The 207,683-nt window shown below is 31.5% G+C and overlaps 20 protein-coding genes, 2 long non-coding RNA genes and 3 other non-coding genes across 69 annotated transcripts; 13 read left to right on the forward strand and 12 right to left on the reverse strand.

Moving 5' to 3' along the window:
* The first annotated feature begins 205 nt into the window (after positions 1-205).
* Positions 206-3,496, forward strand: LOC101250636 (bZIP transcription factor 29). The gene is made up of 5 exons (XM_004230853.5): positions 206-653; positions 836-2,202; positions 2,302-2,434; positions 2,520-2,604; positions 2,934-3,496. The coding sequence occupies exons 2-5, from the start codon at positions 929-931 to the stop codon at positions 3,188-3,190; spliced, it is 1,749 nt and encodes a 582-aa protein (XP_004230901.1). The 5' UTR covers positions 206-653; positions 836-928; the 3' UTR covers positions 3,191-3,496.
* Positions 3,497-4,131: 635 nt separating this feature from the next.
* On the forward strand, positions 4,132-4,215 carry TRNAL-CAA (transfer RNA leucine (anticodon CAA)). The gene has a single exon. It is a non-coding gene; the product is annotated as a tRNA-Leu (tRNA).
* Positions 4,216-5,917: 1,702 nt separating this feature from the next.
* Positions 5,918-10,828, forward strand: LOC101268622 (tRNA-dihydrouridine(47) synthase [NAD(P)(+)]-like). The gene is made up of 10 exons (XM_004230828.5): positions 5,918-6,310; positions 6,513-6,629; positions 6,726-6,962; positions 7,151-7,382; positions 7,475-7,728; positions 8,296-8,568; positions 8,834-9,115; positions 9,241-9,361; positions 10,121-10,290; positions 10,386-10,828. Exons 1-10 carry the CDS (start codon positions 5,987-5,989, stop codon positions 10,482-10,484), a joined length of 2,109 nt encoding a protein of 702 aa, XP_004230876.1. The 5' UTR covers positions 5,918-5,986; the 3' UTR covers positions 10,485-10,828.
* A 445-nt stretch (positions 10,829-11,273) lies between these two features.
* LOC101265874 (uncharacterized) lies at positions 11,274-12,871 on the forward strand. Its single transcript, XM_004230909.5, has 4 exons — positions 11,274-11,601; positions 11,722-11,844; positions 11,924-12,085; positions 12,224-12,871. Exons 1-4 carry the CDS (start codon positions 11,495-11,497, stop codon positions 12,624-12,626), a joined length of 795 nt encoding a protein of 264 aa, XP_004230957.1. The 5' UTR covers positions 11,274-11,494; the 3' UTR covers positions 12,627-12,871.
* Positions 12,872-13,125: 254 nt separating this feature from the next.
* LOC101249218 (uncharacterized) lies at positions 13,126-16,604 on the forward strand. The gene is made up of 4 exons (XM_004231389.5): positions 13,126-13,337; positions 13,424-13,546; positions 13,644-13,805; positions 13,924-16,604. Exons 1-4 carry the CDS (start codon positions 13,231-13,233, stop codon positions 14,369-14,371), a joined length of 840 nt encoding a protein of 279 aa, XP_004231437.1. The 5' UTR covers positions 13,126-13,230; the 3' UTR covers positions 14,372-16,604.
* On the reverse strand, positions 14,637-16,544 carry LOC101250934 (amidophosphoribosyltransferase, chloroplastic). The gene has a single exon (XM_004230854.4). The coding sequence runs from the start codon at positions 16,542-16,544 to the stop codon at positions 14,811-14,813; it is 1,734 nt and encodes a 577-aa protein (XP_004230902.1). The 3' UTR covers positions 14,637-14,810.
* A 2,738-nt stretch (positions 16,605-19,342) lies between the features above and the next one.
* Positions 19,343-22,503, reverse strand: LOC101245005 (peptidyl-prolyl cis-trans isomerase Pin1). The gene is made up of 2 exons (XM_004230925.5): positions 21,781-22,503; positions 19,343-19,680 (listed from the first exon to the last, which is right to left on the reverse strand). The coding sequence occupies exons 1-2, from the start codon at positions 22,010-22,012 to the stop codon at positions 19,556-19,558; spliced, it is 357 nt and encodes a 118-aa protein (XP_004230973.1). The 5' UTR covers positions 22,013-22,503; the 3' UTR covers positions 19,343-19,555.
* Positions 22,504-24,009: 1,506 nt separating this feature from the next.
* Aucsia-2 (protein) lies at positions 24,010-26,410 on the forward strand. The gene is made up of 3 exons (NM_001317403.1): positions 24,010-24,092; positions 24,281-24,346; positions 26,112-26,410. The coding sequence occupies exons 1-3, from the start codon at positions 24,045-24,047 to the stop codon at positions 26,157-26,159; spliced, it is 162 nt and encodes a 53-aa protein (NP_001304332.1). The 5' UTR covers positions 24,010-24,044; the 3' UTR covers positions 26,160-26,410.
* MIR5304 (microRNA MIR5304) lies at positions 25,126-25,266 on the forward strand. Its single transcript, NR_108008.1, has one exon. It is a non-coding gene; the product is annotated as a microRNA MIR5304 (primary transcript).
* A 415-nt stretch (positions 26,411-26,825) lies between the features above and the next one.
* Positions 26,826-30,664, reverse strand: LOC101268810 (probable ribosome-binding factor A, chloroplastic). Its single transcript, XM_004230920.5, has 4 exons — positions 30,065-30,664; positions 28,376-28,549; positions 27,331-27,529; positions 26,826-26,994 (listed from the first exon to the last, which is right to left on the reverse strand). Exons 1-3 carry the CDS (start codon positions 30,416-30,418, stop codon positions 27,392-27,394), a joined length of 666 nt encoding a protein of 221 aa, XP_004230968.1. The 5' UTR covers positions 30,419-30,664; the 3' UTR covers positions 26,826-26,994; positions 27,331-27,391.
* Positions 30,665-33,954: 3,290 nt separating this feature from the next.
* On the forward strand, positions 33,955-34,795 carry LOC101245895 (auxin-induced protein 6B). Its single transcript, XM_004230927.5, has one exon. It carries the CDS (start codon positions 34,021-34,023, stop codon positions 34,474-34,476), a length of 456 nt encoding a protein of 151 aa, XP_004230975.1. The 5' UTR covers positions 33,955-34,020; the 3' UTR covers positions 34,477-34,795.
* An 11,618-nt stretch (positions 34,796-46,413) lies between these two features.
* Positions 46,414-47,133, reverse strand: LOC101251725 (protein SMALL AUXIN UP-REGULATED RNA 12). The gene has a single exon (XM_004230945.5). The coding sequence runs from the start codon at positions 47,071-47,073 to the stop codon at positions 46,756-46,758; it is 318 nt and encodes a 105-aa protein (XP_004230993.1). The 5' UTR covers positions 47,074-47,133; the 3' UTR covers positions 46,414-46,755.
* An 8,181-nt stretch (positions 47,134-55,314) lies between these two features.
* LOC101249503 (protein SMALL AUXIN UP-REGULATED RNA 8-like) lies at positions 55,315-55,936 on the reverse strand. Its single transcript, XM_010317040.4, has one exon. It carries the CDS (start codon positions 55,934-55,936, stop codon positions 55,646-55,648), a length of 291 nt encoding a protein of 96 aa, XP_010315342.1. The 3' UTR covers positions 55,315-55,645.
* On the reverse strand, positions 55,315-61,936 carry LOC101253234 (protein SMALL AUXIN UP-REGULATED RNA 12-like). Its single transcript, XM_069292987.1, has one exon. It carries the CDS (start codon positions 61,742-61,744, stop codon positions 61,427-61,429), a length of 318 nt encoding a protein of 105 aa, XP_069149088.1. The 5' UTR covers positions 61,745-61,936; the 3' UTR covers positions 55,315-61,426.
* A 7,936-nt stretch (positions 61,937-69,872) lies between these two features.
* LOC101252930 (auxin-responsive protein SAUR50-like) lies at positions 69,873-70,591 on the reverse strand. The gene has a single exon (XM_004230948.5). It carries the CDS (start codon positions 70,489-70,491, stop codon positions 70,186-70,188), a length of 306 nt encoding a protein of 101 aa, XP_004230996.1. The 5' UTR covers positions 70,492-70,591; the 3' UTR covers positions 69,873-70,185.
* Positions 70,592-72,932: 2,341 nt separating this feature from the next.
* Positions 72,933-91,045, forward strand: LOC101253838 (protein SMALL AUXIN UP-REGULATED RNA 12-like). The gene has a single exon (XM_069290514.1). The coding sequence runs from the start codon at positions 77,868-77,870 to the stop codon at positions 78,192-78,194; it is 327 nt and encodes a 108-aa protein (XP_069146615.1). The 5' UTR covers positions 72,933-77,867; the 3' UTR covers positions 78,195-91,045.
* Positions 83,366-83,734, forward strand: LOC101253537 (protein SMALL AUXIN UP-REGULATED RNA 16-like). Its single transcript, XM_069290509.1, has one exon. It carries the CDS (start codon positions 83,366-83,368, stop codon positions 83,732-83,734), a length of 369 nt encoding a protein of 122 aa, XP_069146610.1.
* LOC101255441 (uncharacterized) lies at positions 83,776-136,264 on the reverse strand. Of its 19 annotated transcripts, XM_069290471.1 has the most exons (47): positions 130,223-136,264; positions 130,054-130,149; positions 129,696-129,744; positions 129,469-129,549; positions 128,611-128,650; positions 127,904-128,489; positions 127,686-127,814; positions 127,493-127,587; positions 125,102-125,295; positions 124,710-125,012; positions 124,387-124,458; positions 124,081-124,303; positions 123,937-123,987; positions 121,230-121,313; positions 120,564-120,982; positions 120,345-120,462; positions 120,149-120,243; positions 119,813-119,883; positions 119,526-119,723; positions 107,957-111,353; positions 107,780-107,872; positions 107,611-107,706; positions 107,256-107,304; positions 107,028-107,108; positions 106,306-106,357; positions 106,149-106,196; positions 105,914-105,984; positions 105,603-105,808; positions 105,385-105,512; positions 105,191-105,285; positions 102,815-103,009; positions 102,570-102,725; positions 102,422-102,493; positions 102,091-102,162; positions 101,786-101,944; positions 101,631-101,693; positions 100,405-100,445; positions 99,990-100,115; positions 99,082-99,152; positions 98,781-98,864; positions 97,522-97,605; positions 96,843-97,274; positions 96,624-96,741; positions 96,428-96,522; positions 96,092-96,162; positions 95,805-96,002; positions 90,480-95,714 (listed from the first exon to the last, which is right to left on the reverse strand). In XM_069290471.1, the coding sequence occupies exons 32-36, from the start codon at positions 102,600-102,602 to the stop codon at positions 101,640-101,642; spliced, it is 390 nt and encodes a 129-aa protein (XP_069146572.1). In that variant the 5' UTR covers positions 102,603-102,725; positions 102,815-103,009; positions 105,191-105,285; positions 105,385-105,512; positions 105,603-105,808; positions 105,914-105,984; positions 106,149-106,196; positions 106,306-106,357; positions 107,028-107,108; positions 107,256-107,304; positions 107,611-107,706; positions 107,780-107,872; positions 107,957-111,353; positions 119,526-119,723; positions 119,813-119,883; positions 120,149-120,243; positions 120,345-120,462; positions 120,564-120,982; positions 121,230-121,313; positions 123,937-123,987; positions 124,081-124,303; positions 124,387-124,458; positions 124,710-125,012; positions 125,102-125,295; positions 127,493-127,587; positions 127,686-127,814; positions 127,904-128,489; positions 128,611-128,650; positions 129,469-129,549; positions 129,696-129,744; positions 130,054-130,149; positions 130,223-136,264; the 3' UTR covers positions 90,480-95,714; positions 95,805-96,002; positions 96,092-96,162; positions 96,428-96,522; positions 96,624-96,741; positions 96,843-97,274; positions 97,522-97,605; positions 98,781-98,864; positions 99,082-99,152; positions 99,990-100,115; positions 100,405-100,445; positions 101,631-101,639. The 19 variants fall into 19 exon arrangements, 15 of the variants coding, with proteins under 15 accessions (XP_069146586.1, XP_069146588.1, XP_069146580.1 ...); XM_069290485.1 differs by lacking the exon at positions 90,480-95,714 and adding an exon at positions 83,776-84,221 and having other exon boundaries at positions 96,843-97,049; positions 97,133-97,274; positions 101,786-102,007; positions 102,422-102,725; positions 105,603-105,984; XM_069290487.1 differs by lacking the exon at positions 90,480-95,714 and adding an exon at positions 83,776-84,221 and having other exon boundaries at positions 96,624-96,744; positions 96,843-97,049; positions 97,133-97,274; ... (1 more) ...; positions 102,422-102,725; positions 105,603-105,984.
* Positions 136,265-141,836: 5,572 nt separating this feature from the next.
* LOC101247760 (U11/U12 small nuclear ribonucleoprotein 65 kDa protein) lies at positions 141,837-173,986 on the reverse strand. 27 transcript variants are annotated; one of them, XM_069290554.1, is made up of 23 exons: positions 173,654-173,986; positions 173,301-173,372; positions 172,950-173,162; positions 172,452-172,533; positions 172,123-172,305; positions 171,691-171,855; positions 171,438-171,605; positions 169,914-170,001; positions 169,663-169,721; positions 169,257-169,322; positions 168,746-168,885; positions 155,366-168,605; positions 155,197-155,292; positions 154,842-154,996; positions 154,616-154,696; positions 153,809-153,860; positions 153,174-153,699; positions 152,888-153,015; positions 152,694-152,788; positions 151,629-151,823; positions 151,384-151,539; positions 151,236-151,307; positions 145,258-145,926 (listed from the first exon to the last, which is right to left on the reverse strand). In XM_069290554.1, the coding sequence occupies exons 1-11, from the start codon at positions 173,818-173,820 to the stop codon at positions 168,802-168,804; spliced, it is 1,347 nt and encodes a 448-aa protein (XP_069146655.1). In that variant the 5' UTR covers positions 173,821-173,986; the 3' UTR covers positions 145,258-145,926; positions 151,236-151,307; positions 151,384-151,539; positions 151,629-151,823; positions 152,694-152,788; positions 152,888-153,015; positions 153,174-153,699; positions 153,809-153,860; positions 154,616-154,696; positions 154,842-154,996; positions 155,197-155,292; positions 155,366-168,605; positions 168,746-168,801. The 27 variants fall into 27 exon arrangements, with proteins under 27 accessions (XP_069146654.1, XP_069146655.1, XP_069146631.1 ...); XM_069290589.1 differs by lacking the exon at positions 145,258-145,926 and having other exon boundaries at positions 149,259-151,539; positions 153,174-153,311; positions 153,417-153,487; positions 153,652-153,699; positions 153,822-153,860; XM_069290555.1 differs by lacking the exon at positions 145,258-145,926 and having other exon boundaries at positions 149,259-151,539; positions 153,174-153,311; positions 153,417-153,487; positions 153,652-153,699.
* A 6,262-nt stretch (positions 173,987-180,248) lies between these two features.
* On the reverse strand, positions 180,249-180,815 carry LOC101249685 (auxin-responsive protein SAUR21-like). The gene has a single exon (XM_004230938.5). The coding sequence runs from the start codon at positions 180,745-180,747 to the stop codon at positions 180,448-180,450; it is 300 nt and encodes a 99-aa protein (XP_004230986.1). The 5' UTR covers positions 180,748-180,815; the 3' UTR covers positions 180,249-180,447.
* Positions 180,816-181,829: 1,014 nt separating this feature from the next.
* On the forward strand, positions 181,830-181,901 carry TRNAC-GCA (transfer RNA cysteine (anticodon GCA)). Its single transcript has one exon. It is a non-coding gene; the product is annotated as a tRNA-Cys (tRNA).
* A 2,363-nt stretch (positions 181,902-184,264) lies between these two features.
* Positions 184,265-187,591, forward strand: LOC109119321 (uncharacterized). Its single transcript, XR_002026696.3, has 2 exons — positions 184,265-184,491; positions 187,373-187,591. It is a non-coding gene; the product is annotated as an uncharacterized lncRNA (long non-coding RNA).
* A 2,827-nt stretch (positions 187,592-190,418) lies between these two features.
* LOC112940547 (uncharacterized) lies at positions 190,419-197,385 on the forward strand. The gene is made up of 2 exons (XR_011212220.1): positions 190,419-190,772; positions 195,728-197,385. It is a non-coding gene; the product is annotated as an uncharacterized lncRNA (long non-coding RNA).
* Positions 197,386-199,562: 2,177 nt separating this feature from the next.
* Positions 199,563-199,859, reverse strand: LOC101251524 (auxin-responsive protein SAUR21-like). Its single transcript, XM_004231395.1, has one exon. The coding sequence runs from the start codon at positions 199,857-199,859 to the stop codon at positions 199,563-199,565; it is 297 nt and encodes a 98-aa protein (XP_004231443.1).
* A 6,227-nt stretch (positions 199,860-206,086) lies between these two features.
* On the reverse strand, positions 206,087-206,759 carry LOC138337055 (auxin-induced protein 15A-like). The gene has a single exon (XM_069290636.1). The coding sequence runs from the start codon at positions 206,641-206,643 to the stop codon at positions 206,341-206,343; it is 303 nt and encodes a 100-aa protein (XP_069146737.1). The 5' UTR covers positions 206,644-206,759; the 3' UTR covers positions 206,087-206,340.
* Between the last annotated feature and the right edge of the window lie 924 nt (positions 206,760-207,683).

Below are 207,683 nucleotides of genomic sequence, written 5' to 3' on the forward strand. Positions count from 1 at the left end.
CTTAAGTCCAAACTTTCAATGACGATGGCGACTAAATCTTTAATCAAAGAAGAGTATTCCACACGCTTTTCAAAAGAGACTATCCCACCCGTTCTTTTTAATTCATTCGATAGCGCGATAAAAGATAAATTATTTATATTATAATAAAATTATTTAAGTTAGTGAATTTATATCTATAACTAATTCTTATATTATAAATATATATGAATAACTCTGAAAATTGTATTACATGGGACTATACACCAAAAAAGGAAAAAAATATTTTATTTTAAGACGAAAAAAGAAAAATACAATAAGTAGAAAAAGAAAGAGAGAGATTCATTGCTACATAATCTGCGGTGATAGAGGGAGAAAAAAAAAAAGATTGGATAAATGCAGTCGGAATGAAATTCAAATTGAAATGCAAATGCAAATGAAATTGAAATTCATATTAAATTCACGCGTCTTTCAAGTAGTAGTAGAAAGTATAGTAGTCTTGTCATGAAATCCGTGTAATTATAGTTGTTGTAAGTAGTCATCTTCGTTGATAACAGTGAGATAGAGAGAGAAACAAGAAAAATATCATAGAAAAAACAGTATTACAAGGGGGAAAAAGTACACACAAAGAGGAATAGAGGAGCGTCTTCTGTTGAAAATGGTGGATTTACACTCAGGTATTGTCAAAGAGTCGATTTTTTTGTTACCCATTTTGGTTTCTTGATGATTAGATGAATACCCTGTTCTTTGTTTCTAATGATTTGTTAATTTTTATGTTAAAGATTGATACTTTTTTGGGGGGTTTGCATTGTTTTTTGTTTTGGGGGGTTTATGAAATTGATGAGCTTTGAAAATTCAGGTGTAACAGAAGTACTGTAAAGGTTGGATTTTGGTAAAGTTGAAAGGGTTTTTTTTTGGTTGACTGGTAGAGTTGAAATTTGGGGAAAAATAAATGGCTGGTGACAATGACGAAGGTCATAGTGATATGGTCCAGAGACTTCAATCATCATTTGGGACATCATCGTCTTCACTTCCTAAACAGCTTCAACCTATTTCGATGAACCAATTGGACATACCCCAGTTGACAACTTCTCAATTTAGGGGTCAAATGAGGCAATTTTCTCCCAATTTTGGTGTTGAAAATAGTAAAAGAGTAGGTATACCGCCTTCTCACCCGCAAATGCCCCCTATTTCACCATATTCTCAGATCCCTGTAACCAGGCCAGGGAATCAGCAAATGGGTATGCAGAACTTTACTAGTGCAGGGCCATCACACTCGCGATCTTTATCACAACCAGCGTTTTTCTCACTGGATTCCTTGCCACCCTTGAGCCCTTCACCGTATAGGGAATCCCCGTCCACGTCTATGTCTGACCCGATATCTGCTGATGTCTCAATGGGTGATCAGGATGGCAATTCACATTCTTTATTGCCGCCTACGCCTTTCTCTAGGTGTAATTCATCGAGGGCAGGGGAGAGTCTTCCTCCTCGTAAGGCTCATAGGAGGTCTAATAGTGATATACCATTCGGCTTTTCTGGTATAATGCAGTCATCACCACCACTTGTTCCGCTAAGGAGTCCTGGTGCTCTTGAAAGGTCAGTTCCTTCAAGGGATAATTTGGGTGGTAAACCAGTTCAGTTGGTTAAACGTGAATCTATGTGGGAAAGAGGAAATGATAATAACAATGTTGAAGGGATGGGTGAGAGGAAATCTGAAGGAGAAGTTGTGGACGACCTGTTTTCTGCATATATGAATTTGGACAACATTGATGCATTTAACTCTTCGGGAACTGATGAGAAGCTGGGTATTGAGAACCGTGAAGATTTAGATAGTAGAGCGAGTGGTACAAAGACGAATGGTGGTGACAGCAGTGATAATGAAGCTACAAGCAGTGTCAATGACAGTAGCAGCGGCAGTATGCAGAAGAGAGAAGGGGTCAAAAGGAGTGCTGTGGGAGATATCGCTCCAACCACTAGACACTACAGGAGTGTTTCGATGGATAGTTTTATGGGGAAGTTAAACTTCATCGATGATTCACCAAAGTTGCCTCCATCTCCTGGACCACGCCCAGGCCAACTCTCACCAACCAATTCACTTGATGGAAATTCAAACAGTTTCAGTTTGGAATTTGGAAATGGTGAATTTAGTGGTGCTGAATTGAAGAAAATTATGGCAAATGAAAAACTTGCAGAGATAGCTTTAGCAGATCCAAAACGAGCCAAAAGGTCAATTTCCCTTTGAAGTGATGCATCTATTTGCCTTTTCAATATCCTTTCTCTATGCTTTGCAGCTGACATTCCCTATTTTGTTGTTTGTTGTTGTAGGATTTTAGCCAACCGTCAATCTGCTGCTCGTTCTAAAGAAAGAAAGATGAGATACATTGCAGAATTAGAACACAAGGTTCAGACATTGCAGACTGAAGCAACCACATTATCTGCTCAACTGACCCTCTTGCAGGTGATAAACTTTTCAATATTGTCCTGTTTAATGCTTCTAAGCATTGTATTATCACTGCTTAACAATATCTTGTACTTGCATTCAGAGAGATGCGACTGGGCTGACAAGCCAAAATAGTGAACTGAAGTTTCGTTTGCAAGCCATGGAACAGCAAGCTCAACTTCGTGATGGTATAAACCGTGCTTCTGTGATCTATGACTTCATGTATTTGTCAGCTCATGTTTCATCTGTGACTCTCTACGTTGCTAATTATCATTTCTTTTTTGTTGCTAGAAATCGATTCACTAACCCGTACCATGAGTCTATGCTTCAATTTTCCATCTTTTTTGTTTCTGTTTATTTGGGGGTGGGGGTTGACGATGTTAAGCTTCTATGTTGTTTGATGTTTCCCTCAATGCTAATAGAGAACAGGCCAGATGTTTTGTGTATTTTTATGCTTGTGAGATTCTTTGGTATTATAGAAGAAAAATATGAAACCTAATAGTGTTTGCCATGACAGCTCTAAATGAAGCATTAACTGCTGAAGTTCAACGCTTGAAGATAGCAACCGCAGAGCTTAGTGCAGACGCTTCCAAGTTTCAGCAGCTATCTCTAAATCCTCAGATGTTCCAATCGCAGCAGCAACAATCGAATCAGCTAAACATGCATCAGTTGCAACAGCAGCAGCAGCAGCAACAATCATCTCAGCCACAACAACATGCTCAAGCACGACAACAACTTAACAGCTCGACGACTTCAAAGCATGAATCAAAGTAGTAGCTTTTGGGAAATATCTCATCTTCATAATATTTATGTTAGTTTGTCAATAGATGTTGCAAGTGTTTTCATATCATTCAATGCATTCATTCATTTAGTTCTGCATTCACAACAAAACACACCGAGTCTTGGTATTTATTATCTATAGGACATGCATGTTCATTGGATTTACTTAGTCACAGAGTCTTGTGATGTATACAGTTGGTTCTTTTTTTTTGTTCAACAAGGATATTGAATTCAAGGTCATATGAACTTGACTCGTTTTGTTATTATGGAAGTTTAATTCAAATTTGCCTATTTCATGTTCGTTTGAGTTACAACTACATTGGCTACTAATTTCTTCTGTCCTTTTTATTTCTCTGGTGACATTTTACAATTACTGTGGTCTCCATCCTCACCTTCTCTATATTATATACAAATGCTTTTAGAGTAGTATGTCGACTTACCTTCGTATGGAATACACAAGTAGTAGTGCATTTTCTGAAGTAATATGTTAAATTTTATTCCTAGATTCGTCCCATACCCATCAAATTCATGCAAGCTATTCGATATGAGAAAAGAATACTATGTAGAGAATAACATCCTATCCTGTTTTGTTTTGTTTGTTGGCGCATATGTTCTTTTAACCACGTTCGAATATATGAACGGAATGAATATTTCCTACAAAAATGTGTCTTCTCAAACTTCGTAACTTCATAGTGATTTTTCACAAATAACCAACTTTTGAAGTTTGAAAAGTGGTCACATGGTCGGTAGTTTAAAATTCGAAATGTGTAAAGACAAAGTTTAAGACTCATCGGCCTCGCATATTTACACCAGCAAGACGAAGTATATAATCTATTTCTGAAACTCCATTTCTGGCGTGATGAAAACTGGTTAAATAGTTGTATGATATGTCTATTTTAAATATATTAATATGTTATAGAAATATGGACAGCAAAGTCAGGATGGCCGAGTGGTCTAAGGCGCCAGACTCAAGTTCTGGTCTTCGTGAGAGGGCGTGGGTTCAAATCCCACTTCTGACATTAATTTTTTTAACGTTTTTATTCATTTATTATTAATTTTTTTCGTTTTTATCATTTTTCCTCTTGACATCTCTTTATCTTATGAGATCAGTTATAAAATATTTCTACATTTTATCTCAAAATTATTATAAATTATTCATTATATGACTTTTTGTATTCTCGTATCAAATGATCCCTCGTATTGTGAAACTTTATATTAAAACATTTAAATATGAATCTAAACATACTAAAACTTAACGTTTCTTCAATAGTTCATAGGTAAATCATGAAATTTTTTATAGTTAATACTAGACTTTGAAATTCCGTAACAAATGAATTATAAAAGTTAGTACAATATATTTACAAGTATAAAAATTAAAAATAATAATTCATAATGTTATATGTTTGTTAATTTTGAACGTAAGAGAAGGTGAATAACAGAGTCCGAAGTGAAAAAGGTAAATAATTGAGCAAAGGCAATAAAATTGATGATAAAGATGTATGTCGTTAAATCGTTGGTTGGAAGGCGCATGCTGACATGTGTATCTTCCAACCAACGATTTAATAATATCTATCCAAATGTTGCCCTTTTGATTTGAACCTCAATTTTTTTTGCCCTTTTGGCTCCGATATTAAAAGTGTCATATTGTTTTCCAGAAAATATTCATTTGTAAAATGGTAAAGGGTTAAAGTTATCTTCAAACTATTCAAAATAGCTCATATATATCATTTAATTATGTTTTGGATCTACACTATCCTCGCCGTCAATGTTATGAACCACAAATACCTTTAAAACATTATTTGTACAATTAGAGCTAACATGACAGTCCACCCAAATAGTCCAACATGACAAAAATATCTTCCTCTCAATCATGTTGTTCTTCCTCGTTCATCTCTATCACAAAAAGAAAACAATATACAATTCTTCCATTATTCTTGTTTGAGTTGTTCGAACTTTGGAACTTGAATTTCAAAGTGTGTGTTTGAAAGTGTAATTGCATGTTAAAGCATCGAATTTATTGTTTAGGTTTGGAATTCATAGATTTTTAGATTTTCAAGCTTTTTAGAACTCTTTCATATATATATATATATATATATATATTTTTTATTTTTTTTTTGGGATTTCAACTCAAATCTTATACATCAATCTTCAAACTAAGAAATTACTTTTTAAATATCAATTTTCTAGCTTTACTTGGAAGCAATTTTTATTAACATTCAATTAAATCTCTACAAAATTTGTACTTCAAAAAAGTTAGAAATTTCTCATCAATAAGTTTTCAAATGAGTAGCTATTTTCGAGTTTCAACACAAAAAGGATAATTTCAACATCTTTCAACTTTTAGAATTAAATTTTTAACCTTAAATTCGATAATATCAAAACTCAAATAATGAACTCGACCATTCAACATACAACTACTATCTCAAAAGAACTACAAAGCTCTTCAGAATTGGAACTTTAAAGTCTGAACAATAACTCAATCAAAATTAATGAAAAAATTATTCTTATTTTTTTTTATCAAAATGAACAAGTAATTACAATATAATTGAGAGGAAGAGATTTTTGCCATATTAAATAGTTTTGTCAGCACATTATATAGCGTTTCAAGATATTTATAGACCAAATATAGGTTATAACGATAATTTTAATCTCAAACATAAATAAAAAATATATATAATCTATTTCAAATAATTGGAGAGACTATTTTTATTTTATCCGTTTAAAAGGTACAGTTTACCGGGACTTTAAAAACGCAAACGTAATCTTAGAACTCGACACTTAAAACACTTCATGGAAACCGAAACCCTAGTGGACGAGTTGCCGGTGGCAACCGCAACAGCGGTGGCGCAGCCGGAAACTCCACTGCAACCCACTTCATCGAACGCCGCCGACGGAGGAGTGAGTGAAGAATTTTTAACCCCAGAAGAGTTGGTTGCTAAATCCAAGGCTCCCGTGAAGAGAGAGTATCTTCGCCCTCCACCTTCCAGACCTTCTACTAATAACAACAACAACACCACTGTCGGAGTCGAAAATGATGATGCAGCTGAGGCCAAAAGAGCTCCTCTTCTTAAGGACAAAAAATCCAAACGCCAAATTAAGCGTGAACGTCGCGAGGTGATTTTCATTGTATATATAAAAAAGTTTAATTTTGTTTGGCGAATTGAATTGTAATGAGAAGTTACTTACTAGTATGGAATGAGGTAGTCTAAATACAGTAAGAGATAGATGACATTTGTAGCCCACCCGACTAGCACATAGCTGATTCGAACTTGAGTTTATTTTGTTTCTGCAAATGAAATGTTTGAAATGATTGCAGGAACAAAAATCTCCATTGCATCTCTGTCCTGTGGTGGCCAAATCAAGAAAAGTTAGTGCGTGTTCATATGGTGATAAATGTCGGTTTAGTCACGATGTAGAAGCTTTTAAAGCTGTGGTAAACTAAGAAATAACATCTTTGTTATCGTTCTGATCGTGTTATGCTTTTCGGAATGCCATAAAATCACAATCTTTGCTGTTGTTTCGAGTGCAGAAACCAGCTGATATAGAGGGTAGCTGCCCTTTTCTGGATTATGAAGGGCCATGTCCTTATGGATTGGCTTGTAGGTTTGCAGGGACTCATAGAGACAATGTTTCAGCTCCATCTGAGAATTTGCCTGGGAAGAGTTCTGAACTAAATTTTTTCAGTAAGGACACTCAGAAGCTTCTGTGGAAAAACAAAATGAAGTTTCCCAAGGCTGAAGCCACTCTCAAACTTCTTGGACTTAAGGTTTGTGCAGCTCGCCATTTTCTTCTTCCATTCTTCAATATAAAATTTGGGGGAAAGAGTCATTAGACAGATTTTTTAGCCTGATGAACAAGATGTTTGAGCATTTGGAAGCAGTGTCATACCTGTATGCTTTTTTCTTCTGTGTATTGTTTCTCTTGTTCATTAATCATTATAACTTATTATTATAGGGCAATCCTAAAGATAAAACATTGGCCGATAATGTGGAAAATGGCCAAGTCACGCCAAAAGAGCCAGCCACGGACACCAAAACAGACAGCAATGTAGTTGCTAATGACAGTGTCAGTCCTTCCATTTCACCAGAAGATGATGTAGATGGAAATAATTTGGCTGATGATGCTAGACCTTTAAAGAAGGCAAAGTCATCTGTCAGTGAAATTTGTCCCTCCCAAGTTAGCAGTGGTTGTTAGATGCTTTTATTCCTTTATGAGCGTTCAGGCTGTTTCTTATGGAGAGATAAAAGCTTATGAACCTGATATTATCTATTCTGACAGGTTTAAGTGTTCAAGGGGGAGTTCCTGATGACAACTTTGGTGTGAATAAATCAGAGCCAACTGCTGATACGATGACAGATTCTGATAAAAGCCTTAAATTGCACCCCCGTGAAAAAAAACTTATTGATTTTCGAGACAAGCTCTATCTTGCTCCTTTGACTACAGTTGGGAATCTGCCTTTTCGTAGAGTTTGCAAGGTGCTAGGAGCTGATGTAACATGTGGAGAGATGGCAATGTGCACAAATCTCTTGCAGGTCAGTCGCTGCTAATTATTGATGGGATAAACACAAGTTAGCATTAAAATTATTCTTGAATGCCTCAAGATAGAGTGAACGAGAGTTAGGCTCAGTGAAAAACTCTCTGTGGTAATTTATTGGTTAGGAAGTTAGCCGAGGATTGCTATTATAAAAATTGCATTTATTTTCTTGTTAACCCTTTGACTCATGAGTTCGTTCAAATGCAACTAAATTGGATATGTGTGATACTTTTGGTTTCCACAAGAAATAAATCTTCATGTGTTCCCTACCTTATCCTCAAGTTTAGAGAAACATCTGCAATGGTTTTGTATGGTGGGTACACAACTTGTTCAGTTATGGATAGGTAGCTTTGGCTTCTATGATAATCATGTCCTTGCCTCTTGTCCACCATTTTCCATCTCAAATGACCTTTTCTTTTGCTTGGTTGTTTTAAGTCCCAGAACCCTTCTCCCTATTTGAGACTTGCCGGGAGTTCATTTGATGATTTATGACATGCGAGCATGGGTGGGATGGGTCCTGAGGTAACTTAACCATCTATTAATTTACGTATTATGGCTAATGCAGGGCCAAGCAGCTGAGTGGGCACTGCTGAGACGGCATTCATCCGAAAATTTGTTTGGTGTTCAGATTTGTGGAGCATTTCCAGACACTATTACAAAGACAGTTGAGCTTATAGAACAAGAATGCTCTGTGGATTTCATTGATATTAACATGGGATGCCCAATTGATGTTGTGGTTAACAAGGGTGCTGGATCAGCTCTTCTTACAAAACCAATGCGGATGAAGAGTGTAGTAGAAGCTGCTTCTTCAACAGTTAGTACACCAGTAACTATCAAGGTACGGTGGACTGCTTTCCCTTTTATTTTGTAACTCTTGGAGGTCAACATACCTGGGTATAGGCAATTAATTGGCGTTATGATCAGTTTCAAAAAAAATGAATTGGCGTTATGATATGACATTCCCCGTCCCCACCATAATGGTAGCTGTTGAGTAATTTATTGGTTTTCTGGGTTTATATTGTTCACAATCTGGTTCACATATGCCCTTGGTTTCTTAAGGAATTTATGGAGTTGCTTGACAGTCTACCGTTTTCCTGCTTCAGGTACGAACTGCTTATTTTGAGGGGAAAAATCGCATTGATTCTCTAATTGCAGATATGGGTAGTTGGGGTGCAACTGCAGTAACCATACATGGCCGATCACGTCAACAGCGCTACAGTAAACCTGCTGACTGGGATTACGTGTATCAATGCGCACGGAAGGCACCCAAGTCATTACAGGTCCTTGGAAATGGTGATGTATTTTCTTACGTAGACTGGAACAACCACAAAATTGAGTGTCCTGAACTTTCTACATGTATGATTGCTCGAGGTGCATTAGTAAAGGTTAGTGGTATGATGTTTTCTGCTCTTCTATTTCCATTGTGTAAAATTTGTTGCTGTTGCATGTTCATTCGATATGTGCCTCTTTAGAGTTTATCTGTACTAAACAGCACATCATAATTTTGCAGCCTTGGATATTTACCGAAATCAAGGAACAGAGGCACTGGGACATTACATCTGGCGAGCGGCTAGATATTTTGAAGGATTATGCACGGTTTGGCCTTCAACACTGGGGTTCTGATTCGAAAGGTATATAGTTATGTGAGTAATGTTATCATACAGTAAGAAGTTTGTCTCGTCAATCGACACGACGTTTATTGTTGCAATCTATTGGAGGCATGACACAAAGATGAGCTATCATGTTTGTTATCTTTGTCCAAAAAAAAAAAAAAGAGCTATCATGTTTATATTTGCATCCATGCTTCCCGAGTGTTGTCGCCTTTACATCATCACATGTCAGTTCTTTTACATCATATATATAAGAAGTTGAGATAAGATAACATGTGGAATTGCTATACTTACGCTTAATATGTTCCAGGCATGTGCAGACTTGCTGAACTGTGCTTAATATCTGGCCCTTTATAGCCAGGATAGGAATTGATACTGCTTTTTATCTACCTTCTTAAGTTATAACATTCTTCTATTAGGTTCACTTGTCCGATATATTAGGGAAGCGTCCTATTAGATTGGACATTTAAAAATATGAGGCTGTGATGCTTCTTTTTAAATTTGTTATCCATTTTACACTAGCCAGTAATTTATGTATGCATCCTGTACATCCTATGGTTATTCATTCTTTTCTTGAATATCTGTGAAGACGTAATTGCAAGAGCTACATGTATGCTGGGAGAACCTTCCATTGTTTGTCTTGAATAGATGGGGTTTTTCCTCTGTACATTTTTATTCTGGTTGCAGTTTGCATTGTTTGCGATATATACTTCTATATGAGAAATTCTGGAAGACAAATTATCATTATCTATACCTAATGTTTGCACCAAATGAGCGCAGGAGTAGACACAACCAGACACTTTTTGTTGGAGTGGCTTAGCTACACATGTCGGTACATTCCAGTTGGCCTGTTAGATATTATCCCACAGAAAATAAATTGGCGATCACCCTCATACTACGGCAGGGATGAACTAGAGACACTAATGGCCTCTGATTCTGCTGCTGACTGGGTACGAAATTTATTGTTTTTACACACAGTATTGTTAAGCACTTGAAACATTTATTCTTCTCTCATTGTAATGTGCTATATATATTCCCTCGACAGGTAAGGATCTCCGAGCTGGTACTCGGGAAGGTTCCTTCTGGCTATTCGTTTGCACCAAAACACAAGTCCAATGCTTATGACAGAGCAGAGAACGGCTAAAGACCATTTTGTTATTACTGATTCTAATTTTTGCTGAGCTCCTCTCATGATCAGTGGCTTATTTATCATCAAGTACGAGATCGATATGTCGATTCATAATAGCTTACTGTTGGGGCTTTTATATAAGCCCTTACGATTTTGTTTATCCAAAATTCAATATTATTACAGTTTTTTTTATTGATATGCTCAACTGAGAAGATCATTCTTCTTGGTTAACTTATTAAAAGTGTTCATTTTGGATACGTGAATTGTATTTGTAGAAAACATGATATCTAGTTTTATAAGATACTTATTTCAATTAATTCCTTAATTAATGTAATGAGATGGTTGGTCATTTTGGTAAACCGTTTTTTTATTCATTTACCTTTATTAAAATAAAAAAACTATGAATTCTAATATTCTTTAACTACTCTTTTGGGTAACTAAGCATTGCCTATATATTTTCACGACTTGCATTTCAAGCTGGTGGTATTAGACCTATTAAGTACTCTATTTAAGTGCTACAATTCCAAACACTTTTGTTTTGACTTTTGAAAGGTGTGCTAATACTCGTCTATAGTGGACTCAAGATTCGAATTTTATGAATTCTAATATTCTATGTTTATGGTTTGGTCTCATAGAGTTTGGAATTGAACTTTTAACACGCATACAAGATTTAGACCTAAGTTATTGAATTGTGTCAAATCAAATATACTAGCTCCGCCCTGGGGCCCAATGCATCCAGCTGTTTAATTTTGATATATGCAAACATACACCGAAGATAAGACGGCCTGAAAAAAAAATTCCACTGTGATGTTACGGTTTATAATATGTAATTGTCAAATGTTGAATCCTTCCTAATGTTTTCAGTAGTGTCAATATGAGATTACATATGCAAATCCACTTTATAGAGTAGTTGTTAGTTTGTTAAGTTAATGGAGTAGTTGCATTTCCATCTCATGTGGACTTGATAAAAAACAGTCAAATTCAAGAATTTGTTCTAACTACATTTCAGTCGATTAATTATCCCAATGGATTCTCCTCTGTTACATGAATTCAAAAGACAGGCTTCCTTCTTCCTCAAAGAGAAAATCAAGACCGCTCGACTCGCGCTTACAGATGTTACTCATACTCAACTGTAACTTCCCTTCCTCTTTTTCCACTACTCAAAAAACAGGAATTACCAGACACATAAATTCTGTAGCTTTTACTTGTTATGAATGATATATGTTTATTGATGACAAATTTTAATTTAAAGGCTGGCTGAAGAAGCTACAACTGGAGATTTGATTGCACCAAACATGCAAACCATGAGGCTAATATCGCGTGCAGCTTTTGAAGTTGATGATTATTGGAGGATAGTTGATATTCTACATAAGAGGTTTTTCTGCATTACTAGTTGATTTTATCTGTACTCTCCTTGATTTGGGATTTTTTAGTTTTTGATGTGTTCTTAACAGGTTGTCGAAATTTGATAGAAGAAATTGGCGACCATCTTATAAGGCTGTGATGTTATTGGAATACCTGTTAACTCATGGACCAGAAAGTATAGCAGAGGAGTTTCAAAGTGATGAAGATGTTATCAGACAGATGGAAAGTTTTCAATATGTTGATGAAAAAGGGTTGGTTAATTTTTATGCTTTCATCTCTTTGTTTCCCATGCCTTTAGTGAGTTAAAGAGACAGAGTTTGTAAAGATTAAATCTTTGATGATTCCGTCATCTATGATTGAAGTTGAAACTTTTTTCCACATTAAAACAGGTTTAATTGGGGATCAAGTGTTAGAAACATGTCAGAGAGGGTGATAGAGCTATTAGAAGACAGGAGTTTCCTGAAAGAGGAGAGGCAGAGAGCGCGAAAAGTGACAGTTGGAATAAAAGGATTCGGGAGTTTCTGCAATCGTCCTGTTTCAGGCCAAGAAAGCATGAACGATGAGAGGTACCTGAGAAGTAATTCTGAGTGCCAAAACAAAGAGAACCAAATCATGGACTCAGAGACTATGTTCATTTGCAAGCAAAGAATGGCAAATGTTCTTATAATACACAAGAATGTGTCAAGTGTTATAGAGGATCCAATTAGCGATGCCATGGAATGGAATCAACATCCATTTTGTGATATCAGAGATAATCATAGCCGAGCTTCGTTGCTTTCTACCTCTGGATGAAGCAGCAAAAAAGAGAAAAACTTATGATAGGAAGCTCTATTTGATCTAAGTTATCAAGTATATAAGGTGCTTAGGTGTGATTACTTGTGACTGTTGTGTATCACTATTTGATTTGGTGTGTTAAGGACAGTGTTGTCTACATCCATTCTTATTCATGTATTATTAGCGGCTTATTAATATCATTGTTTGCTATGTATTAGTCATAATACTGAATAGGAGTCATATCAATTCATTCTTTTAAGCCATGGCACATGTGTTACACAACATATTCCATTTTCAGAGGAGTTGAAAAAGCACTATCTCGTTCGATATTGACATATACTATAAAGTCGGTTGCTAAATTGTATTCCTTAGGTGTTACAGTTTGACATAGTTCAAAAAAATCTTTCTTTATCCAAAAGGGAAAGTTGAAGAATGACTAAAGCTGATTCATCCTTGTAACTTTATTTGTGGCCTTCTAACTAAGAAAGAAAAGAAAATGCATGTATAAATTTAACTTTATAAAGTAAAGTTGCATTTCCATTGCATGTGGATTGTAATAAAAGGCATTTCAGTTGATCATCCACATAACAAAATTTAGTAATAATACTTACATCTCAGGGAAATGGATTCTCCTTTGTTACATGAATTCAAAAGGCAGGCTTTCTTTTTTCTCAGAGAGAAATTCAACACTGCTCGACTCGCGCTTACAGATGTTACTCATACTCAACTGTAACTTCCCGATAGATGAATTTTGTAGTTGTTTTTTTTTTAGTTTGTAGCACATATGTCCTATTGATGAGAAATTTAACTTGAAGGCTGGCTGAAGAAGCTACAACTGGAGATTTGATTGCACCAAACATGCAAACTATGAGACTAATATCTCGTGCAGCTTTTGAAGTTGATGATTATTGGAGAATAGTTGATATTCTGCATAAGAGGTTTTGTTTATTTAGTTGCATTACCAAGTGATTCATCTTATTTGTACTTCCCTTGATTTAGAATCTTTGGTTTGGTGTGTGTTTGTTGTGAAAACAGGTTGTCGAAATTTGATAGAAGAAATTGGAGATCATCTTATAAGGCCTTGATGTTATTAGAATACCTGTTAACTCATGGACCAGAAAGTATTGCAGAGGAATTTCAAAGTGATGAAGATGTAATCAGACACATGCAAAGTTTCCAATATGTTGATGAAAAAGGGTTGGTCTTTATACTTTCATCTCTTTGTTTTCCGTGGAGCTAATGACACCAATTCGTAAAGGTAAAATCTTTGATAATTCCATCATCTATGATTGACATCCGTTTTCCATTAAAACAGGTTTAATTGGGGATCAAGCGTTAGAAACATGTCCGAGAGGGTTATAAAGCTATTTGAAGACCGGAGTTTCCTGAAGAAGGAGAGGGACAGAGCGCGAAAAGTGACAGTTGGAATAGAAGGATTTGGGAGTTTCTGCAAACGTCCTGTTTCACGCGAAGAGAGCATGAAACAAGCCATTCCCGAGAGGTACCTGAGAAGCAATTCTGAGTTTACTGACAGCCAAAATAAGGAGAACCAGACCGTGGCCTCAGATAAAGGATTCTCTTGCAAGCAAAAATTGGGGAAAAGTTGGAATATAGAAAGTGTTATAGATGATACAATTAGTGATGCCATGGAATGGAATCAACATCCATTTTATGATAATCACAGCCAAGCTTCATTGCTTTCTATCTCTGGATTAAGCAGCAAAGCAGTATCGCCATCGTTGGAGAAGAAAAAAGAAGGGTAGGATGAGAAGCTCTATTTGGTAGAAATTGTGTCAAGTTTGTGTTTTCATGTCAATGGAACTTCTCTTCCAACAGAGAGATACATAGTTCAAAGACATGTTATAAAGCAGAGCACTTTAGACATAAAGATGGATACTGTCAATTCATAAAAACTTGCCAAAGTTCCCCTTCTTGTTAGGTACTTGAATATTTTGCCTAATCGTTCGGGTCCATTTATGGTTATTTCTTCTGTGAAAAGTAATGATGTGTATTTGGCAAATCAAATACTATGGTCCAATAGTTAACCATTCTGATTAGTTGATAATCTCATGTAACATCCCAAATACAAGTACAGAAGAATGACTTGGAGGGAGAGAAAAAAAAGAAACTTGAAAAGCATTTGAATTTTCTATAGTTAAAGCATGAAAAATCCAAAGCAAAAACTAAAGCAACATGTAAAATTTAACTGGTTCTAACTTCATTCAAGATGATCTTCTTCTGAACTTTACTACTTCCTGGTAGCCAACCACCATCAATGGAGTCCATATCCCCACTTAATCCATCGTCCATGAAGTCCCCAATCCTTTTAACTTTGCCCGTTGGCTCGACAGGATAGTTGCCTGAAAAGCAAGCATAGCAATAACTTTTAGAATCACTGCCTAACAGCTTATTCAAGCTCTCAATTGGGAGAAAGGCTAGTGAATCCGATCCAATGTACTCCCTAATCTCCTCCACACTCATTCTGTTAGATATCAACTCCTCTGAGCTGGGAGTGTCCACTCCGTAATAACAAGAAGCTATAATCGGAGGGCTTGCAATCCTCATATGAACTTCTTTTGCCCCTGCCTCCTTTAACAGCCTCACAATCTTGGACGAGGTTGTCCCTCTAACAATCGAATCATCCACAACCACAACTCTTTTCCCCTCCAACACTGCCCTAACTGGTGAGAGCTTGAGTTTCACTCCGAAATCCCTAATCTTCTGTGATGGTTCGATGAACGTCCTACCAACATAGTGCGACCTTATCAAACCTTGTTGAAATGGAACCCCTGCTTTAGCAGCATAACCAAGTGCTGCCACAACACCTGAATCAGGAACAGCTATCACAACATCACATTCCACTGGAGCTTCAGTAGCTAGAATTTCCCCGAATGCACGCCTAGACTCATACACAGACCTTCCAAACACGACTGAATTAGGCAAGGCAAAGTAAATATGCTCAAAGATACAAGATTTAGGCTCAGGATGAGGCATCAAACAAATAGATTGAACCCCTTCTTTATCCACCACAACAACCTCACCAGGAAGAACCTCCCTTTCATAGGTAGCCTCAATCAGATCCAAAGCACACGTCTCCGACGCGAAAACAACAGCACCATTACTTCTCCTTCCCATAACCAATGGCCTAAACCCATAAGGATCCCTAACAGCAACCAACTTATCCTCAGTAGCAAACACCATAGAATAAGCACCCTCAATCTTTTCACAAGCCTCAACAATCCTTAAAAGAAAAGGTCTTGCCTTTGATATAGCAATAAGATGGAGAACCACCTCAGTATCAGAACTAGTATTGAAAATTGAGCCATTCTCTTCAAGCTCACCACGAAGTTGTTTGTAATTGACTAAATTCCCATTATGGGCAACACCAACTGACCCAAATCTGTAACTAGCAACAAAAGGTTGAACATTTTTTAACATAGAAGACCCAGCAGTAGAATACCTTACATGACCAATAGCCAAATCGCCAGGGAGTTGGTCAAGTTTCGATTCACTAAACACATCAGAGACCAACCCAACACCTGTAATCGACTTGAGAACGTTATCATTAACGCAAACAATGCCGGCGCCTTCTTGGCCACGGTGTTGAAGCGCGTGAAGGGCTAAATAGCAAAGACGAGAAGCTTCAGAATCACCGTAAATACCGACCACGCCGCACTCTTCACGGGGTTTATCGTCATCGTCGTGGAAATAAGAATCAAAAGAACGTCCATCCGGGATGGGTTTGGACGAAACGACGTCGGTTAATGGGTTCTTGGAGGCCGCAGTAATGAGAGTTCTGTGATGGTGGTGGTAGGGTTTTGGGAGGGTTTTAACGGCTAAAGATAAGAGCTTTTGGGATGGCGTGGTAAAGGGTTTGTCGAGTGCCGATGAAAGATGAGACTTGTTGGTGACGGCGGTGGATACGGCGGCGGCCATGGGTGGCGAGGAAGAGAATACAGGGGAAAATAAAAGGAAATAAGGGCTATGTGAATAGCCAGAGAAAGTGGTTTAGGTTTTGACCCTTTTATTGCTTCTTCTCAACTGAATATTACGTGTGGTGACAATAAGACTCAAAAATTTAATACTTACCTTAATATTTTTAGGGAAAAAATGATGAAGATTATATTACATTAAAAAAAAAAATTTAGTTACTGAATTGTTTATAAAATTATGTGTATTTAAGAACTTTTAATAATAGACTTTTGTTTATAGAAAAAGTAAAAGTATGAAGATATGTGTTATATTATCTTAAGTTGTTATGATATTTTATTTATGATTATTATTTGCTCATTAGATAATTTTCATCATTTGTGATTTTTTTCCCCTCATATATGTCAAAATATACAATTTTTGAAATCTAAATTTCATGTTTAGATTTGAAATAAAGTTTGTAATTTTAAATTAATTTAACTTTAAATCGTTAATTAACAAAACATATTCAATCGAGTTTTAAGGGATCATTTAGTAGTAAATACGGACAGAAACAAAAATTAAAATAACGTATGTACATATATTATATTAATATATTTAATTTGAAATTTAAGAATTGATACAAATAAAATACATATGAATTATGAAATATTAATATTTATTATTTTATAATTAACAAAAATTAAAATAACAAATTCATATATATTATAGAAAACCTAAGTAATTCCAACACGAAGGCATAGACGCATAGTTATATTATATCCTATTTTTAATTAAAGGCGAAATTGAGTCGTAATGAGCTTTCGGCTAGTTTTGTTTTTTGCCAAATTATCAATTTAGTTTCTCGAGATGGCTTTTGCCTAAAGTGTTAAGTGTGTAGTAATAACAAAATTCAACTTGTGTTGAAAATTGTTTTTTCGAGATAAAAGTATTATCTTTTTCGTTTTATTTTATGTAGACATTTTTAAATTATGAGATTTAAATAAATTTATTTTTTATGTTAAATTTTTTAAATATTTTAATTTATTGATATTGTAATTTATAATATTTTTTATGTAATTTATAAATATATAAATTTTATTTTTAAAAAGTTAAAGATACTATATGTAAATTTTCGATTAAATTTAAATTCTTTACTTTTAAAAAAATAAAAAATTATCACATAAATTAAAACAAAAAGACAAGATCATAAAATAAAGAACAAAGATAAACTGATTGTTCTACTAAATAGATTCCTAACATTAAATTTTCTTAAAATTTTAAATTATTATCGTTACTTAATTCATTTTGTCAAATCAATTCTAAAAAAATGCATTGTTAACATTATTTTCTCAAAGTTTTTTTCCTCAAAAATACTTTAATTTTAACATAAAGTAACTTTTTCCCCTCTCACTCTCACTCTCATTTTATGTTAAAATTAAAATCAAAGTTTGATATTCTTTTTTTTTTTTTTTATCTCAATAAAATTTATTTCACTCTATGATAGAAGTTTTCTTTTTCTTTTAGAAAATCGGAATACTTTTGGAAAATATCGTTTCTCTTCTATATTTGTGATTGTAAAATATAATTCAAAAGTAGGAAAATAAAGTGTGTGAAATGAACTTCTGATGGGGACTAGGAATCAGAATGATTTACTATTTCTTGTTGAAATTAATTAATATGTTTTGATTCCGTAATGATGTGAAAATGGATACTATAAAGTAATGGTCACAAAAATAGCTACTCTTATAAACTTGATTCTATTTATTTTATTTAATCAACTTCTAATTTTGAAGAGCCATATAATCCAAGTTTAGAAGAAAGCAAGCCATAAACATTGACTTTGAATACCCAAAAGTCGAGTATTATTTTTGTTGACTTGAATTTATCAAAGTTACTTTTTTTAAAAAATAGGCATGACAATTGACAAATTCTGAGATTATATCCTTCTCATTGTACATGATGCATATTAGAATGCTTCTCTATCCTTGAAAAAGTTAATGAAGAAAAAGAGAGAAGATGAGCACAGGTCAGGTCGGGATAAAAACTTGATCATGTTTATAATAAATTATATTATTGTTAGATGATAAATTAAAGTGTGTATTGTGTTTCATCATTTATGCATAATAGACTTGAGATTTGATTTCCTTTATTTGTGTATTTCTCAGGTCAATCAGAGACAACTTATCTAGTACCCATCATCCATTTATGAAATTATACTCGTTTTATTGTTGTACTCAAAATCTTAAAAACAAGGGCCACTATTTAATAATTTTACCTTGTATTAAAATAAAAATGTTATTGAACCCCCGTCCATTTAGTGACAACTACGAGGAAAAAATCACTCAAAATTTGACAATTTTGGTCAAAGTTGCAAGTTGTGATAAGAAGGGAAATACGCAGTCCACATTTTGTTCAAACAACTTTCAACCAATGGATAAGAAGAGAACACAACATTACAAGATGCAAGTGCATCAACTTGACAATGACCACATAACCACTGACCACCAATGAAATTGGCTTGTAAACTTATGGACCAGGAAAAAAAGGCCAATCCATATACATACCACCAAAACTGGTCCACAAAGATTCCATATATTTTTTTTTAAAAAAAAACATACGTAATTAACAATGGTATGCATGCTATTTCATCTGAGTACATACCACCTCTTTATAACAAAATCAAAATTTTCATTAAAAAGTTCAGAAGGTAAAAGAAACATGTAAGTCGAGAGCATCTAATGATATTTTACTCTTGCAGGATTTCGAACCTTATATAGATTGCAATCAGTCACAAGGTAATTGAATTTAGAGGGTGCCATAAGTTAAGAAACTTTAAACACATGGATTAAAACGTCTATAAACATCAGGCATCTGGAGTTGTAGCTGACTGATAATACAATCGAAATTTATCACAAACGTGGTGAAAATAAAAAACGAAACAAACCTGGGTAGTCTTTGAGACACCAAAATAAAAATTAAAAAAACGTTACAACTTGCAATTGCTCTTGAATCTTTAGATACTCTCTCCACCAATGTTAACCGGTTCTCAGAATTATGTGAGCACCACTGTCAGTATCAATGATGTCGCTGATCTCACCAACCTCCAGTGCATAGGTTGCAACTTCAAAAGGTTTCTGCATCTGCCCTCGACCAAATGGACCTACAAATGAAATGAGCTTATTAAGCATTCACCTTTCGGGATGCTAGAAATGATACAAATATGCCATTAAACAGGATGAAAAACTCTACTATATCCACAGACTAGTATAAAATAAGTCAAGCGTACAATAATCTGCCAAATATAAACATGCTATGATATTAAAATAAAATAGCAATTAGGGAGGATATCTTGAAAGTATACCTTCATCGTTGTAGCAAAACAACATTATTAGAGAAACAAAATAAGAATGCAGATGTTAGATCATTGACCAACCAGTCCAGCAAAACCAACAGAGCTCAAAAAACAGCAATTCTATGAAGCTATAGAAAGTTTAGTCACATGGGACTCAGCTCAAGTGATAGAAACTCACAAAGATCACACACTATACAGAAAATGATCTGGCTTAATCCATTGAACATTTACATTTGAAAATCAGAAATTTTATTAGAATTGGAGCAGCATAAAACTAATGCTAGTTACTTGATACCAATACTAAACATTTTTTCTTCTAAAAAGAGCTTATAGGATATATTATTTTCCTAATGTTCTTACACTGTTTAATGTGATAACTAACAGCACAATCTGCTATCGAGAAACAGAGAACACCACAGGAATGTGCAGAAAAGGTTTGAACAAGATTGAGCAGGTTTAAGCACCACTTTTGTTTAACAGTGAATAAGTTTGATCACCCAGTTTTAGTAAAACTGATTTACTAGTTTTTGTCAGGTGAGAGCAGGTTGCATCTTCAAGTTGTCAACAACACAAAGGGAAGGAGAATAAGAAGAAACAAAGAAGTTGATTAGTGTCAAATCAGGTGCAGCACCTGTCAATATTCCTAATCTATGACAAATAACAAGCATAAATGCATGCTGCTGAAGGCTTATTATTCTATCCAGACAAGTAGGGGATAAGCAAAGGTCTGTCTGCTTCCATTACTGATTATTACCAAATGACCTCAGGCTGCAAGAAAATGTTTTTTCAGGTTAGGAAGTCTTGATAGTTTAATCAAAACTTTCACCTAAAAAGCAGTTGTTTAGTGAACTTTTGCAGGACCAGAAACTAGTGCTTCCATCCTAATTACAAAAAAGTAAATGAAGAAACAAAAGACTAGTGCTTTGGTGAATTCATTTATCAGCAATAAATGATTAGAAGATTTCTTCTTCGTAATTTGCTTACAGTCCATTCCAGAAAAGATGGTATAAAAATGATTAGACATATAAAGGTGCATGCCCACTGGTTTAAGCTTGGGACTTCCATGTTGGAGGTCTCAAGTTTGAAACCCCTTGCCAGCGAAAGCAAGGGGTTTGCCTTCTGGGTCGAGCTCATCGCACCAGGCTTGCTTGGTGCGGGTTACCTCTCCTATGCGGTTTGCGAGCTATTGCATAGAGCGGGGGTTTTACTCTGTGCGCACCCAAAGGTAGCGACTGTGGGTTTCCCTTGTCATCAAAAAAATAAAGGTGCATCTAATAACCAATTGGTAGATGCACAAAAGAGGTGAGGGGATATTGCATGTGCAGCTCAAGACTTCAAGCAAATGGATAGACATAACAAAACTCCAAATTTCCAAGTATTCACAACTCTTTTGTCCTGAGAAGTTGTCTCCAAATAGTTACAAATATAAGCTTATTCAATAACTAGCGTCCAGTTTCCTGAACTTCAATATTTTCTCTAGATCTTTTCTAGAGTCTGCCTTTATCGAAGTACCTAAATTGAATAGCAACTCCAATGGGTTAAGAACGAGCTAATATTCCAGACACTTTGCTTCAAGCAGATCACAGTTGAAGCTAATTACTAGCTAAACCCTATCAAAACCCAGCATAATCATCTTTTGTTAATTGATATAGCACTCAATTAGTTAAAATTATCTACATGCATCCAATTTACCGTACTAAACTATTCAAATCCATCTGATTCCTAATCCTAACTTGTATTCTAAAGCAAATTAGCCTTGTTCTACCACCAGAAAATCCTTTAATCTCAGATCTTATCCGTACAAATCTCCGACCAAAATGAAAACAACTCATAATAATAACACTGGACTAATCAATACAAGCAGAATAATCATTGAAAACAATAACTAACAGTAGATGTAGGAAATACCGAGATCGCCGCCGCGTTTGGCAGAGCTGCAATCAGAGAAGCGAGAAGCAACATCTTCGAACTTGGACTTGCCGGAGATGATGTCATCGCGAAAGGATTTGAGCTGGGAAGCGGCGGCGTCTCTGGTGGTGTTACAGATGATGCGACCTTCTGGATCTTTCCATGAAGATTTACGTCTAGATCCTTCGTGTTTGATGAGTATGTGGGATGCCCTCACTTGGTTCGACGCCATTTTTCTTTCAAATTCCTTTCTCCTACTCTCTATCGCCGACGATCTCTCGACTTAGTTCTCAGTGGAGTGGGTGAGAGTGAATCTAATATTCGACCATTCGTGTTTTACAAGTCATACTTAGATTTTAGGGAAAAACATAAATTTTGCTATTTAAAACTAAATTAATTACCCTTAAAATTTGAGATATAATTAAAAAAAATACGCATCAGATAATTAACAAAGAAAAAAAATTTAAAATATTTACTGCCCACCCTCACACCTCGTTTTCTTTATTTACACCCCCACCGTCCTCATCTTCTTCGGAGCCATTAAACTTAAAATAAATCAATAACAAAAAACAATCAAGAAATTAATTACTTTAAATAGAAGTAAAATTTTTGAGAGGTTTCAATTATTGAAATTTCGACGGACATTTTGAGTGAATTGGGTGATCGATTGAAAATGGAAAGAAAATTATTTTTTTATTATCTTAATTTTTTAGAGATCTCCATGAAAAAACATGGAAAAAGAACAAAGAATATATATCCAGATCTGAAAAATATTTATAACTATAAGCCGCAAAAAATAACAATGGAAGCTCGTTTTCCATGGCCAATCAATGGAAAAAATTGAAGCAACCTTCTTGTGGGTACATTTTGATATGGAAGAACTCTTCAACTCCATGACTAAACTTCAATTTTCGGATAATTTTTTTGACGGTCATTCCTAAAAGTTTCTTCTTTACCATTTTACTATGAAAAAGATATGATTATTAGATAACTTTAATAATTGATTAGAAATTAATTAATGCAAAATATAATTAATAAAATAAAACATAAGCAATAAGGAAAAAAATGTAAAGAAGATTTAAACAATAAAATTTTTGACGTGACAGCAAGTGTAATACACTGCATACTTTGAGAGTGGTATTGCACATATCAAGGTGGTACTAAATTCAGTTTGAAGTAGTTAAGGTTTATAATAGATTATTATGATAGTTAAAGTGTGTAACTGACTTTTCAGTACAAGTTTACGTAGGAATTCATTCATTTTCCCTAGATTTTAAATTAATTATAATCAGTTTTATCAAAGCGCTAATGAAAATTAGTTCTTTGTGCAATTACCGGAATCTTTCGACCGAATTTTCTCTTTAATTTTTCCAAATTATAGTAATTATACATATATAATACTCTCTCGGTCCACAATTGTTTGTCAAGTAAATGTCATGCACTTCCATTAAAGAAAAGTAATGCGTAATTTGATTAATATAACCCTAATGTATCAAGAATATCAAAAGTCTATATAACTTTTCAATTAAACAAAATGAAGTAATTATTAGGGTAGAATTGAAAAAAAGATTGTTAACTATTTCTTTTGTTTATATTGACAATTAACGAGCAAAGGACATAATTTTACATACTTTTAAGGTAAAATTATAATTTGTCTCTTATAAGTTTATAATTACGGAAATCACTCAAACTGATACAATAATATAAGTGCTGATACATTAATTTGATACGCGAGATACATTAATCGTTAAGTAAAATACATTATATTTTGTACGTGATACACCAATCTGATGCGCGAAATTGAGAATTTTTGAAATTTGTAAAACTAAAATATGAAATAATGGGAATAAGAGAAATTAAAAATGAAATTTATATCGTTTTACCTTTTAATATACCTGCCTAACCATTGAGGACGGAGGGAATATAAAATACTATACATTAATGCTAGGTGAATTAAGTAGAATAATGGAGTAATTATTATACTTTCACAAATATTACGAGAATTATTTTATGTTAGTAAACAAATAAGGGCTTCGTATTCATGCAAGGCTAAAAATGGAAATATACATCGTCTAAGATTTAACGATTAATAATAAAAAGAAAAACTATAAAGATATTCTCATTCAGTAGGCGAGCGCACAGCAGATCACAGCTCACACCATATAACCCAATTATCGTTATTGGGTAGAGTTAAGGGTTTGTGAATTTCTAATCATCTTAGGGCGTAAAAGAGATCTTGAAGCTCTCTGCTTGTGAAGTCAACAATGGCACCTCTTCCTGGACCTTACTCTGGAACCAGCACCCTTGCTCTGGTAAACCTATTTTACCTTCTTACTTCGATCTCATGTACTTATTAATCGTCAATGCGTTCGATTTGTCTTAAGAATCAAATTGTTGAGAGTATTACAGTGAAATGGATCTGAATTGAGTGGAAGAGAATTAGATTGATGCTTGCTTAGGTTATTGATTGATTGATCGATTTTATTGTTTTTGGGCGCAGGTGGCTCGTACTTCAGCCTTCACATTTGGACTTGTCTATGGTAGCATGAAGCTCAAGTATCTCAAGGTAAAAGAATGAGTTGTTACTCGTTTTTGTAGATTCGCCGTTATTTATTTGTAATTTTGGATCGGAAAATGGATGGGGTTTTGCTTGATTCATAATTTACCCACTTCTTATCCTATTTTTGGATAGGAAAAAGAGTGGAGTTTTGCTTGATTTTGGAGGCTACTCCGTGTGAATTGTTTCATTTGCTATGTTTCTTCAAAGTCTTTAAGCTGTAATTTTTTGCTTTAGCAGTCAATTTTTTAGATGTTAGGTTGAACTTCTCAAATTATTCTATCTGATTTGGTAATTGAACTATTGTAAAAGCAAGCTGAATTGCATAATTAGATGACATGAAAGGAAGCCATTGTAGGTGGTGGGAAACTATTTGATAACCGCTCGTTGTGCATAGCGCAAATACAAGGGATATTTCTTCAAGAGTACCTGATCCACTCCCATGAGATGAATTTGGATTCAGAAGCAGAAGGAGATCCATGGATTTATTATCTCATAGCCTGTATGATGTTGATACAAACAGAACTAGAGGCCCAAATTCAGTCTTATGCTTTAGTGTGGAAGATACATAGAGCAGTTTGTTGGTTTAGGATGCAAATGTTTCTTTATATAAAAGACAGACCATAGTGAATACTTATTTGCACCCCATTGGCTCGCAGGAACTGAATGGTAAGAGCTAGTTTCTTCCTCTCCAAGTATGGTAGATCCTGTTTTATCTATTTATCTAGTCTGTCACCTTATATTAAAAGAGAAGTTTTACTGGAAATGATCTTTATCTTTATGAGTTGTCTAATTTAGATCCATGGTGCAGTTGCTCATTCAATGCTACATACTCATCCCCACAACTTTCATCTCACGTTCAAAAGATGAAAGTTATAGAGATGAGTATGGTGCATTGGATGTGTGGCCATACCATGGGTGATGTTAGAAATGAAAAGATCTGGGATAAGGTGGGAGGAGACCTCAGTAGAAGGCAAGATGCATGAAGCAAGGCTGAGATGTTAAAATGCTCTAGTGCGGAGGTGTGAGAGGTTGGCAATAGATGGTTTCATGAGAGGTAAAAGTAGGTCGAAAAAGTAGTTGTGGGAGGTGATTAGATGGGACATGGTGCGATTTCAACTTATAGAGGATATGACCTTAGATAAGAGGTTTTGGAGGACATGGATTAGGGTGGGTGGTTAGTTGGTAGCATAGTGTTATCTCACCTATCTTTCCATACTAGTAGTTGCAGTACTAGTCATGGAGTTTCTTGTCCTTCGATGTTTGTTGTTTTATTGCACTTCAATTATCGTATTATTTTGGTGTATTTGAGTTTCTTCTTAGAATGCTTTTGACATCTTTTTTTTTCTATCTTTTCTTCTTCTTTAAACTGAGGTATTGGAAACTACCTCTCGTAGAGGTAAGGGATCTGCATACACCTACCCTTTCCCATACCCCACTTGTGGTATGGTATTTTGTTGGTGGTTGGCTCATTCTGATGGACCTTCTTCAGGACACATGAGCACCCAAAATCCTTCATCCATCCACATTGTGTGTTGGGATGTGTTTGGAATTTCTTTTCTAGTCATCTAATGTCCAAAAACTCTTTGAAATTTGCCTGGATAATATTAAGACAACTTTTGCCTCAAAATTTCCACAGTGCTCCATGTATCAACTGCGCATATTTGGTTTTTTAAACCAAAGAATTCCACATTGTTTTAGTAGGAGCTAATGTGCCTTTGTCATTCCACGTAGACTTATCTCTGTAACCTCCTTCCCATCTTATTTATTTCAGGCTAAAGCCAAGTCTCACCAGAAAGCTGAAGCTAAGGCACATCACTGAAAGAGAGCAGTATGCCGCATTTGCTGTCTGTTAAAAATAATATATGACAATCACATTATATCAGTTTTCATTATGGCCCTGTTGCTGACCATCATTTTCGACTTGTAACTGTTCAATTTTGTGTTCACGAGTTATTAAATGTTTTATGGTCCAATGAGTACAATGGTGGTCCAATTTTGAGGATTATATTGGACAAACCGGGGAAAAGTTAGCATTGATCTGCTAGCATAATAATCTTCTTGTTACATCAACTTATCCAGGAAAAGGCTTTTTTAGTTTGTGTTTGATCGACTAATGATGAAGATATGCTGACTTATTGTCTTGATTCAAGGTTTTTTTTTTCCTGTTTGAGGTAGACAGCGAAGGGAACATATCGTTATTCCTTTCTTTGTTTTCTTTTAGTTCTCTAATCATGTACAATGGATTTCGACCACCACCATAATCTGTAATAGAGGAAGCAATGAATGCCGTATATAGTCACCACCTACATCTGCAGAAATCCTTAAATCTATTGTTCTTCATCACTTGTACGTATCTTGCTACCCCAGGTCATCCAAAACAAACTCTCGCATGAAAATTTCTACTATTATAATTAGTACTCGTATAGCTTACCCCTTTATTTTAATTTCTTCCCAGAAATAGATGAAACCAGCTAATAAACTCATATAAGTTGAAATGGAGAGGCAAGGCCAGACCTGTGCAGGGAAGGCCAAGTAAATACTCTTTGATAATTCGTTCATCAGACATGAATTATACAAGAAGAAGAAAATAAACATGCTGGACAGTTTAGAACAGGGTACAAATGTTCTTTGCACGCTAAGGGAACACCTTCACCCTGTAAAAGAAATAGCAGTCATTAGGTTCCACTAAAAGCATATGTAGCAATAAGCTCACTCAACACAACACAATGGAGATAAATGAATGTGGATAACTTCAGGAAAGTGATGTTAATATTCTACCCGATGTTTACGTCTAGTTCTTATAAAGGTTGTATAAGCTACACTCTATGAGTGCTAGCCGATGGAAAGGGTAGTTCAAGTACGAACATGAGCTGAAAAGCAACATTTGCTATACACTGAATAAAAAGGCAAAATTTGTGTAGGACTTCACACAGGAGACTCACTGTTGTACTCACTCTTAATGTGCTGAACTTAATAAACATGAAACTTACCATTATGCAACACATGTTTTGTCTAGTCCAGAGTCAGTGTAGTTTAGAGCGCACTAGAAAGCTATTTAACATAAATAATGCCTTCATCATCAGGGTCGTCACCCTCCCAGTCCCCATCATAATCGCTTTCAGATGATCCATCATTCGGTGAATCCTTATTTTCATTCTCATCCTTAATCCTGTCCAATATAGCAAGTACCTGCAAGAATTGGCTCGACCTTAAGCATGACCTAAAAGTACATTCAGGGACTGTAAAGTAGTAATCTGCCAGAAAAAAAGCAAAGTAATCACACAGTTGTAATCTACTTCAGATTCAGTACCCATGCTAGCAAGAGAAGAAAGCCTTATAACTGCATCATTTCAGAAAAGGGCTTATGGTTTAATCAGACTCAACTCTCGAGAATATATTCTAGTGTGAAAAGCCATATAAGTCATTTTTTCCTTGTATACAGAGTAAATGTTGATTAAGCAAGAGCATCACTAGATCAATTTGCAAATGCAAGAAACAGTTTGAGCTGTGGATCATTTGAAAGACCGTGAAGAAAAAGAATGGACATTGAGGCCAATAACTACACTCTTCTTTAATTAGTGACCAATTCCTTATAGATTTTGTTGAGCAATATAATATTTTTTTCCTTTTATTTCTCATGCAAGAGATTAATATGGTAACTAGTCAAGTTTTACTTGCTGCCGAGTGCAAATTTTACGTCTTAACTTGATATACAAAATGCTCCTGACCGGTGTTTAATGGGCATCTGATTTGGTCAAGAGACAAGTCATTTTGGTGTGTTGTCAATGACTTGGCCATCATTTGAGTAGGGGGAAGTCAGAGATAAAGGTCAAACCTCATTATTGAGAGATTTGGTTGCAAAACAAAATTATGAAAGGAGAATCATAAAAGGCTTAGTAGCCAGGAAACAACAGCACAGCCTTGCAAAAAAGGAGAGAGAAATTCAAGAAAGCACAAAGAGGGTTATTGCACCCCCCTAACCAAAACCAAAACCCAATCAATTCTCTAATTAGACATTAGATTAGAATTACTCACCCTGCTTCCTCGTTCAAGGGACTCATCTTCAATGAAACGAATCTCAGGAGTCAGTCGCAACTTCATTCGCCTCCCTAGCTCACTCCTTACATATTTTGCTTTTGACTTCAAGCCCGTCAAAGCCACTTCCTTTCCTCTTTCGTCTCCAAATACGGAGACATAGACCTTTACAACCTACAGCAGCACAGAATTTTCCTAAGAGTCCAAATGGGAATATGACAGATCACAGGAATCATTTATAGAAATGAGAGAAATTATTTTCTTTGTCTAGTACTATTTCAATTCTTTGACCAAATAAATACAGAAGGAAATCCTCATAATTTCTATATACATCTAGAGATAGATAGAGAGAGAGAGAACCTGCACATGCACACATAAACAGCCCATATGCAGTAGTAAGATTGTGACAGCTAGATAGTAATAATGAATATGAAGTTGATATCTTATTTCTGATTGCCAACAGCAGACATCAATTTGCATAGTCACATACATTAGAGGCACATATGACAACTTTATCCTGAGAAAGATAAAATTTGAGATTGGATCTTCTTATTGGTTGCTACTGAATGGTGATAGTGGTTTGATCACTTCTTGGCGAATCATACCCTCAAATTCAAACCAAGTCAATTCTACCCTGGGGGAAAGTAATCATGACCTTATCCTGCAAATGAATTACATACGTATCTTATTCAATTTTTGATGTTTTCTTGTTTCTTTACGCTCACATCTAGTTTTCAAGCCATAAAATCATCCTCAACTTGTGTAGTCTGTTTAAACAAACATCCTTCAGCATATAAAAGCTGTTCATCCATGTCAATCCAGATATCAGGATCAGTAGTGGGAGACAACCCCAAATAAATATCAGCATAAGATGGTAACATTCTTTAGAGAAGGAGGCTGAACATTGGAATTGCTTTTGTTCAAAGAGGGAGGAAGAAATAAAGAAGGGGGATGATTGTCTGTTTTCCAATGCCTATGAGGTGCAAATATGCTTTTTGTTCAGGGGCTTTATACAATCAAAACTCTACACCAAGTACCTAAAACCATATAGATCATTCCTTGCTTGGTACATCGGAAAAATAAATATCAAACATCTGTAATGAACTACTTCAGTTTCTTAAATAATTCAGAATCAACTAAATTGAGGAACAGAATTACAATAATAACATTAGAACGTGTATATCTGCTCCAAGGATTAAGCTCGAGCAACAAAATTTTATGCATAGAGTTCATGATGTGATTAAGACTCAGAGAGAAAATATATGCCGCTCTAAGTTCGTCACTAACTCAGCGGCAACACTCATCACAAATTGCCTCTAATGTAAACCTCTCATATGCACTTCTGTCTTCCTTATTCAATAGCCTGTTTAGTGATAAACAGATAATTTACTAACAACTCCTGTTATGTAAGTTTAGCAAAACATAGCCAGTCTCAAACCTGATAAAAAGGAAGAGATAATAGTCAAAAACACACTGAACTAGCACTTTGTAGCAACTTTCACACCTCAACACTCTTGCCAATTGACTCAAAAAGAAATGTCCTCGTAGATTGATGATAACATATGGGCTGCTGAGATGCAAATGCAATTGTGTGATAGTGCTACTACAATTACAAGATTCCGCTAGGAAATTCAAGTGATTCAAGCCAAAATTATGCTAAAACTAACACCAATTCAGAAAGAAATGAACCTGCAAATCGGTTGAAACTTCAACATCGCTAATAGTGGTAAGTGAAGAAAGGTATCGATCCGCACCGAGAGCAGCTTCAGGAAGAACAGCGTACTGCAACACCTTATCTGTAAGTAACATATCGGAAAGCTCTCTTCTTATCTGTTTAGCCACCATTTTTACTCGTCGAGGATTCGCCATACATCTAATGAACCTACGATTTACACTCCTACTGTTGGTTTTCAACTCCCGCGAGTCGAATTGCCGGAGATTGATATGCTTCGCCGGCGATAAACTCATTGTTGCCGGCAAAAGACATTGTGTGGACGGCGGGAGAGGACGTAAACGTGGTATTTGGATTACGAGGTTCTGCATTACAGAGCTCTTCGGGTAATCGGGTTGTAGAGATGACCCAGCTGAGAGGAACCGACCGGTTTATTTAGAATATATCCGTTTGTGTAATTATCTTCTTGTAATCTTATCTTCCTTCTCAAAATGGGCGCATTTCCCGGGCTTTTTCCTTCTGAACGAGCCCATCGAACGTTTGAGACAAAATAAGCTTATCACTCGATTTAGAATCAATAACAACTATTATATGTATTATTCTTTCTGTTTCAAAAAAAAAAAAAATTTTTAAGTTTATTTAAAAAAGAATTTTCTTTTTATAATATTTTAATTTTAATTTTTCATATGACATGTGTGAGACACAAGATCAAATGGTTTTATACATATAACCTAACTTTAGTTTAGAATCACAGAATTCAAAATTCTTCTTTATAGTCTTAACTCCGTACTAAGTTAAATCAAATCATTCTTTATAAAACGGAGTAAGTCTGATTTTATTACCATATTTGAGATTTTTATTGATCTTTTATAAACTAAGTTCGTTAAAATTTTAAAATAAGTATAAATCGTTATATATTGATAGGGACAGACCTTAACAAGCGTTTAAGGTCGTTTGGCATGTTGGTGTAATCATTTAAAATTTATTAAATATAAATTTATAAAATAATTCGGATTATATTGAATTCATAAATATATTAATCCAAATAAATATTGTGGATTGATATAATTGAGTTAAATATTTAAGTCCAATAAATATGGATTTAATTAAAGTCTAAATTAATTGATTTGGGCCACATTGGATGAACCCAATTTGTTAAACCCAATCTCATCTCATTCGAGAGCCCATCTTGGCGCCACGTGTGCAGATGATGTGGCATGCCAAGTCAAATAAAAAAACCAATAGAATCATGACATGTGTCAAAGATGACAAGCCCGCTCCATCAAGCCCAAATGCCATGTCACTTCAATCTAATTGGCTGAATGGAATCCTATTCCAATCGCAACTCCTCTATTCTAAAACTATAAATAGGGGTCCTCATAATTCAGAAAAGAGACAGAAAATTCTAAACAAGAAGCTAGAGAAGCTCTGTGGTACAAACGCCATTTAATTCTCTACAAAGCTACAAGTTTAAGAATTCAAGCATTCAAGTTCAAGAACGATCAAGATCAAGACCACCGAATTCAAGAACAAGCTCGAAGCCCTTGAGTTCAAATAAAAGTCAAGATCAAGTTCAAGTTCATCATAGATTCAAGAACAAGCTTTAAAGCCCTTGAATTTATATTTGAAAAGGCGAATTCAGAGGAATTATAGAGAATTGTAACACTCGCATTTGAAATAATAAAATTGATTTTTACTGTAATTTTCCGTTCTTGATTATTGTTTTCTCGACGAGAATTTTATTGTCTACAGTTGGTAACGACGGAGCTACACTTTAACAAGGGTGGACGGATGGAAAATCGTCGTCGTAAAAACTTCTGCGAGTATATAACGGTAAATATCAATATTTTTTGTTATATGCTAGTTGTCAGACATAGTAAAAAAGATATCTCGATAGTTAAGGTTATTCAAATTTGTCCGGGAGGTTTGGGTTCAAGCCTAGGCTTTGGTGTTCTAAAAAAATAGTTTAGGATCGCATAGATTTATATGATAAATTAATGTAAACTTTACCGTAATAAAAAAGTTTTAATATGAAATTACAACTTATCCCTCTTTGGTTTGTAATTACATTAATTTCTTAAAAGGTAATACAAATTGGATACATTATTATGAAGTTCAGATATATTTAAACAGTATCACAAATACATTATAACATAAATCGAATACATTAAAAAGTAGTTCGGATACATTATAAAAATAAATTAGATACATAATATGTAACTCGAATGCATTCAATACTAGTTTTGATGTATATATTGTAATATCCTAAGGAAAAAAATACCGAGCTAGTATATCTAAGCTACATATTATGTATTCGGTTTATGTTTTAACGTATTTGAGCTAATTTTTAATGTAATTGAGCTACATATTATGTATCTGAGCTAGTTTTTCATGTATCAGATTTATGTTATAATGTATTTGAGATACTTTTTGATGTATTCGAACCACATATTAACATATCCGATTTGTATTACTTTTAAAGAGATTAATGTAATTACAAACTAAAGAGAAATAGATTATAATTTCATATTAAAATCATGTAAAATCTACTCGTATGAATTTAATTTCAGAATAATTTAGTCCGTTTATCGAAAGGACCCATTTCTTTAGGTCGGTAAGGATGTAGTGGATTTCATGGACTTTGGGCCGTGTTACAACTCAGTGGCCATATGGACGATAGTCCATTAAATTGGTTTGGGCCACAGCTGATCCAAATGCACTTTTATCAACTCTTTTTTAATGTTTTAATTAGGAATTTAATCTAATAGGAGAGGTGATAAATCTGTGAAAAAGGATTACAAAAATCACAATATTAATTAAAAAGATTATACAAATCACAATATTATTTTCGGTTTTCTTTCCCCCAGTTTGATGAGGTGATTGATTAGAAAAACATGCATCCCTTAAATGGAAATTAATTAGTTAATTATCTAAATAATTACATGTGGTTAGATGCATTATATATGCAGGGCCCCATAATATATTCCCCAAATCTTTACCATTTTCATTTTTTAGTGTAGGATTACAGGAACTGAAAGATCCTTGATAGACAAGATATCTTCTAATAATTTGGTTCAATAACTGATTCATTTTTTAAAAGAAGAACAGTAAGGGGTGTAAGGTGAAATTAGTTGTATTAAAATTAATGCTTATTTAGTTAATTAATCTGTTAATTTATTCGTATCATATCTTGAAATTGATTCTCATTATTATATTTCGTAAGAGATCTACTATTCTCTCTCATAGATAAATCTAAAAAACTAGCATTGACAACTTCAAAATAATTTATTTAAACAAATTAATGGGAGAAATTTACATTTTCTAAAAATGTGAAATTCATAATAAATGAATATATTTTTGATGTATTAAAAGTTTTAAACTATCATTTAATGCCAAATATTTGGAACTCTTTAACCTATTTTTGTAGAGTATTTTAACTTTTACTTTTGAAAAAAAAATATTTTTAAAAATTTAATTCATATTCCAAAACTACTTTCTTTGTTGTATTTTGTTTTCGATACCAATTAATTAGCACCAGATAAACGCCCGTTGAAAAGGTAATAATACTGACGAGTTTTACTATTTCAAAGACGTAAATAATAACATTTACCTTATCTTATCTTATTCAATGATTTCAAAAGAAATAAAAATTCAATATAATAAAAAAGACAAAAATGGAAATAAAAAAGAAAATCCACACAAAGATTCGTATTAGAGGCGTGTTAGTTGTAGTGTGGGGTCCACAAGGGCAACTAATCATAATCACTTTTTCTCAGCCCACCACATGGGCGTTATAACATCTGTAGATATCCTCATCTATTAAGGACAATTTCGTCTTTTCATTTATCCAGTCTATATAATCACCATTTTCATACGCTTTTTCATAGTATTAAAAATTAAACAATAAACCTCTCTTTTTACTCAACTCACTCCTTCAATTCTTCTACACTTTAATTGTATTTGATTGTTGGAGATGTCGATTGAGATTGGAAAATTCAATCGGATTCGTTGTATTGTAAGGATCAGTCAGATGCTTCGACAATGGAAGAAAAGAGCTATATCTTCTTCATCGAAACGCATAGCTTCTGATGTACCTGCCGGACACGTGGCGATCTCGGTAGGCAGTAATTGCCGGAGATTCGTGGTGCGAGCGAAGTATTTGAATCATCCGATTTTCAGGAAGCTACTGACTCAGGCAGAGGAAGAGTATGGTTTCTCTAATCATGGCACTTTGGCTATACCTTGCGATGAGTTTTTATTCGAGGAGATCCTTAGGTTCGTTTCTAGATCTGGATCGAGTAACTGGACTCGTTCGTTAAATATCGAGGATTTTCAGAAATCATGCCATGCAAGGTACAGGAATCGTATTGAGAATTTCGGTGAATCTCGAGCGTTACTGGGTGGATGTACTGAAAAATCAGTGTGTTGAAAAAAAAAATTGAGTTTAATTTTAGGAGTAGAAAAATTGTGATGTTGCAGATGGAGATGGCGAAAAACAAAATTGAGTCATCCCGAAATGTTTCATTGACAGACTTCAGATTATAAAGAGAGTCTGTTACGTTTCAAATGCAGATAATTACTAGGAAATCGAAATGAATCACCAATGAAGTGAAAGTTCAAGTGAATCATGTTATTCTTTTCTGAAATTTACTTTATACATATTTTTTTCTCTTTTGTTCAAAGAAAAAGTTGTAAAATTTAATATTTACGTAATTGATATATATCACTCTTGAAGATTTTATTTTTTATTTTTTTATGGAAAAGTATGTGATTTGGCTTTTGATGTTGAATATTCTTTCGATGTAAATGTATCACTCGATGTGATTTGGGCGGTTAGTGGTGGTCCTTATCATTGTTTGAGTGTTAGTTTACGTTCAAAATTTTACCTTAAATCCTACAAGGATGTGATTCTAGTGGAGTGTTATGTACACACTAAAAAAGGTTATATAATTTTTTGATTGGAAAATATTTGTGTTAGCACTATGGAAGAGGAAGAATAATAGCACAAACAAGGTCAAAACTTTGGGTAATCTTATCAAAATATTGGTGACTTTAATTAAGGTAAATTATAATGGACTCTGATGGTGTGAATCAGTAGAAACATGATCTATTATAATTATTTTTACATATTTTAGTTGAATTGAAAATTTATTAAAAAATAATTTGAGTATTTTAATATTGTTGACAGCTAACGTAAGATTTATTGATATATACGTATACAAAAAGACATGATAATAATTGTAATTTATAAAGTATTAGAAAAAGCAACATTTGTGTAACGAGGACGAGTCATGGAGTACTTGAGTGAGTTGAATAGTTCAAAATGAGGTAATTAAAGCAATATTAATGGTGAATATGTAAATTCACTTTAGCTTTTTTATGAGCACTTTTTGGGTGGGAACTTTACCTTCTTGTTTTTTCATTTGCCAATTTTTACACTTTTTACTCAATTTCTTACACATGCTGTCATGCACTAAGAGATAATGAGTAATAAAAAAGCCAAAGGCAAAGGTGAATTTTAAAAAAAATACTTTGGATTCGCTATTTAAGCAAATACTTATTATATTCGATATGCAATTACAATGCAAAGGCCGAAGCTCATGAAATTATCGCACAGATTAAATTTTTTTACGATGTTACATCTAATTTCAAAACTAAAGCCTAATATTTTTCTTTACTCATTTCTTTCATTTTTATGTAAGATTCGCTAGAGATATTACGATTAATATACTTCATCGATATTGTGTAATTTTAGAAGTATATTACTTTAATTAGCGATACTAAAACAATCAACAGAAAAAATAAAACTTTTCAATATTTCAATCCTCTCACTTCCGCACACCACAAACTGTGTAAAGAACCTTGTTAAAATAAAAAATTGTAAAACAAACGGTACCTAAATAATATACTCTCTTCATCTCGATTTGTTTGGTTTAGTTATTTAAAGTTAAAAGAATATTTTTTGAATCGTAATTTTTGAAACATTTTCTAAATGTTAACTATATATATTTTGACTTGTACTACTTTTATATAATTTATAAATATGCAAATTTTATTTTTAAAAAAACTTAGATTCTATAACCAAATATTAATTCTTATGTTATATAATCAAATGCACACCAAATATTAATTAGTTTATTTTTTTTTAATCAAATCAAATAAATTATAACAAATGGAAACATTAAAAGAGAGACTATAGTTTTTACAAATCAAGTGAATGAAAAATGTCAAAAGTAATACCTCCACGCTCTTCTGCGCGAGATTTTAAGTTTTTTTGAGTGTCTATCTTTTCAATAATTCACAAAAAGGTGCTCTTTAGGTCCCTTCATTAGCATAATTTAATCTCTTTGAAAGTGGAGGTCATTGGTGATATTGAAAGAATTTATTAGGTAATCATAACATGGATGAAAAGTTTGGAGACTTGGTCCAGATAAGAGCAAAAAGAAAACAATATTCTGTTGATGGAACATTATATTTGTACAAGAGTTATTGGTTCTCATTCAATATTTAGTTCGATTTGGGCCCAACTAAATAAAGCTGGCCAGCTAATACGTATTAACCAACTTTATTTGGACCTTAAAAATTGGGCCCTTCCCAACTTGCTTGGAGTACCCACGTACAAAAAAACCTCAAGCAAACTTCACTACAAAAGGGTTAGATTTTTGGTGCATTTCAATTCAGACGCAGATTCAGAATTTTAATTCTATATAACATCACCTTGGCATGCCTTCCCGTGCTAAAAAATCGTGTTAATATTGTGAGTTTGTTACCTTATTTAAATTCTAAATTCATAGTTCAATAGTTTAATTAGATTTTGCATAAATAAATATAAATCGATCTAGGTTAAAGTTATGGCCTCAAATATTGAATCCACATCTATACTGTTAATTTACACTTGGCTTGACCTCTAACCAACAAGATAATAAAAAATATATGGTTGACACTAATTCACATTCCATATGTACATTTACCTATAAAGTACATTGATGAATAGCAAAAAATTGTGTGACCAAGAATTCTTCATAATTCATTACAAATTCGAGTGGTGCGACTTTTTTTTTTTGTGACAATAAACTTGTTTGTCATAATTAATATTCCGTCACAAATCATCGATAGATTTTTTTTAAGGATAGATCGATATATTATTAATTTATCGGTACGGAATTGCTTTTGCGGTCGATATTCTCTCCTCTCCTCTCCATAAGTGTAAGGAGAAAGGATTGAGCGTGAGCGGGGTCTAGAGAGGGTAGTATATAGGGTGGCCAAACCAAAGGGTCACATGATAATGCTCTTTACAAGTTGCATGGAGAAATTAACAAAATAAAATTGGAGATGGGACTTACTAATAATTAAAAGAAAATGAAAGGGAATTTTGCATGCACATATATAATATGAGTCCCCACTAAGATTTCATTTCTTTCTCCCTCCATATATTACGCTTGTAATTTGGTTAATATTATTCAAAGACAAATGATGGATTTTGAACTTTTAATATCACAATCAACACTAATATTATATCCTGAAAACATGATATGACTTTGAAATAAATCTTTGTTTAATAGAGATATTAAATGATATTTTTCTCCATCAAGAAATTAATCTTCATTTGCTCTAATAAGACCTTAATGGGTGCTAGCTAGCTAGCTTTGATTGGATATATATATATGTCTATTTAGTTGTACAAGGGACTATTTTACAATAATATACACACTCTCTCTATATATATACAATTGAAGTCAAAAATAATGCATTAGACATGCATGCATCATGATACTCATGATCAACAAAGCAAAGTAAAAAATTTTTGAGTTAATTTATATCGCGATCTTTGAAGTTTATGACATTCAAATTATAATTATTTGATAATTTCTAAAAATAAAGTTTAAATTAAAATTAAAAAATTCAATTAAACTTGTAGCTGATACCCCATCAATCCATGACCCATGAATAAGAAAGAAAGGACGTAATGAAGTAAAATATAAAAGTGGAGTGATATTGTACTGAAGAGGACAAGAGTAAGACATTGAAATAATTAGTGGAAGACAATCCACCATAGATCACTTTCATAAGTGTCATAAAAATAACTATAAACTTTTTTACTTTTTTTCTTTCATTTTTCTTTGGAGGATTCCCTTTTTCTATTTATTTCATATGAATTACTTTTATATTTTTCATCATAAAAAAAATACTGATAAGTATTACAGATCAACTTGTACGAACCTCGACTCGAAGAATACTCTAGTCATCAACATTAATATCAGATAATTCTCATCTGAATATAGTATTACAACATTAAATTTTGCTTAGCATATGGGTTATGACAATACTATGAGAATATAATTCTCGTTAATTACAAGTTGCATGAAGAAAAAACAATGAAGATGGGACGTACTAATCAAAAGGGTAAGCACATGCATGAGTCCCCACAGATTTTCTATCGTTATTTATATTTATAAGCTTCTAATTTGGTTAATATTTCAAAAGACAAATGATAAACTAATCTATAGTAGTTTAAGTATATATTGATGCATGTGAATATCGTAGTCAATTCATCACTACTTTTAAAAAATAAAACATGATATGACTTTGTTAGAGATCTTTATATCGAGTTGCGTTTTTTCTCTCCAATATATATATATGTAGAATTATTCAAATAACAATCTTTTTACCATGTGTAATATATCTTCCATCTTTTTAATCTTTTCGGTGTTTAATAATTGAGATATGCTTATTCTGATACTGAATACTCCGTTATATAACGTTACTATTTTGGATATTATATTATGTACCGAAGTGTGGACCGGTATATGAGTCATAGACAGTTAGTCAGATAAGAGGTAATCGTGATTTTTATATCTTATCAAACTAATTAAGTGTTTTAATCGATCCCTACATGTCTTTCCTTTGCAACCTATCGTCTCCACATCTGTCTTTTTCACTTTAATGTACATATCATTTTAGTTTCAAAGGAAAATATTGACAATATATATCATGAAATTGTTGAATTATGTGATTATCTTAGTATTTTCATCAAAAAATGTTACGTAAATAAAACAAACACAAAAAGTTAGAAGATATAATAGTAAAATGCTATGAGGGTGTACTAACCAAAATTTTGTCATAATTCCATGTCGGTTCACAATCTTTTTTGAGGCAATATTATACCTATAGTATTCTTTTACGGTCAATATCCTTCATAATTAGCATAAGGTTGAGGTTGAATATTATTAGGTAGGGGGCACATGTAAATGCTCCTTAAAATTGCATGGAAAAATAAAATAAAATTGTAGATGGGACGTATTAATTTAAAAGAAAAATGAAAGGGAATTGCACATGCCTATTAGATCCCACAAAGATTTTATGTCCTTCTTTCTCCATATATTACGCTTGTAATTTGGTTAATAATATTCAAACACAAAATGATGATGAATTTTGAATCAAAAGTCATCGATATCGAATGATGTATACATTGTTTGTAATCATCAAGCGATATGACATTGTAATAGATCTTGTTTTGTAGATGTCTTGATTGAGTTGCAATTTTCTCAATTAAAAAAATCTCCATTTGCTTTAGTTGAGTGTGACCTAGCTTGGATGGAATATATATCTATTTAGTTACATTATTCACCTAGAGATTATTCGCAGAGGCGGAGTTAGGTGGGGGTTCATGGATTCGAACGAATCCATTAGCTTTTTCGTAGACTCTATATTTATATTTGGAAAATTAAAAAAAAATTATGTGTAGTAACTTGTGAACTCCCAAACAAATTGATTTAAAACTCCCGAATTCCTAATCTTGACTCCGCCTCTGAATATTTGTTTTAACAGCCAACTACTTGACACATGTTGAATTTGACTCAAATATATTAGGATTACTGGATTAGAATTGTCTAAATTTATATAAGAAAATCACTCTTTATTTTCATTTACAATATGACTTTTTCTCAATAATGCGTTATACGATATTTACGATGCTCGTTCACTCACCCGACTAAATGGAAAAAAGAAGAAGTGGACATTATGAATGAATTAGTAAAATGAAGGGACGCTGGATATTGTACTGAAGAGGACTATAGTATGCATTGGAATTAATTAGTGGAGGGCTATACTGATAATGACTTATCCATAAACTTCGTTCACAAATATGTTTAACAGTTGGAAAAAAATTATTAGGGTTTAGGCCACACGGCCCACAATTGATCCCACCTAAATATATAGCCCAAAAAAAAAAAGGTTTCATATTTGTTATTATTTTATGATAATTCTATTCTTAGTAGTGCTATAGCTATATTGGTATAGATTAAGAATGTAATTAAATAATTTTTTTGATGAAATAATTATAAACTTCAATATGGTATTCAAGTAGATAGAAGTCTTAAGATTAAATTTCCTCGTCTTATAACAAAAAGATCACGATGAAATGATCATATTTTATATAAAATAATTGAAATTCACGTAAGCTAATTTGAAGATCGTAAATAATATTTTGGATTAAAGTTACATTGATGGATGCCAGAAGATAATAAACGAAAGTTAGTCAGACAAAATGTCCCTTTGTAACCTAGCGTAACGTCTCCATCTGTCTTTTCTTAAAAATAAATAAATAAATATTAATGTGCATGTCATTTTGGTTTTCAAGCATATAGACCATTTTCCTTGTAAATAATGAATAAATAACAGATTTTTAAATGTATATACTAACAAAGAATTAAAGTTGATATTATTGACAACATTAACAATAAAAGTAATTGTTAAATATCACATTAAATATTACCTGTCCTTAGTTGTTTTACCGTATTGTATGTCATCTAGTTTTACAAAACATTCAAGACTTTGTATATGTGGTATATATATTACATACGAAATATATAATACATATATATTTATGCGGTCGGATTAATCCTAAGTTCACCCCTAAAAGTTTTGCTTTTAAGGATTAAGCGTTTCAATTTCATTTTCAAAACTCAAATTTACGTCTTCAATTAAGGTTAGAGAAGCGTATACTTACTAGTTACCACCTATATATTATAATCTTAATTATTAGGTGTTAACTGGGGTTTAAATTTTAATGAAGATGGGACGTCATTGGGGACAACATTGCATAGAAGTAACATGCCTGTAGCCAACTATTTATATAATAATAATAATAATAATAATAATAATGTATATGACCTCTACCCTCACCAACCATGATTAACAATTATGAAATACCCAAAAATCTTTTTAGATGAAAATGACTGCTCAATTATATATGGTACAACAACATTGGTCCCAATTCTTGATTCTTTGTGTTGGCATGGGTAGGACTATATGCCTCTTGTACTGTGTTACGGAATTGTGTTATACATTGTATTAATTTGAAAATTATGCATTTTAATTCCAATCTTTTTAAGTCACGTATATGAGCTTTAAATTACTCCCATATTAAAGACAAACACAATGTTTAAATCAGAACTCATACCAATGGACATGAATAATTTACTCAATATTTTGTTTTGCATATTGAACATATATAATTAGGGGTGTGCATTGGTTGGTTCGGTTTTACATATAATCGGTTCGATTTATCGGTTTTTGGTTTTAAAATATGCTAACCCAATAACAAACCAATAAGAAATTTTTTATCGATTTATCGATTTTTGATGTTATCGGTTCGGTTTCGGTTAACCCAATAAGAAAATGTCGATCAAATAATATATAATAGTACGTATGTTATAATTACATGTTACCAACTTACCGCCAAAACATAATATACTAACGTTCACAAACTTGCAAAAGCTATTGCCTACAATTACGAACTAAAATTAAATATTTCAATGAGACAATCTTGAACAGTTGCTTGATCCACCAGATAATCAACAAAGTTATCACCAATTTCCTAACCAAAAAATCAAATAGCCTGAAAAGCTAACATTGAATCTATTTATGTATTAAATTATGTATATTTAATATTGAGGAAGGGTAAAGTAGTAAATAACTATCGTCTTATTGGGTTATCGGTTTACCCAATAACCCAATAGGAAAAACCGAGAACGACCTAATAACCCAATAATTATTTTTTCTAAACCCAATAACATTTTATCGGTTTGATTTATTGATCGGTTCGATTTTTACACACCCCGCATATAATTGAGAGAAAAAAATTTAATATAGTTAAATATAATCATCTATATTGGCTGACCTATGTAAAAGAAAATTCTTCCTTTTTTTTATCCAATGAGAAGACTTTTATCTCACTTAGCTTTATAATAATAATAATAAACTTATATAAGCTCGAATGTTTCATCATTCTAAAACTTTTCTTTTATAATGAGAGATAAGGACCTTTTATCTACCAAGTGAAGTACGTACTATAAATTCAAAAATAATAATTGTAATAATTAGCCCTAGCTATTATAATTTGGACCCAATCAATAAATTAAGTACGTACGGTAAGTAAAGAAGAAAAAATAGAAGAAATGAATGATGAAGAAGAACGAGCCAACGAGGGCCATGCATGCGTTGATCGATCAGAATTCAGAGATAGATTTAAAATTTAATAATTAGACTCAATAACAAAAATCATATTATACTTTTTAGATATATATGAGTTTAACTTTTAATATTCACTGATACTTCATGATTATTCATATATATGTTAATGTATACGTAAAAATATTAAGTTCAGTTAAATTCATAAGTTTTTGTTCGCCTGTATATGGCATTGATGATGTTAGGGAAGATATTTTTAAGAGGAAGATGGGAATTCTGTGATCAATATGAGCAGCAACACAAAATAAATACTGGTCAGTAGAAAAATCAATACATGTTGAAGCACAAAAAAAAGGATATAATTCATTCCTACTATATTTAATTTTTGTGGGCACAAAAAGAAGGCAATTTAATTAATTTGCAGTTGTATTTAATTATTTATGCTAGGAAAAAGAGTTGCTACTGTCAGAAAACTTTTGTGGTTGAAATAAAAAGAGAAAATGACCCAAAGAGAGAATTAAAGATATATAGGACCAACTTTGTAGCTAGCTAGCTCATTATTATTATTATTATTATTATTATTATTGTGTTGGTCCCAGAGGATCATAAATAAGCTATATATATATTAGATAGCTAGCTCATATTTTATGTAGGGTTTTATTATATCGTTAAGAATTTCACACATATTATATATATTCAGTTCATGCATGTCCGTGATAGACGTTATGTATTTGCATGACAAGTTCAATTAGTGTGATTCACCATCATAAGTCGTAGGAAAGCACCAACTAAATTTAGATCGCTCACGACCTATTTGAGGGACACATTATCCACATAACTCAAAACCTCTTAATTAGGAGTGGAACGGTCTCATGATTTGCATGATAATATATATATCGTAGAGGTGGATTGATTTTTTTGGTAACTTGTCCAATCCATCAAGTTTAATGAGTTGGTCATGCCCCATCAAATTATTGAGTTAAATTGAAATGTGTTAAGCATTGTAACCCCCGTGAATTAAAATATTGCAGCCAAAATACAAATATGGAAAATCAAATTTTAAAATTGGAAAATAAGTAAATTTGGAAGAACTTAATTAAGCTAATAATTTTTAAAAATATCCTTTCATATTTTTCACAATAAAAAAAATAAAAAAAGAAAGGGAAGAAGGTTGGTCGTATTGAATGAGTTGAGTTATGACTTATTATTTGACCGATCTTGACCAAAACAAATTTTTGATCATCTTTGATCGATTGCTTAAACCCTACCAAACAACTCATTATTTGATATCTCTAATTTATTCATTCACGACACAAAAGATTTCAATTAATTAATTAATTTAGGTGATATTTGGAATTAAATTATAATAATAGCATAATATGATCTAAGAGATATATTGGAAGTCGTAATGACAACGGTTGAAGTTGTTGAAAATATGGATCCAATCCGTTGTAGGTTTAATTTTGTCTCTACATAAAAGCTGTTAATTAATTTGGATATTGTGAACTGTTAGATTTTTTATGATATTGTTCAAATAAAGTATTTAGAATTTATTAAATTTAATTTTGAGAAAATCTTCTCAAATCCAAAAAGATAAAAATGTACTATTATAATATCCCCATCATATAAAACGTATAATATTTACGTAATCAGATTACACATAAAAAGTATAATATTTGTTCGATTTTTTTTTTTTGATAAACATGTAAACATTACCATTACTAAAGCAAAAACGTACACCTATAGAGCCCTTGAACACAACAACTGCGTCTCAAGCCTCCAACAAAACATAAAACTAGTTACACTTTCAGCATTTGCAAAAAAAAACACTACATTTGTTTAGATCTCTTTGACGAAGTAAGTAACCCTAATTAAAACGACTCATTTAGTATACAAATAATATAATCTGAAGTAATTTTATCAGATAAGGTGAAATAGCCAATTGTTATATTTCATTTTATTTCACGTAGCAAATGATATCGGAGAGCATTGATTATCGTAGGTGAATAAGTAGTTGAAAGATTCACTAAGCAAATTCATTAGGTCGTATTTTTCTATGCTGGCAAAATAATTGTGCGACTACAACTAAATAAGCACATTAATTAATTTCTGAAAAAAAACCAACGTATTTGTAAAAGAAACAAAACAAGATTATAGGTGACAACAACTTGATGCTTTGATTATATATTAATATTTTAATTAACCTATGTGTTATAATGTTATTTTTGCAGAACAGGAAATATAGAAAGTATTTTTAGATGTTTACGAAAAGACAAAAGGATACAAATAATATTTTTAGTAAGTAAAATTCGTACGCACTACTATCGTATATAATATAAATTCATCAAGAATATAATACGATGCCAAGTATATAATAATAATTGTTTTTTTCCTTCAACAAAGTACCAACTTGTTTACACTTTGGAATATTAAGAAGAGTTCACTGGGCGTAATCAGTATTAGTAATTAATAATCACAGTATATACGATAAACCGATGACTAAGAAGTATTTGTCCTTATTTTGTTTTTATAAAAAAATGGTAGTGTGATGACCAGAGATCCTTGTATTATAGATTAATTAAAGAATTTGTGTTTTGAATATTTTAATACCCGCTTGCCGCTCTCAATATTTTTAAAATTACAATTAGACACTCAATTTAATTATTTAGACCTAATCGAAGTTCCTAATAATTTATTTAAGACTCGATCTTTTTTTTTGCCCCAAAAATAAGTAAATTTAGCTATACATAGATGTGTAATTTTCTACTATAAAGAGTTCATAAGCACTTTCAATTTTACCTAGCTCAGCCCTTATTCCTATGACTAATAAAGTAGGAACAAGTAAAGTATACTTTTCATTCTTAAATTACTTAAATATTTTTTGTAAAAATAACAAGAATGTAGGAACGAAGAAAGTATGTAATAGACTTCTTCGTTTTTATTAATTTTTATTTAACTAGTATTTTAAAAATGTTTTTTTCACATTTATTAATAAAAGGAGGGAAGAGATTTCAACGTAGGAATCAAACTCTCATCAACAAGGTGGAATCGGCGAATTTAGAATTTGAAGATTTTGAATGCACCAATATTACCTTAGCTCATATATGAGCTCTAACATAAACTTAAGTTAAAAATAGTATAAAAACATTCTAGCTAGATTCAAATCTAGGTCTCACAGGTGGATTCTCTAGCTTGTACCACCAGCGCAAGAACACTTTTATGCTTTTCATGAATGCACTATAAATTATTTTCACTATCTGTCAGTTTCTCAAAATAGATATACATGATTTTTTCTATAGTTACCGAATACGTGGGTAGGTCCCGCCTATGCTACTAAGATACCCCATTTTATCTTCAACATAAATAGTTATTCTCCAAATTATTTTTTAAGAACTAAAATTAATTTATGCAAATATTGTGATAAGATAATTATATTAAATTAATCATTATTCAGCCAAGGATATGCCAGCTTCAAAATGAAGGAATAAAATTGATCGGAGGAAGTATACGGTTAAAACATATCTTAAGCGAATTTATCTTGCAAGGTATTCTTGTGTACTCTGCACTCGCTATACCTAGAGAGTTATAATTATATGAATTACATTATTTTCTTTTTCAATTTTTCATTCGGTGTTTGAAGTGCACTTTAAAGTTCTAACAGAATTTGAATTGCGCACTACGAAGTTCATTTGAAGTTGACGATTCCAACAAAATTTTATCCACCATACTCAGAGCTCAAACTCGAAATCTCCTGTTAGGGGTGAAACATTCTGAATATTAGTGAATTACATTGGTATTTCCGTCTATTATTAATTTTATTCTCACTAGAATCGTTCTTAATTTGAATTTTTTTCCTAAACAATTGAAGATGCACTTAATAAAAATGGAAATAGAATGAAATGACAAATCAATTAGATTGAGAGACATTCAATTCACTTCTCTCACAGGGTGCTAAAAAACACCTCTGCAAGGAAAATTTCACAAGATTTGTTTACAAATCTCATTCTGACCCATAAAAAACACTACTAATAATATCATGTAGTTCCTAGGTCAGGGTTAGAAGAAATTAAATTACAAAAATTAAAAAAAAAATAGAGTGAAAAATTTAGTGGATGTTAGAAAAAAGACAAGCAAAAAAAAAAACATCAATATTTGCTTCATCTTGAGCTAGCCCATCCTTGTTCACTCCACTCCTAATATTCACTCGCACATAACGAAAATTTAGTGCACCAAACTTTTATCGAAGCATTGAAGTTAGTGACCGGAACACAACTTCTTCGCATGGAATTGTAATTCCCATGTCATGATCGAACCCAAATTCTTCCTCGGATTGTCGAAGGAGACATTGAAACTCGGGATGAGTCAAAAAAGAAATAGGTACGATGTATCGACTTCTATTTTCTCCAACGTAAACCGCAAAATGTCCTTTTGGCACGTCGATCGGAAGATGATCTTCATCGTTATAGCTGTTTTTCTTACCCAAACTCGAACATCTTTTTAGAATTTGCTTCAAGATTGCTGCTTGTGGCATTTTGTTTGATTTTCTAATAGCCATAATTAAATTATTTTCTTAAAGAAAGTTTAGGTTGAAGAAGGAGGTTGATGTTTTAGAATAGAAAAATGTGAAGCTATTTATCGAGGAAAGACCACAATTTTTATTTTTTTATTTTTCTAAAAAAATAATTTATTTTTTAAATTTTTCTAACACGGGTGTTTTGGGATAAGTGAATAAAAGGAGTTATAGACAAAGTGGGGGCCAAAGCCCATTGGGTTTTAGGGTTCTATGTTGGTTCTATTTATGACAATGAGGACCCTTCTCATTAATTAACCAAGAGTTACCAATATTCATTTTTCATTAAAATAAAGATATTTGAATAAAAATTAATTTATATTTTTGAAACATGGCTTTCACTGATCTAGGAAGGTTACAAGTCTCAACAACAACAAGTATTAATGATACTTGTTTCTATTTCCAACATTCTGTCTCAAACACTTCTCTTCATTTTCTTTTTCAATAGTTTATTTATAAAATTATTAAGATTTAAATTAATTGAAATATGTTTCCTGTAAAATTTGGATTTAAAATCTTTAATAATGATGAATGAAGGTGTGTTCTATCGTATCTTACTATTCTTATAGGTCGAATTGTACAGAATATGTAGATATTTATGAGTAAATTATTTTCTGTAATTTTCGGCTTTGGAGGTTTGTTTATTGTCTAATTATAAGATATGAATTAAGATTAATTACTCCATTATAAAATTAGTTCAAAAAAATGAAAATAATCAGAAACTATTATCATCATTAATAATGAGATAAATTAACAACCCATGTGGGACTACTAATTACATTTTAAGTACTTTTAATGTCTCTGTATACGAAAATAATTCAATTATTAGATTAAATAGCACTACCATATAATTTTCATAATTTTGATATAGACATAATTGCTTCTCAAAATATTATTCACATATTTATTTTTATAAATAGTCTTTTGTTTTTTGAAATTATTCAATAGATATTATTTTTTATATATTAAATTAAATCAAACGGTGCACAAAAATAATTTCATCATAATTAATAACAATAACATTATTAATTTAATACTCCTTTCGTCCATTTTATGTGACACCATTTTCTTTTTTGGTTCGTCCCAAAAAGAATGTCACATTTCCTTATATGTTAAGTATTTAAATGTATAATTTCTTTTTTACCCTTATTGGTTCCACTTAATTTTAAAAATAGTACTCAAATGTATTTATCAAGAGAGAGAAAAGTGAGTTTGCTTTTTGAAGAACAATTTGATAAACATTTCAAATTCTTTATTTATTTCTTAAATTCCGTACTCGATCAAATATCGTCACATAAAAACGAAGAGAGTACTATTTTTGTACACATTATCAAGCGAACGATATATCTCGCACAAGGAGTTAATACCTTAGATGGTCACTTAACTATGCACTCTTCTTTCATAAAGTCACTCAACTTTCAATTCTAACTCAAAAGTCACTTAACTATGCACTCTTTCTTAGAAAATCACTCAACTTTGACTTTTAACTCAAAAATCACTCAACTATCCACCATTTCCTCAAAAAGTCACTCAATCTATTTAATTGTTTTTTAATTAAAATTTACTTATATTAATTGTTTATATAACAACCCAAATTTTTTTTAAAAAATAAAAAATACCATTTTAACTATTTAGTGATTCACTATCTAACCCGACCCATTAAAAAATATAATGTGACTCAGTTTATTTTGTCTTTCATCCTAAATTATTCTCTCTATTTCTCCTTCACATTTTTCATTTTTACTCTTCATTGTTGCTTTTCTTTTTGGCGAGGCACCAACAATTGAGAATGAAAATAAAAAATGTAGAGGAAAAGAGAGGAAATAATTTAGGATGAAAGACAAAATAAAATGATTCATATTATATTTTTTAATGGTCGGTTAGGTAGGTGAATCACTAAATGGTTAAATGGTATAGAAAAAAAAGATTTGAATTATTATATAAACAATTAATATCAGTAAATTATAATAAAAAATTATTAAATAGATTGAGTGACTTTTTTTAAAAAAGAGTGAATAGTTAATTATTTTTGGGTTAAAATTAAAAGTTAAATGATTTCTAAAAAAGAAATGCATAATTAAATAATTTTTAAATAAAAAATTAAAAATAAATTACACTTAAAAATAAAAATTATATAATTAAATGATCATCTAAGATATTAACTCTCCGGTCATGCAATAATAAAGTGGTACTCTGAGAAGTACGAAAAAGGAACCTTACTTTTTTCGAATAGTGTTTGTTTTTTTTTAATTGTTTTGTTTCAATTTTTTCTTTGATTCTATTAAGATAGTAAAAAAGAAAGGCATGTGCACTAGTCTCGTAAAAGTACAAACAAAAGACTTTTGCAGGTTTGACCATAGCCGTTACTTACATCGTTATTGACAGTTTCACAATATCCTAGATATATCATCTTTTGATTTTTAACGTCAAATATTTTACAAGAATCTTTCAGACCTAGTTAAGCCAAGATTTTCTGTGTGAATCAATAAATTTTTAACCAACTCCAACTACCAATGTAACCGATTCTTTTGAATTTCTCCCTAAAAACCAATTTGCCTTCTCACTCGTTCGATTTTTAGTGTCTAGAGTTAGAAATTTTACGAAGAATATTTAAGTGCTAAAAGTGAATTTGCTATTCTTAAGTTCGTGTGACTAGGTTATATCATATTATTCTGTTTAAGATGTTTAAAATATGTAATTTAGCCACTACATTTATATATACGGTATAATTTTTCGATCAACATAAGGTGGCTACGCAACTGCCAGAAACAATCCTTACATACTTTTATTAGATTTGTATTAATACAGACATCTCAGCTTATTAACGGTCAAAAGTTATTGTTATTGTTCATGTTAAGTGACATTAGAAGTTTTTCCTTTCATCGTAGGAACTAAAACTCAAATATTAATAACGAATCGATATATCTTATTCATCTCGTCGTGTTCTTTGATGGAGTTCTCGCATTGTATTGTTGGTGATAGAAAGATTTGAGATTGGGATTTCGTTCTTCAAAGTGGTCCTAGACAGACAATATTGAGCCCCATATATATCCAAAGTCTAATATATATGATACCACAGAATTAACTAAAATTCCCAAACAAAGCCTTTGGCCCTATTATGAGAGTAGAGGGGAAAAAAAGGGTAGTTAGAGACATTAGCAATTGCTTGCATGTTCTAAGGCTGAGATATAGATCCACGTACCTATCAATCCTTTATTGATGTGTTACTTTCCTTACATAAGTACGACACACTCAAGAATTAATAAGACTAGTTTATTCAAGATTTTAATTAGATGGTTGAGATGATATTTTATAAACGGAAAATGCACAAGTACCCCCTCAACCTATGTCCGAAATATCAGAGACACACTTATACTATACTAAGGTCCTATTACCCCTCAACTTATTTTATAAACAATTTTCTATCCCTTTTAAGCCTACGTGACACTAGTATGAAAAAAAAAAGTCAACCATCATTGGGCCCACAAGATAGTGCCACGAAGGCTAAAAAGGGGTAAAAAATTATTAATAAAATAAGTTCAGGAGGTAATAGGACATTAGTATAGTATAAGTGTGTCTCTGAGATTTCGGACATAGGTTGAGGGGATACTTGGGCATTATGTCTTTTATAAATGCAGAGTAAATTCAGAATTCTATAGTTGATGAATTTTTATAATGATCTTAAGTTAATATATAGTACCAATTAGATTTTCTATATGTGTTTCAACTTTTGAACTAATTCATGTAATTATAGATGTAAAAATCATTTATTTAAAAATATATATATGGTCTAGATAAAAGTTATTGGATTTACGAAAATATCAGTTAAATTTCCTCATTAGTTGGAAAATAGACAGCGGGTGATTTGCTTAGATGGATTTGAGCAATCCTCTAACTAATTTTTAGATTGAGTTACAATCAAAATTTATTTTTTAAATATGAATCAGAGTATAGGTGAAGAGGTTGAGTTAAGCCCTTCATATCTTAACAAATAACAACTATTTCATCAGATCCTCCCTTGTAATAACAACTATTTTTTACCGTTTATTAATTATGAAAAAAAAAACGAACAGACCTTGTTGGATTTTCAAAGAATCTAATGTATATACTGTAAACTAATATGAGTAATTTTCTAAACTAGAAAAGAAAACAGAGCAATTTTATGGTCAAAGAAAAATGACCTTTTCTTTTTTCACTTTACCCATGTTCTCTAATTCTTCCTTCTCGATTTACCTAACAAAGTTAGAATGTTAAAAGTCAAATTTCTTTATTTTGATCATATATCTGGAGATAGAATTTGTAAGATTTGGTAAAAATAATTTACTATATAAAAAGGAATATTAATTTGAAATATTTAAAAAGCATATGAATGAATTTAATTTTATCATATAAAATGACACACCAAAAATATTATTACACGCAAACTTTTAAGCGGATGAAAAGAGGGAAATACACATGCAAAAAAGAGATCGAGCATATTGTAGGTGCTTGAAGTAATAGTATGCAAACTATTACTATTTGAGTAGTTAAACAATTTCTACTTTGAGAAGGATATTTTGAACATTGAGTCCCTTTTAACTCTATAGTTAGTTAACTACACCGCATGAGGCGGTGGGTGGTGGTGCTTCAAGATTTCTGTGAAGTCACGATAAACGTATCAGACGTTGTAATCCCATGCTTCGAGTCTTACTAATCATAACAAAATGCAAAGATTTCCTATTTTGAGTTGGGAAAACTTTTGATCGATTACTTTTAATTTGCATGTATATGTATATTTTTTAAAAAGAAAATGATATTTAGATTATTCACACCTAATCCTGTAGTAATATTTTATTATTTTTTTGAAATTAAAGAATGAGTGGTCCCTGCACGGAGAAGTGTACATACAACAAATTATCAATAAATCACAAATATCATCCATCTATGGGTTGTATGATGGTGACCCATACCACATGGAGGCCATGTTACTCTCTTCAACCCAAAATATGTTTTTTAAGTCGTATAATTTAAAGCTTAAATTTAAAATCATACTATTAAATTATAATATTTACACAAAAATTTAATTTTGAATTTAAATTCTATAAATAAAGTTTTAACTCAAATGTACTAGTAAAGACAATACTGTGGCCATGTGTGATATCAACATCATTTACGTTCTTTGAAACTGTCTTGTTTACTTCACTCTGTCATTCATATGCTCAAAATTTTAGCCTCAAATTTTATATGGGCCTATAATTGATTTTTTGAAGAAAAAAAAACATACTTACCCTACTTTCAAGGACCATGCTTCCTGATATTTTGATCATAGTATAGTTTCTATAAATGATAAAACTTGAGGCCAGGGATTTGAGGGGAGTTGAAAATAGTATGTGTTATTTAATAGATAAATGGACCATTCTTTGATTGTAGCTCTATTTTACCATAGTAGACATCAGAATATTTAGAAACTCGTAACTCTAACAAGCTATAATTTCAAAACTCATAAATTTTAAATTCATAAATGATTTAACATGGATTATTTTCACGGAGGTAAGATATTGTAATCGTCGGTTCACAATTTTTATATATATCATATATTATTATAAGCATGAAGCTCTCAATTTAAAAGTTGAACTACTATTTTGTCCTTATTTTATCTCTAAACTAAATAAATATTAATATATAATTAATTTAATATTAGATAATCTTTTTTTATTTAAATTCATGCCTCTAGACACAATGGTTCAAATTCTTTTAGGAAATAGTTACAAGAAGAGGAAAGACCAAAAGTTGTATTTTTCTTAATGAATGTGTATATCAATTCTTCTTTATCAAAATCAATTTAATTTTGGCTTGGGACTGTGTCAGTGATTATTTCTTTATCACCTTTTGTTGTTAATAGAGAAAAGATATACAAAAAGTAGTATAGACACTAAAGGTAATTTCATTCATATTAAATCTTTATGTTTTTTCTTTTTTATTATTTTATTTATTTAATCTTGATTTTGTTTATTGTATTTTAATATGTTTTCTTTAAGTTTTTGATCTTGTTTTCATCAAATTGTGCTAAGAATCTGTAATACAATTTGTTAATTTTGTGTGATCTTTTTAGTGTTATTTGCTTTTGATTCTTCTTTCTTAATATTAGATTTTGATGTATTCTTTGAATATCAACTTTTTTATTGGTTTTATAGTATTTGATATGCTTAGCCTCATTATGGTTTCAATCTAGACTAGAAGAGGTTTACACAGTTATTATTTTATTTTTGTGTGGTCTTGTTCATATGTTGTATCATTGAATGTTTCTTTATATTTATTTTTTGACTATTTTTAGTAATTTTGAAATGTATTCTCGAGATATTGCTCAATTTTATACGTTATGTGATAGTTTTCTATTTTTTTATCTTGGGATTTCAATTTTTGTTGGTTCTTTGACGAACTTTTTCATCCTTTAAGAAATATAGTTATTACTGTCAACACATAGTATAGGATAATAGAGACATTAACTTTCATAAAGTCATCGTAGTAATGCCACTTTTATGGTAACAATTAAAATAATATGGTTGAACCTCACTTTTATGGTACCAATTAAATTGAAAAGTCATGCATATATATAATACAAGTGTATGTAATACAAATGACCAATGAATAAATATATGGTTCTCATATCTATATTTGATAATAGGGTAATATTACTTGACGTTTCAATTAATTCACAAAATTGGAGTATACATGTCACCCTTCATTGTTTCAAGTTTATGATTATTTTTCTAAAAAATCTACTTTATGCCTCATTTATATATTTTATACTTGTGTCATTTAAAAAAAATGAAATATTAATTAATAGGGTACACGTGCGTTGCACGTGAGCGAAGACTAGTATGTATATATATATATATATATATGTAGTATACTATATTAGACATCATGGATAAGAAATATGAGAGTTAAAAAGAGAAACAGAGGGCCCAGAAAACAGGAATATGATAAAATAGGAAGTTTCCAGGAAATATACTCATGATGTATGGAACTTTACCACTTCAAATTTGTGATATATATATATATATATATATATGTGTGTGTGTGTGTGTGTGATGTGTAATAGCTATATTATTGAAAGTTTTAACGTTGTTCACTCGTGATTTCAGTCAAATATGATTGATTTGTCATATAGATCCAACGAATAATTTGATCCATAGCCATGTTAATTTAATTTATGAATTTATTTGGCACGTAAAAAGTCTAAATCTTGAATCTGACTTTATATATATTGTAACCAACAAAGAGTTTTATAAGCTAGCAACAGAAACATTTATAATAGACTCCAGAATAGGAGGGTCGAGGTCCTACGAGACACCCACTACTCGGAGTACCCTCCCAAAAGGAAAAAGATCTGTCTGTCAATGTATGCCCATTCATACGAATTCCAGATATACCTTAAGCAACAAATGAATTCTCGAATGGTATCGAGAGACAATTTGACTAATTATTAATATTACATTAAATTAAATTAATTCAAATACTTGCTAAATACTCTTACATAAAAGAGAGCTAAAAAGGATAAAACGTATCAAAATAAACATAGTTAAATCAAAGGGATATAATACACCCTATCCCTAATTACATATGCGCTCCATTATTAAGATTTAAGAACTGTGAAAATGTGAATTAACAGCCATAGGTGGATTGATGATTTGAAATTTGTGGTTTTTGCCTAGATTCAATTAGTTAATAGTATTTGGTTTATAATAAAAATTTTTTATAAAAGATTGGTATTAGATTTTCTAATAAACACTAGGCAAAAGCTAGTTCAAGAACATTGTGTTAATGTTGCAGTTTGGTGGTAAGTACCAATTCATTCCTAATTAGAAAATTTGTATTTAAATTCTAGCTAGTTCATCTTTGGTAGGGAATAATGTATCCCGTCCAAAATGAGACTTTTTAATATAAATTTAAATTAGTCGTGTTCAAAATAAATATCGAACATCGAATTAGCAACATCACATGCAAAATACTTAACGTTATGTTTGTCAAAGTCATTCATAATTTCATATCATTGCTTTTGCTCAATCTGTAAAGATAGATCTCTGGTCTGATTTAACTTTAAAAGTTAGTTTATGAGTCAGGATGATCAAAATTCACTAATTTTTCCATCTCTTTTTCGACGTGGAACTTCTTAGTTAATACCAATTTCAATATGCTCAATTGGATTAAAAAATAGATAAGATGCATTAGAAGTATAGAAAATTTGAGAGACAAATGTATCCAAAAATGACAATTAAATACATTTAAGAAACATTGAATTCACTTCTCTCATAGGGTGCTTAAGAACACCACTACAAGGAAAAAATTCCCAACTAACCCCCCATTAGAAATAAAAAAAAAAACATTACTAATATCCATATAGTGATTCCTAGGTCAGGGTTAGAGGAAACTCACAAAAAAAAAAGAGAGTAAAGAATGATGTTACAAAAAAGAGAAGCAAAAAAAGATTAACTTGCTTCATCTTGAACAAACAAACATCTTTCTTCACTCCAAAATTAGCTATGAACACTTTTTCTTGTTTCCAAATAGTTAACTATCTCAATATGGAAGTAAGTGATTGGAAAATGAATTCTTCACAAGGAATTGTGATTCCCATGTCATGATTAAAGCCAAATTCTTCCTCAGCGCAACGAAGGAGACATTGAAACTCAGGATTAGTCAAGAAAGAAATAGGTACGATGTATCGTGTTCTATTCTTTCCAACGTAAACCGCAAAATGTCCTTTTGGTACGTCAATTGGAAAGTGGACTTCATGCTTCTTGCTCAAACTAGAACACTTTTTCAAAATTTGCTTCAATAGTACAACTTGTGGAAGCTTAGCCATTTTGGTATGTATTTCTTGTAGAAAGTTGAGAGATTTTGGTATGTAATAAGAAATAGACTACTTTTTATTATTTTTTTGGTATGTTTGGAATATGATGAAGGTATTTATGAAGGAAAATTGGCCCCTACTATCTTTATTTTCTGTGGATTTGAAAGAATAGGACAATGTGAGGGGCCAAAGCCCATAGGGTGTTATGGTTCCATGTTGGTTCTCCTAGTGACAAAGAGGACCCCTTCTAATTCCACTTGGCTGTAATTTTACCTAAAATATTTATTTACCAAACTCTACTTGTTAGATTTAACCAAAACAATAAAAATAATATATAATGTAGTGAAGTTTGAAGATTGTAGAATATAATTATAAATAAAGATAATAATGATATTCTTTTTTAAAAAGAATAAATTATACCTCTCATAAAGTTTATCGAGTTTTAATATTTCGTACCAAATTGAATAATGAAAGAAATCCATTGGTACGTACTATCATGAGGTTTAATTTGAACTATGCGTGTCAAAAGTGAACCCAAACATAGATAATCCGCCTAACTCATTCAGAATTTTAAGGGTTGAGCTCAAGATAATTTGAATTCGGTTCAATTTCAACTCATTCAAGCATCACTAATTTGAAGAGAATCTTCAATTGAGCTCAATTCAATCTTCAATTTCAATCCGTTTTAAAATTTTTTATTAAGATATGCTTCTATATTTAAGGTATAAATTATTATCTATTTAGCATCTTTTAGGGTTTATCTATCCATTTGTTACTTTTTTTATAAAAAAAAAAAATTTGAGCTAAAATTCAAATTTTAGTTATAAAAGTTAAATATCAATATGTTAAATTAGTGAGATTAATCGGTTCAAATTAGGCGGATCAAGACCCAACCCGTTTTTAAGCCGAAAGTAAACTTGGGGTGGGATGATGGTCAAAAGTCAATCCGACTTCTATCTCAATCCATTATAATATTTTCAATTTCAGCTCAAACTGTCCATTTGACACCCCCTAATTTGAACGTTTCTCAATGACAATGTGACGTACATAATTATATTACATAAATTAGTTTGAACAAAAACATTGAGATTGATAAATTAGATTGATCTTTAAAGAAGACCAAAGGGCAAATCACGGACGAGCAAAATAAGTGTACTGACAAGTACCAAATACGAACCTTTCTTTTTCAGAAAATGTTTGGTTTTTAGTGAATGTTTGGTTTCTGATTTTGTTTGATTCTGTTCAGATACTACTTTAGAAGAAAAGTTTACTTGTTTAAACAATAGATAAAAATTTGTTAATCAGATGTGTGATTTCTTATAATGTTTAGATAAAAAAAAAAATTTAATTTAATTTTAGGATATGAGCTCTAATTTTACACGGTATCAAAGCAGAATTCACCCCACTAAATATTGACCTCAAAAATATATTTATTTATGCATAAGATGCAAAAAATTGTGTTTTAGATATAACAGAATGACAAAAGTTTCATGTTGATATGAGTGAATTTATTATAAGATTTGATCATTCATGGTTATTTTAACCTAACTTTTGAATTATAAGCCAAGGCGAGACCTAATTTTTTTATTAGATGTAATAAGTTTTTTTTTATAGAAATACCTTTTGATTTTTCCGTCCTATGGATTCCTTTCTTTACACAAATGTTAAACTTTTCCAACTAACAAGGTAATTGATTAAGCAATATTTTGGATTAGTCTGTAAAACCAATGTATTATAATTGGAATCATGTGATTTTGTATTTGCTTAATCACTTTTTTTCTAACTCATTCTCCCGTACTTTACATTTTTAATTAATTATTACAGAAGTACTGTACGAAATATTAAAAAACTTAAGAAACTCCAATTTAAACGGTGACTTTTAATTTTTAGGTTTCCGACAAGTTACGTTTACTTAGAATAAATCTATTCTTCCTGTATTTAATCACGATGCTACTCCATGAGGTATTTAATTACAATTAGGGTCTTAAAGAATCTTTCGACTAAACAGAAAATCTCATGAAAAATATTTAATTACAATCTAAAATTTTGTAATTTATTGCAGACGTTGAATGATAATTTAGCGGTAATTTTGACTTGTTCGACATATCGATGGCTAAATTGTTTTAATTTGAGTTGCAATGTCACCAATTTTAATCCTGTTAAATAGATCTTGAGTCTTGCTCGCACCCAAAAGTTAGCTCATAGAAAGAATGATTGTCCAAATTTTATAAAAAGTCCACACATCTCATTAGTCAGCTTAGACCGTTAATGGTTTTTTATTTTTTGAAAAGCTAAAAAAGAAAAGGTCAAGCAATTTTGGCTTGCGAGTTGATGAAAATGATATAGAGTTAGTAGAACTAGAATAAGATTTTGGGAATATATTATCCTTGTTCAAAGTGGTCCTTTAATTTTGTGATGAGTAGTAGTTTTCAGATAATGAAATCCATTTCAAAGTCCAATATGATCACCACAGAATTGAATTAAATTCCCAAACAAATTTTGGCTCGATTATGAAAGAATACACACACACAAAAAAAAAATAGAAGCAAAGTTAGAGACACTATTATCTTTCAGCATGTTCAAAGGCTAAGAAAGTGATTCACATATCTATCAACCCTTTATTGATGTTACGTACTCTATTCTATGTTGTCTTCTTTTGCTTTACTTAGATACCCCTTTTAAAAGATTCGTTCGAAAGGTCGTATAAAAATAGTGCTGATATAATTAGATATATTGAAGTTATTTATTATGTAAAAACATAAATGAGTTTCTCAAAAAATAATAAGGTCGAATACATTAGTTACCATTGTTTTAAGAAAAAAAAATTATTATAATTTTTTGTTATTGAAATAAAAATAATTGAGTGGTACGTAAATTGTGACAGTGGAATTACTAGAATGATAAAAAAGGAGGTGGTCCATGTACAAATTATCACAATTTCATCTATGTGTCCCTCCATATTGCACATGGAGGACATGTTACTCTAAAGTACATTTATTTCAGTCACAATAAGTAGTTAAAGTTTAGTACTATTACAAAAGACAATATATAATATATATACATACATATACTGTATGATATCAGCATCAACTACGTACTTCAAACTGCCATATCTTCACTTTACTTCTCTTATTGATATGATATTGTTTTCAGCCTTAAATTTTACATGGTCCTATAATTGATTCTAAAAAAAAAAAATAGACTACCTACCCCTCTTCTTCTTCTTCTTTTTGGGCAGGATAGATATTGTTTATGGTACGAGTTTGTCGACGGAACTTAAATAATTTTGATTCAAATTTTATATTTATTTAAAAAAAATTAATAATTTAAATTTAAATCTGTGACGATATTTATTTAAATAACTTTGATTCAAATTTCGTATTCATTTTAAAATTATTTAGTTAAATTAACTAATTCTAAAAAATTAAAATTCAGAATCAATAAAACTCAAACATATTATCGGTAGGAAAATAGATACTCCCTTCGTCCGGAATTGTTTGTCATGTTACGCTTGACTAATTTTCAAACGTAAATTAGATCAAACTAATTTGATATATTAAATAAAAAAATTAGATATTCTAAAAATACATGAAAAGTACTATAAATTATAATTTTTTGCATATTAATATGATGAAAAAATACATCTTAAAATGTCAGTCAAAATTTTTATAATTTAACTCTAAAAATAGAAACCATGACAAATAAATCCGAACTGCTATAGGTAAGAATGATAAAAGGGAGGGCCCATAAAGAAGAATATGCTAAAATAGGAAGTTTCGAGGAAGTAGAAATGAAGTTGAGAGGACATCAATTTTAGTGCAAATTTAAGGATATGATGTGAGCAACAAATTAAGGTAAGGTTATTTACAAGCTAGCAACAGGTTTAATAGACCCCAGACAACGCATGCACATTCATCATATCATATGAAACAATTTACAAAACAAAAATTAAATATGAGGATAACACCTATACCTTGACCAACAAATGACAATTAACAAAATGTGGCTAATATTTCTAAATACATTGAATAATCTATGAACCGTTTTAAAAAATTATTAGTTTTAAACAAATTGACATCTATCGTGTGAATAGTTTATTTATTATGTTTCTATAGTTGAATTGTTCTAGATAATATTACTGCAAAATACAAATAAAAGTGAATACTTCATGTCTAGTTAAAATAGAGCAAATAAATTGAAGTGAGGAAGTACTACTTAATTAAATTCTAATCAAAGTGAATATTTAAATCCAAGAAATTAATGATGTCTTTTTTTGTGAGTAACCGTTTATCCCAAAAGTGATTGTTATCATGCTCAAAATATAAATATTCGATCTAAATTTAATGGGGAAAAAAAGAAGGTAATGTTAAATGATCAGAAAATTATAATATTTTTAAATTTAAAATAATACTGATTTTTTCTATTTTTAATTAAAAAATATATAATATTCAAAAAGATAAATAACATAGGTAAAATACCAATCTGGCTAAAAAAAAATTTCTTAAAAAAAATTAGGTGATTTTTTTTCATATTTCTTTAGTGAGCACAATTACTAGTTATTGATGCTAGGAGTAGGAGAGGTGAAAGATATTTCATTGAATTAATCATGAAAGTTTATCTCCACACTAGGAACGTATACAATAAATATTTAATATTATTTTTAACTTTTTCTTTTTGATTATTGTAAAAATAAATTTCTATTTTTATTTACCATTTTTAATATATCAAGAAATGCTTTTTCTATATGTTATTCTTAATATTTATTAATTATTTCTTAAATCATTTTCTATGACTAAACTATCAAGCCCAAAAAATAACAAAGTAAAAGTGAAAAGATTGGATTATTTTGTCTACCAAATTCATTCATAGTTTCAGATCAATTTGTTCAAGCACCCTGGATTCTGAATTATTACAGTTGAGGAGACAGAGTAAATTAGGAAATTTGATTAGAATAATATTTTTCCTGTTTAAAATTTTTTATTCAAATTGATAAGATAGGAGCTGACTCGACATCGCGGCTTCGTGTCGTACTGGAGTAATCCAATATATGGTTTCGCGCATTTCACCACTTTTTCGTTCATTTTCAATACTGATCGTGAAACAACATGAGCAACAGGATGTTGAGATCCGAAATTCGAAGTGAAATACAAACAGATTAAGAAACAATTGTATTTAAAAAAAAAATCAAATTAAGTAGATTAACATGACTTGTCTCACAGGGTGCTTAAAAACACCACTACAAGGAAAAACATCCAACATATGTTTACAAATCTGATTCCCACCCCCAAAATTAAAAATAAACAACATTACTAATTAATATCCATGTGATTCCTAGGTCAGGGTTAGAGATAAATCACAAAAAATAATTAAAAGAAAAAGTAGAGTGAAGAAAGATGGTTGAAAAAAGAAAAGCAAATTGCTTCATCTTGAACCCATCTTTCTATCACTCAAAATTTAACCCTTACACCTAATATTCACATATTATTTTCACCAAATAATTTATTATCTAAGGACGGAAGTGAGTGATTGAAAAACAAATTCTTCACAAGGAATTGTAATTCCCATGTCATGATCGAACCCAAATTCTTCCTCAGCGCAACGAAGGAGACATTGAAACTCAGGATGACTCAAAAAAGAAATAGGTACGATGTATCGACTTCTATTTTCTCCAACGTAAACTGCAAAGCGTCCTTTTGGTACGTCAATTGGAAGGCGGTCTTCGCTATCATAGTCGTACTTCTTAATCAAACTAGAACATTTTTTCATAATTTGCTTTAAAAGTACAACTTGTGGAAGTTTGTTTGATTTTCTAATGGCCATTTTGGTATGTAGAAATTTTAAATGTAATGTAGACTTGTGATTTTGTTTGAGGGAATATGAAGCTATTTATGAAGGAAGTTTGTTTTCAACTTTGTTTTAAGTATAATATTATTTGTATTAATGTGAGGTGGTGGGGTATGTGGAATTGTGGATTAGAGGAAATAGGACAAGATGGGACCTAAAGCCCATAGGATTTTACAACTCTATGTTGGTTCTAATATGACAAAGAGGACCCTTGCCAACTTAGGTACATAAAAAAAATTTAAAACTCATGTTTAGATTGAGAATTAAATGGAGCGTAAAATAAATTATAGATGTTTTATATTATAAAATTATCAAATAAGAGTTTGAAGTTAATATATTATTATATAAAATGTTAATTTTTAGGCTGATCAAATAAAAAAGAATGTCATATACGTTAGATATATTACATATAAAATTTCTCCAAAATTTAGTTAGAATTAACGTTATTTCATTTTTACTAGAAATAAAAAGGGAAAACTACACAAATTTTAATTATTAGGCAAAATATTTATTCCAATTGGACCCGGCCAAACTCATATATTTATTTCGTAATTAAAACTATTTACATGACTATCTCTATTCAATGAACCATTGTTGATACCAAAAGTATATATATACTATCAGGGGCAGACTCACTTTTATCAAAAGATCGAAAAATTATTTTGCACATAAAAATTAATATATATATATATATATAAACATTTTTTAATATAACTTAAAATTTAATCTAGCGATTATTATTGTGAAATCGTATATTTTAGTCCTACTAGCCTCATTCTTCCTGGCATCGAAGCACGGGGCTTGTGCTCTCCTTATCAAGATTAGGTATTTCTTAAATTTTATTAAAGACAAATTGGTTCCTTGGATTAACAATTTATAATATTATGAATTGAGGCGAAATAATATTATTTAATTTGCAGCACCATAAAATAAGTAATTAAGTAATCTCGAAAACAGAAGAAGTGACAATTGAACGTACAAGAGGAAAAGGCACCGCAGAGAAATCACGAGCAATAAAGTAAGTACTGAGAAGTACAACTTTTATTATATTAAACTATTATATAAAATAATTTATTAAAATAATATCTTTATAATATTTTATAAATTTAATATAAACGTATTTTATAGTAACATTTTAAGGTATATATCATTTTTTTAAAAATTAAATAAATAACATTTTACTCCTAAAATGTTATTTTGATTAACGTTTTAACGTTTTAGGAGTAAAACGTTACTATAAGTAATGTATATCAATCTAACGCCGTCAGCTTTTAAAAAATAAAATATACCCTGAAACGTTACTGTAAAATATATTTATACTAATTTATAAAATTTTAGAAAAAAATATTATTTTAGTGAATTGTTTTATATAATAACTTACTTTGATCAAAATCTCCTAAGAAGTACCTTACTTTTTTCAAATACTACCGAGTTTAGTTCTTTTATGAATATTTGGTTTCAGCTTTACTTTGATTCTATATAATATACATACAAATACAAATGCGAAAGAAAAGCTTAGTACTCCATCGTTATTTACAGTTTCACGTTATCACCTTTTCATTTTCTACCATATTGATTATATGATATATTGATATATTAATTAATATTAATATTATTGAGATGTTGATTAATATGAATAGTATTGATGATTATAATGCTGAATAAAATTGTAGAGTATTAAGTTAGCTATATTTAGAGTCCTATTATAATATCTATACTACTATTATAATAATAATAATAATCTAAATCCTAATCATAATATGATTCTAATAGTAATTCTATTCATAATATAATTTAATCATAATATAATTATAGACAAAATATAATTCTGATTAACATAATTAGTCTAATCCTAATTAACATAATTAGTCTAATCCTAGTGCGACTCTAATTCTATAATAGTGTTGTAATTCGTTAGTTAACTGCGTTAGACCTGATCCTTTAACATGTTCCAATGGTCAGTTTCCTTCTTCTTCAACACAAATCTCTATTTATAAAGTACTAAACTTTTTTTACCAGAAAAAGAATAGCCGCCAAATATGAAAATTTTCTATTTTTTTTAAAAGAAAAATTTATTTATGGTAAAAAAACTCATCAAAGTTAATACCCAATACGAATTATATCACAAATTATCACCACCCATCAATTATCACGCATCTTAAATTTATGAATATTTTACAAGTTATTTATAATATTTATCTGTAAGATCGAACAATACTGGGGAAGCTAAATCGGTGGAATTATATTGCATTGTTATTAATTATTGTGAGTTGTCAGGTTCAATTAGCTAAGACTTATCGGTAGCCCCATCTATGGTCTCTTAATTAGGGGAAATATATTGACAACACACCACTTCGGTGATTAAAATGTTTCATTTCGACTTGTAAAATCACTAGTTTTAATCCAGCCTGTATTGGGATTGTTCATGATTTATAAAAAAACAAGAGAAAAAAAAGGCAAGCAATTTTGTTTGATGAAAATGATTTAGAGCCTGTTTGGCTCAGCTTAAAAGCTGGTCAAATTGATTTAAAAGCTGGTTTTTGACTTATTTAGCTGTTTGGCAATACTTAAAATAACTTATTTTAAGTTTAAAAAAACTTATTTTAAGCCAAAAGCGAGGTAGGGGTGCTTTTTTTTTTCCAGCTTATAAGCTGTTTTAAGTTGACCACATTTTTACCTTTTTGCCTTTAATATTTTTATACAATCTCCAAATTACCCACATAACCCAAACATCTCTTTCTTCTATTTTTCCCTTTTCACGTGTGGATGATAGACAATTATTATTACTAATGAATGAAAATAAAATAAATTATATATTATTAAAATGTAAAATAAGTTGCACATATAACTTAAATAAAAATTTATATTCCTCTTATAAATAATTTGTGATAATAAAGAAATATGTGAATGATAGACAATTATTATTACCTATAGATGAAACTAAAATAAAATCTTAAATCGTTCTTTAATCTATTCAAATTATATACCTTTAAAATCTATTATAAATTTATATTCCTCTTATAAATAATTTGTGATGAGAAAGAAATATGTGAATGATAGCAAAATATAATTATTTATGGCTGTAAAATATAAATTTAATTAACTTTTATTATGTTAATAGCTTTTAAGAGTATTTCAGACATTTTGATTTAAAAAGCTGTTTATCAGCACTTCTTTGCCAAACACATCAATATTTTTTTTTAACTTCAGCACTTTTATCCAAACGCATAACTCCTTATTTTAAAAATAAGTTTCAGCACTTTCAAAAGTATTTTTTTTAAAGCTGATTTTATTAAGCCCATCTAAACGGACCCTTCGTTACTGAAAATAGAATAGGATTTTGCGATTTATCTTCGAAACGGTCTTTTATTTACAAAAGAATTATTAGGACAGTCTGATGTACTAATCTCCTGTAAGCCGGATCTGGGGTAAGACTCACGTTATTATCAAACAATGATCCCCATATATTCAAACTCCAATATGAAGGTCATAGAATTGAATAAATCTCCCCAGATAAATTGAAAGAGGTGTTGGATCCATTATGAGAGGAGGAAAAAAAGAAAAAAAAAACAAGTTAGAGACACTAGTATCTGTTTAGCATGTTCAAAGGCTTACAAACTGATTCACATATCTGTCAATCCTTTATTGATGTGTTACGACGCACTTTACGTATATATGTCCAACATTTATGTCTTTCTATTGATTTACTCCTTTTTATATATTTGTTTTCCGTCTGATACTCGATGGTCATAAAAAAATCTCAAATTAGAGATAAAACATTCACTAACAAAGTCAAACTTTGTATAGAAGGAGGCTCAAATTTGAAACGCCTTGATTAAAGATGAAAAATTACTTAGCACTCTAGTGTTAATCCGTTTGACACTCACCTACCCCTTTATGACTTCATTTCCTCTTACACAAGTACACAACGCAGTCTAATGAAGAGAACTAAGGATGAAAGAAGAAAAATATTCTGAACCTTTTTAGTAATTTAGTTGGTTGACGATTTGAATTATCACTTTCTTATTGAAAGTTTGACTCCCGCCTTAAAATCTCATCCCCATTTTCCCTAATTCCCTGACCCGATTTTTTCTTAAAAAACATGACTCAAATGTAATCAAATGAAAATTAAAGTCAATTAGTTTTTCCTATACATAGTTAGTTGCTTGATATTCATGGTAGTGGTAAAGGATTTTAGTATACTGCGTCCTAGATCAAAATAAGCAAATACGGCGGTGACAATATCTTGAGTACTGAGTCCCCCGGTCAGTCCAATGACATATAAACAATTTCATGTATGACGGAGACGAAGGTCTCTACATAGCACATGGAGACATGTTATCTTTGAAGTAATAGATTGATATATTTCACTCACAATAAGTAGTGTCTACTAAAGATAATTTTGTAAGGACCTGTGTGATCAATATCACCACCAACTACTTGAAACTGCCATCTTAACTTAGTTATCGGAGATCACATTCGGCGATTTGAACCTATAACCTTGTAACAAGAGGTGGAGTATGTTCATTGCTATTTATCCCGTCATAAGATAGAATAAAAAACAAATTAGAAATAACATATAAAATAATTTTATCAAGAAGAAAATAGAGTCTACTAAATGCATATTGACCCTTTAATTGAGTTATTTTCCTCAAGTAGTCGAGGTTAATGGAATATATCCGATCTTACTTAACGGTTAATCGATATCTATAATGACGATGTCAGCAAACCACTCAACAACAGTAAAATACACTTAGAATACTAGATTTAATATTAGTAAAAGAAGCCTAGAAAATTGGTTAATAAAAATAAGAGAAAATCTCTCTATTTATAGACATCCGAAACTAAAACGGTACGAAATTTTAACAAAAATTCCAAAACGATAAATAAAATTTTATATTAACCAAAACGGTAAAATCGCTGCAGGCGCAGCGACTTACCTCACCTGAAAAAGTAAAATCGCTGTTGAGATAGCGATTTTGCAAAAATTATTTTTTTTTAATAAAAAACTGAAATCGCTGAAAATGAAGTTTGCAATAAGAAATTCCTTACGGAACGGTTTCGATTGGCCTCGGGAACAGCCAATTGATTTCATTTTTTTTTAGTTTTTAAACATATAAATTTTACTTTAAAAATTTAAGTAAATCCTATTATTCTCTTTGAACGGTAAAATATATTTCAATCTATTTTATTTGTGTGTTATACTTCTTTAGTCTATTTAATTGAAAAAAATCGATTATTCTACATTCAAAAATCTTTAATTTAGTCAAGAGCATAATTTTTTTTAATATTTATTTTCTTAAATTTTACATCGAAAATAACAAATTAATAGAACACATAATACATAAATATGATCCATAATTTGGTTTTTGAATGAATTAGACACTTAAACTTATATAAAATTGAACAAGTAGAGGTAAGTGTCCTACATGACATAATACACGTAAGACGCCATGTAGGATATAAAATTGCATATAGAACGAATTTGTCCATTTACTTGATTTTATTCAAACTTATATTCCTACTTGTGTACACCTAAATTTAAGATTATAATAATTAACTGACATTATATTAAAAATCACGTTTATGCATTATATATCGTAGTAGGATGTGAATAAGGATGATATGGTCCCTGTAGTGAGGAGAGTACATAGAAGTGTACAACAAATTAATAAGAGAAGCAGAATTTGATGTATGATGGTGACCACATAGCACATGGGAAGCCATGTTACCCTTTGCAGTTTCACTCACAATAACTATACTTTCTACTACTATTAAACTCAATAATTAAACTAGGCCCTCTCTTCATTCATATCATATGTATGTTGTTATTGCCATAAATATTACTAGTAGTAGTGGATAAAAACACACACTTCCAACAGACCAACACCATCATGCTTCTTTCATATTTTCATCCTAGTATGATCTCTATTAATTATAGTAAAACGTCCCATAGTTAGAACTTCAAATTGATGAGTTCATGATTTTATTCCTTTCAAATTACTGGTTTAAAAATTAAAAATTTAAACATAGTCAGTGATTTATTTTTAGATAAATACGATATTGGACCATAACTTTTATTATTATGTTTAGAGACGAAATCAAGATTTAAAGTTTGAGAATTCTAAATTTTAGGATCGAACGAAAAAAATAATACTATAAAACATGATTCTTTTAAAAAAGAAAATAATTTGTATTGTGTTGATAGTAGAGTTCAAACACATAACATTAGTGTGAAAAACATTTTCACCACTCTTTCTTATTATTAAATTTGTTAGATAAGTTAATATATAATAGTATCTTTTTAATTTTTTAATATAAATATAAAATCTATAAAAAAAAAATTGAATCTATTCGAATTCACAACCTTCCACCTAGCTCTGGCTCTAACTACATTCAAGTGAAATATTAGGGCCAACGGGAGAGTGAAGCCTCCTAGGCCATTGCTTTAGGGGTGTATGTGTTTGGGGTTAATTTTAAAACAAAAATGAAAAGGATAGTGTAGAAACTACCAAATATGTACTCCATTCATATTAAAACATTATAATTGCCGTGTCTTATTTTTTTCGAAAGTCAAATTTAATTAACTTTTTAAATTAAATTAATTTTATATCAAAATTTTAAATTATTTTGACTAAAAATAATATAAAAAATATTGAATATGAGAATTTTTAATAGCTCAGTTTGTTATCTCTCCTTTCCATACTTTGATTATTATCTTTTAAAAAAGGATTAAGTATGGGTCAAAATTTATACTTATTTAATTTTTTAATATTAAAATTTTAACTTTAGTCCACTAAGATTTTAAATAATCTCACAAAACTCCAATTCATGCCGTGATTACAGATATATTTGTACAATCTCCATTTATCTTTAATTGTCATTGTTTTCTTTATTTAGAATCAAATAAAAAAAATTCATCCACATTTTACGAGTTAATTTACATCAAATTAACATACAAAAAATGTCATTTATAATATTTTTTATATAATTTTTAATTTTTTAATTTAAAATATCAAATTATTATAATATAATATAATTTTAAAAATTAATCAAATTAATATTTAAAAATATAATATTATAAATAATGGTAGAAAAAGGGAGCAACTATTTACCGATACAAAGAGGTGTAAAAGAGGGAGAGCAGCAGTGCTCAATTATATTGGCGGAGAAAACTATGAGAATATGGCATGCTCATCATTGGACTTCACAATTTAATTCAACTTTTCTGTTTTTCCAAACAAAAATATACTCCCTTTGGTTATAGATTTCTTAAATATTATTTTAAAAAAATTTAACAAATAATATTTATTTATACAGTTTATTATTATTTGATAAATATTTTAAATTTTTAAATACTAATTTTTTATAATATTTGAGTCAAATTTCATTATTTGAGATCTTTCAAAAATTGAAATTTTATCTTTTACAAAAATATTCTCTATACTAGTTGTTTACGTTATATTATATAATTTTTTATGTTGACATCAAAAAATTGATGAAATATTTAATGAATATTAAATGATGATATGATTAATAATGAACAATCGACTCAGGATAACAAAGTCATGTAATTTGTCGAATTCATGATATATGTTGTTGCACTCTTTTCAAATACTATGGCCAAACACATGGCATAATTTCACCCAAATTTTTTACCCAAATAATATTTGCCAAAAATATTTAGAAATCTATAGCCAAACGCTAGCTGAGTTTTTTATTTTATTTTTCTACCATATTAAAAATAGTTATTCAATACTTTTTCCGTTTCTAATTATTTATTTAGTTTTTCTTTTATAGTTATTTTTAATTATTTATCTATTTTGACAAATTAAGTAGTAGTAATTTTTTTACCTATTATATCCTCAATTAATTATTTTAAAAAAAATAAAAAAAATTTAAAAATTTTAAATTTTAAATTCATCGACTTTATAATCAAGAAAAAGTTATATACTCCTTTGACAATAATTATTTTTTAATAAGTTGGTGTTTAGTATTGTTTCATAAAGTGTACTCAAAGTCATTATTGTTTGGACAAAGAAAAAGTAGTAAAACTACCGAAAGAATTGATAGACATTTGTATCAAAAATAGCAAATTTAAATATATTGAAACACATTTAATAATTAACTTCTCTCTTAGGGTGTTTGAAAAAACACCACTTCAAGGGGAAAAAAAATTCCAACTAACCCGTAAAAAAACACTACTAATATCCATGTGATTCCTAGGTCAGGGTTAGAGGAATTTCACAAAGTAATAAACAAATAATTAAGAAAAAAATAAGTGAAAAGAAAGACGTTACAAAAAAAAAAAAAAAGAAGCAAAAAGACTAATTTAACTTGCTTCATCTTGAACACATCTTTCTTAATTCACTCCAAAATACCTAATATTCACCTTTTTTTTTCTTCAAATTACTTTATTATCTCAGCATTGAAGTAAGCGTTTGGAAAACAAATTCTTCACAAGGAATTGTAATTCCCATGTCATGATCGAACCCAAATTCTTCCTCAGCGCAACGAAGGAGACATTGAAACTCAGGATGACTCAAAAAAGAAATAGGTACGATGTATCGACTTCTATTTTCTCCAACGTATACTGCAAAATGTCCTTTTGGTACGTCAATAGGAAGATGGTCTTCATTTTTTTTACCCAAACTTGAACACTTTTTCAGAATTTGCTTCAAAACAGGAGATTGTGACAATTTATTTGATTTTTTGATGGCCATTTTAGTATGTTTTTCTTGAAGAAAGTTGAGAGCTTTAGTATGAATTCTTAGCTTTGAGAGAATAAGAATGATACTAAACAAGTGGTGGTTAGGATAGAGGGAAGTGAACCTATTTATGGACAAACTTCCCATCTATTTTTTTTTCTTCTAACCTAGGTGAGGGGTATGGGGGGAGGGGGGGCGGGGGTTAATATGAGTTGGAAAAATTGAAAAAATAAATCCATTATTTTTTATGAAGTAAATGACGGATAATATATAAGTACCCTTTCAATTTACATTTGAAATTTCGGAGGCACATTTATATTATACCAAGGTCATATTACCCTCTGAATTTATTTTATAAATAATTTTTTACCCCTTTTCGGTCTACGTGACACTATCTTGCGGGCCCAGCGTGTGTTGATATTTTTTTTTCAAACTAGTGTCACATAGGCCGAAAAGTGATAGAAAATTATTTATAAATAAGTTCAGGGGTAATAAGACCTTAGTATAGTACAAGTGTGTTTTTAAGATTTCAAACATAGGTTGAGGAGGTGCTTATGCATTTTTTCTAAATTATAATAATGAACAACTTAATAAATTTAAAAGACACATACATTACACAACTTATATGAAAAAAAATTAATTTACTTTTCAAAATTTTAACAATATCACATGAATTATAACGGAGAGAAAACACTATTTACATCTATCTTGCCGCATCATGTGGGTGTTCAGTAGCAAAGGTCAGAACATGGTAGGGTATGTGTATTAGAAGTACAAGGTGGGGGACAAATCCCACTTCTAGTGCCAATCTTCTATAGATCATAATTCTATAATTTTGCCTCAAATATAGTAGAGTTAATGCTATTTTTTAAAAAATTTCTACTAGGTTTTATCTAGATATATTTGAATTAATGTACTCATTTGATTTTTGTTGTGTTAAGGTTTGCATTGGATTTTAATAATTTATATATTGTGGCCAGACGAAATATAAAAGGATTTAACAATTGAAAGAAAGTTACAAATGAACTCAACGTACAAAGGTATTAATGGTACTTGTTTCTATTTCCAACATCTTGTCTCAAATTTCTTCTCATTTTCTTTTTCAGCAGAAATATTTTTGTTTTCTGGCTACAAATTATTTATATATTCTACTGTTACTGATTTTTTTTCATTTGTTTTTTGTTTGTTTCTTAAGATTTTTTTATTAGTTTCTGATTTTTCTAATCTGAAAGAAGTAATATCAAACTATATTTATATATGTTGTTCCACAAGAATAGAAAGAAAAAGATCTAGAGATCTCAAAAAAAAAAAAAAATTTAAAAGAAATCTGAAAAAAAATTAACTATTTAGGTTAAGTATTTTCAAATGTCTCCCTAATAAAAATTCAATTACTAAAATCTTTTATTTCTAATAAAAGAAAAGAAAAAAAAAAGATTTACTACTGGTCATGTAAAGAGACATCGATTGACTTGGTGTGGAGTCCATGAGAAAAGTATCCATTTTCTATACCATAAATTCCAGTATACATATTCTATTTAAATAAATTTTATATACATTTAAAATTATATAAAACGTTTCATAAGTCAACATAGGTATTTTGTTTAATAGTTTGTTTTAGATTTTTAAAAAAATTATAGTCAATAGGAATTTTTTTGATTCCTAATATAGTAATAAATTATTACGGTGGAATAACTCAATAGTTTAGCTACTATGTTTCACTTTTTTATAACTAACTTAAATAATCTTTTGAAGTTAAATAAAATCAAAGTAATTTAATAGTTAGAAATTATATTTAGGGCATTCAATCAATGAAAGACTATAATTTGTATTTATTTATGTTAATATAATAAGATATATATTTTAAAATAGGGAAAAATGTCTGATATATCCCTCAATTTTGTCATATGGAGCTGATATACCTTTTGTTATGAAAGTGGCTCATATATGCCTTACCGTTATATAAACGGCTCACATATACCTCTGTCATTACAAAATGGTTCACATATACCCTTTATTTCACGGAAGTTAAAAGAATTAGTTTTAAATTTATAATTATTTGAGTTTCTTATTCTTATTTTAATTTTTTTTCATTTCTTAGTTTAAAGAAAAAAATTAAAATTATTTTTTGTCTATATTGTAATTTGATTTTTGTATTCGAAGAAATTTTTTTGTCATGTACAATAAGTTTTACAAGAATATTAGTGAAACATAAATAAATTTGATTATCAACATAATAATTTTAAATTAGTAATTGAAACGAAAGAAAAGTCAAAAAAATATATTTGATGAGGATTATATTTGCTCATATGGAATTATATTTTATAGAAAAAAAAAACAAAAAGTTAAATTAAAATTATATTATTTTTCATTTCTGTTAGAGGAAAAGGGTATATGTCAGTCATTTATTTATAAGTACGTATATGAGTCACTTTAGAGATATGTCAACTCTAAATGACCCTTTTCCCTTTAAAATATTATTTAAAGTTGAAATATTTTTACTTTTGGTAAATTAAAAGATAGACAAATCTTTTAGAACGGAACAAACAGTTAATGGTAGAATTAGTACTATAACAGAAGCATAATTGAAAGTAGTGCGTGCAGAGAAATCACGGGTGAGCAGTAAGTGTACATTGTACTCGCAAGTACGAAATACGAACCTTACTTTTTCAGAAAGTTTTCTTTTTTCTTTTTGGTTTCTAGTTTCCTTTCATTTTATTCCGTTATCATCGTTAAGATTTATAGTTGAGTGATAAAGTAGTTTTTCATTATTAATTAAAATTTTTTAACCTTGAGTCCCCTTTATTTACGAAGTTATCTTTGTTAGAAAGCGTTTCAGCCACCAATTGAGATTTTTCGATGTCAATTCGAGTTCAATCAAATCCAAATATGTGTAGAAAAAAAAAACTATTTGGTTTAATGTTTTTAAAAATGCTTCTACGAGGTTTAACAGCAAAGCATGCACTCCTTTAGTAAATTAGGATTCTTTTTGTTTAGAACAATTATTTTGTGATTAATTATTTACAAAATAAATAAGTCAAAATATTATCTAAAACCTCAAATCAATTGTGAGATAACATAATTTTTTATATTTTATCTTTACCTCACCTGGAACGACTTTTTTATAATACGAATTAAACCAGACAACATCAGATTTGACCTGTATATATCACAATTTGATCTTCCTGTCCTATTTTTATAATTTTAGCAGAATCTTTTCAGTCCTAGGTTACCAGGTTTTTTCGTGTAAATCTATACTAATAAAATTTAACCAACTCCAACTACCAACGTAATTGATTCCTTTGGTTTTGTCTCCAATACTTATGTTAGTCCGTATTATATTTTTTCGTTTCAAAATAAATTGTGTTTATTTTAAAATTTAGATGCACCTCTTAAAAAAATGTTCATTTACTAACTTATCGTTAATAAATTATCTTGAATTAGTAATTTCATGATCTAAGTGAAAGAGTTGGTTTTGGTTCTTGTGGAATCAAACTAAATGGAAGATGAATTAATATAAATATTTGGTAGGAAGATAATTAGTAGGAAATACAAGTCAAAGATTGTATCTTGGTAGGTGAAAGTTAGGCAAACCATATAATGGTTTGCATTCTTAACCTTGACAATTTTGACACATAGCGATGTCATGGATGACATCAATATGATGAATTTATTCCTATAAATAGGTAGCTCTTAATTCATTTTCAAATTATCCTTTCACTTGCCTTCTCATCTTCTAAGACATTGTGTTCTCTCTTGTAGTATTTCACTTATATTCTTTGTATAGTAAAATAAATATTGGTGCGGTTGTTATTTGGTGGACGTAGAATCATTTTGATCCGAACCACGTTAAATATTGTTGTTCTTCCTTGTTCTTTAGTTTCACGTTTCCTCTAACACTAAGTTATTTTAAAATGGAGGGAATAATTTTTTAATTTTTTTTGAATTTTTAGAGTCCTAGGTAACGGTTTTGTTTTTCGTAATCAATGCTAATACTTAAACAGCTTTAACTACCAAGTTAACTGATTCCTTTGATTCGGTCCTTAAAATCGACTAGTTTCGTTTAATTTTAATTGACATGTTATTTTTTTTTTTGAAGTTAATTTGATTAATTTTTAAATTTAAATTAAAATATATTAATTCGATAATTTAAACGAAAAATTTAGATATTCAAAAATTATATGAAAACTACTATAAATTGCATTTTTTTTTGCATATTATACCGTTCTTATAAATTGACTTAAAAAATAGAAACCATGAAAATTAAAAATGGAAGGAGGGAGTATGTTAATGGAATTATATACTTCTTCTATTCATTTTTAGTTGTTTAATATTGATTATACGTCTCTTGAATAATAATAAATAGAATGATATTTTTTTCTACATCATTAGATGATAAATCAATGCTTTGGGAATTTCATTGAAAAACGATTATAGTTTATCGCATGATTTTTTAAATTTAGCAAGTAAAAATGATTACGGACAAGTAAAAATGGAGTTGGTAGTACTTATGTTTCATTTAAATTGACATTTGCTTGGCATTTCCTCATAATAAATGAAACACCTTTATTAGAATTACCAAATGGACCACATTCCTTGATTAACTACATGGGATTAAAAAAAAAATACATTTGATGCTTTATTTGGAGGCCAAAAAAGGCTTTATATATGTTGTATTGGTATTGTTGATGACATACCAAATACAACATTTTAGAGGTGGAAGTTGATGAAAATGATGTAGTTAATGTAACTAGATTGAGACTTGAGTTATATAAAACTAGATTATGATTCTTATTCTGATTTTCCTTTTTCAAAGTGGTCCTTTTCCTTTACCAACATCAATTTGCAGAAAAGTTGTTATCACACAATGAGCCCCCCATCCATTAAGTTCAATATGAGCTCCACACAATTAAATTAAATCTCCCAAACAAAAAAAAAATCTTTCAATTGGCTCCATTAACAGAGGAGAAATCCTATTGTGAGCGTTGTCCCTAGAATGAACCCTGTTTAAATTAGTCGGACTCAAATATATATATCAAACACTAGATGAAAACAAAAAAATAAAAGATAATTGATCAACAAAAGATTGACCTTTTTCACTTTACTTAATTATCAATTTCAAGGTGAATCTTAATGACTCAGTTGGTCTACTACACTAATTTCATCTTGTTGATGAGAGTTCGATTCCATCTCGTTCTCCTTTTCCCTTTTTGCTAAAGGAAAGAACAGGAAAAAAAATTCGGCAGTTTCAATTGTTGTTAATTATAGGTGCAATTTTGTAACAAGAAGAGGGAAATGCACATGCTAGAAAGAGATATAGTAGCTCAAAATGGATAGTACTGAAAACGAGACTCAATAAAACTAGGTGCTATAACTAAACAATGAGTATGGATCAAGAAAACCAAAGTATTCCACATCACACTATTACCATTTCAAGTGAAAACTAAAGCACATTTTTTTTTTTTGCATATCCCTAATTATAAAAGAATAAAAGCTTACATACTCGTAAGGCCTACTTAAAAAAAAGAGTTTCGTATTAATTGAAACTGAGACATCTAGTTAAGAATATGAGACGTTGATTGTTAATGGTCCATGTACTAACCGGAGCACGGCGATGTGTACAACACAACAATATGATATATGTGGGGGATGATGGTGACCAAAGGGTTCCACATAGCACATGGAGGGCATGTTACACAAATATGTTATAACTAGACAACTAGTACTACTAAAGACAATACTGTAAGGCCCTGCCCTTTCTGATTTAAGCACCAACTACTTTCAAACTGCCTTCTTTAAATTACTTCACACATATGTTCTATTTCAATAAAGAATGTGTCTCACAAAATTTGAACGATTTTTCTTATTTTCTTAAATATCGTATCAAATTAAAAACCAGGTAAAGATACTGGCCCACTTCCAGGACCATGCTTCTTGATATTTTCATCATACTATAGTTTGTATAAATGATTAAACTTGAGGCTAAGGAACTGAGGGTACGTAGTTTTAAATCAAATCTAGATCAAATAGGGGAATACTGGATTGCCAAATGGATCATTCTTTTATTTTAAGGATAAATTAGCTAGGTAAAATCGATTTAAAATAAAATGTTATAGATCATGATCCATATAAAATCGATCTCCAAAAGCGCGATTGGACTATCTGAGGATGGTAAACCATCAAACATGGGTGTTTAGACAAAGACAGAGAGCCCAGAAACAGGATTGTTAAAGTAGGAAGTTTCGAGGAAATATAGACTATTGGATCCATAGTACAAAATCAAACATATTAAAAATCATGATTGTGCAAAATTTAAAGATAAGGATATCATGTATGGTATGTATGCACTATATGCAGTAACAAAGGTACAAGATATCAAATTGATATGTTTAAAATCCACCAGACATAGCTATTCACAAAATTAAGCAGAGTAAGTAAACCATCATCTTATATTATAAACCACCCATACCTTGATGTATCGAAACAATCTATCCGTTCAAATAGGTGTAAGGTCTGCGTACGCACCATCATCGTTAGACTAGTTAATGATAGTCGTACGTACTACACACATATATTTTATGTATTGAAAGGTTGCTTATATTATATAACTATCCCACTTAGATCAATTACACCCATGTTTCAATTATTTGTTTTACTTAGCTTTTTATTTAAACAGAATTTTTTTTTGGGGACAACTTTTTAATTCCAATTTTTAAGTGTTTAAGATCATAAGATTAAATAACACTTACTATATTCTTCATATTTTAATTTAGACACACAAAATTAAAAAATCTTTTATTATTATTTTTTAATTTGTGTAAAGTTAAAATCAGATAAAACAAATCAAAACGGAGGAAATAATTGAGAAAAATAAATTGGTTTCTTCAGAAACAGAGAAAAATTAGTAAGCATGCAGAAAAATTGAAAATATAAAGGGATGCCAAAGTAAAGAACTTTTACGAATACATTATACATGTGCTTATTTAATTGAAGTGGGACAATTAAGTTAACATCAATCCATTTAATTTATTTGCTTAGTGAATCTTTCAAGTATTTCACCTTGAATCCCCCAAAATTTTCTTAGTTTAAAACCATTCTTAGCCCAAAGCATTGATTAAAAAACTAAGTAATGTAATTATATATGTTATTGCAAGATCGCATATCTAGATTCATTAAACAAAACAATCAACAAATTTTACTATTTAGATACAAAATTTATTTATCGCTTATTTCTATTTTAATCCCATAATAGATTAAAATAATTGGTACCTTCCTTCATAAATAGCTTTCACATTCTCTCTGTTCCAAACACCACAATTTCTTTAGTTAACTTCTCTTTCTTCATTCCACTAAAATTTCCAACATTTTTTTGAATTTCTTCAAAAAAAAAAAAAATGGCCATTAGAAAATCAAACAAGCAATCACATTCTGCAATTTTGAAGCAAATAATAATAAGATGTTCGAGTTTGGGAATGAAACAGGGCTACGATGATGAAGACTATCAATTTCCCATCGACGTACCAAAAGGACATTTTGCAGTTTACGTTGGAGAAAATAGAAGTCGATACATCGTACCTATTTCTTTTTTGACTCATCCCGAGTTTCAATGTCTCCTTCGACAATCCGAGGAAGAATTTGGGTTCGATCATGACATGGGAATTACAATTCCATGCGAAGAAGTTGTGTTTCGGTCACTAACTAATTCCATGCTCCGATATTAATTCAAAATTAAGTGAATAGTAGCTGCTTTTTTTTTTCTTTTTCTTTTTAACATCTATTTATTCGTTTTTTGAATTTTACTGTATTTTGTTGTTCTGTAATTTTCATCTAACCTGACCCTAGGAACCACATTATATAATTTCGTAATGTTTTTTATGGGTCAGATTCAGATTTGTAAAATTAAATATTGGAATTTTTTTTTCCTTACAGTGGTGTTATTTTGCACCCAGTGAGAGAAGAGAATGTTTTGTTTGTCAATTTATTTTCCATTTTTTATATATATATAAAATGTCTCTCAATCAATTTGCTCATGATTAATTTTAGTGCATCTATATCTGGGAAAAGTCCAATTGAACATATACTGAAAGTGGTCTGATTTGTGATCTACAATACTTAATTAATTATGTTCTCCAAATTTGTAGCCACATGAGTAAATAGTATTCCAAATTAGTTGTCATGTTTTTTTTTTTTAATTTAAGAATTGAATAATATTGATTAATATTTTAAAATATATTTTTAAAATCAAATTGACACAGGAAAAAGTTTTAACTTCTATAGATTTTGAATATTTAAATTTTTTATTATAAAATATTAAGTTAATCTAATTCAATTTAGCTTCAGATATTATTTATGTTTGTCACTTGATAAGCCACACAATAATAGTGCATCTATTAATTATTTTATTTTTTATGCTATCATATAAATTTATAAAAATGTAGATATATATGTAACAATTTGTTTGAAAAATTGTAAAATTTTCCAAGTTAATTTATGAGATAATATCCAAGTACCCCTCTCAACCTATGCCTGAAATCCCAGAGACACACTTATACTATACTAAGGTCCTATTACCCCCTCTCCGAACTTATTTTATTAATAATTTTTTACCCCTTTTTAGCCTACGTGGCACTATCTTGTGGGCCCAATGATAGTTGATTTTTTTTCAAACTAGTGCCACGTAAGATAAAAAGGGGTAGAAAATTACTTATAAAATAAGTTCAGGGGGTAATAGGATCTTAGTATAGTATAAGTGTGTCTCTGAGATTTCGGGCATAAGTTGAGGGAGTACTTATGCATTTTCCCTTAATTTATTGATGGGTAACTTCTTGTATCTTGGACGATGATATTGGTACGTAGTTGTAATTGAATTTGTTGAAATATTAGAATTAGTATCGTCGAAGTATGAAGGTGTTGGTTGCCTAACTCTTGAACAAAGCCTATATAATCTTGTGCCTTAAAAAACAAAAATAAATAAAATACATTGTAATTGAAAATGGAAAGAGCCAAAGAAAATGAGTGTAGCAAAGTAGTAATTTTATAGTGGTAACAATGATTCTTGGAGCTAAAAAAACAAACGTTCAGATTAAGGTTTTTTATGCCACCTATGGAAGTGACTAAAAATTAATGGTTGGGTCTATATGGCAAGGCTGATGAGGGGCTAGGATGACTTGATAGATCGGAGTCACGATCGAATATGATATTTATTTAGTAGATTTAGTTAAGAAATAAAGTCTCGTTTTTATTATTAACTATAGATTTTGACATGATATTGATAAATGCTTGATCCTAATAGAAGGGTTAGAGCTACTCTTTCTATTGTAAATTTGTCAGACTAATACTTTCCTTTTAATATATTTTAAAAAGAATACATCTTTTCTAATTTGAAGATCGCAAAATTAAATGATATTTCAATATAATAATTGTACACATATCTTTACTTTTAGATCATAAAATCAGAAAAGTCATTTACTGTTTAGTTTTAAGATTTTAGGCGAGTCAAACTAAGCTAAAACGAAAAGAATATATTATACGATTTATTTATTATATGGACTCCGTACAGCTGAATTTTCCATATTCCAAGTGTAAACAATAAACAACTAAAAATACTTCTTTTGAGAATATATTCTCTCATTTTTTAAAAAAATAATAATTAAAAAGCGCATGTAAGTCAAATAATGCTAATTGACTGGAAATTTCTTGTACTTAGAATTAATTATAGACATATTCTTCGAGGAGTTATTTGATATATCTAGATATATGGTAGTTATAATAAAAATATTATTGGTATTATATAAACTGATGGATCTTGAGCAAAGCCTAAGAAATCTTGTCTGTTTCTTTTACTTTATTAATACATTGGTTTCTTAATCAACAAAGATTAATTAGAGTCCAATTCTTTTAATCCTTTATTTTATGCAACCTATGAACTAGAAATTCGCGGGGGGGGGGGGGGGGGGAGGGATACGTACGGTAAATTCATAGAGCTTTGCTCCTCTCCTTCCAATGTATTATTTTGTCCTCTTCAATACAATCTCACCTACCTTTTGTTTTACTTCACCATACTTCACACCTTTGAAAACGTATGTCAACTATAAGTTGTGTGAGTTTTATACGTGAACTATCACTAAATGTTTATCGAAACACATCTAACTGTCATTGTTCATTTTTTTCAATTTGAAATATCACAATTGTTCAAATAAGAAAACAACAACAATTGATAGTTAAGGTGTGTTTCGATAAATATTTGATTGATAAGAAACACAGACACATTATAGTTCACTCATAAAACTTAAACAATTGAGATACTTTAATTTTAAATGTATTTTTGACCTTTGAACTCCAAGTTGAATTTTTTTCCCTTTTAATTCTTAACTTTAATCTCTTCAATATTCCAAACCCCAAAGACTATAATTTTTATTTATTTATGTTAATATAATAAGATATATAGTTTAAAATAGGGAAAAGGGTATGATATACCCCTCAACTTTGTCATTTGGAGTTGAGATACCCCTCGTTATAAAAGTGGCTCATATATGCCCTTACCGTTATACAAACGGCTCTCATATACCCCTGTCGTTACAAAATGGCTCATATATACCCTTTATTTAACGGAAGTTAAAAAATTAGTTTTAAATTTATATTTATTACTTGCAATTTTTTTAAAAATTATTTAGGGGTATATATGATTCTTCTATCAAAGTTCAAGGTATATCTTAATTTTTTTCATATATAAATTATTTTTTGACTTTTTTTTAATAATTATTTGAGTTTCTTATTCTTATTTTTTTTTTGCTTTCATTCCTTAGTTTAAAAAAAAATTTAAACTATTTTGTTTGTGTGTATTGTAATTTAATTTCGTATTTGAAGAAAAAATTTGGTCATCTACAATAAGTTTTACAAGAATATTAGTGAAACATAAATAAATTTGATTATCAAATAATAATTATAAATTAGTCATTGAAACAAAAAAAGGTCAAAAAATATATATTTGACGAGGATTAAATTTACTCATATGAGATTATATTTTTTAGAAAAAAATAATAAAAATTTAGATTAATTTTTTTTTTCATTTCCGTTAGAGGAAAAGGATATATGTGAGTCATTTGTTTACAAGTAGGGGTATATATGAGTCACTTTCGTAACAAGGGGTATATTAACTCTAAATAATAAAGTTGAGGGGTATATCAGACATTTTTCCTAAAAATCAAATTACAAGTTGCCATAAGTGGCAGTATTAAAGCAAATTATGAAAAGGTGTTCGAGTTTAGTAAAGAAGCTGAACGGGTACAACTTACAAGTACAACAACAAGGACATTTTGTAAAAGACATTGTATATATATATATAAAAAACTTAATTTTAATTAGTACTATATTAATGCGAACTTCTTTTTTAATTTAATGATAATCAGTGTGGATTTTATAATCCAATTTTTTTTTTTAAAAAAATAGAGTTACAAATGAAATGTGCAGAGAGTAACGATTATGTACATCATACAATTAAATCCCATTTGAAGATCTTACAAGAGAAGACGTCTCAAATTCATTAAACATTTTTTTTGAAATTAAAACAAGGACATGGCATCAAGAGTATCATATCTGAGTTCATATATAGGAAATCATTGACTTTTACTTAAACTTTATGTGTATGTATCAACACACTCACAAAATATCTTGAAATATTTAATTGTAAACTCAGTTAATATTGTATATTAACTTGAGATTGTTGTATGAACTCATGAACTTCATATCATGAATCCGCCTCTGTATAAAGTGAGTTGCTTGTAGTATATTGTTGTGATTATAATTAATATAGATTCCATATAGCTAAATTCTCCTTAATTATTCCAAAAAAAAAAACATTGTTAGTATCATCCAAGCATCAAGGTATTTTCGTTGAGCAAATCTTCACTCTATATATAATCTTTGTTTCTTTTTGCTTTCTTCTAATTATTAATTAAAACAAAGATAAATAAAAAATGCAGTCCAATGATTAAGAACCCTGGGGTGTTAGGTGTGGGATATATTATTGAACAGTACGAAATCTACGGATGATATTTACATGCTATATGATTTATTCGAGGATGATATTTACCAAAAACTTGAATTCAAATTTTGTGATTAAGAGTGAAACAGTTTTATCACTGTATGACAAGCTTTTGCACCACAATCCATGTTACTCTCTCCTTTCGATATTGTTTGTCATGTTGTGCTTTTCAAAAATCAATTTGACTAATTTTCAAAGTTAAATTAAATCACATTAATTTGATATTTTAAACAAAAAAATTAGATATTGTAAAACTATATGAAAAGTATTATCCATTGCAATTTTTTGCATATTAATATGATGAAAAAAATACATCTTAAAATATTAGTCAAAATTTTTATAATTTAACTCTAAAAATAGAAATTATGACAAATAATACCGAAGAAGGGGAGTATTTTATTAACATTATCGTACAAAGTATCAAGGTGTTGCCTGCCTAAGTTTTGTGTTGTCTTGGGCAAGTATCACAAATTTTTTTTTCTTTTCAAGTTTTTGTTGGCGTTTTCTTCTGCTTTGTAAGTATCTAATTTCATGCCAACATTTTACCTTATCACGTTTCTAATTTATTTGTGTTAACTTTGTTTTTCCCTTTTTTGGTCACTTTTTAATTTTAACCTTTAATATGGTATTTTAAAATAAAAAAGATTAAAAATCATTTTGACATATTCTACCAATTTTTATTATACTTTTTAGAAACTCGAAATGATGCAATCAAATAGAAAAAATCCACTGGTTAAATAGTTGGCTTCCTAAGTACATAATCTTGTTTGTTATCTTTTAAGAGATACATTGGTTTCTTCATAAACAAGTTGGGATATTCCTCCATAAATAGCTTCACATCGTCTCTCTATGCCAAACACCACCTTACTACTTACAAGCACTTCCTTAAAACATACAGAAATGGCTATCAGAATATCAAATAAGCTATCACAAGCTGCAGTATTGAAGCAAATTCTTAAAAGGTGTTTGATTTTGGGCAAGAAACAGGGCTATGATGATGTACATCACCTTCCCATCGACGTACCAAAAAAACATTTTGCTGTTTACGTAGGAGAGAATAGAACTCGATATATCGTACCTATTTCTTTCTTGAGTCACCCTCTGTTTCAGTGCCTCTTACAATGCGCTGAGGAAGAATTTGGCTTCGATCACAACATGGGAATTACCATACCATGTGAAGAAGTTGTTTTCCTAGCACTAACTTCGATGCTTCGGTAGGATATTAAATATCCAAATTCTAACCAACAAATCAGGCAATATTTCAAATAATAATTGTGGTATCTGTATTCATTGAAGTATTTTCTTTAATTTGTGAGTAAAAAAGCACCAGACTTTGTGGTGCTAAGACTCACATCTAACTAATCAACTATACAAGATGGAATGCATACAAAATTGTGAGACCTATAAAAAGATAAAAAAATAAAATTCTCAACTATATTTTTAAATCCTAAAGTGAGAAGTGATGTCAATGAAGATGTCCTCTGAGCAGGGAATCGTTACACCGCCCATTGGATGATCGAAGCCAAATTCTTCTTCTGCTTGACTAAGCAAGCCTTGAAATGAAGGCTGACTCAAGTATGATATCGGTATCACAAATCTCTTCCTCTGCTTCTCCCCAACATAAACAACAAAATGGCCCTTGGGAACATCCAATGATGTTGATGATTTCTTGATTATACGAGGAACACGAGTAGCCATGAGATGGCTGAAGTATGAAGAGAAAGAACTAGTTAAGATCCTGTAAGCAGTTTTTGTTGTGGTGGTAGAAACTTCTCAAAACAAGTTTATATAAGCAAATGGCAAGTCATAAAATCTCATTATTTGTGGTAAAGACAATGATATATCAATAACCACATGGTTCTGTCTTTCCAAAAGATTGACATATTATAAGTTCAACAACAGTTGGTCCTACCTCTTTCTCATAATCAAATCGATAGGATGAAGAAGTATCACATGGTTTTGTTGTCAAGTATTCATGACTTCAAGCCATCATGCCTGAAGATTAGCAGGCCCATTGTTTTTATGACAACTTGTCTGGTCCCTAATGTTAAGTCATTATGTAGGATCAGCTTTTCAGATTCAAATTATCGGAGTTATTTCAGCAAATGTAGAGAACATAAATGTTTACTCACTATCAACCTGTTCCAATGTCTTTATAGTTTCCATGAAGACTATAAATGGTTAATTCCTTCTCAATGAACATATTCTCACTGCAAGGAATGGTGAGACCACCCATTGGATGATTGAATTCAATAACGTTTCTCTGGAATGATTAATACAGTGTAGATACACTTTTATGCATATACGCGTCATAGCCATTATAATCTTTCAAACTTATATTTCTGTATGTATAATTCTTGTACAATAAAAATATATAATTAATGTATACTCAGTTTATAATTATTATCTCAAATAATTTAGTTATTCATTGAATGCATTGTATTCGCACACAACCACAAAAATATGATTAAACAAGAAAACGCTCACAAAAATAGCTCAAGTTTTTGCTGAGTGCTGTTATGGTAAGCCTTCTTTCTATGTGTTTGTATAGGCTAACATCAAGTTGTAGAATTCTACTGATTTGCATTGAATAGACATTATGTGGGCACCAGCTAAAGACAGTAGCACCTGAAGTATCACATGGTTTTGCCTTCCAACTCATTGCCATAATACTATTAATGCAAACTCTCATGTGTCCACTTATATCAAAACTATAACAAAAAATAAAATCAATCATATAGAAGATTCAACTGGTAGAGAGGCATTTGTTGTACTGTTGATTGACTATAGCACATGGTTTTGCTACTCAACTCATTGTCAAGTATATATGATCTTAGTCATTGCTCTTCAATATCAGAAGTCCCTACACCCCAGTGATTTTCAGGACAAGATAGAGAACTGAAGATTTTTAGAAATCAATTTGCTAACATTGAGTCATTATCAACAGCAGGATTTTATGAGTTTGATCAGAATGATAATAACAGGTAAAATTTACTACCATCTGACCATATGCTTAGTCCCTCAAGCTAAGTCATTATGTAGGATCAACTTTCCTGATTAAAATAAACCAACCCATTCAATAGATTTTTTCTAAATGTTTCCAAATAGTAGAGAATAATATATATTCTTTACTGGCTATCTCTGTCCATGTTATGCAAATCTCCATTAAATTATTAGTCAGTCAACACCTTATTATTGCTAGAAATTCGAGTTCATATTCAAAAGTACAGATACTATTTCTTATGAAGAGATCATAAAGTGTAATTATCATTTTTACCAATTGAATGAGGTATGCCACTTCAGAGGACTAGATTGTAGTTCTTTCTGATTACAAACCATTAGAGTTGAGCATACAATTTCTATTGCAATGAATTGATTACATCAATGTATGGAAGTAAAAAGTTTCATTACTTCAATTTCTTTTGAAGTAGAAAAATGTGTCCTAGTCTAGCTATTGTTTCTTCTAGCTCTCAACTGTACACAGTGGAGTTCCTGGCTTACTAACAACTATACAAAATTGTGTAACAAAAAAATGGGGACTAGTTTCCTTCTCACTTCCTCAATCGAAATGTGAGATCCATGAACAAATCCTCACTGCAGGGAATAGTAACACCGCCCATCGGATGTTCGAAGCCAAATTCATCCTCGGCTTGACTAAGCAAGTCTTGAAACAAAGGTTCGCTCAAGAATGATATTGGAATTACAAATCTCTTTTTCTGCATCTCTCCAACATACACAGCAAAATGGCCCTTGGGAATATCTCTAGTTGCGGAATACTTCTTGATCATACGGAGAATAGCCATGATCTCTTAGTTTTAGTATAGATGAAAAAAAAAGGACTGTTGAGGGAACTCAAAAGCAGAGAAAACGTTGATGTTTACTCAGTGTTGTGGTGGTAGATACCTCTTTGGATATATTTATATAGGAAATGGCAACTCATATTGATGTGAATTGATTAGGAATTTGCGGGCTCCAGCAGAAGACAATGGCACTCAAGTATCACATGCTCTTGCCTTCCAAGTATTGAAAACATTGTGGTATTAGTTGACTAACAATAGGCCCTACCTTTTTTGAAAACTTGGAAAGTAGCGTTATACATTACATAATTTTTAGGAAGTGATGAGAAGTCGATAACCTCTTGATATGTGATGAAGAGCCAGTTGGATTGGGCATCACATGGTCATGCCTTCCAACTAGTTGACATGATTAATTGTTTTAGCTCATATTAGATCAAGTTCTATAGGTCCTACATATATTTTCCTATAGGGAACAAAGGATCTCTAAGAATCAAGTCCATTAATATTGCTGGCAGCTTGTGTTGATTTCAAGGAATAAAACATACCCCAGATGCAAACTTTGTATCCACTTATATACAAAATATATGAGTAAAATATGAAAAATTACACTGGTTGACACTGTTTATTGATAACAGAAGGCTTTCAACATGTCTGTGTTTGCAAATCTCCATAAAATTATGAGTCGGTCAAAAAGAAGACGACTGGACTGTGGAGAAGGAGAAGAGGCAGCACAGAATTGAGAGGAAACTGAAAAAGAAGTCGGACTTTCATGAAGACAGTAGAAAAGAGGAAGTGAGGGTAACTGAACACTCCCCAACCCTAGAAGATAGTGCCATGCAAGTTTCTGCTATGTTGAGAAGTGATTATAACATCTCCGGGTTGACAACAATTGAAGATGCAGTACCTTTAAACCAACATAACCCAGGGGAAGGGGAGGTCCGAATTATGATATTCCTATATGGATTCATCAGAACATTATCAAATTTGCCAAAGAATTTGGTGTCGACATCACGGGGTGCAAAGAGGAACTAAACATGAGACAAAAAAATTCGACAATGAAGAAACGAACAGGAGAATGACCTCAGAAACAAGGGAGCAAAGAATGAATCTCGAGTGCGGAAGTAATTTCAGAAGCAAAGGCACAAGAAGGGGGGTGGGGGTGGGCTACAAAATTAATGTTGATCAATGACAGTCTCCATAGTGTCATGGAAAGCTGATGTTTATTGCTTTCAAGAGACCAAAATTCTCCCTATCAGCTGGAAGCTAGTGGGACAAGGGGAGGTGTTCTAATTCTATGGGATGGGAAAGTTTGGACAGGAGAAGTAAGTAGTCTGGGGGCATTTATTCCCTAACCTGTAAGTTCACAGGGAAGAACCGCGACTTCACTTGGTGTCTCACAAGCATCTATTCTCCTAACAGCAGAGTAGAAAGGGAAAAAGTATGGTGAGAGTTGGGCTCAGCCAGAGGACTTTTTGATGGGCCTTGGGTAGTATGTGGGGACTTTAACACTTACTGGGAGAACTAAAATTTGGCAAAATTGATCAGATGGAACTCGTATGTGACAATCAAGCGGCTCGTCAAATCCAGTGTTTCATGAAAGGCCTAAGCACATTGAGATTGATTGTCACTTTGTCAGAGAAAAAATACTCACAGGAGATATTGTTACAAAATTTGTGAAGTCAAATGATCAGCTTGCACATATCTTCACCAAGTCCCTCATAGGTCCTCGTATTAATTACATTTGTAACAAGCTAGGTACATATGATTTGTATGCACCAGCTTGAGGGGAGTGTTGGAATAGAATAAGTATTTCTTACTTAAAATAGGAATAGGAATAGGAATATGAATAAGAATAGGATTCCTAGTCGGAAAAGGATTCTAATGTAGTGTCTATGAAAAGGGTCTCAATGTAAAATTTAAATACACAATTCAATAATATTTTTTCGCCATATATTTCTCAAGAGGGTGACAACACCACCAAGTTTTTCCACAGATCAGCAAATGCTCATAGAAGATATAACAATATTGATGAATTAATGGTGGATGGGGAAGCAACCCAAAAACAAGAAGTTATAAAGAAGGAGATTGAGGAGTTCTATTAAAGAATATATACTGAAACTGAGACATGGAGGCCAGCTGGAGGATGCAGGGCAGACCACAGAGCACAGAGTTTCTATTGAAGACAATCATTCTATGTAAGCTAGATATACAAAAAGCTTATAACCACCTCAATAGGATTTGGAGGTAGATGGATAAGATGGATGAAGTTCTGCAAAAGCACCGTCAAATTCTCTGTCCTTATCAATCAATGGCTCCCCTACGGGTGAGCCTTCTCCTCACAGAGAGGCCTATAGCAAGGAGACCCATTATCTCCTTTTCTCTTCATCATTGCCATGGGAAGTCTTAATGATATGTTGAGAATTGCTCAAGAAAATAGCTGGTTGAAGGATTCAAAGCTGCACACAGGGAAGGCTCAAACTTGGAGATACTCATTTGCTTTGCAGTACGCTGATGATACATTTATCTTTTGTGAGGCTATTAAGAACCAACCCATGATTCTCAAGGTCATTTTTGTTTCTTTTTGAAGCAATCCTACGATCACACATCAACTGGAATAAGAGCTTCATATATCCAGTTAATGAGGTTTCTAACCTAACCTAATTGGCTGGGGTCCTTGGTGGAAGTATTGGGAAGCTACCAACTGTCTACTTGGGCATGCCTCTGGCTGATCAGAATATGTCTATAAATATATGGAATGGAGTGGTAAAGAATTGCGAGAAGAGGTTGGTAAACTGAAAAAGTCAATATCTCTCCTTATGAGGAAGACTAGCACTAATCAATAGTGTTTTGGACTCTATACCTACCTATATGATGTCCCTCTTCCCTATCCCTGATGGGGTCATTGAGAGATTGGATGTTCTAAGAAGAAATTCAGTGAAACCAAGAAGTTCCACTTGGTGAAATGGGATGCACTGATTGGAAGTGAACAAAAAGGGGGTATGGGGGTGAGGAACTTAAAAACTCAGAACCAATGTCTTATGATGAAATGGCTCTGGATATTTGCTTCTAGGGAGTCAGCTCTCTGGAAAGAAGTTATCCAGCTGAAGTATGAAATGGCAGATCATTGGACCACCAGGGATGGAATTTGAGCTTTAGAAGACCTTTTAATGACTAGGAGATTTTGAGGTTAGTTGAGTTCTACAGCAAATTGGAGCAATTCAAAGGAACCTTCACTGACCAAGATAGATTGGAGTGGAAGGGCCACAGTCAAGGTAGTTTCAGTATGAAAGGGGCCTAAAAAAAATTTAACCCTAATAATTATCAGATTGAGGACTGGCCTTGGAAGCTTATATGGAAAGTCAAAATTTCTTATGAAGTTTCCTGCTTCACTTGGCTTGTGGCCAAACAAGCTGTTTTAACCCAAGAAAACCTCATGAAAAGGGGGATACATCTAAGTCCAAGGTGTTTTTTTTGGGAAGAAAAGGCTGAGACTGTAACCCACCTTTTTTGTACACTACAGGATTACCCGTCAACTATGGGAAATATTCCCAAGTAAGAAGGGCCTGAATTGGGTAATGCCAAGGAAAATAAATCAGACTTTGAAGATCTGGAGCAGTTATGCTAGCATGTCAGACCATAAGGATAGGTGGAAAATTGCACCAGCTTGAATTTGGTGGGCTGCTTGGCGATGAAGATGAAGTGTTTAGTTTTGTTTCACTTTTGGTGTAAACAGGAGTATAGGGAAGATCTAGAATCAATTAAAGATGTCTTAGGATTATTGTAATTTTTTGTTGAAAGGGTTGAAGTTCTTCTAGATACTCCCCTCCTCAATTGTAATTAGGAAACCTGTAACTTGTCGTGGCAGGTTTCTGTTTTTGTGGAAATAGAATACAAGTCGTTACCTTCTCAAAAAAAAAGTATAAACATGAAATACAAATTATTAAGAGTTAATCAATTTACATCCAGTTCTATTGGATTGAGTTTAACTCAGTACTTTCACATTGCTGCAGAATGGCAGATCTAGTACATCTTGAGTTACACTTCATTGTATGATGGACACTACCATGTGTATTTTAACTTCATTTTGACCACAAAGTATAATTCTTACCAACGGAATGAGTTGTGGCACTTTAGAAGACTAGATTCTGACTAAAAAATGACGAGAGTTGAGCAAAAAGTTTCTATTGCAATGAATTGTTTACATCGATGTATGGCACAGAATGAAACCATGTAAGTAAAAAGTTTCATTACTTCAATTTCTTTTGAAGTAGAAAAATGTTTCCTTAGTCTAACTAGTGTTTCTTCTAACTCTGAACTGTACAGTGTCTATCCTGGTTTACTACAACTATACAAAATTATGTAACTAAAAAAATGGGGACTGGTTTCCTTCTCACTTCCGCAATCGAGATGTGAGATCGATGAACAAATCCTCGCTGCAGGGAATAGTCACACCACCCATTGGATGGTCGAAGCCAAATTCTTCCTCAGATTGACTAAGCAAGTCTTGAAATAAAGGTTGGCTCAAGAATGATATCGGGATCACAAATCTCTTCTTCTGCATCTCCCCAACATACACAGCAAAATGACCCTTGGGAATATCTCTAGTTGCAGAAGACTTCTTGATCATACGAAGAATAGCCATGATCTCTTAGTTTTAGTATAGGTGAGAAAAAAGGAAGGATTGTAAGGTTACCAAAAAGCAGAGAAAGCTTTGATGTTTGCTGAGTGTTGTGGTGGTAGATACCTCATTAGATATGTTTATATAGGAAATGGCAACTCATATTGATGTGTGTTGAATAGGAATGTGTGGGTACCAGCAGAAGACAATGGCACTGTAGTATCACATGCTCTTGCCTTCCAAGTATTGAAAACTATGTGGTATTAGTTAAACAACAATAGGCCCCACCTTATTTTGAAACATGGAAAGAGCCATTTGGATTGGACATCAGTACAAGACAATGATATATTAGCAATCACATGGTCCTGCCCTCCAGCTAGTTTGACATGATTAATTACTTTGGCATATATAAGTTCAAGTTCAATCGGTCCTACATATATTATCCTATAGGGAACAAAGGATCTCTAAGAATCAAATCCACATATATTGCTGGTAGCTTATGAGGATATCTAGGAATTAACCATACCCCAGATGCAAACTGTGTCTACTTATATAAAAAGGATAAGAGATAAAAAGTTGGCTTATTAAATTCCGAGCCAGTTGGTCAAAATCAGATGATCAAATAGAAACAGGGGGAATATTATATATGCAAGAACAATCCATTGATTAATAGTTGGCTCCCTAAGTACGTTTGGTAACTACTGTGAATATTACCATAACCAACATACACAAAGTAACAAATACACCTAAAAAAACCTTCTAATCACATAACCACCTTCTAGAAAGGGTGCAATGAGAAAATAGGCCTCCAAAATAAAGCTAATCATATCATATCATATATTATTATAAATGGGAAGCTCCAGAGTAGAAAAGTTGAATTACAATTTTACCCTTATGCTAAATTCAAATGTTATTAAATAAATAATTAATTAAATAGTAATAGTAGAATTTCTATAATATTTTTATTTGATTGGTATACACATGTGAGTAAATTAAATAGAACAAAAATTAAAAATAAGAGTTATCCCTTTGAATAGATACATGTATGTGTTTCATCTTCCAAATTAATTTATATTTTTAATTAATATTTGTCTTTAATTTGTAATAATACTTGATCTTTCAATTTTGTAAGTGAATCTTCATATTCCAAAACTATATTTTTTCCCTATAAATACAAATCTTTCTATGAAAATTTTCTAATAGTATTTTCATAAAAAGATTTATACGTGATATAATTTTTGTGTGTGGAAGACTAGAGAAGCTTTAATCAAGTGAAGAAAATTTCAAGGCAAAGAGAATTTCTGTCAAGATTACAAGACGTAATGTGATTATAGGGATGAATAACACTTCAATTACTAGAATATCGGAGTTTGATGTATTTGTTTTTTTAATTTGCCGAGATTAGAACTATGATAAGACCCCTCCATTTATGTAGTTGAATGTCACTTTCGTTAATTTCTCTTCCAAAACTTTTAACTTTTTTTTATGGTCAAAGGTTGACTGTTTATTACTATAGTTTTTTTTTCAATTTGCAATATCAATAAAAAACAGGGAAAGGAATGTCTTAAAAATAGGGAAAGGAATGTCTTCAATTTACATTATCAATTTGCATTTTTGTTGGTAGCCTTATGCTAAACTTGCTCCCATATTTGATTTTTTTTTTTTTTGTATTTGTACTTTTATTTTAAGAATATATTTGATTGAATGGTGTATTTTCGTATAAATTTTTTAATACTTAGTCATAATGATTTTTCATTACAGATTTAGTATATTTGAATTCTTTTATATATTTTATTCTTAGATTACAGTTTTGTTTACACAGTACGTTTAAATTTTATAAATTGTTTAATAAATTAAATATTAATATTAAATAGTAAATAGTAAATCATCATATTAGTATACATAACTTACCATCAACTTGTAAATGTATGTGACTCTCACTAATTATATTCATTATGTTCATTACTCTCATTTCTCATCGATAATCTCAAATGGATTAATATTTATTTATGACAACTCTTTGTATTTCTCAATGTTATCCAATAATAAATAGTGACATTTCACACAATAATATATAAACTTAAACCAATTGGAAAAAAATGAGAAAATCTCGATGCTCTCTTTTCTCGTCTCTTTTTATTTATTTAGTTTAACATTTATGTTTCTTGCTTGTTGTTATTGTACAACGTACTTTCTATTGTTGTGTTATTATTATTGATAATTTACTATGGCCTGTTGCTTTGTATACATTAGCTTATCATGTTGTATTTTAATATCTTCATTGGAATATTGAATTTGTGTAATAGTTATTATTACTTTATGCACTTTCAGTCAATTTTATAATTAAAGGTATAATATTTTTACTAGGAAGATATATGTAGTTTCTACCGAAACAATAATAAATTTTACGATACAAAATTTATATGAAGTATGTTGGGATAAATGTGCAACGCACGTTCCTAAATCTAGTATTATTATAAGCATGAAGCTCAAAACTTAAAAGTTGAATTACCATTTTGCCCCTCTAATAAATTAAAACTTATATAATTTATAATAAACATTTTGCCCTTTTACTAAATTAAGATTTAGTTTATAATTTAATTAAATATAAATATTTTAATTACACAATGATATATATATATCTATTTAATTTTCATAAGTATTTAAAGTTAGGAAGAAAGTTTAAATTTATTCAGTCAATGACTTTTAATTAGAAAAACAATGATAAGATTCTAAAGTCTTTCTATTACTCCTATTTATTCATGCATCACTTAATTACTGAAGTTGAAAGGTTTTTTCAGTTTTAAATTTTGAAGGCACTACTTAACTTACATTAATTACAATGAATATTGTAAATGAAAAGATCACTCTTTTGAACTTTCATATGTTACTTCACTCTTTTTAATTAACTTGAATTATTTTCATCTTCCACATATTATTGAAATGTATAGATATTTAAGACATAGAGAAAGAAAATAACAACAGAAATCAAGAACACTCAAAAGCACAAGAATTCATAGTCTAACCCTTTTTTCGAAAATTTTCTTGGTCTTCTCTATTGCATGAATCTATATGATGGCACAGTATGGTTCTAATACATTTGAAAATGCTATGCTAACATTTAGATGAACTTACAATAAATCTATTGAAAGAGTAAGTCACGATTTAGATTACAATTTTTTCCTTGTTCTTCCCGTTTTAGTTTTGTTAACTATGATTCTTCCTTCTATATTAAATGATTTTTTGTTATATTTAGATAATATGTTGATATATTAATAGAAAAAAAAAAGTAAGGTGGACTACAATTTTGAGATATGTTGTTCATAAAAAAAATTATATTTCTTTGATTAATAGTCACTGTATAAAATTAATTTCATTGTATATGTTCTTTTTGGCTATATATGATACAATCCTAATGCATAAATTTTCTTTCTGATATGGTGTCTTCTCTTCAATCTTTTGGTGTTATATTACACTGTTTGATAAGTTTTCATTGTATTTGTCTATTTTTTTTCCCTATGAAGGTTGTTTTTGGTTGAAGGGTAAAAAAATATTTAAATAATAAAGTATAAAATTAGATTATCATTTTATTCTGTGTTAAATTAAAATATTATAAAATATTTATTTATAAATAGTAATCATTCTACATGCCACACTAAATATTAAAAATATTGGTTATTATGAGATCATTGAGTTAAATCAATATATAAAGACCATAATCAATGCCCAGATGCCCACTAAAGATTTGCATTGTTATATGATTAAAGTCTTCAAAAGAATGTGTATGTTGTCGCATGTTTTTTTCTTTGTTTATTTTGTATGTGTTTTCTCTCTATGAACTTCTTTAATTTGATTTTCCATAAATTTCTTATTGTTTTAATTGTATTTTTAATTAGGCTAAAGTTAATCTTTTGTGACTATATATAATGCAAATTGGCTAATTACTATCTAAAGTTCTAAATTTACAGTTGTTGATAAATTTTATGCATTAAAATAAGATTCCTCGTTTGATGTTATTGTGATTAAACTTCTTTAATTTGATTTTCCATAAATTTTTTATTGTTTTAATTGTATTTTTATTTAGGCTAAAGTTAATCTTTTGTTACTATCTAAAGTTCTAAATTTACAGTTTGTTGATAAATTTTATACATTAAAATAAGAATCCTCACCTGATTTTTTTGTCATAATTTTATAATTTTATTTGTAATTGTTGGATTTTGTTATTCGTTACATGCATGTACATGTAGAATTCTAATTGTTATAATGAAAAATAAAAAAAAAATTAACATAGGATACACGTGCAACGCACGTGTGCTGAAACTAGTTACAAATAAGCCTTTGAATCAAACTGCTACAACTGCGACCTTTTCTCCCTATTTATAATAGATCTAATCTTTCCACGATATCCTTCTTAATCTGTAACACAACTGTTCCAGTTTGAACATTCATGTGCTTGAATGTAGTCCAGTTCCTAGCCTTCCAAGTAAATAATCTTGTTTGTTATCTTTTACAAGTACATTGGTTTCTTCATAAACAAACATAAATAAGTTGGGATCTTCCTCCATAAATAGCATCCCATCTCTATATCCCTAACACAACTATTAGTACTTCTTTAGTAGCATTAAGCTCTCAAATTTCTTCAAGAAAACATACAAAAATGGCCATCAGAAAATCAAGCAACTTAATCACAAACTGCAGTTTTCAAGCAAATTATGAATAGGTATTCAAATTTGGGTATGCTGAGATTTATATTTGCTAATGAGTCCAACCAACGACCCGACCCCTAAGAGAAACAATCATTTAAAGTAAATAAATTATTAGGAAAATTCATGAGAAACCAAAAATGGATGATAATGCAAAGGACAAAATAGACCTGATCAGTTATATCAAGTACTGTGCTTGCCACAATCGGAATAAACTTATTGTCAACCTGTTGGAGAACTTTGGCACCCTCCGGGAAGTTTTTATTAATGGTATCAGGAACCAATGAATCGCCAAAAAAATGCAAGACGCCAGAAGTGACACTCAGTACAATATACTGATTATTAAAATTCTCAGTTCCAGCACTGTTCTGCATCTCAACAGGAAAAGGTAAAGTTCATCATCTTAACAAAATAGAGAAGAAGCAAAAACATCCAAGATATAGCTAAGGTACTCAACTGTAATCTTTGGAAGTCCCTCCATTTTATCCCAAAAATCTAAGGAACTTTGAATTTTTGTTGGTGCAAATTCTGAAAAATTGACTAAAGAAAAGGTCAGCCATGACAATATTATTACAAGATCAGAACACAAGCAAGATGGAATTTGAAAGAGACTATGTGGCATAGGAGTCTTAGAAAGAGACATTGTAATCTCTAATGCTTCCACGATTAATAAGAATGCAGCCTAAGATAATCTTGAAAAGTGGGTGAAAGAAATGAAGCTAATTAACTGAAACATGCACTAGGAAAATTCAGCTCTTATTCAGATCACGAACAAGTGGCAGGAATGGTTTACCTTCTTTTAACTCCCCATCGCGTGTACATGTGCACTCCCCTTGAGCTTGCAATTTGCTATTCCAGATGTTAATAAGTTCCCTTTTCACACTTGGCCTGAACAGAGAAACATCAGGTCGTGTTCATTACTGGCATATTTAATTAAGATATATCAGAAAGAGACCTAACAACCCTCCCAAGAAATTGGATAACGCTACCTTTCATCAGAGAAGAAACCGTCACCACAACTTGGGGTGGAAGATTGATCACATTGATGGGATGACTGCTGTGGAAGCTCTCAGCAGATAGCTTCTGCAGAATGATGCAGTCTACTAACTGCTATAGTTTCAGCACGAATGAAAAGAACATTAATTAGTTGCACCTGTTCACTGTCATCAATGATTAATAACACAAACAAGCACTCAAGAACAAATTACCAGGCATGAGTGGCACATCATGAACAGTCTTAATACTGTGATTTCCTGCTGCCTTTCTTGTAGACTCACTCGTGGCAAAGAACTTAATTCTTACCTTGGTAAAATGGAGGAACTGAATGAATTCTTCTACCCTCCTTCTTCCTTATAAGCTCATCCGTTTTACCTCGATTTCCAGCATCGATCCATTTATGTGAGTCCCTACCCACCCTAGAGAAGAGCATAGGTCATGGTATCAACTAATTCTTAAGATTCTCTTCACATCTCTTATCCATCAATTTGGGCCTGCATACCTTCACCGTGTATACATCGTGATAGCTTGAATGAACTATCACTTGCATTCAATTTTTAAGGGAACTCAGATGAATCCCTAACCCACTGAACAATAGTGGCAACAGAGAACGAGAAGCACGTAGACAAAACAGGTCATCCTCACTGCATGCAAATAAAAAAAAATCTAAGAAACCATACAGGAAATATCCTCAAGTTAACTGGTTTATCAAATATGGACCTTTCGATAACAACAATTTTGAAGAAGACACTGGGATGCACAAGGGTGATTCTCAGAAGAGACTCTTTGAGAGAATGCAAGACCCTCTTTGTGCCTCGGACAGAGTACAGCTTAAGAAATTATGTAGATCATATGTTTTACTTGTTTGAGTTTGAGGAAAACAAGAAGTACCTGGAGAGCATTTGTTTCCTTAAAACTGATTGGTTGTAAAAGCACTGGAAATAGTTCCCGTGAAACTCCTCTTGCATATTAGCACTAGATTAGGCATAGGCATTGCCAAAGAAGAAAATAACCATTAAAGTGGAAGATTCACATGACATTGTAAACTCTTGAGCATAATAAACCACTAAAGCAAAAGAATATCAATTACATTGTTGAATGTCAATCAAGAAACATCAAGAAGTCAAATTCTATAACATAAATCCCTAAAGAACACTTGAGACAATTAAAATACTATAGGCATCTTAAGAAAATCTTGAAATAGCAGTACGAAAATCCATCAAAAAAAGAAGAGAGGAAGCTTACTTTAAGATGAGGGCAACACACACACACACTGATCATCAAAAATAAATAATACCATCCAATCTTATAGCAACAGGCATTCAACTCATAATATTTTTCAATTTTTATTTATCCTTTCTAGATTGCAACTTGATAACGTATCTAAAGTTAATAAAATATACATTAATAAAAGGAAAAATGTACACAAATCTAAACTAATCCAGTCAAAAATTGTATCACTAACCTGATATTTTTCGAACATATAAAGTTTTTACTTAAATAATAACAGCGGAACTTGAAAAATATATATTTAAACTATTACGATAACATACTTAGTATAGTCTCATAAGTGGAATCTAGAAAAGATCTCATGATCAATATTAGTTTCATAAATCAAATCTACAATGGTTGGATATACGCAGATCTTATCCCAAAAAAATTCAATATTAGTGATTTAAATACGCAATCGAATGGCATTGGCATATTTGTGAAACTTGACAATGACATTGAGTATAGTAAACTGGAGTCAACAATGACAAAGAAAATAACTAGAGCAAAATATACAAGCATGTAGTGAATATAAGATGGTTACTAAAAATGTTAGGCACATGACAAAGCAATTGGAGAATATTAATGCACTATGCGTGTATATGTAGCTTTGTATAGGCTACATATTGAATAATTTTGAAATTGTGGATATGATTATAGGCTAAGTTGACATTTGTAAAGGACAATTTGCACAAAATATAGTGTCAAAACATTATAAGTTAGAACATACTGAAATTTAATATTTTTCTAAGTACATGGACTAAAAAATTACAAGGACTAAGGAATCTTTGTATTGTAACTCTAATAAAACGGATTAAACATAATCGGTAGAATCTGTAAAGAGTCTGTAAAGAGGGCGATGATATCAAAGCAAAACTCACCCTACCATTACAAGATAGAATCTGTAGTTCACCGTACAAATCCTGTGCCTTCAAATAGAACCTCTAATAAGAATGAAAACAGAACTGCATGAAGAATGATCCTGGAAGTCAATATGGATTGGATCGGGTATCCAGAGGAAGACTTTGGAACTTGAATAAAAACTCAACTTGGAATTTAAAATTCTGGGTTTACAAAAAGCCTTCCTTTAAGAACAAGGAATCCCAACTAGCTTTGCACATTTGATAATAATACTTTATATACAAGAACTCACAAAAAAAAATAAAAATGAAAGAAATAGACCGCTGAGATCACAAGCTCAAGGCTCTTGCGGGAGCCTCGTCTAATTCTTCTTTTGTTACTTCCTTCTTTTCCTGAAATAAATAGCCAACTTACTCAAGAAATTTACACTTTGCAATCCTTCTAGAGAGCATGGAAAATCTAGAGCAAATAGTTCTTTGATTCACACATTTCTTGGCCAAGATTTGGTATGTTCATACAAATACAACTGACGATCATAATAACGTTCCTGATAGGAAACAAAATACTTATATACAAAAAGAAAGATCATATGTGTGATGGAGGAGATAGATGACACAGTAATGATTTAGGTAATTACACATCTCATTATTTTGGTCCAGAAAAAAATCATATTTAATTTTCAAGTGTCTTTAGATCTTCTATTTTGATTATAGACAAAACATATAATATCAGCGCAAATCATTCACCTCTCAAATGCACACTCAATTGTTGAAGCATCAAGGTGAAAGAGAAATTTGATTATAATGGGCAAAACAAGCTTCTTAACAGTTTACACTTCTATAATGATACAACATGAGTTTCTGGAGGTTCAAATACCAGAGTTGGGTACTGGTGTGGGTAATATAATGATCAATACTCACACAATTCTCTCTCATTGAAGTGAAGAGAGAAACAAGTTTTCCTTTGGATGATAAAAAAAGAGAGAGCAAACTGTTCGTATCACTAAGTCGTCAAACATAACCTAAAGGTGACTACACATCGAAGGCAAATTATAATAAAACTAGCCAAATGGAACATCTAAACAGCTTGAATAATATTAGATTATTAAGGTCAATCCTAGACAAGGATTTCTATAATTGATAGGGACTACTTCTGCAGATACTCAGATATATACTATGACGGGTTGATGGCAAGTTGTCTAAAATGCTTATCTATGAAAAGAGACAGACCATTGTCATTGTTGACCCGTAAGAGGGGAAATATTCTCCAGCCCACTGCTACCACAAAGAACCTTTGCTCCACATCCAACTGTATCAGCTGTTCTAACTTCCGACAGCCTCTTCATCAAACAAGATCTATAAAATAAAAAAACCTACAACCATTTTAGTAGGGTCAATAAGAAGCTCCTAGTCCAAATACAGGAATAGCAAGAGTATAAGAAACAACAAATCAGAAAAAGTCGAAACATTTCACAGCCAATTCATAAATATAACCGGCTGCATCATCAAGCTGCAGCAATACTGAGCTGGATAACTTCCCTTCAAGTTTCAATATCAAGTTAAAACCCCTCTTTGTTTAACTCATTTAGCAAATAAGAAGATGCCATGAATCTGTAGTTGTTCCCTCTTTGTTTAACTTATTTACCAAATAAGAAGATGCCATGTATCTGTAGTCCTTGTCCTTGCCTGTCATCAGCAAAATGGAGTCAAGTCAAGTCAAATTGCACAAATGGATGGCGCAACAGAGGAGAGATGGCTTGCAGCATCAAATAATAATTAAGATTTTCTTCACTATGAAAAGTATACGTGACAAATCATCACCATTATAATAGAATCCAGAAGGACCTGAACTACTAAGTTCACCCGATCAAGTCCCCCACACTATAAATATCCTCCTTAGAACAAGCATTAAAATTGGGATCAAATTTTGCCGGATTTGGGAACAAGCAGTCCTCTTTTCAATATTATATATGGCAGGAATTCCAAAATCATATGTGAGAACAACTTCATGTTTAACAGAAGTTTCTATACCATTTTCAGGCTTTAGCAATGTTAAGGATTAACATCTTGAAACTTTGTCCCGAGCAAAGTATCTGGTGAAAGAGGAGATGGTTCTGGACCACAAAACGGCAGTCCAGAACCATAATTTTCAGTCTGTTTAAAGAGGTCCATAAGATGATCGTCTTCATCTAACATGACCTTGGTTAATGAAGATTTTTCTGAATCTCCTGAAAAATTTTGACCTCATTAGTCATACTACGCCCAAAATACACTCAAACATTAGACTAAAGGCCAAATACAAAGAATCTGTATAATCAAAAAAACAATCATTTTCTTTGGAAATAAATGCAAAAGAATCTGGTTAGCTACTGAAGTATGTCCTTAAACATGAATGATGTGATAAATAGTTTTCCAAATTAAGTTAAAAGCTATTTGAGTTTCAAGTCCTCATAATTCGAGAAGAGAGAACCTCTACCATTAACTTGCTACTGATGGTATTAGAACAAGAAAAATTCATTCCTAAGAAGTAACAATTCATAATTCACTTGCTATAATCAACCTAATTAAAACATACAATGAACCTTAAGAGACAATGCACACAAACGAAACTTGAAATCCTTAGACCCTCAAAAATCCTTCTTGCTGTCAACAAGATGGAGCACAGAACTGACAAAAACTGTGCTATTGATACCTCAGAATGAACTAACAACCCTGAGAAAAAGTGCTTGTCATGCTTTGTTTTCCATATCTAGGCAGGCATATAATCCTTCAGAGGAAGGAATATGAATGTTGAAGAGAATAAGATATAAGTATTGTAAAAGGTCTGAGAATGTAGGTGAGCAACCAATCCTGTATTAACAACTACAGTACCTTTCTCTTTCAAAGACTGATTTGCAAATGGTTCGCATGTACTTGCACTTTTTGAATGTATCCCTAAAAGAATCAATCGTTAAAAAAATGCATTTATAAGGAATTCACAAGAACCAAAAATGGCCATCATGGACTATGCAGAGACCAGAACAGACCTGATTAATTATAGGAAGTGTGGTGCCCGCCACAATTGAAATAAACTTCTTATCAACCTGTTGGAGAACTTTGGCAGTTTTTATCAATGGTATCAGGAACCAATGAATCACCAACAAAATGCAAGACGCCAGAAGTGACATTGAGCACAGTATCTCATACTGAAAAGGGCAAAAAAGTCCAGTTCTTAAGATTCCTGTTCAAGTTCTGCTCTGCATCACATACTGAAAAGGGTAAAAGTCCATCATCTTAGAAGGAGAGAGAAGAAGTTGCAAAAACATCTGAGATATAGCTAAGGTAACTCAACTGTAATCTCTGGACGGAAGTCTCTCCATTCTGTCCCACAATTAAGAAACTTCGAGCTTTTGTGGTTCAAATTCTGAAATTTTGAATAAAAAATGTCAGTCATGACTCATGTCAATTCTATAATAAGATCAGTACATAAGCAAGATGGTTGAAAGAGACTATGGGTCCTAGGGAACTTAAAAAGACACATGGTGATCTCTAATGCTTTTATGATTGAATGCAGTCTGGGATAATCTTGAAAAAATGGGTGAAAGAAATGACACTAATTAACTGCAACATGCACTAGAAAAATTTAGCTCTTATTCAGGTCAGGAACAAATGGCAGGAATTACCTTCTTTCGACTCCCCATCGTGTGAAGTTGTGCACTCCCCTCAAGCTTGTACTTTATTATTCCAAATGCTAACTAGTTTCATTAGAAACACCAGGTCGTGTGGGTTACTAAAATATCTGATTGAGATAATATCAGAAAGAGAACTAACCCTTCCAAGAACGTTGATAACATGACCTTTCATCAGAGAATACACCGTCACCACAACTTGGGGTGGAGGATTTACCAAATTGATGGAATGACTGCTGTGGAAACTCCAAGCAGATAGCTTCTGCAAAATGATGCAGTCTCCTTACAGCTCTAGTTTCTGCACGATGGAAACGAACATTAATTAGTTGCCCACATTTCCTGTCATCATTGATCATTAATACAAACAAGCACTCAAGGACAAATTACCTGGCATGAGTGGCACATAACGAACAGTCTTGATACTTTTATTTGCTGCTGCTGTTCTTGAAGACTAGCTTGTGGCAAAGAATTTCTTGCCCGAGGAGCTGAAATGACTTCTTCTACTCTTCTCCATCATTATAATCTCATCTGTTTTACCTTGATTTCCAGCATGAATCCATTTATGCGAGTCCCCATCCCATCCTAGAGGAGAGCATAGCTTGTGGTATCAAAATAATAATTAAGATTTTCTTCACTATGAGAATGTATATGTGACAAATCATCACCATTATAATAGAATTCAGAAGGATCTGAACTATTAACGTCACCCGATCAAGTCCCCTACACTGTACATATCATCTGTAGAACTAGCACTAAAATTGAGATCAAACTTCGCAAGTTTTAGGAACAAGCAGTCCTCTTTTCCATATTATTTATGGCAGGAATTCCAAAATTATACGTGATAACAACTTCATATTTAACAGAAGTTTCTATACCATTTTCAACAATGTTTAGGATTAACACCTTAAACTTGGTCCCGATCTGAGCAAAGCATCTGGTGACGGAGGAGATGGTTCTGGACTACAAAACGGCAGGCCAGATTCATATTTTTCCGTCTGTTTAAAAAGGTCCATAAGATGACCGTCTTCAACTAAAATGACCTTGATTAATGAAGATTTTATCTCCTAACAAAGTTTGACCACATTAGTTAGACTAACGCCCGCCCGAAATACACAGAACCTGTATTATCAAGAAAACAACCATTTTCTTGTGAAACACATGCAAAAGAATCTTGTTAGATACTGGAGTATTTCCTTAAACATGAATGATGTTATAAATAGTTTTCCAAATTCTGTTGGAAGCTATTTGAGTTTCAAGTACTCATAATTCAAAAAAGAGAGAACCTCTACCATTGACTTGTATGGTATTAGAACAAAAAAAGCTCCTCCCTTGGAAGTCACAATTCATAATTCACTTGCTATAAATCAACCCAATTTAAAACATAAAATGGCCCTTAGGAGACGATGCACACAACGAAACTTGAAAGCCTTAAACCATCAAAAATCCTTCTTGCTGTCAACAAGATGGAGCACAGAACTGATAAAACCTGTGCTATTGATACCTCAGAATGGACTAACTACCCTGAGAAAAAGTGCTGTCATGTTTTGTCTTCCACATTTAGACAGGCATATATCCTTCAGTGGAACATGAATGTAGAAGGAATAAGATATAAAGTATTGTAAAAGGTCTGAGAATGTAGGTGAACAACTAATCCTATATTAACAACTACAATACCTTTCTCTTTTAAAGACTGATATGCAAATGGTTTACATTTACTTAGAGAATGTTACCGAAAGAAGAGTAACAGATGTTGGCTGCTTGTGACTCAGATTTAAGGTAACTGCTTTAACCAAAACATACAACTTCATGCTCAGAGTTAGGTTTAAATTTGATGAATGTTGCAAAATTCAGTGCAATGGAATTTCTGGTAAATGACAATTTTATCATGTTCCATAGACACCCACATAAGTCATGAGGATATTAATAATGAACAATTAAATACCGCCAACCAAATGATGAATTAGTTTTGTTGCGCTTATTTTTTCTTATGTGGCTAACTGACAGCTACATATTTATGCAGATGTTACTTTTTCTTACGCGGCCAAATAATGTTATATTATTTATGCAGAAGTCTATGCTGAGATTTATATTTGCTAATGAGTCCAACCAAACAATCCCTAAGAGGAACAATTGCTTAAAGTAAGTGCATTTTAAAGAAATTTATGAAAAACCAAGACTGATCATATGGACTATGCAAAGGCCATATAGACATTATCAGTCATAAGTGTTGTGTTCCCACAATCAGAATAAACTTCTTATCAACCTGTTGGGGGAACTTTGGCACCCTCCAGACAGTTTTTATCAATTGTATCAGTAACCAATGAATCGCCAACAAAATGCAAGACACCAGAAGTGACATTGAGTATAGTATCCAGATTCTTAGGATTCTCTGTTCCAGAACCACTCTGCATCTCATACTCGAGGAGCGGCCCGTTGGTTCACCAAAGCCCGACCCAGTGTCGGACATTCTCCAAAAGGTAAAGGTTCTATCATCTTGTCCATATAGTCAAGGTACTCAACTGTAGTCTTTGGACGGAAGTCCCTCCATTTTGTCCCAGAATCTAAGGAACTTTGAATAAACATAAGCAAGATATAATTTGAAAGAGACTCTGTGGCCTAAGAGACTTAGAAAGAGACATAATCTGAAATGCTTTAATGATTAATAAGAATGCAATCTAAGATAATTTTGGAAAGTGGATGAAAGAAATGAAGCTCATTAACTAAAACATGCACAAGAAAATTCAGCTCTTATCAACAGTTTACCTTCTTTTAACTCCCCATCGCGTGTACTTGTGCAATCCACTTGAATTTGTAATATTCTATTCCAGATGTTAACAAATTTCAATTTAACACTTGGCCTGAAGAGAAAAATATCAGGTCGTGTGAGTTACTAAAATATTTGATTGAGATAATATCAGAAAGAGACCCCACCCTCTCAAGAAATTTGATAGCATTACCTTTCATTAGAGAACACACCCTTACCACATTTCGGGTGGAAGATTGAGCACATTGATGGAATGAGTGAGTGGAAGCTCCCAGCAGATAGCTTCTGTAGAATGATGTAGTCCCCTTGCAGCTCTAGATTCTGCACGATGGAAAAGAACATTAATTAGTTGCTCATATTTTCTGTCATAGTTGATTATTAACACAAAAAACGCACTCGAGGAGAAATTACCTGGCATATAAGCACATCATGAACAATTTAAATATTGTTATTTCCTGCTGCCGTTCTTGAAGACTCACTTGTGGCAAAGAACTTCTTCTTGTCTTGGTAAAATGGAGGAGCTGAATGGCTTCTTCTACTCTTTCTTCTTCCTTATAAGCTCATCTATTTTACCTCGATTTCCAGCATCAATCCATTTGTGCGAGTCCCCATCCACCCTAGAAGAGAGCATAGCTCGTGGTGGCAAATAATTTTAAGATTCTCTTCATCATGAGAAAGCATATGTGTCAAATCATATCTATCATAATAGAATTCAGAAGGACCTGAACTATAAACATCCCACGGATCCAGTCCCCTATACCGGCCATGCCAGTTTGCCCAATTACAAGTAAAACTGCAAAACAAAAAAATTGAAGAACACCCGTAAAAAGATACTAACAAACACAAACCGTCAAACAACCTATCAGTTGAGGAACGCATGCAGCCGTATAGACTACGACAACCATTCCAAGTTACGAACATAATCGTTGTCAGTCCAATATTTTGCAAAATGATTACCATATCATTCTCTCCTCAGCATCTGTCCATCTCGTGAGACACCAGATCCTTCAAAAGAAAGTACCAACTTCAGGTGATGAAGCAAAATAATAAATTGAGCAGAATTTTATACATATCTAAATGCATTTAGATCAACGTCAAAGAAACTAATAGATACCATTGTCATCCACCTTAACAATTCAGGTCCCAATGTCAACAGCAACAGATACCTGGTTGAAAATGGAAACTGGGTTAAAGTTCAACTTAGGAGTACACAAATTATAAGAACAACGAACATAAAAAGAGCAGTCCTACAAGGGGAGTAAATCTCATGGAGAAAACAAAGTGCTGTTATAAGAATATTCATTTGTTAAAAAAAAAATGCTTTGATACTAGAATCGAGCATCATACTAAGAGGAGAAGAAGAATATCAATTTTCATATAAAGCATATCCCCTTGTAATCAGAGGTAGCAAAAATAGAAACATACGAATCCATTGAAGAGCCTCACTGACATTAACAAAATCAGAAAACATAAAAAACATAAAACACGCCCACTCTCTTACATGACACAATTTACAACTTATAAGAAACAATTAAAATCAGAAAGTCTAGAGCATGTTTATTTCAAAGATGAAAATAAGTCTAGACCATGTAAAAGAAAATGACCACTGAGGGTGTTCTGTCCAATCGAGTGTCTTCATTCAAAATACTACAAATCATTTCTTATAATTAAACTACTTATTTTTTAAGAATTGTAACAGTGGAGCCTTCAACAAGAAAAACTCCACATTTTCCCATTCAATGGCTTCATAATTCAGTTATAATTAAACCAAAAACAACAACAAGAGTATCTATCATGATTTATGATTTCATGATTCAATTATATAAAAAGGTTCACCTCTATGTGACTATCACTTTTATCTTTGACAATGAAAGGAAGGCCAGCATCTTCAAATTGCTGCACCATATCAGGATCCACCTACGTAGCACAGGATAAGTTTTTAGCATACGTCCCTTACTAAAGAAAATCACATCCTATGGTCTACATATAATTATTAAACCAGTCCACCTAGATGTGCAATAGTTACACCACAGTTCCAAATTTAAAGGAAAAAAAGTGTTGAACCTCATATATATGATGGTGCCTCTCATCTGCAAAGCTCCAATTGCCAAATCTGAGAAAAGATATAATTAAGCCAGTTGGTAATATCAATGGGAAAAATCCTCCAGAATGGCTTCACAAACTTATCAACAAGCATGCCCAATGTATGCAAAAGCAGTCTATTAAGAATTTCAAGAAACCAGAGAGAAAAGGCAAAGAACCATATCATTTTAAAAAATACTTGGTCAGAAATCAAAAAGTCAATAAACAAAAGTGTAGAAAGACGACTTATCACATCTCTTTATCCATCAATTTGGGGCTCAGTGTAAACATCGAAACCTTACAGTTATCCTGAAAGTTAGAATGCACCAACACTTACATTCAATTTGTTAAGGAAACTCAGATGAATTCCAAATCCACTAGACAACAGCGGCAAGGAGAAGGAGAAGCACATGTGCAAAGCAGGTCATCCTCACTGCATGCAAATGAACAAAATCTAAGGAACTAGAGAGGAAATCCTTAAGTTAGATGGCGTATTGAAAACGAACCTTTCAATATCAACAATTTTGAAGGAGACACTGCGATGCGCAAGGGAGATTCTTAGCAGAGACTCTATCAGAGAATGCAAGACCCTACTTGGACTTCAAGATTATACATGCAGACCAAAAGATCAATCAGATCAGAATACAGTTTAGAAGTAAAGTATGTAAAGCAATATCTTTTACTTGTTTGATTTTGAGAAAACTAGAAGAACTTGGAATGCATTTGCTTCCTTTGAACTTCTAAGTTGTAAAATACATCACGAACAATTACTGCAAAAAAAGAAACCCTAGAAATCTCCTTTAATAGCAGGCAGCAGTTAACTCAATTATCAAGTAGGCTTATACAAAATCACCTACTATACCAACATCTTGTCTATAATCACCAATTCCAAGGTACAAAACACTTGCCATCCGGTTAACAATGGCCAGATAAGACTTCAAGGACCAGGTTAGTAGTTCTATACCTATCCTAGTGTCAACTACTTACTATAACTCAAAAGAATTTTACCTTCAAAACCTTACAATATCTATTAGGCCTCCCATGAGATTTGGTAACAATTCCAGAAAAGAAATATCAGAAATAGAGCTCAGAACCAACTAGTCACCACAAGATATTCTTGAGAAACACATCAAAATAGCTTCATCAGATTAACACAATCAGTATCAGTGGTGCCAACAATGAGAGTTAAATACTGCACATAACTATGCTGAATTGATTGCATATCTACCATGGAACAAAAACGAACAAGTGACATGTTTTTCTTTTTTTGTGGCTATTAGTCAAACCAATCCTAGTGTCAACTACTTACTATAACTCAAAAGAATTTTACCTTTAAAACCTTACAATATCTATTAGGCCTCCGATGAGATTTGGTAACAATTCCAGCAAAGAAATATGTAGATATGGTACAACAAATTAGGGGCAGAATTTGACCAGCCCTTTTAACATATAGCATGTCGTTGAAGTCAATAGGTTCCTATCCAGTTCATAGCAGAATGTCTACAGAATCAAACAATGTAATCAGTTGAAACAAAATCCAGTAATCCTAAAAAGTGCAACAGTTCTCAAGTTTGATCTAGTCCATGGTCTGCAGTCAAAAACTAACAGAAACCAGATGCAGTCCTCTGGTTACTTGTGCTCCCACTTCATCCACTTATCAAAGAAATATAAGAATTTTGTCACTTCCTCAGAGCCTATTTTAGCTTTTCCCTAATACCCTCGTTCTAATTAATGGTATTTCGTAAAACTTTTGAAACATTAGCGTAGGTGTTAAATGTCAAATGAATTTTGTTACACCAAAAGAATAGAAAAGATACTAACTCAGTAACTCCAACATGAAGGAGTTAAGTTGATTCAACCTTCTGACAGAAAGGATACATAAAGAAGTACTAAAATCAAAGTTAGGCTACAATTTTCCGTTTTTTAGAAATAATCAAAAGTCAAAAAGTCCAGACCATGTAAAGGAAAGGGGCGGTGAGGGGGTTTTAAGTCTACAATTGAGTGTCTTCATTCAAAATACTACAAATCACTAACTTACTTATAATTAAACTACTTTTTCTTTTATTAAGTTGCGCAGTGGGGAGCCTTCAAGAACAACTTCACGTCTTTTTTCAATTCCAATTTTCCAAGAGGAAGCAGGGGACATTAGGGCAAAACAAGTTCTTGAACATCCTTAACATGCATTGACAGGATGACAACATATCTTGCTTTTAAAAAAAGATTCTTGAATTTTCTTGAAAAAGCCAACAAATTCTTAAAATTTTCTTGAATTCCAACATGCAAAATCGAGTTCTTTGGAAGAATATCAAGATAATGAGTAGAGTACCAATGGATAGATAGATCAATTGATTTAGGGTTAGGGTTTTGATCGGACATCGTCACTTGAACCATCAAGAACACCAACAAGTTCAATGAACTTTTCTAAAAAATTAAACGCAAAATAGAGTTGTTGAATTCGAATATGCCGAATGCCAATGAATCATGATAGATTTGCCGATAGCCGCCGGTAGCGTAAAAGTTCCGGCGGTCGAAGTATTGAGTTCTAAAATGGACACTAGGTTCTCTGTTTTATAGTTTTAGAACCAGATAATACACGCGGCAGAAAAATAGAACGCGGAAAAATAACTACTTAATAAAAAATATATTACTTTTTTGTAAACTATTTTATTCTAGTAATTATTTTTTATATTATTTGTAATAGGAAGAATTATTCATTGAATGTGAAATTTGTTCTCTCCCTTTCGTATTAAGTTAATATTTTTATTTTTTAATTAAATTCCCTTTGATATTAAGTTAATATTTTTATTTTTTAAATTTATTTAATTTTTAAGACTATTTAAGATAGTTATTTCAATTTTATCCTTCAATAATTAATATTGAAATTAGTGATTAATTATTATTTAGTTATTTTAATTATAAATTTGACAATAATTAATGCCGTTTACTTCTCCTTTTTCTTAAGAAGAGAAATTTAAGCTTCTTTCTAATCGAAAAAAAAAACAATTTTACTTTCATTTAAAAGCAATTTTAAAAATTTGTCAAATATTTAATTTTTCAAACAAAAATATTTTTTTCTATAAAAAAAAAAACATGTTGAGTATCCCAACAACAATGTCAAACACTAAGAGGCTCTTAGCCCAACCCAATTTTTTGTTGTTTTCATTTTTCTGCAAATAAACTTCAAAAATAAATAAAAATCTTGTCCAATCAAAGTGTGTAGTAATTTGTTTATTGCCCTAAGTTTTTAAATAATCAAAAAGATATTAATAATGTTACTTCAAATTTTTTAAAGTTCGAAAAAAGGAAGTTAAAAAAAATGATACACATACCAAATATTAGCCTAAGTCAAAGTAGAATCCACAATGTTGAGTGTGTGAAACACGGCCAAAGATAATCTGTAATACTTTGCAAATGAACTAAAACATTCATATTTTTATATATTTCTGCAGCAGTATAATGTTATGTTTTTTTTGTTGTATTGAGGTCTTGAGGATAACGTAGACTTTAGCTCTTGAGAAGCTCCAATTCCCCTGTTATAAATAAATGAAATCATGCAAAGAAATTTCTGAATTCTCAAAAATCAGTTGGCGGTCTGAACAGCTAAAAAAGTGTGGTGTATGTCTTTTTGATATCAGCTACTGAAAAATTACATTCAACATTTGGGAGTAGGACAAATAGCCCCCCTCTATCTAAGTTTCAGTAATGTGTATTCAACTATACAAACTACAAAGTTTAGTTAGTTCTTTACAAAATTGTGTTAAGGAAAAGCATCAGAAGCTACTCAAGCGAGAAGTAAGATTAATGAACACATCCTCACTACACGGAATTGTTACACCGCCCATTGGATGATCAAAGTCAAAACTCTTCCTCGGCTTGACTAAGCAAGTCTTGGAATAAAGGTTGTCTCAAGAATGAAATGGGGATCATAAATCTCTTCTTTTGCTTCTCCCCAACATAAACAGCAAAATGGCCCTTTGGAACGTCTCCAAATGTACAAGTCTTCTTGATTATACGGATTTCCATGGTTGTTTAGTTCAATATAGATGAAGAAATAAGGATTGGAAGAATTAGTAAGGAAATCTGAAAGCAGAGAAAGGTTTGTATCATTTCAAGTTTTAGTGAGAGCTGTTATGTGTTTATATAGGCTAATCTCAAGTTGTAGAATTCTACAGATGTGCATTGAATAGACATTATGTGGGCACCAGCTAAAGACAGTAGCACCTGAAGTATCACATGGTATTGCCTTCCAACTCATTGCCATAATACTATTAATGCAAACTCTCATGTGTCCACTTATATCAAAACTATAACAAAAAACAAAATCAATCATATAGAAGATTCAACTGGTAGAGAGGCATTTTTTGTACTGTTGATTGACTATAGCACATGGTTTTGCTACTCAACTCATTGTCATTGCTCTTCAATATCAGCAGTCCCTACACCCCAGTGTTTTTTAGGACAAGAGAGAGAACTGAAGATTTTTAGAAATCAATTTGCTAACATTGAGTCATTGTCAACAGCAGGATTTTATGAGTTTGATCAGAATGATAATAACAGGTAAAATTTACTACCATCTGACCATTTGCTAAGTCCCTCAAGCTAAGTCATTATGTAGGATCAACTTTCCTGATTAAAATAAACCAACCCATTTCAATAGATTTTTTCTAAATATTTCCAAATAGTAGAGAATACGATATATTCTTTACTGGCTATCTCTGTCCATGTATGCAAATCTCCATTAAATTATAAGTCAGTCAACACCTTATTATTGCTAGAAATTCGAGTTCATATCCAAAAGTACAGATACTATTTCTTATGAAGAGTTCCTAAAGTGTAATTATCATTTTTACCAATTGAATGAGGTACGCCACTTAAGAGGACTAGATTGTAGTTCTTTCTGATTACCAAACCATTACAGTTGAGCAAACAATTTCTACTGCAATAAATTGATTACATCAATGTATGGAAGTAAAAAGTTTCATTACTTCAATTTCTTTTGAAGTAGAAAAATGTATACTAGTCTAGCTATTGTTTCTTCCAACTCTCAACTGTACACAGTGGAGTTCCTGGCTTACTACAACTATACAAAATTGTGTGACGAAAAAAAATGGTGACTAGTTTCCTTCTCACTTCCTCAATCGAGATGTGAGATCCATGAACAAATCCTCACTGCAGGGAATAGTAACACCGCCCATTGGATGTTCAAAGCCAAATTCATCCTCGGCTTGACTAAGCAAGTCTTGAAACAAAGGTTCGCTCAAGAATGATATCGGAATTACAAATCTCTTTTTCTGCATCTCTCCAACATACACAGCAAAATGGCCCTTGGGAATATCTCTAGTTGCGGAAGACCTCTTGATCATACGGAGAATAGCCATGATCTCTTAGTTTTAGTATAGATGAGAAAAAAAGGACTGTTAAGGGAACTCAAAAGCAGAGAAAACTTTGATGTTTACTGAGTGTTGTGGTGGTAGATACCTCTTTGGATATGTTTATATAGGAAATGGCAACTCATATTGATGTGAATCGAATAGGAATTTGTGGTCACCAGCAGAAGACAATGGCACTCAAGTATCACATGCTCTTGCCTTCCAAGTATTGAATTGTGGTATTAGTTGAAGAACAATAGGCCCTACCTTTTCTGAAAACTTGGAAAGAAGCATTATTCATTACATAATTTCTAAGAAGTGATGAGAAGTCATAAACCTCTTGATATGTGATGAAGAGCCATTTGGATTGGGCTGCACATGGTCATGCCTTTCAACTAGTTGACATGATTGATTCTTTTAGCATATATAAGTTCAAGTAAAATAGGTCCTACACATTTATTTCCAACAAAGGATCTCTAAGAATCAAATCCATAAATATTACTGGTAGCTTATGATGATTTCTAGAAATAAAACATACCCCAGATGCAAACTTTGTATCCAATTATATAAAAGATATACGAGATAAGAAGTCAAAAATATGAAAGATTTCACTGGTTGACACTGTTAGTTGACAATAGCACATGAAGTATCACATTGTCTTGTTCCCCAACTCATTGTCTAATATACATGATCTTAGCGATCAGATTGGTAAATTTACTGCTCTTGAATAGCAGCAGACCCCAATGTTTTGACAAGATAGCGAACATACATCAAATCGATAAATTTACTGCAATAGCTGACAACTTGTAGGATCAACACTCCCGATTAGACTAACCTGTGTTATTTCAATAGATTTTGGAAAGTGTTCTCAAATATTTGTGGGCTTTCAACATGTCTGTGTTTGCAAATCTCCATAAATTTATGAGTCGGTCAAAACCTTACTATATATTGGCAGAAATTTGAGTCCATCCATATTCGAGAAAAGTATAAATATGGAATACACATTTTTAAGAGTTGATCAATTTACATCCAGTTCTATTGGATTCAGTCGAACTGAGTACTTTCACATTGCTGCAGAATGGCAGATCTAGTACATGTTGAGTTATACTTCATTGTATGATGGACACTACCATGTTTATTTTAACTTCATTTTGAACCACAAAGTATAATTCTTACCAATGGAATGAGTTGTGGCACTTTAGAAGACTGGATTCTGACAAAAAACGAGGGTAGAGCAAAAAAATTCTATTGCAATGAATTGTTACATCAATATATGTATAGAATGAAACCATGTAAGTAAAAAGTTTCATTACTTCAATTTCTTTTGAAGTAGAAAAATGTGTCCTTAGTGTAACTAGTGTTTCTTCTAACTCTCAACTGTACACAGTTTCTATCCTGACTTACTACAACTACACAAAATTGTGTAATTAAAAAAATGGGGACTGGTTCCCTTCTCACTTCCGCAATATAGATGTGAGATTGATGAACAAATCTTCGCTGCAGGGAATAGTCACACCACCCATTGGATGGTCGAAGCCAAATTCTTCCTCAGATTGACTAAGCAAGTCTTGAAATAAAGGTTCGCTCAAGAATGATATCGGGATCACAAATCTCTTTTTCTGCATCTCCCCAACATACACAGCAAAATGGCCCTTGGGAATATCTCTGGTTGCGGAAGACTTCTTGATCATACGAAGAATAGCCATGATCTCTAGTTTTAGTATAGGTGAGAAAAAAAGAAGGATTGTAAGGTTACCAAAAAGCACAGAAAGCTTTGATGTTTGCTGAGTATTGTGGTGGTAGATACCTCTTTAGATATGTTTATATAGGAAATGGCAACTCATATTGATGTGTGTTGAATAGGAATGTGTGCATACCAGCAGAAGACAATGGCACTGTCGTATCACATGCTCTTGCCTTCCAAGTATTGAAAACTTGTGGTGTTAGCTAAATAACAATAGGCCCTACCTTATTTTGGAACTTGGGAAGAGCCATTTGGATTGGACATCAGTAGAAGACAATGATATATTAGTAATCACTTGGGCCTGCCTTCCAGCTAGTTGACATGATTAATTGCTTTAGCATATAAGATCAAGTTCAATAGGTCCTACATATATTTTCCTATAGGGAACAAAGGATCTCTAAGAATCAAATCCATAAATATTGCTGGTAGCTTATGAGGATATCTAGGAATTAACCATACCCCATGCAAACTTTGTGTCCACTTGTATAAAAAGGATAAGAGATAAAAGTTGGCTTATTAAAATTCAGAGCCAGTTAGTCAAAATCAGAGAATCAAATAGAAACAGAGGGTTATATATGCAAGAACAATCCATTGGTTAAATAGTTGGCTCCCTAAGTACATAATCTTGTTTGCTATCTTTTACAAATACATTGGTTTCTTCATAAACAAAGATAAATAAGTTGGGATCTTCCTCCATAAATAACTTCCCATCTCTACATCCCAAACACAACCATTAGTACTTTTTTAGTAGCATTAAGCTCTCAAATTTGTATGCACCAGCTTGGAGGGAGTGTTTCAATAGAATAAGTATTTCCTACTTAAAATAGGAATAGGAATAAGAATAGGATTCCTAGTCAGAAAAGGACTCTAATATAGTGTCTATAAATAGGGTCTCAATGTAAAATTTAGATACACAATTCAATAATATTTTTTCACCATATATTTCTCACAAGGGTGACAACAAGACCAAGTTTTTCCACAGATCAGCAAATGCTCATAGAAGATATAACAATATTGATGAATTTATGGTGGATGGGGAAGCAACCCAAAAACCAGATGTTATAAAGAAGGAGATTGAGAGGTCTATTAAAGAATATATACTGAAACTGAGACATGGAGGCCAGCTGGAGGATGCAGGGCAGACCACAGAGCACAGAGTTTCTATTGAAGACAATCATTCTATGAAAGCTAGATATACAAAAGCTTATGACCACCTCAATAGGATTTGGAGGTAGATGGGTAAGATGGATGAAGTTCTGCATAAGCACAGTCAAATTCTCTGTCCTTATCAATCAATGACTCCCCTACAGGTGAGCCTTCTACTCACAGAGAGGCCTAAGGCAAGGAGACCCATTATCTCCTTTTCATCATTGCCACGAGATGTCTTAATGATATGTTGAGAGTTGCTCAAGGAATAGCTGGTTGAAGGGATTCAAAGCTGCACACAGGGAAGGCTCAAACTTGGAGTTACTCATTTGCTTTGCAGTATGCTGATGATACATTGATCTTTTGTGAGGCTAATAAGGACCAACTCATGATTCTCAAGGTCATTTTTGTTATTTTTGAAGCAGTCCCACGATTACATTCAACTGGAATAAGAGCTTCATATAACCAGTTAATGAGGTTCCTAACCTAACCTAATTGGCTGGGGTCCTTGGTGGAAGTATTGGGAAGCTACCAACTGTCTACTTGGGCATGCCTCTGGGTGATCAGAACAGGTCTATAGATATATGGAATTGCGTGGTAAAGAAGTGCAAGAAGAGGTTGGTAAACTGGAAAAGTCAATATCTCTCCTTAGGAGGAAGACTAGCACTAATCAAAAGTGTTTTGGACTCTATGCCTACCTATATGATGTCCCTCTTCCCTATCCCTGATGGGGTCATTGAGAGATTGGATGTTCTAAGAAGAAACTTAGTGAAACCAAGAAGTTCCACTTGGTGAAATGGGATGCACTGATTGGAAGTAAACAAAAAGGGGTGTGGGGGTAAGGAACTTAAAAACTCAGAACCAATGTCTTATGATGAAATGGCTCTGGATATTTGCTTCTAGGGAGTCAGCTCTCTGGAAAGAAGTTATCCAGCTGAAGTATGAAATGGCAGATCATTGGACCACCAGAATGGTCACCGATACTTATGGGATCAACCTTTGGAGATCCATCAGAAACCTGTGGCCAAAGCTTAGAGAAAATTGCAGCATAAGAACAGAAGATGGCAGGAAGGTACTTTTCTAGGAATACAAGTGGTTACATCAAGCCCCCCTAAGGGACACCTTCAATGATATTTACACCCTAAACCAACAACAAAGGACCACTGTGGATGAAGTCTGGTCAAATCAGGGATGGAATTTGAGCTTTAGAAGACCTTTTAATGACAAGGAGATTTTGAGGTTAGTTGAGTTCTACAGCAATTGGAGCAATTCAAAGGAACCTCCACTGACCAAGATAGATTGGAGTGGGAGGGCCACAGTCAAGGTAATTTCAGTATGAAAGGGGCCTATAAAAAATTTAACCCCAATAATTATCAGATTGTGGGGGGCCTAGGAAGCTTATATGGAAAGTCAAAATTCCTTATAAAATTTCCTGCTTCACTTGGCTTGTGGCCAAACAAGCTGTTTTAACCCAAGAAAACCTCATGAAAAGGGGGATACATCTAAGTCCAAGGTGTTTTTTTGGGAAGAGAAGGCTGAGACTGTAACCCACCTTTTTATACACTACAGGATTACCCGTCAACTATGGGAAATATTCCTAAGTAAGAAGGGCCTGAATTGGGTAATGCCAAGGAAAATAGATCAGACTTTGAAGATCTGGAGCAGTTATGCTAGCATGTCAGACCATAAGGATAGGTGGAAAATTGTACCAGCTTGAATTTTGTGGGCTGCTTTGCGATGAAATTGAAGTGATTAGTTTTGTTTCACTTTTGGTGTAAACAGGAGTATAGGGAATATCTAGAATCAATTAAAGATGCCTTAGGATTATTGTAATTTTTTGTTAAAAGGGTTGAAGTTCTTCTAGATACTCCCCTCCTCAACTGTAATTATGAAACCTGTAACTTGTCGTGGCAGGTTTCTGTTTTTGGGGAAATAGAATACAAGTCGTTACCTTCTCAAAAAAAAAAAGTATAAACATGGAGTACATATTATTAAGAATTAATCAATTTACATCCAGTTCTATTGGACTGAGTTTAACTCAGTACTTTCACATTGCTGCAGAATGGCAGATCTAGTACATCTTGAGTTACACTTCATTGTATGATGGACACTACCATGTGTGTTTTAACTTCATTTTGACCACAAAGTATAATTCTTACCAACGGAATGAGTTGTGGCACTTTAGAAGAGTTGTGGCACTTTAGAAGGCTAGATTCTGACTAAAAATCGATGAGAGTTGAGCAAAAAGTTTCTATTGCAATGAATTATTTACATCGATGTATGGCATAGAATGAAACCATGTAAGTAAAAAGTTTCATTACTTCAATTTCTTTTGAAGTAGAAAAATGTGTCCATAGTCTAACTAGTGTTTCTTCAAAACTATGAACTGTACAGTGTCTATCCTGGCTTACTACAACTATACAAAATTGTGTAATTAAAAAAATGGGGACTGGTTTTCTTCTCACTTCCGCAATCGAGATGTGAGATCGATGAACAAATCCTCACAGCATGGAATAGTCACACCACCCATTGGATGGTCGAAGCCAAATTCTTCCTCAGATTGACTAAGCAAGTCTTGAAATAAAGGTTCGCTCAAGAATGATATCGGGATCACAAATCTCTTTTTCTGCATCTCCCCAACATACACAGCAAAATGACCCTTGGGAATATCTCTAGTTGCAGAAGACTTCTTGATCATACGAAGAATAGCCATGATCACTTAGTTTTAGTATAGGTGAAAAAAAAAAGAAGGATTGTAAGGTTACCAAAAAGCAGAGAAAGCTTTGATGTTTGCTGAGTGTTGTGGTGGTAGATACCTCATTAGATATGTTTATATAGGAAATGGCAACTCATGTATAATGTGTGGGTACCAGCAGAAGACAATGGCACTGTAGTATCAGATGCTCTTGCCTTCCAAGTATTGAAAACTATGTGGTGTTAGTTAAAGAACAATAGGCCCTACCTTAATTTGAAACTTGGAAAGAGCCATTTGGATTGGACATCAGTACAAGACAATGATATATTAGTAATCACATGGTCCTGCCCTCCAGCTAGTTGCAATGATTAATTACTTTGGCATATATAAGTTCAAGTTCAATATGTCCTACATATATTTTCCTATAGGGAACAAATGATCTCTAAGAATCAAATCCATAAATATTGCTGGTAGCTTATGAGGATATCTAGGAATTAACCATACCCCAGATGCAAACTTTGTGCCCACTTATATAAAAAGAATAGGAGATAACAGGGGGAATATTAGAAGAACAATCCATTGATTAATAGTTGGCTCCCTAAGTACATAATCATTTTTTTTTTGGCAACTAATGTGAGTATTACCATAACCAACAAACACAAAGTAACAAATACACCTAAAAAAGAACCTAATCACATAACCACCTTCTAGGAAGGGTGTGATGAGAAAATAGGCATCCAAAATAAAGCTAATTACAAATAAGCCTCTGAATCAAACTGCTACAGCTACGACCTTTTCTCCCTATTTTTAATAGATCTAATCTTTCCACAATATCCTTCTTAATCTTCTGTAACACAACTGTTCCAGTTTGAACACTCATGTGCTTGAATGTAGTCCAGTTCCTAGCCTTCCAAGTAAATAATCTTGTTTGTTATCTTTTACAAGTACATTGGTTTCTTCATAAACGAAGATAAATAAGTTGGGATCTTCCTCCATAAACAGCATCCCATCTCTATATCCCAAACACAACTATTAGTACTTTTTTAGTAGCATTAAGCTCTCAAATTTCTTCAAGAAAACATACAAAAGTGGACATCAGGAAATCAAACAACTTAATCACAAGCTGCAGTTTTGAAGCAAATTATGAATTCAAATTTGGGTATGCTGAGATTTATATTTGCTAATGAGTCCAACCAACGACCCGACCCCTAAGAGAAACAATCATTTAAAGTAAATGAATTATAAGGAAAATTCATGAGAAACCAAAAATGGATGATAATGCAAAGGACGAAATAGACCTGATCAGTTATATCAAGTGCTGTGCTTGCCACAATCGGAATAAACTTATTGTCAACCTGTTGGAGAACTTTGGCACCCTCCGGGAAGTTTTTATTAATGGTATCAGGAACCAATGAATCGCCAAAAAAATGCAAGACGCCAGAAGTGACACTGAGTACAATATACTGATTATTAAAATTCTCAGTTCCAGCACTGTTCTGCATCTCAATAGGAAAAGGTAAAGTTCATCATCTTAACAAAATAGAGAAGAAGCAAAAACATCCAAGATATAGCTAAGGTACTCAACTGTAATCTTTGGAAGTCCCTCCATTTTATCCCAAAAATCTAAGGAACTTTGAATTTTTGTTGGTGCAAATTCTGAAAAATTGATTAAAGAAAAGGTCAGCCATGACAATATTATTACAAGATCAGAACACAAGCAAGATGGAATTTGAAAGAGACTATGTGGCATAGGAGTCTTAGAAAGAGACATTGTAATCTCTTTTGCTTCCATGATTAATAAGAATGCAGCCTAAGCTAATCTTGAAAAGTGGGTGAAAGAAATGAAGCTAATTAACTGAAACATGCACTAGGAAAATTCAGCTCTTATTCAGATCACGAACAAGTGGCAGGAATGGTTTACCTTCTTTTAACTCCCCATCGTGTGTACATGTGCACTCCCCTTGAGCTTGCAATTTGCTATTCCAGGTGTTAATAAGTTCCCTTTTCACACTTGGCCTGAACAGAGAAACATCAGGTCGTGTTCATTACTGGCATATTTAATTAAGATATATCAGAAAGAGACCTAACAACCCTCCCAAGAAATTGGATAACGCTACCTTTCATCAGAGATGAAACCGTCACCACAACTTGGGGTTGAAGATTGATCACATTGATGGGATGACTGCTGTGGAAGCTCTCAGCAGATAGCTTCTGCAGAATGATGCAGTCTACTAACTGCTATAGTTTCAGCACGAAGGAAAAGAACATTAATTAGTTGCACCCGTTTTCTGTCATCAATGATTAATAACACAAACAAGCACTCAAGAACAAATTACCAAGCATGAGTGGCACATCATGAACAGTCTTAATACTGTGATTTCCAGCTGCCTTTCTTGTAGACTCACTCATTGCAAAGAACTTAATTCTTACCTTGGTAAAATGGAGGAACTGAATGAATTCTTCTACCCTCTTTCTTCCTTATAAGCTCATCCGTTTTACCTCAATTTCCAGCATCGATCCATTTATGTCAGTCCCTATCCGAGCACAGGTCATGGTATCAACTAATTCTTAAGATTCTCTTCACATCTCTTATCCATCAATTTGGGCCTGCATACCTTCACCGTGTATACATCGTGAGCCTTGAATGAACTATCACTTGCATTCAATTTTTAAGGGAACTCAGATGAATCCCTAACCCACTGAAAAATAGTGGCAACAGAGAAAGAGAAGCACGTAGGCAAACAGGTCATCCTCACTGCATGCAAATAAAAAAAAATCTAAGAAACCATACAGGAAATATCCTCAAGTTAACTGGTTTATCAAATATGGACCTTTCAATAACAACAATTTTGAAGGAGACACTGGGATGCACAAGGGTGGTTCTCAGTCGAGACTCTTTGAGAGAATGCAAGACCCTCTTTGTGCTTCGGACAGAGTACAGCTTAAGAAGTTACGTAAATCAAATGTTTTACTTGTTTGAGTTTGAGGAAAACAAGAAGTACCTGGAGAGCATTTGTTTCCTTAAAACTGGTTGGTTGTAAAAGCACTGGAAATAGTACCCGTGAAACTCCTCTTGCATATTAGCACTAGAATTAGGCATAGGCATTGCCAAAGAAGAAAATAACCATTAAAGTGGAACATTCACATGACATTGTAAACTCTTGAACATAATAAACCACTAAAGCAAAAGAATATTAATTACATTGTTGAATGTCAATCAAGAAACATCAAGAAGTCAAATTTTTAACATAAAGCCCTAAAGAACACCCAAGACAATTAAAATACTGTAGGCATCTTAAGAAAATCTTGAAATAGCAATACAAAAATCCATCAAAAAAAGAAGAAGAGAGGGGAAGCTTACTTTAAGATGAAGGCAACACACACACTGATCATTAAAAATAAATAATACCATCCAATCCAGTGTAGCAATAGGCATTCAACTCATAATATTTTTCAAATTTTATTTATCCTTTCTAGATTGCAACTTGATAACGTATCTAAAATTAATAAAATATACATTAATAAAAGGAAAAATGTACACAAATTCTAAACTAATCCAGTCTAAAATTGTATCACTAACCTGATATTTTTCGAACATATAAAGTTTTTACTTTTAAAATAATAACAGCGGAACTTGAAAAATATATATTAAAACTATTATGACAACATACTTAGTATAGTCTCAGAAGTGGAATCTAGAAAAGATCTCATAATCAATATTAGTTTCATAAATAAAATCTACAATGGTTGGATATACGCAGATCTTATCCCAAAAAAATACAATATTAGTGATTTAAATACGCAATCGAATGGCATTGGCATATTTGTGAAACTTGACAATGACATTGAGTTTAGTGAACTGGAGTCAACAATGACAAAGAAAATAACTAGAGCAAAATATACAAGCATGTAGTGAACATAAGATGGTTACTAAAAATGTTAGGCACATGACAAAGCAATTGGAGAATGTTAATGCACTATGCGTGTATATGTAGCTTTGTATAGGCTACATATTAAATAATTTTGAAATTGTGGATATGATTTTAGGCTAAGTTGACATTTGTAAAGGACAATTTGCACAAAATATAGCGTCAAAACATTATAAGTTAGAATATACTGAAATTTAATATTTTTCTAAGTGCATGGAGTAAAAAATTACAAGGACTAAGGAATCTTTGTATTGTAACTCCATTTCTTCTTTGTTACTTCCTTCTTTTCCTGAAATAAATAGCCAACTTACTCAAGAAATTTACACTTTGCAATCCTTCTAGAGAGCATGGAAAATCTAGACCAAATAGTTCTTTGATTCACACATTTCTTGGCCAAGATTTGGTGTGTTCATACAAATACAACTGACTATCATAATAATGTTCTTGTTTACAAAAAGAAAGATCATATGTGTGATGGAGGAGATAGATGACACAGTAATGATTTAGGTAATTACACATCTCATTATTTTGGTCCAGAAAAAAATCATGTCTAATTTTCAAGTGTCTTTGGATCTTCTATTTTGATTATAAACGAAAATCATTCACCTCTCAAATCCACACTCAATCCTTGAAGCATCAAGGTGAAAGAGAAATTTGGTTATAATGGGCAAAACAAGCTTCTTAACAGTCTACACTTCTATAATGATACAACAGTGAGTTTCTGGAGGTTCAAATACCAGAGTTGGGTACTGGTGTGGGTAATATAATGATCAATGTATATGTGACAAATCATCACCATTATAATAGAATCCAGAAGGACCTGAACTATTAGGTTCACCCGATCAAGTCCCCCACACTATAAATATCCTCCTTAGAACAAGCATTAAAATTGGGATCAAACTTTGCCGGATCTGGGAACAAGCAGTCTTCTTTTCAATATTATATATGGCAGGAGTTCCAAAATCATATGTGAGAACAACTTCATGTTTAACAGAAGTTTCTATACCATTTTCAGGCTTTAGCAATGTTAAGGATTAACATCTTGAAACTTGGTCCCGAGCAAAGTATCTGGTGAAAGAGGAGATGGTTCTGGACTACAAAACGACAGTCCAGAACCATAATTTTCAGCCTATTTAAAGAGGTCCATAAGATGATCGTCTTCATCTAACATGACCTTGGTTAATGAAGATTTTTCTGAATCTCCTGAAACATTTTAACCTCATTAGTCATACTAACGCCCAGATGACTAACGCCTAAAATACACTCAACATTAGACTAAAGGCCAAATACAAAGAACCTGTATAATCAAGAAAACAATCATTTTCTTTGGAAATAGATGCAAAAGAATCTGGTTAGCTACTGAAGTATTTCCTTAAACATGAATGATGTGATAAATAATTTTCCAAATTAAGTTGGAAGCTATTTGAGTTTCAAGTCCTCATAATTCGAAAAGAGAGAACCTCTACGATTGACTTGTTACTGATGGTATTAGAACAAAAATAGCTCATTCCTCGAGTAACAATTCATAATTCACTTGCTATAATCAAGCCAATTATAATATAAAATAAACCTTAAGAGACAATGCACACAAATGAAACTTGAAATCCTTAGACCCTCAAAAATCCTTCTTGCTGTCAACATGGAGCACAGAACTGATAAAAACTGTGCTATTGATACCTCAGAATGAACTAACTGAGAAAAAGTGCTTGTCATGCTTTGTTTTCCATATCTAGGCAGGCATACAACCCTTCAGAGGAAGGAATATGAACAACTACAGTACCTTTCTCTTTCAAAGACTGATTTGCAAATGGTGCACTTTTTGAATGTATCCCTAAAAGAATCAATCGTTAAAAAAATGCATTTATAAGGAATTCACGAGAAACCAAAAATGGCCATCATGGACTATGCAGAGACCAGAACAGACCTGATTAATAATAGGAAGTGTGGTGCCCGCCACAATTGAAATAAACTTCTTATCAACCTGTTGAAGAACTTTGGCAGTTTTTTTCAATGGTATCAGGAACCAATAAATCACCAACAAAATGCAAGACGCCAGAAGTGACATTGAGCACAGTATCTCATACTGAAAAGGGTAAAAAAGTCCAGTTCTTAAGATTTTCTGTTCAAATTCTGCTCTGCATCACATACTGAAAGGGGTAAAAGTCCATCATCTTAGCAAGATAGAGAAGAAGTCGCAAAAACATCTGGAATATAGCTAAGGTAACTCAACTGTAATCTCTGGACGGAAGTCTCTCCATTCTGTCACACAATTAAGAAACTTCGAGCTTTTGTGGTTCAAATTCTGAATTTTGAATAAAAAATGTCAGTCATGACTCGTGACAATTCTATAATAAGATCAGAACATAGCGGTTGAAAGAGACTATGGGTCCTAGGGAACTTAAAAAGACACATGGTAATCTCTAATGCTTTTATGATTGAATGCATTCTGGGATAATCTTGAAAAATGGGTGAAAGAAATGACTTTAATTAACTGGAACATGCACGAGAAAAATTTAGCTCTTATTCAGGTCAGCAACAAATGGCAGGAATTACCTTCTTTCGAATCCCCATCGTGTGAAGTTGTGCACTCCCTCAAGCTTGTACTTTATTATTCCAAATGCTAACTAGTTTCATTAGAAACACCAGGTCGTGTGAGTTACTAAAATATTTGATTGAGATAATATCAGAAATAGAACTAACTCTTCCAAGAACGTTGATAACATGACCTTTCATCAGAGAATACACCGTCACCACAACTTGGGGTGGAGGATTGACCACATTGATGGTATGACTGCTGTGGAAACTCCAAGCAAATAGCTTCTGCAGAATGATGCAGTCTCCTTACAGCTCTAGTTTCTGCACGATGGAAACGAACATTGATTAGTTGCCCACATTTCCTGTCATCATTGATCATTAATACAAACAAGCACTCAAGGACAAATTACCTGGCATGAGTGGCACATAACGAACAGTCTTGATACTTTTATTTGCTGCTGCTGTTCTTGAAGACTAGCTTGTGGCAAAGAATTTCTTGCCCAAGGAGCTGAAATGACTTCTTCTACTCTTCCCATTATTATAATCTCATCTGTTTTACCTTGATTTCCAGCATGAATCCATTTACGCGAGTCCCCATCCCATCCTAGAGGAGAGCATAGCTTGTGGTATCAAATAATAATTAAGATTTTCTTCACTATGAGAATGTATATATGACAAATCATCACCATTATAATAGAATTCAGAAGGATCTGAACTATTAACGTCACCCGATCAAGTCCCCTACACTGTACATATCATCTGTAGAACTAGCACTAAAATTGAGATCAAACTTTGCAAGTTTTAGGAACAAGCAGTCCTCTTTTACATATTATTTATGGCAGGAATTCCAAAATTATACGTGATAACAACTTCATATTTAACAGAAGTTTCTATACCATTTTCAGCAATGTTAAGGATTAACACCTTAAACTTGGTCCCGACCCAAGCAAAGCATCTGGTGACGGAGGAGATGGTTCTGGACTAAAAAACGGCAGGCCAGATTCATATTTTTCAGTCTGTTCAAAAAGGACCATAAGATGACCGTCTTCAACTAAAATGACCTTGATTAATGAAGATTTTATCTCCTAACAAAGTTTGACCACATTAGTTAGACTAACGCCCGCCCAAAATACACAGAACCTGTGTTATCAAGAAAACAACCATTTTCTTATGAAGCACATGCAAAAGAATCTTGTTAGCTACTGGGGTATTTCCTTAAACATGAATGATGTTATAAATAGTTTTCCAAATTCCGTTGGAAGCTATTTGAGTTTCAAGTACTCATAATTCAAAAAAGAGAGAACCTCTACCATTGACTTGTATGGTATTAGAATAAAAAAAGCTCCTTCCTTGGAAGTCACAATTCATAATTCACTGGCTATAAATCAACCCAATTAAAACATAAAATGGACCTTTAGGAGACGATGCACACAACGAAACTTGAAAGCCTTAAACCATCAAAAATCCTTCTTGCTGTCAACAAGATGGAGCACAGAACTGATAAAACCTGTGCTATTGATACCTCAGAATGGACTAACTACCCTGAGAAAAAGTGCTGTCATGTTTTGTCTTCCACATTTAGACAGGCATATATCCTTCAGTGGAACATGAATGTAGAAGGAATAAGATATAAAGTATTGTAAAAGGTCTGAGAATGTAGGTGAACAACTAATCCTATATTAACAACTACAATACCTTTCTCTTTTAAAGACTGATATGCAAATGGTTTACATTTACTTAGAGAATGTTACCGAAAGAAGAGTAACAGATGTTGGCTGCTTGTGACTCAGATTTAAGGTAACTGCTTTAACCAAAACATACAACTTCATGCTCAGAGTTAGGTTTAAATTTGATGAATGTTGCAAAATTCAGTGCAATGGAATTTCTGGTAAATGACAATTTTATCATGTTCCATAGACACCCACATAAGTCATGAGGATATTAATAATGAACAGTTAAATACCGCCAACCAAATGAATGAATTAGTTTTGTTGTGCTTATTTTTTCTTATGTGGCTAACTGACAGCTACATATTTATGCAGATGTTACTTTTTCTTACACGGCCAAATAATGTTATATTATTTATGCAGAAGTCTATGCTGAGATTTATATTTGCTAATGAGTCCAACCAAACAATCCCTAAGAGGAACAATTGCTTAAAGTAAGTGCATTTTTCAAGAAATTTATGAAAAACCAAGACTGATCATATGGGCTATGCAAAGGCCATATAGACATTATCAATCATAAGTATTGTGTTCCCACAATCAGAATAAACTTCTTATCAACCTGTTGGGGGAACTTTGGCACCCTCCAGACAGTTTTTATCAATTGTATCAGCAACCAATGAATCGCCAACAAAAGGCAAGACACCAGAAGTGACATTGGGTATAGTATCCAGATTCTTAGGATTCTCTGTTCCAGAACCGCTATGCATCTCATACTAGAGGAGCGGCCCTGTTGGTTCACCAAAGCCCGACCCAGCGTCGCACATTCTCCAAAAGGTAAAGGTTCTATCATCTTGTCCATGTAGTCCTGGTACTCAACTGTAGTCTTTGGACGGAAGTCCCTCCATTTTGTCCCAGAATCTAAGGAACTTTGAATAAACATAAGCAAGATATAATTTGAAAGAGACTGTGTGGCCTCAGAGACTTAGAAAGAGACATAATCCAAAATGCTTTCATGATTAATAAGAACACAATCTAAGATAATCTTGAAAAGTGGATGAAAGAAATGAAGCTAATTAACTAAAACATGCACAAGAAAATTCAGTCTTATTCAGGTCAGGAATAAAAACTGCTTACCTTCTTTTGAGTCCCCATCGCGTGTACTTGTGCAATCCCCTTGAGTTTGTAATTTTCTATTCCATATGTTAACAAATTTCATTATAACCCTTGGCCTAAATAGAGAAATATTAGGTCGTGTGAATTACTAAAATATTTTATTGAGATAATATCAGAAAGAGACCCAACCCTCCCAAGAAATTTTATAACATACCTTTCAACATAGAACACACCCTTTACCACATTATGGGTGGAAGATTGAGCACATTGATGAGAAGACTGAGTGGAATCTCCGCGCAGATAGCTTCTGCAGAATGATGCAGTCTCCTTACAACTCTAGATTCTGCACGATAGAAAAGAACATTGATAAGTTGCACATATTTTCTTTCATAGTTGATTATTAACACAAAAAAGCACGCGAGGAGAAATTACCTGGCATGAGCACATCATGAACAGTTTAAAAGATGTTATTTCCTGCTGCCGTTCTTGAAGACTCACTTGTGGCAAAGAACTTCTTCTTGTCTTGGTAAAATGGAGGAGCTGAATGACTTCTTCTACTCTTCTTCTTCCTTACAAGCTCATCTGTTTTACCTCGATTTCCAGCGTCAATCCATTTATGCGAGTCCCCATCCACCCTAGAGGAGCATAGCTTGTGGTAGCAACTAATTTCAAGATTCTCTTCACCAAGAGAAAGCATGTGTCAAATCATCTCAATCATAATAGAATCAAGAAGGACCTGAACTATAAACATCCCATGGATCCAGTCCCCTATACCGGCCATGCCAGTTTGCCCAATTACAAGTAAAACTGCAAAACAAAAAAATAGAAGAACACCCGTAAAAAGATACTAACAAACACAAACTGTCAAACAACCTATCAGTTGAGGAACGCATGCAGCCCTATAGACTACGACAACCATTCCAAGTTACGAACATAATGTTGTCAGTCCAATATTTTGCAAAATGAATACCACATCATTCTCTCCTCAGCATCTGTCCATCTCGTGAGACACCAGATCCTTCAAAAGAAAGTACCAACTTCAGGTGATGAAGCAAAATAATAAATTGAGCAGAATTTATACATATCAAAATGCATTTAGATCGACGTCAAAGAAACTAATAGATACCAATGTCATCCACCTTAAACAATTCAGGACCCAATGTCTATAGCAACAGATACCTGGTTGAAAATAGAAACTGGGTTAAAGTTCAACTTAGGAGTACACAAATTATAAGAATAACAAACATAAAAAGAGCAGTCCAACAAGGGAGTAAATCTCATGGAGAAAACAAAGTGCTGTTATAAGAATATTCATTTGTTAAAAAAAATGCTTTGATACTAGAATTGAGCATCATACTAAGAGGAGAAAAGTATATCAATTTTCATATAAAGCATATCCCTTGTAAATCAGAGGTAGCAAAAATAGAAACACAAGAATCCATTGAAGAGCCTCACTGATCAGTGCCTTTGGTGCAAAGAGTCCAAGATATCAAAACTGCATTAAAGCATGACTGGCCATATTCTCAGCAGCCCACATCTATTGATCCTCTAAACATTAACAAAATCAGAAAACATAAAAATCGCCCACTCTCTTATATGACACAATTTACAACTTATAAGAAACAATTGAAATCAGAAAGTCTAGAGCATGTTCATTTCAAAGATGACACAATTTACAACTTATAAGAAACAATTGAAATCAGAAAGTCTAGAGCATGTTCATTTCAAAGATGAAAATAAGTCTAGACCATGTATAAGAAAATGACCACTGAGGGTGTTCTGTCCAATCGAGTGTCTTCATTCAAAATACTACAAATCATTTCTTATAATTAAACTACTTATTTTTTAAGAATTGTGCCAGTGGGGCCTTCAACAAGAAAAACTCCACATTTTCCCATTCAATGGCTTCATAATTCAGTTATAACTAACCAAAAACAACACCACGAGTATCTATCATGATTCATGACTTCATAATTCAATTATATAAAAAGGCTCACCTCTATGTGACTATCACTTTAATCTTTGCTAGTGAAAGAAAGGCCAGCATCTTCAAATTGCTGCACCATATCAGGATCCACCTACGTAGCGCAGGATAAGTTTTTAGCATACATCCCTTACTAAAGAAATCACATCCTATGGTCTACATATAATTATTAAACCAGTCCACCTAGATGTGCATTAGTTACACCACAGTTCCAAATTTAAAGGAAAAAAAGTGGTGAACCTCATATATATGACGGTGCCTCTCATCTGCAAAGCTCCGATTGCCAAATCTGAGAAAAGATATAATTAAGACAGTTGGTAATATCAATGGGAAAAATCCTCCAGAATGGCTTCACAAACTTATCAACAAGCATACCCAATGTATGCAAAAAAAAGAATTTCAAGAAACCAGAGAGAAAAGGCAAAGAACCATATCATTTTAAAAAATACTTGGTCAGAAATCAAAAAGTCAATAAACGAAGTGTAGCAAAGACGACTTATCACATCTCTTTATCCATCAATTTGGGGCTGCATACGTTCATTGTGTAAACACCAAGACCTGACAGTTATCCTGAAAGTTAGAATGCACCAACACTTACATTCAATTTGTTAAGGAAACTCAGATGAATTCCAAACCCACTAGACAACAGCGGCAAGGAGAAGGAGAAGCACATGTGCAAAGCAGGTCATCCTCACTGCATGCAAATGAACAAAATCTAAGGAACTAGACAGGAAATCCTTAAGTTAGATGGTGTATTTAAAACGAACCTTCCAATGTCAACAATTTTGAAGGAGACACTGCGATGCGCAAGGGAGATTCTTAGCAGAGACTCTTTCGGAGAATGCAAGACCCTACTTGGATTTCAAGATTATATATGCAGACCAAAAAATCAATCAGATCAGAGTACAGTTTAGAAGTAAAGTATGTAAAGCAATATTTTTTACTTGTTTGATTTTGAGAAAACTAGAAGAACTTGGAATGCATTTGCTTCCTTTGAACTTCTAAGTTGTAAAATACATCACGAACAATTACTGCAAAAGAGAAACCCTAGAAATTTCCTTTATTAGCAGGCAGCAGTTAACTCAATTATCAAGTAGGCTTATACAAAATCACCTGCTATACCAACATCTCGTCTATAATCATCAATTCCAAGTTTACAAAACACTTGCCATCCAGTTAACAATGGCCAGATAAGACTTCAAGGACCAGGTTAGTAGTTCTATACCTATCCTAGTGTCAACTACTTACTATAACTCAAAAGAATTTTACCTTCAAAACCTTACAATATCTATTAGGCCTCCCATGAGATTTGGTAACAATTCCAGAAAAGAAATATCAGAAATAGAGCTCAGAAACAACTAGTTACCACAAGATATTCTTGAAAAACACATCAAAATAGCTTCATCAGATTAACACAATCGGTATCAGTGGTGCCAACAATGAGAGTTAAATACTGCACATAATCTCTGCTGAATCGATTGCATATCTACCATGGAACAAAAATGAACAAGTGACATGTTTTTCTTTTTTTGTGGCGATTAGTCAAACCAATCCTAATGTCGACTACTTACTATAACTCAAAAGAATTTTACCTTCAAAACCTTACAATATCTATTAGGCCTCCGATGAGATTTGGTAACAATTCCAGCAAAGAAATATGTAGATATGGTACAACAAAGTAGCGGCAGGTGATGACCAGCACTTTTAACAAATAGCATGTCATTGGAGTAAATAGCTTCCTATTCAGATCTAGCAGAATGTCTACAGAATCACACAATGTAATCAATTGAAACAAAATTCAGTAATCCTAAAAGTGCAACAGTTCTCAAGTTTGATCTAGTCCACTGTCTGCAGTCGAAAACTAAGAGAAACCAGATGCAGTCCTCTGGTTACATGTGCTCCCACTTCCTCCACTTTTGTCACTTCCTCAGAGCCTATTCTAGCTTTTCCTTTATCCCCTCATTCTAATTAATGGTATTTCGTAAAACTTTTGAAACATTAGCGTAGGTGTTAAATGTTCAAATGAATTTATTTACACCAAAGAATAGAAAAGATACTAACTCAGTCCTGAAGGAGGTAAGTTGATTCAACCTTCTGACTAAAAGGATACATAAAAAGGTACTCATTTAAAATACTACAAATCAAAGTTAGGCTACAGTTTTCCGGTGTTTAGAAATAATCAAAAGTCAAAAAGTCTAGACCATGTAAAAGAAAGGGGCGGTGAGGGGATTTTAAGTCTACAATTGAGTGTCTTCATTCAAAATACTACAAATCACAAACTTACTTATAATTAAACTACTTTTTTTTTATATAGTTGCGCAGTAGGCCTTCAAGAACAACTTCACGTCTTTTTTCAATTCCAATTTTCCAAGAGGAAGCAGGGGAAATTAGGGCCAAACAAGTTCTTGAACATCCTTAACATGCATTGACAGGATGACAACCTAATTTGCTTTTAAAAAAAAGTTTACTTGAATTTTCTTGAAAAAGCCAACAAATTCTTGAAATTTTCTTGAATTTCAACATGCAAAATCGAGTTCTTTGGAAGAATATCAAGATAATGAGTAGAGTACCAAGAGATAGATCAATTGATTTAGGGTTAGGGTTTTGATCGGACATCGTCACTTGAACCATCAAGAACACCAACAAGTTCAATGAACTTTTCTTAAAAATTAAACACAAAATAGAGTTGTTGAATTCAAATATGCCGAATGCCAATGAATCATGATAGATTTGCCGATAGCCGCCGGTAGCGTAGAAGTTCCGGCGGTCGAAGTATTGAGTTCTAAAATGGACACTAGGTTCTCTGTTTTATAGTTTTAGAACCAGATAATACACGCGGCAGAAAAATAGAACGCGGAAAAATAACTACTTAATAAAAAATATATTACTTTTTTGTAAACTATTTTATTCTAGTAATTAATTTTTTATACTTTTTGTAATAGGAAGAAATTATTCATTGAATGTGAAACACGGCCAAAGATAATCTGTAATACTTTGCAAATGAACTAAAACATTCATATTTTTTATATACTAGTTTCTCACAACGTGCGTTGCATGTTTACTTTTTACTATTATTATATAATTTAAAATTGTGCTATCAAATAAAAAATATTTAAATTAACAATATTAATTTTACCAATTATATTTCATGTATCAATAAAAATAAATAAAAAGGGATTGCGCATTTGGCATCAAGCAAAAAGTATGTAAAATTAATTAACATAATATAATCTCCTTTAACTTTGTATAAGTCTTTTTTATGATCTAAATATCAGTGATAACATTTTATAGCCATAAATGAATATTAAAAATACATGCACACTTATTGATAAGATTGACTATTTTATTTTAATGAGAAACGATAGAGTGAAATATTTATATTATTTAAGTAAGGTTCTAAAATTAAAAGACAGTACTATCAAAATTATACAAGATTAAAAGCAATTACATTTAAAATATAAAACTAATAAATATATAATTTAAGCACTGAATCTCATACATACATCTATTTCAAAAGCTCATAATAATAGCTAAAAGATTACAATATCAAATGAGTTTATTAGAAATGCAAAAGGAATTAAAAACAACAATAATCTTCGTGATGGAGAATATATATCGAAAGAGATATGAGGAGTTAGGCATGTCTAAAAAGAAGTCTTCAAGTTCTTCTCCCCACCTCATGTATTCTATATTTTCATGTCTTTTTGGCGAATCATAGATGGAATAGTTTTTTTATTATCAGTTGAATGACAATTTCTTTCATTTTTCAATGTTATCACCTAGTTCTTAAATAGATGTCTGTTTAAATTCTATATTTTTCAGTTCTAAATAATAATCTTTAATATACAGATAGATGGAAAGATGAAAAATACAAATCATAGTTAGACTTAATAAGAGAATTAACATTACTACTAATAATTATTACTTTGAACTTGGAATCTAATCTAGTTTGAATGAATAATTAAAAAGATGAAAAACACAAATGATTGTAATTAGTAATAAATGAGGCAGTTACAAGTTATCTCAATAATTTATTACTAATTCATTCATATATAATAACACACTTTTAATATCATAGTAATAATAAATAAAATAAATGGCATTAATCGATTAAATAGGGGGGTCACTCTTTTCATATGCCAATAATTATTTTAGGATATACGTGTACAATTAAAATATATCTTTTCACATTCCAAACATTTAATTATTTGCTTATATTTTAATTAAGAATTAATTTAAGAAAATGCAAAAGTCATCTACATTTTTATTAAAATGATACAAGTTAACATTTAAACTAAATAAATACTTAAGTGCTTTTATAACATTTTAATTTTTAGTATGGATAAAATTGTAATTCAACTTTTAACTTTTTTTTGTTCTCTCTTATAATAATACTAGTATCTGGAACGTGCGTTGCACGTTTGTCCCTTAATATTTTTATTTTAAGTTTTTCTTTATAAAGTTCAATTATATATCAAGAAATGCAAAAATTAACAATTTTAATTATGATTTAATCTCAAATGGTATGAATATGTCTATGAATAGCTAATTATTTTTTCAGATCAAACAACTTATTTATTGAAGTAGTTTACAATGATTTTTTACTCGAAAAAATAATAAACAGATGTAAGATTCTTTTTCTTTTGTGCTTATATGAATTGCATTTTTTTCCTTTTTTTAAAAAAAATATACAATAGTATTTTTTTAATGAAAATAGAAAAAATTGACGAACATTATTCTCATTTTCGAATATCTTTTGATCTTTGTTTCCATAAGATGAAAATTAATTATATGAACCAAAAGATTAATTTAAGAAATTGGGATAAATAGTTCTAATTTAAAAATAATCATTTCGTTTTCATATCAAACACTATATTGCTAAACATACTAAGATTGAGGCTTAAACCACACATACATATATAAAAAGGATAGATATACCTGAAAAAAAAGAATCTCTAGCAGAATGAGAATGAATGGAAGATGAGAGCAAGAAAACTTACTGTGTACCTATATAGAGTTTTGTAATGTAAAGAATATGAAAAGATGGAGAAAATTATATAAACATTGATCAACAATAACCAAGAAAAATATGACATGAACCGTTTTTGGATTGTAATCAAGGAGCTTATGACTATCTATCTTCAATCTGAAGTATTGAATTTAGTGTAAAGCATTAAGTGCGGTTGGAATGAGTTTAACTGCAGAAACTCAAAGGATCATTAATTAAAAAAAAAAACTGTTTTGCTATCATTATTTATTTAATTTTCAAATTTACATTTTCTAATTTAATAAAAAAGTGAAGGGCATTTTAGTAATCCAACTTTAAACTCAAAACCTTCCCACTTATAATAATACTAGTTTCTGACAACGTGCGTTGCATGTTAATTTTATCAATTATATTTCATCTATCAACAAAAATAAATATTAAGGGATTGCGCATTTGGCATTCAGCAAAAAATATGTGAAATTAATTAATATACTATAGTCTCCTTTAACTTTGTATAAGTCTTTTTTATGATCTAAATATCATTGTTAACCTTTTATAGCCATAAATGGATATTAAAAATACATACACACTTATTGATAAGATTGCCTATATTATTTTAATGAAAAACGAAAGAGTGAAATATTTATATTATTTAAGGTTCTAAAATTAAAAGATAGTACTATCAAGATTATACAAATTAAAAACAATTACATTTAAAATATAAAACTGACAGATATATAATTTAAACACTGAACTTTATACATACATCTATTTCAAAAGCTCATAATAATAGCTAAAAGATTACAACACCACAATGAGTTTATTAGAAACACAAAAGAAATTAGAAACAACAATAATCTTCGTGATGGAGAATATATATTGAAAGAGATATGAGGACTTAGGCTGTCTAAAAAGAAGTCAAGTTCTACTCCCCACCTCATGTATTCTATTTTTTCATGTCTTTTTTGCCTATCATAGATGAAATAGTTTTTTGATTATCAGTTGAATGACAATTTCTTTCATTTTTCAATGGTTATCACATAGTTTTTAAATAGTAGTAAAAATATATGTCTGAATTCTATATTTTTCAGTTCTAAATAATAGTCTTTAATATATAGATAGATGGAAAGATGAAAAATACAAGTCATAGTTAGACTTAATAAGAGAATTAACATTACCACTAATAATTATTGCTCTGAACTTGGAATCTAGTCTTAGTTTAAATGAATAGTTAAAAAGATGAAAAACACAAATCATTGTAATTAGTAATAAATGAAACAATTACAAGTCATCTCAATAATTTATTACTAATTCATTCATATATAATAACACACTTTTAATATCTTAGTAATAATAAATCAAATAAATAAAATCAGTGATATTAATCGGATAAATGGAGGGTCACTCTTTTCATATGCCAGTAATTATTCTAGGATATACATGTACAATTAAAATATATCTTTTCACATTCCAAACATTTAATTATTTGCTTATATTTTAATTAAGAATTAATTTAAGGAAATGCAAAAGTCATCTACATTTTTATTAAAATGATACAATTTAATATTTAAAATAAATAATTAAATGCTTTTATAACATTTTAATTTATAGTAAGGATAAAATTATAATTCAACTTTTAACTTTTTTGTTCTCTCTTATAATAATACTACTGAAGACGTGCTTTGCACGTGTGTTCTATGTGAATTTTTATAGATATGTTATAATGATAAAAATTTTATGAAAATATATATGTAAATTAATGAATAATATAATGTAACAATTACAAAATAAGAATAAAGACTTACGCAATAAAACATTCATAAAAAAACTAAATTAAGAAGTCGGATGGTGATAAAAAAAAAAGACAAAAAGAAACAGATTTAAGAAAGATCCAATGTAAACATTGTTCTTATAAGACTGATGTATGTATAGATGAAAAAATAAGTACAAAATTAGTACATAACTCTCTGAGTTCTTATCGACTCCTTTCATATTCTATCAAAATTCAAGAGGTTTCTTTATCTACTTTAACTATAGAATGAAAATGATAGCCTAATAATCTTGGTAGGATTTCACGAGATTAAAAAAGTTGAATTTATATAGATAGAATAGAAGGAATATCAAAAGATATATTAAAGTTTTAGTTTAAATATTTGGAGGTTATGAATATGAAAAGATGAAAGTTCTGAATATTAAGAGTATAAAGTTGAATAAGTAATTAACAAATAATAATAAATAAATGAAGAATATGAAATAAGAAGTTAAAATTAGCAAACCATGTAGAAAGAACAACTAAAAGTCTTATCACGTAATTAAGCGTTAATGAATTTAAATTTGTAAAGATAGAGTCATTCTTTAATAATAATCGAGAGGACATTATCAACGTGTGTCTCCATTTTGCAAATTTGCACCGTTTATATTATTAAATTCGTTATTTATCATAAAGGATAATACTTTATCCACATAAATTATATTATTCATGAGAGGGGTTAAGGAAAAAGTTACAGAAAGAGGAAAAATATAGCAATTTAGTAAATACTTTTTTAAAAAAAAAATTATAATTATTATATACATATAGATTATAGATGATAAATATTAATTAATTGGATATTTAATTAGAAATCAATCTTTAGAAGTCTAAAAGTCATTAACCTTTTAATTAAATTTATACAATCAAATATTTAAATATTTTATAACAATTTAATTTATAGAAGGGGTAAAACTGTAATTCAACTTTCAACTTTTTTTGTTCATGCTTTTAGTAATACTAGTTCTCGGAACGTGCATCGCACGTTTGTCCCCTAATTGATATTAGAAAATTTTAATTTGTATAGCTAAGTTCAAATCTAAGTCCTTTCATATGTAAGTTTAACATAAGAATATAACTCGGCAAAAAATATGACATGAAAATCTTGTGTTAGATGTTGGAAGTTTTATATATTAAATACTTCATGAAAAATAAACATTTATTTTATCAGAGGATTAATATATTTTAATTACTAAACATAAGTTTTAATAATCAAAAAAGATATTGTCTATTAAAAAAATATACGTATAAAGAAAAATATTACAAAATGTTGGGCGGTATACCATCAAATTTATAGAAAAAAATACAATTTCAAACGAAAAAAAAAGAAGTAAATAAAGACATGGCATCCATAAAAAAAGTCATCACATTAAAATATAAAGAGAAATTTTTTTTCATACTAATTGAATTACATTTTGTTAAAAGTAGACTTATTCTAGACAAAACATGACTTACTCTAGACAAAACATATAGTATATAATAATAATAAATAAGACAAACAGAAAGAAGGCATCAATATGTTATGAATAAAGATAAACTATATATATATATAAATTCTAAAATAATATTATTCAATGTATCATTTAGTCATTTTTTTACTATACATTAATTTTTTATTATTTTTACTTTTGCACTTATTTTGTACCTCTCTATAACAGTTAAACATATGAATTTTTTGAACGTTTGAGATTACATATAAAAAGGAAAAAGTACAAATATGTTGATTTAAAAAGATAAATAATTATCAAACAATGAAAAAGACATAATTATTATTCTATGGGATTTAACATGTTTGCCCTCAAAATAATTAATGATAAACACAAAATGTGATTAGCTTTACTACATATATCCTAAAAATAGAAGAAAGGATATGAATACAAAAATACAGTAATCAACTACAAAGTTATATTTAAAAACTCAAAACGATGAAGATGTGAAAAATAAATATTTACTTACAACTTCATATTGGAGTATATTCATCTTGTAACTATCATAATATATTTCTCAACAAAAAGAAGATGAATATGCATGAAATTTTAAAGAATACAAATAAATAAAATAGTATGAATTCTTATAATTACAAACTGATAATGAAATTTTACAAGGGATGTAGACTAACCTATTGTAGTATGCAAGATGATTACAAACTTGAATGAAATAAGTAATATATATATTGTGGTGAGAGTGTGTTTGATAGACTCTTCATTACCCCTACTTATCTTACAAATTAAAGTTGAAAGGTTATTAGACTCTTCATTATCTACATTTAATTAGTACATGAATATATGATGCATTAAGATCTTATTTGATGCATGAATTTAAATATAACTTTTACTTAATATTTAATTAATTAAATAGATATTAATGTTAATTTATTTTAGAGAAAAAAATAAGGATAAAATGATAATTCAACTTTGAGGTTTGGAGCTTCCCACTTATAATAATATATGATATGATATGATTTCTGCAGCAGTATAATGTTATGTTGTTTTTTATTTGTTGGGAAAACTCAAACAAGCATGAAAATATATATGGTAAAAGTAATGAAAATAAAATGAGAAAATAATGACATCAAGAATTTTAGGTGGAAATCCTTTAAAATAAGGGAAAAATCACAGGCCAAAAGGAGCAACTGATATTATTATAGTAAGAAATTTTAAACTGTGTAGTCACGAATACAATAATCAAAGTGACTATTATACACTAAAAAAAACAACACTCTTTTGGTTTCCATCTTAATAAAATATCGCTCACACTCTTTTTTTTTCGCAGACGATTTTTCTTGCGTAGTCTATGGAATATCTCACTTTGATCCCAAAATAATTTTTTCTCTCTAACTTGGTATGTTCTACAAATAAGTAAGAATGCTCTATTTATAGAAGGAGAAATCATGTCTATGTCACTACTGCCATAGGTAAATATAGCAAAGTCAACAAAGGGTTGCAAACCTTACCAATTTGCTAACTATCAAATCATTTATTTGCAACTCTGATTATTATTCCTTTTTAACAATTACTTGTAGCAATTAAATAGCAAAAATTGATCAAAAAATGAAATGGACTCAACAGTATTGAGGTCTTGAGGATAACGTAGACTTTAGCTCTTTGAGAAGCTCCAATTCCCCTGTTATAAATTGCCTTCCAACTCATGGCCATAATACTACTAATGCAAACTCTCATGTGTCCACTTATATCAAAACTATAACAAAAAACAAATCAATCATATAGAAGATTCAACTGGTAGAGAGGCATTTGTTGTACTGTTGATTGACTATAGCACATGGTTTTGCTACTCAACTCATTGTCATTGCTCTTCAATATCAGCAGTCCCTACAGCCAGCCCCCCAGTGTTTTTCACAACAAGATAGAGAATAGAAGACTATTAAAAATTAATTTGATAACTTTGAGTCATTGTCAACACAGATTCTTTTGAGATAATAACAGGTAATTCCCATTAGTAACAAAATCTGACCATTATGTAGGATCAACTTTTCTGATAGAATAATCCAAGCTATTTCAAAGATTTTGGGAAATGTTTCCAAATAGTAGAGAATATATATTTTTTTTAACTGGCTATCGACATATATGTGTGACTATGTTTTGCAAATCTCCATTAAATTATGAGTCAGTCAAAACCTATTGCCAGAAATATGAGTTCATATTCAAGAAGAGTAAAGATGTTATTTCTTCTAAAGAGTTAATTAATTTGCATCTGTATTTTGTCACATTTGACTGCACTCAGTACTGACACTATACATCTTGAGTTATACCTCACTGCCGCTATCAAGTGCAGCAAGCTTCATTTGAAACCATTAAGTGTAATTATCATTTTTACCAAATTGAATGAGTTATGCCACTTTAGGGGACCAGATTGTAGTTCATTCTGATTAACAAACGGTAAGAGTTGACCAAAAAACTTCTATTGTAATGAATTGATTACATTAATATATGGAAGTAAAAAGTTTCATTACTTCAATTTCTTTTGAAGTAGAAAAGTGTGTCCTTAGTCTACCTAGTGTTTCTTATAACTCTCAACCGTACACAGTGGAGTTCCTAGCTTACTACAACTATACAAAATTGAGTTAACAAAAAAATAGGGACTGGTTTCCTTCTCACTTCCTCAATCGAGATGTGACATCGATGAACAAATCCTCACTGCAGGGAATAGTCACACCACCCATTGGATGGTCGAAGCCAAATTCTTCCTCAGCTTGACTAAGCAAGTCTTGAAATAAAGGTTCGCTCAAGAATGATATGGGGATCATGAATCTCTTTTTCTGCATCTCCCCAACATACACAGCAAAATGGCCCTTGGGAATATCTCTGGTTGCGGAAGACTTCTTGATCATACGAAGAATAGCCATGATGATTTAGTTTTAGTATAGATAAGAAAGGTAAAAGAAATACAAAGGAACTCAAAAGCAGAAAAAAGTTTTGATGTTTGCTGAGAGCTGTTGTGGAAGATACCACTTTGGATGTTTATATAGGCAATATCGACTCATTCTGATGTATTTTGAGTAGGAATTTGTGGGCACCAGCAGAAGACAATGTCACTGAAGTATCACATGCTCTTGCCTTCCAAGTATTGAAAACTTTGTGGTATTAGTTGAAGAACAATAGGCCCTACATTTTTTTGAATCTTGGAAAGAAGCATTATTCATTATGGAATTTTTGAGAAGTCATAAAGTTCTTGATTCTGGTGAAGAGCCATTTGGATTGGACATCAGTTAAAGACGATGATATATCAGTAATCACATGGCCCTGCCTTCCAGCTAGTTGACATGAGTAATTGCTTTAGCTCATCAGATCAAGTTCAATAGGTCCTGCATATATTTTCCTATAGGGAACCAAGGATCTCTAAGAATCAAATCCATAAAAATTGCTGGTAGCCTATGATGCAAACTGTGTCCACTTATATACAAACTATAAGAGAAGAGAAGTCAAAAATATGAAAGATTTCACTGGTGGAGAGGTATTTGTTGCACTGTTTATTGACAATAGCACATGAAGCATCACATGGTGTTGTTGCCAACTCATTGTCTAATATATATGATCTTAGCAAATTGCTCATGAATATCATCAGACCCCAGTGTTTTTCATGACAAGATAGAGAACAGACTATCTTTAGAGATCAAATTGATAATTTACTGCAATAGTTGACAACTTGTGGGATCAACATTCCGGATGAGAATAACCCATGGTATTTCAATAGTTTTTGACAAGTGTTTTCAAATAGTAGATAACAGAAATGTTTATTGACTATCAATATGTCTATGTTTTGCATATCCATCAAATTATGAGTCAGTCAGAACCTTACTGTTGCCAGAAATTTGAATCCATATTCAAGAAAAGTATAGATATTATATCTTATTAAGAGTTGATGAATTTACATCCATTTTCTATCTCATTCAGTTAACTCAGTAATTTCACATTACTGCAGAATATCAGATCTAGTACATATTGAGTTATTTGTACATTGTACGACGGATGCTGCCAAGTGCATCTAATTTATTTGGAACCCCAAAGTGTAATTATTACCAATAGAATGAATTGTGCCACTAAAGAATGAATTGAGAAAACCATGAGAGTTGAGCAAAAAATTTCTATTGCAATGAATTGATTACATCAATGTATGGAAGTAAAATGTTTCATTACTTCAATTACTTTTGAAGTAGAAAAATGTGTCCTTAGTCTACCTAGTGTTTCTTATAACTCTCAACTGTACACAGTGGAGTTCCTGGCTTACTACAACTATACAAAATTGAGTTAACAAAAAAATAGGGACTGGTTTCCTTCTCACATTCTCAATCGAGATGTGACATCGATGAACAAATCCTCACTGCAGGGAATAGTCACACCACCCATTGGATGGTCGAAGCCAAATTCTTCCTCAGCTTGACTAAGCAAGTCTTGAAATAAAGGTTCGCTCAAGAATGATATGGGGATCACAAATCTCTTTTTCTGCATCTCCCCAACATACACAGCAAAATGGCCCTTGGGAATATCTCTGGTTGCGGAAGGCTTCTTGATCATACGAAGAATAGCCATGATGATTTAGTTTTAGTATAGATAAGAAAGGTAAAAGAATTACAAGGAACTCAAAAGCAGAGAAAGTTTTGATGTTTGCTGAGAGCTGTGGTAGTAGATATCTCTTTGGATATGTTTATATAGACAATGGAAACTCATACCGATGTGGTGTTGAATAAGAAATTGTGGGCACCAGCAGAAGACAATGTCACTGAAGTATCACATGCTCTTGCCTTCCAAGTATTGAAAACTTTGTGGTATTAGTTAAAGAACAATAGGCCCTACCTTATTTTGAAACTTCGATAGAAGCATAATTCATTATAGAATTTTTGAGAAGCTATGACCTGGAACATGGACCACTAACATGAAAAACATAACCACATTGGGAAACATAAAATTTCATTAATTAATATCCCAAAACAACAAGTAACATGAGAGAGGTCAAACTCTTCCCATCTTTGGACTTGAAAGGCTTTAGTTATCAAGGATTACAGGCCCTACCTTTTCTTTGAACTTAAAGAGCAAAGTATCCCTCACAACCAAATAGCTAAACAAGTATTGTCTAGGTACACATCAAATTTTATATGTTGACATGTTTTTGTTGTAAGAATTATTCCTGAGAAAACAAAAATAGTTTATATGGCCATAAGCTTCCAATTCCAAGTGCTTCCTAGCATAGGTTTATAACTTTTCATTAATCATTATGGCTCTAATTGGTTGAAAAGAATTTGTATATGGAGTCTTAGGAAGTGGTTCTAAGATCTTAAAATTGTTGTTGTGATATCTCAACATCACATTCTCACTTACCATTCTACTTGTCATTAAATAAATATACAAAGCAAAAGACCATCAATAGGCACCTGATGGATATCATATGGTTTTACCTTCTATGTCCTTTTGGGCACTGCTTATGATTTGTGATATAGTCCTATTTTCATGACCATACATAAAAAAAGTGAAAAACCAAGTTGAGAAGAGGAAAGAGGATAAAGGTGAATTTTTGCGTTGATCTACATTGTAGACTCTACAACTATTTGAAGTAAGTAAAACACATAAAGCTATGGTTTGGATTCAATAACTTGCAAACAAATATTATTAGTTACTTCTACACAGGCCTCTCTTAGAGAACCATAGAGTAAATACAGTTGTGCTAAGGCCTCTCTTAGAGAACCATAGAGTAAATACAGTTGTGCTAATCGATGCTTTTAGAAACAAGTTGGCATAGATATATGCAATGTTTTCTTCTCATATCATAAGTCATTTGATCAAATGGTTGGACCAACTTTGCAGATCAGAATTGTCCTGAGTTTTTCAGCTGCTCGAGCGAAATTCTAATAAATCATCAAACCAGTATTGATTTTTCAGAAGAGAAGAAATAGAAAATGTCTAATGAAGTGTGAAGTTGTGAACTATGAATGTGACTTCTTCGATATTTTGAAATTTCTTCTGCTGATTTCATTTCTTTGGCTGCGCCAAATATATTTCAGTGTTCAGGATAAGGTCACAGATGAGTTTTCTTTAGAGTTAATTAACATAGACTTCAGCACTTTATAAGGTCCAATTCCTATGTTATGGAAAGAACAGTCATGTAAAGAAATTTGTTGAACAGAAATAATAATACCAAATTGGATACTGAATGAGTCTGAACTGATTTCATTTGCTAAACTACTGAAAATTGTATTCAAAATTGGGATCTATAGATCCAGCTGACAGTAGTGAGAAGTAACAATGTGTGTTTCCTAATTCCTCTTATGTACAAACTAAAAATCCTATTCTTTACAAAACTGTGAAAATAAAAGCCTCAGATCCTATTCAAGCGAGAAGTAAGATCAACGAACACATCTTCACTGCAGGGTATTGTTACACCACCCATTGGATGATCGAAGCCAAATTCTTCCTCAGCTTGACTAAGCAAGTCTTGAAATAAAGGTTGGCTCAAGAATGAAATGGGAATTACAAATCTCTTCTTTTGGTTCTCCCCAACATAAACAGCAAAGTGGCCTTTAGGAACATCTGCGACTGTAGAGGACTTCTTGATTATACGAGGCATACGGATAGCCATGGTCTTTTAGTTCAATATATAGATGAGGAAATAAGGAAGGGAAGAATTTGTAAGGACTCTGAAAGAACAGATAAGCTTTGTATGACTTAAATTTTTGGTCAGAGCTGTTATGGTAAACCCTTCTTTATATGTGTTTATATAGGCCAATGACAAGTTGTCAAACCCCACTGATGTCTGAATATACATTTTGTGGACACCAGCTAAAGACAGTAGCACCTGAAGTATCACATGGTTTTGCCTTCCAACTCATTGTCATAATATTAATGCAAACTCTCATGTCCACTTATATAAAAACTATAAGAGAAAACAAATCAATCATATAGAAGATTCAACTGGTGGAGAGGCATTTGTAGTAATGTTGATTGACAATAGCACATGGTTTTGCTACTCAACTCATTGTCAAGTATATATGATCTTAGTCATTGCACTTCAATATTAGCAGTCCCTTGTTTTTCAGGACAAGATAGAGAACTGAAGATTTTTAGAAATCAATATGCTAACATTGAGTCATTGTCAACAGCAGGATTTTATGAGTTTGATCAGAATGATAATAACAGGTAAAATTTACTACCATCTGACCATTTGCGTAGTCCCTCAAGCTAAGTCATTATGTAGGAACAACTTTCCTGATTAAAATAAACCAACCCATTTCAATAGATTTTTTCTACATGTTTCCAAATAGTAGAGAATACTATATATTCTTTACTGGCTATCTCTGTCCATGTTATGCGAATCTCCATCAAATTATTAGTCAGTCAACACCTTATTATTGCTACAAATTCGAATTTCATATTCAAAAGTACAGATACTATTTCTTATGAAGAGTTCATAAAGTGTAATTATCATTTTTACCAATTGAATGAGGTATGCCACTTAAGAGGACTAGATTGTAGTTCTTTCTGATTACCAAACCATTAGAGTTGAGCAAACAATTTCTATTGCAATGAATTGATTACATCAATGTATGGAAGTAAAAAGTTTCATTACTTCAATTTCTTTTGAAGTAGAAAAATGTGTCCTAGTCTAGCTATTGTTTCTTCTAACTCTCAACTGTACACAGTGGAGTTCCTGGCTTACTAACAACTATACAAAATTGTGTAACAAAAAAATGGGGACTAGTTTCCTTCTCACTTCCTCAATCGAAATGTGAGATCCATGAACAAAAACTCACTGCAGGGAATAGTAACACCGCCCATCGGATGTTCGAAGCCAAATTCATCCTCGGCTTGACTAAGCAAGTCTTGAAACAAAGGTTCGCTCAAGAATGATATTGGAATTACAAATCTCTTTTTCTGCATCTCTCCAACATACACAGCAAAATGGCCCTTGGGAATATCTCTAGTTGCGGAATACTTCTTGATCATACGGAGAATAGCCATGATCTCTTAGTTTTAGTATAGATGAAAAAAAAAGGACTGTTGAGGGAACTCAAAAGCAGAGAAAACGTTGATGTTTACTCAGTGTTGTGGTGGTAGATACCTCTTTGGATATATTTATATAGGAAATGGCAACTCATATTGATGTGAATTGATTAGGAATTTGCGGGCTCCAGCAGAAGACAATGGCACTCAAGTATCACATGCTCTTGCCTTCCAAGTATTGAAAACATTGTGGTATTAGTTGACTAACAATAGGCCCTACCTTTTTTGAAAACTTGGAAAGTAGCGTTATACATTACATAATTTTTAGGAAGTGATGAGAAGTCGATAACCTCTTGATATGTGATGAAGAGCCAGTTGGATTGGGCATCACATGGTCATGCCTTCCAACTAGTTGACATGATTAATTGTTTTAGCTCATATTAGATCAAGTTCTATAGGTCCTACATATATTTTCCTATAGGGAACAAAGGATCTCTAAGAATCAAGTCCATTAATATTGCTGGCAGCTTGTGTTGATTTCAAGGAATAAAACATACCCCAGATGCAAACTTTGTATCCACTTATATACAAAATATATGAGTAAAATATGAAAAATTACACTGGTTGACACTGTTTATTGATAACAGAAATATTATGGGCTTTCAACATGTCTGTGTTTGCAAATCTCCATAAAATTATGAGTCGGTCAAAAAGAAGACGACTGGACTGAGGAGAAGGAGAAGAGGCAGCACAGAATTGAGAGGAAACTGAAAAAGAAGTCGACTTTCATGAAGACAGTAGAAAAGAGGAAGTGAGGGTAACTGAACACTCCCCAACCCTAGAAGATAGTGCCATGCAAGTTTCAGCTATGTTGAGAAGTGATTATAACATCTACGGGTTGACAACAATTGAAGATGCAGTACCTTTAAACCAACATAACCCAGGGGAAGGGGAGGTCCGAATTTTGATATTCCTATATGGATTCATCAGAACATTATCAAATTTGCCAAAGAATTTGGTGTCGACATCACGGGGTGCAAAGAGGAACTAAACATGAGACAAAAAAATTCGACAATGAAGAAACGAACAGGAGAATGACCTCAGAAACAAGGGAGCAAAGAATGAATCTCGAGTGCGGAAGTAATTTCAGAAGCAAAGGCACAAGAAGGGGGTGGGGGTGGGCTACAGATCAGCAAATGCTCATAGAAGCTATAACAATATTGATGAATTAATGGTGGATGGGGAAGCAACCCAAAAACCAGAAGTTATAAAGAAGGAGATTGAGGAGTTCTATTAAAGAATATATACTGAAACTGAGACATGGAGGCCAGCTGGAGGATGCAGGGCAGACCACAGAGCACAGAGTTTCTATTGAAGACAATCATTCTATGTAAGCTAGATATACAAAAAGCTTTGGAGGTAGATGGATAAGATGGATGAAGTTCTGCAAAAGCACCGTCAAATTCTCTGTCCTTATCAATCAATGGCTCCCCTACAGGTGAGCCTTCTCCTCACAGAGAGGTCTAAGGCAAGGAGACCCATTATCTCCTTTTCTCTTCATCATTGCCATGGGAAGTCTTAATGATATGTTGAGAATTGCTCAAGAAAATAGCTGGTTGAAGGGATTCAAAGCTGCACACAGGGAAGGCTCAAACTTGGAGATACTCATTTGCTTTGCAGTACGCTGATGATACATTTATCTTTTGTGAGGCTATTAAGAACCAACCCATGATTCTCAAGGTCATTTTTGTTCTTTTTGAAGCAATCCTACGATCACACATCAACTGGAATAAGAGCTTCATATATCCAGTTAATGAGGTTTCTAACCTAACCTAATTGGCTGGGGTCCTTGGTGGAAGTATTGGGAAGCTACCAACTGTCTACTTGGGCATGCCTCTGGGTGATCAGAATATGTCTATAGATATATGGAATGGGGTGGTAAAGAACTGCGAGAAGAGGTTGGTAAACTGAAAAAGTCAATATCTCTCCTTAGGAGGAAGACTAGCACTAATCAATAGTGTTTTGGACTCTATACCTACCTATATGATGTCCCTCTTCCCTATCCCTGATGGGGTCATTGAGAGATTGGATGTTCTAAGAAGAAATTCAGTGAAACCAAGAAGTTCCACTTGGTGAAATGGGATGCACTGATTGGAAGTGAACAAAAAGGGGGTATGGGGGTGAGGAACTTAAAAACTCAGAACCAATGTCTTATGATGAAATGGCTCTGGATAATTGCTTCTAGGGAGTCAGCTCTCTGGAAAGAAGTTATCCAGCTGAAGTATGAAATGGCAGATCATTGGACCACCAGAATGGTCACCGATACTTATGGGATCAACCTTTGGAGATCCATCAGAAACCTGTGGCCAAAGCTTAGAGAAAATTGCAGCATAAGAACAGAAGATGGCAGGAAGGTACTTTTCTAGGAATACAAGTGGTTACATCAAGCCCCCCTAAGGGACACCTTCAATGATATTTACACCCTAACCAACAACAAAGGGCCACTGTGGATGATGTCTAGTCTAACCAGGGATGGAATTTGAGCTTTAGAAGACCTTTTAATGACTAGGAGATTTTGAGGTTAGTTGAGTTCTACAGCAAATTGGAGCAATTCAAAGGAACCTTCACTGACCAAGATAGATTGGAGTGGAAGGGCCACAGTCAAGGTAGTTTCAGTATGAAAGGGGCCTAAAAAAAATTTAACCCTAATAATTATCAGATTGAGGACTGGCCTTGGAAGCTTATATGGAAAGTCAAAATTTCTTATGAAGTTTCCTGCTTCACTTGGCTTGTGGCCAAACAAGCTGTTTTAACCCAAGAAAACCTCATGAAAAGGGGGATACATCTAAGTCCAAGGTGTTTTTTTTGGGAAGAAAAGGCTGAGACTGTAACCCACCTTTTTTGTACACTACAGGATTACCCGTCAACTATGGGAAATATTCCCAAGTAAGAAGGGCCTGAATTGGGTAATGCCAAGGAAAATAAATCAGACTTTGAAGATCTGGAGCAGTTATGCTAGCATGTCAGACCATAAGGATAGGTGGAAAATTGCACCAGCTTGAATTTGGTGGGCTGCTTGGCGATGAAGATGAAGTGTTTAGTTTTGTTTCACTTTTGGTGTAAACAGGAGTATAGGGAAGATCTAGAATCAATTAAAGATGTCTTAGGATTATTGTAATTTTTTGTTGAAAGGGTTGAAGTTCTTCTAGATACTCCCCTCCTCAATTGTAATTAGGAAACCTGTAACTTGTCGTGGCAGGTTTCTGTTTTTGTGGAAATAGAATACAAGTCGTTACCTTCTCAAAAAAAAAGTATAAACATGAAATACAAATTATTAAGAGTTAATCAATTTACATCCAGTTCTATTGGATTGAGTTTAACTCAGTACTTTCACATTGCTGCAGAATGGCAGATCTAGTACATCTTGAGTTACACTTCATTGTATGATGAACACTACCATGTGTATTTTAACTTCATTTTGACCACAAAGTATAATTCTTACCAACGGAATGAGTTGTGGCACTTTAGAAGACTAGATTCTGACTACAAAACGACGAGAGTTGAGCAAAAAGTTTCTATTGCAATGAATTGTTTACATCGATGTATGGCACAGAATGAAACCATGCAAATAAAAAGTTTCATTACTTCAATTTCTTTTGAAGTAGAAAAATGTTTCCTTAGTCTAACTAGTGTTTCTTCTAACTCTGAACTGTACAGTGTCTATCCTGGTTTACTACAACTATACAAAATTATGTAACTAAAAAAATGGGGACTGGTTTCCTTCTCACTTCCGCAATCGAGATGTGAGATCGATGAACAAATCCTCGCTGCAGGGAATAGTCACACCACCCATTGGATGGTCGAAGCCAAATTCTTCCTCAGATTGACTAAGCAAGTCTTGAAATAAAGGTTGGCTCAAGAATGATATCGGGATCACAAATCTCTTCTTCTGCATCTCCCCAACATACACAGCAAAATGACCCTTGGGAATATCTCTAGTTGCAGAAGACTTCTTGATCATACGAAGAATAGCCATGATCTCTTAGTTTTAGTATAGGTGAGAAAAAAGGAAGGATTGTAAGGTTACCAAAAAGCAGAGAAAGCTTTGATGTTTGCTGAGTGTTGTGGTGGTAGATACCTCATTAGATATGTTTATATAGGAAATGGCAACTCATATTGATGTGTGTTGAATAGGAATGTGTGGGTACCAGCAGAAGACAATGGCACTGTAGTATCACATGCTCTTGCCTTCCAAGTATTGAAAACTATGTGGTATTAGTTAAACAACAATAGGCCCCACCTTATTTTGAAACATGGAAAGAGCCATTTGGATTGGACATCAATACAAGACAATGATATATTAGCAATCACATGGTCCTGCCCTCCAGCTAGTTTGACATGATTAATTACTTTGGCATATATAAGTTCAAGTTCAATCGGTCCTACATATATTTTCCTATAGGGAACAAAGGATCTCTAAGAATCAAATCCACATATATTGCTGGTAGCTTATGAGGATATCTAGGAATTAACCATACCCCAGATGCAAACTGTGTCTACTTATATAAAAAGGATAAGAGATAAAAAGTTGGCTTATTAAAATTCCGAGACAGTTGGTCAAAATCAGATGATCAAATAGAAACAGGGGGAATATTATATATGCAAGAACAATCCATTGATTAATAGTTGGCTCCCTAAGTACATTTGGTAACTAATGTGAATATTACCATAACCAACAAACACAAAGTAACAAATACACCTAAAAAAGGCTTCTAATCACATAACCACCTTCTAGAAAGGGTGCAATGAGAAAATAGGCCTTCAAAATAAAGCTAATTACAAATAAGCCTCTGAATCAAACTGCTACAACTACGACCTTTTCTCCCTATTTATAATAGATCTAATCTTTCCACGATATCCTTCTTAATCTGTAACACAACTGTTCCAGTTTGAACATTCATGTGCTTGAATGTAGTCCAGTTCCTAGCCTTCCAAGTAAATAATCTTGTTTGTTATCTTTTACAAGTACATTGGTTTCTTCATAAACAAACATAAATAAGTTGGGATCTTCCTCCATAAATAGCATCCCATCTCTATATCCCTAACACAACTATTAGTACTTTTTTAGTAGCATTAAGCTCTCAAATTTCTTCAAGAAAACATACAAAAATGGCCATCAGAAAATCAAACAACTTAATCACAAGCTGCAGTTTTAAAGCAAAATTATGAATAGGTATTCAAATTTGGGTATGCTGAGATTTATTTGCTAATGAGTCCAACCAACGACCCGACCCCTAAGAGAAACAATCATTTAAAGTAAATAAATTATAAGATCAGAACATAAGCAAGATAAGTGAAAGAGACTATGGGTCCTAGGGAACTTAAAAAGACACATGGTGATCTCTAATGCTTTTATGATTGAATGCAGTCTGGGATAATCTTGAAAAAATAGGTGAAAGAAATGACACTAATTAACTTCAACATGCACTAGAAAAATTTAGCTCTTATTCAGGTCAGGAACAAATGGCAGGAATTACCTTCTTTCGACTCCCCATCGTGTGAAGTTGTGCACTCCCCTCAAGCTTGTACTTCATTATGACAAATGCTAACTAGTTTCATTAGAAACACCAGGTCGTGTGAGTTACTAAAATATCTGATTGAGATAATATCAGAAAGAGAACTAACCCTTCCATGAACGTTGATAACATGACCTTTCATCAGAGAATACACCGTCACCACAACTTGGGGTGGAGGATTTACCAAATTGATGGTATGACTGCTGTGGAAACTCCAAGCAGATAGCTTCTGCAAAATGATGCAGTCTCCTTACAGCTCTAGTTTCTGCACGATGGAAACGAACATTAATTAGTTGCCCACATTTCCTGTCATCATTGATCATCAATACAAACAAGCACTCAAGGACAAATTACCTGGCATGAGTGGCACATAACGAAAAGTCTTGATACTTTTATTTGCTGCTGCTGTTCTTGAAGACTAGCTTGTGGCAAAGAATTTCTTGCCCGAGGAGCTGAAATGACTCCTCCTACTCTTCTCCATCATTATAATCTCATCTGTTTTACCTTGATTTCCAGCATGAATCCATTTATGCGAGTTCCCATCCCATCCTAGAGGAGAGCATAGCTTGTGGTATCAAAATAATAATTAAGATTTTCTTCACTATGAGAATGTATATGTGACAAATCATCACCATTATAATAGAATTCAGAAGGATCTGAACTATTAACGTCACCCGATCAAGTCCCCTACACTGTACATATCATCTGTAGAACTAGCACTAAAATTGAGATGCTGAGATTTATATTTGCTAATGAGTCCAACCAAACAATCCCTAAGAGGAACAATTGCTTAAAGTAAGTGCATTTTAAAGAAATTTATGAAAAACCAAGACTGATCATATGGACTATGCAAAGGCCATATAGACATTATCAATCATAAGTGTTGTGTTCCCACAATCAGAATAAACTTCTTATCAACCTGTTGGGGGAACTTTGACACCCTCCAGACAGTTTTTATCAATTGTATCAGTAACCAATGAATCGCCAACAAAATGCAAGACACCAGAAGTGACATTGAGTATAGTATCCAGATTCTTAGGATTCTCTGTTCCAGAACCACTCTGCATCTCATACTCGAGGAGCGGCCCGTTGGTTCACCAAAGCCCGACCCAGTGTCGCACATTCTCCAAAAGGTAAAGGTTCTATCATCTTGTCCATATAGTCAAGGTACTCAACTGTAGTCTTTGGACGGAAGTCCCTCCATTTTGTCCCAGAATCTAAGGAACTTTGAATAAACATAAGCAAGATATAATTTGAAAGAGACTCTGTGGCCTAAGAGACTTAGAAAGAGACATAATCTGAAATGCTTTCATGATTAATAAGAATGCAATCTAAGATAATTTTGAGAAGTGGATGAAAGAAATGAAGCTCATTAACTAAAACATGCACAAGAAAATTCAGCTCTTATCAACAATTTACCTTCTTTTAACTCCCCATCGCGTGTACTTGTGCAATCCACTTGAATTTGTAATATTCTATTCCAGATGTTAACAAATTTCAATTTAACACTTGGCCTGAAGAGAAAAATATCAGGTCGTGTGAGTTACTAAAATATTTGATTGAGATAATATCAGAAAGAGATCCCACCCTCTCAAGAAATTTGATAGCATTACCTTTCATTAGAGAACACATCCTTACCACATTTCGGGTGGAAGATTGAGCACATTGATGGAATGAGTGAGTGGAAGCTCCCAGCAGATAGCTTCTGTAGAATGATGTAGTCCCCTTGCAGCTCTAGATTCTGCACGATGGAAAAGAACATTAATTAGTTGCTCATATTTTCTGTCATAGTTGATTATTAACACAAAAAACACACTCGAGGAGAAATTATCAGGCATATAAGCAGATCATGAACAATTTAAATGTTGTTATTTCCTGCTGCCTTTCTTGAAGACTCACTTGTGGCAAAGAACTTCTTCTTGTCTTGGTAAAATGGAGGAGCTGAATGGCTTCTTCTACTCTTTCTTCTTCCTTATAAGCTCATCTATTTTACCTCGATTTCCAGCATCAATCCATTTGTGCGAGTCCCCATATACCCTAGAAGAGAGCATAGCTCGTGGTGGCAAATAATTTTAAGATTCTCTTCATCATGAGAAAGCATATGTGTCAAATCATATCTATCATAATAGAATTCAGAAGGACCTGAACTATAAACATCCCATGGATCCAGTCCCCTATACCGGCCATGCCAGTTTGCCCAATTACAAGTAAAACTGCAAAACAAAAAAATTGAAGAACACCCGAAAAAAGATACTAACAAACACAAACCGTCAAACAACCTATCAGTTGAGGAACGCATGCAGCCCTATAGACTACGACAACCATTCCAAGTTACGAACATAATCGTTGTCAGTCCAATATTTTGCAAAATGATTACCATATCATTCTCTTCTCAGCATCTGTCCATCTCGTGAGACACCAGATCCTTCAAAAGAAAGTACCAACTTCAGGTGATGAAGCAAAATAATAAATTGAGCAGAATTTTATACATATCTAAATGCATTTAGATCAACGTCAAAGAAACTAATAGATACCATTGTCATCCACCTTAACAATTCAGGTCCCAATGTCAACAGCAACAGATACCTGGTTGAAAATGGAAACTGTGTTAAAGTTCAACTTAGGAGTACACAAATTATAAGAACAACGAACATAAAAAGAGCAGTCCTACAAGGGGAGTAAATCTCATGGAGAAAACAAAGTGCTGTTATAAGAATATTCATTTGTTAAAAAAAAATGCTTTGATACTAGAATCGAGCATCATACTAAGAGGAGAAGAAGTATATCAATTTTCATATAAAGCATATCCCCTTGTAATCAGAGGTAGCAAAAATAGAAACACACGAATCCATTGAAGAGCCTCACTGATCAGTGCCTTTTGTGCAAATAGTCCAAGCTATTAAAACTGCATTAAAGCATGACTTGCCATATTCTCAGCAGCCCACATCTATTGATCCTCTAAACATTAACAAAATCAGAAAACATAAAAAACGCCCACTCTCTTACATGACACAATTTACAACTTATAAGAAACAATTAAAATCAGAAAGTCTAGAGCATGTTCATTTCAAAGATGAAAATAAGTCTAGACCATGTAAAAGAAAATGACCACTGAGGGTGTTCTGTCCAATCGAGTGTCTTCATTCAAAATACTACAAATCATTTCTTATAATTAAACTACTTATTTTTTAAGAATTGTAACAGTGGGGCCTTCAACAAGAAAAACTCCACATTTTCCCATTCAATGGCTTCATAATTCAGTTATAATTAAACCAAAAACAACAACAAGAGTATCTATCATTATTCATGACTTCATAATTCAATTATATAAAAAGGTTCACCTCTATGTGACTATCACTTTTATCTTTGACAATGAAAGGAAGGCCCGCATCTTCAAATTGCTGCACCATATCAGGATCCACCTACGTAGCACAGGATAAGTTTTTGCATACGTCCCTTACTAAAGAAATCACATCCTATGGTCTACATATAATTATTAAACCAGTCCACCTAGATGTGCAATAGTTACACCACAGTTCCAAATTTAAAGGAAAAAAAGTGTTGAACCTCATATATATGATGGTGCCTCTCATCTGCAAAGCTCCAATTGCCAAATTTGAGAAAAGATATAATTAAGCCAGTTGGTAATATCAATGGGAAAAATCCTCCAGAATGGCTTCACAAACTTATCAACAAGCATGCCCAATGTATGCAAAAGCAGTCTATTAAGAATTTCAAGAAACCAGAGAGAAAAGGCAAAGAACCATATCATTTTAAAAAATACTTGGTCAGAAATCAAAAAGTCAATAAACAAAAGTGTAGAAAGACGACTTATAACATCTCTTTATCCATCAATTTAGGGCTCAGTGTAAACACCGAAACCTGACAGTTATCCTGAAAGTTAGAATGCACCAACACTTACATTCAATTTGTTAAGGAAACTCAGATGAATTCCAAATCCACTAGACAACAGCGGCAAGGAGAAGGAGAAACACATGTGCAAAGCAGGTCATTCTCACTGCATGCAAATGAACAAAATCTAAGGAACTAGACAGGAAATCCTTAAGTTAGATGGCGTATTGAAAACGAACCTTTCAATATCAACAATTTTGAAGGAGACACTGCGATGCGCAAGGGAGATTCTTAGCAGAGACTCTATCGGAGAATGCAAGACCCTACTTGGACTTCAAGATTATACATGCAGACCAAAAGATCAATCAGATCAGAATACAGTTTAGAAGTAAAGTATGTAAAGCAATATCTTTTACTTGTTTGATTTTGAGAAAACTAGAAGAACTTGGAATGCATTTGCTTCCTTTGAACTTCTAAGTTGTAAAATACATCACGAACAATTACTGCAAAAAGAGAAACCCTAGAAATCTCCTTTAATAGCAGGCAGCAGTTAACTCAATTATCAAGTAGGCTTATACAAAATCACCTGCTATACCAACATCTTGTCTATAATCACCAATTCCAAGGTACAAAACACTTGCCATCCGGTTAACAATGGCCAGATAAGACTTCAAGGACCAGGTTAGTAGTTCTATACCTATCCTAGTGTCAACTACTTACTATAACTCAAAAGAATTTTACCTTCAAAACCTTACAATATCTATTAGGCCTCCCATGAGATTTGGTAACAATTCCAGAAAAGAAATATCAGAAATAGAGCTCAGAACCAACTAGTCACCACAAGATATTCTTGAGAAACACATCAAAATAGCTTCATCAGATTAACACAATCAGTATCAGTGGTGCCAACTATGAGAGTTAAATACTGCACATAACTATGCTGAATTGATTGCATATCTACCATGGAACAAAAATGAACAAGTGACATGTTTTTCTTTTTTTTGTGGCGATTAGTCAAACCAATCCTAGTGTCAACTACTTACTATAACTCAAAAGAATTTTACCTTTAAAACCTTACAATATCTATTAGGCCTCCGATGAGATTTGGTAACAATTCCAGCAAAGAAATATGTAGATATGGTACAACAAATTAGGGGCAGGTGATGACCAGCCCTTTTAACATATAGCATGTCCTTGAAGTCAATAGGTTCCTATCCAGTTCATAGCAGAATGTCTACAGAATCAAACAATGTAATCAGTTGAAACAAAATCCAGTAATCCTAAAAAGTGCAACAGTTCTCAAGTTTGATCTAGTCCATGGTCTGCAGTCAAAAACTAACAGAAACCAGATGCAGTCCTCTGGTTACTTGTGCTCCCACTTCATCCACTTATCAAAGAAATATAAGAATTTTGTCACTTCCTCAGAGCCTATTCTAGCTTTTCCCTAATCCCCTCGTTCTAATTAATGGTATTTCGTAAAACTTTTGAAACATTAGTGTAGGTGTTAAATGTCAAATGAATTTTGTTACACCAAAGAATAGAAAAGATACTAACTCAGTAACTCCAACATGAAGGAGTTAAGTTGATTCAATCTTCTGACAGAAAGGATACATAAAGAAGTACTCAAATCAAAGTTAGGCTACAATTTTCCGTTTCTAGACCATGTAAAGGAAAGGGGCGGTGAGAGGGTTTTAAGTCTACAATTGAGTGTCTTCATTCAAAATACTACAAATCACAAACTTACTTATAATTAAACTACTTTTTTTTTATATATATACTTGCGCAGTGGGCCTTCAAGAACAATTTCACGTCTTTTTTCAATTCCAATTTTCCAAGAGGGAGCAGGGGAAATCAGGGAAAAACAAGTTCTTGAACATCCTTAACATGCATTGAAAGGATGACAACATAACTTGCTTTTAAAAAAAGCCAACAAATTCTTGAAATTTTCTTGAAAAAGCCAACAAATTCTTGAAATTTTCTTAAAAGTTTCTTCAATTCCAACATGCAAAATCGAGTTCATTGGAAGAATATCAAGATAATGAGTAGAGTACCAATAGATAGATAGATCAATTGATTTAGGGTTAGGGTTTTGATCAGACATCGTCACTCGAACCATCAAGAACACCAACAAGTTCAATGAACTTTTCTTAAAAATTAAACGCAAAATAGAGTTGTTGAATTCGAATATGAAGAATGCCCATGAATCATGATAGATTTCCCGATGGCCGCCGGTAGCGTAAAAGTTCCGGCGGTCGAAGTATTGAGTTCTAAAATGGACACTAGGTTCTCCATTTTATAGTTTTAGAACCAGATAATACACGCGGCAGAAAAATAGAACACGGAAAAATAACTACAAAATATATTACTTTTTTTGTAAACTATTTTATTCTAGTAATTATTTTTTATATTTTTTTGTAATAGGAAGAAATTATTGATTGAATGTGAAATTTGTTCCCTCCTTTCCATATTAAATTAATATTTTTATTTTTTTAAAATTAATTTAATTATTTAATTTTCAAGATATTTAAAATAGTTATTTCAATTTTATCTTTTTTATATTGAAAGTAGTGGTTAATTAATATTTAATTATTTTAATTATAAATTTGATAATAATTAGTACAATTTACTTCTCCTTTTTCTTAAGAAGAGTAATTTAAGCGTTTTTTTAATCGAAAAAAAAATTACTTTCATTTAAAAAAATTTAAAATATTTGTCAAATATTTAATTTTTCAAACAAAAATATCTTTTTCTATTAAAAAAAACATATTGAGTATCCCAACAACAATGTCAAAAAACACTACTAACCCAACTTTTCTTGTTTTCATTTTTCTGCAAATAAACTTCAAAAATAAATAAAAATCTTGTCCAATAAAAGTGTGTAGTAATTTGTTTATTGTCCTAAGTGTTTAGATAATCAAAAAGATATTAATAATGTTATTTCAAATTTTTTAAAGCGTGTGAAGTCGATTATGAGAAACAATAGTAAAAAAAAGAAAGTTAAAAAAATGATACACATACCAAATATCAGCCTAAGTCAAGTAGAATCCCATAATGTTGAGTGTGTGAAACACAGCCAAAGATAATCACAAAATTACATGCAACACTTTGCAAATGAACTAAAACGTTCATATTCTTTTTATGTATTTCTGCATCAGTATAATGTTGTGTTTTTTTTTTTTTTGTATTTGTCGAGAAAACGTGGAACAACACAAAAATATATAATGTAAAAGTAATGGAAATAAAATGGAAAAATAATAACACTAAGAATTTTACGTGAAAACCCTTTTAAATAAGGGAAAAATCACGGGTCAAAAGGAGCAACTGATATTACTATAGTAAGAAATTATAAACTGTGTAGTCACGAATATAATAATCAAAGTGACTACTATACACTCAAAAGGAACAACACTATTTTGGTTTCCACCTTACTAAAATATCAATTACACTCTATTTTTTCTTCACAGATTATTTTTCTTGTATAGTCTATGGAATACCTCACTTTGCTCTCAAAATGATTTTTTCTCAATCACTTGGTGTGTTTTACAACTGAGCAAGAATGCTATATTTATAGAAGGAGAAATCATGTCTATGTCACTAATGACATAGATAAATATAGCAAAGTCAAAAAAGGGTTGCACATCTTATCAATTCGTCAACCATCAAATCACAAAATTTAAATGTTGAATAATACAGATTGAACATGAAAGTCTCATTTCAAATACAATTTCAAAGAATACTCTGCAAATGAACTAAAACATTCATATTTTTATGTATTTCTGCAGCAGTATAATGTTATGTTTTTTTTTGTTGTATTGAGGTCTTGAGGATAACGTAGACTTTAGCTCTTGAGAAGCTCCAATTCCCCTGTTATAAAAAAATGAAATCATGCAAAGAAATTTCTGAATTCTCAAAAATCAGTTGGCGGTCTGAAGACAGTAGAACATGAAGTATCACATGGTTTTGCCTTCCAACTCATTGCCATAATACTATTAATGCAAACTCTCATGTGTCCACTTATATCAAAACTATAACAAAAAACTAATCAATCATATAGAAGATTCAACTGGTAGAGAGGCAAAAAGTTTCTATTGCAATGAATCGATTACATTCAATGAATGGAAGTAATAAATTTCATTACTTCAATTTCTTTTGAAGTAAAAAAATGTACACTAGTCTAGCTAGTGTTTCTTCTAACTCTCAACTGTACACAGTGGAGTTCCTGGCTTACCACAGCTATACAAAATTGTGTGACAAAATAAAAATGGGGACTAGTTTCCTTCTCACATCTCATACTGATGTGAATTGAATAGGAATTTGTGGGCACCAGCAGAAGACAATAACACTCAAGTATCACATGCTCTTGCCTTCCAAATATTGAAAACATTGTGGTATTAGTTGAAGAACAATAGGCCCTACCTTTTCTAAAAACTTGGAAAGAAGCATTATTCATTACATAATTTCTAAGAAGTGATGAGAAGTCATAAACCTCTTGATATGTGATGAAGAGCCATTTGGATTGGGCTGCACATGGTCATGCCTTCCAACTAGTTGACATGATTGATTCTTTTAGCATATATAAGTTCAAGTAAAATAGGTCCTACACATTTATTTCCAACAAAGGATCTCTAAGAATCAAATCCATAAATATTACTGCTAGTTTATAATGATTTCTAGGAATAAAACATACCCCAGATGCAAACTTTGTATCCACTTGTATAAAAGCTATACGAGATAAGAAGTCAAAAATAAGAAAGATTTCACTGGTTGACAATAGCACATGAAGTATCACATTGTCTTGTTCCCCAACTCATTGTCTAATATACATGATCTTAGCAATCAAATTGGTAAATTTACTGCTCTTGAATAGCAGCAGACCCCAGTGTTCTGACAAGATAGCGAACAGACCATCTGTAAAGATCAAATTGATAAATTTACAGCAATAGCTGACAACTTGTAGGATAACATTCCCGATTAGACTAACCTGTGTTATTTCAATAGATTTTGAAAAGTGTTCTCAAATAGTAGATAACAGAAATATTTATGGGCTTTCAACATGTCTGTGTTTGCAAATCTCCATAAATTTATGAGTCGATCAAAACCTTACTATATATTGGCAGAAATTTGAGTCCATCCATATTCGAGAAAAGTATAAATATGATATACACATTTTTAAGAGTTAATCAATTTACATCCAGTTCTATTGAATTCAGTCGAACTCAATACTTTCACATTGCTGCAGAATGGCAGATCTAGTACATGTTGAGTTATACTTCATTGCATGATGGACACTACCATGTTTATTTTAACTTCATTTTGAACCACTAAGTATAATTCTTACCAATGGAATGAGTTGTGGCACTTTAGAAGACTAGATTCTGACTAAAAACGAGGAGAGTAGAGCAAAAAAATTCTATTGCAATGAATTTTTTACATCGATGCATGGAATAGAAGGAAACCATGTAAGTAAAAAGTTTCATTACTTCAATTTCTTTTGAAGTAGAAAAATGTGTCCTTAGTCTAACTAGTGTTTCTTCTAACTCTCAACTGTACGCAGTTTCTATCCTGGCTTACTACAACTATACAAAATTGTGTAATTAAAAAAATGGGGACTGGTTTCCTTCTCACTTCCGCAATATAGATGTGAGATTGATGAACAAATCTTCGCTGCAGGGAATAGTCACACCACCCATTGGATGGTCGAAGCCAAATTCTTCCTCAGATTGACTAAGCAAGTCTTGAAATAAAGGTTCGCTCAAGAATGATATGGGGATCACAAATCTTTTTTTCTGCATCTCCCCAACATACACAGCAAAATGGCCCTTGGGAATATCTCTGGTTGCGGAAGACTTCTTGATCATACGAAGAATAGCCATGATGATTTAGTTTTAGTATAGATAAGAAAGGTAAAAGAATTACAAAGGAACTCAAAAGCAGAGAAAGTTTTGATGTTTGCTGAGAGCTGTGGTGGTAGATATCTCTTTGGATATGTTTATATAGGCAATGGAAACTCATACTGATGTGGTGTTGAATAAGAAATTGTGGGCACCAGCAGAAGACAATGTCACTGAAGTATCACATGCTCTTGCCTTCCAAGTATTGAAAACTTTGTGGTATTAGTTAAAGAACAATAGGCCCTACCTTATTTTGAAACTTGGATAGAAGCATAATTCATTATAGAACTTTTGAGAAGCTATGACCTGGAACATGGACCAATAACATGAAAAACATAACCACATTGGGAAACATAAAATGTCATCAATTAATATCCCAAAACAACAAGTAACATGAGAGAGGTCAAACTCTTCCCATCTTTGTTCAGACTTGAAAGGCTTTAGTTATCAAGGATTACAGAACCTACCTTTTCTTTGAACTTAGAGCAAAGTATCCCTCACAATCAAATAGCTAAACAAGTATTGTCTAGGTACACATCAAGTTTTATATGTTGACATGTTTTTGTTGTAAGCATTATTCCTGATGCTTATTCCTGAGAAAACAAAAATAGTTTATATGGCCATAAGCTTCCAATTCCAAGTGCTTCCTAGCATAGGTTTATAACTTTTCATTAATCATTATGGCCCTAATTGGTTGAAAGAATTTGTATATGGAGGCTTAGGAAGTGGTTCTAAGATCTTAAAATTGTTGTTGTGATATCTCAATATGATATTTCAACATCACATTGTCACTTACCATTCTACTTAGCATAAAATAAATATACAAAGCAGAAGACCATCAATAGGCACCTGATGGATATCATATGGTTTTACCTTCTATGTCCTTTTGGGCACTGCTTATGATTTGTGATAATAGTCCTACTTTCATGACCATACATAAAAAAAGTGAAAAACCAAGTTGAGATGAGGAAAGAGGATAAAGGTGATTTTTTGCGCTCCTGAATGGAAAGGACAGCAAAAAAGACCACAAAAAGAGGCCAACCTGATTGCTTGGCGTAGTTGATTTAAATTGTAGACTCTACAACTATTTGAAGTAAGTAAAACACATAAAGCTATGGTTTGGATTCAATAACTTGCAAACAAACATTATTAGTTACTTCTACACAGGCACTCTCTTAGAGAACCATAGAGTAAATACAGTTGTGCTAATCGATGCTTTTAGAAATAAGTTGGCATAGATATATGCAATGCTTTCTTCTCATATCACAAGTCATTTGATCAAATGGTTCACCAACTTTGCAGATCAGAATTGTCCTGAGTTTTTCAGCTGATCGAGCGAAATTCTAATAAATCATCAGACCAGTATTGATTTTTCAAAAGAGAAGAAATAGAAAATGTCTAATGAAGTGTGAAGTTGTGAACTATGAATGTGACTTCTTCGATATTTTGAAATTTCTTCTGCTGATATAAAGTTCATTTTTTTGTCTGCGCCAAATATATTTCAGTGTTCAGGATAAGGTCACACATGAGTTTTCTTTAGAGATAATTAACAGACTTCAGCACTTTAGAAGCTCCAATTCGTATGTTATGGAAAGAACAGTCATGTAAAGAAATTTGTTGAACAGAAATACTAATACCAAATTGGATAATGAATGAGTCTGAACAGATTTCATTTTCTAAACTACTGAAAATTGTATTCAAAATTGGGATCTATAGATCCAGCTGACAGTAGTGAGAAGTAACAATGTGTGTTTCCTAATTCCTCTTATGTACAAACTAAAAATCCTTTTCTTTACAAAACTGTGAAAATAAAAGCCTCAGATCCTATTCAAGCGAGAAGTAAGATCAACGAACACATCTTCACTGCAGGGTATTGTTACACCACCCATTGGATGATCGAAGCCAAATTCTTCCTCAGCTTGACTAAGCAAGTCTTGAAATAAAGGTTGGCTCAAGAATGAAATGGGAATTACAAATCTCTTCTTTTGTTTCTCCCCAACATAAACAGCAAAGTGGCCTTTAGGAACATCTGCGACTGTAGAGGACTTCTTGATTATACGAGGCATACGGATAGCCATGGTCTTTTAGTTCAATATATAGATGAGGAAATAAGGAAGGGAAGAATTTGTAAGGACTCTGAAAGAACAGATAAGCTTTGTATGACTTAAATTTTTGGTCAGAGCTGTTATGGTAAACCCTTCTTTATATGTGTTTATATAGGCCAATGACAAGTTGTCAAACCCCACTGATGTCTGAATATACATTTTGTGGACACCAGCTAAAGACAGTAGCACCTGAAGTATCACATGGTTTTGCCTTCCAACTCATTGTCAGAGTATTAATACATTGAAAGTAATCAATCTAAAAGCATAAGGTCCAACTGATGTTCACAACAAATAACAGATAGAAATTTCACCTCCAGCCACAGGCCACTAGCTTCTTGACGTTAAATCAACAAGTAGAAGTCAGATTCCAATGATTGATCATCATATGCGAATCTATGAGGGCATATCTGAAGATTTTTTTATAAAACTTGATCATCCATAATGCTAAAGCAAAGGGATCAGTGAGTATAACTTTAAGGATACTTTTGAGAAAGAAACTGATTGTGTAACAAAAATATACTCAAGGTTGAGACCGAACCATAAACCTCTCGGTAACAGTAAACCATGATTTATTCATATAGTTTAGAAAATCTAAATATCTCAATTCAGATTAGCAAGTCATGAGAGTTGAGAAAAAAAATTATATTGCAATGAATTTATTACATTCAATATATGGAATAGAATGGTTGAACCATAGAAGTAAAAAGCTTTATTACTTCAATTTCTTTTGAAGTAGAAAAATGTATCCTCAGTCTACCTAGAGTTTCTTCTAACTCTGAACTGTACGTAGTGGAGATCCTGTTTTACAACTACACAAAATTGTGCAAGCAAAATTGGGAACTGGTTTCTTTCTCATTTCCGCAAGCAAGATGTGAGATCAATGAACATATCCTCACTGCAGGGAATTGTCACACCACCCATAGGATGGTTGAAGCCGAATTCTTCCTCAGCTTGATTGAGCAGTTCTTGAAATAAAGGCTGACTCAAGAATGATACTGGGATTACGTATCTCATCTTCTGTTTCTCCCGACATACACAACAAATGGCTCTTTGGGACATCTCCAGTAGTAGAAAATTTCTTGATTATACGAGGCATACGAATAACCATGATCTTTTAGTTTTGATACAGGTGAGCAAAAAAAAGAAAGAGAAGAGCTAATAAAAACCTCAAAAGCAGAACATTCTTTGAATACTTGCTGATAGTGATGAGTTATTTCATGAGGCACCCTCCGCAAGACTATAGCACCTTAAGTAACATGGTTATGCCTTCCAACTAATTGTCGAAGTGTTGATATCTTAAGGACAAATTGGTTCAAGATAAAGGCCCTACCTTTCTCTGAACTTGGAACATAGAATGCCTCACAAATCACAATGAAATTGCTAAAGAAAGCTGACTATTATGACTATTCATGTCAAATATGAACTCCTGGACATTTCTTGTCATTAACATGGTTTTTTAGTAAGAATTTATTAAAAGAAAAATGGAAGGTCAACCACCAGACACCAATAGAACAAAGGAAAAATAGGATAAAATAGAAACTCTTTGCCAAAATTGTAAAAACAGAACACCTGACCTTAGGATGCTTAAAGAACCAACATCTGATGTACTGACTAACAATTTTGACTAATTATGGCAAGTTGCTTGTGTTAGGCTTTGAACAACAAATTTAACAAAGAAAAAGAGAACCAAAAAACTAAATAGGCTAAATAATGAACCTGAACAATTCATTTGTTAAAGATTGTATTGCATATCTTTTAGACATCAGCTACTGAAAATTACATTCAAAATTGGGATCTTCTGCTGCAGCTGACTGTACATGGTCCTCTCTATCTAATTATCAGTAATATGGTGTACTAACTAGAAAGGTTAGCTCTTTACAAAACTGTGAAAATAAAAGCCTCAGATTCTATTCAAGCGAGAAGTAAGATCAATGAACACATCTTTACTGCAAGGTATTGTTACACCACCCATTGGATGAGCGAAGCCAAATTCTTCCTCAGCTTGACTAAGCAAGCCTTGAAATAAAGGTTGGCTCAAGAATGAAATGGGGATTACAAATCTCTTCTTCTGCTTTTCCCCAACATAAACAGCGAAGTGGCCTTTAGGAACATCTCCGGTTGTGGAAGACTTCATGATTATACGAGACATACGGATAGCCATGGTCGTTTAGTTCAATATAAGATGAGAAAATTAGGATGGGGAGAATTAGTAAAGACTCTGAAACCAGAGAAAGATTTGTATGGTTTCAAATTTTGCTGAGTGTTGTTGCAGTAACCCCTTCTTTATATGTGTTTATATAGGCTAATATCAAGTAGTAGAATTCTACTGATGTGCATTGAATAGACATTATGTGGGCACCAGCTAAAGGCAATAGCACCTGAAGTATCACATGGTTTTGCCTTCCAACTCATTCTCATAATATAAATACAATGAAAGTAGTCTCAAATCAGAAGGTCCTAATGATATTCACAACGAATAACAGATGGAAATTTTATACTTCTTGAGAAATGGTTTAGCTTCTTGATGTTAAATCAACAAGTAATAGTCAGATTCCAATGATTGATCAACCACCAGACACCAATAGCACAAAGAAAAGTGGGATGTTCCAGCCTTCCAGATGCTGAATTCAATCCTAAATATCAAGAATATCACAATCCTTAAAGGATAAAATATAATTTATGCTTGGAGGTTTATGAACTCTTTCCTAAGACTTTATACAAAGCAAAACATCTGATCTTAGGATGCTTAAAAGAACCAATATCCGATGTACTGACTTATAATTTTGACTAATTATGGAAAGTTGGTTGTGTTAGGCTTTGTATAACAAACTTATATAGTAAAGAGAGAGAGAACAAAAAAAAGGTGCTCTCATTGCTTGGTATAGATTATAACTTACAAACAACACTATCAGGCAACATGGAACTGAGGTATTTAATTTTTTACTTCAAAGTATGTAAAACACACAAAAAAAAACTATGGGTTTGGTTTCAATAACCTGCAAACATTTGTTACTTACATAATTTACGTCTTTTAGTAAAACCACCAGAAAATATTTACACAAGTTAACTGGAATAAGGTACATTTTTTTATCCTCATATCATAAGTTGTTTTCTGATGGTTTAATCAACTTTGCGGATCAGAATTATCTCAAGAAATTCTTATAAAGAAATCCAGTGATTTGTTTCAAAAAAAGAGCAGAAAACAATAACATCTATTAAGTCACTTGATTGATATTTTGAAATTTCTGCTGCAGATATCTATAAATTTTTCTTTGTTGTCGTAGCCAAAAGTATTTCAGTGTTCAGGTTAAGTAAGGTCACAGATAAGTTGTCTTTCTTTAGAGTTAAATTAACATAGAGGAGGTCTTGTAAAGAAAACTGAGAATTGGCTAAAGAATGAATCTGAACAAATTTCATTTTCTACTGAAAATTACATTCAAAATTAGGATGTAAGGTTACAGCTGAGAGTACATAGTCAGTCCCCTCTATCTAATTATCAGTAACATGGTGCTAACTAGAAAGGTTAGTTTTTTTACAAAATTGTGTAAGGTGAAAAGCCTCAGATCCTACTCAAGCGAGAAGTGAGATCAATGAACACATCCTGGCTGCAGGGAATTGTGACACCACCCATCGGATGATTAAAGCCAAATTCTTCCTCTGCTTGGTTAAGTAAATCTTGAAATAAAGGTTGGCTCAAGAATGATATAGGGATCACAAATCTCTTCTTCTGCTTTTCCCCAACATAAACAGCAAAGTGGCCTTTAGGAACATCTCCAGCAGTAGAAGACTTCTTGATTATACGAGGCATACGGATAGCCATGGTTTTCTAGTTCAGTATAGATAAGCAAATAATGATAGTAAGGGCTAAGGACCCTGAAAGTGGAGAAAAGCTTTGTATGTTTTCAAGTTTTGGTGAGAGCTGTTATGGTAAACACTTGTTTTTATAGGTCAAGAAACAGGCATTATGTGGTTTTGCCTTCCAACTAGTTGTTAGAATATGGAATTAGTCCAAAAGCAGAAGGTCCCACTGATGGTCTCAACAAAGAACAGATCAATGAGACCTCATTTTCTTGAAATGGTAAGAGTTAGGGGCCACCTCTTCATGTTGAATCAACAACTTGTTTTCAACATTCCAATGATTGATCAGGTATGCGAACATATCCTGAGAACTATCAGCCATAGTGCTAAGCTATCTAATACAAGTTATGGTTCCAATCGAAGACTTGTAAACTACTTATAAAATTGTCAGATTAGGATAAATGCTATTGCAAGTTTTTTTAGAATTGGATAATGTAAAATATTTTTCCAGTCTCATTTTGAAATAAGCTGATAGGACCTGCAATGTTCTTTCTGGTCAAAGACGAACACCACCAACCATGGATGCTCTCTTTGTGTGTGACCCTCAGAACTCATTTTGTAGGAAACAATCAAGAGAAGAAATATCTGAATAATTGACTTATACAGTAACTATAGAATGGTCAAATTAAGCTTATTTGAATAATACAGATTTGGATAAGTTGAATATTTCTCTAAGTTTCACTAATTATCAATAAGAAGGTCACATAAGTCCATGAAGAACGAACCGAACAGTGAATTTCTACTTGCGTTGAACATGTTTGGACCGTCGTACTAACTTTGTAGGAAGAGAATGAGATTATAAACAGTTTACCTTGAAACGATCAGATTACGCAAATGAAATAATGATATACATATTACTCGATCTGATTAAGAATTACAATAGTATTTAATTCTTTGAAACAGTTTCTACTTTCCATCCAAATTGGCTTATTTCTGAATTCATCAGTGATACAGATAATGAGCATTGAAAAGTGATCACAAAAACGATAAAAGAAAATCGCCTACAGGGTCGCCATTTTTGGCCATTGCTTGTCATACCAAACCTAGTGAACAAGTGTTTCGCATAGTAGCTGAATTGGCTCTCTGATACATAAAATTCTCCTGGTCTTTAAGGCTAAACGTATAAAATAACAATTAAGCAGACATCTAGGCTACTTTACATGGCAAAAATGATTCTGCATAGTGAAATACGAGTTCATAGTCAACATACCACTGTATATTCCCGGAGTCTAAATTTGCAAAGAACCGGAAGTCATAACTAATGAAACAGCAAAGACTCCTCTCAGCTATTTCAGTGAATTGCCAATGAAACAACACTGTCCAGAGATGCACTATAAACAATGAGCTAACAATCATCGGGTTCCAGCTGACCAATTGTGCTTCACTGAAGAAATGATGATAACTTCTCCGCATTTTAGCTCCAGACATCTGGTGAACCATTGCAAAGGTAAAACCTGACAGCCCACCCAACTTTGACCTTCTCTCGTCCAGAATACAAGCCCTTCTTTCCTTCCTTCCCCCCAGCAGCACCTTTGTTGGCTTGACTCCTTTAATTTTACCTGGGCAGCATCAATCTCATAACTCAAATGATCTTTACCAAAATCATCGCCCAAAACATGCGCTCACTGTACTACAGTCATTACAAACAAAAGGAGAGTTGCTCAGGGAATAACTACTTTTGGTACCACATTAAGGTTACTTAAGATACTCATAAAAAAGGATAAAACAAATGTAGCAAACTAAGCAACTGATCATACTTATATACCTGACTTAGAAGGTTGAGCTGAGGGCTTAAACTACCCTTGTTGCAAAAAATCCTCTCTAGCTTGTTTTTGCTTTAGCAGGATCACGGCCAAACTGAATGACGACAGGCTTGCCTTTAAACACATACCCGTTCACCAGATTCTGCATTCATTCACTTGTATAAAATGCTTTTACAAGTATAGTAAGCACAATAATATTAGTTACTTTCTAGAAGTTGTGTGTTCATATAAAATTATAAGTAAATGATAAAATGATTTCCTTTCATCCATATAGTACATAATCCAACTTGAGGAACCAAACCATATACATGAATACACTCACGTTATACAACCCACTGGTTATTTAAAACAAGTTCACGATTACATGTAGAAGGTTTATCACCTCTCAGACTTCATTTATTTTTGAAAGAGGTCAACAATAAAGCTTACTATCACTTTCATGATGTTAATTTTACAATCCCACTGCGCAAAAGGAAAATGAAATACCAATTTAAGTAATTATAAAAAACACACCAGGGCATTTTGAGCAAGTTCAATGGAGGGAAATGTAACAAAAGCTTGTCCACGCATTCTCCCTTCCTGAAAAACGGAAGTCGTTTAAGCTTCAGCATTAAATCTTTAATAAATACCAATTTACCAATGGAAAGAAAGTTCAGATTACTTATTTTATGTCACATGATTAACAGTCTCTTGTCAACATTTCTAATGCAGCAAGTGCACTTTGCAGTTTGGATCAGGTAAGAAATAGATCAACAAAATGCCACTAAATAAAGAAAGTGAAACTTGTAGTTAAATATATAAGTTGATTACCAATTGATTTTCTAAGGTCGATGAACTATATCCCAAATTAGCTTACCATCAACCAAAAAAAAAAACTATATCCCAAATTAGCAGAACTAGAGAAATAGATGAACCTCACCTGCATTAACTTCACTGCAAGACTGGATTTAGCTTCATCAATGCTCACAAATAAGGATCCTAAAGAACATAAAAGATGAGAAGAAATACAATGGTTCCAGGGCCAAAACATGAGGTTATGTATAAGTAAAGACTTCTCTTGAAGTAACATCATGCCATCTATCATTTTTTCTTAAAGCAGGTGAGGGATTGAAAACTACAAGTCTCAGAAAGGAGTTTTACTTTGCAATTGATCTGTAAGTTAATGCTTACCAAATATGAAGTAAATGTCATCAACAATGACTTCTTTTGCTAAGTTCTTCAAGTATAAGATCTGAGAAGGATTTCCGGCACAATAATTCTGCAATGAACGAAACTTATGAGTTGATTATTCAGTCCTGTGCTTTCACTAATACGCAATAGCTCAACATAAAAGGAAACCCTTTCGTGCTTGTACAAGGAATATCCTCCTTGGTGATGTAGACGTGCTGCTTAGCTTTCTCCCCATTAATCTAAACTTTTAATTTACTGATAAAGAAATGAACTAGAATAGCATATTTATAGACTGGAAAGATGCAATCTTAACGAACTTCTATAGCAAATACATGTCAGCTTAAGTACACTAAGCTAATACCTTTTTTATCAATAAACCAGTGACTATATCTCAGAATGGAAGGCTAAGAAGCAAAAAAACTATTAGAAAAAGTAAGCTGTCAGCATAAACCTATCTCATAATCTCATAAACCAACTCTGAAACAATTCTGAAACAAATTTTCTGAAATAAATAAGCAATTCTGGAATAATTAGCAATAAGTTGGTGACTTGAATTTTCTGAAATAAATAAGAACTGAAAGAATTCTTTTCCAAGTTGTTAGTTCATGAATTTTTCAGGGCAAAAACAGAATCCTTCATGGGGTAGGATCAAATAGATCTTATAGTCAATATTAAATAATGCCACCAATTCATATAGCCCAGACAACAAGGAATGTCTGAGCTAGTATTGTTGTTAGAGTTGTTTATCAGGGCACAATTGTTACACTATAAGATTGCCCAAAATAACGTAAAAATATATCTTATCCATATTTTCAACACCCTCAAGAACAGCATTTTAATTTAATCCTTAACTTCTGTACAGTTAAAAGATTAGCTAACCCTGGTGCATCAAGCATATTCAAACTCAATGTCATAGGTTAAAGATCCGGAGCCCAGGTATGAAATTGATTTAGATGCAAACTTTCTGCAATTTAATAGAACTGTGTTAATAAATAATAATTACCTATAGGCTATATTGTACCTATAGCATACAAAATACGTCTCTGTCCTGAACTGTTTGGAAATTTTAATGCACTCATGTCCACATCCAACTTTTGATGACAGCACAACATGATTGAAACATGTATGTGTAAGTTATTAAAGATAAAAAGTTATACACCTCTGAATCCACATTTATGACAAGCACCAGCCCATGCTTCAACCCAAATCACTAACCTACCAAGGCTGGCACCTGAAATAACTTTGGCATGCTCAACGCTACCATCTAAGAATACCTGCTTAAAGAAATCACCTCTTCTATCTTGTTCCAAGGACTGCAAACCTAATAAACCTAACTCATTCTGCTAAAAGACCTTGCCCTAGATACCTCCACCTCCTTTAATTCTCACAAATCAACAACATCACCCGAAACATGAATAGCCAGGTGACAGGATTCCAAGCCTAATACTCGAAAGAGCAACTGCAAATTTAATGTGAAAGTAAGTGTATCATGGGCAAAAGTAAAGACGCGCAAAGTTCCAATACCTTAAACATAGGAAGCGACAGAATCTCTTCTGGGGGCAATCTTCCACTTTTTAATTCTTCAAGGGTCGTAAAAGGTTTATGATCATTCTCTTTTTCTTCCAGTGTCAATGACAGTGCACTTGCATCACCCTTCTCTTCATTCTGTACCTGTTTAGGTGTTACTTTAATCTGCAAGCACGCAAGCGAAAACCTAGTATCATCAACTTCAATAAAGAAAAACACAGAGGGAGGAGCCTTTTGGAGATGAGATAACCTGAATTATTGGGTTCTTCTTCTTTACTACTGGCATCTCTTTAGGAACCAAAGCAGCAGCTCTTAATCCAACAGCCTCATGGCCAACATCCTTGTCAACTGCAGGGCCCAAGATAGCTTCATGTCTAATACGCTTCTTTTTAGGCCCACCAACAATTGTAGCTTCCTGAACCATTAAATATTATTAAAAAACACTAGAATCAGCCAAAAGTTTACTCTAATAGAAAAACATAACAAATAAGGTGAAAATGACAGAAAACACAAGGAACATGAAGATAAGAAAGAATTAAACCAGAGAAATAGAACATTAAAATTTGAGTCAGCTATCCAATATGCTTGAGGCTAATAACGTATATTTGAAGTGCCAGATAACTGCATTCGTCAAACTCAATTTAAAAAGCAAAAGGATCTCTAACAGCATAAGAACTACTACCTCATCTGAAGACTCCATTTCTGATTCACTGCTTGATAGATCTTCCATTCTACTCTTAGAGACTATTGGAGCAGGGGGTGGAGGGGGTGGAGGAGGAACAGACAGAGAGGTTGGTAGAGGTGGAGTTGGCAAAGCCATACGAAATGGTGCCGGAATATTCATCTTGTTCATCAAGTGCAAGACCTAAGCCATGTAAAAACATGGGTATAAAAATATGTAAATTAGACCATCTAAAAAAAGATGTAAAATAGAATAATACACATGAATAGCAAAAGAAATGAGAAAATTAATTCAAGAAGAAAGGGGATGGTATATTGTGAAAAGAAAACCTGAGTGTAGAACCGAGGAACAGCAATAAGAGCATTTACAATATTTGTAAGTATATGTCCATCAGGTGGAGGGTAAACATATCTGAATCACAAGCAGGATAGTCAGCTTTATGAAGAATAAATAGAAGCTGCTTCTGTTTATGATTACTAAGAAAACAATATAGAGACCTATAAAGAATTAGATCAAGCAGATAGAATGTCTAAATCCTCTAAGTTTTTTGTTCTTTCTCCTTTTCTAGTTTTCTCTGCATACAGGCCAGAAGGACCAGTAATAGCGCCTATAATTTACAGGTCAAACAGACCTGGCATGCCTACAGGCGCAAGAAATATTTGCATAAGCAGAAAGATTCATGCCATTTATGACTTAAAGGAAAATCACGAGAAATGTTACCAGTTTTAGGTTAGGACAGAGAATGAGGAACTACTTCTAGCCATTATCCATCAAATTAAGATAGAAAATTGAAAAAATATTTTAAAACTAAGCAGCTGAAATCATACTCGAGGTGAGGAGGAAATGGATAATCTACCCCCAGTCTTTCAGCAATGGGGTTGCTGCCAGGATAAGGACCTTCCCTAGATACTCCACCAAATTCTTTGGCAGCAGCATCTTTGATCGAAGAGACCGAGCCATCTCCAATCCGATGTTCGCTTTGTCTATCTGTGCTTCTACTAGCTCGTTCGACCACTAGGGTTTTACCAAGAAACCGTACCCTAACAACCACATAATTTGGCTATCAGACTTTCTTACTCTCATAAGATAAACAAAAATAAGAGGAAGGCATTTAAATATGTCTACCTAAAATGATGTAGAACTGAGAACACTTAGAAAAGAATCAAAGGAGAAAATACCCATTCAAATGTTGCTGTGCTTGGTGTGCCAGACCTTCATCCTTGAAATCCACGAAAGCACAATTCCTCATTCTGTCCAGGACAAATAAGATACAAATAACTGATAAAAGAGCCAGTTGAGACATGATAAATCATTGGAACCAACACTTTATGGATGGTATCAAATATCTGTTATCCAAGGCAAGAATACCATATATAATATGAATAGGAGTATCAACATTGGAACCAATTTGAGTATAAGATGACAGAACTACTATAAAGTTTGGCAATGACGAAGACAGAGGGATCAGAAACACAATATTACTTCAAAACACAAGATTGTGCAAGGAAGAAACTATGGAATGCTACGATACCTTGCAGTAGTACAAGGACGGATAGAAGTTGCACCATAATTGGAAAGCAATCTTGAAAGGGTTTCATGAGGAATTGCTTCTGGAAGATGCCGAATCAAGAGGGTACACTCTTTAACTTCCTCCATCGCCCAATGCTGACGAACAGGATTTCCGGTCATGCAATCCATTAGAGTTCCTTCTACTGTAGAATTTTGCTCCAAATTGAGAATCTGACCTACAAAAGTGAGTGAACCCACCTGGAGAGCAAAATACACCGAAATATAAAAAAAAAATGCTTCGATACCTAAAACCCCTAAATTAGTTTTCCAAATCCTAGTCAGTTGAAAATAGATAATTGTATTGAATGATAAGCTAATAATGTAAAATAAATATAATAGCTAATGTTTGATTTATTTGTGTTTAGCAAATTATTTGTTAGTCGTTCATCTCTCTTATATTCTCACTCGTCATTCTTCCTCTCTCGCTCGCCTCTTTTACTTTATACAGCGAAAATTGTATAAAGCGAGAGAAAATTATATATGTACATATAAATACATATATTTTCGTCCTATACACTTATAATTATACAACGTGAATATTTTACTGCCCAATTTTTTGTTGTCTTGTTCTATATCTCGTTTTATCAATACATAAATTATACAATTGCTTTGTATAAGGATATTTTTGTATAATATTCATTTAGACATATACAATTGCACAATCTTACACACACAAATTGAAATCTATTTGTATAATGTATATATATAGTATATATTTATATAATGTATATATATAGTATCATACATTCAAACTTAGGACGAATTTTCACTATATAAATATACAATCAGATGTTTTCTCTTTTCTCTTTACTTTATACAATCTATTCTGCACTGTATAAATATATTAATTATACAATTCACCGAACGACGATTCATCCGTAGTTTACAAACAGATGTTTTCTTTTTTCTCTTTACTTTATACAATTTCTTCTACAATATTTAATTATACTAATTATACAATTCACCAAACAACGATTCATCAGCAGTTTACTAACATATGTTTTCTTTTTTCTCTTTACTTTATACAATTTCTTCTACACTATATAAATATACTAATTATACAATTCACCAAACAGCGATTCATCCGTACAAACTACAACTTTGCTACGGAATGTAATTTTGAAAAGTTTATCATCGCATAAAATTAAGAATTTTATATTTTCTATATGTGAAGATTGGATCACAATATTGACCTAACTCTACTTCGAAGTATATTTTTATTTTTACTTATTTTTTTTTTTATATATACATATATTTATTTATTTATTTTATACTTTGCCTTTAAGTTAATTCCTTATTTCTCAAATTATTATTTTTTCATTACCTAATATTAAACAACAATTGAAAAAGATAATATGATAAAATGGTCATGTTAATTACTTACGTTGGACTTGACATACCCATTAAAAAATAATTATCAAAAAAAAAAATTTACAAAATTATCCCCACTAAATGACGTTTAGTTTAGGTTTTGAAAAATGATTTCGATAATAAATATTTAATATTGAGGTAAAACATGGAAAAAATTATTTTTTCTTGATATGTCAAAAGTGACAAATAAAGATGGGAAATTTATTTTAGGAATAAATAAATTACAAATAAAAGTAAACGGAAAAAATATTATTTTCTTAAAGTATATATCGAATTCAAATATAACAAATAACTATGAAAAAAAAGTAATTATTTGAATTAAGGCTCCATCATAATTTACTTAAGTTTGAATTTATATTATCAACGATCAATATAGACAATGAACATAAAAAGTTGATGTCAACTAATCCGAGCATCCCCAAATTAATACATCTACCTATTTTACTTGAAAATTAAGAAATAAAAGATTAAATTTTTCAAAACGTCAATTTAATTTATTTTTTAAGAAAAATTGATAAATTTTTCAAAAGATTCAAGCAGATAAAAATCAATTAAAAATAAGAAAATAGGTTCGGGGTTCAGTTTACATTTCGAGAAGATTGACCAACAATTTGACTAAAAGACTTTTCAACTAATTTTAATTTTTTTTGAACTAAATTTAAAAAGGGTAAACTACATAAATCCCATTAGTTTAGATTCTCATTACTTAGATTCCCAAGAGTTTTGAATATTACTTCCTCTAACATATTTCATACTTAGGATACATGAGTTTGAATTTGTGAGATACATGTCTCTGCCAATTTTAAAATTGAGATCCGTATTTTATTTGTTTAAATTAGTTGGTTATAATCAAGTTTCTTAATTTAAGACGAAAATCAAGGAGTGTATATATTAATTTGATTCTATTATTATTTGAAATAATAAATTCACTAATATCATTTATAAAAGAAAAAAACATGTATATCTTGGTCATGCAATTTGATTAATTTCATTTTATTACTCTTAAAATAATAAAATTTATTATTTTGATGTATCTATTATCAATATATGATGTATCCAACAAACAAAACACTTAGATGCGTATCATACAAGTAGATTCATATGTACCATTGAAGTATCTAATATTAATTTTGTGTATATGTTATACATGTCCAGTATTAATTTCATGTATCTATTTATATGATAATATTAATTTCATGTATTTATTTATAGATCTAATTTTAATTTTATGTATCTATTATTGATTTGATGTATAAAGTATCAATTTCATACATTATATTCAAAATTATGTGTCTCAAATACATAACAATATTCATACTATTTTCTGAAATATGAGCCATCAAAATGGAGCAAACAATATAAAAACCCTACAATAAATTGGCTAAAAAAAATCTAAATCATCGAATTAAATACATGATACGATTGAAAACAAATATACAATAGAAAAAACTGAAGACAATCTTATTTTGTCACTTTAACTAATACTAATTATGTGGAGTTTGATTTGAATTTAGCACATGTAAAAGGAAATAAAAATGGTTAAGGAAGAAGGGATACGTGTGAGAATGAGAATTAGATACAATATTTCTTGTGATAGGAAAAGGAAACGTTTAATGAAGAAGAAGAAAAATGGTGGGATACGTGAGGTATCCATTTAGGGATTGGGAAGGAAAACAATTGAAAATAATAAAACAAAATTATTGAATTGGTAGTGTCCAACTAATTGAGGAGATGTTATTTTAAGATAATTATTCATTATTATATTTAAAAGGATTGTGTATCCGATTTAATTTTTTTATAAATATGGTATATTTTTTAGAAAGTGGTATTCTATGTAATATTTTTAAAAAAGAGATAAAATATGTATATGTGGTAATTAAGTATGGGTAGATATGTAATTTTTCCTATAATATACATAATCATGACTCTTAACTTGGCATCAGTTGATAACTATGACCCTTAATTTTAGATGTGCACACGTATTTAAACTTATATAAAATTGAACAAATTGATACATTCATCCTTTATGGCACCCTACATGTAAATTTGGTGCCCTATATGGAGTCCTATGTGTATCATGTCATGTAAGACACGTGTAACTACTTGTACAATTTTATATAAGTTTAAATATCTACTTATATATATCCAGTTAAGCGTCATAGTTGTCAACCAACACTAATTTAAGAATTATATTTATGTATTATGTCATTAACTTGCTACTTTTAAAGAAAAGATTTGTCATACTATATACTAAGACAAAAAAATTCATATGTAACAAAATGTTTAAGTAAATAATACACTTCAAAATAAAAAGGTTATCTTAGAGAACTAAGTAAATTAAACGATACAAACAAACAAAGTTAGTTGAAATTCCATATCCATCTCGCTACAATCTCTCCATAATTACATCAATTAATCTATTAATTTCAAATCTTTTCAATTTTCAATTACGGATTTCAAATTATTCAAGAGGTAGATTTTTTCTATCATTTCAATTTCCAATTTCTTTTATTATATTTTTTTAATTTTTTCATCTTAAAAAATAAAATAAAAACATTACCGTTGCCCCTGCTCCTGCCCCCATTGAAATCCAATTGAACCAATTTTAGTTAATCATATCGTCGTTAAATTTTTTTGTTGAAATCTGTCATTGCAGATTCTTAATGTATCATGTTTATTTTGAGTCTTAAAATTAGTTATTACATCACTGCTACAATATTATGTTCATATTCAGCGTATTGATACGTAACACTAATATTATTAAAATTTTAATTAGTGTTTATGATGTTCAATTTATTTGTACTTAATACATAACTTTGTGTTACACATAAAAAAAATAATCTAATTTGTACTAGTTACATGTACCAATTTTTTTAGTTATGATATATAAATTCGAATCAAAAGAATATTCAATGAACTTGAGAACTCACAAAACAAATCTTTTTCCAACAATAATCCATTACTTTTGTATCATTCGTTAGTCACCTCGCTTATCCAAAATTTCGACAAAAATTTATGAAATAAAAAATGATGAATAAAAGAAAAAAATAAAATTTTGAACGTGATTAAATACTTGACAATAATTTGAAACAGTATGGCCCAAGTTATGGGATCTAATTTGGTTTTCATTTTTTTCCCTTAATTAGTCCAACAAATGAATATTATGAAATCTTAATTAAATTTTTCAATTTTTTCCTTAATAAGTGTAACAGATTGATACAATGTGCATCAACAATAATGTATCCAAATACTTAATTATGTATCTAAAATATCTAAAAAAAACATGGAATTTGTGTAATTAGAAAAATAATATTCCATCCATTTCAAAAATGATGGTCGAATTTGACTCGGAATGGAGTTTAAGAAAAGAAAGAGACTTTTTAATTTTTGTGCCTCTAAATTAAAGTTATAGTAAATGTACCAAAATGTCCTTTAATCTCGTGGTCTTAAATATGTTACATGAAAAATTAAAATGTTAACAAAAAAGGAAAATGATGATTCTTTTTGAAACAGACTATAAAGGAATATTATGAAATCTTAATTTAATATTATACGACAAATAGGCAATCCGTCCGTGTAATTAACACATACGAATTCCCTAATGTTATTAAAATTTAATGTTATTAAATTTTAATAAAAAAATAATTAAATAAGTTGAGTGACTTTTTGTGCAAAGAAGTCCTAGTTAAGCGATTTTTGAGTTGAAAATGAAAGTTGAGTTCTGTGCAAAGAAGTTATAATGGAGTTTTGAGTTGTAAATAAAAGTCGAGTGACTTTTTGTGAAAACAATGAATAGTTGAGTGATAATGAAAGTTATTAACTATTTCCTAATTACTTTACAATACTGGAAGTACACTAAATCAATTATCAAATAGGATCTGTAAAACAGCAAATTCTACTCCAAAAAATAAAAATGACTAGCATTTACATAATCAGATGATGAAGCACCAAAATTTTAGAAGATGTTTGACTATTATAATCTCCAAGACAAAAATTGATTCCAATGTTTTGTTTATATATAACTAGTCTTCAGAACGTGCGTTGCACGTTTATTTTAAACTATTTAATATAAATTTTGTACTACAATCAATAATTAGTAAATGGTACATATATAGTATTGTACATGTTCTACACCAATAATTTTATAAAGTCTAAATAAGTAACATCTATTTAATTATTTAAACATAAACTTCTTTATATAAATAGAGAACATATTTAACTTAAAATGAATAAGAAGAGAAACATTATAAAAGAACATTTAAAACAATTATGAAAATAACTTTGAAATGGCCATAGCTATAATCACTTTACATAAAATAGTACAAACATTCATTATTTGTTATAATTCATATAACGTGATAAAAAATATATTATTTTCTTTTAAACATTCCTTACAATTAATCATAATGTCTTCGATCCGAATATAACAATAATGTTATTGCCTTTAACAATTATATAAAGATTGATGACAACTTTTCTTCAGCAGTCTATGATTATGATCAGAAAGGAAATTAAAAAAGAAGAAAGAGATGATATACCAAAAATGAGAAAATGAATCTTAATTTATAAGAGAGAACTGACATATTAACATACTTAGTAAGAAGATTAGATGAGATTTATAAGTTAATTTTCATTTCTAGGTGACTTTAAATAGGAAAATTTTAGGTGAGGGGAGATGAAAGGAAAAAAATAAAAGAGACCTATTAGTTTCCTAATTAATTTTGTAACCTTTAGTCTTCACCTTTAATTCATTGAAAAATATCATTAGAAGTCTTTTTGTCTTCTTGATAATAATTATTTCTAACAATTTAATATTAATTAACCATCAACATAAATAAATTGTAACAGGAAGAATTTGATAAATTTGATATTGCTTAATGTGTAATCCTCCCTTATAGTAATTAAAATTTACTATTTAATATTTAGTTAACAATTTATTAGACGATTAATATTTTTATATGATATAGGACAAAATGTAATCTAATTTTTGCCTAATATTCCTTCCACGTTTAGTATATTATTATTATTATTATTATTATTATGCTTATTATATGATATGATGGAGATTAAATTAAATATACGTATAGATAATAAATGATCAATATTATTAAATTAGATACTTTAATTAGAAATTAATCTAAGGAAGTACAAAAGTTATTAATATTTTTATTATTAAAATGAGACAATTTAATATTTAAATTAACTAATTAAATGTTAAATAATTAATCAAATTTCAATTTAGTACAAGATCAAAATGGTAATTCAACTTTTTCACTTTAGAGCTTCCCACTTATAATAATATATGATTAAATTTACATCTCTTGTGTGGCAAGAGGATCAACAAAATTCAAAATCTTATAAGCTCTAACTAATCTAGTGTATAGATCATAAACAAGTCTCCAGTCGAGAAGTGACATGAAAAAATGCATCTTCATTGCAAGGTATTGTGAGACCGCCCATTGGATGTTGAAACCCGAATTCTTCCTCTGCTTTCTGAAGCAATTCTTGGAACGAAATGTGATTTAAGTATTCAATTGGAACTACGTATCTTTTCTTCTCTGTCTCTCCAACGTAAACTGCAAAATGTCCTTTTGGTACATCTGATATTTGATTTCGAGTAACAACAGATTGCAATTTGTGGAATTGCTTCACACCAGAAATTATAGATAGCAAACGAATAGCCATGTTTTTGATATTGGAACAAGATTAACTTTGGTGTTTTTTGAGATTGAGTAATTAACTTGTTGTGAAGTTTGGAGTTTTGGAAAAGTATTTATGTGTTTATATAAGCAAGGTTACATGTTTTGCCACCGAAAATCAGCTGTTATTATGGACTATGGGTCCCTATCTCACATGGCTATACTAATTTTATAAGCTCATTTAAGAAAATACTAATTATAAAATATTCCCTGATTTCTTTTCCATTTAGTTATTTCTATTTACTCGTTTATTTTAATAAATAAAAAAAAGTTTTTTTTACCTATTATACTATCACGTATTTATTTTGAAAAAAATAAAACTTTTTAAAAATATTAAATTTTTTATTCATTCTCTTCATAATTAATAAAATAAAATAAAAAGTTTACTATATTAACTATATTTTTTTTAGTAGATATATTAATTTAAAAATAACAAATAATGTAGGCAACTACTCTGACTGAATATGTCATTTAGTCAGAGGTGGCTAATTATTAAGAGCCTGTTTGGCTCAGCTTAAAAGCTGGTCAAACTGACTTAAAAGCTGGTTTTTGACTTATTTAGCTGTTTGGCAATACTCAAAACAGCTTATTTTAAGCTAAAAAAAACTTATTTTAAGCCAAAAGTTAAAAGCTGGGGTAGGGGTGCTTTTTTTTTTAGCTTATAAGCTGTTTTAAGTTGACCACATTTTTATCTTTTTGTGCTTACTATTTTTGTACAATCTCCAAATTACCCATATAACCCTAACATTTCTTTCTTCCATTTTTTCCTTTTCACGTTTGACATAACAACTTCAGCACTTTTATCCAAACGCATAACTGCTTATTTTAAAAATAAGTTTCAGCACTTTTAAAAGTACTTTTTTAAAGCTGCTTTTATTAAGCCCATCCAAACTGGCCCTAAATAGCCAGCTTATTTGTAAAGTGTATGATGCCTTGGAAATAGAGTAACAACACATTCATGTGAATTTTAGCTTCTTCTATGCATAAACTCTGGAAAAGGTAATTAGTAAAATTTAAACAATTAATAACAAGATTAATTTATCTTAATTACTTACCTAATGACATCAAGGGTCCATAGCTCAGTGGTAGAGCATTTGACTGCAGATCAAGAGGTCACCGGTTCGAACCCGGTTGGGCCCTTCATTTTTTTTTTAACTCTTTAAAGGGTTTAAAAATATTGTATCTAGGCGAATTTTTTTAAATTGGGTTTCTCGAGGGATCTTAGTCAATTTAAAAATTATTGTGTCTATATGATTCAAGGACCTTCATATCAATGTTCCTATTCTATTATATTGATGTTGAGTCTAAGATGACAGACGAGATTTAGTTTCTTAATTATGTACTTATGACTTTATAAACGAAGTAATGTTTAGCATTACGTTATGCTACGAAAAGTTTTAAATTTATCGTTAATTTTATGACAATGCTATGAATGGATGCTAAGAAGCTTATCCACGACCTCCAAAAGGTCGACAAGATTCCAATCCTAAATGTGAACGAACGCACATGAATTGTGTATTGAAGAGATTAGACTAAACAAACCAATGATTATTTCTTAAAATATTGATGAACTAATTAATGGAGTACCAGATCCAACTAGTATCTCTATGTATGCATATATTTGAATATATTATTTATTCAAACACTAAGTTTCTAAGAATGAATGCATAAATATTCTTAACAGCTATAGTATGTAGACTTTATAATTCGAGGATGAATTAATGCATAAATCTTGTTACTTATCAAAATCCTCAGAGAATCTGTGGCACAGATCTCATAAATTAATTTTTTCTTTAACAAAATCAGAGTTGACTTAGTAGATTTAAGTAATATTCAGTTCATTTAAGTGAAATTAATTTGTTAATGTGGAGAAACGCAACTTGCAGCAACCGTACTATTAAATTAGGTGAACATTAATATATATGGTGAATCAATTACACTTACATTGTTTTATTTTTCTCTTTTTATTTGTTTGTGTTAACTTAATTTGAAATGAAATTTAAAGTGCTTTTTTGAAATTTTATTTTATTCTAATTATGTAGGTATAATATTAGGAGGCAATACTAATTATAGAATGTAATATTTTATTTTTAAAAATGGAAAAGAAAGAATGTCAATTAACTATATTATATGTAACTATTTTATATATATATATAAATATTTATACTTGTAGTGTATTCACAGAGCTTTAAACTCTTTATAATTAACTAGTTATGATTTTTTCTAATAAAATATGTTTTAAGCAAATCATAAAGTAAATTGTAATAAAAGTGCAACACCCTTAGCCATTTATTTGGAGTCATTTCTATTAAATTAATTTTATTAATAATATTTTAAAATTTTAAAGATAGTATGAAATGAAGAAATAGAACCCATGAAGAAGGGACTATTTATTTCTTCTCATTCCGGGGGTTACGCAAAGAGCACATGTCCTTAATTAGAAGTACATGCATTTGAACTTTGAAGTCTTTTGTTTATTTCATTTGTTTAAAAAATTGATTAAATTTTATACTTTTTTTATGTTTTTTTTATTTGTCTATTTTTGAATTGACATACCTTATTAGAAGAATAATGAATGATGTTATAGACTTACCATTTTACTTTTATTAATTATGAAGTGAATGAAAAATTTCATATTTTTAAAAGTAATTGATCATTTAATTGAAGATATAATAAGTAAAAGAATTAGTCATTTCTTGATTTGTCAAAATAAATAAGTAATTAGAGATAATTATAATAGAAAAAATAAACAAATAAAAAATAACAGAAAAAGTACAGTATAAAATTTATTTTTAAAACCTACATTTTCAACGAGATTATTTTTTATTTAAACTCAAAATCTCTTGACAAAATAAAAGAATCGCGACCATCTACTCATATTGGTCATTCTTTTTCTTTTCCTCTCTTTTCGTGTGTGACTTCTCATCACATGGACGTGGTGCGGCAATGTAAAATCATTTTATTTTATAGGTTCCCATTAAAATAAATGATTAAATTAATTAATTTTTTAATATAATTTTTAAAATTATTTAATTTTGCGATTAAATATTTTCTTTTGATTCTTAAAACGGTAAGTATATCACATAGTCAAAGGAATAATTTGATTTATGAAAGGTAGTGCATTGATTGTTTGAATTGTAAGCGATAATTAATTGTCCTAACAAAATTATGTATCTTTCTTTTGTCTTTATTAAAAAGTCATATTCCTTAATTATTAGTTTACCTAATTCATCTTAATGATTATCTGATTCCAAACCTAGATGACAGCCTAATTACTCTTGGATCTTCATATTAATCAGGGCTCCTTTTGTATCAAATTATTTGTAATATTCTAATCATGCATCACTTGGAAGTATAATAATAATTATAGGACTTCTTTAAAATTATTCTTCGTACCTTTATCTATTGAAGTTATTTTTATTTTTATTTTTTAGCAAAATAAATAATTTAACATACTTTTTTTTTAGCTATAACAAACAAAAGAATTGGAATTCCATTTGATTGTAGTGGTAAGCTTTGTACATACAGTTAACCTTCTCAGAGTGAGAAAAAAAGAATGAAAGGGGAAAAAGACTAATTAATTGCTTCATCATAAGGAATTGTTCAATCGAGAAGTGACATGGAAAAATGCATCCTCGTTGCAGGGTATTGTGAGACCGCCCATTGAATGTTGGAATCCAAATTCTTCCTCAGCTTTGTGAAGCAATTCCTGGAACGAACTGTGATTCAGGTACGCAATTGGAACTACGTATCGTTTTTTCTCTGTTTCTCCAACGTAAACTGCTAAATGTCCTTTTGGTACATCTGTTATTTGACTCCGAGCAACAGCAGAGTGTAGTTTGTGAAATTGCTTCAAACTGGAAATAATTGACGGTAAACGAATAATGCCCATCACTAGATCTTTGATTTTGAAGGTAAGTTTTGGTATTTGATGTGAGAGGAATAATGCACTGAAGGTGTTTGATGATTTGACTGAGTTGTTCTAGTCTATATATTTATAGAGAGTCTGCTTGCAAATTGCAATAGGTTGCGTGCCACGGCAGGTCAATTGGTTCCATGTGGGAGAGTCCCTACTTCACATGCTTCATATTCTTACCTGATATAAGTAGTGCGGTATGGGTTGTTATAGTTCCAATGCGTGTTGCATCGTAAATAGGTCTTCTTTTATAATGGAAAAAATAAAAGATACGTATAAAATTTTATTGTACGGAGCGCGTGTAAGGTTCTGGAACTTGCCGAAAAGACTTGAATAAAGTTGTATGTTGCTAGCAGTCTTAGCTGCTAGTAGAGGTATCAAACGAGCCAATGTAATTAAACTAAAAAAAAAATACTAGTTTTAAACTTAGATTTTGCCACCTCTTTTAAGTTTTGGCCAAACTAATTAGTTAGGAGTCTGAACTAATTAGTTGCCAATTATAGGGAGAACAGTGGTCCTTTTGGCGCATAAATACAATTACTTGGAGAGTTTGTTCTACTCTACCATCCACTCATTTTTATCTATTCCTGAATTTTGGTGATGACGGATGGCCATAAGATGGTTATATCTATACCACTATTCTCCCATTGTTTCCACTTTAGGCATGTATATGTTTATCCATATATATATATATAATTCTTGTACACTATACTATTTGGGAATGTCTAATAATACTTGAGTATTTTTAATTTTACATTTAATTCTTAATTTACCCTTATTATTAGTTATACTCATTTTCATATTTTTCAAAACCTTGCATTTATTCTGTTTAGAGTTTCTTAAGAAGCGTGTAAGTTAATACTCCCTCTATTCCTATTTATTTGTCCACTTTTGAATTGACACACCTATTAAGAAAATAATTAATGGCATAGTGAATTTACTATTTTATCCCTATTAATTATGAAGTGGAGGGTATAATGGGTAAAAAAGTTATCCTTTCTTGATTTGTCAAAATGAATAAGTAATTAAGAATAATTATAAAAGGAAAAGTGAACAAGTAATTAGGGACGAAGGTAGTAGTTGACTAGGATTATTGGACAGAGAGACTATGGTTTGTGCCAAAAATAAAAAATAAAATTTTTATCACTATATGTGCACTTTGACCATGCTGCCTTCTTGTGATCTTGTCGTTGTTGATTGGTGAATTAAGTGTAAAGAGTCCTTAGAGGTAACTGCCCACATTCATGTGATTTGATAAGCCATTGTTTCCACTTGTGCTAATAATTATCGGTGTTGAATTCTTTAATTTGGCAGTCAACTAGTTGCAAGTGGCAACTTGCATGAAGATAGTATTCTCTGAGTAGTAATTTTTACTTCGTTAATTTACATGATTAAATTTATTAAGTATTTAAATTTTTACTCAGTAGGATATGTGAAAAAAATATATTTTGATAATGTTGTGAGACTCCAATTCAATATTTCTATATGAAAGGTTCTTAAAAGAAAAGAAATATCTTGACCACTACTTCAATATAGAAGTGCTTTGACATCTTCTATGCTAAATTTGTAACCCAAATCAAGACAACTGAACAAGCTCACTGTATATGCAAAAATTAGTTTAATTTATGCTTGCTGATGATCAAAAAAAAAATTAAAAAAATTGCCTACTGTATTTTCTGGAATAAGGCTTTTTTAAAAAAAAGTTAAGTGGAGTCAAAAAAATCAAGGCCACCCCTTTTTGAGAGATTTGTGTTCTCATTCCCAAATTGGTTTAGATTATTTAGGACTTAGCAAAATAGTATGTTCCTTCTTTTCTTGGTTTTTTGGTTACCAAAGAGTGTTTGAATCCAATGCACTACATGAAATCCCAAACAAGGTTCATTGGCGCTACAAACAAAGTTTTCTCCATACTCGAAGCTTGAACCTGAAATCTCTAGTTAATTAAAACAATCTTATCATTGCACCACAATCCAAGTTGTACTAAGTATTCCTTCTTGACTATGATAATGAGACGGGAGTGGTTGCTAGTTGAACTCACAGGCTGTTCTAAGATTTCAATTTATTGAGGTTTAAGGTTCGAGGACAATGAAAAATGTTTAAAAAAAAATAAAAAATTGATTGTATATTTTCTTTCCAATTCTCTGAACAATATTAACCAGAGGAAAACTTTGAAGATATTAAATTTACAGCTCTTGCATGACAAGAGGAAAAAAAATCAAATCAAAATAAAAGAAAGAACACTTGTTCGTATCATAAACATGTGTTCAATCGAGAGGTGACATGAAAAAATGCGTCCTCATTGCAAGGTATAGTGAGACCGCCCATTGAATGGTGATATCCAAACTCTTCCTCTGCTTTCTGAAGCAATTCCTGGAACGAAGTTTGATTTAAGTATGCAATTGGAACAACGTATCGTTTCTTCTTCTCTGTTTCTCCAACGTAAACCGCAAAATGTCCTTTCGGTACATCATTTGAAATTTGATTCCTCATAAGAACAGAGTGTAGTTTGTGAAATTGCTTCACACTTGAAATAATTGATGGCAAACGAATAATACCCATCACTAGATCTTCTAATTATGACTGAAAACTGGTACTTGTGAAGAATAACTTAAGTTGTTTAATGATTTGACTGACTTGTTATGGTTCTCTGAAGTTTGTAAATTTAAGGTTAATATTTATAGTGATGTGCTTGCAGGTCAGTTGTCCTTGTGGACTATATAATTTATGGCATGTGAAAAAGGGCCTACTTCACATGGTGAGTATTTTATTTAACATTTACAATTTCCAATTGATTGAGTAATATAGTGATGAGGGTGGCCATAAAGTGGTAATATATATACCACTATGCTCCCATTGTTTCCACTTTTGACAAATACAATATGCATATTTATCCACATTATATTTTTCTACCAAATTGTAACTCCCATGCTGCCTTATTGTTGTTAGAGGTTCTCCACGAAAGTGCAAGTCCTTACAAGTACAAGTAGTTTCTGAAGTCACCACGTATATATTTCTGTTTTCCATAGTTGTGAAGCCATTATTTTATTGTCTAATATCTTCACAATTTGTGTCAGCTTATGGCACAATAAAGAATTCTACCCTTCTGCTCAATTATTGTTGTTGTTGAAGTTTCTAATTAAGTTTCCAACCGGTGGCAACTTGCATGGAAATAACCACTAAAAATTGAAGCGTTAAGTACTCCTTCATCCTTAATCAAGAGGTCTTAGGTTTGAGTCCTCACGGATACAAAATCACCTTTGTTAAGAAGCGCTTTACCTAATGTGGATCTTTTTAGTGCGAATCGAAATTTAATCGAACTATAATATAAATACTGAACACCGAGTGAAAAACAAAAAAAAAATTGTAAAAACTTTTGGCGGTATTTATTTAATAAATGTATGTGACGCACCCTTCATGTGTTGGGTTGATCTTCCTTTTACTTTAATGTTATTTTATTTTTTATCATGGTTGTAATACAATAAATCATGACATCTATCCGTACTTTATATCTTTTCTGAAATTTCAATTGATAAAGAACATATTTTTTAAATTACTCTTTGTTCAGTGGTGTACATAAAATTTTTTTTTATAACGATTTTACTATTTAAAGGTATCACCATTTAAAGGAAAAGGACAACAGGAGAACCAATAAAACTTTTGCTTTTATGACTCCAAAAATTTGAGACCTCGTAAATATATAAATATTTTAGAATAGGTAATCTCTCCGTTGATATTGGGAAAGAGACAGTGGCGGACCCAGGAATTTAAGGTTGTGGGTGCTCTAAGTGAGAATATAAAAATATGTGTTAGGCGGACCCAGGAATTTAAGGTTGTGGGTGCTCTAAGTGAGAATATAAAAATATGTGTTAACAATGAGATTCGAACCTTGATACAACAACAATAAAAGAGTTTTAAGTACCCATCCAAGAATCATTGGGCCAGCTAAATTTATTTATTGGGTGCTCTATGTTAATTTTATACAAATATCAATCAGTTTCTACATAGATATATATATTCCGTAACGAAGTTAATGGATGCTCGAGCACCCGGCGGATACCACGTGGATCCGCCGGAAAGAGAAGACCTACATAATAGATCTTATTAATGTGACTTGCAACAAAAGGAAATGAAAAGGACGAAAAGATAATTTCTATGTGAACAAAAACAAATTTCCGTATTATTAAGTTTGAACAAACCACCAAATGATTTAATTTATTAAGTAAGGACTAAACACTTAATAAAATAAATTGCTTAAATTGACCAATATCCACTACCTGTCTGTATATTCATTTTGTACATAGTATAGTTCTCCGCGTATATTGGATTTTAAATTTACAAACACACATAAGTTACTACAAAGAAGTTGCCAAAAGGAAAAGAAATCATTAGGCACATTTATGATTTTATGATAAGCCATTATTGTGTGCGTCTGCAGATTGATGATGGCTCATAAATTTGTTACTCTATCCGCGTTTTTAAAGATTCTTAGATGGATGTTTTGGTATAATCAAAAAGAGATATAATAGTATAAGATTAGAAACACATAAAGGTAAAATTGAATTTTGTGGCAATTAAGATGAGTAATGCCAAAATAAGATTAGGCATGTGAACTAAAGGTGCATTGATGCATATAAAAAAGAAGCAGAAGCCGTAGGGAATATTAGCTTTGTGTCGTCTGAATCAACTTATTTTAGATTTTTTAAAACTAAAATAGATTTTAAACAGATTTGTAATGTTTGAATAAAGTTAAAAAGTACTTATTTTAAAGTCATAATAACAAAATAAGCCAAAAAAATTATAAGTCATAAATCAAAAATTAATCCAAATAGACCCTTGTACTAAATGATACTTTCTTTGTTTTATGATAAGAGGTATTTTTAGCTTGAACACATTTCTTAAGTAAATTACTTCTCCACATTACTAAGATAAGTGTTTCAAATTTGTTGTTAATTCACAAAACAAAGATAAAGAGTTTGAAAAAATTTCAGTTTACCTTTACAATTAATTCTTTGAAAGTATAATTAAGAGGGTGTTTGGATTGTCCTAAAAGTAAATTAAATCTAATTTTAAGTCAATTTTTTAACTTTTAAAAAAATTTGACAAATATGAAAATAAATAAAAAATAACTTAAAAATAAATTTAAAACTAAAAATAGGTCTCTCCTATTTTTTATTTTTATTTTTTGCTTAAAAGTTATTTTAATTTAGCTAGTATTATTTTTTTAAGCTAATCCGAACAAGCTGTAGTAAATTTGAAAGAAAACTCATCCGCCATTAATATTGGTAGTGGTGTATAAGGCACACAACTAGAGTGCAGTGCTAAAAAGTTTAAAGGGTAAATTAATAAAAATGTTCTTCTCTGATTTTGATTAGTAATATGAGATGGATTAATTATTTTTACTAATTCATTGTTAATCAACTAACTACATTAAAAAAACCGTAACTCCTCAATGATTCTTGATTACATAAAATTTCATTTACTTAAAATAAGAGATTAATCGAAAGAAAAAAATTTAATGCCTTTTTCATTATATGAAACTCTACTTATTTAAAACACAATAAATAAATAAAAATTCACTTATTTTAAAATAGAGTGAAGAAACTAGAAGTAATATTTATTACCTTATTTGTTTTAGTTTATGTTAAAATTTCAAAATTTAAACTTAGTGACCTCAAACACAAAAGCATAAAGTTTATATATTTGAAACATATATAGAAGTCCTAGAAATCACAATAATAGGCAAATTGAGTTGTTAGTAAAGAAACAAAGTTACATTTTCTTTTCGAAGATAAATGAAAAAATTGTAAAAAAATAATAAAATGATTGTATTCCAATCCAGTGAACATTAATGCACATAAATTTACAGCTCTTGCATTGCAAGAGGAAAAAAATGAATGAAAGAGAAAATCAGTAATTAAGTTCTAATATATAGTCTGTTAACTAATACTGATTCTTCATAAGGAATTGTTCAATCGAGAAGTGACATGAAAAAATGCGTCTTCGTTGCAGGGTATCGTGAGACCACCCATTGAATGTTGAAATCCAAATTCTTCCTCTGATATCTGAAGCAATTCCTGGAACAAACTGTGATTCAGGTATGCAATTGGAACTACGTATCTCTTCTTCTTCTCTGTTTCTCCAACGTAAACTGCAAAGTGTCCTTTTGGTACATCTGATATTTGCTTCCTACTTAAAACAGAGTGCAGTTTGTGGTACTGCTTCACACTTGAAATAATTGGTGGTAAACGAATAATACCCATCACTAGATCTTGTTATTAAAGGCTTGTTAATGACTTGAGAAAGATAATGCAGTTGAAGTGTTTGATGATTTGTCTGACTGTCTATTTATAATAGCTACTGGAAGATGATGTTGCGTTCCACCGCAGCTCAGCCTGTCCTTGTGTACAATTGGTAATCATGTGAAATGGGTCCAACTTCACATGTTTGCTTCATCATCAACAAATAAAATACTCCTATCCAATTCCCAGACCATTATTGAATTCCTTCCAAAATCTGATGAAACAGCCAAATTGTGAATTTAAGTTCCTTCCCCACACGACTTTGACCTGATTACGACTACTTGGTTCAAAACTCAATAAAAAGATAAAAAGATAATGTTAGGTAATTATTCTTATGTTTGATATTTGATGAACAGAGTTACTTGATACTATTATTGGTGGGATATGACATATATCTCATAGAATTAATCAAGATGTGTTAAAGCTGACTCGAATATCACGGTCGTGTAAAAAAATAAAATGTATATTGTTTGGCTCAAAAAGATAAAAGTAATGAGAGCTAATTAATCAAATTGAGTCTGCCATTTATATCCACTTGATTATTTTTTCCTTAAATTTTGGTGGTATCTATCTACTATGTATACCACCATTCACCCATTGTTTGTACTACGCAGTCTTATTCTTTTCTGGTATCAAATTGCAACTCCCATACTGCATTGAAGTACGTTACAAGTTAGAACTATGTATAAGTACTTCTACTTCTGCAAAAAGTTATGAAGTCATTACTCATTAATGATGTAAAGATAACTTTAGCCTTCCTATCTTCTGCGGAAATAAAGGCATGCCCACATATATGTATTTTGGTCTATAATTTTCATAAATACACAACAAATTTTGTATTTTTGGGGTTGAATATTCAAACTTAATTATACACAAGTATATGTTCCAACTAGTGGCTATTGCCTACTTGCATGAAAATAGCATTGTTTCTATGAAGACATTATTAATTCATTAACGAGCTTCCACGATAAAGTTGCCGGATCAAGAAAATGAATTAATTCTTTTCGTGCATTTACAAAGATCTTTATTTCTATAATAAAATATATGTGAAATTAGGTCTTAGGCCTAACTAACACCCTAAAAGCTAGCTCAAAGGGAGGAGGATTGTCCAAGCCTTATAAAGAGTCCACACATCTCATTAATCACCGATGTGGGACTTTTGTCATTCTTTAACACCCCACCTCACGCCCAGTGCTTAGCATGTGGTGCGTGGGCAATTTTGATTTTGGGGAGTCCAATATCGGGTGAAACGGACCCTGCTCTGATACCATGTGAAATTAGGTCCTAGGCCTAACTCACACCCCAAAAGCTAGCTCAAAGGGAGGAGGATTGTCCAAGCCTTATAAAGAGTCCACCCATCTCATTAATCACCGATGTGAGACTTTTGTCATTCTTTAACAAAAACATCATTTTCTTTTTATCAAAATGGTAAAGAGATTTAATGGAATAATGCACAACTACCCATCAATCTATGTCCGAAATCTCAAAGACACACTTATACGATACTAAGGATCTATTACCCCTGAACTTATTTTATTTAATAATTTTCTACCCCTTTTCGTCGTACGTAGCACTATCTTATGGGCCCAACGCGGATTGACTTTTTTTTCAAGCTAATGCCACGTAGGTCGAAAAGGGATAGAAAATTACTTGTAAAATAAGTTCAGGGGTAATAGAACATCTATATAGTATAAGTGTGTCTCTGAAATTCCAGATTGAAAAAGTACTTGTGCATTTTCTCAGATTTCATTTACTACTATTCCTCTCTTGATTATATGAAATTAAAGTAAAAAATGGAGAACGTTTTGATTAAGAAAGACAAGGATTTTATCTTGACTAACTACTCCTAATAACTATATTTCGATAAAAGATCAAATGATTAGATTTCCTTATTATTAATTCTGCTAAAACAGAAGATGGAATAATTAAAGAAATTTCTTTGACATACTATTCCTAGTAGTCGACCCAGATATCAGATGATTAAAAAAATGAAATTCCATGTCAACATAATTAATTAGCTTGACTAACTAAACTCATAGTAATAAATTAAAAATTCTGACATGAAGTTGTTGAAGGAGGCGTAGTTATATTAACCAAGCACACCAAAAAAGTATTTATTCGTATCAAATTGAGACGGAATTATATGATTAATTCGTAAAAAATTAAGCAACACTACACTAAAAACTGTTTGCATAAGCAAGTAAAATATATTTCGAAGACAATGAGAAAGTGTAAAAAGATTGATTGTGTATTTTTCTTTTGCATTTCTCTCAATTATTAATATACGAATGTAACTTTCGTAGAACTAGTACATGAAGTTCTTTTTTGTTGCTTGAATATTTGATATTTTAATAAAAGGAGATTTTACAACTATAACATACATCTAAATTTCAAAATATTATAACGGTGACTTACAACTAATGAAAATGAAACGAAAAGGGAAAAACACTGAGTGTGAACAAAAACATTTCTGTACTATAAGTTTGATCTAACAACCCAATGATTTGATTAAGGAACGACTAATAAATATACATAATAAATTATACTAGCTGTACGTATATTCTTTTGTACATAAATTTAATTCTCCGCGTATATACCACTTCGAAATTTATGAAACACATTAATTATTCTGTATTGAGCTATAAGCCTACAACTACGAAGTTGCCTGATCAAGGAAATGAAAAAGAAAAAGCAATTAAGATTTTTTCATAAGAATTCAAAATAAATTGGAAGTAAATCACATGATACCAATATAACAGAATTTGTGATCCAGATAATAAAAGATCAAATCATTGGGGAACCATTTTCTATTTAACTACAATCAGATCGACTTTTTCTTAGTATAGTTATTATAATCATTATGAAAGAAAAAATAAATGTAAAAGAACTTCTTAATATTGTGGACCGGAGACGGGCGTTTTGACATTCAATTAATTCAGATATATGAGAGCAGGTCTCACTTTAGAGGTAAAAGTAAAACACTTTCTATCAAAAACAAGTTTAATATTTCGAGTTCAAATTCAATAACTCTTATTTAAGTGTAGACGACTTTAACAAATGTGGAGGAATATAAAATTTGTTGACAGTTGGCATTACTTACTATTGGAATTAATTATACTTATGGAATATGTAGGTTTGCTTAATCTAATTAACATTGTTACAAGTTTAAATTTACAAGTCTTCGACTCCACAGCCATCACTGTTGATGCTGTTCAATAACTAGATTTAATTTCCTTAATATTAATTCTGCGAGAAGAAAAGAAGGATTCTAAGAATTTTCTCGACAACTAACACAACATTTATACATAAATGCTTTGACATCATTTTCATTTTTTTAAAAAAATATAATACATAAATGTATCCTTTAATTTGACTTCATTTTCATATTTATGTTTTTTAATTTTGGATATGCATAAGTAGACACTTAAATTTGTATAAACTTGAACAAATAATGAGTCCTACGTGACACAATACACGTAGAACAAACAATGACATGTAGGACATGTGTGTATTTGTTCAACTTTATACAAGTTTAAGTGTCTACTTATGCACACCCAAAATTGAAGGACGTAAATGTGATTTGAAGCCAACTTAAAATGTATATTTAAAATGCCTATAAAAATGATTGAAATTCCATGTAAACATAATCAACATCAATAATTATACTTTAGAATAAATTAAAAGAATTTCCTAATTTCACATGTTGGAACAAAAATAAATAAATTCCTTCACAAGTAGTTTAAGTATTTTAATTCTGAACACATATAATAAAAAAAATTAACTATCAACTAAGAGTACAATATTACTTCCATTTTTCTTTTTAATCTTGTCGGCTCCATAATTAAAATGATTTCTATAGAAATATTTAAAGTTTATTTTATATCATAAATTTTAAAAATCATCTCTTTTTCTTAAAACTTGTATCAATCAAATGCGATAATAACAGAAGAAAAAAACTTGTATCAATCAAATGCAATAATAAGAAAACTAACATATTAGCCGTATAATTCCACAAAATTGAACCTGTATAATTAATTAGTGTTTAGAGACGGAAGAGCGAAAGGAATAACTGATTGTTAAATTCTACTGATTTAAGAAAATTAGCAACTCATTATTCTTAAACAGTTTAGTCACTCCTGACTCAACAATGTTAAAAAAAAAAAAATATGCCTTAGGCTTCAAATTTAAGGGGTTTCATTTTTTATAATAATAGATTATAAGTTATTATTTTTTAATAAATATTAAATATTATTTGTAGAAAAAGCAAACATTTCATGAAAAATAAATGAATTATTAAAAGAAATTTGACATATTTAAAGTATTATATTTCATAAAAAATAATTAAAAATAAAAATAATTATATTATCAGATGAAAATTAAAAACAAATTCTATAAAAAGTATTAACCATTTAAATTCAAAGCTCTGTTTAATTTTTTCTTTAGGCCACTGATACATTGAGTCGCCCCTGAGTTTACTATAAGCAACTAAAATAATTTACGAAGACAATGAAAAATTGTAACAAAGAATGAGTGTATGCTTTGCAATTCTTTTATCATTTAATTCACATAAATTTACAGCTCTTGCAAAAGTAGCATTGCAAGATGAAAAAAAAAATAATAATGAAAGAAGAACAGTAAGATCCATATAATCTGTTTCTAATGACTAATATAATGCTGCTGTATCTTAATTGCTTCTTCATGAGGAATTGTTCAATCGAGAAGTGACATGGAAAAATGCCTCCTCATTGCAGGGAATTGTGAGACCACCCATTGAATGTTGAAACCCAAATTCTTCCTCTTCTTTCTGAAGCAATTCCTGGAACGAACTGTGATTCAGGTATGCAATTGGAACTACGTATCTTTTCTTCTCTGTTTCTCCAACGTAAACTGCTAAATGTCCTTTTGGTACATCTGATATTTGATTCCGAGTAACAACAGAGTGTAGTTTGTGAAATCGCTTCAAACTAGAAATAATTGATGGTAAACGAATAATACCCATCACTAGATCTTGATTTTGAAGATAAGTTATTAGAACTTGTTGAGAGGAATAATGCACTGAAGGTGTTTGATGATTTGAGTGAGTTGTTCTAGTCTATATTTATAGGGTTTGCCCACCTGTCTCATGTGATAACGGCCCTACTTCACATGCCTCATCAACAAATTAAAATGTTTCCCTTTGAATAACTAAGTCTACAAGTTGTTACATTGTGGTTTGCTTGCACAATTACCATTTATATCCATCCAATCATTTGATGGACAATCTCACCAAAAGTAACTCACTAGTTTTTACTAAGAAAACAAGTTAGATTTTGCTAGACGTCGTCATACTAGGCTTGTCTAGTGTCAGTTATTGCATAGAAATAAAGTTTTTACGCTGTACGCATCCAAAGAATAGTAACTGCGAATTTTCCTTGTCATTTTTTTTTTTTAAAAAAAAGTGGAAACAATTACTTTGAAAGTTTCTAATCTTCTATGAATCCACTTGACTTGATTATTATCTAGTCCTGAATTTTGGATGGCCATAAACTGTCTGGTTATATATATACCACTTTTCTCCCATTGTTTCCACTTTGGACATGTATATATTAAAAAAAATATTGTTTGTGTCAAAATATGAAACGAACCAACAAACAAATAATTATATATGTTTGCTCTATAATTCTTTACTAGTATCCAATTGCAACTCCCATACTGCCTTCTTGTCCTTGGGGTTGTGCAAAAAGTTGTGAAGTCATTTATCATCTAAACATATTTTTTGGTGCAAATTCCTTTGCGGAAATAACTGCATGCCCACCTCTATCTGTCTTGCTCTTGATTTTTCAAAATATGACAGCACAACAAATTCTGCATTTCTCAACTTAATTACATATATGTTCCCAAACTAATGGCTACTTGCATGGAAATAAACGAGTGGTAGCTTTACCATTTGGTGATCACCATATTGTGAATTGTATGATACTCTTCTTACTTAAAAAGTTTAAGTCGCTAGAGAGATCATATGTTCGATTCTTTTTCTTAATGAGCCAACCGCATTTCTTTTTTTATAATGATGTGATGTCACGTGTCCAAAATATCTACGTATTTGAATTCATTGAAGTGTGAGATCATCTCATTTGAAAAATTGACCTACTAGAAATTTAATGATAGGTTCCACATTATAGTCATATTACGAGCTTTTGTACTCTCTAGAAAGAATCACATGTTTATCACTAAACTATATCCGCTACAATCCAACTATTACATACAAATGTAACTTTTGTAGAACTAGGACGTGAATTTTAATTTTTTTTGGTTGCATGAATATTAGCTATTCAATTAAAAAAAAGGAGATATTACAACTATAACATACATCTAAATTTCAAAATATTAGAACGGTGACTTACAACTAATGAAAATGGAAAAAAAGAAAGAAGGGAAAAAGCACTCAGTGTGAACAAAAACATTTTGGTACTATAAGTTTGATCTAACAACCCAATGATTTTACCAAGTAACGACTAACAAATATACATTATAAATTATACTTTTGTACTTAATTTAACTCTCCGCGTATATATCATTTTGAAATTTATGGAGCAAATTAATTATTCTGCCTATAACTACGAAGTTGCTGGGTCAAGGAAATGAAAAAGAATTTGTGCATTTATGATTTTATCATAAGATTTTAAAATAAATTGGAAGTACATCACATGTTACCAATATCACAGAATTTGTGATCCAGATCCAGATAATAAAAGATCAAATGATTGGAACCATTTTTTATATTACTAAAATCAGCGTGACTTTTTCTTAATAGAATCATTATTAAAGAAAACTTAAATGTAAACGAATTTCTTGATACTCTGTACAGGAGATGCAATTTTGGGGTTCGCTTAATTTAGATGTATTGCTTTCTGGCAAAGTCGAATTCAAGACCTCTGATTTAGTGGTAGACGAGCCGTTTTCGGCTGCTCGTTTCGTATCTTGAAGAAAGAGTAGGCTTAAGTAATGGAATAGGGGTCAGGTCAATAATAGCTATGCTATTGCCCTACTGATTTAAGGCCTCCGCCCGATCCCGCTGCAGTTTGAGTTTTAGTTGTCTTTCCTGTCGATCTCGGCGAGCCAGTCTTAGTAGTTGCCCTAATAGGAGGAGGGCCCTATAATTTTGTCTCAATTAGGCTTTTGACGGAGCGGAGAAAGATCTTATTTGAATTTAGGGGATTCCTCTATAAAGAATAAGGGAGAAGATCTACAACCTGACTAACGACTTTACATTTGCGAACAAATGTGAAGGAATCTAAAATTAGTTGAGAGTTGGCATTACTTACGAATTATATAAATTATTATAAATACTTAGGGATATGTAGGTTTGCTTAATCAAATTAATATTGTCACAAGTTCAAATTTAATTATTAGTCTTCCACTCTACACCAATCACCGCTGACGCTGTTCAATAATTAGATCTTATTATTAATTCTGAAATAAGGAAAATAGGTTTTAAAGAAATTTCTTGACAACTACAACAACAGTTATACAGAAGTGCTTTGACATCATTTTCATTAAAAATAATAATATGAAAATGATTGAAATTCCATCTAAACATAATCAACGTCTATTATTATAATTATACTCAGAATAGATTAAAATAATTTCTACTACAAAAGAATTAGTGAAAATAACCTTCGATTTCATAAATTATTGCCAGTATGTTACTCACAAGTCCTAGCTAGTAGGCAATTTACCAACATTGTTAAGCAAAATTTAAAAAAAGTAGCTTGGTGTACTAAGCATTCTACTAAAGGGACACAACACTCTAATTAAATATTTATCATTTATAACAATAATATTTTTTTTTCACTTGACCACTTCTAATTCATTTAATTATAAGTTTAATGCATATTACAAAGATAAATTTATTATTCACATATAATACAAGATTTAATGATGGATAATACATTTATCACATATTTTAATACACTTATAATACAATGTGACAATTTTTTATCAAACAAATGTAATAAACAATTATAATTCAAATATTTTGCATACATAATTCACTTTTAATACATGTTATAGATTTATCACAATATTACTATAAATAGTAATAAATAAAAAATATCGCTAAAATCAGTAATTATTTTTAAAAATGTATTTATCCATGTAATCTTTCCTTCTTATATGTAAAACAAATTAAATGTTACTCGAAAACTCCTCTCCACCGCAAAATATTCCTTGTGGATAACGAAACACAAATCCAATGGCCTCTAGTTACAAAATCTCTCTTGCTCTTGATTTTTTAACTAGAAAAATCTTGATATTTTATCTTTAAACACGAAAAAGAAAAATCTTGACAGTTTTAAGTTTAAATTATTTAAACAATTAGATAGAAGGCAAAAACGATACGTAATGACAATGAAGAATGATAAATATTTGATTGAATATTTTTCCTTTCCAGTATTTTTCCCAACAGTATGAGTCAGTACTGTAAAGGGCTTTAATTTGCACATAAATTTACAGCTCTTGCATGGCAAGAGGAAAAAAAGAAAACGTATAATGAACATTATATTATACGTATTGAAAAATAAAAAGAAGAAATCAAACATGCACTAATTAAGCTCTGTTCAATCGAGAAGTGACATGAAAAAAAGCTTCCTCGTTGCAAGGTATTGTGAGACCGCCCATTGGATGTTGAAACCCAAACTCTTCCTCTGATTTTCGTAACAATTCTTGGAACGAAGCATGATTTAAGTATGTAATTGGAACCACGAATCGTTTCTTCTCTGTTTCTCCAACGTAAACTGCTAAATGTCCTTTTGGTACATCTGATATTTGCTTCCTAGTAACAACAGAATGCAATTTGTTGAATTGCTTGACACTTGAAATCATAGATAACAAACGAATACCCATGATCACCTTTTTTTTTTCTTTTTTTTTTGTATTGACTTGATTGTACTAAATTTGGTGTTTGATATAATTGGAAGAACTTGTTCTGAATTGTTTGAAGTGAAAAAAATTAAATGTGTTATATTTATATTAGTTGCATATGTTGAGTGAGACCCTACATCACATGGCATTTGCTCATTTTTGTCCAATTGGATGAAAATGAAATGCAATATTCAATTCCCTATGAAGTCATCACTTCATTAAGGAGCCCACTTGTTTAATTCATATCAAGTTTGATTAATTGAGAAACTTCCATAAAGACTATACTTTTGGAGTTTAACTATCTAATTACCATCGTCATAGCTAATGTTCGTTTTATACAATTATGTATGCGTTCACTCAATAGCATACTAAACAGAGTAAAGGGTGATCAGTTGAACTCCTTGATTGAAAAATTATACTGCGTATATATAAAATACTATAGTGTGTTTAAATAGAGTACACAAGTTAGTTAACCATGCAACTAATTTTATTTATATCAACTTACATTTGAATTTGGGTTGTTTTAATTTGTTGGTGGTCATAATACACAACACCGTCACTTGGCAATTGTTTCCAATTTGGACATAGTTCTCATCCATATTAATGTTTGTGTCTCAAACATGAAACAACATCTCGGGCCCCTATACAAATTTAATTGTGTATAATACACTCAAATTGAAAAATTCTTCATATTTAATTATCCAGTCGTTATCTAAATGTTACTCTTTCTTTTATTATATACATATATTATAACTCTTTCGTGCCTCCAGCCAATTATAATATTTTTGAAAATATATTATAAGTTATATATGTATAAACAATTAACATATTAGTCAAAATTTGTCCGCTTGGTTAATGAGTAACATGAATATACATATTATATAAAATTAACTTGAGCTATATAGACTTACATGAAAAATAATAATGTATATAGTAGATTGCTCACAAAGTTTGTCCTATATAAATTAAATGGATACTATATATGGTCAGGTGATTGAATAATGTTTATTATATTGAACATAAAAAAATAATAATTGTGATTGTATATCCAAACCTAATCAAGTTGATGACTTGTAACAGAAAGGAGTAAAAGGAAAGAAAAAAGATTTCCCAAATGTCAACAAAACTAAATTTTCGTACTTAATTATAATAAATTAGAGCAAACAACCCAATGATTATTTCGTAAAGAATTAATTAACAAACTAACTAAATGGATTATTAGATGGCCACTAATAATGCCAGGATATATATACATATGTATTGTTTGTGCATCTAATTCTCCGCGTTCATATTTACAATTTTAAATTATTATTCCGAATTGATATTTTAAAATTACTTATGAATAGCTAATTATTTTCGAATACGATTAATTTGAATTATACGTTCTCTTACAAAGATAGTAGTTAGTACTATATTGACTAGTTCCAACAAAATAATTTCTTATTCCCCTCTCAACTTAATATAAAAGAAATATTAAAGGAGCTTTATGATTGTATGAAAGAGAGAAGTAATTAATTAATTATATTAACAACTCTTATAAAATTACTTTATTTAAAAGTAGAGTTATCAATCAGAATCAACGTGACATAGTAGAGCTCTGAGAGTTTTATAATTAACAATAATCAGATTTAGATAATTAGATAAAACAAGAATTGGAAGAATTTATAGATGTCCACTAATTTTAAAAGTTTAGCATAAATAACCCCACCGACATGTCATAATTAATTAATTAATTAATTATTCCCAGTGTTGATTAATGATGCTGTAAAGTAGTAGGTTAATTTTTAAATCAAATTAATTAGTACGGCTTTCTCAACACTACTTTTCCACCAAGAATTAATATTCCCTTTTAAATAAACATGAAAAGAAAATCCAGCCATGCAAAGCAGCGTAGAATATTAGTAGCCCCAAAGTAGTGGAAGCAATTTATTTTTTTTAATCATAAATGAGATTATGAGGCGTAAAAGAAATGGATTAACTTATGTATACGAGTCATAGGTATTTATTGATAATTTAGAATAACAAGTTAAATTACATTATGTTTGTAAAAATTAAGTTCATTGCATATATTATTGATGTATATAACTTTAATTGTTCGAAAGTAATATAAATTTTTCATCTTCGAGAAAATATGAATTTATCTTTTTAACTTTTTTTTAAATGTACATTCTTGAAATTACACTCGTTATTGAGATGAAATTGGAGTATTATGATGTAGTAATTTTCAAACAATGTTAGTTATGTTGTGATTTATAAACAATTATTGCATGCAAGTGTAAAATATGGAGTAATTCAGAATAATCACTACTAGAGAAGTAGAAATAGAGGCCTTTCCTTGATGAAATTTTTTTCTTATAAATATCATTTTTCATTATACTAGAAAAATGCATGGTAAAGAAATGATTTTCAATCAAATAGTGAGAAGATTCTTAGTTTTTTTTTTTAAAAAAAAGACTATTGTCTTTTCTTTTCTCATTAGTTCAATTAAAATTTATGTGGAAATAATCAGTGAACTCAAAAAATTTAATGGGAAAATAATAGTTTTTCAGTAATTGAACATGCATATTATTTCATATGGGACTTGGAAGTGAAAAATATATTTCCTTACACCCGTAATTGATTACATTGAACTTAAATGTATATGATCGGTGGTATATATATCAGTTAAAAAAATCAATATAATAAATTACAGTATCAAATTTTGAGCTCATACGCTTAAAAATAGAATGAGTTCAATAACAACAACATTAGTCTTGAATCCACCGCCTCTGAATATTATTGACATCTAGAGATGAGATCCAAATGAGAAATGATAGCTAGGAATGTAGTTTCACTGCATGGAATAGTAAGACCACCCATTGGATGATCAAATCCATATTCATCTTCTGCTTTCCTCAACAATTCTTGAAATAATGGATGTTCCAAATAAGATATTGGAACCACAAACTTCTTATGTTTCTTGTAATACTTCTCTCCCACGTACACTACTATATGCCCTTTTGGTACCTCCAACTTTGTTCGTAAAAGAACATTATACTTAGCTTGTCGAATCATCGCCCTTAGTCCTATAATCCCCATTTATTCACTAATCAAACTTCTTTAGCTAAAAATTTCTTTTTTTCTCGCTTTGACTTGCCTTCCTTATATTTTGGATGAGAAGGAGAAGAAAGAAGTTAAAATTGTTCAATGTTTAGATATGATTGATGAAAAATATAAGTTATATATATATATATAGGATTTGAATTCTATTGGTTGTTTATGAATTGATAGAATAATATTATACTAATTACTATATGGAAAGAAGTGTGGACCCAAAGAAAGCTCGACGGTGGATGTTTCTAATTTTTCTTTTTTTTGTTGCATGCATTATTACTATGATAGTAGCAGTGATATCATACATTTATCAATTGGATCCCCCAACTTGTTGCAGTGTGAATACTTTTGAATGAAATATCTATATATATTTATGGTGATAGCCCATATTTTTTGTTTTAGGTCATACCGCGTATCGCTTTGTAGAATTCGAGCTATTTTTTTAAAAAAAAATTCTTTTTTCATCTTCAAATTTTATTTTGAAATATTTTTAAAAATTATATTTGAATTTACAATAAATTTGACAGTAGTTGAATTTCAAATCAAATCACCTGAATCGGAAAAAATAAAGTGTAATATTTTTTCTTATTGTATTAACGATCCAATACAATGATGTTTCATAAATTAAGAAGGTATTTAAGAATTATTATTTTCTCAAATTTTTACTTGATATATTTTTAATTCAATGTACAAATTTAAATAATAACAATTTATGTCAAAAGGGAAAAAAATAATACAATTGAGGATATTTTAGTCAAAATTTTTATTAATTTAATTTTTAAAAGTAAATGAATAACTTAATCCATGTAACAACCCTAAAATATCTTTTGAACTGAAAGGAATAATAACATACTATATACTATAGATTAAGTTGTAAAAACAATATAGAATTTTACCATATCAATAACTATAATATAAGTTTTGAGTCATGAAATATAATTTTTTTTTTTAAAAAAAAAAATTTTGTTGCACCCAAAGTTCGTGGTATATTCTGCGTCTTGCTAGCTGTTATATATCATTAATTAATAACATCAAGTGTCATTAAATAAACACAATTACGTCGCCATTTCGTGATAAATTTCTTTAAGTGCTATTGTTGATTTGTTTGTTAAATTTTTAATATGTTCCCACCTTGCTCTCTAAGTTTTGCCACTTCAACAAAAGTTATATAGTCAACATAACATAATATATTATACTTTTTTTCATTTTTTTTTTATTGACTTGATACTTGATCACCTTAAGAAATTATTTCTTTTAAATTTATTTTACTATATTAAACTTTCTACTTTTCAAGATAAATATGGGTGGTAAATGGTAATGATCCTCTTAAAAAAATTAACTAGTGACATTAATAAAACGGGCAATTTGTTAATTATAACATTTTTGCTTCTTCACTAATTTTTTTAAAAAATACTGATAACTTAAAAAAATATTGAGAAAGGATAATTTTACAAAAATATAATTTAATATATTTTTGGATTTTTAAACATTCATTTATTTTGAACCATAAGGGAGTGGTAGATATATATTTATTTTGGACCGAGGAATACAATCCTTGTTAATTGTAGAGAAAATGTACAAGTACCCCTCAATCTATATCAAAAAATTTAAAGACATACTTATACTATACTAAGGTCCTATTATTCACCTGAACTTATTTTATAAGTAATTTTGTACCCCTTTTCGGCCTACGTGGCACTAGCTTGAAAAAAAAGTCAACCAGCGTTGGACCTACAAAATAGTGTCACGTAGATCGAAATGGGGTAGAAAATTATTAATAAAATTAGTTCAGGGGTAATAGGACCTTAGTATAGTAATTATTAATAAAATAAGTTCAGGGGTAATAGGACCTTAGTATAGTATACGTATGTCTATAAGATTTCAGACATAAATTAAAGGATACTTGTGCATTATTTCTTAATTGTATATTAACAATGTCTTTTTTTACTTGTTATTTTTGATAAATCAAGATTTATTTATTTTTACTATTATACCTTTGATTATTTATAAGATTAATGTTTTTGAAAAGGGTAGAACCTCTTTATAAGAAAATTGATTTTGAAGTTATATCAATAAATATAAATAAAATGATAAACCCACTATTTCAATTATTATTTTCAATAAATATCCCAAGTCAAAAATAGACAAATAAATAAGGACAAGACATTAATACTTTATGTGGTTAAGATACACTTGGAACAAAATAACTATAAAAAATATTAATTTATTAAAAAATAAACAAGTAAATTTTTTTTAATAAATGTTAATTTGTTAAGAATAAACAAGTAAAAGAACATTTTTACCAAGTACGAGTAAAAATGTCTTTTGTGCCTAGTTATTTAGTAGAGTAGAGCCCAACTTCTATATGTCAATATCTTCAAATAACAATATCTTAGTATACTAAAGTTTTTTTTTTCGAAAATTATTTTTTATAACATTTTCTTAATCTATGATAATAATATCGTTAATATTTTATTATAATAATTAAATAAAATTCAAAAATACTACTTTTATGTATATTTATTTCTGTATATTTATAACGACATCATCATCTTTACCCATTTATACTAAATATCTTCCTTTTGGTAATACAATAGCTAATTATTTTTTATAAAAATAGAATCGTTAACATTACCAATAATTGACAGATATTTTGACCAATATTTTCATAACCTTAAAAAAAAAAGTTGTTTTCTTATGCATTCGACTAGGATAATTTAGCTCATTAATTTACCTATCCGTAATTAGTCAAAACCGTTTTTACTATTTATTTGTGTTTCCAAGCAAAAAATAATACCTTGTGATATCCCATTGTGCGACTAATCATTATTTTCAATCTAAATATAATAATAATCCAACTGATCTTCCCTTCCAAAATAAATAAATAAATTATCAAATCTTTTGTCAGTAATCATTTGGAGGTGCCATTACCATTTAGTAGTTAATTCAACTGGAAATGATGCATTTATTTATATTTAATTACTGTATCTATTATTTTGGTTGTCAGTGCACCTAACCTGGCTAGCTAGTTTTTTTTTTTTTAATTATTATGGTCCATATAATTTTCCAGTTACTAAGATCAAGATCAGGGTAATAATAAAAAACAGGAAAAAGGATTTAGAAAAAAACATTATTTGAATATTGAATATACATATTACATTGGGAATAGTCCATGCTACAAAATTGCATAGATCGAGACTGACCTAGTCAAACTCTCTTAATCAAATGTTTCGAAATAAAGTAACTCTTCGTGGGAAAATGAGAGTTGCATAAATTCGAATGAGTCGAACCAATGAATTCCAGATAGGAATAAAAGAACAGAAAAATCACTAAGTCTATAAGATGAAATAAGTTTACAACACTTTAAAGTCTATGATGACTTTAGTAAAGAAATGAGACTAATAAAGTAATCTTCACTACATGGAATTGTAATACCTCCCATAGGATGATTATACCCAAATTCTTCTTCAGCCCAATGTAACAAATCTTGAAATAAAGGATGATTCAAGTAAGAAATTGGAACAACAAATCTTCTATATGTTTCACCAACATAAACCGCAAAATGTCCCTTTGGTACATCATTTGTAGTAGATGAAATACTTCCATTTCTTGGTGAAATTGTTCTTCTAAGCTTTTCTTTAGCATTTGATATTCCAACTAAACCTCTTCCCATTTTTAAAAAACAAAAAATTTGAGGATAAGTTGATGTTATAATTTGAAATGAATTTGACTTGTGTTTGAAATGGAAGATAGGTAGAGTAGAGTGTATATATATATATAGAGAGAGACATTTCAATCCTCAAATTGGCAATAAATTAATGAAGATTAATGTGTGAAGTTGGCAAACATATCAGGTGAAGAAATTGGCAAAAGACCACATGGTTTTGCCTAATCTATTTCAGGACATCATGTCCTACCACTTTAGGGTACAGCATTAATAAAAATCTTGAATTATTTGAAAAATGTGACATGCTGATTTTTGTTGAACATATCATTAGGTAAATAATTTTTTTTTTCCGTATAAACTTTTAGATGAGATAAATAGTTATTCAGTTTTAATATGTAGTGGTGCGGGCGGATGCAGTCTCGAACAACGGGTTCATTACTTTCCATGCATAGTGTAAATGTATGTGTAAACTCCACTAATATTGCACACAATACTATAGACCCACAATGTTAAAATACAGCAAAATCAAGGCTAAGAATTTTAGAAGTTCGAACCTATAATTTTAAAATCTTAGATCTTTCGTTAACACGGTGCTAGAGAGAAAAAAGACAAAGGATTTCAACTCATGATATATAGATACAATTTTTCTTGACTTTCTATACATAATATAATTTTCAAGCCCTCTACGCAGTACGCACTCTTAGCTAGCCACCCATAGTTATTATTGCATGTTTGTCTCACTAAAAATCCAATCTTGCACAACGTTAGAGGATATGTTCGACGCATAGATAAGTAAATATTGTTATATTTAAATTAATGAATGAGATGATCACGTATCTCAAACAATATCCATAAGACTTTTTGACAAACACTTACTAACTGCACTTCTTGTACCGTTGTTTATTAACAAAAAATAATGTTTCTGGATAATGTGAGGATAACAAAAGTAGCTCATTTTCCTATATTATAGAGGCATTGAACCTGGACTTGGCATTGTTTAAAAAATCAACCTTTTGCCAAATTACCAGAAAAAGTTAGTGGGCTCA

Source organism: Solanum lycopersicum, chromosome 1, assembly GCF_036512215.1.
Source record: "Solanum lycopersicum chromosome 1, SLM_r2.1".
In the NCBI taxonomy this organism is placed as follows: domain Eukaryota; kingdom Viridiplantae; phylum Streptophyta; class Magnoliopsida; order Solanales; family Solanaceae; genus Solanum; species Solanum lycopersicum.

Coding starts and splice junctions, on each gene's coding strand:
- LOC101253234 (XM_069292987.1), bottom strand. CDS start 61,744: ATGGCCATTAGAAAATCAAACAAACTTCCACAAGTTGTACTTTTAAAG.
- LOC101252930 (XM_004230948.5), bottom strand. CDS start 70,491: ATGGCCATCAAAAAATCAAATAAATTGTCACAATCTCCTGTTTTGAAG.
- LOC101268622 (XM_004230828.5), top strand. CDS start 5,987: ATGGAAACCGAAACCCTAGTGGACGAGTTGCCGGTGGCAACCGCAACA. Junction 6,311..6,512: donor TTAAGCGTGAACGTCGCGAG/GTGATTTTCATT, acceptor AAATGATTGCAG/GAACAAAAATCTCCATTGCA. Junction 9,362..10,120: donor CTGGGGTTCTGATTCGAAAG/GTATATAGTTAT, acceptor AAATGAGCGCAG/GAGTAGACACAACCAGACAC.
- LOC101255441 (XM_069290471.1), bottom strand. CDS start 102,602: ATGAAAGGTCATGTTATCAACGTTCTTGGAAGG. Junction 102,494..102,569: donor TTATCAACGTTCTTGGAAGG/GTTAGTTCTCTT, acceptor TAATGAAACTAG/TTAGCATTTGGAATAATAAA. Junction 101,694..101,785: donor CACTTCCTATAATTAATCAG/GTCTGTTCTGGT, acceptor TGATTCTTTTAG/GGATACATTCAAAAAGTGCA.
- LOC138337055 (XM_069290636.1), bottom strand. CDS start 206,643: ATGGGAAGAGGTTTAGTTGGAATATCAAATGCTAAAGAAAAGCTTAGA.
- LOC101251725 (XM_004230945.5), bottom strand. CDS start 47,073: ATGGCTATTAGAAAATCAAACAAAATGCCACAAGCAGCAATCTTGAAG.
- LOC101249685 (XM_004230938.5), bottom strand. CDS start 180,747: ATGGCTATTCGTTTGCTATCTATAATTTCTGGTGTGAAGCAATTCCAC.
- LOC101249503 (XM_010317040.4), bottom strand. CDS start 55,936: ATGGCTAAGCTTCCACAAGTTGTACTATTGAAGCAAATTTTGAAAAAG.
- Aucsia-2 (NM_001317403.1), top strand. CDS start 24,045: ATGGCACCTCTTCCTGGACCTTACTCTGGAACCAGCACCCTTGCTCTG. Junction 24,093..24,280: donor GAACCAGCACCCTTGCTCTG/GTAAACCTATTT, acceptor TTTTGGGCGCAG/GTGGCTCGTACTTCAGCCTT. Junction 24,347..26,111: donor TGAAGCTCAAGTATCTCAAG/GTAAAAGAATGA, acceptor TATTTATTTCAG/GCTAAAGCCAAGTCTCACCA.
- LOC101251524 (XM_004231395.1), bottom strand. CDS start 199,859: ATGGGTATTCGTTTGTTATCTATGATTTCAAGTGTCAAGCAATTCAAC.
- LOC101268810 (XM_004230920.5), bottom strand. CDS start 30,418: ATGCAGAACCTCGTAATCCAAATACCACGTTTACGTCCTCTCCCGCCG. Junction 28,550..30,064: donor AAGTTTCAACCGATTTGCAG/GTTCATTTCTTT, acceptor GTGCTGCTGTAG/GTTGTAAAGGTCTATGTCTC. Junction 27,530..28,375: donor CCCTTGAACGAGGAAGCAGG/GTGAGTAATTCT, acceptor CAATTCTTGCAG/GTACTTGCTATATTGGACAG.
- LOC101265874 (XM_004230909.5), top strand. CDS start 11,495: ATGGATTCTCCTCTGTTACATGAATTCAAAAGACAGGCTTCCTTCTTC. Junction 11,602..11,721: donor GATGTTACTCATACTCAACT/GTAACTTCCCTT, acceptor TTTAATTTAAAG/GCTGGCTGAAGAAGCTACAA. Junction 12,086..12,223: donor CAATATGTTGATGAAAAAGG/GTTGGTTAATTT, acceptor ACATTAAAACAG/GTTTAATTGGGGATCAAGTG.
- LOC101245895 (XM_004230927.5), top strand. CDS start 34,021: ATGTCGATTGAGATTGGAAAATTCAATCGGATTCGTTGTATTGTAAGG.
- LOC101247760 (XM_069290553.1), bottom strand. CDS start 173,820: ATGGATTGCATGACCGGAAATCCTGTTCGTCAGCATTGGGCGATGGAG. Junction 173,163..173,300: donor GCACAGCAACATTTGAATGG/GTATTTTCTCCT, acceptor TGTGGTTGTTAG/GGTACGGTTTCTTGGTAAAA. Junction 169,323..169,662: donor TTGCAGTGAAGTTAATGCAG/GTGAGGTTCATC, acceptor TCCGTTTTTCAG/GAAGGGAGAATGCGTGGACA.
- LOC101245005 (XM_004230925.5), bottom strand. CDS start 22,012: ATGGCGTCGAACCAAGTGAGGGCATCCCACATACTCATCAAACACGAA. Junction 19,681..21,780: donor CAAACGCGGCGGCGATCTCG/GTATTTCCTACA, acceptor TTTCATTTGTAG/GTCCATTTGGTCGAGGGCAG.
- LOC101253537 (XM_069290509.1), top strand. CDS start 83,366: ATGCCAAACACCACCTTACTACTTACAAGCACTTCCTTAAAACATACA.
- LOC101250636 (XM_004230853.5), top strand. CDS start 929: ATGGCTGGTGACAATGACGAAGGTCATAGTGATATGGTCCAGAGACTT. Junction 2,203..2,301: donor GATCCAAAACGAGCCAAAAG/GTCAATTTCCCT, acceptor TTGTTGTTGTAG/GATTTTAGCCAACCGTCAAT. Junction 2,435..2,519: donor CTCAACTGACCCTCTTGCAG/GTGATAAACTTT, acceptor ACTTGCATTCAG/AGAGATGCGACTGGGCTGAC.
- LOC101249218 (XM_004231389.5), top strand. CDS start 13,231: ATGGATTCTCCTTTGTTACATGAATTCAAAAGGCAGGCTTTCTTTTTT. Junction 13,338..13,423: donor GATGTTACTCATACTCAACT/GTAACTTCCCGA, acceptor TTTAACTTGAAG/GCTGGCTGAAGAAGCTACAA. Junction 13,806..13,923: donor CAATATGTTGATGAAAAAGG/GTTGGTCTTTAT, acceptor CCATTAAAACAG/GTTTAATTGGGGATCAAGCG.
- LOC101250934 (XM_004230854.4), bottom strand. CDS start 16,544: ATGGCCGCCGCCGTATCCACCGCCGTCACCAACAAGTCTCATCTTTCA.
- LOC101253838 (XM_069290514.1), top strand. CDS start 77,868: ATGGCCATTAGAAAATCAAACAAGCAATCACATTCTGCAATTTTGAAG.